This window comes from Atractosteus spatula, chromosome 5, assembly GCF_055471065.1.
Source record: "Atractosteus spatula isolate fAtrSpa1 chromosome 5, fAtrSpa1.hap1, whole genome shotgun sequence".
Taxonomy (NCBI): domain Eukaryota; kingdom Metazoa; phylum Chordata; class Actinopteri; order Semionotiformes; family Lepisosteidae; genus Atractosteus; species Atractosteus spatula.
In genome coordinates, this window is record NC_142710.1 from 58,935,564 (window position 1) to 59,223,921 (window position 288,358).

Below are 288,358 nucleotides of genomic sequence, written 5' to 3' on the forward strand. Positions count from 1 at the left end.
TTTTATAATCCTTAAGTACTGCCTTATCATTTTTTCTTGCCTTGAATTTGACTTCCCATAGGTTTCATTGCTGTAGTGGTCCTTACCTTTTGTGAGCCATGCTGAGAATTAAAGCTGTAAATGCTTTTTTTCCACAATAATAACTTGGTAATCTTTTAAGAGTTGAGAGTGGTGTGCCTGGCGTAGTGATTTTTTTTTCCCTCTGTGGGTGTGAGTCATCTGTATAAGTGGTCTTTCACATTTTCCATTTTCCATTTTCCATTTTCAGCATGTATTTTTTTTTCTCTGGAAATGATGGGAATAAAACATATAGTTCAATTTGCTGAGATGCTGCTTCTCCTTCTGTTCCTGTCAAGTGGTATCCTGATCTCAGATAGACTTGCTTCTTCAATTCTGTTTTTTTCCGTTCTTGAATTTCCAAGAAATAGGGTACATGTACATACATAATTACTTTGTACTGACCTGTGAGTGTACCGATTTGACTATTTTTGTTTGTTCTTTATTGAATAGTTAAAAATTAGTTTTCCTTTGTTCCTTTAAAGATTTAGGCATTTAATCCTTGATTTAATTGTGTCAGTAGAGATGCTGGGAATAACTGACCTCTTATCCAGTAACAATCTGTTGAAGTCTGCTTCAAGTACAGTATTTCATACAATGTAAACAGTATTTGTCCTTCCCCTCAAATTCCTATTATATTTCTAGGAAAACTCTTGAAATCTAGCTTTGTATTTTTGAATTTGGGGAATATTCATTATCCATTAAATTGAAAGTCACCTGAAATTTCTCAGCCTGTATCTCTAATGCAGATATCCCCTTCAAAAGCCCCAAATTAAAGTTTAGATCCAGTTGGCCATGCCATAAAAGTGTAATTTCTGGAAGGCCTGAAGAACAAAATAAAACAGTACTTAATCATGGAGCCTACAGAAGCCAGTCTAAGCTTAATGCTACTAAACCATTACACATGTAGTTCACAAAGTGAGCCCATTGATTCTGCTTCCATTACCTTTCTGTTCCATTACCATTAGACAGTTTAATCCTTAATTACTGTATTCAGAAATAACACAATTTAATTCAATACAACAAAGGAAAGAAAACACCATAATCCATCAAGGCCATGTGGAATTAACTGAAATTGTTTTTAAAACATGATGTCTGCACATACAGTATTTGCCCAAGTACTCGAGAGTACAGTATGTGTCCTGTCTGGTTTAAAGATTAATTTTGGTATAGGTGTTTTTACCTTGTTCAGTGAATGGGGAGAGGGTCTTTACAAGTCATTGTCATGACGTTGTTGTGGAGGAGACAAAATCTCGTCTTCTGTCTTTTAGGAAATGTTCAAACACAGAAACAAAATATCAGTAAATCAAAAATACTTTTTGTCCTCTGTTTGAAAACTCTTCTCTATGTTTTTGTGACTAAACTAAAAGTTCAGAATAAACAGGCAAGAATAAAGAATACAGATGCTGTAACAATTACAAATGTACGTTTTCATATCAAACTTAGTTTGATTTTAGTCAATTTAATCCTGAAGTGTATTGCATTAAATTTACAAAGTGTATTACATGCAAGATAAAGTTAAATACCATTTATCTAAAATACAGCAGATATATGTAATATTGTATGTGTACAATACTTATTTTTTAATGTGACTCTTGCAGAATTTTGCATCCCTATTTTAATTCATAGTGCGTAAAAGTCTTCATAAGGTCAACTTACTGTACATGCAATGTATGTGCTGAACATAAAGCTAAAACAAGCATGATTAAAAACGAGTACAAAATGGGTCAGACAGAAACATGTCCATGTGAGGAAGATGGAAATTCTGTGTTATGTGAGATTTGGTGCATACATTTCTATCATTGGTTTGGAAGTACTGTGAGAAAATATGGGAACACCACTGTTTTGGAGGTACCCACTTTAAGATAACTGAATCTAAGGTTGTCGTGCGAGGGTTTGGAGCTGTCTGAGTTTGTACGGAGTGCAGGTGCAGATTTGCCCCGTAGAAGACTGGAGTTACATCTGTGCAGAGTCTCAGGTGGACAGGCTGTTATTTTTGGTTCAGCGGACTCCTTGTGCCCCAAGGTACCTTTTCTGCCCTGTTTCCTGCGATATATTTCTGAACACTTGTTACACAATCGCTTGAACAGAAGGAGTCACATCCTGTCTGTTGTTATATAGCGGCTGAAGGGCAGAGGCCAATTGTGTGCAACCCTTGTCTGTTTTATCTCAGGCCTGGTTTTGATATCTTTACAGGTGCAGGTACGTAATAACATGGATACAGAAACACAGAACACAGGTACATGAATGCTGTTGTTACAGATTGGATGAATGAAATCACCGTCGGGTTCTGTAGTTCCCTGTGGCTGGAGGAAAGACCTGAGACCAAGGAACTACAGTATATGCTGAATAAATACTCACAGTTTTGTCTTGAATTGAAAGTTGAAAAAGTTAATTCTGTCAAAATTGCCTAAAAGAGCAGTCACTAATAGTAGAAATATCAAAGTCAGTTTCAAAGACAAAAACAAAATAGAAATGGAGATCTTCCCCTGTAAAATCTAGACATCTTACATGTCATAAGTAATTCCTTAAAATTACTAATTAAAGGGTTATTGGAATCCTTGTATTTGCTGAGTGCTCCCTCCTCCTAGAGACAAACACATTATGTGTGATTGATTTCTCTTTTGCAAATTGGAGGTCTCCAGGGGTATTGATACTTGGTTGTACTTTCTCTATACAAATAAATGGCAAGGGTCCCTTGGAGAGGAATCAGTCTTTTTGAAAACCAGTGAAAATCAAATATTTTTTTTCACAGACATAATATTTCAAAGTTTGATGCTCAAAATTATTTCAAAGAAAGGAATAAGGAGTGTTGGTCATGCCAGAGATTTCCATAAGGGGGAGCTGTGTACATATAAAACAAGTCTGCAAAATCCACCTTCAAAATGAAGTACTGGAGGCAAGGAGAAGATATTAAAAATAAAGCAAAATCATTTTTGAATTTCAAAAACAGAAAAAAAAACTCCACATCTGCCTTGCCTAATGTCTAAAACTGTAAAGTAAGCTTTAAATGTGCCAGAACATGTTTTCCATGTTCTTACTGGTATCTCATTCTCCTACCATACTGTTTGGTGACCCACCAAGCTTAAATAATTGCACTGTCACCATGATTTGCTACGCTGTGCCATACTGTAGCTTTTGTTTGCCACCATTTTTGCTTTTGTTAAAAAATGACTCTGTGTCTCAGATGGCAATTAGTGTCACAGCTGGGGTAGTGGTAGTCTGTATGAATAGCAATGAAAAATTTATGTCACACAAGGGACTCCACTGAGATTTGATAATGAACTAAAAACAAACAACACAAAGATTGTAGTTGAAAAGCTAATCCTGCTGTTTGTGAAGTATAGTTGGTAGAGGTAATTGTGACACAATATTTTTACTTATGGTTGGCAGCTGAAGAAGTTCTTGTTTAAACAGCTGTTTTCAGTAATACCTTCCTGAAAACACAAGACCCAGCAAAGGTGTTGTATAACAGGTCAACTAGTTATTTCATATTACCTGAAATCGTATACCCTGGTCTTTTTTAAATCCTGGTGCTGCTCTGTTTTACAGAATGTGTTGAATTGATTTGATTCTGTTATAATCAAGTTGCTTACAGTGGTTTGTTTTCTCCTTTTGTTTATTATTGACATCTTGAATACGTTGTGTAAATGTTTTCCTAAGCGGTGTTCATTTAGCATGCTTTTCAATGTTTTAACAACAAACTCCTGAAACATGTTGCCAATACAGTTTGTTTTTCCTTCACAACTCCTTGAAAGTAAATGATAAAATGATTCTATTGAATTATTTTGAATTGAATTGATTCTATTATGCTTAAAATAATAAAAATAGTAAGATGATCAGCTACGATTTGTTGGACTTGCTGTTGTTGTTTTGTTATACTGTACCTGTTCTTGCCTTTTGGATGTACTGTATTACTGTAGTCCCTCCAAACGAGTGTTGGCATAGTGCTTGTGTTACATTGGGGATACAGATAAGATACTGTACATAAGTCTGAGCTATTTCAGTTTTTACAAATTGCAGGCTCATTTGTGAAAGCCAACACAAGATACTGGATATTTCATGCCTGTTAACTTATTTTAATTGTATTTGCTTACACAGACATGGAGGTGAAATACTTAAACTACCAGGGAATATTAGCAGTATTGTTTCTACCTTTGTTCTGCAGTGCTGTCAACTGTGTAATGCCAATATATCACAGCAGGCATTTGCTGATGGGTGCTCAGTCTGTTTTCTGCTGAGTGTTTTACATTTTTTCAACACGTGATTATTTAAACTTCATACTTCGTGATGGCATTTTTTGCACTAACAGGAAAAAAGTGACTCTTAGAGTTTTTTTTTTCCGATTAACAATCAAGGGTTTCAAGGCTCATACAGTATTCATTCTTACTGTATGAACCTTGAAAAAGTATTGTATTTGTTTTTGTTTTGAGACCCAGAACCCTATGGTTAATCACTTGTGTTTATAGAAATAAGTACAAAGGTGAAAAAAGGAGAAATTGTGTTTCACAACCTAATTTTACAGTGTTTCAGAAAAAAAAGTTACTTCAATTTAACTTTTTTCTTGTGTAGTAAACTTAACTACATATTTTAAGACTTTTCTCATACTTTCTGAATTAAATAAACAGCTATTTTACTTCCAGAACACAACAATAGAAAAATACAGCTGTGATTTGGTGATGGAAATGAACATCAGCATGTTTTCTCTTTCAGATAAAAAAGCCACTTGTATACTACATATTTTCTGTGTTCAGTTAAAACATGACTCATTTAAAGCACTTTGCAGTGTTTCTGTATTCAGAGTAAATTAATATTTGAACAAAAAGGATCAATATGTATAGGTAAACTGAGGCTGAGACCACTTTGCACTGCTCATACCATTCCTGTCTGCTACATCACTCATCTTCTTATCTCGTTTTTTATTTTAATGAAGTGAAAAGATTAAAGTTGTGCAGACTGAACTCAAAATAGAAACACCCATTGTATTAGAGAAGATACTCTGTTAATCAATGCTACACTATAATAAGAACTTGAAATGTAATAGTAAAATGCCGCCTCTTTCTGCTGTCGAATTTTCAGACGAAAATCCTCTGGAGATCACAGTGATATACTGCAGTCAGCCTGATGGCATGCTTTAAATTCTCTAAAGCTGTTAGGAAAAATCTGTAGTGTTACAGTGTGCAAATTTGCTTTATCCGAACCGGAAATATAAATATTTTCCAAAATTGAAATATACTCTTTTGGTGCTGTGGAAGTCAGTTCTCATGCCTCATACATGTACTGTAGCTTTGGGGTTCTGGGTTCAGTTTTGGCTTATGAAGGGTTCTTCCTGTATTCCTGGGCAATCTGATTTCTCCCACCATCCAAAGACATGCTGGGCTCCTGACCAAGTGTAGTTCCACTTTGCACCTTGTATCTTTCAGGAAAGGCTCTAGTTTTCCACCATCCTTCATAGGAAATTACTGTGGAAAATGGACATATTAATAGATTTCAGTCTTCTAGCTCACTAGCACTCTGATTAAATTAATCAGTGGATTTGGGAATCACAAATGCTCAGATCACAAATCATCATTATACATTATTTGCTAGTTGTTTCATTGTACAGTTTGTATACAACCCAGTTACATGTGGATACTGTCGTACCTATTGTTTTTTTCAGTTAATATGCAGGAAAATTGAAGAATTTAAGCTCTTCTTTATGCTTATGCTTTTCTAATGAAATTATTTTTTTACCTCTATGTACTGTAGCATCCCAGAACTTATACAGTATATCCAGTAGCTTGACTTGTGCACAGATAGATTTTACTTATTTTGATCTTGTTTTCATTGAGAATCATGCAAATCACGTTATGTAACTCAGTGCTAGTTGCAATAAAGCTTTCATGTTTTCACTGTTGAAAAACAGCTCATATTTTTCCTGCCAGTAAATAAGTCTTCTTGAACCTACCTGTTTTGTATATCCTTATCATAATGATTTGAGAAATACAGTAATACAAGGAGAAGAGCAGCAATAAAAGCTTTACAAAATCATTGCAGCGGTTGCTGATGAGGGTAGACATGGTCAATTAAAATTAAATCAACTGTCAATTAATTAAAATTATTTTCAAACCATCCCACTCCTTTGAACATATTTTAGTCTACCAGCACACCTCACTTGCCAGAGTCTATTAAAGTTTCTTCACTTAAGTTAAAATGCATCTGTAAAACACTGAGCTGCATATAAAATCAGATTTTTGCCACATATATTAGAGTTGTATTACAGTGCCCCTTTTGTTGTCAGGAAAAGGGCAAGTTTTTATTTTCCTTTTGTAAAATGTTTCTTCTACATTCTTAACCAAATATATCTTTCACTGAAAAGCACTGAAAATTTTAACACTCGTCCTTTGGAAAAATGCCAAAGACCCACTATATCATAATCCATGTTGTCTTCAGAGATTTTGATAAACTGTGTGTTGTAGAATAGGTTGCAGATCATTGATTTATTCCCTCCTCTTCCTTGAAATCAATACTTTCCTACAAGAACATATAAGCTGATAAAGGGGATGATTCAGTTGCCATCTGGGCATCTTTTGTCAGGGTTAATGTATCTAATAAACCTATGTGGTGTCAAAACATGATGGGATGACTGCTGTTTTGATTATATGAGTATAAAGCACATATATCTTCAACTCTAGGAATTACATTTATCAAGTAGGCCTATCCTATGTATTTTTATTATGGGACTGATTTCAAAATGTGTATGTTTGATTCTTCTTTTCTTTTACAAGCTTGTAGTACTTACTGTATGTTAGCTGAAAAGTAAAGTGCATTTTATGTTTTTTTTCCCAAGGGTTCTGTAACAGACTTTTTAGTAAAGTTGTTTGTAGCACCTGGAAAAACAAGATTAATGTAATGGATTCTTTTTGTTTTAATGTTTCTTCATTTATTACTTCTGGATGCTATTGAAACAAACAAACTTTGATTCTAAAAGACCAACAAAATAGAAATACAGTGCAGAAGTTAATAAGTATCAAGTTGAAGTAGCTTCTAAGGCCACTTTTTCAAAAATCTTTGATTTGGTGAAAAAGAAAAACGATACTGACACTTCACAATCAACAGAAATTTTGTCCCAGATCTACCAGTGGATTGACCTTCAGTGATTTCCTTTGCTAAAATAGCTGTTAATGAATGGTTTGTGTCAGTGGACAGTGACAGGATAATCAAGACACAAAGCTTAAGATGTCGGCTAGTGTCTGAATTACATACTGAACCCATTTATCTTCATGTTTCCTTTTTGTCCTGTATTTCATGTACTGTAAATGTCAGCCTTCATTTTTAAAGTTAACAGCAACTATAATTTAAAATCTATTGAAAGGTGTTGGACAATATATAATGTTTAAATATTGTTGAAAAGTAGAAATGTTAAAATAACAAAATACGTGGCAAATATATCAAATTGCAACAATTACACCCGCTACAATCAAGGAATACCAAGTGTAATATACTTTCTTGGTTTCTCCATCACAGTTTGGTAATAAAGTAATGACTAGTAACTTCAAAGAACAAAGAAATGTTCATTACAGTAATTTACACAGATACACAACTCACAACATTTCACAGCTGTACACAGATATTTACAGATGTGTGATTATCAGAGCCATACTTTCTACAGACATGGAAGCAGAAACACATAGAACTCTCACAGCAATTGAAACACAAAACCATAAAGGACGAATCTGTGTCCCACCATGACTAAATCCCTCTCCTAAATGGATATTAATTGAATTGGAACCTTTTTCCCCATACAAAACAGTGCACTGCTGAACAAAGAGTGATATCTGTGGGTTCCACAAGCAGAAAATAAGTATTCCCACAAATTTAAGACAATAAGTCCCTTTCTTAAAACCTTTCTTAGTTCTTTTATAGTGTTCAGTTTATCTGGACAGATTCTGATCTCTTAATCTGTTGAAGGAGGAAACTTTATAATAGTGCAGCTGCTTCTCTTTCCAGTCTTCTCTCTCATTCTCTTGAGCGTGCTTTTTTATTTTCTCTTTCACTGTTGATGTACTAAGTAAGAGGGCTGATTTAATTATTTAACTACACAGTGTTACTAAATATTAACATGGTATAGTTACCTAGAATTTGAATTATTTTGACTGTCTCAAGTGAGATGACAGCTCTTTAAAAGCTCAAAGAATGCACATTCTTTCAAATTTACCCAGACCTTTTGATGGGTAATCCAAACATTTTGCTAATTCCTCCTACCCAACATGCAACAATATGTTGGCCTTCAAAGACCTCAAAAATAGATATCTTCAGAAGCACAGCAACATGGTGTTTAAAAAAATGGTTATGGAGCATGAACCAGTTTCAAAACTGGGAAATCACTGTACTGTAACTTTGTCATTGCTAAGATTGGGGGTAAGAAGAAAACAGCCATGTGATATCCAGCTTTGCTTTCAGTCCAAGATAACTGCAGCTTTGTATCTTAGAAACATATTATAGAAAATCCAGTGTTTAGTTATAGTGTCAATTTTAGTTTTCATTTGCGCATTTTGTCTTTGGAGCGTCTTGTTTTTTCTGTTCCACTTTTGTTACTTTAGTCTATGTGGGTATGCAGCAGTTTGGAAGATACAGTGCATGTTATTTTACCCATATTGGAAACCCTTACTGAAAAAAATGTACCCCAGACATACTCTAGGTGGCTTAATGATTTAATAATGGCACTAAGAGGCTCTGATTATTAACCTTCAAGATCCACCTATTAACACATATCCGCCTCCCATTTCATTTATGCATGGCAGTATTTTCCTTGCTTCATAAATTTGTTCTTGTCAGAAGAAGGAACCAGCTATTCTCCAAGGCCCCTTAGGAATATTCCTTTCCTTAGCTACTGTATCAGGCTACGCAGCAAATGCCTGTGCTGTAATTACCAGAGGAGGAATGCAAGCCAGCTGGAGAATTAATCAAAGATGATTGTGCCACAAGAGTACAAACATAACTAATGGCTCACAAAGAACAATCTCTACTCTTCAAAGATGGTAGAGCATGTAGCTGGAAGGAAAGTGGGGGGGTGGACAGCTTTTCCTTTCGGAGTACTGATCCCAGATGGCTGTGAGATATTTCCTGCTGGCTTTGTGGAGCCTTTCTCGTTGTCAGGCTTGAAGCCTTCACTGAAAGGTTACTGTGATTCACTCCTGAAGATGATAATTATCAGTGTGTTTCAGTGGCTCTGAAAGCTGGTTAAGAAACAAAACTATAACTCTGTGAGACCACAACCCTCGAAACTTACAGCATGTAGACAAAGCAAAGTGTGTACAGTACATACAGTAAAACCATGGATGACAGCAGTCAGAAACTCAAACAAAAGTTCAATTTCTGAAGGTGACAAATTTTTCACTATGTTATGGGCATATGCTATGATTAAGTCAGTTTTGAAAATGTAAATGTCAAGAACTAATATAAAAATATTAGAATTTTGCGTATTGCATTATTTCTTTCATCACCAATCTTTCCATTTCTTGAGGGACAGGCCAATTTAAATACCTGTGAAGCTTACTAATACTGGTAAATATATAAATAAATTGCTGTCCCGTGAGAAACTGATATACTGTTGATGAGAAACTGGGAGACATTCAGAAACCATTGGAATAGTTCTAGTTACCATTCTGTTTGCCAATCTACAGTATATATTCTTGGACCTCAGGTGTTTTCCATGATTGCACCAAGGAGAACCTTGCTGGAGTTTTCAAGATAATGAGAAAGCCAAGAAGACTATATTAATTTAGAATACTCATACATGGTGTGTGTTTATTTGTACAGTACTGTATGTGCATGGCTACAACAATATCTGTAGCATTATGTAATCCATGTTTGGTCTTCACCATTTCACTCCAGACCTCTATTTTAGTGGACTACAACAGCAGGGTAAATCTCAGAAGACACACTAAGAATAAAATTCCTGTTCTATCAAAATCCTATTTTTAGCTATTTCATATGTCTGGTGCATCACCAATAATAATGGGGGAAAGATTGTCTTTAACAAGGGAGCTCATTTATCAAGTCCCTGATAAAAGCATTGAGGCTTTTTTTGTTCTTGCAAGAAAAATTGCCCAGGCTAGCTTCTTGATGGATTTGATCATCCTCTTTACTAATCACATTTTTGGGAAGGTAGTAGAAATCACTCATAATCTATACCCAGTCTTATCTTCAGAGTCCTGATTGAAATCTCCATGTTATGTTTCTTTGAACAGGCCAGTGACTTTAGTTTCCACAGGTTACTCTCGTGACCAAGAACTGAGGGCAGTCAGCAAGATTTGTTTTGCTTAGCTCTCAGCTGTAGGTTGGTTGGGTGTATAACCTGTTTATAAAAGTCATATTAAGCTTCCGAATAATACCACTGGTGGGCAAATTTTAGATTAGAATATCTTTCCTATTGTGAAACCAGAATAACAAAACTGAATGTTTTTAGGCCTTGTAGCTTCAAAGACCATAATAACACTGGATCATAATTGCCATCCTGTAATTCATTAAATATTGGGGATATTGCCAGAAACTTACTGTAGGCCTACAGTGATTGGCTGGTGTCATGGATCTGTAACAAAGCTCCAGTGAGCCTGGAGATTAATATAGAGTACATGCACAGCCTTTTCCCTAAGATTCCTTACATTTCCTGGTGTGAACAGGTGGATTTAAAGGTAAATGTGTGTAATTCACTTCTCTGATGTGGAGCTATAGTCTGTCTTGAAGAATAAAAAGACGTGATGACAAATGTGGTGGGATGACTTGGGTGAAGAACAATAATTAAGGATCTTAAAGTACAGCCGAGGGTGGCATGGTGGTGCAGTGGTTAGCGCTGGGTCCAAATCCTGGGGTGCTATCTGTGTGAAGTTTGTATTGTATGCTGTTCTCCCTGTGTTCATGTGGGTTTCCTCACATGAATAGATACAGTATGCTGGTAGGTTAATTGGCTTCTGGGAAAATTGACCCTAGGTATGTGTTTGTGTGTGTTTGTGTCTGTGCCCTGTGATAGACTGGTGTCCCATCCAGGGTGTATCCTGCCTTGGTACCTTTTGCTTCCCTATACAGTATACTGTAGGTTAAGCTTCCCTGTGACACTGTATTGCATAAAACGGTGAGAAAATGGATGGATAGAAAGTACAGCCGACACATTTATGACTTGCTTTAGAAGTCTAAAGTTAACACATGATAGTCTCAAGCATCTAAATGAACAGTCTTCAACTTTTATCCCTGAGAGCCCTAATCTATAAGTTTAGTAACAAAGTCATTCATTTCTAAAGATTCTGATGACCTGTTAGGTATTCATAAATTAAGGAAATAGTATGGTCAGTTAGGGTACTCTGGATGTTCTGTTAGGGTAGGAGATTTGTTATAAATAACCTATTATAAAATTCATTTAACTCACCAGTAGTTGATTATACAGTACTTACATTTTTCTAGTCCTTTAGGATCTAGCTATGTAATACAGTAGTTTTCTACAAAACCTGCTGCTTTCTACAAAACCTTACTCTGGAAACAGGCCTGGAGATCCCTGACCTAAATAATTCACATCAAGCGAAACAGTGTTTTGTTTTAAAAAGAAAAAGTCTATTTTTTTTTACTCCCAAACAAATGGATTTGTAAATTATTTATTTTCACAGGTGCTGTTTTTTGGCATTGCTGCATAACTAAAGTAAAGTGACATCTTTGCACAATATTAAATGACACAACTGATGTGATTTTGAAATCACAATGTAGTATTTGCGCCTTTGTTTCTCTGTTCCTTTTCGAATGATTTCAGAATACAAAAGTACCTTAGTTCATTACTTGGAGATTTGGAGTTTCTTCATGATTGACCTCATTATTTGTGTCTTCATAAAAATGTGTATATTATGCATGCAGCAGTAAGACTGAAGCACTAGAATAAGTGAATGTAATTGGATTAGCATGATACGAAGAGAAAGCAGAACAATACTATAATGACAAATGTGGTTTAGTAGGACTAAAGGCTGCCAGGTTCTATATCTTCTCATATAAGATTTAAGAAGGAAGGTGGTGCTGTTATTAAACTATAAAATGTAAAGGACTGTCTGCTGTTAGGCTTAATTTCTTGAAAATTGTCAATGATTTATATGGGATAAGGAATGTGATTTTTTAAGACAACTACTTCTTTCAGCAGCTGCTGTAGTTAACATGGTTTATCTTTTTCCACATGTGTACAAAATTCATTTCAAGTCATGCTTTGGGATTGCTGAGCATAATGTTTACAACATTATTTCCATGAACTTCACTGAAGTAAAGGGATACATTCTTTAGATTTACTGTATTGGCTGTGGCTGGTTAATACTGTATACACCATACAAAGCACCCATGTCTTAACAGTCCTGCACTAGAAACCCAACACGCCAGAGAGGAAAAAGCTTCAATAAAAATGTTCTTTAATTAAAAAAAATGTATCTTTTCTGCAGCTGTTATTAGTATCATGGGCATATTGTGTGATGTGGCTAGACAAATCTGTGAAAACAAAAAAAAATCATAAATGTTGTATGAGGTCTTACCTAAAATCACACATATATATTTTATGTACAGTATATTTTACTCCTTTGGATAATTTGATTGGATCATGACACCACAGAGAAAGAATCTGGGTCATAAAGTGCCTTGGTATTCTTAAATTGAATCTTGATGAGTTTTCGCAATTAGTCATATTCCTCACAATCCACTCGCTATAATGCAGCGCTCTTTGAGGCTTAGAACCTCAGAATCCACTAACTGGATTTTGGCTCAATAAGTTTAAGAAAACTACAGTATTTTGTTTAAATTTTGTTAGAAAACTATTTTGTTTTAATTTTGTTTGGTAGTTCTGTACTTTGCATTCAGAATACAATTATGAATACATGCATTTTAATTCAGTTTTTCCTTCTTTCTTTCTGGCTGAAGGCCTTGCATTTGCTCCTTGACAATATGTCATTGTGGCATTGTCACAAGTAGTAGACATCTGTAAAAAAAAAGTCCATGTGTATTTATTTTGCTGTACTTTGTCTTCAATAGAGTCCAGCAATATATAGCCAGCAAACACCGTCAAGCACTTTTTCTGTTCTCCCTGTGTTCATGTGGGTTTTTGCTGGGTCCTCTGGTTTCCTCCCACAATCCAAAGACATACTGCCATACTGGTATGTTATTAGACCCTGATTGCCCATGGCTTGCCAGTATAAGCTCTGACTCCCCCATGACCCTGTATTGCGTAAGCAGTTAGAAAATAGATGGATGATTGATAAGTGATTGTATTTTTAGATACAGTGATTGTATTTACCACCATGCATGGAAATTTAGCAGTATTGTTCTGATGAGTTGGTACTTTTTTGCTTCCTGAACCAAGTAAAAGCACGTAATATTCTCAAGTGAGAAACAATAATGGGGATTAGTATCTTATTTGTATAGTAAAATATTAAAATGCACAGAAAATAAATAAATAAAGTTGAATTAAGCATGGAGTTAATCATGGAAAAGAGAAGCTCTTATATTAAACACGTCAAATAGATTGTGATTTAACATTTGTGATAATATATAGAAACCTTGCTGTGTTTTAATAACAGTACAAGTTTGTCATTCAAACCTCTCAATGTAATTTCGTGATGACTGTGAAAAAGGAAAGCCTGAGCTGAAATAGCTTATCTTTATTTTTTATTTCATTCTTTCTTATTTAGTTCCCCAATACAGTAGCTTGAAGAGGAAAATAAGCTGTGGACTCGCATAGCTAGGATTAATTATTAATTGCTCAGCATTGTAATACACAATTTAACAAGAAAAATCTGCTAGCTTCAGTAAGCTGTGCCCCTAAGCTTAGAGTGCATGCATGAAAAAGAGTAAAGTTCTTTTTTAATTTAGGATGGGAGGATGTTTTACTGATAGAGGGAAGTGAAAGTGTTTGGCAGTTGATAAGAGGAAATGAATCATTCCGAAGACACATCAAACAATGTTTTCTGGGGCTTGTGCCAAGTCACTTGATGTAACTCTTGTAGTTTTTGCGATAAAAATTGATGGGCTAGCCAAAAATAAAGATGAAGAAGCTTTGTGCCTTTTGTGTAGATCGTATTATTCAATAGGCCATTTTTATTAGGATCCATAATGTGGGGGAATCAAAGTACCTTTTTTGGCATTATGATGACAACAGGAAAAAATTGCCATCATTAAAATATCATGGAGCAAGCAATATAGTGGATTAGGTTATTCAGGCACGCAGTATTTTTTAAGAACATTATCAGTGACTGTCTCTGATAACATATGCTTCTGTGTGCTTGCGTACAAAACTGCTAATGATTTCTCCTACACTTGCCTCCTTGGCAGAATATCTGAAACCTCCAGAGCTTATCATTCTCTTTTATACCATACCAACAGGTCCTGTGTCTGCTGTTATGAAATAGCGTGGTGAGGGGTTTGTTCATATTTTACAACTTATATTTTAAAATAGTAACGTTGTGGAGAACGACTTGAGAATAACAGCTGTTAATTTATTGAGAATCCCCTATATTTGTCTTTGTGTGTTTTGAGGAAAAAAAGTATAATATACAGTACAGGAGCTAAAAAGAACTTTCATTGCAAGTAACAAATCTTATGTTGGTTATGCATGAAAACCTTAAAAAAGGACCTGAGGACCTTATACAGAGTGTTCCCAAAACTCTGACAGTTAAGAGTACTGTATATGAGAAAGATAATACAAAGTTAAAAATACTAGACTTAACATTCTAACTAGAACAATTTTGATTTCTTTCTCCCTAAAATTAATCTGTAGTATACTAGCCATTTTTTTCAGAAATGCAAACTGTTCAGTAATCTATTTATAAATCAGTAGCAAATGGTACTGATACCTGTATGTTTATTAATTGCAAGAATTACTGTAGTTACAACTACTGGAATTCTTGGAATCTCCAAGCTATTGTTGGTTTGAGACATAAAAGGACAGAAATACTACAGGTCTGTATTAATATTATTTTTGTAGAAACAGTATTTTCTCTACTGGGTTATTCATTACAGAATATGATGCTTATAGTTACAGTAACACTACAGTTAATGTTGAATTGCCTTCAACAGTGGAATATTTTTATTACAGTATATTGGTGTGGTAGAAATTTGTTAAATTCTGCTTCTGTGAAACAGTTTTCTCAAATAGTCAATAGTAAACAGTGGTTTATTATAGATCAGGTGGGTAGCTGCGTCAGCATGCATAGGCTGCATAATAGTAATAGGTTTATTCCATGCTGAAAAGAGAAGAAAGAATACACAACGTTTCGGCCGTGAAGCCTTCTTCAGGTGTGAGAAAGACACCAGGCAGTAAGCAAAGGTAATGTAGTGGGAGAACAAAGGCTGGGAGAGAGGAGGAGCGAGAGGTGGGAGCAGAGGACAGAAGAAAGAGAGTAGTTCAGGTGGGTAGCTGCGTCAGCATGCGTAGGCTGCAAAGGAACAAGTAATAGGTTTATTCCATGCTGAAAAAAAGAAGAAAGAGAACACAACGTTTCGGCCGTGGAGCCTTCTTCAGGTGTGAGAGAGACAGGGCAGTAGGCAAAGATAAAGTAGCGGGAGAACAAAGGTTGGGAGGGAGGAGGAGTGAGAGGCGGGAGCAGGGGACAGAAAGAGAGGCCAATCAAGAGGTGTGAAGTCAGAATGGGTGCAGAGAGGTGTGAAATGTGTTAGGGTGGTGCTTCCTTACCACCCTAACACACTTCCTATCCCCAGGACCATTAACCACAACTTTTCCATCCTACAGGATGATCCCTCCATTGGGGCCCTCTTTTCTGATCGCCCTATCATCTCATATAGCCGACCACCTAATCTGCGTAACTTCCTTGTTCACAGCTCCCTTGACCGCCCTCAACAACCATCCACACCAGGCACTTTCCCTTGCAACAGAGCTCGCTGTATCACCTGCAAATACACAGCCACCACCACACTCATTCAAGGCCCCTCAGGACAATTCCGGATCACCCAGACAGCATCTTGTACCTCCAGCAACCTTATTTACTGTATCTCTTGCAGTAAATGCCCAGCCATCTACATTGGAGAAACAGGAAGGAGACTCGGAGACCGTTTCAGAGAACACGTCAGGGCTGTAAAGATTAAAGATCTCTCCAAGCCCATTGTTTCTCATTTCACCTCTGACGGCCACGACCACTCTAATCTCTCCGTCTGTGTTCTCAAAGACGGTTTTCCAAACTCATACATCAGAAAGACCACCGAAACTAAAATTATTCTGCAGCTAGGATCACACCTTCTCCCTTCCCTTAACGACAGACTACTGTTCTTTTAAATTTTCTCCATTCATTGGAAGTTTCATTTCACACCTCTCTGCACCCATTCTGACTTCACACCTCTTGATTGGCCTCTCTTTCTGTCCCCTGCTCCCGCCTCTCACTCCTCCTCCCTCCCAACCTTTGTTCTCCCGCTACTTTACCTTTGCCTACTGCCCTGTCTCTCTCACACCTGAAGAAGGCTCCACGGCCGAAACGTTGTGTTCTCTTTCTTCTTTTTTTCAGCATGGAATAAACCTATTACTTGTTCCAGAAGAAAGAGAGGCCAATCAAGAGGTGTGAAGTCTGAATAGGTGTAGAGAGGTGTGAAATGAAACCTCCAATGAATGGAGAAAATTTAGAAGAAAAGTAGTCTGTCGTTAAGAGAAGGGGGAAAGTGTGATCCTTCTGGATCAGTTTATTATTATTATTAGAAGTTTATTATTATTATGGTTTATTATTACCATAGTTTCTTCTGAGCATTGTACAGTAAACCTTTTTTTCCTTAGCATGTCTGTCAGCAGACCACAGAAAAAGAAAATTATCAGTATAGTTTCATATGTTTTGGGCAATTCTTGCAGGATTATTACTACCAAGATGACTGCCACTAATCATCCTGTGGAAATGAATGCTAAGAACGAACACTGGTGGCAGCAGCCCTTACCAGGAAAATCTGATTGTAAATGAATATATTAATCCTATTGTTTTTTAAGGCTACAGAGTACCTCAATATAGTATTCTGGTTTAAACTGTAGTTTTAATACTTTTTTCATCTGAGTTCACCTAGATTAGAGCTAGCAATCCCCAAACATAAGACCCTTGGGTTTTCCAAGCTTTTATTCACCAGTCCTTCTGTCCAACCATTTTCTAATGGCTTTATCCAATTCAGGGTTGCGGGGGAGCCGGAGCCTGTCCTGGCAAGCAACAGACAAAAGGCAGAACACCCTGGATGGGACACCAGTCCATTTTAGGGAACACCCACACCTCACACCCTCACACCTAGGGCCAATTTTCCCAGAGTCCAATTAACCTACCAGTATATCTGTGGCTGCTGCTGTCCCTTAAAAAAATAAGGCCTGTGGGACGCGAGGAACAATCTCATCCGGCACAACATCAAGTGGGGAGCGAGGGAGCTGGAGGAGAGGATCCTGGCGGACCTCAGGAGGAGGATGAAGCGCGACGTCGCCAAATGGGGTTTCCTCATGGCGAGGGAACGCTGGAAAGGACTTTGGGCCCTATACAGGGATTAAGGGACAATAGCAATTGGTAGGGTTTGGAGGGACTCTCTTAATTGCGCAAATCCGCCCCCACTTGCAATGATTGATAACGGACAATCACCGCCGTTCCGCCGTTGTTTTTATTACGTGGAGTGTTAATATGTGTGAGATGTTTCTTTTTGAGATGTTTTTTTTCGCGGAATAAAGTATATTTTGTAGAAAAAAAATATCTGTGGACTGTGGGAGGAAACTGGAGCACCTGGAGGAAACAGAAAGAACATTCAAACTCCACACAGATAGAGCTGTACAGTAGGAATTGACCCGAGCCTCAGCCTTGTAAGGGCTGCAATACTAACTACTGTCACCTTGCCACACTTATTCCAGTGTTTCTGGGAAAACCACTTAAGTGCCCTACTTTTACAAAAAAACAAACTTTTAGTGAAATATTGGATTGGATTTATTACCATTTTAAAAATATACAATAAGTTAAAATGCACACAAACTGCAAAGTGGATTTATAGAGGCTTTTCCATTACTGAGACGAAAATGGACCAAAAAGCCTTTTTACCTCCTCATCCTGCTATCACTTTTGCTGTGTAATGGTAACATATAGAGAGCTTTTTTGTGAAGGAATTAATGTCTGGTGTCACTTTCTCTTCATTAAGTTGTGTGATAATGTAGTGCAGAGCCATTTTCCACTTATGATCCATCGCTGTTTTGTATCGGCATCAGGTGCTGAAACTGAAAACTCAACCTTTGACATACAGTATGCAGCTCATTCAAACAGTTGATAAGCCAGACTAAAAGAATTACAATGTCAATTTGCAGAATTTTTTATTTTCCAAAAATGCTTAGAAAAACATGCATATACTTCATAAGGCATGAGCCGTTTGTGTGGTATGACAGAGTATCAAAGACTAATGACTCATTTACTATAGCAATTACGTTGTTGGAACTTTCGTCTTCATGTCAGAGTGTAATGATAAAAAAATAATGAAGGTACTTAAAAAATGAGAATAATTGCATTAAGTGACAGGTGTTTTGTCTTTGATTTGTAACTGTGCCTATGTGCATATTTTTCAGCCTTACTACAGTGATGAACAATAGTATTAAATAAGGAAAAGGAGCAAAGTACTGTAAGTTTTGTTTTGTTTGTGCAGAATCCCTGCAGTGCAGTGAATGAGTCATGATCAATCACAGGTTGTTATTTTTGTGTAGTCTTCCATTGCTGCAAAAGAAATAGAGTGTGATGTATTAATGTGGAACTAACTTTCCTGGTGTACTGTAATTTAATATAATTTTGTACTTTTTAGGTTTTTTCTATACATACAAATGGCACAGCACTATTCATTTATTATTTGTGAATATGAGAGAATAGTCTTAAAATGACTTAGTGTTTATTTAAAGAGTGAATACCTTCAGCACATTAAAAAACCATATTCACTAAAGGGTGGGCATTGGTCAGTTCAAAAGTAATTTGCAAGACTCCAGTATCTCCACCTGGCCTGAAACATCTACCAATGCCGTAAAGATTTGATATGGGAGTCATAATAATAAATGCCAGGTATTTTATTCTTGTTGCACCCCGAGTCCTGTGCTCAGTCATCGGGTTTCTTACCTTGAGATTCTTGCTTATTCCTTGCTGCTCTTCGTCGTTCTCTTAGTCTCTAGCTTGCTTCCCAGCTTTGCGTTGTTGTACACCGACCCTCTCTTGTGCTCACAACCTTGTTCCCAGATTCCCCTCAGCTCCCCGTCTGCTTGGCTTCAGACCCTGCTTCAGCTGTATCTCCTGGACTTGTCCTTTGTCACAGACTGAATTCCATCTTGCCTCCGCTCTCAGTGCAATACATTCACTTTTGCTTTTGCTGACTTCCTAGAGCCTAACGAGTGGATTCACTCTCCTGTTCTGCGACTGCTTCACTCTTCAGGTCAGGTCATTATAACATGAGGCTATAATGTGCTCGATATACAACATTTTAATTCAGGTAGGTAGTGTTGTAGTGTTGTGCTATCACATACTGTCTATAATACAGCAAAACAAAACAGATCATGTTTTGTAGCAATGTAGTCAGTTGCTTAACTAATGTATTAGAGATATTAGCGTAAGATAATAAGAGCACTATATTGGCTATATACTATTTCTTGTATTAGGAATTTGTCTTTTCTTATACCCCAGCTTGCTCTCCATGAGACACACAGACAGGGAGAGAAACTTGGGATCAGAGGGCAGGGCCAGCCATTTATGCAGCGCCTCTGGAGCACTTAGAGTTAAGGGCCTTGCTCAGGGGCCCAATGGAGAAGGATTCCTCTGCCAGCCGCAGGATTCGAACCAGCAACCTTCCAGCCATAGGCGCATGATATGGTATATTTAAGTTATAGAAAGGAAATGCATATCAATTGAGAACTGGTTCATGGATTGAAAACAGATGACAGAAAATGATAAAAAGAGTATAGATAATGGGTGAATGCCCAAATTGGACTGATGTAATTTGAGGAGTAACACATGGATCTCTGTTAGGACCACAGGTTATCTTAATTTACTTAATCTTTAGGTTCTGGTATGGTTAATAAACTAGTTAAGTTCAAAGACCATACCAAAATAGGAAGATCAGCAAATATTGTAGATGCTGAAACAGAATTCTTAATGCTATAAGATAATAATCATGCTAATATAATAAAGCTAATAAGATTAAATGTCTTTGCCCAAGCAGCTGTTCAGAATTAGCCCTAATAGACTTGGGTAGCTTGAGCTTGGCTCTCTTCTGAAGTATAATTATAACTCCATTCCTTTAATATATATTTTTGCTAGCTCATTTAAACTAGATAAGACAACATTTATTATAGCCTTTGCTCGAAGATATGCTGTCGTGAATTACAAACAAGGTAGAGAAAAGTTGTGTCAAGAGAAATAACAAAAATAAATATAAATAATGATTTACTGTATAACACACATATTAACACATTTCATCAAAAGCTAGGCGCCCCAAGCCCTGTTACCCCTTTTTATTACCCTGTCCCCGCACCGGATCCCACTCCCATTTTTAACTTTTGTCGTGTCTGCCGAGGATGGATTACCCAGTTCTGGACTTTGGCTCCCACTCTGGATTTCCCTACGGACTCCCCTTGGAGTTTCGCCTGGACCACGCCCATCCCCCCCTCCCCCCCGAGCACCAGCGCACTGCCGAAATGCCCCCTGTTCGTCTAGCAGCCCTGTTCCTAGTCTTCTCTCCCCCGTGTTTGTTTCGCTCCCTTCTGGATTCTTCCGTCTGCGTAGGGTCCTGATTAATGCTTCGTGACACGTATGATATGAAAAATCTTTATTAACAGGCTAGAAGTTTATACAGATTAATATATCGTCTATCTTGTGTATGAGTGTTCAGACAGTTAGAATTGCTACAGGTAAAAACCTTTTAAAGCAGTGTTTGTAATAGACATATAATTTAATACATTTTAACAAAAGAACAAAAATGCAAATTATTTTTTAAATGTAATGCAACCCTTTGTAGCCTATAGGTATATCCTACAACCCATAGAGATGGGTGAAGTTAAAACAAAATCATACAGGTATATATTTACTGTATCCATAACCTTTCTCAGTATTATTTGTGTAAACAGCTTGAAAACTCCAAAATGGATGAAATACGGTATCTGTGCAATGGGAACAGTTGTTAAGGGTTTTGAAACATGAACTGAACGATCAGGAGAGCACTTAATGAAAGCATTTTTGCATTTATCACTAAATATCCCACACTGTAAAATATTTACAGTACATACATTCAGTACATTGGTTATTCTCAGTTTCAGTCCATTTTGTTTTATGGGATGATGTGTATGAATATGAATAATTGTATAAATAAAATAATAAAGGACAACACAGCAACTTAAATTTATCTACTCAAAGTCTGTCATTTAAAAAAAAAACATGAAACGTATACTGTATAGTGTTTCTCTAGATAAGAAGAAACCTTTAGAATTGTAAACTGCTGTGGAATATTTTTTTTATTTAATCCTTTGGAGTACACTTTATCTTTCAAGTAAATCACGTTAATGTTAAAAGGGGTAATCTGATGATGAAGAAAGTAATAACAGATTTATGAAGCACTGCACTTTGTACGTGTAGGCACACTCTAGTAGTTTTAATATTATGTAATTGCAGTGCCTAGAGACAGCCAAAGTGTAGCATTACATGTAACTTACTGTACACAGTATACAAAGTAGTACTGCAAGCACTGAGAATCAAATGTCCTAGGGCTTCCCAGTTTATTAAAGGTATTTAAAATTTCAAATGAAAGTGGTTCAGACATTCGTTCAATTTCACATCAGATTACAGAATAATTATTATGCCAGTGGGAATTTGGTAAGACAGTTTCATCATTGTTTGATGTATATCAGGCAATATGTTACATTAAAGTCCATTATTTGATTTACTGGCTGTCCACAATGTAACTGTAGACAAAATTGGAGACATGATGTAATTTAATGTTTGAAGACAGATGTCAAATTGTTTGTTGAACTAAAGGAGGTTATTCTCTCATGTGGTGCTATATATATCAAACCTTAAATTGCATTTTCTTTTTACACAGAGTTGTTAATTTGGAAACATTTCCAGTACTGTTATATCTGAACTACGCATTATATTAATTGACAAAATACAACAAATGTCTCCCTTTTCAGACCTGAAATAGGTCAAGGACAAACATTTACAGGAACAGATTTAATGTACACATAAGAGCTAAAATGTAGCACCTGAAGTTTAAAGAACTGCATTTGTTCCATTCATGCAAATTCAGTAGATAGGACATTTTACCAGTTATCATAAGTACGTACCTATAGGCCCAACAGTGCAATCTTAAATTTTATCTAAAATACAGTGTGTCAGTTGTATTTGTTTAAATTCAAAATGTAGACATAGGTTATACATTTTTTAAATGCAGTTGTTCAGAGTTTATTGTGAAACTGCTGTTTAGATACAATTAATATTTTGTAATACCACATCAACAAATTGTCACAAATGCATGATACTTACTGACAACTGTGTATATTGCATTCTATCACACTTTTCATCCTAAAGTTTATTACATATAGAAGGAGGGCTACCCATATCATCTAGCACTGAAATGTAACTGAATGATGTGTAGCTGTATTTGTGCAACTGTAGCGCTATTACACAGCAGCCCAGGTGGACAAGTGGAAAACTGAATTAAGGAGGAACTTTGGTGAGGCTGGATTGTGTGAGCCCCAACTGGAATTTGATTTGGTTTAACAGCTCATCCAAAGGACAGCAACCCCTAAGCACCGTGTCCCCATTCACAGTGATGGGGCGTTAGGTTGTAAATTTAGGTCTAGAGGAAAGAGCTCCACCTTCTTCTCCACCAACTCCTATTCCACTAGGCTACAAGGTGGTGATGCTGCTTAATTTGATAGAGGAAGTTTGGCTTGTATCTCGAAGCAGTGAATGACTTGTGTTCCCCTGTGAAAGAGTTAAAAGTGATTTACTTTTTGTTTATGTTCCAAAATGTGAAAATTCATGCTGTATATGTGGCATTCCAATGTTAAATAAATAATGACTCTTTTGTTTAGGGGTAGAGCTGATAGAGAAGGCAGATTAAATCTGATCATGTGTGTGCGTTCCAGATTTGTAGGAATTAGTAGACAAGAAATGGTACAATTTTGGCAGCTCTCCAGGGAAGCCGACATACATTTGAAAATGAGGTACAGAAGGGGGGGTTTGAAATATTTTAAGGCTTTGTCCTAAAACTGCTCACAAAGCATTGTGCGTTGTGGCCAACAAGGTTACTTGTTGGTAGTTTGATAACAGGCAGAATTTAAACATCGTAGGAAGAGCATTGTTTTAGACTGCTCGAGACATTTGGTGAAGGCTGATAACACCGGTGGTCTTCTGTATTTACGTTAGCTGCAACTCATTATTTAGGATCATGATGCTGGCCTTGCTGCAGTCAGTCTCTGATGACATTACTGTATATTTGTTAAGTCCTTGATGACAGTCAAGGTCACAGTGATATAAAAAGTGCACCTCTCACAAAATACGTACTCCCCTTAATAAAATAAAGAATTCCAGCAATATTTGTGGGCTATCAAAAGGAACAGGTTCGGGATGGCTGTGAATGATCCTGAGTCAATACAAATTGTACAGATTAATACCTCTGGGCTCCCTGTGACTTCAGCATAACATTTATCTTTTAACATTTGTCCAGTCATGCTAGTCCCTGGGCATACACACTGACTGACCACTTTTCTTTTTTCACGTTCTGCACAGCCCTACTGCATATACCACAGTCCTCTGTAGGATGTTAAGCTGGGAATTATCTTCCTGCACACATTTGACCTAGTTAAAACCTCTTTTAATATAAACAGTTCTTGTTCGATTCTTATTTCAGTACACGGCACCTATGAAAACCCAGGAAAAAAAGCAATTAATTTTGTCAGGGGACTGTGGGAGGAAAAATCCTTCAAGATTGGATTCGAGAAGGTCACAAAGAAGGGTCCTGATTCTGAGAGTTAATGTAAGCAATCTGTCAAAGCAAAAAAAGAAAAGAAAAATAATCCTATACTACATCATAATGTGCTTAATTGTAGGTTAGATCCATAACTCTGAAGAATCTGAGCTTTCTGCATCTGAGCTTTTCATACTTTGAAAGCAATCAACTTTCACCTCAGCTCAAACAATTGAAAGTTTTTCAGCCAGCACCTTTGTTATTTAAACCTTACGCTCTTAAAATTGTCTTCTGTAAAAGTGAACATCTGGTAAGAGAAACAGATAAGTTCCTGTCACTATACAGGAAAAATAAACAGCACAGATTTATGCATTTCTGTTAAATCCCAATGCAAATTGCTTTTGTTTGTGTTTCACAAACTGTTTACTTTGTCACTGATCTCATCAGATAAAAAAAAAATAATAAAGGTGAATGGTAAAAAGGATAAATATCCTAAATAATTCTCAAATTAATTGTCTTATAATTCAGCAGAAAGCAATCCTATCCTAAAAACATCGGTCGTTTAGAATGCTAAATAGACTCTCAGATGTACATATACATTCCAAAGCAAACACATTCAGTTCTAGCTTGATGTAGTGTAATACATAGTAACAAGTGGATAGTCCATGTGGGCATTTACTCACTCACAAACTTTAATCACAAACTGCCCTTTCTTGACCCCTCACAGGAAGAAAATTATAGCTTCAGACATTATAAATACACTCAGTGTTGCATTTTACACTGCCCTGCCATGCTGCTGTGATGATTGCATGTCAGTCTGTTAACCAGATAGTTTTCTGTGTTCTTTCTCTCTTCTCCAGTGTCTGCTTTTAACTATGAGCACAGCAATCAAAATGTTTTGCAGCTGATTTGTGAGTGAGAATTTACAGGATAAGCATTAGAGAAAATCGTTGTCATTTACAGTTAAAAGTCCTTGAACTGAAAGTTGAAAGTCCTACATTTGGTGCATATACAGTTCCAGCACCAACATACCTGGCACACCATTCATTATTCAACTAAACTGTTAATTTGAACAAGAAAATCTAAGTAAAGTAATAGTAGAATAAGGACAACAATAACAACAAGAGACAATATGGTAACTAATATCGACTTACATTCCATTCATGTCTAAATTACATGTTATGCTTTTTCTAAAATACGTACTGATCCTTAATTAATCCACCAGAGAAATAAAATCTTAATAAAAACATGAATGCTTGAGGTTTCTAACATGATAAAAATCACTGCTCAGCCTGTGGTAAAAAGAAGTCAAATTTGAGCCCCACTGAACAAATCAGTAACATTGATTAGGTGTTCACTTGGTCTGATTAATGACATTATTAGTGAACACATGAGTATTAACAAATGTTATGAGTATTGTGGTCATAAAGTCAAATGGTCAAATGTTTATCTGAACTGATGCAAGTATAATAAACACTCTACTGTAATTTTGGGATTTTCATCATGTACTGTATATCATCATTAATATAGTATAGGGTAGGATACCTTTGTTAACTATTTGTTAACAATAGTTGTTTTGTAAATAACATTTTTTTCAAAACCTAAGTGTTTGTCTTATTATTTAAATACCTTTATCCAGCTTACTATATACTGTATGAATATGGATTCGGTCTTAAAGAAAGTTACTTTTAGTAAGTAATCGTTTTCAGTTACAAGTTAATTGTGCACATGAGTCTGTGTACAGTACAGTATGTCATTGTCAGTGTGTGTCCTGCAATGGACTGGTTTCCCCTCTAGCATCCCAGCAAGGCATCCTGCCTTGTGCCCATTGCTTGCTGGGATAGGTTCCTCCATGTCTTGTATTGGATAAAGTGGTTAGGTTGGATGGATGGAAAAAGTTCGGTGAAATTACTTACAAGAGGTCATGTATTACAGTGCTATACATACAGTAGTAACTATTTACAATGTATAGATAACTGTAATGTTTTCAAATTGTATTTGTTTTACTTATGTTTTTTTTAACGTACAAAGGTTATCAGGAAAAAAAAGAGTTGCCAGTCATCTCAAAACCTCAGGTATTACAAATATAATGAGTATAAAGTCTGTTATGTATCATTATTTTGCTAAATTACAGAGGGTATAATGTGTAAAGTCATTCTCATTAGGTTCTAGAAATAATCCACCTCTCCCAGTATCTCTGAAACACTTCCTTCAGGAGTCTTAACTGAAAGGTTAATTTTTCCCTGACTTCTTTTTCATTTAAAAAAGAAATCCCTGCTAAAATTAATGTGAAACTGAAATGGATTATTACACTAGGTAAGAACAAGACCATACGTTAATAGAATAACTAATGATTGGATAAAGATAAGTTGGAAGTGTAACACAGGACACTAGGCAAAATGAAACAGCAAGAAATAAAACAGTAGATACTGTAGATAGTGCAGAGAAGTACTCACAGCTGGCCTCTGCGAATTATTTAGAAGGACGGAATGAGTGATTAGACTAGCTCTATATGCAGTACAGATAGAGGTGGGTTTCCACCTAACTGATATGGATAGTACAATTACTGTATGAACCTTGTGAGAAGGACTCGACCCCCTTATAATAATGATTCCATGCTTGCTCATGTTGCTACCGGAGGACCTAAGGTTGAATTGCTAGTTTTGATTTTTCCTTTCTACCTAGCAAATGCCAAGTTTATTCCCCCCAAAATGCCATTATACATGTATTTACAGTACTGTAAATTGAATTCAGTTCTTTCTCTTTCAGAACATTGCTCTGAATTATATGTAATTTACTTGGCTTCTTGTTAATTTACATGACTCATTTGAAGTATTAACAGCACAATGTGTTCCAAAGGGTTTCACTAGAACTCAGATTATTCAAATAAATAGGTGACTGCTGTGGATGTAGTACTTGCATATTGTGCTTTAAAGTGTTTGTGGGCTTGCAGTTCAAATTTTGTATTTGGTGGCAGTATGACTTAATTCTCTGGACATATAATCATCTTTTCAAAATGCTGCTTAGTTCTGCATATAAATTATTTTTTAAGTGCATCATTATTTTGTGACCATTGAAATAATTGTTATATTGAAGAGAAGTAAATACTGCTCTGAGTCAGTGAGTGGGGCCAAAATAATAATGCGAAATTTGATTAGAGAAATCTGTGAGGCAATGGAGAGCAGTCTTAGCCCTGAAAATAATTACTGTATACTGCTGTGTCCCCGATTCAATGGGCATGGGTCTCACATTTTCTGCAACCTTGTTTTTCTTCTTTCTTCTTTGAAACGTATTTGTTCGCTCTGTGGTACAGATCAGTGCTCATGCTCTTTAATCATTGATGTTCACAAAATGTCCAGGTAACATACAGTATACCTGAAACCATTACATCCCTCCATCAGCAACATTTACAATAATCTGTGCACTTTATCTCCTTTCTAGGAGAGAAATTTGAATGCCGTATGGCTGAATGTTTTGTAGCTCAAGATTTTCTTTCATTTGTCTACCTTTATTTTGTTCCGGCTTGGTTCAGAAATACATACTGTACACTCTTTTCCTCCTCCCAAATTAAATTCCTCCTCTAAAGACAGTGGTATTGGTATTTTACAGGAAGGACTTGGCTTCTCTAAAATCAGCTAATTTCCTGTCAGGGTTCCAAAGTTATAACCTTGTTCACGATAAAATGATTTTCATACTCCAGAGCATACCACAGTAGGATATGTGATTTAATGGGATTGGGTCAGGGGATTCACCCAAAAGAGATGTGCAAATACAGTCCCATTCTTTATGTGTCTCATAAATTCAGTGAGTTCCCTCATCCCAAGTGATTAATGCAGCGTTAGTCTTTTTATTGTTCATGATGCAGATCAATGGAATGGATAGACCACTGGCAATGACTCACAGAGGAATGGTAAACTCTTCATCTTCTAGCAGGAGTTACTGTGAATAAGCTTCTTCATCATGGATCGAATGCCTGTAATGAAAATGATTTTTTATATAACTTTGATATACTGTATAAAGTGAATTGCCATCATGTGTGCATTTGTCAATGCCTGTTTACTTATGCAGATGATTGAGTGTTGTTTAATTATGCTAAAGTGCTTGTAACAGCTGTGGGCAATATGAGGATTTGTTAAAAAGAAACCTGTTAATTAGCTACTTTCTTAAGGATATTTTGCACTTACCAAAAAGTGTAATTTTCTGTCATACTGTCCTACACAAACATTTAAGAATGTTTGTGTAGGATAGTCTACGATAGTTTGTTTTGGTGTTTGTGTGTGTTCATGTCTTGTTTGATCTAATTCTGCAGATTCTGAGTGAGGACAACAAAGGATATGCAGTTTATACAGTTTAGCATAAAGACGAGGCATCTTTTGGGGAGGGGGTAACTTTTTAACCTATAATGGGTCTGGCAGTGACACTTGAATGAATACTGTTACGTCCTGCCTGGCGGCTAGGCTATGGATGGAGCTGGGAGTGTTTCATCGGCTGGTTACATCACCACCTCCTGCTGTTGCCCTGGAAAAGGAGCACCAGGAGTCACAGAGCACCTGGAACTGGTTTCAAGCTTCAACCCGGCCAGGTGCGTTGCTCAATAAAGACTTGGATCTTACAGTCCTCAGAGTTCCATCATTTTGCTTTGGCGCTGAGCCCTTTGAGCCTGGTTTCTGTGTCTCCCCTGCCTGATATGCCAGTCTGTTCTCTTGTTCCCGTCAATCTGGCATACTCTCTCGGATCACTTTAGCCTGGTATGGATTCCTATCAGTCTGGTATGCTCTCTTGGATTCTCTCGGACCTCTGTCAGTCTAATTTGGATCCTCATGTGCCCGGTATTGCTTCTCAGATGCCTGTCAGCTTGGTGTTCTGCCTCTGAGTCCTTACCTCCCTGCATCTTTCTGGATCAGAACTTGGATGGATCAGCTGAACTCAAACCCTGAAGTTGCGTCTCAGTGTGGTCAGAGCTTCCATGGTTCACTGGTTGGGCATGACTCTGCGTCTTCCTGTTTGCGTGGCTGCTCAGTGCTTTCAAGCGCTGTCAGCCTGCCTCTGTCCTGCCTGTCCTGGGCTTAAATATTCTGGTGCTGATGGAAGAGAAAACCTGGTAACAGAGCAATTACCCAAGGGAATCTAGTCAATCTGCCTTTATTGATGAAATCTGATCTTTTGTTTCTGGAAATGTGAATACACAGAAATGTATCCTGTGTTTCGTTCAGTGAGAAAGGTAATAGTAGTGCACCCATTAGGTCAGCTGCTCTTAAATGTATCTTAATTTGCCATTTTCAGCCAATTAAAATATAATTATTCCATTACCAAGAATACAAATACAGTATGCCCCGAACCATATGGGATTCCCTCTTTTGTGAGGGAACTGTTGTCCTGCATTGTGGAAAATGTTGATTAAATCAATTATTTTTCAAGCACGTTGCATTAACAAGAGGTTATCATATATTGTTTAACTTTGTCTTTAGAGGTCCAGCGTGATATTGAAGTTCACTTTTTTAAATGTTACAGAAAAAACAAATCTACAGAATTTTAGTGTGGTAAAACAGTTCTCTTTTTAAAATCATAATCTGTAACTATTTCTAAATTTGTAAATAAATTTGAATGTCATTTTTAAGTTTCCGATCTGAAACGAACAAAATCGCAACCTGATAAAATGAAGCTTGAGTTCAAAGCATTTTATTGTTCTTAAATGCAGGCCACTGTCGCATATTGTATAGCCCCAAATCCTGAATCAGCTGTTTGCATTTTCTGTAACTTGATACACGTTTGAATTTGCATGATTGCTGACTTGAAAAATCTTGGAAGAAATGCTTAAGGCTTCTTACTTATTGGGGACTGTTCCTAAACTTTCCACCTGAATAAAAGTTGTCTTCATTTTTGTGCTGAAATTGACTTACTGGGCATAAATTACAGCAAAATCTGGAATTAATGCTTTGAGTTACAGTACATTTACTTAAATCAGAAAAAAACAGCATTAAGTACTTTTAATTAAAAAGAGACGGTAAAACTGCTGATCGTTTCAATATTATGTGTTATATTACAGTTTGTAGAATTATGCATCAGTTTTCTTCTAAAACTGAAACTTTTTAAAAAAAGAATGACAAAGAATTGATAGTCTAGTATTTTTTTGGAACAGGCAGTTTCTTGAACTTTTTCTGTGTTCTTTCCACTCCAAAAATCTGTATCCCCCGTACTGAAATCTGTGTGCTCTGCATACATAGTGAAGCCTGGGGACACAGAACGCCGTGCTCATAGAGAAGGCTAATTAGCCACAGCATCATCCTGCTTTGTGCTGTTTAGTCCCTGCTGAGACCGGGACTGGAGAAGCTGAGGCTGAGGGATAACGGACTTAAAAAGGAAATATGCTGTATACTGTATGTACTCTATGTGGGGCTCTGTCACTTTAACAAGAGCCGCCTTGTGACAAGATGTATGCAGTGTGTCTTACCAGAGCACACACAAACACACAAGGCCAGATAAAGAGACCTGTGCAAGGGCAAGGGCAACAGCCACAATGGAAACCTGAGCTTACTGTGTTTGGGCAAAGCCCATTATGTTGACAGGCAAAGCTATTAATTACTCATTGTATTTTTAATTAGTTTTTCTCACAGTTATTGTATTACTGCATAATGGCGTAATCTTAAAAACACAGACGTTGAAAATATTATATGGTGTAACAGACGGATCTAACAATTGGCAGTAGAAATGTAATGCAAGACAATGACAGTGAATTAGAAATACAGTGCAAGGAGTGTCGTGGTTAACTACTGGTGCAAGATTACAGTATAGCAAACTTGAAGAGCAAGCAGGCAGTTTTAAAAAGGAGTTCAGTAAAGGGTGCTTGAGATCTGATACATAAATATTGCCCACTGTAGAATATCATAGCTCTTTTTCAGGAAGAGAAAATGTGTCTGTGTATGTGCAGCCCTTTCCAGCTCCGGCCTCATTTGGACTTCTTTACTTTAAATCACTGTGGCTTAGTGCTCTGGCAGATCAGTGTCCTGGTGCCAGAGCTTTAATCTCTGGACATGCTGAGGGGTAACTATTATGTACAAATGATGCCACAAACCCCATAAGATTAGCAGTGGTTTTTCCTGTATCACTTTTACTTTTGTTTTTTTGATATCTGTGGGAGGTATGCCGCCTCCTCAGTTGGGGCAAAAATGACAGCAGTGACTAATTAGCCAGTAATTCCCAGCATCTAGGGAATTACCACTGAATCGTCCAAAACAGAGGGAATTACTACTGTACAGATTAAAGGCTGTATTTCAGCAGTAATAAGCTTCTTGGTTTGTTCTTCCACTAAATAAAATCCACATCTTAACTCTCGAAGGCACCTTAAAGATTATATTGTACAGGTTAGACCTTTAGATGTCACTTATAATTGCTACAAGCGGCAAGATGACCTTAAAATTACATTTTGCCCAGGGTACAGGACTGCAACATATCTTAAAAAGCAATCAAATTAGCCCTGGTGTAATTTAGTGTTATTAAAAGTGTGTCATTTGCCATATACATCCTGTATTATCTTTGTTGCATGATTTTTATTTTTGTTGTAAAGCAATGAAGAAAACATAATGAAAAAAATATTTGCATGCAATAATTCATACGATAGGGCTAAGCAATTTTCCCTACTTGTCTTACAGTTCTTCAGCAGAAAAAGAGTCTTACATTTGCGCCCAGACTTGGTAGCACATGACAGTACCTTTTTCTTTTGTTTTGTTTCCTTGAAGAAAGTCTCTAAGATTCTGCATCCCAAGATACAAAAACAGAGCGCACACAAAAGCACACTTTTTTTTCAATATTGTATGGGTGGGATAAGTTCTGTACGAATAATCATTCCACTTGTGGGAAATGTGCAGTATATCAGTACTTTGTCACATGCTCAGTCTGACATTTATGAGTTAATATACTGTATGAGGTTCTGTTCTAACACAAAGATTGCCCTTAATTCAGGCTCCTTGCCTGACCTAGACACTGAGAGTTATTAGTTAATATACAGTAACTCACCAGCGAGGGACAAAGAGAGCGAGAAAAGAGAGAGTGGGGAGGTGGGGAGAGAGAGAGAGGAGGGGTGTTGGCCTCTAGAGATCTTAAAAAGCTGTGGGCTGATCTTGCTGCTGAAGAAGCGATGGGAAAAGTCTTTACAGCAAGACAGTCTTTTTATTAGCTCACAGGAACCAGGCTTGCTCTCCACTCTGTTTTCCCTCACATCCAGGGAAGGAAAGTTGAAGACGCGTTACAGCAGAGGGCAGAATGGACAAAGTCAGTCGGGTCTTCAAGACAGTAAAGAGGACGTCGCGGAGAAAAAGGGAGAAGGGATCCCAGGAAGAAGATGATAGTCCAGAGACCTGCGAGGAAGGCTTGTGCTCCTTAAGTCTGTGCATCAGTGGTAAAGACAAGAAACTTTTCAATTAACTATTAACCAATTCACTGTCACTTGCAGCTATTCACTCAGGAATTTTCTGCCTTGTCATTTGCAATTTAGAATTAAACTTTCACACAGTTCCGAGGCATGTGCAATTGGAGTTTTTCCTTTTTTTGTTTTGTTCTATGTCCAGTTTTATTTTTTTTGCTTGCTCTTCCAAGCCAAACGGTGTTGAGGATATACCCTTTTTTTTCTCCTACTCCTTACAATGCCTCTCTAGAAACATTAATATGACAAAGTCAGCCTAGTCCCTAACTGTGTGCAGTTATGTTTTTTTTATTGTTATTTTGAAACAAAATGAAGAGAAAGGTGTTAGTTAAAATGGTAATATCTTTTTTTTAAAGGAAAGGGGATTTTAGTTATTCTCTCTGGGGATTACTTAAGAGAAGCTAAAGCTGCTGCAGAATTGCTCAAAATGCTTAGCTTTTAGGCTCTCAGTATCTCCAAAGGAAAAAAAAAAAGTTTTTTTTTTCAATCTGAATTAAATGCATTTATCATGATAGAGCCTGCAACTGCATTTTCCTGCCAGTGAAAATACACATTAGTGGATTATTTTATATAATATATTTCTGATGATTTTATGATAATTTGTACAGAATCTTGGGTAAACAGCTTAGGTTACAACATACTTTGGTACTGTAGGTGTACAGTACCAACAATATTCCTCAAACTCTATTATGTTCTCTCCTGTGACCTGTGATCACAACAGTAAAGGTGTCTGTGAGTATTTGACAGAATTATAGAAGGTTTTTGTGTGACAGAATATCTCTTTGAAAAAACAAACAGAACATTTAGTATTTTCACGTTGCTTAATATAATATTTACAAAAGGCTCAGAAACATATACTGCAACTGCTGTTTTCATCCAGGGTAAAGTCAATTTATTTTCTTTCAAGATTTTTTTTTCTATTATTTTTATAGCTAAATAAAAACAGGAACATTGAATCATGATCCTGCAAATCTGAGTTCTATACTATAAAAACATGAATACTAAAAACAGAGGTCATGTGCATAAGCTTTATACATAGTTGAAGTCTCATAACTTTAAAAATGTGACAACAGCACAAAACACTTGCAAGAATAATTTGGATCATGAATAGATTTGAAATGTGTAAAAATTACAATGTCAGATGTGGCTTACACTTATAATGGATACCCATAAAGAATGTCAGCCAGGGATAACTTGTTTTAATATAATGAAATGTGAAAAGTAAAGTTACACCATGGTGACATGCGGAAATGCTAGCCTCTTTGAGTCTGCACATTAGAGGAAAATGATCATTCCTTGGGCTTATTCTTATTTCTTTGCCTGGCCATGTGGGAAGTATTATGCTCTAGCTTATCTGTAGATTAATATGAAGTTTTACAGTATGCCTTCCAGCAAAGTTTAGTGTACCATAATTTCCCTGATAAATGGAAAAAAATTGCATAAGATGCACAGTGTCATTTTTGTCAGTTTCTAAACAGAGATAAATCAAAAACAAAAAAATAGATTTAATGGTTGTGCTGTCATTGATGTAGTATTTATACTGCAGACATTAACCGAGGATCAAAAGTTCTGTACTCTTGAGGTTTAGATTATGGAGAACCTGCTGTACGTCAAAGTGTTTTATAGAGATAAAGATCACCACTGTTTATACTGATTCATCACTACTTTCCAGATACAGTATTTCCGAACTTTGCATTTTTGAAGAAATTGAGATTAATTCTCGATAGAGCAATATTTTCCCTTTGATGATAATTTATAATTAGTCATTACTATTCAACATACTGTAATAGCAACCTACAATGAATGATGAATGTTGTTTTCTTTTAGTCCTTTTCTTTTTTTTGGTTTTTAAAAAAATTTGAATAGTTATTCTGAACAGTCTTTAAAACTTGAGGTGTTGGATTCCATAAAAGTAAAAATATGAAATTATTTTATTTTACGTCATTACAAAAGTGTAGACTGTATTGTTTGCCAAAAAAAAAACCCTATATTAAATACTATCTGTGCTTTGTGACTTAAGTAAAAGTCTCCTTCACCCCTGTGCACTTAATAGTTAATCTGACCTTAGTGAGGATGAAGGTTATTGACAATATGCACATCTTTCAAAATGTGCTTCATGTCTCTCACTTCCAGCATAGAGTCCAAGCAGGCGTACAACTGTGAAGGATCAAGGGCTGACAGCTCACATGGCCCAATAGCATGAGTACCCAGCCAGCAGAAGAGGTCCCTAGTGCATGATTCCCCATCTGGCTTCAATCCATTGGGCTCTATGGGCACTTGGCCAGCTGTGTGTCACTATTCTGGGAGCTCCTGTTAACAGATGGAAAGTGGCACATTCCACCCTAGGTTATAGGGCTGCCCTGTGGATGAGCATACATATTTTAATCATTGTTATAGATATTTTATAAATATTTAATGACTGAAACACTGGAGTAGTAACATCTAATAGCTGGATATCCCATGGTCTTTTTTGTAGCATCTTTCTTATTCCAGCCTTGAGCCTACTTTCTGGAGTTTTTGGTTCTTCTGTCTGTATTTGATTGGGTGGAATGTCATGCTGTTAGAGGGTTTCTTATTTCTAATGAATTTAATATACTTCATGCATCATACATGGCGAGTACACCTTCACCAAATGAGACCTCTCAAATATCCCACGTTCTAAATTGTGCAAGTAGGTTTGAGATACTGTATAGAATATCAGGCATCAAGAATGCCAAGATCACAGAAGTTAACTCAAGACACATTTCTGTTGTGACACTGTTTAGATTTGAAATCAAGACACGTGAAACTTTACTTTCTTTAGTAGTGTTTGGTAGTGTTTTTGTTACTTTCTGTTTAAATAAGATTTTTTATTTTTTTCCCCAATCAGGGTTTCTGCAGATATTGTTAAAACTTTGTAGCTAAACTAAGAGTGTCAGTATTAATATAATATTCCTGTATTCTTGATTCCTAAGCTTTTTTAACAAAATAAATCTCACGTTATTAATTGATGAGTGTTACGCTGCCAGTGACTTTCCTGAACACTTTGATTTTATCAGTTACTTTTTAACAAATCTTCGTGCTCTGCTGACATATTCTGACATATAATGCAAAACAGTAGTGTCACTGCTCATTGTTTTTCTTTCTTCTATCCATCATTTCTGGTGTGGTGCAAAAACAGAGAAAAAGACTGAGGAATTTAATTTGAAGTCTCTTGTGTTCTTAAAATGTTCATTTCTAGTTTTGTGACATTACTTAGTAATTGTAATATTACTCATTTGTTGCTGATAAAGATGAAGCAATGCTTTTTGACAGTTTGCCCAGCATGGCTGTATGAAAAAATAAATCATTCTCACTTTCATAGATGAGACGTTTCAGAGACATAAGAAGAATGGGCAGGGAATATTTTTCCAGCAGGATATACAGTAACTAAGAATGTAACCATACAGGTGAGAGTAGGCTGTTTGTCTCCTCTTCCACAACTGTTTGTTAGTAGCCTGATGATTCAATTAAATTCAATTATATCCATGTCCTCTCCATTGATTCTGCATCATATGTTTCCTACACCCACAGCCAGAGAAGCTACTGCGCGTACAGTACCATTTAAATGTATTATGAGGTAAAACAACAAGAAATAAAAAGCTACAAAACTGTTACAGTGTACCATGTATTTTATTTTTGTTCTTTTTGGAATTATTTTATTTGAAGTGACTACACTTTAATCTGAAAATTAAAGTGGTGGCTTTGTATAAAAATTTGTGTTGGGTTCTCCACCTAGAAATTAGTAAAGAATTTTAAAGTAAAGGACTGGGTGATCCCATTGACTTTTTTGAAGCCCTCAAACCAAATTTCAGTTTTCTTTGTGAAATTGAATCTTTCCCGAATTTTTGTCCATCCATATTTCTATTCATAACTATCATTCTGTATGTTTTCATGAAGCAGTATGAAAAGCAAAAATAGCAAACCATTAAATAGAGTAGCTCAAAGTGTACTTTATTTAGAATTTAATAGAATAAAAGGACTATGGCCTGAATCAATGTTATGTTTGGAGTAATAGAAAACATACAGCCTGTGTGAGCGAAGTGCTAAATATTTAGCTTTTCACCAGCCCAGAGGGGTGTGATGAAATCTGTGCTGACACAGTATGACAGTGCTTCTGGTTTCTGTCAATTTAAAAGGAGGTCAAATGTTTTCTGTGCAGAACTCAGCGAGTTCTTAACTCTCTCCAAGCAGCCAACCTGACCAAATTATTGAGTGGAAGGCTTGGTTCATGTAAATCTTTACTCTTTCTAATAAACCTGACAACCAAGTCTATTCCACTGCTCTTTTCTCTTGAGCACCTCTTGCCAGATGTTGTTACCTGAAGTGTACTGTAGTTACCCCATTCAAAGAATTTGGGAGTTAATTTATTTTTGCTTATCGTGCTTATTTCTGTTTTGTAGAATTCTGAAATAGTTGTTTTTACTGTTGTATGCATAACTTACATTTAAAGTGAATATGTAACTTTTGAACCTTACTACAGCATGTAATCTGTCCTCATGGCTAAACAGGCGCACTGTGGGTTTTGAAGTTTATGCAGAATTAATAGTTGTCCCAGAACTCTTAAATTTAACTTTTAACTGCATATTTCTTATACCACTGGGTTGAGTAAAAGTGAGAATGTTTGATCTTCTCAAAATTGTCTTATGTTTCTAAAAAAGAAAGATTGTATTGTTTGCGTCAAACTTTTCTTCATGATACACCTGTCTTGGATTTATCATTGTTATCAATATGCAATCAAGCTAGCAATGGCACTGTCTGAGAAAAGAAAAATTAAGGACTTCAGCAAGCTGTAAATGAAATGGTAGTGGGGTTGGAATGATTTCATTCAATTGTTGCAGAGATGTCTTCACAAAGGTGAGACACTTTACTATACACTGTACTATTTTAGTTCACAATAACTATTTAGAGTGTCAGTAGTGCCGACAATGCTGTATAATTTAATAACATTCCCTATGAATTCCTGATGCATTTTGTAATAAACTGAACTTTATTACTGTACATGCGTTTTTTATTTCCCTGCATCTATAAGAAATAAAAAAAAAGTTTGTAACATTTTAAAGAAGTACAAAATGTTTACAATTCAAGCTAGTTTTATTTTTTCTGTCACCTTGAGTTTAATTCCTTTTAATTTAAAAGTGTAAAATAATTGTTCCAGTAGCTGTTCTAAAGGCCTTTCCTACTGGATAATGAATAATAGAACTTAATTTATTTTGAAAGGGCTCTAATTAAATAATTAAGAATCTGGTTCAAAATTATAGGCAGAATGGTCACTCACCCATTATTTCTTTCTATTAATATATATATATATTTTACTTTACTGAATAATTACAGTATGATCATATTCATGGTATTTGTGCAGCTGTTTTGTAGCTTTTTATTTTTAATGTTGGTACCAATAAAATAACTGTGACAGACTGTGGGTGTATAGAACATTTTACAAAATGATGTTGAGGTTGATCATTTCTGCGGTGTTTCATTTTTTTTACCATTGTTGCAAATGACAAGTCTCACAGGGTCTGTTTGATGTAATGTTTATGTACCAAGAATATACTGTGTTGACTTGCAGTGTTTGAAGCCCGTATTTCAGTTGACAAGTTTGTCAAGACAACTAAATTGTTTACAGGTCTAAATTGAGATACTGGGGAGTCACTGAAAGATACTGTTCAACATCTCAACATACTGCAGAAGTTCCATACAAGTTTCGATAAGAACAACTATAAATTCATCCCAACTTCACAACGCCATAATTTGTCTTCCAGTATTTTCCAGGTTATGTCACTGTTGATGTGAGAAAAAGTTTTAGGGCCCAATATATTAATGGATTGTGCAAATTTTACATTTCAAAACCTGTTGCACATGGTTCTATTATGCTGGCTGGCATGTTAAACAAGTGCTGCATGGTTTTACTAAAAGTATGGGGTAATTCATCTTGCAAAGTCATTTATTGCATGTTCACTGAAACAATCCTGTTAATTTTCTTAAATATTTATGTGAGACACAATAAAGCGGATAGTTCTTACAACAATTACTCAATTGTACAAATTTGATGAGAGGTTTGGAAAGCACATCTTACTGTGGTGTGAACAGTAATACTTTAAAGTGCCAAGTGGGAAACATACTGTCCTCTTTCCATATGGCTGCTGTACTGTATGTGGAGAAAAGAGCTACAGTATATGTTTTTCTTATTTTTGGGCATGTGTCCTTGTTCTTTTGCTTTTAGTAAACAAAGTCTCAGAGTAAGTATGTTATTATCTTTACAACTCAGTTGGCAGCTTCTTATAACCAAAAGTAAAATGAAGCGTCTCGTTAAGCAATCCCTGCATCATACATCAAACTGCCAGAGTGTACAATAATGCAATTGCACAGCACTGCCTTGGTAGACTCTTTTTTGCATGTGGTTCAGCACTCTAGAATGAGCACCATATGCTAGGATTCTGCCACCCACATTTCAGCTTTTAAAACTTTATAATTGTCAAGGTAATGTAATGTAACACATTGTAATAACAACCTTTTTAATGTTTTAAATTTCACGTTTTTTTCATTCAGTTCAGTTCTAGCATGAGTTGTTTTCTTATTTCAATGGTCATAATTACTGCATGGGCAATAAATGAAAAATGAGAACTGGCAAGCAATGAGAGAATGCATTTGTATAATTTTTCAAACACATTACTGTATATAGTTTTATATAATGAAGATGTCTTTTTTCCTCTTGAACTTTGGACTCTATTAAATGAAAGAATCAATACCTCAAATGACATTTTTACCTCATGACTCCATGGAGACTATTTTTCTGTCTAAAGTAAAATACATATTAATTTGCTAAGATTTCTTAAAAGTGAAACAACATTTCATAGAAGGGAGAATGCTTAAGTCCAGTTTTAATTTAGCCTGATTAAAACAGGGAAATTACAGCAATTTTGATTCCTAGTCCATTGCTCTGAATCTCTAACCTTTTCTGTTGCTGAAAAGTGTATGAATTTCAGATTTTTTTAATGCTGTTTTGTAAAATGTGAACAAACCAATTAGAAAAAATTACAAAATTAAACTAGTCATGTTTGTTTAGTCTTCAGTGACAAGAAGTAATTCTATAACTTTGTGTGAAAAGATGAGAGCACTTATATCTGCAATAAATTCACAATGTTCTTATCTTTAAAATGCTTTTTATAGCAGGTGCTTTGAGAATACATTGAACACACGTGACATAGGTAATTGTATTATGGTTAATATTTGTCATCAGCAAATCTAGTGTGAAAACTAGATTAAGTATGAAAGTCAAAGGCTAGGAGTCGGTGGCTGTTGTTGGAATCATGTCTTTGATGCATGCTTTTACCAGATTGCAGGTGTTGTCTTCTGGAATTCTAATTATTCTTGTAGATTCTAGACAAGTGTGTACCTCTTCAGTGGTCTCTGAGCCACACTCTACGGCCCAGCTTATCCCCCAAATGTCCGATAGGGCTCATGTCTGGTGAACTGGATATTTGCAGAACTGTAAATGTCACATTCAGATCTCGTAAGAAAGCATTACTTTATGAGAACATGTTGCTTGCTACGGTCTCAGGGGCTCGATCAATGTAGCGACTAGACAGTCCTGCCCAGAACATCACACTTTGACCTCCCCATCAATCTTGACAGGTTGCATTTGACAGTAACATCTTGCAAGGTTAGAATTTCCTGGCTGTAAATGTCCTAGGCAGTAATATAATATCTTAACTTAACTTAACTCTTAACTTAATCCAGCCTCCAACATGCCAATGGCACCAAGACGTTGTTTTCTTGGTAAGTAAGACATATTGGTTCCTTGTTTTTTTCTTTCTTGATTTTATCACAGTCAATCACAAATGATCAATTAACCAAAATGTAATCACAGGCTGTCAATCAAAATCCAAAATCTGTCTTCCTAAAAATATGCATTCATAAAAAGTTATATGTTTCTTTTGATGCCCAGTATATTATATTAACTTAGAATATATTATACAGTGCCCTCCAAATTTATGGCACAGGAAAGTTAAAACTTATTCTTCTTTGGCGTCAAGCAATATGTATCTACAGTATGTTTATGAGATTATGCATGGAGTTACCCAAAAATAAAACATTATACTGTACTCATATCATGAGATTAATATCAAATTCATGAATAGCCAAAATGACAGGTTTGACCTTCCCAATAGCTTTGAAGGGCACTGAAGATGTATTTCAGCTCATAGGAGAGCTTACAACAATACTGTTGTACTCTATTCTCCAAAAGAAAAAAAAAATGCCATTGCATTGTCATTGAGCTCATGAAAAGAGTCAATTATTTTATGATTTGCTTATACCAGCATTTCACAAGACTGCATTGTTTCTTCTGCTCTAATTGTACTTCAAATCTTAGAACATATATTATAAATATCATTTGACCACATGCAGGTACAGTGTATTGGCAGTAAAGTATTATTTATCCTTGTTGCTTCTTTAAATGCTATTATTTTTTCCTACTAATGCTTGCTGCTCTGACTTGGCATTTAGTTTCATTCAGTCTATGATATGCTAAGAAGCCTGCCTGGGTCTCCATGCCAGGATTTGGCCTGGGCTGCCTGTGGGTGGTTGCATTTAAATATGTCCCCAATGACTGATGGTCCTAAAGTGTGTTAAATAGATGGTTGAAATAATTAGTGGTGTAAGCTGTGGTTGATACTTAGCTGGCAGCTATATAACCCTGGCAGGTGTGAGCCTGCCCAGTACCTGGTAGGGAGACCTCCTGTGAAATGAGGTCATTAAAGTCCATGGTCATTAAAGGGGAACGGCAATACTATTTTTAAATTTCGGGGTTAGAAAGAATCAACGTTAATGACTGCAATAAAGGTAAAATTAATACAGTAGCTTGTAAAACCTACAATTTCCATCACAAAATAGACACAATTTCTAGGTATGCACACTGTCCAGTGAGGTGAAACTGCTCTATGACATTGTAAACAAGCAGATTTGTGAATACATCTCTTTTAATCCAATGGAAATATTGCTCTCGAGTTCAAGACAGTTTTGCTGATAAATGGAACATACTTGTTAACTCTGCATGCAGATCAGATTGGAAACTTTCTGCAGGGAAATACAGGTATTTGCTGCATAACCTGTACTTAATATGGTCGTACAGGTACACCGCATTAGTTATTACAGTGACTAGCGAGCAGGAAGGGCCACATCACGTTGCAATTCATGCCAGGGGTTTACGACAACATGGCGACTTACAGTACTGTCACAAAGTTTACGATTTTGTGCTTAATTCTAAATTTGTCAAATTTTTCTGTGTCGTTAATGAATTTATTTTGTTACCAAGATTTAGTGACTGGTCTGAGAAATCGGGACTGCAGTTCCCCTTTAAAAATCCCAGGGCGTTTTCTCAAAAAGAGGAGGGGTACTACCCCATTGTCCTGGCCAAATCTCCCCTTGGCCTTTACCAAGCATGGCCTCCTAATAATCCCCATCTATGAATTGGCTTCATCACTCTGTTCTCCTCCCCACTTAGAGCTGGTGTGTGGTGAGCGTTCTGCGTCCATCATCCAGGTGGGGGTGCATATTGGTGGTGGAGGGGAGTCCTCATTACCTGTAAAGCGCTTTGGGTGGAGTGTCCTGAAATGCACTATATAAGTGTAAAGATTTATAATTAATTATTTATTTGTTTTTGTGGGGTCCTTGTGGTTACAGTATGTTCTGTTTATTGCAGGAGAGCTGGGTGCTTCTAGCCCACTGTCAGACCTCAAAAGACCTTTCATTTTTTATTTTAATGGCACTGCATGATAGGGACAGAGCCCATCTCTGCTGGTTTTGGTTCTGACTATAAACCTGAATATTTTGCCTAAAAAAAAAAATTCCTAATGCAAGCATACACTTTTAACCTCTGTTACTCTTATGCAAGCACCCGTATTTAACATTACAATATATTTATTTCCTAGTAAGAAGGCAAATCTTACGTAACAAAAATCAAAAATAGCTAACCATGGGATCATCAACTAGTAGGTACTACTGTACAGTACATATGTACTGTATCTTATGGACTTCAAGTGATTCCCAACAGTGAATGATTAATGACAAATAAGATGTAATTGAGATGACACAAACATAGAGTAATAGCAGTAATACACCACAGGTTTTCTGCCTCTGAAAAGCTAGCCTTGAGCATGGTCTCCTCAAAATTAGGAAATTAGGTTTTTGCTACCATTTTAAATTCAATCCTTCACTGAAACGCTTGTAGTTTTTATTTCTTTTCCTTTGAATAGTGCTCTAAATGCCAAATTATTTTTCAGCAGGAAATATTTCAAAGAATCTCAGTTCAGCTCTATTTTTCTTTCAACTTGTATGTCGATCCTTGCATGGCACATGGTAAAGAAGGGAGCAATCTGCTATAGTGGCATTTCACATTCGTCACAGCAGTTTGTGAAATATTTAATTTCATTTAAATTTAAACTTTGAATTTCTAACCAGATTTAAAGGCTGAACATTTATTCCCATTAATTTACAATCAACCAAAAATAAATTAGAATTAAAATTAAATTAGTCATTTTGTAGATGCTTTTATCCAAAGCGACTTACAGAGACATGGGGGGTGGGGAGTGAGGGAATATGCATCAAACGCAGCTGCCGCTGACTCTCTTACAATGAGTTCTCCGTTGCTCATCTCATTAAAACATGTTTCAGAGTTTTTATTAATTTTTCTGTGAGAGATGCTTAGTTGATGCTGGCTTATTCCTAAAAAAAACACATTTTTAAATGGGAATATTGCAAGGTAACAAAAATGAAGTATGAAAATCAACTCTAAAAACATTAATTGCGGCTAAAATTCCTTTCATTTTGGTAGTAAGTAAAAATCCAAGGTGATGCATAAAAACAAATATTCAGCCTTAGTTAGTCAAGTTAGTATTCCCCACAAGCCACTAGCCCCTATTTTTACCTGCATCATTCTGCATCTGCAGATTAATCAAATACTAAATGGTATCAGTGAACATTGTAAAGTCATGTAATGACAGTGTGTGAGAGACAGGGCTTTAGGTTTCTGTGAATATTTAATGAAGATTATGATTTTTGCAGCACCATTTAATAGATGCCACCAGTTATCATGACATAAATTCTTGACCAACTTGTTGGACCTCTGTGTTGAACGTCAGCCCAGTTCAATGACTAGGATGTGTACATGTATGAAAGTCACAAAGCTCTTTGCAATTGTGCAAAAAAGCCCTCAAAGGAAACTTTTTTGTCGATTCCCCATAGAAAGATGTTGTGCAAATTGAATTCACATCAGAACTGTTTACAAAACCATTCTTCCATTTACCCTTTACCAGCCATATACTGTAGAAGCCATGACTAAAGAAGGACATTCCAATTAAAGGTGGGGTCATACTGTACATCATATTCCTGAAAGATTCTTCTGACCCTTAGAGTGATTTTTGAAAGGATGGGGATGTTTAAAATTGCTTTCCCACCATAAATTAACTCAAAAACTCAAATTCTCACTGTTCTACCTGATCTGCAGTGTAGTTTGGCTGCTGGTGTACAGTACAATGGCTGCTGCACATCACTTAGATGGATGCTGAACTTTGGTTGTTCATACAGTCCTAACCTACAGTGGATATAAAAAGTCTACACAACCGTATTGAAATTGCAGGTTTTTGTGATGTAAAGCCAGAAATCAAGACAAATCAAGTCAGACATTTTTCCATCTTTAATGTGACCTTGCATCCAACAAAATTCTGGAGAAAAACAAGTATATAGTTATTAGGCAAAATAATTGAAGTTAACCTTGATTTCTGGCTTTACATCACAAAAACCTGCAATTTCAATAAGGGTGTGTAAACTTTTATATCCACTATATGCCATGTGCTTTGGGATCCATTTGGTTAAAAAAGGCATTAGTAATTATTTTACAAAACTATTGAGAATTTTATTTTTTAAGCATGCTACAGTACTGTATATCACATAATTTCATAATCAGCAGTGACTAAAGTGTGCATGACGCATAAGAGAATAAAACTCAAAGCATGAAAGACACATGCATGTACTGCAAGTACTCAAATCTTCTATTTTAAAACATTAATTTCTCTCCTTATCACTGAAGTATAGTTTTCAAGTTGACTATTGTAGTATGATTACTCTGGATATCTAACACATCCCCAGCCCTTGTTCAACATAGCCATCAAATCACAATAAAAGGTGCATGTTGTCCAAACTGAAAATGTGTTGCTTTTTAAGATATTTAGAAAGAGAACAATAAAATCAAAATTGCTTATCTTAACAATAAACTAGAAATGGTGTCACTGCCACACAAGTCTACAATATATACAGTAATGTGAGTTTAGTCATAAATGATCTTAGTGGTCTTTAAGAGATACATTTTGCAGCTCAGTATGCACTACATGGAGGTCAGTTAGACTATAATTCTACCTCACTGAATTAAAAGCTGGGGGCAGTGGAATAAATGAATACTTTGTTTCAGTCTTTATTAATAATGGGAAAACAAAAGCATTTATGCTTGTGTCATTTTTAGCAGTAATCAAATAAAACAGTACAAAGAAGTGACATCTTCACACGGCACAGTGCAAATTGTTATGCAGAAGGGAAAATGATTTGAATCTTTATGCAGATGAACGTTTGCAAGTGTTTGTGGTTTTGCAGGGGCTCTAGTGGCTGTTCAGCCCTTCAGGGATTATGTCAGGTTTGATTATTCATTTCCCCAGCCCTCCCCTCACCTTGAAAAATGTTCATGCTTTCCCATTAGACTCCAGACATGGCAAAACAGACTTTGAGTGCAGCATGAAATAAAGAGGACGAGGACTGGATGTGTAGCAGTCCTTATTGTTTGAGAAAAGTCTTTCATATTCATCACTAGGTATCTGCTCTCTCATTGTAATCCCCTTCTCTCATAAATGCTCATTAACAATCTAAGAACTAGGTATTTGAGCTAGCATGCGCTCATTTTAAATGTGTAAAAAGCTTGGGAGATTTACTGTAAGCCTACAAACAAAAAGAGATGTTTCATCAAATATGAGAATCGAGCTGATAAAAAAGTGCAGTTCATTATTTCTAGAGATACACTGTTTTTTTCTATCCCATTATGTATGAAATTCACATCACCTGATCTAAGAAGTTAAGTAGCCTTAGGCCTAGTCAGTAACTGGATGGGAGATCTCTAAGGAAAATCAGGTTGCTGCTGTTAAGTGGTGTTGGTATACCAGCTGGTGGCACTCTTAGCTCTTAGCTTAGAATTTCCAAACTAGAGTGCCATTATTGTGACGCAGGACACTGTCCTGTTGGTGGTGCTGTCCTTCAAATTAGACATTACAATGAGGTCCCTATGTACTGTACATCTTGGTCATTAAGGATCCTGTGGTATATTTCAAAAGGGAATAGGTGATAACATTCTTTTGGTGCTACATTCCCTCCATCCTTCTTTCAAAACTGGGCATCTCTGCATTTGTGAAGACTTTGTATGCGCATAGTGAATACTAGTGAAACTTTAAAGGCCATTTTGTAATTTAAGCTACAGCAACCGTATACTGTATATATTGCAACCTTTGTATTTTCAGTTCTCGGAAAAGTAATAACAGTTCACATACCTCCAATGACTAAAAATATCAGGCTGACTCTGATTATTCCAATATATTACACTCTTGCTTTTCTGTGTTAAAGTGTGGGGAAAAATTCCAAAAAGCATTATCTTTACTATAATAATGAGAATGAGATTGCAGTGTGCTGGGTAACTTCTCCATTCTTTCTACTCAATTTCCGATGAGCAGCTTCTGTTTATTTTCAGGCAGTCCTTTCTTTTCAACTCACCAAGGATGCTTTCTTCTACGAAATTAGCCTGAGTTATTTATTACAGGAGTTTTTGGTTTGTTGTATGAATGGTCAGACTGGGAACCCACTGCTGGCTGGCATACGAAAACTATTGGCTTTTGCATCAGAGGGAGCTCATTCCAGAGAGGTGTTAAAGCACTGGACGTTTGTGTGATTGAGTGAGCTGTGCCTGAGTGAGCAGTGAAACACAGTTAAAGGAGATTTCAGGTTACCTTGAACTTAGGGCAAGCTACATGGGAATACATTGTACTGGAATGCATTACTGAGAGCTCACATAAGTCAGAATATTGCATTTGCTGAGAAGTGCAGATACAGAATAAATCTGCTTCAATCTCATCTAACTTTCCTTCTTTGGCAGCCTTCTTTTGTTTTTGCTGCTTTCACAGACCATAGGTTTTGTGCTGGGCTTTCTCAAATTTGGCAAAGTTGTCTTTGCCTTTGCAATCCTTTCATATAGTAATTCGGAGAGATAAAGTGTAGCTGCCATAAGCAAAAACAAGGTTTTGCCCTCATCTATAAACAGAAGGTAAAAACCAGATTAATAACAGGCAGCCAATGAAATCAATACCTGTTCTTCAAACGCGACATTTATTGACTTCAAAACACTTCCCATGACCTTGTTGTTCTGAACACGCATTATCCATTAGGGTAGACAAGTGATAGCCATTTAAAGGCAATGAGACAATGCCAGCTGTTGCTGCTCATATCAGGAGTGGTGAGAATGAAGGTGTGAGGACTGAAACTAATTAGTTATTTTCTTTCACAAAGCTCCTCTTATCTGTAATTTAAAACTGAATTATTCTGACTTACAAGCCTTAGCTCTGCATAGTCATTTTGTTCTCAAATGAACGTCGGATAACTGGAGGATTTTTAACAGCTAATTATGATTTGCCAGAAAACATATAACTACTTGCCTTGGAATTTTGAATATTCAATGTTCAGTGACGACTTTAGAACAACATTGTATATATTTATGCATATACATATGTGTGTGTTGATTTATATTATTGTATATTTATATACAGTAACAAGTACATCAAAGTTTCTATAGCTAAACATCAAAAATGAATTTTGTTATATACAATTTTATTTTTTATGCATTAGTATAGTTTAATTATAGTAAACATTTTGAATTTTAACTGATTCAGGAAAAGTCCATTTACATAGAGGTATTGTCACTGCATTATAAATAACGGATATTTGATATATAAATTAAAACCAGATATAATCAATTGATAAAGTACATGTAGTGGCTTAAAGTTTTGGTAATGACATGAGAACCTTTGTTTATAATATCTTTATTTATTAGTTGCATGGTGGTGTAGAACCCCCTTTTAAAAGAATGTTTCAGTTAAAACTGAATAAATTATATGAAAGTTGATGAAGAGTCTAAATGATTGCTCAGTTTTGTCCTTCTTCAGCACAGTTTTTTTAATTTACCTTGATTCACACAACCTTCTATGTGGGTTATTTTTTATCCTTATGATGATATTCACAATGCCCTAGTTTTTACATAAAGAGTGGGTGGAAAGCTTGCATTTTAAACAGGGTTTATCTGAATTTCATGCTTCGAGCTAGGAGATTAGGATTGCTCATGACTGGCTATCTTTATTCCATTCCAAGGTCTGTGAGGGATAGTAAAAGTATCAATAATAGCTACTAAATGAAAGTAAACAAAATCCCACTCTTAAACTGTCTTTTTCTGTTCTTTTGTGAGTCTGAAAAAGTAAAAAATAAATAAAACAAGACCAACTAAAGTGCCAGGATAAATTAGTATTATTTTATTATTTTTTCTTGGAGTTGTGTCAACTGAATGGATAGTCAATAGGTTTGGTCAGTATCATTTATGCTGTTTAATTTTTTTCTGTAAACTTGGTGAATGGCTATTGTACTGTACCTGGATAATAAAATGAAAGAGTGACCAGTTGACTGTGATGTTAATGCCCAGGATGACTACAGTGCCTAAACTATAATTGCTACCAAGAAAACATCAACACTTTTCTAAAATAACCACAAGTGACTAAGTTAAAGAATTAGATTAAGTTGTTTATGACGAAAGAGGAAAAACCGTACCACAACTAAATAAATACTTTTACAGTATATTCATAAATGATGTTCAGGAACTTATTTTTATTTTCAGCGATTTTCAAAATGAAGATGTCCCTTTAGTTACAAGATTCCATATGAATAATCCATATTAAGTGGATTTAAAAAAGTACTACGTTTTTGTTGTACGAAACTCATGTTTTCACTAACATGTAACACACCATAAGTGCCATCTACCAGTCATCTTTGGCCAGTGAATCACCCAGCCAAACTACACTGTGGTATAGCAAAGCAAATCGCAGCCCCTGTCAGGCATCAATGGGTTCTGCCATGCATTCTGAATGGCTTCATCTGTAAATCAGCTCTTAAATGATGAGCCACTTTAGAGCCCAAATACTGTAGATCTATTTTTCTTTTTTCCTAAATTTTACCCACATAATTTGAATATGTTATTCTAATGTAAAGTCATTACCCTGTACTGTATTACTGTACAGTATGTACTAATTTGTAACTTGCTCAAAGGGGTAGTTGGAAAGGATTCACAATAGTGATAAAAAATAGCCGAAGCTTGGTTCTATTTTATTATATATGAATTATCTTGATAATTATTGGAACATATTGTAGCTAACGCACAGTGAAAGATCATCACAAGCAGATGAACTCATAGAGAAACTGTAAACTATGACATTTAATTTAGGAATTTAGTATTTTCCGACATGTACTGTATAAGTAAATATTTTCTACAGTTAAGGTTAAAGAAAATTTCAAAGAGCAAGTCTTATCTAACACACCAGGCATTAAAATTTAACTTTTGTGTTGAATTTTGTATCAAACAGCAATGAATATCACTCTCAACTTTTCAAGTAGAAGTATCAAATCATTGAGAGCACCACTAGCACATAAAACAAGTAGAATGATGTTACAGAACCTGCTGAATGGTATTATAATAAGTTTCTGAATGTTATTGTAATATTTACAGCTCTAAAATATGTGCTAGCTTAGGCAGCAATTTACCATGTGCAAACCAGCACTCCTAACACTCATAGCTCCTTCCTCCTCATATTATCCATATATTTAGTCTGACTTTCCCAGTAATATGCTTTTCTTTTTTTCAGCATGGAATAAACCTATTACTTGTTCCTTTGCAGCCTACGCATGCTGACGCAGCTACCCACCTGAACTACTACATTTCGATAATAATTTGTCATGTCTGTCACTTGGCTAACAGACCTTTCTCTGTCCTAGTTCAAATGATGGCATATCATGGCCTTTGTGTTCAAAATGTTGACACCACTCGCTTTTCATCTTTAGATTTTTGAATTTATTTAATACAACACTGAAATCTTAAACACCTATTTGTTTATACTGTAAGGGTCAAGTAGAAAAAAGTTCTATAGGTGCAAGCATCTAAAAAAGAAGTGGTTTTCCAAGACTGATCAGTTTACCAATATACAGTATGTGGCTCTACTGCTGAATACTGCAATGATGCTGGAATTAGGTGATGAACATTAACAAGGCTAGCACTAGGTAATAACTGGAATGTTTCGTGGAGTGGGAGAAATCTACCCACATAAAGCTTAGGGAGGGTGAATATATTGACCGTGAATACTGTACCATGGATGTGTTATGCCATTCTAAAGGTGACTGAGGTGTTTAGTGCTATTGTAAAAGAATTCTGTCAGGATGGTTGAAGCCGAGTTTTTGCTTTAAAGGACAACTCATTTGTTCATTTCCACATCTTAAAGGACCTTTGTGATGATTACTCTGCATAATAAACAAAATCTTTTTTTAATTTGTGGTGCTTATGAGCAAAATGTCAGTACAGCACTACTGTATATACTGTACACCATTGTAGTTTCAAGATGATACTGTAGTTATTATTTTACAATATTCTGCCAAAAAAGAGATGTAAAAGCAGAAAACACTCACCTCAAACCTGGTCCTGACCCTTTTGTGAACTGTCAAGGTGTTTGCATAGTACGAAAGTGTCCAGCTCAGTACTTCTGGATCCTTGTATGTTCAAGAAAGAAATGAAACATAATGATCACAGATTATGTAAAACAACTTTTTCAGTCAAATACAGCATGCAAATTGTAATATATGTGGTAAAGGAAAAGTTTTCTGCAAAGCAAGCAGTAAGCACATACTACATTGTATGGGCGACAGGGCCTTCTCCTGCTATGCCCCCAAGCTCTGGAACTCTTTGCCCAAGGATATTAGAGAGTCACCTTCTCTAAACTCCTTCAAATCCAGACTCAAAACCTTCTTCTTCAGAAAAGCCTTTACTTAACTGGTTCCATTCTTCACCCCTCTGCTCTTCTTAATACCACCTTCCACGGTCTCCTCTATTGTTATTGTTGTATTGTTGTAATTATAATTGTCTCCTATCTTGTGAAATCTTCTTATTTATTGTTGTAGTCTTCTTATTTATTGTTATTGTCATCCTGTAAAGCGCTTTGAGAAGCCACCTTTAAAGACGCTATATAAAATAAAGTTTATTATTATTATTATTATTATTATTATAACAGTGCATTATTGTTCTAGTCAAACTCTGGACTGTCAACGTCAATGTTTATGGAGAATTACTAGCCTTTTAGCTTTCCAGACAAATCTCTGTCTTCTTAAAACTGTGCCCTCTGGTATTCCAGTTCAGCTAAAGCAAGAATTGAAGATTCTGCTTGACTTACATACTTCAGCAAGTTAAAATTTAATAGAAATTCATGAGGTTCTCAGGGATGAACAAGTGGGGGTTTGCAAAGGGAACCCTAGTGAAGATTGATTCCCAAATGTTGCAAACACTATCAACCGCTTCAATAACACCAGCAGTAAATATCTCCAAACTCATTGTAACACTAACACTGCACTTTTCCTGAGCTGCAGTTGTCTTGGGTTTATCGGCCTTGGTTTCTGTACCTTTTGAAATGAAAAATACTTCAGAGTACACAGAACATGGTTTTCCATTGCATGGAAAATTCAGTATTTGAACTTCAGTCAGCTTCTCTAACTGTATTTAATCTTACTAGATTATCTTCAGACATCAAGATCTAATGTGAGGCTTAATGAAACAGTTTGTTTCAGTGGATTCTCAAGATATTACAGTATTTCTGTAAAATAATTCCTTGTGGCCTAAAAGGATTCAAAGTCCTTGCCTGGTTGACTACTACAATACACGAGGATAAAGAAATGCAACTTCTTGACCCACAAAAAACTAACTTTGCTTTAACTTTACTTATCTGGATATTTGTGTTTTCTACCTCTCTGTCTCCAGTTGTCCTTGTTCAAGCACATACCAAAGACAAACAACAAGCAAAGCAAATCTCGCTTTTTTTATACCTGTCTGTTGTTTCAGCAGTGATTGTTTTTCTTGAAATTCTGTCCAGTAACATCCGAATTTTTTTTCAAGCTGATTGATCACAAATCTGTTGAATGCCGACCTAACATATTTTCATGTGTTTGGGATCTCAATAGATTGTTTCAGAGCATGCAAGCACCTTGTCACTTCACAAAGCGGTCAGGACTAATTTCGAACTATTTTCCATAGCTTTTGTACATGACTTGGTGTACAAAACCAAGATTACGTAGCAAAATTGTTTTTGCCAGTATTATATCAGCTATACGTGACAACCCCTTTAACTAGGACATTCTTGGATGCCATTACAGCAAGTCCTGAACATTTCTTCTTTAGATTGTTCCTTTATGGATGACAATAATTGCATAAGACACTGCAGGATTTTATTATTCTTGATTGTGTTTATTAATCCTACCTATACATATCCTTTTCAAACGTGTACTAATGCTGGCAATGCTTTAATAAAGATAAAAAAACAAGTATATGAAATTCTATTTTTAATTATAATTTTTATTTTTGTATTTAATCATAAAATATTTAATATTTTTAATATAGGTGCCAGTGGTGCTTTGTTTTTTCTCCTAATATTATTTTGTGGAGGAACGGATACTTCAGTTCATTTTGAATGTTATTCACGGAGCAACACTTAATTCTTCAAAGTAAAATAATAACAACAGTCCGGTATTCACTTTTTTAAAGCTCAAAAGAATCATCTAATTATGCCATTAGAGTTGGCTTAAAATGCCTGGAAGATTAAATAAATATTGCAAAACCTCATTATTCAAACAGTCTGGCTGTTGTTTTATTCAATAATTTAATACTGTAGCTACCCATATCAGAATGTTCTGTGTACAGTATACTGTAAAAGAAGCATGTGCCTCACTAGTATCACTGCAGTGTTACTGTACCTCAACACACAATATGGACGGGATTTTCAATATATGCCTCAGCACCTACTGAAAAAATTAATTCAGGAAGTTTACTTGCAGCTCTGAAATGCTGTTAATTAAAATATGACATCCACATACCAGTATGTTTAACCAGTATCCATTATGTTTTAGATATAAATGGTGTAAAATACATAATACTGTACTACTAAAAACTACACTTTTTTCCTCTATATTTAACAATTCAAATAGAATGCAATTGAAATAGAATCCTTGAAAATGTAACTGGATGTTGACCTTATAGGAGTACACATTTTATTTTAGTCTTGTTTTGTGGTATTATGGACGATTGTAGAATAAGTATTATTTGTAGCCAGTTCTAGGTTAGTGTTGCAGTACTTAAATTAAAGTCATTGTTGAAGCTTATGTCAAATGGGAAAGCAAATTATGTTATACTGTATTTGCACTCATTTGACATTCCTTGATGATGTATTATTTAGTGACCAGCACATGGATGCTTCTGTAATATGATAAATATCTTAAAGTGCTGTAGCTGGTATTCTGTGTATCTTTAAACACTAACAAACTAACAAAAGTATGCTAACTATAAAATCACATATAGCGATTAAAACTATTTTTTCAAACCAAGTTTAAATTTCTGAAGCAAGAGCTTGCAATGTTGTGCAATAATAAAAATACACATCTCCCTTTGACTATATTAAGATTATATTGAGGTACACAGTTGTATAGAGTTCCTATCATCCCAGCTAATCTTGATACTGCATATTTGGTGTAGCCTGCATGCTTTCAGAACAAATCTGTCCACTCCATATGAGATATGGCCATTTTCATACTTCTGTAGAATTAGGGACTCCTAGAGCTTATAGTAAATGATGTGAAGTGCCAGATATTTTCAGATTCTGCCATATTTTGTACTGACAGGTTTTTAATTGCATCATGTGTGTAAAACTAATATATTGCCAGGGCCTGATGGCATTTTCCAGGAAGTGAGTGATGTTATTTATAGACCCCTTAGCTATGTTAGCTATATTTCAGCTCTCAGGAACACTTCCAAAACAAAGCCATGAGTGTCAGTGGATTTAGGAAGGGAAGGTTTTTATCTTCATTGAAAAACTAAGGTTTGAACTTTAATATTTAATTTAGTTCTTCAGTTTTTTAACTGGTAAATCACTTTAAAAAGTCAGTAAATCAGTCTTTCTTACTTAAGAAAATTGAATGCCACTGAGTTTTATACTTTTGAGTTTATATTTTATGATTAGGAATAACATGAAAGTACTTCCTGCTTATATTTTGGGTTTGTGAAATTCAGTGGAGATTTTTTTTCTTATGGAGACCCTTCAAAATTGTTATAAGAACTCTTACAGAACTTAAGGTACAGATTTAAAATACTGAGGTTATGTAATACAGCAGAAGTGTATAACTATTCACATACTGCAAAGCTCCTCACTAGTTGAACACCAAGAAAGAAAAGGTGAACAGAAATGAATATCTATTGACAACAGAACTGTTGATTTTCAGATGTTTTGTAAAAGAAGTGTGGAGTATAGTATGGTATAAAGTTTGCTTTTAACATTTTTACTGTGCTATTTTTCATTCTTTAATCTGTAACATACAAAGGGTTTTAGAGGGAGTGTACAGTATATATTTTTTTGCTCGTATGACATACTACAGCATTTTAAAAACGTCTCTGGATCATCAAGAGATGATCTCTGTCACAATATGTCACATATATTCTTTTGGTAGACCCAAGGATGTGGATATCACGCACATATTAATGTATTAACTTCCTGTCTGTGATGATCAAATTTTGGAGAAACTATACATATTTTCTTGCCTAATTAAAAACAAAGTACCAGCCAAAAGAAATTTAAAGGCAGTTAAGTATTTAATTGATAGATCAATATTAAAAGCAGAAGGCAGAGGGAACCATTACATGAACAAACCTGAAGCAAGTTGAAGAATAAATACATTCTTGTACCTTTAAACTGGTACAATAAAAACATATGGGAACCTGTCTAGCTAATTTGATCACTCTAGGATGTACTGTAGACAGCAGGAGAATATTGCTGCCTGAAATGAAAGTAAGTGGACCGTAAAACACTGCATTATTTGCATTACAATTTACATACAAATATCCTCCCAACATAAAAAAACACAGGATGTGCATTGTAAATGCAGTGGCCAAATTCATATTGATGCAAAAAAACATGTATGGTAAAGACTGTTATAAAATCTAGATTATTAATCCAACTCCTTAGATGTCAGAGATTCGCTGTGAATGTCGTTTACACCTTTGCTCACAGTTGTGATGATTCATTTACTCACAGATGGGAGAAAAGTTTGAATTTTAAAGTCTGGGTGATGTTAGCAGCCTATTTCCACTACCAAGTATAGTTCTGAGATGTCCGAAGGAATGCGATTCCAAACAAATGGGTATTTTTATTTCTGTCAATGAGACAATCATGTTTAGAATGAATTAGTCTCTTAATAAAATTTTAAGCGAACTAATTTCCCTGTGTCGTAGGGATAGGAGTACATGAAGGAGTCTTCTCATTATATAAAAATAGAGAAAGATATACAGTATACAGGTATACAGCATAGGAAGGCTAGATTGGAAACAATTGAACTCCACATATTAAAGTAATGTGGTGCTATACAGAAATGTAACTTCCTAATTGTAAGGGAATATTTTCCATGATTATCTATTATTAAATAAGGGATATTATCATTACACTCTAAATGACTTTATTGAGCTCATTTGTTTTGAAGGGCTTATATTTTAAGGATTGAACTATAAGAACTAATATTTATATTGTTAACATTACAGACATAATAGCAAAGAAGACATGCAAAGGTGTTATCGTTATGGAGAGATGTTCTGAAAAGGCTAAATTATCAAAAAGAAGGCACTAAACATACTAATTCACACTAATTCACAGTCCAAACAGACCAAAAAAAATTAACTGTCTCAAATGCAAGATCTTTATTTATTGTTGCTGTTATTGTTGTTAATGATCCATAATGTGATATTGAAACACTATATGAAGCAACATTGTGTCACTTAGTTTGTTGAGGTGAGGTGAAAAATGCATGTGACATGCATGCATTTTATATGTGTGCCAAATGCTATAAAATATACTGCAAGAGATATGGAGAAAATATTAATAATATTCAAATTTAACTACATTCGTAGATGGGTGAAAAGTGACCTGAAGGATTTTGGATGATTGCTGTGCCTTTATTATGGTTTTGTGTGTGTTTTCCTAACTGTTAGTATTTATATTTCCAGCAATGATTTTAAAGGTTTCCTTTAAGACGATATCTTTGTAAGCACAGATATACAGCCATTTTGTTTCATAACTTATTAAAGCACCAGAACTAATTTTCACATACAGTATGCGCAAGTGTGAGTCTCTCTCTATAGTAATTGTCACTGTGGCCTAAGACCAAGGATGACGACCAAAATAATTAGTAAGTCCCCCTCCACTGTGTATTCTTCTGACTTAGAGTTTGAAAAAGAAAGAGCTGTGTGCTTTTATGAGCTTTGAGAGGTTATTAAGGAGGATGCTCTGGACTGCTCTGATGTGATTAATTAGATTGTCTTCAAGTACTATAGCTGAAATCCCACAGAACTCCCTTGCACCTCAGCTGTAGAGCATAGTGTGTTTGAATGTGTGTGTGTGAGAGGGAAGGAGGGAGCGAGAGAAGGAGGTTTATAAATATTGATTAGTATTCCTGTGCTGATCGAAAGAAATGACAAGAAGCACTCGGATGCTAAGCAGTCCTGGGCAAAATCTCTCGTTCTTGCTCTCTCCATATCATCCCTTCTCTCTTTCTCACTTGTGCTGCTCCGTTCCAATTCCTCACCTTAAAGCACTGGAACTTCCTCAGCTGGGATGGGGATTTAATGTGTGAGAAGCAGAGAGAGCCCCATGTTTGCTCTGCTCCATGAGCAGAGTGTGAGAAGGAGCTTTGAGTGCCATGTGACTGAGCTCCTGAGCTTTTTTTTTCTAAAAAAATGAGCCGGTGAGGAAAAGGAGGAGGAGAAGGAGGATATGTTTACCGTTTCGCTGAAGTGCCGAATGGGGGTCATCAGACACCGGACTAAAGGTATTGTGCACTGCACCACATTGCTTTAGATTTGAGCAACATAGCCAGGTCTAAGGGGGTGCCAACAAAGGCTGTTTTTCTGTTGGGCTTATTCAGGGAAAATGTGTTGTAAAAAAATATTCAGTTTGGTTTTTGTGCTTTTATATGAGAGTGTTTGGAAATGCTCTCAAAAACACAGCTTTTTCTTCAGAAACAATACTGAAGCGTGATTTTATTTACTTGTGGATTTCTCTTGTGTGCAATAATAAATAATAAAGTGTTACAGCTCTTAGATTTTTATGAGCCTACAGAGCGTTTCCTTAAATCTTTGTTTGTCTAGGAACAGCACATGTGTGCATGAAGGCAGCAGCAGTGGGGAGTTGATCTTCATGAGCACATTTTAATCACTGTGATCCTATGTTGTGAATATGAGAACAAATTGAAAATGAAAACAAAAAAAAGCAGAAAGTTTTGCATACAGTGTGAAAAGATCAATATGATTTGAGAAAAAATGTTGTACAGTATGTGCCCTTAAATTATCTAAAAGTTTCATATATAAATGATTTGTTTATTAATTTGCAGAACATGACATCCTGTTGTCCTTTGTTTGACATTTTCCTTTCAATTGTTGGACTCCCTCTTCTTAAACATTTACAGTGACAACGAACGCCTGTTTCTCTTTAAGATATAACATTGTCAAGTGAAAATCTATTTGTTAAATTAGTTGTTACGAAAATGACTGAAGCATGTTAAATAATAAATTAATATTTGTGTACGATAAACGCACGATAAAGCCTGGGGGCAATTATTTTTTGCAAACTTTCAAAGTTTTGTGTGGTCCATTTTTGTACACATTAAAATGATAGAAAGAAAATAGTGCTCAATTTGTTCTTGGCAGCTTTAAAACTGATGAAAGATAACAAAAATACAAAATATAATAAAAACAATACTGCTTTAAAATGGATGTCCTTACTGCACATGCACAGCAGGTACAGCACCACCAATTAGAACTCATCACTGTACCAAGAAAATATCTCAGGCCTTACACTGAATTAACTATGGCATCTAACACATACTATTTAGGGGCAGAAGTGAAATGTAATAACTATAAACATTCTCAGGTACTTTGAAAACAGACCATTTTGTAAATATCGTTGAACCTTCACTGATAATCTGTAGAACATTCAAAAACAAGGAAATGACACCGAAAGTCAAAAATCACATCATAGAAGTTTCATGAGTCACAGGGTGGTATCCATTAGATCTTTAAATGTGTGATATATTTTTTCATATATCTACTATCTTTTTCTGTTATTTCTCATTGATAGCATATTCAGATACTGTACTCTACATGTAGACTTACTCCCTCTTGAGGTACGTACAGTACAGAGAGTCACTAAGTGCAGCCAAATGAATTAAGGGCCGACAGAGGAAGAAAACGTGGGCGATTACTGGATTTCTTTTGAATTAAGGATCAAATTAATGATCAAAGATTGAGAAATGAGCACTGTTTGTTATGGTTTGGAATGATAATGTTCGTTGTTACTGATGGGATTAAAGTCATTTAAGGACCACCAAATATCAGCCAATGGACATTTCCCTTGGGGGATTTGTCCTGTATTAAAAATATTTAAAAGTCTTTACAAAGAATTAGGAAAGCTGTCTTAGCCACGGGAAGGCATCTGGACTAGTGTAAAAGATGACTGAGTGCTGTGGGATTATTAATTAATAAAGGCCTTTTGTTAATTTAGATCTTCATTTTTCATGCAGGTGCAGTTTCTCTAAGAACAATGAGGGGATTGGCAATTGGGTTCTCTGGAGCATTCTTGGGAAGAAAAGCTTGTCCAGAATTTTCTTAGCTATCACTAACAGAATTATTTTTTATCTCTCTTTACAAACATTTTAGGTTTTCGTTATTCTTTCATAAAATGACAAAAGGACTGAATTTAGCAAATAGCACTTAAAGAACCTTGTTTTGTTATATGACAGCGTGCTAATTTCGCATTTTCAATGTGATCATAGACATTTTCTTGGCCTGGCCTCAATTTACAGTACAGTATACACATACTGTATAATAAATATGCAGTATGTCAGTAGTGTGAATAAACTGGTGATGTTTCATTAGTTGGTGCCCTGGGTGTCTGCATATGTTGTGTTTTAATCTATGTAAATATATACGCTGTAGGAAAATATAATGTTTTTATACATACTCTAGTGTATATACAGTAGTATACTGTATATAAAGCATTAAATTCCAAGTGGATAGTGCTAGAACTTTTTCATTGACCTTTGTTAATTCCTTGTTTAAATTTGTATTTTATTGATCACCACTAAACTGCTTCTCAGAATCCAGTTCGGTCACTTCTTTTAAAGAAAACACTAAAGCACCAGCAAGCAAATGTTTATGTTATGGTAGGCCTGACCTGTTCAAGACTGAATTGCTTTCATTTCCGCAAGCAGTCTCAAACTTCTGATTTTCTCAAGAGGCAATACTTGCAGCTTCTGTGTGAAGCATGTAAAGGATCCTGTGACATTTCATTTAAAAACTCAATTCTAGTTTTATTTTTTAAATACAGTAAAAAAAATTGTAACTACACATTTCACAACACAGAAATGTATGACCAGTCCTTAGTATTAAAAGTATTTACTGTATATAACCAATTGAATGCATGAATTGTAAAGTGCAGTAAGCTTAGAAATAATCTTATATCATATTAATGACATTGTAATATACAGTATAAGCATTTATATAGAAATGTTTGTACCGCATTTTTAAGCTATGACATTTAATTGTGTGTTATCAAATCCTATGAATTAAATTTCTTAGATAAGATTTATTAATATTTGTCAGTACAATCAGTACAAATTACAGTACCACCATTAACCCTTATGTGTGTATAAAGTGGTTATCAAGAAAATGATGCATACTGTACCTGTTTGCATGTTTGAGTCTTATCTTGCTATGTGTTTTGATCCTGTCTAATTTGGGGAACAATTACATATCAAAGATATGGATATTTTGAGATGCTTAGAAAATATGTAATTCTTCTTGTCTTGCAATATAGTAGAAGGATGTTTCTGAAGCACAGTAGTTTTGTTGGTCTTATTTTTGCTGTTGCTAATAAAATTCATTAGTAGATAAAACTGTGAAAGAAAAATACAGATGCATCATTTTGTGTATTACTGACACGCAGCCTTAGCTTCTTAGTTCTTAATTACTGCTGAAATTAATATCCTTAATATAAGGTGATTGAGTATTACTGCTTTCATTACAAGTTGAGATGTGGTAGATTGATTTTCACCATTCTCTGTGAACTCATATTTCTTCCTTGGTAATCTGAGGTAGTTTGTGGTCTTCCTTGTCATTACCCAGCCAGTCATACATCCATGTATTACACTAGGAGAACTGGAGACACACATTGACACTCTTTGGGATTGGTTACTTCCTCCTCCACAGGCATTATAAAATGGTAAAAGCAGAGCTTTAGTTTTGAACTGTGTGCTTCAAGTTGTGCAATAGCAAATGGAGTTGTTTCCCAACCAACACATTCCCAACCCTGATTTCGATTCCATCTCTAAATCTCCAGTGTTGCTTGATGACTTAATTGATTAAGACCTCAGCTGTGTTTCACCAGGACCAGGGATGGAAACCACTACTAAACCTACTCAAGGAGCTTGATTTTGTTGACATTTGATTCAACAAATGAATCCTGAAAGATATCAACAAAGTCAACTGAAAGAACTATTTCGTGCTCATCTGTGAAACAAGAACTGTTCTTTGTTAGGCCATATAGTAGGTATGAGTACTCTATTGAAGCTGGTTACCTCGACCAAAATTGGACCAGTATTAGACCACAAATAGACTGCCCATACTGTATGTTGTTTCAATAAAGTATATTTTGCACTCAGATTTGGGGGGTTTTCCTACTCTAACAACAGTTAAGCCTGAAACTTCGCTCATTGAGATCACTATCCAATACAACATTTCCAATAGTACAATACTTGTTCAACAATAGAATTTTACCCTTGTTGGTGTGTTCTCTTTAGTTTGGTGTGCTTGCTTAACCATTTTTTCTTTCAGTGAATGTATATTTTGCACTCAAATGAGTGAAAGATTGCATTAGTCCTTTTAAGAAATTCTGAACCCTAACCCTAACCTAGTGCAAACCCATAGCTAGGGTTAGGGTTAGGATTCCAGCAAAACGTAGATACTTCTTGATGGCATGGCTGTGTTTTAGGACAGAAATGATATTTAGGAAAAGTGTTATTTCAATAATATCTTCAGATTTTTTTTCTTTCATATATTGTTACAATGCATTGCTCAAAAAAGGAATGTTGCCAAAATTGCCCTAACGGCAAAGGTTAGAAAAAACTGTTAATACATTTCAAAATCTTACCGTTAGCATTGAACACTCATGCATAATAATAAAGAAAGACCAAATTTGGTTGGTTTTCCGACTCTAACCCCACTTAAGCCTGAAAGTATGCTCACTGAGATCACCATCCAACGCAACATTTCCAAAAGTAGAATACTTGTTTAACAATAGAATTTTACAGTTGTTGGTGCGTTCTCCTTAGTTTGGTGTGCTTGCTTAACAATTTCTGACAAATACTTTCTTTCAGTGGAGTATATTTTGCACTCAAATGAGTGGAAGGTTGCACTAATTCTTTTAAGAAATAGGGTTAGGGTTAGGATTCCAGCAAAACGTACTGTATGTCTATAGGGATTTTAAATATTATCTCTGCCTTTGTTATTTGCTGCTAAAAAAAACTGACAACCTAAAGGAACACCTGTACTGAGCTGGTATAAATGGCATAGCCTTAGTTTAATTCTGTTAGCTCCAGTCTGTAGAACTCATCCAAACTTTTCAAAGAAGAGGGAAACTATTTGGAATCCAACTGTGTCACAGTCTGACTGCAAGAAATGGATAGAACTGGTCAGTGAGTTAGACTTTTTCCCATCCCAATTGCCCCCTTGTACTGTAACTGATTCTTTTAAAAACAAACCTCCTAATCCTAGCAGACACAGTTTTCATCAAAATGAGATTTAAAGTCTTTTGTGACATTTATGGCACCTGATCCATTTAGGATATCCAGTATTAATTGTCTATAATGCAAAATAGGTGACCTCATGACAGCTGCATATGAAATTGTTATGAAAGTAATGTTCTGTCTCGTAGACGTGCAGTTCATTTGTCTCATAAATGAGTCAATTCCATGATGATGGTGTCATTTATCATATTTTGTTCTGTATGGCATTTTAAAACTACCATTAAGTGCTTTACTGTCAGAATTATTTCAACATATCTTTTAAATGTGAGCTTTTCAAAGCACTTCTATACCTCGTATTTCAGTTAATATTAGAATAGTAAATTAAATGCCATATTAATTAAAAATTCATGTGATCTTTAGCAGTTGCTGTAACTTTATATGAAAATGTGAATATGTACTGATTTTATTATTTCAAATGTGTGTATATGCAACTGGTATTTCATCATAACATTCCAAATGTAATGTTTAACAGTTTATCATATTTTACTGCTACAGTCTGATTCACAGTGTGAGCATAGATTTTTAGATTTCTGCATTTCTCTTGGTAAGATGCCAAAGTGTTGATTTTTCATAAACATTTTTTTTAAAAACTAATGAAAATCATTATTCAGAGGTGGAGAGTTGGATTTTGCACCATAGTTGACCAGGTAACTATGCAAATACAGTACAGTAAATTAGGTATAAAAAGAAACCTAACACTCATAGAGTAACTGCAACAAATTCAGATTTAATGAATACATATGACAGTAAAAATCAAAGGTTACATGCGTGCATGGCTACTGATGGAAGCAATACACTCTGTACATCTATGACACATGCAATCAACTGTACCAGGTTGCAGACGTTGACTTGTGGGATTCTGCTGTATTTCTCTTGTGGAGTCTGGACATTGCCTCTGAAGTAGACTTCCATCTTAACTCATCCCACAAATGTTCTGTGGGCCTCATGTCTGATGATTTGGACATTTGTGGCAAAGCTGCCACATTCAGATCTTGTATCTTATGATTATATGCTTAAATACCTCAATGCTTAAATAGTTGCGTGAACTGCTAGAAGGCGTGTGTCATCCTCTTGGAATATTGTGATGTCAGGATGAAACTACAAGGCTGACGTCCCAGGATTAACGGAGTGCTGTGCAGTCATGTTGCTATCAATCACTACAAGTAGAGTGACTAGATGTTCCTGCACAGGCTATTGAACTTGGACCTCCCCATCAATATTTGTCAGTGCCATGACTCCCAGATCATGGTCTATTATTGGCAGACTGCAGTTGTCTACAACATCTTTCAAAGCTCGAAATTGCTGTTTCGAACACCCTAGAAAGCAAACAACAGTGCTCAAACGTAATTCTGCCTCAAACATGCCAATGGCATGAAAGCTTTTTCTTTTTCTAAGTGGGACATAGTGTCCCATCTTGATTTTCACCAGGCGTGACATTGAACAGGTTACATCACCTCATCACCTGTACCCAGTAATTAATAATGATGTGATTAATGATCTTTTACTACAGATTTAATGGTATCACAGAAAGTCATTAATTGTTGATCAAAATGATTCCACAACATTAAGCTTCTTTTAATGCTCTGTATATACTGTAATTTAGCAGTAGGAACTGAATTTTTTTCATCTTGAACTGATAAGACTATGAGGGAGCCTGAAATAAGTAATCAAATACCCCAAGGATATTCACTAAGTCAACCTATTGGTCTTCTTCAGAACCTGCAGTGAAACATAAATCCGAGGACACAGGTGTGAATTTTGGACCTGTATTTCTTTACATAATGGGTTCTAGGAGTCTGAAACAAGCTCTCCAGCCATATTGTCTAAGATGACCCATATTTCAAGAAATACCTAGAGGAGATCCTCAGATCACTTAACTACTAGCGCACAAACCATGAGACTTTCTCTCTTTTTTAACCTTTCCTATGTTTTTATACTGGGTACTATCTCTCAGTTGTCTGAATGAATTACATTTCTTAACCCTGGTTTTCTGTGTAACCTACAGTAGTTAATAAATGCAGTAAATTAAATTTAGTTTAATAACTCCAGAAAAAAAAACAATGCAAAGAGAATCTGAGATGTACTGTACTGTAGTACAGTATGTCTGGTGTCTGATGTGACTGTACACAGGACTGAAACAACTGAAAAAATGGCCTGACCAGATTGTTCCTATCTGTAGATGTCCTAATGTTCCTATGAATTACCGGCAAGAAATTAATGATACCTAATGTGATCTGAGGTGTATCCACAAAGTCCTTTAATTATACAGTATCATTAAACTACCAACCAAACATACTGTATCACTGTTCAATTGAATCTCAATTTCACACCCAGTTTTCCTGGAATGTTGACACAGCTAATTGATTTCAGATTCTCAGCTTTAACCTGTTTTGTTCATGTGCTTTCACCAGCTTTTACCTTGCCTGAAGATACAGTACTTGCACACACTATCTGAAATGTAAAAGTGAGCATAATGAGCATAATACAGTACTTTTAATTCAACTACTGTACTTATCGTACCTGTTCTTATTGTTTCTTATTATTAAATGTCAGTGTTACTATTATATACTGTTCGATACTCTGTTATAAAGTAGATGTTTGCACTAAGATGTCAAAGGATCATTAACTCCATCACAGAGCGCTATTGTAAACTCGCATTATGTTGAGGAGCAGAAGGGGGACCACTGCGTTAAAAGATGAAATAGATAAAATAATATTGTCAAATGTTTTACATTGCAGAAAGAATATTTTAAATGAGTGTTTCCAGGTTCCTGGATTCACACTAGCATATCTCAAACCATAAGAACCTCAGAACGGTCACAAATCAGAGGAAGTCATTTGTTATATGAAACCATATATTTACTGTAGATCCTGCTAAGTGATATTCTGAGGTTTTTTTGTGAAAGCAGTAATAAAGCCTCACATTCTGAGTTTCCCAAGAAGAATCTATAATAAGATCTCTTTGTGGGAGCTACGTGCCATCGAATATTTTTTTACTTATACAGTTTGAGCTAGTAACAGCTAATAAGAAGGACCTTCCTAGCAAACTACTTTTTTCTGTTAGTGGTAGTTTTTTTAATTTTTGTAAATGCTGAAATGTTTTTTTTCAGTTTTTACTTGTACTTCTGTGCATGTATTACAGTATGTAAATTATGTGCATGCCAATAGTCAACTAAGTTTCAGATAATGCTCAATACTAACATCATTTAATCATTTAAAAACTATATTTTTACACATTATTAATTCTTACAAGCCCTCTAAAAATTCCTGTATTACTCTGAAAAACTAATGCAATGGGATATGAAAATAGCTAACTAATCGCTAATGTAATGTAACACAGTTGTTTAGAAACGTTTTTATATACAGTATTTGTATGGTTATGCTACAGTAAATTAATATTTTATGATTGCATTAATATACATAACCACAGTATAAATACTCCCCCTGGATATGATTCCATTGTGTTTTTCTTGTGATGCTTAAATTGTGTGTATATTCAGTATAGTATATAACATGTGATAACCAATTTAAATGTACATGTTATACTGATTACATTTCCATTGCAAATAGCTTTTGTTACCCCAGGCAAGCCTCCATAAACAGGCAAGATATGGAGTTATGGAGATAACAGATATGGAGATAACAGAGCAATCTGTTAATCCAGATTTCCAAAACAGAAAGTAGCCACTAACACTAGAATTGATTAATTCTGTTATGAATTAGTGTATGGAATTAGTGTATGGATTAGTGTAATGGAATTAGTGTATGGATTAATTCTGTTATGTTAGTGTATGGAAACAGCAATTAAACTAGCGAATCATCTGTAGCAAAAGTAAAAAAAACAAATGGATACAAATAGAGCATATAATACTGTTTTTATTTTCAGAAGGCTTTTGATATAGTAGTTCCTCACAGGTTGCATCAAAAGAAACAAGCACCAATAAGGGATGAATCCTCAAACTGGGGTGAAGTAATTAGTGGAATACTGCAGGGATCTGAATTAGGACCATTACGCTTCCTAATTTATGCCAGTAATCTAGATTCTGGTATAGTTAGCAAACTAGTTAAATTAGGTGATGATTAAGTATATATTAGGATAAACAAATACTGTAGATCTGACAAAGAAATATTTCAATAAAATCCAACAGTGGGAAAAACATGTCAAAAACTACTGGTATATCTCTCGGCATGTACTGTAAATATTGCTCTGTTTATCCTTGGTTTTCCATCATCATTATTTTATTTTATATTGCACAGTTTATTGCAATGCATTTTAAAGCTTCTAACATTATGATCACCATACCTACAATATTGAAAAGAGAAGAAAAGAAACACAATGGATGTCACACCTGAAGAAGGCTCCACAGCCGAAACTTTGTGTTTCTTTTCTTCTCTTTTCAGTATTGTAGGTATGGAAACCTTTACTTGTTCCTTTGCAGCTTATGCATGCTGATGCAGCTACCTACTTGAAATACTTACAATACTGCAGTTAAAATAAGAAGAATTGCAGCTCAAGAAATGATCCAATGCAAATTAAAGTCTTACAATTAGACATTCATTACAAATAAAAAAACAAATACTTCTAAAAGTCCATTTTGCAGTTAGGGTGAATTGGCTTTTAATATGAAGTGTTTTATAAGTAATTACCTAAATCAGTAAGAAGCTTTCTTCTTGGATTTCCTTGTAAATATAATTTCATAATTTATTATTCATTAGATTTTAGAGTGACCAAGTGTTTATTTAATAGCTAAAAATGTGGTCCTTCTAAATTCTACTACTGCATTTAGTTATTGGAATAGTAAGGAGCTACAGTACGTTTACCAGATACAACCCTTTAGAGCACAAAATACCTTTTTTATGTAGCCCATGTAATTAAATTTAATTATATAGGGTGATAAGTTACATCTAAAGCTATAATAAGGAATGGTGGTGCTATTGCAATCTCAGATTTAGGCTTCTGTAATTGCACTATTGATTAAACTCTTACTTACTTCATTAAATTTTTCCTTGAAAACCTCAAAGGGAAGTGCATTAGCAGTTCAAGCATGGAGATCTGTTTTATGACAAGTAGGTGGTTATTATTAGCTACTTTTTTACTGCTAAATCATGGTGCAGGAAGACCAGCAAATTAAGATTTGTCTGCCTGGAAAAATAAGTTCAGTCATGAAGAACTTCAGTTCAACATCTGAAGAGGACACCTAATAAAATTGTGAAGCATTTCAATTGATAACAATCTGATTCCTTTTAAATACATTAAGATTAATGTTTTTTTTCTGTTTCCAAAAATTAACCTATCTAGAGATCTGCTTATATCGTTAAGGTATAAGGGTGAGCAAACCACAGCCCATCACAGTAGCACATGACACAAGACAGAACTCAGAGCAATGGGTGGTAATTCAAATGGGTGGCAATGACCTGCCAATGTGTCCCCCAGCATGTCTTATAAAGGTACAGCAGGTGGAAAACTCATAAGAATATAAAATGAACCTGCAAATGCTACGCAGATAGCTTGAGGGTGGAATTTATCTCAGGACCCTAGAGCCATGAGGCAGCAGTGATGACAGCCATGCCACCCTAGGTGTTCAATATTGCAGAACACAAATGAAAAAAGTGCAATTATGTTGATTACAGTGAGTCTCGTCTTTCGTCCACATTTCAACGTTTGTTTCCTACAGATTCAATAAAACAGAATTATCTCCTCATTTCAAATGAGTTAAATTGACTTTTAAACAAAGTAGCTTATGTCTAAATTGTTTTCAAAAAGGGGCATTCATTGTAGTTACTGTATTATACAAATATACAGTACTGTATAATATACTGTACACTACTGTATATACTGTATTACATACATATTGTTTATAAAGCTATGAAAACAAGTCAGTACTCAGTATTGTATTTATTTTCCTCTGATGCAATAGAAGCTATATAATGACAGAATATTTATGATTTTTATGATACATTGATATTTGTGACCAAGTATAAATCACAAAGACTTGCATACTATCACCCTAAATCATAACCTATCTGCAACCAATCAGAACGCACACAAATGTTTTAGTTTTCAAACCTTTTATTATGATTTTTTAAATAAAAATACTAGGTGAGTATAAGCATTATCTCCATTTTGTACAGTGTGTCCTTTCATGTTGAGTTTTTAAAAGAGAAATCCTTATGATAGTAGTAGATGTCTAAACCTGTTCTCCTTGTATGATTTTTATCTTGTTTCAAGAAGTATTATACTTAGAATGGCTTTTGGCATATTGTGGTGCACTGAGGTTATTTATATGTCTCTGATTTATTTTGTTAAAGATATATGCACCATTTTTTATTTTGCATATCAAGAAATTGTAAAATGTTATTCTCAGATTTTCGGTTCTGATTTCCTTTATGAGTACTTTCAGTCTAAAAGATTGCTCGTTAAGTGGCTAAAAAGTGTTGGACATCATTCTTCCATTTAATTTTTTAACTCTTGATCCAGTGTGTTCAGAAGATCTTAAAGTGATTCTGTCAAGTCAAAGATTTGGGGCGTCTTCTGGTTTTCATTTTCACTTGTTTATGCAATTGGAGTGCCATCTACTGACTAATGACAGATGTAAAATATTCATATAATTTAAGTAATATCACCAAATGACCCGTTTAAAAATAAATACGTTTTGGTTCCAAAGTTAGTTAAATATTATTGTTTTATATATAGGTATATCCACAATTGACGATAAACAAAAATTCTTTCTGGATTAAACGAGCAGATACCAACAACATCCAGAAATTAAACTCTTTAACCTATGTCTCTTTATACTAAATGAGGGAGTTGAACACTTTTTGTTTCTAATTTCAGCTGACCTAGTTTCATGTTACATACCATTATTATGAATGTTATTATAATATTATTATTCTATGACATCTGAAGTGCCTCTGTTCATGTACCGTATTTGTAGGCAACTGATCCACCTCATGCCAGAAATTAAATTAGTGAAAAGGTAAGAAGTGAAATGCTAAGATTTCAGGATCTGCAGTGCTATTCTGTGTTTTTCATGAGAATAAAACTTCCTTTAGGAGACAGATGCGAGGCTGATGATCTTTTTCAAAAAGCTTTGTAAAATATGCCTTCTGTATTATATACTGTATCAAGGATGCTTTAAAGCTGAATATAGAAAGATTCAAAACAGAAATAACTGACAATTCTGAACACCTAAAATGTCGTAACTTTAGACTTATTCCTGACATTAAAACCCCTGGGTTGTGGAGGTGTTTTTGCCATCTTTTCCTTCTTCCTTTCTTCCTTTTGACAAGATGTAGGATATCACACCAGTTGTGTCATCCCTATGGAAAAGTGCAACAAAGAACCATGTGGAATTCACCAATGAACAGTGATCAAAGACACTTCTGTGTCAAAAATAAGATCATACTGACTTCTGTCTGCTGCTGTTGAGAGGGATGAATTTTTGATACCATCAGGGATGGGACACCCTCACAACCACCTGAAGAAACACAAAACAAACAAGAAAGGCAATTAGAATAATTCTCTGTTCTAAATTTTAAAAACTCAATTTTTGGACCATTTTTCATGCCTTTAGTTTGCTTTTCATTGCTTTGCGATTTGGTAATTTCATGAGTCGGTTGCTCCTGTTAACACATGGTTGTTTCTTTCTTTTGCCATCAATTATTTAAACCACTCTTGAGAAAATGGAAATGATATCGGCTGCTGTTTTTGCTGAGATTTACATCCTGCTGATTTACAACCGACCGGTTATGGCATTTTAAATGAGAAATGATGGGCTTTTTGTTTGTATCGTCAACTCATCACTTTCGAGTAATGCTCTCTATCTACCTTCGCTTTCAGCAAGTTAAGGTTGATATGACAGCATTGTAATTATGTCTTCCCTTACCAGCCCTTAAAAGAAGCCCCACCTGCCTGAGGAGTACTTAACTGGAACAGTGTGAAATTGGGTTGTTGGCCACATGATCACAGAGTCAAGTATAGAAATGGTGTATGAAAGCAGGATCCTTGTTACAAAAATGGAGAGATCTGTCCAGTTTGGAATGTATTTTAAAATAGGTCCAAAATGGCAAAGCATGGATCTCTAATACATGTACCGAAGACTACAGGCTCAGTGCTGTGATTTACCAAGCTTTTTATTATTTTAACATTTCACCTTTTATTAAACTAATGCCTGTAAAGTTCTCCTGGTTTGATATTACTAATACAACAGTTGGTGTTTTGGGTATTTATCGTTTAATATACTTTAAAAAAGAAAGCAAAGTAGTACGAATAAATGTACTGTACGGTGATTCTTTCGGTTTTGCTTTTACAGTAGGTCAGCTAATTTTCTCCCGTCAGTCAAATTCTCCCAAGACCATAGATGTCTGAGTGGCCAGCTGTTTCATTTGGTGTATGTATCCAAAACCATCCCAAAGGACATTACCCTATTCTTGCTTGAGCAAGCTCAGGAAGAAAGAAACTGAAACGACACCAGTATTACAATTAATCTTTAATGTGAATTATTTTTACACAGTACTGCGTGGATGTTTTTTACTGTAGGTGTGTTTTCTGACGTTGTACCGCTGATACAGTACAGTACCTGTATGTGTAATGGTATATTATGTAGTAGTTTCTGTGCCACGTTTCTATTACCTACAAATGCACAGTTTTTTATATAGCTTGCTAGAAACATTCTATTCTAGCCAGCAAAGATTTTACGCTTTTATGTTTTTCCTTATACAGTGAAGAAATCTGGGATGGTGCTTTTTCTTTTTCTTAGCATTCAGGTCCATGCAAGACTTCAACCAGATGTGGGACTGATTTCATAAATAAATTTAGAATTCACGGCTGATCATTGCTGTTTATCCTTTAGAAAATCTGCCATGTGTTTTTGTTTTGAAATATTATCTACTTATTAAGAGTACAGTACATATTTTTGTAACAGACTCTAAAGAAACAACAGCATACTGTATATCCTAGACTGCAAATCAATCCCATACTCAGTTTATTTAAATACATTAAGCTTATCAGTGTTCAATTTAAGTGATATTTCCCATAACATTTGAAAGCTTGCCAATTACATTTTTCACTGTAATTGTAATTTCACATTTTTCACATTTTTCATTTGTAACTCCTATTCTGGTAACTTTGCACAGATTTGCAGGGTTTTTGAATGCTTGCCTTTAGTTCTTCTTGTTCAGGTATTATTTGTGGTCTAGCAATAGGTTTTTCCTATTGGTTCACTGACAAAACCTAGCTCAACTAGCACTGTGTGATTTCAGATCATCAATTTGAAATATGGTGTATTTTAGATAGCAGTATGGATTTAGATGCAGAAATGGGATAATGTAAGAACTAGTATGACATTTTCTAAATTTAGCGTTTTTTGAAAATCTGTAGTGAGTGAAAAGCCTTTGGGACCAGCCTTGCTCAGGGCTATGTACGAAACAGTGATTATGGTATTGTCTTATCCTTGGAGTACTACAGGATCAGATTTTATCCCCAAATAATTAGGTTTAAAATTTCAATGTTTGGCCAACATGCACAACAAGCACAAGTCACCAACAATATAGAAGTTTGCTAAGAGATCATTAGAGATCGTGGCAGCTGAAGTTACTTGTGGGGAGTTTAAGATGTGTTCAAACAACTGTTTTACAGTGTTGCTTTGTTTCTTATTTGTGCTATTTGTAAAACATATGGTTTTATAATTATCCTGATAGTGCTTTGTAATGCTGGTTCTTAGCCAATCAAGTCATAGCTTTAAAACATCTGTCCGTCCATTTTTTTAACTGCTTTCTCCAGTACAGGGTCGCGGGTGAGCCTGAGTCTATCCTGACAAACAACAGGGGCAAGGTGGGATACACCCTGGACAGGATGCCAGTCCATTACAGGGCACACACTCACACCATGACCAGTTTCACAGAGACCAATTAACCTACCAATAACCACCACCAGTGGAGGAAACCCACAGAAACTTGAGGAGAACATACAGTACAAACTCCACACTCCAGGTCCAGACATGAACCCAGAGCCCCAGCAGCACAAGGCAGTAATGCTAACATCTGCACCTTTGTGCCACAAAACAAGAATTAATTTTGTACTGAAATAAAATAGATTTGGAATTGGAAATAACTATGGAACCAGAATTAAGTACAAAGTGCAGATAAGGTTATAAAATCCCATCTCATGTAAATATGAAATATTAGTACTGTACACATACTGATAACTGTGTGACTTGTATTCCTGCAATCACAATGTGTCACAGTCCCATAAGGACAATAAGAATATTAGCAGTGACACTGCTGTAGAATTGTAAATGTGGTGAATACACATACTGTGTATCACATGGCCTGTGTTGAAATCAACGAGAAGGTCACTCCAGGTGACTGACCCCTTTGTCTTAGCAAGAGCTGGATGCCTGAATCTGACAAGGATACATGAAACTAGTTCATGTGGTTCACTTGTTTCAGCAGAGACAGAAAGCCTACAATCTCTAGCAGTGACTCTACAGTAAGTAGTTCACGACATCTTCTTTTCATGAAAATATCCAGCAGTGATTTTGCCTTTAATCTACAGTAGTTGCAACATCTATTGAGAATGTTTTGTCACTTTTATATATGAAATTTTCAGCTCAATATAAATTACTGAATAAAGTACCGATTATAAATATAGGGTTGTGTGATTGTGTCATGTTTATGCAAGTCACTCTGAAGAATTTTGTTTGCTACAGTTAGAAACCTTTTTCTTTCAATACAACAGATTTTCAGCTTTTTCTTTCTCTAGGCATGTATTAAATTCTTTGGCACTGATAAAACAATGCCCACAAACTTATCTCAGCAGCTTCTCCGTTTTCTGACATTTTGCTGTGTTTTGTTTTGTTTAGTTTATTTTTCTGCATTTAAAAGTTCTGTGAAAAAAACTTTGAGGTGAAGCAAAATGGTGACAATTTATCATCACGTTTTTTTGTTACAGTTGATCACAAACAGCCTCAGAGTCTTGTGCTTCTCATGTGTCTTGTGGCTAAGCAGAACAAACATTTGAGAATGTAACAAAATAGTCTCTTTGAATGGATGTAATAAACAATATGTTGGTGATAGCCAAAATATAAATTGCTACAGATATCAAGGAGTTGTTTTTCCCTTAGGTCAAACAGAATTGCTCACATTAGCTACTCTGTAGCTCAGCCTTCTGTGCATACTGCCTGAAATGTTGTTCCTGCAGAATCCTTCATTGATAAAGACAATTAGTCTCATTTTTACCCAGTAAGCTTCCTATTTTACTCCAGGTAAAGTTAACTGACTATATTCATGTCATTCAAGTATATCCAATCCTGGCCATGGTATAATCATATTCTGGGTTTCGGTGGGGTTAAGGTACAGTACCATCATGGTATTCTGGTTTTCATTCCAGGCAATCTGATATCATTTTCTTAATTAGCCACTGGCTTTGGGACAAAATGCATGCTGACAATAACTGTGCTTAATGTATATGGAAAACACAAAATGCAAAATGATAAATAAAAGGACCTCAATAGCAACACACAGCAGGAGTTAATTCAAGTAAACGTAAATTATAAATATTGGGTAGAGCGATGCCTCATTAATATTTTGGTCACAATTATTTTTTCTGCTGTTTTGATGGGGAATTTGATGCCCGCATTTGCAGTGAAATATTTATTTCTAATGCAGAAATATGATATGGTGTATTGTACGCACAACATAGTATAAAATCAGATGCGTACATGCAGTAACATTATCAGCTAAACAAGATTACAGTATGTGTGTAAGTGACTATTTCTGATTGGAAATAAGTATTCAGTATTAGAGATGAACAGAAGACGAACCACCAGCCTCTCTACTGGTTTATAGGAGACAAAAAGAGAAGCAGCTCTTTTGCTGCTGTGTGAAACAGAAACAACAAAATCCCCACTGACTATCTCTGACTGCAGCTGCTAATACATTCTAATTATCTGTGGAGCTAAAATGAGGATCCTTTCATCTTTTTATTTTTATTGAACTAAACTAACAGCAAAACAGCTCAGAGCTAAGCACTGAATCTTTTTATTATCATGTTTTTGTTTGTGTCTCAGAGGATTCTAGCCTCAGTTTATATATGCCATCAGACTGATGAGTGCCCTCATTAGAATGAGAAGCAAGAAAGTCTGTGATTTTCTTGATTTCTTTTACAGCTACCTTTAAGGTTTACTCAGGGTTAAATTCTGTTTCAGTGATAAACTGTATCTCATTATAATATGACAATGTCTTTGTTGAGCATCATTGTTACCACTTTCTAGCCTAATTTTGTCAGATCTGAGAAATTAGCAGGGCTGGGCCTGATCAGTACTGAGATGGAATACATTCAAGGAAAACTGTGTAGTTTCCGCTAGTGGTTCTGTAGGATAGTATAGTTACACCAATAGGTGCCAGTCTTCCCTCTGGACCAGAATTTCCAAGCCAGTGTGTCCTCATGCCTCGGGGGCCATCCTTTGGAAGAGACATTAAGATAAAGTCATGACTACTCGCTCATTCAAGGTTCCATGGCTCTGTTCATAAGACAGGTGGTGTTAATCTTGATGTATTGTCCAGATTCCTTTCTGAGCATGCAAAATCAAGACTATTTACAAGCTGGTCTTTCATTTATTTGGTGGGACAATTTATCACTCCTTTTCCTGATCTGCTGTGCAGTGGGGCTGCTTGCACAGTTTGCTCACCTCGGTGATGCTTCACTTCTGTGTTCAATGAAGTAGCTTCCTGTGAAAAGTGCTCTGTGTATCCTTTGGGATAGTGCTTTATAAACTAAAATAATAATAATAATAACAATAATAATAATAATAATAATAATAAATGTTATGCTGCAGGATTTGCACCAAGATAATAAAAACTAAAATATAGTGTTTTTAAAACATAAGGTTTTGGGTTAGTTGTGTTTTTGGGTAATATAGGATAGAGCTGTCTGAATGACAAGACTAGTGCTCTTGTTCTGAGTCTTGGTTTTAATCCTAAACAGGTGAAGCCACAATCCACTGTGTGCAGTAACTGTATTTATTGTGCCAGTAACACCGAGTAACATGCCTATTTAGTTTACTGCAAATGATTAGAGGGCAATAAGCTTTTGAACTTGTATATAGTCTTTGGAAAGTGCTGCGTAATAATAAATAAGTGCAGGACAAAAACTGTCCTGTACTGTGGCCATCTCTTTAGACTTTTCTCATTCCAGGCAGCACACAGGAAATTAATTGCTAAAACATTTAAAGGCTGTGCTCTTAGATTAGACATACCATCCAAGTCTCCACAATGCATCCACGGTTTCCTCTGCCCACCAGTCAGAATGCTGTAATGTTTGTGAAGTTCTGAGCCTATCATGACTTCTTGGAAGGAGAACTTAACCTACTGTATGATTTAAACATCGTCTCCTGTTTGATTTTGAAAGACCCACAATGAAAGGGGTATGACTGCACTACAGGAGCATGAGACCTAGACAGGCTTGAAGGAAACTTTAGGGGATACAACCAGAAAAATGAGATTTCACTATGTTTGTGCAACAAAATTCCTGACTTTTCTAATTTATATACTGTATACATTTCATATTATATATTGACATTTCAGGGGAATCCCAAACTCTCAGTGCATGAACATGTTATTAGTTTTCAAGTTTACAGCCTGATTTAGAACTGTTATTCATATATTTCTTTAAATACTGTACATTCTGCTAGACTGCTATATAAACATCACACAACAGTGTGTTAGTTTGACAATAAAAAAAACTCTTAAGCCATCTGGCTGACATGTTATTTTATATGCAGCATGGTCAATTAAGTGATTAATGTACTTGCTGGATCAAAGCTCAGCACTGGTACAGTCTGTAAGAAAACACCTGCCCCTGACTTAACAAATGAGCATAAAATAGACCAGACTCATGAACCGTTACATGCATGCTGTGGTTTTCCTCTTGCACAGGGGGTTTGCTTATTATTTTCATCAAGTTAAGCAATGGTTCAGGTAGGAAACTACTTTTTTTTCCCTCCATATCAAAACTCTAAAGCACATACTGTACATGCCACTTCGGTGTTCTTAATCTGGCCATCCTTACACTACCAGATGAATAACTAGCACTTATTTAATTAATAACCAGATGCATCCAGTGAATGATAAAGGAAAGGGGTTTCAAAGCTGCCTCTGTTGATCGGTTGTGCCTCCTGCCTCCTCTTCAGCCTTCACCTGTGGATCTGCTCCCTGCTCAGGACCATTGCTGCTGGTCAGAAGGTTAATTAGGGGGCAGGGCAATAAAGTTGAAGTCATGATACTGTACCTAATAAACAAAAATTTGTGTGTGTCCCTCTGATTGATTTCTTCAATCTCATGTTCATCAAGATGCACAGGGAGACTCACCTTTTAGTTCAAAAGAGCATGAAACTTAAACAGGTTATACCTAAGAAAATGAGTGATTAAAACAAAGAAATATAATAAAGAAGGAAACTCACAGTATGTGGACATTTAAACTCAATATAGTGAATGCTGGATGAAATGTAGTACTAGCAGATGACAATATTTACTGTAGCAGTATGGCATCAACACATATTCTATGAGATGTGCCCACATTAGATTCAGAGTGGTCATTCCTTAACATGTTTTTGATGCCTGTGACTTTATTGCTTTGCTTTCAGGCACCGTCAATCTGTTTTAAAGCTACGAACATGTGCGAGCCTGGCAGAGGGGAGTGAATAAGATGTGAAGTGTGTGACAGGAGAAAGATAGAACCTGTTTATAGACCAATTGAGTGACTATACCCCCCACCAGAGACTAACCAGGCATGTACTGTGCATACTTTATAGAGTACACAAGCAGGTGGGTGAGTAGAGACAGCTGTGAAATGCCCAGTGATGCGTATGGCAATCAGGGATGGACAAGCAGGGATGATGCAAATGTGGGAAGTTGTGAAAGAAATAAACATCTTACATTGTCAGTGCTGCACTGCTGAGACCCTATAAAAAGCCTCTGTGTTAGTAAAGTTGCACGAATAAACACATGGTCAAAACTATTTTGCAAGTACAAAATAGAATTATTGAATGTGACCTTTATTAAGAGTCCAATGAATGCATACCTCTTTTTGCTATAGATTTTTCCTATTTGTCATCTCATGTATACAGGTAGTTTCAACGTACAGTACAGTACAAATTATTTTCTAGTGAATAATATACTATTATTTTACAAGTATATGAAATGAAGGTAATTAGAAGAGGCTATTTAGCACATTTTTACCAAAGAACATCATCAAGCCATTTACTAAGGATCAGTGCCATAATAATTTTGGCAAGTTTCATGCAACCAAATACTTTTGTTGAGGGCTGAGAGAATGAAGGGTCTTCATTCTCACTCTGCTCCTATAATCTCTATTTTTAACCTGTGGTCCTGGTCATTTATACAGCTTATACATTTATACATTTATATACTGTAGTGTCAAATGTGAGGTCATCATTTGGTATAACTCTGCCAGTCCTTACCTCTCCCTAAAAGGCCTTATCTCTTAATAAAAATGTCCTAAGTTCAAACCTAACCTGTCCATATACAGTATATTGTAAGGCATTAAAATGCAACAAAAGCTGCTGGTAGCAATACTCATTTGTATTTGAATTGTGTGCTGTACAGGACCTATTGGCCCAGGTGTGTGTGCTCAGTATCCCGTTGATGGCCTTGCGCCCGTTACTTGCTGGGATAGTTTCTGGCTCCGCTGTGATCCTGAATTGGATGACGTGGCTAGAAAACGGAAGGATGAATGAAGATCACAGACTGAGTCTTTTGATAAACCATCAAGTGCCGATAATCTTAGAAGCAGAATTTTGAATTTGCTTCAGGACGTCAATGCAGAGACACTTTGGCTGGTGTTAAACGTTCAGAAGATTTATTCAAAAATAGTTAAAATCAGGCCACTGACGTCTGAACCTATTCTGATTTATTACTGGCATTATTTCACATACTGTACAGTACGCCAGTGAAATAAAGGACCTATCTGCAGTTACCAGTATTCCTCTCTGTCTGCTGTATGTTGCAGTCCTATCTGTTGCATCTTTGTTGTTGTTTCAGACTCTGGTATATGCCAAAATACAAGCTCTTGTTTGCTCTATCTTCGTCTGCTCCAGCTCTTCTTTTCAGAAGTGAAAGCTCTGAAAATAGCCTGCTGTTAGTCTGGGGAGACCAGATGGAATAAAGCATAAATATACATGACAGGCCCAGTGCTGAAACTGAGTGGAGTGTTGTTTTTTTTCTTATTTACATAGATCTCAGGCATTCACTGCAGAAATGCTTGTGATCTCACTTTTGCCAAGGGGCTTCCATGATCCTCCCGGTTTATTTCAGTACGTACAGCAGAAGTAAAAAGTTTCTGTGCCTTGTTTATTTTTTTTCTCCAATGTAGAAATAATAGACAGGAAATCAGTATGATAAAAGGTGGGAAGGAAGCCAAAATGCTAGACACTGACATTGTGGTACCAAAGCTTTTACAGTAAAATGGGAAAATCCTCTTGTTCTGTTCATTAAAATGTTACATCCCCACAGCTTGATCTGCTTAGTATAAAATGATCATTAACTGAAGATTCTCAGCAAGTATTTACTCTCTGTAACAATAACAATCAAATATTTAGTTGACAACACCTATCAATGGGGATCATGAAGGATCATTATTTTAATTGAGTTCATTTCCAGGGATACAGAAATCTTCTACAATGTCCTGTTATTGTATATTTTTCCAGCTCTAGAAATTAGACACATTTTCCCTTAGAAATCTACTGTATACATTCTTTTCTTACCAATAATGTTCCAGGCCTCCTCCTCTGTAATCAACTGATCTGCTGAGTTCTTGTTAAGCTACACTGAGGTCTCACTCTCCTTAAAAATATTAATTACTTTCATTACTTGCAGCTTGAACTCCTTTTCTGACTACTTATTCTTCCTGATTTTGTGGTGTATGGTGCCTGCATTTTATTTAATTCTATTTCTGAAGTTATTACTCAGCAGTAATTTTACACTACCTTATATTAAACATTGTAAAATGCTTTGTCTTGGTGGCCATTGTGTAAACAAGTTTTATAAAATAAACTTTAATAGAATGAATTACACCTTGAAGGAGTTACTTAGATTTTTTATTTTCTTTCATTTTCAGTAGTTGCCTTAGTTGCTCGTTTTATATATACAGTACAGTACGTGATCTGTATGGTTATCTGTTACGCGTTCTGCTCAGAAAATCAACAATCATGGATTCAGACTTTGAATAAAAGCAGACTATAACTTTTTGGAAGGAAGACAGCAAAAGCCAAATCAGACTATAATGTGTAAAAATTAAACTTGATCTAGTTTATTTATCAGGAATCTTGGGCTTTTGGCTGTGCAATTTCATCTTCCAATGCAGTTTTGTCTAATACATTGTTATTTTTTCTAACCTTTACTCAAGTTTAATTAGTTTTTTTAGAAATACATATCTGAAGAACAGTGAGGTTGCAAACCAGGGTAGGCTCCTAAACCCAGGCCTGTTTGGTAGTTTTAGTTTTTTCTAAGGATCTCATTCAGCCATTTTTTGAAGAAAGCCAAGGTTTCAGCTTCAGCCACATGGCCGGATAGCTTGTTCACCCTTCCACCTCCTGGGTAAAGAAGATCCTCCTGCTCTCTGTTTTAAATGCACTCTCAAATAGTTTCCACTTGTGTCCTCTGGTTCTTTTTTCATGATAACCTCTAAAAACTCTAAATGAGGCTTATTTGGTGCAAATTACAATACAATTTTAGCATTTGCTAATCACCTAATTTGGTATCCATCTGCTAACGTGACTGGTGTACTAATTAATCAGAGTCTAGATCATTGATCTAAATTAGGAACAGCAGTGGTCCTAGTACAGATCCCTGTGGTACTCCCCTAATTACAGATAAGATCACTTTATTAGCCATATACAATTTCTTGCATTAGGAATTTGTCTTTTCGCATACCCCAGCTTGCTCTCCATGAGACACACAGACAGGGAGAGAAGCTTGGGATCAGAGCGCAGGGTCAGCCATTTATACAGCAGTTGGGGTTAAGGGCCTTGCTCAGGTGCCCAACGGAGTAGTATTCCTCTGTAGGCCACAGGATTTGAACCGGCAAGCTTCCAGCGACAGGTGCAGATCCTTAGCCACAGAGCCACCACTCCACCCTGTCACCCCAGATCTGATACTACACTTTTCTTTTTTTGATTTGCTCTTAATGCATTCTTATTTTTGTTACATTCCTCAGGAGGATTACTAAATTTAAGGACAACTTTTACTTTTTGGGGGGCTTATACCGACATAAGCCATTTTTAAAATCCATTTCTCCATTATCTGCTTCATCTTAATGAGGGTCACAAGGTGAAGCCCCAACCAGTTAGACCTATATATAAGCTGGGATAACACCCTGGATTGGTTGCCAGTCCATTGCAGCCAACACATACAACAAGGTACAACAAAACTGTAACTTCCATCAATTCTCAGTTCAGTAGTCTGATTAGATCCTAATAAATATAATAAAGGATGAACTACTTAGACAGGATTTGGTGAGATCTGCCTAGCTGAGGGAATGGCTGCCTAGCTGTGAGGTAGGCTGCCCCCCACTATGGTGAAGATTGATTTAGGACGTTTGCAGCAAGGGTGTAGACAGGGTGGAGGGAGGAATGTGAGAGAGACACACTAAGGGAACTCCTACAGTATATAGGTGAACACAAGTGTGCGTGATTAGAATTTAAACGTCCTCCCAAACTTCTTTTACAAACTCCATAAAGCCACTTATTCCTGGTAAGGGTAGTGACAACTCCCTGGAACTAACCCAGAAGTATAGGTTGGGGCTAAATTCCAGACGGGATACCAGACAACTGAAGGGCCCATAGAAAGCGATTATTTAGAGACGCTAATTAACCCAGCAAGCATGTCTTTGGAAACTGTGGGGGAGCCAGAGAACCGAAAACCTGTGGTCACAGTGTAAACTAACAAATTTCACACAGAAGGCAGACACCCTAGTCTAGAGTCAAGCCCTGGATCCAAGAGTTGTGAGGCAGTAGTGTTAGACAGTCATCCTACCATGTAGCCTATGCCTGTAACAATAATGCAATAGTAAAACTGCAGTACACTTTCTAATAAGTCATGCAATGGAACCAGATTTTTTTCTTCTAACCCATAGCTTTTGTTGCACAGTTAGTGTACAAGCATCCATAGAATGTATTTACAGTAGGCTTCAAAACTGTGCTTTTCTGCAGCACAGATAAAATTCCTTTACATACTGGGTAGATCCTAAAAGCACCTGTAATCTGCTAAAAGCACAGATCAGAAATACAAACATTTCGATTTTTATGGAAGAGTATGTTTTTGTAATTGATATTAAAAATATTAGTAAATATATTTAGCTAGTTTTTTTTAGACCCTCGGCACTACGTGTGCCTGAAGGTTATAATAACAAAACTGAGTTTTGCCTTTCGAAATTGATTTTCGTATACTCTCGTTTATCTCCGCGTTTTATACAACACAACCAAAATGGGCCAACAGAACACCCGAAGGTATTGAGCAGTGTTTTGCATTTTGTGTGTATGGGGGGAGTGAAATTATTTTCAGTTACAGTACTTCTCGAAATATATGGTTAATGTGAGAAAAAAAGAACACGCCTCGGTTGGCCAATGACAGCAGACACGTTCTGAAACCGGGGGAAACGAGCTGTTTCTTAAAATTTTCAACATCTCCGATGCCCTGGGATGCAGTATGTTATTGAAGCCGTGATTATTAATGCTGATAGCTGATTAACGGTTTAAGAGAGACTGCATCCCCAGGTGCGCTTCATTAACGTTTGGGTGAGCTGTTGTCGGGAGAAGCAAGGCTTTTGGGTTACGAATGAGGTGAGGCAGAACTTGAAGCGTCTGTCAAGGACGGGTACAGTAATAACAACAGCAACATCATTGGAACATAAGGAAAGAATGCTGTTCTTTCAAGCAATCTTAAGAAGAAAAATACATAAAGGTACAGCTGAAATTCCCTTTTCTTTTCTATGTTTTTTAAATTGTGAAAACATTTTTTACTAATGTGATTGGGGGGGGGAGTCACTTAAGACGTGAAGGAGAAGCTTAAGTGCTCTTCGCCTTCATGTGCTGAAACATTGATAAGCGCGCAGCACTGTGCTCAGCCGGTGCTGTTCAAAGTACTTCTTAAGCAACTCGTTTGCAACACGAGCTTGGCGCTCAGTTCAGGTTCTACTTACGTAAACTAATACGCAATTTTCTTTGAGTAGATTGGTAAAAAAAGTTTTATTGAACTGTCGATGTTTTATCATATGTAAAATAACCACTCTAGGGGCTTCTTACTGTATACTGGAGCACTCATGCGAAGAGCACAATAGTGCATATACAGTTCTAACCTAATCTATAGAACTAACCTTTGTGGACTTCATTCACCACCTTGTTTGCGCAGTTACTGTAAATATGTTATAAGCCTTGGCTATCTGATGTAATTTATCTATTCTGTGTTTCATTCTGAGTTTCGGTGTAAACTGTACTGTACAGTATATCATCATTGACAAGTCTCTAGCGCTCTATTTAAACGATATTTAGTCACAACTAAATAGAAATGGAAAGGGTTAATTTGAATCAGGTTCTCTTTATTAAAATAACAAAAACTTTATAAAACTTAAGTGTTAGCAGTTTGTCTAACTGGTCTAACATACCAAATTTGACTAATACATCATCTGTACAGTGTAATTTCTAGTTGCACATTGAGTCTTGTTCCTCAGAATGTGAAATGCATATGATTTTAAAGCTAACAGTTTTAAAAATATTGTTGTAGTGCTTTGAGATACAGTACTTCAGCCTTCTATAATGTTGTGGGTAACAGACTGTTGGAAGGCTAACATACAGTATTAACTTTTACTACTGAGTGGAATACTTAAATGTAGGTCGGTTTTTGGTTTCATGTGTCCACTGAATAAATAATAGGAAATTCGTGGAATGGCTTTGGGTATTGCTCTGGACATTATCTGCCTTCTATAGGTAGAACATAATACAGAATGATCAAAACAGTGAGGGTATCTCAAGTATGCCCCAGATTCACCGTTTTAGGTCACTTGAAACAATTAGCTTTTTAATTCTGAATTTTTAACACCTGTAGTTATAATGACCTTGTTTTTCCAGTATTGAGAACCAGTACAATCAGAGAAGCCAGGTTCAGTGCCTAGTGTTGGTATGAGATCTCGGACATAAAGGAAATGCACATTTTCAAATGTGCACCTTACGTACTATTACTTTGTATCATTTTGGAATATCTGTCCTAAAAAATACTGCTTGGGATTGTTCACTGTGTTATATTAAAACTACCCACTTGAGTAGTTTGAAGTAATTGTGTTTGAATGTCGTGCTGTTTCAGCAACACTGGCTTCAACTGTGTGAAGTTAAAGTGCCTGAACAGGATGTGTAAAGTATCTCATTAAAAATTGAAGTAGTCTTGGTTGTCAAAATATCCCCCCCTTTGAAATGCTACACCACAAAGATGAATTGAAAGGAATATTTGTTGTTTATGTAAAAGAGTATCTTGCTTAGTATTTTCTTTTGAAGTGAGGATGATTACATGATTCTCAAATGTAAAGACACTTTTTTACCTTGTAGTTTTGGGCAGTAAACCTGCCAATGTATTTCTAGTCAATAAACAGCATCTTTACGTTTGGTCCCAGTCTTAATATTTGAAAAGAGATTTCAATAACGGCTCAGTTTTGCTATTAGTGCAAAGTAAAATCACCTTTCAGTTATCACAGCAAAGCCAGTATGTTGTTACAGTATGTGTAGAAGGCGCCTGATTCCAGTTATTTAAGGGGTCATTAGCTGAACATTTGCTCTTAGCTGAACTTCGGAATAAAACAGTTTGGTGGAGACTCCTACAGTATGTGCTATAATTCTTACATAGTTTACTGTCATACGGTTAATTATATTATTGTGCATTGCATGCAACATAAATGGTTTGTATGGGTATGTTTTCTATTAGTAATACTTTGCTTTACTAACATACTGTATCAGGGTTGAAATATGGATGGGGCCATATTCACTCATTGCTGAAGAAATTCAGGTCATCTCCCTGCTGGATAGAGTTAAATGGGTTAATCAAACACTGGAGTTTATGATTGTGGGATTGTGTTGATTTGACTGTATTTGAAAAATCAATAAATGTTTGGAAAAAGGAACAATGTCATTTTTCTGTGCATTTAATATCTACAGTATAATGCTATAGATAGGGTTTTATTCCATTTCTATAAATGTTATGCAAAACACAGAAGTTAAATCATTCCACAATTTAAAGAAATCTATGTGTTGTTTTGGAGGCATTTATTGTCTAAAATTAAGAAATATCTTTGAAATATAAATATACTGTAGGTGTTCACTATAAATACTGATGCACAAAATAAGTGCAAATTCAAGTACAGTATAATGGACTCTTAATACTCTTAATAATGGGCTTAATATTAAAAAAAACTAAGAAATAAAAATCAATTAATAAAGATCAAAGAATCCTAGATTTTCTTTATGAAATGTGTTATACTGTACTGCCCAAGTGCAAACATTAGAAAGTTAGCATTGGGGGCATTCTAAATACATATGTTTTTGGGATTCCACTCTTTCTGTGCATCTATAGCCATCTGGTAAAGGTTGTTCAGATATGGTTATCTTCTACAGAATTAATTTGGTGAGTTGTTCCCATAGATGTTGTGGTGGAAACAAAAAAAAGTTTTTTTATGCCATTCTAATCCCGACACTGTGTGGTCTTGCATTGTCCTTCTGGAAACTTTATACTTCTAGACTGACCAACTATTGTTCTCAAAGACATAGTGTAGTTCTGAACAGTAACATTGTCCTTAATCTGCTCTAAAAGTATCCTAGGGTTAAAGGAGATCCCTTTCCACATCATTACAGATACAATTCCATATTGGTTGTCTTGAACAACACAACTGTCAAATCATAAGGTTCGTCACTTGTCTCCATATGCATTTTCTTCAGACATGTTTGTGAAGGGCAAACCAGCATTCTTTGTTGAATAAAACATTCACCCATTGTCCCTGCAGCCATTACAGGTGTTCTTTGACCTACAGAAGGCAGCATTCTGTTATGTATTGTCCCTGAATAGGCTTTGAGCATTAAGCTAATATGTGATTTATTTCTTCCTAGAATCTTACAGCAGTGTGAAAATGATTGTGTACTGTAGATTGCTCAGATGGATGTGATAGTCCTACAGTAGGTTAGTGTGGTGACACTTTGTCTTCCAAGATGTGCCTCATAGACCCCGTTTTCTAGTTTCTGTGGACTAATCTGTTGTTGGGAAAACCCTGGTTTTTCCTCAGCCTTCAGTGTTGTGCATCGCACCCAGGTGATCTTCTTTTCTAAAGCTGGGCATGGAAGTACCTTGTGCTCATCTTGACTTAACTAAAATCATGTATTTTTTAATAATAATTTATACAGATGTTAATACTGTATACACTCCTTAATAAATTACTTACACTTACAGTACATATATAGCGCTTTTCTGGACACTCCACTCAAAGTGCTTTACAGGTAATGGGGACTCCCCTCCACCACCACCAATGTGTAGCCCCCACCTGGATGATGCGATGGCAGCCATAGTGCACCACTATGCTCACCACACACCAGCTATTAGTGGGGAGAAGAAGAGAGTGATGAACCTACAGTAATTCATAGATGGCTTCTCGGCAATTTGTAGCTAAAATACCAAACACTGATCACCGGGTGATTTTAAGAAATTACAGCTTGAAGTCAGCATTTCTATCTGCTTACTATTAAAAAAAATAATAATTTAATGTGTGTGTCCATTATTATTGATCTGGCTGTTGGCCTTTCATTGTACTTTAGTATAAGTTGCACTTGAAAGCACTTACAGTAATTTGATGAACTTGTAGTTAGAGCTAGTGGCCACAAGAATGCAGTATAGCTCTACCTCATCATATCAAACTAAGAACAGCAAGTTGCTGTTTGAATACAGTATGTCATTTGCCCTGGACCACTGCCCTAAAATTAAAAGCAGAAGTTGCTCATCTTTAGATGAGAAATAGATGGAAGGGAAAATGTATTTCATTCAAATGGATTAGAACAGCCCAAGTGGAAATTATACTCTCGTAGCATTGCACTTTGATCCATTTTAGTTTTTATAATCTGCAAGCTATAGTCCACCTTGTGTTGCTAAATCTAAAATGGTTTTAGATATCTCTTAACTCCCAAGTTTCTATAACATACATCATATATCCAGAATATCAGTAATATCTTACAGTTTAAAACCTGATAGCCTCAACAAACTGCAGTAAGAATTTCCATAGAGTATTCCTGCCTCTGCTTTAGTATGAATTTAGTTTTTCATATTTTAATGAAGAAAACATTATCCTTTATTGCACATCCATAGTATTGGAGGACAACAACAGTGAAGTGCTTTAAAACTGAATTTAGAAGGAAGACATGAAAAAAACACATAATTTTAGACTCTGCAGCATGTCCTGTAATATTTTCATATTCAAGCAAAAACACAGCATCTGTTTTAAACTGTGGAACAAAATATTACTTGAATTTCCATCCTTTTCAGTTGATTATAGTTTTAATATACATTCGGTGAGCTCCATGAACTTATACGTCTGCTATTTACTTCTAATTTTTTATGCGACACTGTAATTTGAAGCTTACAGGCAGATATCATATATATTTTTCTTCATTAACCGAGAACAACAGAAAAATATAAGAGAATCATTAATTAGCAATAAAATGAAAGAGGTCTTCACTTGTTTTCTAATAGTGTCTGAGCATGAAATTAAATATTTTGTTTTAAAAACTGTACAATAATTGTTCTAAAGAGTTATTTTTGCACGTTATACTTTTGGCATTATCTGTGAGTTATGTTAAATGTGACAGGTGCATTCCATGAGTACTTCTGAAATTGGTTTGTTCAGCAATTTCTAAGATTCTCAGAAAATATGAAGTGTCTTGGTTAAAGTGATGAGCGTTCACATTTTTCTTTACAGTTTCTGAAGTACTCTACAAACAAAATTTAAAGTGCTGAAGTTGAGTTTTAAATAATAACCAGAGCTGTTTTACCGGAGAAGAAAAATGCTAGAATAGGAACATATTGTGAAGCAGTAGTTTAGAATATGAATGTATGATTTTTGGAGAGAAACAAAAAGTTTCTGCCTTTTGTAAAATGTCCAAGAAGAAAAAGCTTTTCCAGAACCTTTGGTGGTTGTTAGCCACCAGACATAAGACAGAATTGACTGGTTCATAAACAGTTGTTGAAATAAAATTGGAAATGTTATATTATAGCATTTGGTGATATGTGGTCTTTCTAGACTTTGTTTTAGGGGTCAGTGTACTGGGCTTTTCCTATTTCACAAGGTGCTTGTTTCAGGAAGTGTTAACAGTATGAATTAAGCCATTTTAACTTGTCCTATATAGAAACGTTTGACAACCAGCAACAGAAAGGCTTTAATCTGCAGTGCCAGCAGCAGCTTGGGAACCTTGAGACACATTAATATTTATCAAGCTGTGCTAGTTAGCTGAGAAACCTTCCTTCTGGGTTCCAAAATTTCCTTTCAAATTTGTATGTATGTAACATAAAGTAGAACCAAAAAGTTGACAGCCCCTTTATCATTACAGTATGGAGAAAGCCAGTCAAACTCTCATTGTAGTCCAAGTCATACAGAGGCTTGTATAAAGTGAGCTGTTATGGTGATGACACCACCCTTGTCTTTGCAGGTTACAGTAGGTCCTGAGACACAGGACAGCGTGTCCTTCTCGTTTTTTTAAATGTGTTAAATAACAAGTCAGCAGTGCTCTTCAAAGATTGTTATTGGTGCAGATATGACATACTGTACAGTAGAAGTTTAACATCAATGCAATCTCCACTTTCCTGAAAAAGTATTACATAAAATTATTGGAAAGAGTTGATTATTTTTTTTAGCTTTGCTCATCTATCGTGAAACATTCTTTTTTGACAACATCTATTTTTTTGGACTGGTGTCCCGTCCAGGATGTAACCTGCCTTGTACCTGTTGCTTGCCAGGATAGGCTTTAGGTACTGTACCTGCAGACCCTGAATTGGAAGAATCAGTTAGAAAATGGATAGATGAAAGGATGGGTCTATTTTTGCACATTTATTCTTTCCTTTTAACGAAGCATAAGAAAGAGAAGGTAGCTTTGATTCATAGTCCTGCGTTGTGTTTTTCAGGCAAATACTGTACAGTAGTGATGTAGTGCCTCATTCCCTTAAGCTTGGTATTAGCAACTTTGGTCACAGATACTCTTTCCTAGCTCTGTGTGGTGTGTGGTACAGGACAGCTGGCAACACGGACAGATGACTTGTTTCACTCTCCACCTGCTGTATCCATGACACAATTACGAAAGCAGGGTAACTCTAAACAGTGTAATAAGTGAAATTATGTATGCTGCTGCTGGAAGTTAATTTTTGTTCAAGTGTTGTGTTGGGAAATCCAATCCATCATACAGTAAAGGGACATGTCCTTCAACCTAAATGCCTCTTGTTTCCAATAGCTGAAAATTCTGCTTTCATACTGCACAGGTGTTCGTTATGTCTCATCTTTATTTGGATACTAAATATGTAGCAGTGTGCATGTCGTCATCTATATTTATGAAGCCTGCACTGTATAAGCTTCCTGGTAACTGCACAGCGAATTGTGGTGAAGGAAATGATTTACTTCAATCTTAACACAATGATTTACAGTATGAATTAGGTTGTAACAAAGAGTTATTAAACCAACCTCACTGTATTTTAAATTGTTTCCACATACTTGTACAATTAATTTCTTTTCTTAACATTCTCATTTCCTCTTATTTTAAACTGACCCAATGTGTATGCTTTTCAAATCTGTAGCAGACTTCAGTAATATACATACTGTACTTCATACCTTTTTATACTCATAATAGAGATCATATGATCATTTTGTTTCTGGTTCAAAACAGTTTAGGATTATACTGTATATTTGTTTTTTGATAATGTGAATGTTATGATAAAATTGCCTGTTTAAGACATATGATATTACATTTGAGCAGTACTGGTCTTGCTGCTTATTTGATGGAACCTTGGAATCATTATTGACACATTTTTCTGTTGGAAGGACTAGTCTGATATGTTATGGTTTATCTAACCCATGCTGCTACATGGTTTAGAATAGTCTTGGGTTTCTTTTTCTTTGGAAGCTTGGCAACACAGCTCGAGCGGGTTATGTTAAACTGCTAAACTATCAATGTAATCACTGTAAGTATGTAACAGTGATTAACCAATAAAGAAGAAAGTTCTGTGTCATACCATACCAAAGAAAAGCTGTCTTTACCAGATTTAGACAAAAAAGTATGCATCCTAATAAAAGTAACTTTTATTGAAGATTCAAAAGGAGAGTTTTATTTTGTGACCCTTAACCCACAGTGCAGGTGGATTTTTTAAAGTACATGTCTGCAATCAAATACATTATCTGAGTATATGTCTGAGTGCTGCTTTAGGTTTGCACTGTGGCCTGTGTTTGGTTGAATGTTCCACAGAGATAGTCCCCATTAAAGATGAGAAATCTTTTCTAAAGTGCGTATACAGTATGTTTATAATGCATGAACATTATGTCGAGAATGTCCCTGGCAGAATTTTTAACTGTATTTGCATTTACTTCTGACCTAATATGATCAATGTGCTTTTTAAAAACTCTCTGTATTCCTTATGGTTCATATTGATTTTGCTATTTTTTAATCAATGCATACTATATACAGTATATGTTCTGTTTCCACTGCTACGTGTAATCTACGGTGTGGGTTTTCGAATTGGAAAGTAAAAATGTGTGGAGTCTTTGTCATTTTATCCCGTGCATGATAAATACTTGGCAGTAAAAATTTGTGTTTGTGGTTCTTTCCTTCACATAATGCCTAAAGCCTAAATTATTAGAGACATCCTTGTTTTAACATGACTCATGATGCATCCTTTATAATGTAAGCATCTGCATCTGATATGTATGTGCAGTTGTACTTTTTTCCCTGAGGAACTGAAGTGTAGTGTATTACAATCAGTTGAATTTACTGCACTCCTTGTGAGAAGACGTCTGCGTTGTCAAGTTTTTTACATTACAAAAAGTGTGCTTTGTCCTAAATCACAAAAGGTTATATTTGTGAAAAAAGTGTATATTCTTTCAATCATTCATCTATTTAATATGACAGAACCTAAAAAATGAAACAGCGTAATACACTGTTAATAAGTTTGAATTTTATCATCAGTTTTCAACCAAATAAATATTCTACATCACGATGCTGTAACCACTGAATATATGGTGGTGGCATCTAGCTCTAGAGTTTGAAATTCAACCTAATATTGGGTAAAGTATTTTTTGACCTGTGCTTGCTTTTAAAATAAAATTCTGGTTTACTAGGTACACCATGGGGTGATGGGGTGGCATAACATAGTAGGTAAACCTTTGGAGTCATGACTATTAGGTTGCAGGTTCAAGTCCCTGCTGCAGACACTGCTGTAGTTCCCTTGAGTGTGTTACTTCACAACAGTTACTCCAGTCCACTCAGGTGTACAAATGGGGACCAGTAAACCCTGTGATATACCAGTGTCCAATCCGGGGGTGGGGTGGGGGGGGGGCTATCGTGTGCTCTTTATACTGCTCATCCTGGTTGCCGTAGTACCCACCAGGCTGCTGTGGATCTGGTATGGATTTGTTTTACCCTCACCTTTCTGCTCACAGAATCAGGCTGAGTAAGGATTTCCTATCCCTACTGTGATGAAGCATGCTGGGGCTTAGTTAAAGCCCCTCTGTTCTTGGGAGGAAATTAGAAACACCTGCCTTGATTGACTGATCGGACTCTTGTGGAATGCAATTCCACAGGCAGAAAAGGACTCAGCTGACGGGCCCTGTGCTTAAGTGGACATTCCTTTGGAGTAGCAGCAGCAGCAGCAGTAGTCATCATCGTTGTCGTCGTCGTCGGGTGTAGAGGGTAGGGAGTTGCAGTTAAGCTCCTGCAGTTCAGGGACAGAGTTAGGAAAAGAATGAACTGTAAGAAGTTTAGCACAGAAGTTGATGATGATGGACTTCTGTGTTTTAACATCAGTAGCTAACTTGTAGTTCTGATCCTAGTCATCAAAAATAGTGGATTTACAGTATAAGAGCTATAGAAGAGGCTTGCAAGTACTGTATATGTTTGCTTTGGAGTGGATTTAACTAGTGTTTGATATACTAGGCCAGCAGCCTAATCAGCCTGCATCTCACAACTGGCAGCCCACTGAAGCTAAGCAGGTGTGAGCCTGGTCAGTACCTGGATGGGAGACCTCCTGGGAAAAACTAAGGCTGCTGCTGGAAGTGTTGTTAGTGGGGACAGCAGGGGGCGCTCACCCTGTGGTCTGTGTTGGTCCTAATGCCCCAGTATAGTGACGGGGACACTATACTGTAAACAGGCGCCGTCCTTCGGATGAGACGTAAAACCGAGGTCCTGACTCTCTGTGGTCATTAAAAATCCCAGGGCGTTTCTCGAAAAGAGTAGGGGTGTAACCCCTAATCCTGGCCAAATTTCCCATTGGCCCTTACCAATCATGGCCTCCTAATAATCCCCATCTATGAATTGGCTTCATTACTCTGCTCTCCTCCCCACTAATAGCTGGGGTGTGGTGAGCATTCTGGCGCACTATGGCTGCCGTCGCATCATCCAGGTGGATGCTGCACATTGGTGGTGGTGGAGGGGAGTCCCCATTACCTGTAAAGCGCTTTGAGTGGAGTGTCCAGAAAAAGTGCTTTATAAGTGTAAGCAATTATTATTATTATTATTATTATAACTAGAGTGAATTTAGTATTTACAGTAGTATCCGTATATTCCCAGATTTTATCTGAATTCCTCTTAGTCTTTATATTGTGGTACTGTAGATGAGCAGTGTTTCTATTGTTGGAAACTGGGCTCCAGAAAGTAAGGTGTGCCAGTAGGTTTTGGTAGAGATGGAGAGTGTGTATCTCCCAGTGAAGGGAAAACTGGCCATGGAAGGGTGAAGATGGTTGTGTGTGCCAGAGGTCCCAGAGCAGGAATGAGACTGGTTTCTTCCTGGCAAACGGAAGACTGAAGAGGTGAGAGTTGGGTTCAGCACGCCAGGGCTTCCATGGAATGAAAGTGAATTATTTATATAAATAGGAAGAGAAATGGAGTATTGAGGACTACAGAGCTGTCCCATGTGGGAAGAGGAACTGAAGGTCTTATGGGGACTAATATATGTTATATGTACAATACCCTGTTTATATATACAGTATATATTTGTAACAGGCTACTTGCTGTTCTGTCAAGCATACAGAATGAGCCAGTTTCCAATAATGTGCTTGGTCTTATGTTTTAAAATAGAATATATTTATATCAGTGGAGGTGCGGAGGTTTTCAAGAATATGACAACTGTTGTTTCAATGAACGCCTTTTAGCTGTTCATGCAAATTATTTTCTCTGGATGCTGAAGAAAGGGAAAAATCAAAATCCCAAGAGTGAATACTCCTGTACCTGGATTCAGGAATACACCACTTTGAGCACTTCCTTCAAAGAACTCGGATCCATTTGTTTTTAAATGTGGGGAACAGGGTACAAATAATACTAGGCCAATTATTTTCTACTTGAATTGAATTCGAGAGATCAATTTCAGTTCAATCAGAAGTGTTCCTCCAAGCTTTTAGGAAAGTTTTCTTGATTAAACCTGAACCTTTCAAATATGTAAAATGAATGGTTCTTATCCCTTTATTATTTCCATGTGGTAGATTTGAATTGTGTGTTTGCCTTTAAAAAGCATTACCTTGAATGCTAAGTAATTTTAATTAAACAAACAGTAACCAGGTCTAATGAAATGAAAGGAACATCATGAGGAATTAAGTTCAGAATAATAGGTGTTTTATCTTATCATTTGAACACCATAAGTGACACTCTGCCTCCAAAGAGAAACTCTAATGTTAATTTTAATAAGGTACAATAATTTATGATTTATGAGGCTATTTAATGAAATCAATCTTAAAAACAGAACAACATAACAATAATAGAATAAAGGATTTATTCAACCATTTTATTTTAAAAATATTTATGTAGAGTATTAAGTGCATATACTGTATAATTATAGAAAATGGCATTTTCTTGAATTAAGTATAAAGTGAAAAAGTTTTGAAATCCAATAATTCCATAAACAGAATTACACAATATTAATTTAACAAATGGATTCAACTGGATCACAATTATTGCATTGTTAATGATGCTAGGAAGGTTTATTTGGCTAACTACATATTTTGTTTAAACAGCAAAGTACCTCAAGCATATAATATGCATAAAGACCTTTCTCAAAATGGATGTTTGGCATTGCAAGTCGGAAAACAATGTTATCCTATTGTTTTCTTTAATACTTTAGTCCTTCCTACTTTAAAGTATTTCTAAACAGTACTTTATTCAATTATTCTTAAATTGTAAAGTGCCTTTCTTTTGGATACTGTATGTCTTCATATGGTCAGTGGACTGCAAAGATATGGAACATGTACAGGTATATGTAAACACATCTAGTGTCTTTCCGGCAGATGCGTTGACCTTGAAGTGGTAGTGAGGTAGGTTTAAAATGTTGATTCTTCCCAGTTAGTAAGGTAGGTAGGTTTAAAATGTTGATTCTAACCAGTTAGTAAGGACAAGATTCTTGGACTAGATATTGACACTGGAGGAAATAAAAGGTTCACTTCTTCAAGTTCCACTGTACAACCCACCTGTATTATACTTAATGGCATACTGTATCAATCATAATAATGTAGCCCTCAGTTTAGTTCTGTATTTATTTAGAGGTTTTGAAAAGGTGCCATGATATTGTGGGAAATAGGCCCAAATAATATTGAATGCTGTGGGAAATTGCTTCCCAGCGAATCTAGTTGTTATGTATGAGGCAAGTGGAAGTTATAAGTTCTAATAGTTCCTATGAATTGAAATGGGGAGACAAAGATCAGCTTGTGTATAATCCCTTAGATTGGGAATTCATTTAGGCAGTGGCAATTGAGTTTCAACACAAATTATTTTGCCCTGTCAGTATGAGTGAGATGATGAATGTCAGTGGAAATTTGCCAGTCCTTTTTAACAGAGATGAATAAGGGTTGGAACCTCGCCAGCATTATTTCTTTGAGACCCCAACCTCTTTGTACTCATGCTGTATGATAAACCGCAAGCCTCTCTTACTGTTTCATTGAAAAAAGAAAATGGGCTCCACTAGGATTAATTTAACATTTATTTGGTGTAAACTGTAACAAATACTGGTAGTCTGTCTCAGACATATATGCTTAACTTTCTGGGAAATGTTATTATACTTCTCCATTTCAAGGCAATCAGAACCTGCTTGTAATTTTGTGAAGTTCCTTTGAGTCGATTGTTCTTTTTTTAGGATGAGCAACCCCCTCTCTCCAAACAACAGAACAGGAATTGTCCATCAGTTTTTCTGTGCTCAAGGCATTAAATGCAGCACATCTGCATGTACTGTATGTGCCCTGAATTATGTTAAGTTATCATATACTGTACTGTATGTTTATGCATACTCCACAGAGGACTGTATCATCTCTGTCAAGAGTACCTTTAAAATGGTAGGTGTTTTATTTTTATGTGAATGTAAGTGAAAATGGATTAATGTTATTGTTCTTTAAAATTTAAATGACTATACCACCACGATCAGATAAATATTTAATATCTTTAAGTTGCCTGTAAAGCACAAAAATAAGTTAATGTACAGTATAATAGCTGACTTGAATAGAAAGAAAAATATCATGCATTAACAAAATGGGAATATCTGGTTAAGTCTGTCTAACTTGTTATTTTTAATGTATTTATTTTTTGTTCTTTAACGTGCGGAGGGTAGTGCCATATGTATTACACTGAAGTCAAAACTGTTCTTTTCAGATCTCAGCATTCCTTAGTAAGAGCCTGTACTGCTGACTGAATGTAGCAAATGTTTGCTAATGTGAGTTGAGGTATGACTAATTCTGCCTGTAGCTGAACTGGAACACATATAATTGATGTTCAGTGAGAGGCATATTTTCGTCCTACTTTCTTCTGACTTTATTTTCTAACAACATTTTATACTATCTGTAAGGTGTCATCTCCAGCACTTTAAAATAAAAAAAATTGAACTTCTTGTTTGAAGTTGTTTTTTCTTCGGGCTAAAAAGCAGCATGCAAAAATGTGAGACAAATCAGACCTTGATGTGAGGTGAAATGTGGATTGTTAGTTGAGATGAGAAAGGAGTCTCACTGCAATTAATAACCTAACATATCCAGACCAAAGAGAGTATAACAGTCATAATAAATTGTATTTGATGATTAAGTGTTCACATTTGTTTATTGAAGTACTTTCATGCTCAGTTTAGTTTGTCACCATCTGAGAAATGTATTAGTTAGAGATTAATGTCAAGAAAGTAGTCACTCTGCCAATCACATTTTACTTACACTTGTTAATATTTTCCTTGCCAATTCTTCATATCGTCCTCTTTTTCTGAGGAAAGATCTTAACCGTCAAAACTTTTTCTTTTGGGAGCTTTACTGCTGTGGCAAACAAAATCACATCATTATGGTGAAAGTTTTTATAGAGGTTTTTACATGTCTCTTGGGGGGAAAAAAACTACAGCTAAGGATTTTTTTGGGTGTTTACAGTTTTCCCAAAAAGACATTTGAGTTTTTAACACAGCTACAACACAGGACTTACAAAAAAGCACTTCACCCTATCAAGTACTATACATATGTTTGCTTGAATAAGAAGTATAAGAAATATTACTCACAAAGGGATACAACAAGATGATAATGAAAAGGTCTTTGGATTTCTGAGACCAAACGCAGTACTGCACCATTGCAGATAAGATTATGTGATTTTAAGAGGAATTGCTATAATTGACTACTATGGGAATATCATTAATTAATCCAAATTTAATTAATTGCTTTTAAGATTCACCAAGACAATTCAATCTACAGTTGCCCCTGTGTGCAATGATTTCTTGGAATTTTGTGGGAACACTTCTATTTCATAAGGTCTCACAGGTGGCTTTTCCTGCTGTACCACACATACTGTTAATGGTATAGTCTTTATTACATTTCACTGCCATTGTTTCTCTTTGTGCTGTAATTGGTCTCAGGCCTTTTTCATTTTTTTTTTCATTAAAAGCTCATTATTACTGTACTTGCAAATGATGCACTCTTTTTGATCCCAGAATTATACTAGGGTTGAACTGTACTAGATTTTGAAAACATCCCTAAAATTTGGAGAGTTTTGATGCCCACTTCCTCTGCTGCCTTCTGCCTCCTGCTGTGTGATGGGGAGTGTGTTTTTGTGTGTGCAGGAAGTGGGGTGGAGTTCTGAGATTGAATCAGAATATGTTGTACTCAATCCCCATTTGGCAGCATGCACATCTCCTACTGTATGGCGGTCATGTTACTACTCTTTCATTTCTGTCAGTTGTGTATGTATGGATGTTTCAGAAATGTTTATTTTAATACCCAGGTGCTTTTCACTGTACTAGATGTTGCTTCCAACCTTTTCAGTAGAACTATACATTCTTACAACACTTTGAAGCACAAATTGAAAACAAAATCTATTTGTTTTCCACACTGTGTGATTTGTTGAATATAATTGATGAGCACGATAAAGCAAAATGTATTTTCGATCAGATATTGTTAATTATATTGACTCGTGAAACTACTGTGTATTTGTCCAGTTTGCTTAATGAAATGGGTATTCTTTTTAGCCACCAGCACTGATTTATTCATACTTTTTCACAGGGTTCAAAATATCTCTCTAGACAGAATAATTTCTCCAGTTTTAAAATAATTTGATCTTTATCCCTCTTTAGAAAATCCTTTAATGTTCTCAATTAATGCCAAATGAAACCTGCTGTTTAAAATGATACATTAAGTTTCTCTTTGATATGCTTAATCCTTCAAAGGCCACAATATATCTGAGTGTTGCATACATTAATGGATATCGATAACCTCAGAACACCAACTGAATTACAGAGAACACTGCCAGTTATACAGTACAAGCAGCCCTTGTATAACTGAAAGATAAAAGCCCCATTCTTCCATATAGCTTACATACCCATTCGGGGGAAATTGTTTTCATCAACAAAAATGTCCACGCTAGGACTGACAGGAGTTCAACTTGGTAACAGTTTGAGTAGTGTCCTCTTCTGCAGGAGGTACTGTATAAAACATCTTATTTTGATTGTAAAACAATCCACTGTGAAAAAACATTATGACATTGTCAACTTCATAGATATTATAATCTTCACTGATAGCATAAGTAATGGGGAATGATTTGGTACTGCAAGCTAAGGACACCTTCTCTAGAACTTGGCCAGTTGCTTTTTCCCCACTACTTAAGTACAATCCCAGTCACAGTGAATTTGTGGAATAGCACAGACTCAGAACTCCAACTTCTGGACTATACAGATCTCTCTCGATATGGCATCAAAGTTCATAAGTCCAAATTCAGGAAAAGATCGAATAAGAATTGCATTAATGGAAGGATAGCCAGGAGGAAACCCCTGCTCTCCAGGAATTACTGTACATTTCTGCCTGGCTTATGTTAAAAGCAAGACTGGAACTATACGCTCTGGACAGATGAGTCACAAATGGAGTTGTTTGGCAATAATGCACGATCAGAAGAACTTCATAACAAATATCAAGCACAGGGATGGTGGGGTGATGGTTTGGGCCTGCTTTGCTGCCTAAGGACCTGGACGTCTTGTTGACATGGAATCAACTGTGAATTCCACACTATACCAGAAAATTCTACAAGAAAATATGAGATGATCTGTTTGACAGCTAAAGCAGACCCGAAAGTGGATCATGCAACAGGACAAGGATCCAAAACACATAAGCAAATCTGTAACAGAATGCCTCAAAAAGAAGAAATTCAGGATTCTGAAATCAAATCAAAGTCAGAATTCACACCTCAGCCCTATATACTGTAGATCCTGTGGCAGGACATAAAAACCCTCAAACATGATAGAACCGAAGCATTTCTGAAAGGAAGATTGAGTCAGAATTCCTCCCAGGCAAAGTGAGAGAATGATAAACTCTTACAGGAAACATTTAATTCAAGTTTTTGCTGTAAAGGTGGCACCACAAGTGACTAAATCAAGGGTGCATTTCACACATAAACATGGAATTTTGTGTGTTCTTTGGCAAATGAGGTTAGTTATATCTGCTGTTAGGACTTCATGAAGACAAGGTAAATATGTAAATATTTAGATCAAATATGTCTAAATATGTTAAACCATAAAAACCTAAGTGAATGAACTGACTTCATCAAGTACTGTGGTGATGTACAAGCAGTTTAAAAACAATCAAATTCCATCCTTGTAATTTTTGAAAGAGTTCCATTTCATTCATGTATACTCCTCAACAATCTTTTTTTATAGTCTTCTGCTTCTATAGAAGACTATAAAAAAATGGGTAAGCACTGCTTCTGCACTCAGCTTTAAATATCTGCCCTCCAGATTTCATGTACAGCAGAATGATGACACAGAATAATTTACTGTAAAGCTTGTTGCTTAATTCATCCTCTTTTTTCACTTCCTAATGATAACAAATATAGTAGAAATCAGAATGCAAAATATGAAACCCATTTCCAGTTAATGATTTCCTTAAAGCTTTATTAGTTTACCTCATTTGAATATAAACAGCAAAGAAAAGACAATTTGCCATCAGCCAAATAATATAGATCTGATTTATGGATATATTTTATTCATCAACACGATTCCTGTTGAAAAGTGGAAGAAATTGTAACTTCTTCCCACATTATAACAGAGCTTCAACAAGCTCTTCCACCCTTGCGTGGGTGTTACACAGCATAGCAGAGTTCCTGAAGCTTTTTTTTTCAAGTCACGTCTTTTTTAATTATAGTAAACTTTCACTGTCACTGCTCACTGTTCCTCCCTCTTTCTATTCATGAAATCCTGGCTCCGTGTAGTGAGCCGATTTACTGTCTGCTCACAGCTGCTATGAATGGCCTGCTAATGGAAAGAGCTGCTTTGTCCTGTGATCAGCTCCATTTTGTTGGCTGACCTTCTGTGCCTCCCTACATTGTGTATAATTAACAAAGAAGCAGCACTGCCAATTGAATAAATCAATAGCTTGACAATTATGGGTTTAATTGTACTGTAATTGCCATTGCAATTGTGTGTTGTTTCCAAAAATGTGATGGTAAATTAATTGTGGTTTTTTTCTTTGCAGATCATAGATGATGCTTGTGTGCTGTGCATTAGAAATGTTTGCATCTAAAACCCTTTCCTACCTACTGTATACATACAATGCCTTGCAAAAATATTCAGACCCTTGCACAGTTTTCATATTTTCTTGCAGTCATGACACTTTGAAGTAGCAATAAATATTTATTGTATACCTATGCAGAAGACCACCTACAGTACTACACACATTCAAAGTGAAAAACATCAAATACAGTACATAAATAATATGAGCGAGAAATGGAAAAGACATGATTGCACAAGTATTCAAACTCTTTGCTGTGGCAAACCTGAAATAAATTAAGTGCACAAAAGTACCTTAACAAATCACAATGAACAGTGTCCTTTTGTACAAAAATAGTGGCCTTCTTAAGAATAAAAACACTAGTTTCTTTGAGTTTCCCTAATAAGACCACAAATTTCACTCAAGGATTAAGACTAAGAAGCTTTCAAAGCATAAAGTCATTGAAAATCGTCAACTTTACTGGAGAAAGGTGCAAAAATATTACTCCATATAACCTTCCTTAAAACCCACCTCTTCTGCACCTTTAGATCCTACAATGCTTTCTTGTTCGCTGCAAATAAACTCTCATCATCATTACCATTCTGCTTCATAGTAACATCTCATGCACCATTTATCTGTCCAATTTTTCACAAAGTGCACCGGAATCAGACCCAAGTGTCGTATGGAAGCAGCAATACTAACATCCATGCCTCTTTGAGCACCTTTTATTTGATTTTTAATTTTAATACATGTTCAATTTCTAGGTGTTTTAGTGTTGCTCCCTCTCATTGTATGTATGTACTGTAGTATAAATTTGCAATGTACTGTATATAGCATTTCATTGTCACGACTGCTGAACTCTTTATTTTACAATACTAGTAGCTTAACAATGGGTTTTGTATGCATAATACGTATATTAGTAAGGCAGATAAAGTAAATGTCACACATTAGTGATAAATATTAAGGAGCTCTAACCAAAAACAGTACAAACCCCCATATTGGAGGAAACAGTGAAAACAACTGCACTTTAATTTCTTAATTGTCTTCTTTGTTTTTGGTTAGATCTTGGTGATCACATCAGACATACACTTGTTTCCTACAAAATGCTGGTTGCACAGTGAATGTAGTTCCAATGTGAGCAGTAATGTATCCCCATTTGATGATGCCAAAAAATGTTCTCCGACGCTGGTGTTAGTTCAGAGTACCAGCTCTAGGATACATCATCCAGGTTATTTTTACCCTGCTTGGAATGCGTGCAGTTGTCTGATCAGTAAACATGCTGTCTTCCGTTTCTTTCTCCTTGGTAGTGCCTAATCTTATTGTTTCAACACCAGAAAATGGGGAATTAAATCCCACGCAGATCAGAGATCTTAGTGGAGCTGCTCAGCCTTCAAGCTTTGGATGGTATGGAGAAATGATCACAGAAAAATAGCTGATTACTTCAAAGTCTGTAATTATATATGACTTTGTCCTTTTAATCGGTGTTGCACAGTGAGAATGTTACACAGTTAGCAGCTTCAACAAATGGGAATCACAGCTTTTTGTAATAACATGAATCTTATAAAATGACTCCAGTAAAGCCTCCATTGAAGGTAAAACTGTGCTTTGATTTTGTTTTTTTTCTCCAAAGAATTATGCCTTTACTAAAGAAGATACAGTATGTCAATTGAGACCAAATTCTCATTTACAGCGACATGAATATCCATTTATTCTGCAGGGTATTGGAACAATTTGAGTGAGGTTCCTTGTTCAAGGGTATAACAGTAGCCATCCACCTGCAATTTGAACCCACAGCCTTCTAGCTCAGAGCCCTGATGACTATTCAACACTGCCTGCAGGTGCGTTTATTGTATAATGTAAATAGCTGCTATCGGAAGGCATGAATTCATGAGCCCTACTATTCTGCAGTGAGATTTTTTTTTCATCAACAGTAACAAAAGTAAAACTCCTTGGCCGAGGCAATTCTTTTATGAAATGCATGTATAGTCATAAAAAAGTTTCACTTCATTCTGCCGTGGGCCTATTAACTTTATATTTTTGAATAGAAATAAGTTGAAGGCAAGGGCGCTGCGTGTCCTTCTCAGAAACTTTTTTTGGCTCATTGCTTTCATGTCTTTGTAGCAGAATTTGAAATGTAAATAATAACTAGTTGCACAACTACAAACAGGAGCAGATCTTCATGCTTCTTTAAAATGCAAATGCATTCTCATTGAGTTCTTTCTTCTCATAGGGGATTAATTACCAATTTATTAGCAGTCACAGGGAAGTGAGTCTAGAAGAAATTTTTAAACGCAGATCTTAAGATGGCTGTGCATAGATCTACCATGTTTTAGGTTTGATTAAGTTGTACTGTACGGTGTTTGAGAAAAAACACCTGTGGATGAGAACCAAGGTGTTTTGTAAGTGTTGTGAATGAACTACTGAAACAAACCTGACATTTCACGTTGGATGTAATTTTATTACCAATTTGCAAGCACAATCCAATTCTTCAGATTAAAGAGTTTATTTTGTGCATGACATAATTTGAACAAGGAACAGCTCTCAGATCAGTGACAATTATCTTAGTAAAAGTAAGTTGTTATTCTGATCTTCATACTGTAGGTATCTTCTCATGATATGCGAACGTGGCACTTAGACAACCTAAAAATCTGAAATGAATCATTTTATTCTGACCATTTACTCTGCTTTGACTTTTATTATTTTATTAGAAGCACAAAACTGCCAGCTTGAGGTAGAATTAAATATTCTGGTTTCACAAACATTTGCAAGAGTGACTATGGAGTTGCTGGGTTGATTAGTTTACAAAGTAGATGATTGAGCTGATTTAGTCATTCATGATTGGGGTTGCTGTCTCAGTCCTACCAGTCTGGGTGAGCTCCAGTTTGGGCCTGATTATCGTGACTTCCAATATAGCAGTGACTCCTCTGGCTTGTTGTGATGCACTACCACCAGGGAGAGCAAAGCCATTTGCCTTTCATGTTAATAAGAAGGTCATAGCAGTAAATTAACATGATTGATGAGTATTTAAAATGCATGCATAAATTTAATGTATCAACCCACATTCAATTTGTCTGTACCCATTTGGACATTTTAACAATACTTTAAGACAGAGTTGTGGTTTTATGAGCATGCTTTAATTTTCCACAGATCTGATTTCAATCTCTATTAGCCTTTCTGTGAATAAGATAACATAGTCATAAAAAGGTGGGAAAACGATTTAATGTCTAACTGCAGGTCACCCTTGAGAAGCCCGGGTGTAGGATTAGTCATTTCTCAACAAACAAGACATCTGCTTAGAGAAAAGCAACAAACCAGAAGAGGCACAATTATCATCATAAGCTGGTGATGGTTCTGTGGACTGACATTTACCGTTCATTTCCATAAAAAAGAGGAAAATCACATGCATGCATTAAGAGCAGTTTTTAAAGGATTAATCAGACAGAAAAGCAGTAGTGCTTTTAAAATCACTTTTTATGTTGCTATCAAAGCTAAAGATAACCTTCTTCTAAAGAGCTCCTCTCAACTTAAACAACAGCCAAGGTACTGTATGTATTTATATACATATACTACAAGAACATGTTTTTGGAAATTTGCCACAGTCTATATGATAAAAGTACTTTTTACACCATGGCAAATTATTTTTACCGGAGATCATTTTTGAAAAAGTTGAACTTTTGGTTCTAGAAATTGTCTCAGTGATTTCCCAATGGTTTCTAGTAAAGGTAATTTTGTAGTGACAAGGTAGTTTGAATGAATTGATCAAACAGAAATTAGGATTAAACTGAGAGAGTACTTTTATGACTTTATTCTTGTGCCACATCCTTTAAACCCAGTAATCAGGATTCGTGATTAGTTATGACATCATCGGTTGTGGTGTTCTTCTTGACCAAGCAGATCCCTAATTTGTCTTCAGTCTAAATTTTTGACCATTGACTTCCAGCTGGGATCCTCAGTCTGGAGGGATCCTCCCTTGGAATTGCACATCAAGAGGCACTGAGGTGTTGAGCTCTTCAACACTGGAGGTGTCAAGATGGACCCAATTTATGATGTCCTGTTTGTGTGAGAACGTCAGGACATGCTGCTTATCAAAGAGGCCCATTTTAGCCACATTCCTAAAGTTATGACTCAGGGGAGCTACTGTAAGCTATTCCAGAGTTATTATCCATTCAAGGTGAAAGAAAGAGCATTAAAATCTTTCTGAACACTTTTCTTAACCTTGCTGCTACAGCATTCTGTGTGGAGTTGGTAGAGCTGAGACAAGCTGAGTCATTATTGCTATTGGCAGGGGAGGTAAGAAAGTCATTAGGGTAAAGGCCAGACTGAATTTGACCCAATTGCCACAGTCATTGTCTTGATGTGCAAATTGGACCTAAAACAAAAACTTGACTGCTATAGTGATTTTTTTAAATGATTCTGCATTTTGAACAGAGAAGAATTTATTTTAAGATCAATACCGTATTGGATATTCTTGTTTCATTGCAAGATGGAACTTGCATTGCAAGATACTGCAAGATATTATGCTGCTGTATTGTTATCTAAACAGTGTTTAGTTTTCCATTATTCATGTTTCAGTCATAGAGTATGGACAATCACTTTTGTCCATATTATTTGAACATGATTAATATTCAGTTTTATAAGGTGAAGATTTTCTGGAATTCAATTATTTCTGACAAATCTGACTTCACTCTTTGAAAAACTATTATGATTACAGTATAATATTAGAATTTTTAAGCAAATCACATTATCCAATCCGTAGCTCATTCTGGTATGTGATGTTGTTTGTTCTAATTTCATTGGAGATATGAATAAATCTGGATGGCAATGTATATTAATAGTTTTAAACTAGGCCATGAAAGAGTTATGTTCACAATGTAAAACAGCATAGATTTTAAAATAAATTATTACGTGCTAGTTGGATCAAAAACCTGGATATTTAATCTTGGATGGGCAAACAGACTGGAGTCAAGTAATACAGCTGTACAATACCTTAGCATCAATATGAAGAAACCAATATTATAATAATAGAGCTCTGTATGCAGAGATAGGAATTGGGTGAGTTGCATAATGTGCTAATGGAATTAGCAGAACATGAAAGATTATTTGTTGTTTGTAAGAACAATGGCTTTGGTGGAAATGATCACCTTTTTGTTTGATTAGTAAAATTATCACTCCCTGAAAAAATTTATTACATTTGATTAAAAAGCATTTAAAACAAGATACAACAACATTTTAACCCTTCCTAGTACACCTAGAGTACTGTACATACAAGGGTAGATAAACCTGCAGACAGATAATAGCTAGTGCATCCTTCAACTTTGTGAGCTGACCCAAGCATGTTGCTTTGCTGTAAGAAACATTCACATTTAGTTATGGAGATAACTGATGGAACTTTGTATAGTAGCAACCTGTTTATTTTATTTTTTTGCTGTGTCTGTGAAATTCATCTCTGTGTTTCACTTACCTTTATCTCAGTAAGTTTTGTATTGAATGGAATTAGAAATGCTACTCTGTTCCCATTCTGTCAAGACCTTTGAGCTAAACATGAAGAAACAGCATAAAACCCTTCATCTGTAATTTTCTTTCTGTCAGGTTTTTATTAAACTATATACTTGACTTCTGTGGTGTGAATATACAGTATACAGTACCACGCTTTTCAACTTTCCTTTTATTTCCCTGCGTAAAAAAATGAGTTGTAAAAAATTGGTTGTATTATTTAAATAAAATATGGGACATTTTTTCCTTTTTTCCTTTTTTTTCCCATTTCCTTGTTTAATGATCTTCCAGTCTGCATGTTAAAAGTCAGTTATCACCCTCATTTTGTCATAAAAACAGTTTTATACTCTAGTTATTAATTCTGTTTAATTTACTGTTTTAATTTGTTTATCTGTGTCTTTTGACTGTTCTATTGTACCATACCTTTAAATTATCTATATAAATGAAAGATGATGATATTATTATGATGATGGAACATCATCATCATAATATGAAAAGAGAAGAAAGAAAGAAAATGCAACGTTTCGGCTGTGGAGCCTTCTTCGGGTGTGGAGACCAAAAGAAGGCTCCACAGCTCAAACCTTGTGTTTCCTTTCTTTCTTCTCTTTTCAGCATGGAATTAACCTTTCCTTGTTCCTTTGCAGCCTACGCATGTTGACGCAGCTATGGTACCTACTTGAACTTATTATGATGATGGTGAATATGCATTAATGAAGCTTGGACCTTATATTTCTAACCTAAAAGTCAATGGAATGTACATGTATTTACAGTTACTAAATGTGGTTTGTCCAATCAAATTTGTCTTATCCTATTGTAATTTTGAGTTGTTTTCTACAAGAAAAGTATGACAACAGCAATAGTAGCTCTACTTGTTCAGGATACGTGAAAAGCGCCTCTAATATTAATCTTGAGCTGCTTTTGAAATGTTAATCAGAACAGAAACCATACAGAAATCGTAACAGTGGTTAATTAGATAATTCTGCAGAGAATAAAGATGCTACAGTTAAGGCAGGTACAATAGTGTTCATTTTTACAAAAGCAAGATCTGCACCATTGATTCAGAGTTTTATACTAATCTTTTGTTTTTCTCAGTGCACCGTGTAAATCAGATCACAACAGAGCTTCTGAAATGACTCATTTTCATGCTTCTGTAAGCAATGTGTATTTTTATCTGCTGTTGTCACGGAATAAGGACCCATCTCCTAATTAAAGCCGAAAAAACTTCGAACACACCTCTGCATTGACACTTCCACATCTTTCTCCTGTCTGTGGCCTCTTATTCTGAACAGTCTCCTCGGCTGTCATCACCTCATCTTTCATGAGAGCAAGGCTTATCACTTGCACATAATGATCATTGTTTTAACACCTTGTGTTTGCAGCTCCTAAAATCCCTGTTTTCTCTCACAACCTGTTTCTTAGTTTGATTATATATGAGGAAGAGACAAATATTTCATGAATAGTGCTCTGACACTTCAAAGTGTGCAGGAGGCATTCGGGAGCTGAAAGGAAGGTGACAGTGGAGCATGTTAGCCCATTAATCAGCCATCTTGGAGAGATGTCTTGCTCAAGTGCTGAGGGCTTCCTGCAGATATCTCTGCTTGTGATTTCATTTTATTAGAACTTTTTTTCTGGCTAGTAGTATGAATACACTAGGTCTAATATTCTTGCAGAAAAGAGAAGCAGATTTCCTCGTAAATGATAAAAAAGACTATTAAATGATCACTTCATTTAGGTTGCATGTATGATTTACTCATCAAACAGAAGCAAGAAGTGTTTAACCTAACTTGAGTCCCCCTTCATACTGCTTGCATCAAACACAGATGTAAAATTGTCTATGAAACTGCTCACAAATTTATTCCCAATTTAAAGCAAAACCTTCGCTCATCTGCCAGACGGAAATTGCAAATAAAATAGAAGGATTCTATTGAGCAAAGATACTGGATTTAATTTATTAGAATATATTAAGTTGCAGTGGGTTAGGATAGAAGATTTGATTCTATCCTAGTGTTAGTGTTTTTCGAAAATTATTTTTGCTTCCAGATTTGGTCATATTGTCTCCTCGCTTGAGACTGATATTCAATTAGCTTTGTGAAGTTTCTATCTCGGTTTTCTTTTAACTCTGGCTTCAGAATCCAATTTCACGATCTAGTTAAATTTCTGCCCATGACTTTAAGACTGCTTTTATATTTGGATTTAATAATATCTCAATTTTATAATTCAAGATCTGTATCTTTTTCCTCTTTTTTTTTTAGTCTATACCACTCCAATTAACCTAGTTCTGTTAGCTAATCCTCTAGGGTTTTACCTAATCAGCCAACTACTGTTCCACGTTCCATTTTTTTCTGCAATTAATTAGCCCTGGTCTGGAATATTCCACTTTCTTGTGAAGTCGATTGACTATTCAGAGCAACCCCCTCCCCCCAAAGGATGTGCTCCGCAGTGTCCACTATGGGATCAATCTAATTAAGAGATGAGATCAATAAACATGCATGTTTCAAATTGAGATTCATATGAATATTTTTTATCTTATTGTTTCAAGTTAGATATTCTCAGCTACGGTATTAAATCCTGCTTTTCAAAAACGTTAGATATTTAAGAACATTAGGTATTTAAGGAAATATTCCATAATACCACTGAAATTCTTTAATATTAGCAGTTGCACTTTCAGGTAAATAAAGCAATGCTTTTTACCAAGCCATTTGATAAGTGTAGCAGTGTGACCCTGAAACATATGTCGTCAATAATAAAACATAGTAAAGTCTGTTAGCAATATTTTATCTTACTAAATATCCTCTAATACTTTTAGAACGACAGCGTTTGTGTTCCTTCTTGTTCAACTATTAATAGTAGTACCTATTAATTCATAATCGCACTCGGCACATTCAACAGATGTGAACTAAATTGCTTCAAGCTTTACACATCAAAGAGCATACACTCTAAAATTAGTTAATTGTATAGCACTGATTAAGAGATTTTTTTTGTTCTCTAATGAAGGACCTTTAACATCGATTGTTTGTGTTGAGATGTTTGATGCCCATGGTAAAAACCACTTCCTTTACAAAAAAACTCAATATTTTAACATAAAAAGTTATATATATACTGTATATGCAAAACTTTGTCATCATGAATGAGCATCTCTAAAATTACTGGGATTTTCTACTTTTCTCACAACATGTCTATAGTTGGGTATTAAATGCTAAGAAAGTTTTCTATGTGCCAATGCTAATCAATTAATGTATAGTTTAAGCAATATTTTACTAAGCAAGACACATCTCTATTATTATTAATCAAAAATATTTTTGGATTGAAATTTAATTCTCAAAGCGGTTATATTTTTAATAAAAATGTATTTTACTATGCATAGCAATTAAGGCCTTTGACACTGAACTGTACCATCATTTTCTCAAGCTGATAAAGAACAAGACTGATGTTCATGTTGAAGATTTCAACTTCATTAAGACACCTGACTTCAAAGTGACCAAATCCCAAGCCTAACTTTAAAAGCATCCTGTGTTATTAAGGAAGGTTTTATTAATGTCCATATTGAATGAGAAGAAAACTCTTATAACTAAGTACTATTTAATTATTCTTGTAGCTAAGCAGTAGTAACTTACTAAAACCAGCACTTTACTGGCAATGCAAGCTACGGGAGATGACACTTTTTAATTCCAATAGTCCTCCTTTCAGAATCTTGATAGAAATAGCACCTCAATCGAGTAACAACAGTGAGACCAGGGGACCCCCTCCTAAAGGGATCATTAGAAACAAATGAGATTATGCTATTTTGTAAGGAATCTGGATATGAATGTTTAAAGTCACACTAATGCAGTTCTCTGGCTTTCAAGTTCGTACATGTTTATAGCTGAAATGTTCATGGCTATTTTTCACATGTAATAGCAATAGGGCTATAAACAACATATTTAGCCCAAATGGAAAAATAAATAAACTGTAAATTGATTGTAGAAAATGGACTTAAGATCCTATTTTTTTGAAGGAGGAAGAAAGCAGTCAGATTTTTATTTTAAAGCATGATCAAAACTAATAAGATTGAGTTTGGCATTATTTTAAAAAATAATGCATTTTGTTGGACCAAATTACAGAACAAAATCAGATGGCTTGCCTCTGATGAAGTGATATGATTTGAGGTCTGCTTCTGTATCTCGATGATAAAGATTATTAGAATTTTTTTTTAAATTCAGAAGCCAGTATTTCCTAATCATATGATGTTTGAGGATCATTATAATTTCGAGGGATAAATACAATAGTATCATATTCTCATTAGGTTATCATAAGATTGTGAGAACTCTGTACTGTATTACTGTATTTTAATAATTAGTTCACCATGATTTGGAAAAGGTTTCTATATTGAACCATATCTGTTCTTATTCTCTTCATATATTTATGTAGCTCTAATTGTTCTGACTTTTTGTACTAGAGATGCGTTAGTGCATGTGTAGGTTCCATGATACCAGAAAGCACTGTAAACTGGAACAGATGGAACCTACTATAGAACAATCACAGGCTGTCAGATTGGTTCTCAAATATATTTCTTCTTCTTGTGAAGGCCATGATGTTGTGGCTGTGAAAATATTACTTCAGGGTAATGTACATCCGCATTCCTCATATTCCTGTACCAATTACTTTCTTGTGAGATGAGAATGGGCATCTATGGCACAACTGTCACTACATGTCAGATCTGAGCCCTATTGAACATTTGTGGTATAAGATGGGATGATGTGTAGCATTTAGGTCTCAGGCACAAGTGAACAGACACGTGCTTGTCCAGGCTTTATAAGAGGAATGGGACTGAATCCCATAGGACACCATCTGCAATCTGATGCAGAGCAAGTGTTGAAAATTTACAACTTGTATAGCTTCCAGCAGTGACTATACCTGCTACTAGCCTGTTACTTTCAAAGAAGACCTCCTGTTGATCAACCATGCTGATGACACATTTTAATCAGCATAATGGATTTACATATTCCATGTATTCAATATAAATCTCAGTGAACATGCTACAGTGTATCTTAATCATTTCATGATAATATGATGTTTTTGCAATTATAAGTGATATGATTGTTTCTGATACATACTGTACATGTTTGTTCTTTTAATTTATTTCTAAGGATCCCTGCAGATCTGACACCTGACAAATTCATTCTTCTTGACAGGTTGAATATGCTGTTTATTGGCCCCATAGTTAAAGTGTTGCATTTATCTGACAGTGCAATCTTATTAAATTTCTTTCAGCGCTGTTTTAGCTTGAGTAGTAGCGTAACACTTAAAAGTAATGTTATACATATACATAAGTAAATCTCATTATTTTTTTAACATACAGTACAGCACGGCATTGAGGTTTGATTCACATACTGTATTCCAGAATAGAGGAAGGGAACTCATGAATTGAATCAATGACAATTTCAGTATCAACAATAAGACTGAGCTTTAAACGTGGAAATTGGTCCATAAAAACTCCATAAAGAGCTGTGGAGATCTGGGACAGACAATTAACTATGTATTTACTGTACAACTGATGGCCAGCAGTGTTTTTACAAATGGATGAGTTTCTTGGATTGAAAAGCTACTGACAACCAAACACATGATTTTGTGCCAGCTAGTCTGTAACCTTTCTTCTGTCATTGTATGATTTTAATAGGCTTATAGTTCTACTGTAATTCAGTACATAAATTCAGTCTGTTCTACTAGGTCTACTTTAGGAGTTGTTTTCATGGTTCATTTCAAAGCTGAGGCTAAGTAAGTCACTATTTTATATCATTTGGGGGAAACCTTTCTTTTTTGTTATTAAATGTTTGATTTTCAGTGGCATTTAATAATAATTTGTAAGATGTATTCTTTCCATTATACCATTATCGAAATCCTTAACCTGGGAATGTTTTCCCGGAAGAAATACAGACAATGTGGCAGAAAGTTGTGTCCCTACAGTATAGAGATAATATTCGAATGGTGTTGTCTTTGTGTTGACTTTCTTTCATGGTGTGGTAGATTCTGTTATCATCCGATTACCATATAATGTCTTTTGTACTATATTTTTGGATACAGTCTACTGTTTTGATATAGCTTCTTCTTCTGAAAGAAATGAATGAGCCCAAAAAAGCCTTTGAATTTTTCTCGATGCTTTAATGTTAGAAATAAGCAATTTAAATTGAAATTGAATGCTGCTTAGCTAGTGATAGTGATGGTTGCTAGGGATGTTTGAAAAGAGCTTAACTAAAATATTCATGAACAGATAGATATGTTTATCCTTGTTTAAGTAGCTGATTTGCATTTAATTTAATTCTTTAACCCTGTTTGCCAGAAAGAAACTGTCTTACAGAATATATTTTAAAACTTTTCAGTTACTGTATGTAAAAAAAAAGGTATGGAAACAGACATAATTTAATGAGACTGAAAATTAAAATGTACAAATTAATCTGAAGAAAAATTCAGACATGGGGCAATTATTCCAGTTTATAATGGAGTTGTGCTTCATGGAGAAAGAAAGCTGCTTGTAAAAACTTTTTTACAACTTGACCTTTAATATACTGGATATGGATAGTCACGTATCATCAAATGACACCTGAGACCCTGATAAATGTTGATATACAGTGTACAGGTAAGACCTGATCTTTTATAGTGCAATTTACTAGCCAAGTGTCTTGTGCAGAGGTGGTTTATGATCCGAGAACCAGAACTCCCTCTTTCCTAATAAAGTGAGCTGAGGTTCCTCACAGGTAGTTATATATCTAGTTATCTCTTCCCACTTATTGGTGATTTTTTAAGATAATTCATCCTGACAGTCTACAGATCACCTTGCCATTATGACATTTTTGCAACCCTATAAAGTAGCCACCAGATTTCATATTAGAATCCTCACTGAATTAAATACAGTCCTTGTCTTGTAGAAATCAAGCTTTAGCTTTTACTAGGGTGGAAGTCCTAATGAAGCCCCAACCAACTATCCACTGATAACTGAATAACAGGGGGCATGCTGGCACATACAGTACTGTGTGTTTCTGCATGTTATTGCTATACTGTACTTATGATGCCCACATTAAAAACAATGTCCTTACTAAGATGGTCACTATTTAAGGCCTGAGAAACAGGCACAGTGGTCCTCACAAGGCAATTGTTTTTCAGACAACCGAATTACCGTACATCTTTAAATTAAAAGAATTTTGGTTCTACTGTCACCTTGCAAAGTGCTTAATGGTGTTTTTTGGGAGTGGGACAGTGACCCAGTGGTTAACATTGCTGTCTCACAACGCTGGGGCCCTGGGTTCAGTTCCAGAACTGGGGTGCTAGAGTATCTGTGTGGAGTTTGTTTGTTCTCTCTGTCTTGTGCATTGCGATGTGAAAGTGTATATTGTGGTTTGAGGCAGTGTTTGTTGGCAACTATAACTTAGGGTTCCCATGTATAGCCACTTGCTTGAATATAGTAGACCGTATACAGTATGTGTGTTCAGTATACTGTATACTGTATATTACATCAATAGAGAGTGGAAGAAAGTGTAACATGTATATACTGTAATTCAGCTTGATATTGAAGTTAAAAAAACACATCATGGCACAAAATGGAGCATGCAGAGAAGCATTAGTTTTGATTAAACTAACCTTATGCTTGATTTACTTCTATAGGATAATACTTCAGAATGTTGAATGTTTATACCACTGATTTTGAATCACTGTTGTAAATTTGAGCTGTTTTGCTTCTTGGGAGTGAAGGGGGGTGGGGGGTTATTGCTCTGTTAATATCTAAATATATACTGTACATCTGAATAAAAACAGTGAGTCTTTAACATTTTCTCACTTGTAGTTGTTACATTCAGCCAAATTAATAATAACACCACATATTTGTTTAGTAGCGTGTTCCTTTTTTGTCGCGTTCAAGAACTAGAGGAAAACAAAATGGAAGTACTGTATGAAAAGGATACGGTGGTGGGATTGAAGGGAGAGTCTGGGTGCTGTGGTATTTTCTTATGATGAATGGACAGACAGGTGGGACATCCATGTACAGTAACCAGTAACTCTGTATTCCCTCAGTGCTGTTTTAGAAGGGGCCCAGATTTGGGAGCTGAATAAAAGCATCTCACTTTTACGAAAAGGAGCACTTCACAGTTGTGTGTGCTAAAATGGCTAACATTGAAGATTTCTTACAGTAGATTAAGTGAAGCTTGAGGCAATTTCTATGCCATGCTGTATAATCAAGAAGAAGTATGCCTTAGTGATAATATGTTTTCTTCTTTATGACTTAAGTTAAGGATAATAAAGCTTTTATCTCTTTTGTTTCAGACTGTTTGGTATTATAAAGAGACTAAATTTGAAAGCATGCTTACAGCATTGCAGTCTAATTTTAGAAACCTAAAAATAAATAACCAGTATAAATCATGTTTTGGATAATGGCTTGTTGACAGATTTTGTTTTAAACAAAAGCAAGGCTAATTGATTTTCCTTTTCAGATAATTTTTTGTACGCTTTAGAAACAGGGTAGTGCAGTTAGCTGGCAATAACAACATTTCAGCCCTTGAACTGCTGTATTAACAAGATCTTAAAATTCTGTTATGCTTTTTGTTTTAAAATTATATCATCGTATAAGACAGTTGAAGTTATAGTATTATGTCGTAACATTATATAAAAATCAAGCACATTTAAGAGCCACACAAATACTAAAATGTTGAAATGAGTAAGCATTAACGTATTTGTTAACATGATCTTTATAGTTATATATTAATCAGTATGAAAAACATCAGTGGGAGCCAAGTGCTGCTATATAGTGCTATATAGCATTGAGTTTACACACCTGAAGAAGACTTCACAGCCGAAACGTTATGTTTTCTGTCTTCTCTTTTCAGCATGGATTAAACCTATTACTTGAGTTTACATACAGTAGCTTACTAAAGCTTTTAACCAATGCAAAAGCTTCTATTTATTGCTATGTTTTATGCAGTTGTAGCTCTTGTGAAGTGAAATTTTTCCAAAAATAAAAAATGTGTTTACAACTGAATTACTGTTTTGCAGTTTCATAGTGATTTTTATGTTTGTCTTGGCTCATCTCTTATAATGTTAATTTATAAAAATACCTTTTTTATACTGTAATATACGCTGTATTTACTCTGCTGTAATATTTTAATTAACAAATAGTGTTCTGATATTAATATTAATAGAGTATTAATAGATTTATTATTACAGTACAGTGATAGTTGAGAGACAAATAGAATATTTGGTAAAAACCATGAGTATTGAATAAATTCACCTTCCTTTAAAATCCCATGCTTAGACCATGCTTGCTTTTTAGTCTTGCCCAAATTTTCTTTAACACTTTTAACTTTTATTTGGAAGAGTGGGTCCAAGAAAATATTTGTGTGCCTTTGCAGATTTTCAACCATGCATTTAATTTCTTTTGCTTTAATGTGCATACATGTTTTTGCTCATTTTCTAGCCCTTCAACTGCAAAGTGTGAATCATACTGCTACTGTATATGTCCAGTTATATGTCATTTTTTTAATTGCTTGGTAATGGTTACAGTATCTTTTGGCGAAACTTGTTTTCCACCTTAGCTGCAGTTTGTAACACAGTTTTAAAGCTGTCTTTTTGCAGGTCTCACGATTTAACCCCACAACTACTCTCTTTAACCTAGCTTTGTTTGTGCCTTGGCTAATAGAAGACTTTGCTTTACAAATGCACAATGAGCTTTTAGGTGCTTTTACTCTGTGAAGAGGCGATAGTCCTGCCAGAAAAATAATCCTAAATTTAATTTTTTTCTTCTTCTTTTTTTCCTTGTCAATTTATTTATTAATTCGCTTTTAAACAGCCACAAATTCTGATACGGTTGAATGCAAAAATAGTGGGTCGGAACAATAGATTTACATGCTTCTAGGCTTGTGATGTCTAGTGAGAGATGGGGGCAGTCCTAAGCAGATGTTGTGGGCAGGGCTACTCCGAGTACTTCTGTGAAAAGATTGAGGGCTGTGGGTTTGCTTCAATAACCTCCCCCTGCAGTGAGTGAATGTGTGTAACTGCATGCGGGGTGATTTAATGCCATGGAATGGAAGGAAGACTGACAATAACTTAAAAGGGGGCCACAGGGAGAAAGAGAGAGACACTTGTGTTTTGCTTTTTATGTGCACCCACAGAAGTCTGAGCCAAAGGGGGATTCTGCATGTTTTGTATCTTTGTCATTTAAGATGTTTTAATAATGTTGGCTCTGAAAAAGAACTTCAAGGTTTGTACCTAGAAATACCCGTTTTATTGTATGTTTTTGGTCTTCAAAGGCATGTAGAGTCTGCAGTTTCCTCAGAAGCATAAATGAATACAACTTTGTGATATTAAAGAGGACTAGAAGTCTGAACATATCATTATGTGTGATGATAGAGATTTTATCAAATCAGTATAGTTTGCATGATTTAAAACACTCTATAGTACAAGAAGAAAGAACTTGGAACTGACATGCTGGTGTCTTAGCAGCTTACAAGATGGTACAAACTACAATTTTCTGTGAGAACCTAAAGTATTTAAGTTTTACAAGGTGAATTTCTTTTGTCAAGAGACTCAGCTCTGTTTGAAGAAGAAAAGACCTTCACTGCTTTTTGATTCATGAGGAGGGATCAGCAAGAATCTTTGCTCTCTGCTGGTTACGGATTTCCGTATGAAGCATATGTGAGGAGAGAAAAGTCTGCAGATTCAAGCTGCCTGGTGCTGGGGCATTGCACCAAAGGCCTGCTGTACAAGAGAGGTCTGCTGCTGCAGTTAGCTGAATGATTTGACAGACAATAGCAGTCATGCTGTGTGGACTAAGGAGGGAAGTGAAGTCCGGCTTTGGTAAGTTTGTGTAGTGACTTTGGTAACTGTAATAAAAGAAATGCATGCTCAGTAATCCTTTTCTCAGTTCTAGAAATAAAAACAATAGAAACTAAATACATTTGATAGATAAAAATGCTGTAGATTTGCAAGAATCTTGAACCTTCATTTGTTTCAGCAATACTTTGGAGTATTAGAGTACCAGTTTTGACTATTTTTCACTTTCATGATGAAATGCATCTTCTATAAAGCAAAAGCCAATTAATATTGGCATACAAATTTGATTTTTAGAGTACTGCTGAAAATGAAAGAAAAATTAAACAATATTGTAGCCTTCACTCTTGATGCGTGCTGTCACAGTTTGTTTTATACTGTACAAGCACTTAGCAATATGAGTTTATTAAATAGCTTCTTATAAAAGGCACTGAATTAGCTCTGGACTCCTTGCCTAGTTGTATCTATAATAATTTCTCTGGATTTTTCAATTGCATACACTAAATAAGCAGCACGGTATCATTTGCTTAGTAGCAAAGCTTAGCAAGTCATGCTACACTACGTTTCCTAATGCTCTCCCAGCGGGAATGAACTTGCTATATTGAATAATGACTGTTCCAGAAATTATTGTACCATCGAAATAACAGAAGCCATTAACCAAACCAGCTTCCGTCTTGGAAGGTGGTGATGAAAATATCAGTAGGGCTTTGTTGATTATAGCTTGTTGCCATATCGATAAGGGTGCTTAGAAATTGTGAAAGCACAATAAAATAGTCTACTCTTACTTGGGGGCATTACATGAGAATTAGAAACAAACTTCTGATTTACACTTGTGTGTTTCTCCTGGAGGTTATTAATAGATCAAATCATAACGTCCTTTCTTTGGAGTTCAGGTAACGCCCAGCATTTTTGGACATCTCCAGTTCGACTGAGCTGTGTCATGAGCTGACTATGACTGTATACTGTAGATCACGTGGCAGAGCTTGATTAAAATAAGATGCGTTGATTAGACTATCTTTGGCATGCTGCATGTCAGTAGCCATTCTGGTTTTGTTAGGTGTCGATAGTTTTGCAATGGTTTGAGAGACAAAAATCAAAATCAGTACCATCTCGAAGTGAACTGGCACTATGGTAGTTGCTGGATGAGCACTATTCGCTTTAAGGATGCATAATAACTGACATTACACAGGCTAAGGACATTTTTATAGCCACTTTTTTCACAAGTTACTAGTAGTAGCAATCTCAGCTGATCGGTCTGGACATTCCTTGAAAGATTTGATGGAATCAGTTTGAACAATATGATTTGTGTATCTTGTTCCAGACCCTCAACAGTTTTGTTTCTATAAAGACATGCTTCCTGTTCACATTCTTAAATTAACCACCTACCACCTTGTCGACAGTGCATAGTCCTTATGAATCAATTGCCAGTTTTTTTTATCTAAAAAAAAAGATAAATGTATTCTTTTTTATAGAAAGTATGTTAATCGAAGATCTGTTGTTCTGCAGTAGAATTTTGTCTATTTAATTATTATAATATACTGTATTACATGCAGTATATTATATAAATAATTATATTTTTATTTTAGATGTGGAAATAAACTGGCAGAGGTTCCCTGTTGAAAATTTGAATATGAGTTCCTCAGCCTTTGTAAAATGTCATAGATGACTATCATCAGTGACTACAATACTAAGAATATGATTATTAATAATCAGCATTAATGATGTAATATTTAAACAGGATTTTAAACCAGGGATACCAGTCAGGTCCTTGTCAGGTGATTTGTGAGCCCCCTGTCTTGAAAGGAGTTTTGACACCTTTTAATCAGAAATTCACACAATTACCACACTCATTGTGAAAATCATGTAACTTACATATAGCCAAAATCTGCTTTTCACATTTGTGCTAAGCACAACATAGATCTCCACATACAGTAAATATGCTGTGGAAGTTCATATATTCACATTATTAAAATAATAACTTTAAATAATAATTATTTATTTTGTATTCCGCCCATTTTCAGGCTACTTCAGCTGGTGAGAATCACATTGGTTTTTTTTATTACAAACCTGTTATTAAATGTATAATCCCCAAAATCCAGGAGAGGATTTGCTACATTAATTTGGAGTTAACAATAAAAGATAGAGGTGGAGTGGAGTATTGGGTGCTGCTACAGATTCAGTGTCAAAGCTTTGCAAGATATATTAGTATTATACAATGAAGCCAACCAGAAGAAAATATGCAGAGTTTTGTTTTGTTCCTTTGTTTCACATGATACGGAGTTGAATCTGTATATAACCTGACCATTAATATAGATATGAAGCTGTTTAATAGGCTTCTGCATTTCCATCTATTTCTGTGAGGGTCTTACCTAAATAAAATGTATTTGATGTCTAATTGCTGTGGATTTCTGTAGGAATAATTTTAGAATTTTACAACAAGAAGCCAGGAAGTCAATACTACAGCACTGACAGTTTCAGCTTTTTCCTTTAGGAGTTATTTTTTTAGAAATCATACTGTTGGAAACTACATTTTTCACACACTTGTAACCTATATAATTGGAAATTTATACTTTTGTAACATTTAGCTTTGCACAGACCTTTCTAAGCCTAGCTGTGTTTTCTGTGTTGGCAGCATTCATATACCAGATAATCTGGTTTACTACTCCTTATGTTCCACAAGTGGTATACTGTAAATATACAATACAATAGATTTTTGGGAAAGTGAAGTAGTATTAAAACAGTTCATTTAAATTTATTCCAAGCAATAACAATTTACTATTTTCTTATCATTTAGAGACCCGGACAATGACTGTTTTAGGCAGACTGCTCTTGTATGCGTACTGTATATAGAAACAAGTCTTTTGGCCATATTAAAATTAAATTGGGGCTTTTCAAGAGACAGAAACTTTGGCAAGGATAGAGAAAATGTGACACCTCTTAAAGCTGGACTGCAGCTCCAACATTGATAACATACTGTATTCTTATGCCAGCAGCCATATCACTCTGCAACTCACAACTGGCAGCCCACTGAAGCTAAGCAGGTGTGAGCCTGGTCAGTACCTGGATGGCAGACCTCCTGGGAAAAACTAAGGTTGCTGCTGGAAGAGGTGTTAGTGGGGCCAGCAGTGGGGGGCTCACCCTGCGGTCCTTGTGGGTCCTAATGCCCCAGTATAGTGACGGGGACACTATACTGTAAACAGGCGCCGTCCTTTGGATGAGACGTAAAACCGAGGTCCTGACTCTCTGTGGTCATTAAAAATCCCAGGGTGTTTCTCGAAAAGAGTAGGGGAGTAACGCTGGCGTCCTGTCTAAATTTCCCATTGGCCCTTATCAGTCATGGCCTCCTAATAATCCCCCTCTATGAATTGGCTTCATTACTCTGCTCTCCTCCCCACTATGCCTGCCGTCGCATCATCCAAGTGGATGCTGCACATTGGTTGTGGTGGAGTCTTCATTACCTGTAAAAGCGCTTTGAGTGGAGTGTCCAGAAAAGCGCTATTTAAGTGTAAGCAATTCTTCTTCTTCTTCTTCTTCTTCTTCTTCTTCTTCTTCTTCTTCTTCTTCTTCTTCTTCTTATATTCTTCTACTTAACACATACAGTATAGCATACAGTATATATACACATATACTGTATATGCTTCTCACAAGAGGTTAGTCCAAAACAAAACATTTATACCACAGAAGTCAGACTAACACAAAATATTTTTGGTGCTTTAAATCTTAAGATGTTATGTATTTTACTCTGTTTTTATTGTATTAGAATGATACCTGTTTGTATTTATGTATTACAGACATACAGTATTCTATAATTTAGAATTATTTTGTGGTAGATAAGGCCATTTGGTAAGCAATTAAAAACAAATATTCTATTTAATGCATAGACAGCAGTGCTGCATTTTTCAAAACCACAGCCTTATTTGTTTCAGCACTTAGTTGCAGAGTTTCAAAATATTGCTTAAAAATATAGATATGTTTTCATACTGTAGTGCCTCTCTCTCTAGACATGTGTTTTTCTTTCCAATATACAGTAAAGTCTCATTACTTTTCCTTAAGCTTTGAGTAATGAATAGTTTGCTTTTGTTTTAAAAAAATGCTTTTTATTTCATAATGCAGAATACTACATGTAAGTCACTGTGTCGTCCAGTAAGTAGGAGTCCATCATAATATATATATTATATAATGTAATATATAATATATCAAAATATATGGAAAATACACTAACAAAACTCAGTTGTATAACATATTCAGAACGTATTTTGGTAAGAGCGATTACAAATGAGAAGAGCCCATTCAGCCCATTTAGCCCTTTAGCAGTTAATAGCTTATTGATCCAAAGTTCTTATACAGCTGTTTCTTGAAGAGAGGCAAGGAATCAGTTTCACCCACATGGCTGGGTAGCTGAGAAGTCTCCACCAGTAAAAGTTTCTGATTCTCCCAGAATTGTCAGATTGTCTGTGAGTAAACCCTAGAGAGTTTGCATTCTCATTCCAATCAGTCAGTCAGTCAGTCAGTCATTTCTACAAACAGCCTCTGCTATGGTGTTTTCATCTTCTTGATTATGTCCATTTTGTAATAGTGACTCCCAGTGAAAATTGTGTTCATTCTTGGAGTTTTGCAGTTAAAATGTTTAAACCGTGGGAAACATTATTCTGCAGTATTACTTACAGTAGTATTATTGTTGTTGTCAAGAATTTTAGACCTGTAAACCAACATACTTGGAGAAGATTGAAGATTGCAATTAGTTTGTTTCAGAAATACACCATAGTATTCTGTGGTCAATCACAGTAGGTTATGTTGAGACATTGATCTCCACCTCAAAAGTTTTAACATTGGTGAAAGACCCAAAGACCAACTGAAAGTTGAGTAGGGCCCTGACAAAGAGCACTTAATAATGGGATGTTTCTGTAGTAGTTTGGGATTTAAATGCTTTTCTAAGAGTGTTTTACATTTATTGAAAAGCACCTTTAAATGAAATTCTGAAATCTTGCAACAACAAAAAGTGATCACTGCTTTACACTGTTCTAGTCCCACAAAGATATTGAAGCTTATTATTATTAATACTGTAGATGTCCTATAATATCACTCCTCTGTTCACTAGAATGCACTACCCATTTTTGCACAACTATTGTGTCAAGGTTCTCTGAAGGAAAATGTAGCTGTCATTGTCTTCATATTGTGCTGTAGGTTTGATATTGAACTCTTCCCCCAGCCAAAAACCTGTCCTAAACTGCAGTCAGGATGGCATTCAAAAGAGTATGCTAAATGTAGAACTTTTGTGCTTGTCTAATTTCTCTAAGTCCAGATCAATTCCTGTTAAGCTTAGAAAATTCTGTTTAAGTGAAAACAAATCACACAATCATCTTTTTTATGTGCCTTCTTTTTCCCGCCCTTGACTTACTACCTTAAATCCTTAAAAAGAGTTATGTTCTCAAAAACAGGTGGCAGTGTTTCTCTGGGACAGAGAGTGTATTCCATACAAATGAAAATGTGTTCAATATGACTTCTCTGGAATTTAAGAAGTATCACTGGAGACATGGTTTCAACTTTTGTTACCTTCCTATTTATTCCCATGCTTTTGTTCAAAAAGGAGAAGGAGCCTGGCTAACATCTGCTGATGTTACACAATGTTGTTTTTTTGTTCCTGTTACCATTGTTGAGGAGGAATGAAGGTAATGCTTAGCAATTGCAACTTCTCCTTAAGTTCTCTCCCTCATTTCTACAGAAATCCCCTCTGTTCCATTACCAGTGATAAGTGCCTCTCCCACTCTGACCCCTCCTTCATGTGTTTATCAGGGAGCAGCTGTAATAATCCAGGCTGCCTCTCAGATATATTGCGGTGGCACTGATAAGGAACAGCAGGTAATAAATAGCGCCTAGCAGGCTTTTTGTAATGAATATGATTTCCTCTTACTGTGAGGGGTTGATGGAAATGATTAGATTGCCCGATTCGAAACAGTTCTTTTGTTTGGGTTTTTAGAATTTTTTGTGATTGCAAGTCTTTGTGCAGTTTTTTTTAATTTTTCAAATGAGATGTCAGATCACCCATATGTTAATAATTTTGAACAGTGTCGCATGCTGTACGTTGTTTAGACTTAGTGTTCCACTTCTATGTAGTGAATCACCCTGCAGACAAGAGAGCTGAGATTCTGCCTCATTATTATGAAGGGGTTGTTTTGCAATGCAGTTACATTTAGAAAATTCCACATTTGCAAAATCATGAAAAGAAGCACATTCTCTTTGGACTACATCTAACAGATTTTTTGAAACAGCTTCACAGTCTGCCTGGCTGGCTTCTTTTAACTGCCAGATGTGATGCATGCTTCGCTAAATTAAATTTAGTTCCACCTGCCCATAATGAACAACCTGTCTCCAGGTTTAGGTGTCTACAGCCACCATTGAAAATAGAAAAATAAAACAAAAACAAGAGCTGAATTTCGAACTCACTCTTTTATTTGGTCACTTGGATGTCTTTGTAAATAAAAGAGCTTGAAGAATATAAACCGCTAAGCATGTATAAACTGAAGTGGAATTGATCAAGACTTATGCATAACTCGTTTTTTTCCCATTGATTAGTAAACTCTGATACTTGCTTATTATACAGTTGAACTGCAAATGCTGGTTTGCAAAATGGAGACCTGTGCTAAGGGATTTCTCTCACATCTCTGTAATGACCTTATATTCATTCTGTTATCACCATAGCAGACTGCTCCATCTGTAGAGGCATCAGAGAGGCAGCTTTGGACAAAGAAAATCAAAGAGACTAGTTTTCAGCATGCAGTAGTCATACAGTAGTAGTAAAAACAAAATCTACAGTATGAGAATTGATTAAGGACAAGGACTGAACTACTGTAGAAGCCATTGCAAAACATACTTTATTTGTTCCAATGTTAAGAAGAATAAATTAGTAAGAGCAGCTAATCCAACAGGAGACATTACATAGAGGATTGTAGAACTGCAATCATCGTCCTAGCCATGTGGTTGAAGTTGATTCTCTGTGATCCTTTAAGAAATAGGTAGATGAAGTTCTTGGCCTTCTACTGGGAGCCAAATGGACAAGATGAACTGAATAATTTCCTTAGTTTGGAAACTTTCTTTTCTAACGTTGACCTTCTGTCTTCTATAGCCAGAGCATTCTTTATAATTCCCAGGTACTCTATCATCATTTTGTAGCTGTTTTTATTTGTTTTCTTTTCTCCCTTTCTCATGGCAACTTTAATGAAAATATAGATCCAGTGCATATTTCATTAAATGGGTGGGTGAGAGGAAGTAGTGATGCAGACACTGGGGGTGTAGAATGCACTTTCATATGAAAGGTTACTAACATCAGACTTGTAGGCTCTATCAATACTTGAACCTCTGCCATGAATGATTTTTTAGACTCTGGGTGCTTACTCAGAGCAGTTAAACATAATTATAAGTTGTGAACGTCCAGTGAAAAAGGTGACAGCTTTGATTATTTTTTTAAAGATATTATCGGCAATTCCAGCAAAGCAAGGCACTTGGTAAATGTAATCATAATTGCGGTATGCCTTACGAAGCACAGATAGTCTGCTGTTGAAAATCCTTTTTACTCTCTATGAAACACATTAACAGTGGTTTTCAAAGTGTGGTGCCTCAGGGCAAAATGTGCTCCTACAGTAGTCTGATGAAAGTAAAAATAAATATTTAGAGGTGTAAAGCTAGAAAAAACATTGGCATGGATAAGACACTTGAATGTATGGGGGAATGAAAACATTGAACATGTTTTTCAATGGTGCACTTTCAAAACATAGTGGAACTGTGATTTTTTAATATTTTATATCTGCAACTGAATTTTACAGTAAGTATTTTAGCCTTTGGTGCAGTAAACTATTCTTTGACAGTAAGATCCTATACAGATTCCAAAGATATAACACACTAAATAGCAAAAAGTCTTTTCTTCAAACTGCAGGCTTTGAAAGTAGAAAATCTAATTTAACAGAATTTCTGCTGTGGCATATCCCTCATCCACAGTGAAAGATAAAGATCAAGACTTTGATCCTTACAAAAGATGTCTTGCATTTTAACTGTGCAGAAGTCCCATTCTTAAATTTCATAGATTGACCTCCACTTCCATCCTTCCCTCTTTACATTTTAAAATGCTCCTCATCTATTTATCCAAAATTGCTGTGCATGCAGTCTTAGAAAAATAGTGTTTGTCTTTCTCTGTAGATAAACCTAAATGCCTGATCATCAGTTGAGGGCAATATATGTGTAGGTTACTGTTGTTATTGCTATTAGCCACCAGCAGTACTGAAACTAATGGGAAATCAGAGCCAAGCAACTGTGCAGGCCTGAGAAATGTCTCTCTGATCTTGCCTACCTTCCTTGTGACATGAAATGAAATGTTATCATGCATGACTCAATAAGTAAGCCTTATTAACAGGTTATTAACAGTTATTAACAAGGTTACAATTATTGTAACATTAATGAAAGGAAACAAAAAAGCTTGCAGAGCTTCTGGGTGGCTTAATCAGTGAAGCCACTCTCATGGTGTGCTGATGGAACTCTATTATCTAGATGTCATAACTCTGATTCCGGATCATATCTGTGGCTTACTGTGACTCCCTAGATGAGTAGGAGTACAATTGAAAGAGCCATTTGAGTTAAGGATGTGATAAGTCTGCCTTCTAGACTTGAGATGAGTCAATTAGTGTGCTCTCAGCTTTTCAGCAAATAGTGACTTCTACAATTAGCCAGGTACAGTCAGGTTTGCAGTGAGATTGACGAGAGGTACACATCACTGTGCAGGTGTGTGATTTGGAGGAGCATGTTCACATTTCATTCTCTCACTAGTAGTAAAGAGTCACTTCTGGAGATCTGAACCTTAAAACAATTTGTGTTTCCAAATTAAGTAAATGTAATTATAAATGTATATTTAATTTGGCAATTGCCTGAATAACTATAACAAACTATAACAAATTTGTGTTCCCAATTGATTAATATGTTCATCCTTCTATCGTTAATCATCCTTTACAGTATATCTCAGTTATAGAAAACACTAATAGTTCACAAAATCGTCTAGGATTCACTGGACAAAAGGGTTAATAATGACACAAAAGTGTGTATTGGCTGGTATAATTTTATTTGTGAGGCTATAAGACTGAGATAATTATTTTTTAAATTTTCATAAAGGATTTATATGATTTTATTTAAGGAAAAATGTTTACTATAAAAACAAGACTCCAGAGCAGGCAAAGAAGACCTTCCAGGACAGAATCTAACCCAGGACCCATACGCTATGAGATAACAGTGCTAACCACTGTTTCACCTGCTCATCCTAAACATCTTCCATAAATATTGTAGTACACAATTAATAACAAGAACTTAGTTCTTTCCAAATTAGTTTGGAAAAGGTTGAAACATTTATACACTCCTTTACCTGTAAATATTTTGCAGAGGCATTTTACAGATAATGAGCATTATTGTTTTAACGGCCATTCAAAGGCAGTCTGGGCATGGGGTAATTTTGTAATTGAATGTCCATATCATATCAATCCACAATCAAATCATATTTGAATTTGAATGTATTTCAAAAGGATTTAAAAAAATATTTCTATATTAAACTTCATTGTATGATCCATTATTGTTGAATTCATTGGTAACTGACACCATTTGCTGGTTAGTGGGCTCACCATACTGTACCAAAGAGCAGTACTCCACATGCTTGCACAGAAGGGGTAGATCCAAAGTACACCTCTTTTGAAATGTCAAGAGTCCCACCTGTGTATGACTGTACTAGACAACAGCTGGTTTATGCTACTGTACATCCAAAGCTTGAACCTGTGATTTATGGACATTTGTAGTACACATGGTCACCTTTAATGGTTGAGCTACCAACTTTAATAAAAACTGCAGATTGCACTGACTGCAAAATGGGATAGATAGGCCAAACTGCCTCCTCTCATTTGTAATCTTTCTTATGTAAAGTACATTTTAATTATTTTTGTTTTTTGTTAAGCATGCCTTATATAGGGTTTGAGGCCAAGACTGGTTCTTTGCAAAACACAGATGTTTCATTGCATTTCTTTTTCCTTTGAGCATTAAAACAACAGATGTAAGTGCATAAGTCAGCAAATAGTAGGAAATCCGTTTTAGAAATTTATTAGGAAGAATTGAAATATACAGTAATTCTTTAATGAAAAGAGCAGTGTCTGCCAATGGTGTCCCTGCTGTTACATCCATCTCTATACAACAATAAAACAATCCACAAAACAAAAATAATCTTTTAATACTAAATGAGCATTCAAGGCGGGCTGGGGTGTTTTAGAGTCTCCGTTAAAAGTAGGCCGACAGGGAGAGTCTGTGTGGTTCAATTAGTCCTTGTAAGGCAGTGTTCGGGGGGGGCCCTGTGCAGGCATATCATCAAGGCAGCAGACATGTTCCTCTGTATTGTTCTTAGGCGGTCCCAATGCAGATAATGAGGAGTGTAATTAAGGCTTAAATGTGCTGTCTGAATAAAAGAGAGCTTTCTTGAGATTAGAACTGACATTTATCATCCTCATAAGTAGGGGAGGTATAATCGAAGGGGATAAAAGTCCCCCAAAAATGATGTTATCCATTCTAGGGAAAAGAGCCACTGCCATGACCAACATGGCATTAAATATTTGTACTGTAAGTCAAGTATTTAATTATATCCATTCACCTCCGTGTCAAGGCCTAGAGCACTAAAGTTGTAGTTTGCACTGCAGACATCCTGCAGAAAAATAAAGCACATACTGTAACATAATAGGAGGATGTTTGTATGATTGGGACTCATTTTATTTTGTGTCTGTGGTTTCAGGACTTACAGTATGTAGTGTCCATCAGAAATTTTAAGAGAAAGGGCCTAAACACTGTCCTTGTCTTTTGTCCATTTTTGTGGGTGTCAGAAGAAGAATTTCTGTCTGTAGAAAACTACTCACTGTATATTGCCAGGCTTTGTAAAAAAGACTTATTCTTATAATTTTATGATTCATTACAGAATCTAATTAAGGTTAACGCTGTGTAATAAAATGCTTTGCATTTGAGATCTTTAACAAGTGCAAATGGCATACAGTGTAAGATGGGAAGATCATTTTATAGCACAGTTAATTGAAGATTAATACATTTGTACATTGTGATTTACCATTTACATCAGTGTATGTAGGTAAATTGTTAATGACAATGAGTTTAGATTTTGTTGTTACTGTATGTTGCTTTGGGATAAAATGTTAACCAAATCTTAAAAGTTGCTAGTGTGGCAAAATGGAAGGGTTAAGTTCTTATACTGTAGCTCTGAACTTCCTCAGTTCGAGAAAGGAGACCAAAGTGAACTTTATTTCTTTTTAGTTCCTAAAAAGTGTATTGGTATGTGTCATTAAGAGGGATGAATTTGTTTTACAAAATGATTTAGAACAGAAGACATGAAAGTACAGTTACAGGATATTTATTTTGGCAATAAGATGAATACGCTATGTATTAGGGGTAAGTGTTCAAATATATACTTCATAGCCAATGCTGTATAAATAAAAAATTAGAAAAATAAAGCATTTCTTGCTCTGGGAGCTCTGAATAGCTCTGCATATATAATTGAAAATGCAGAAGAAAACTGGGCTGCTGATGCATCCTCAGAAAGGAGAATGAAACACTGATCTAAGCCTTCAAACTTTTAAATAAAATAATCAGCTGAAAAAGACCTGCTTGTCAAAATTGCCTAAACAAAGTGAACTTTGAAAACTTAACTTTGGGCTCACAGCCACACACAGAAATAAATGCAATTCCAGTCACATACCCTGTACCTGTTGGCCTAGATTATCATGCCCTCTATGTTTCCTCCCTCAAGAAAAATTGTATCACTTTAATCTTTATCTGTTTTTTAATCATGTTCCTGCAAGCAGTGTGGAGTATTGGTTAGGGCTTTGGAACTAGGGTGCTTCACAAAGATTGCTCCATTAGAATGCTCTGCTGTGTAAATTGGTACTCTTTCATGTGTTATTGTAAATGTGGTTTTGCCCTCGATTGACTTGTCTGGTTAAAGAAAGGTTTATTGAGATGTAAGAGATGGTCTGATTACTCTTTTAAGCAAGCTTGCTTATCCATCGCTTTTCATCTTTCAAGGTCATACTTTCATTTAATATTGGAGACACTGGCACATATCTTTTAACACTCTTGGTAAAGTACAACTTTATCTGCCACCTCTTCTCTTGGGGCAGTCATGTGGGATCTTCTTGTACATTAGTTGTTCTTTGCCCTGATGAGATGGTCTTTTTTGATGCTGTTGATGTACAGTACTGTCATGAGTTTGTAGTAGGAGTCCAGAATCATTCTGATGTCAAAGTTACTGTATACAGTATCTCCACACTGTACTGTATATTTTATATCTGTACACCACAACTGCCAGGAAGACTCATATGGATTTTTTTTGTGTAATAACTTCATAATCAGAACATACTATATTCCCACACAACTCAATTTCAGTTTTTTGGTTTACACTCATTTCCATGATAAGATAAATGAGGAAAAATTTGCTTCTGATGAACTGATATTCCTCAATAGGATAGACGCATTAAAAACTACACCAATTATATTTGTAATCTACATTTAAGACTATGAATCTTCAGGCTTGAATCACCCAAATTTTCCTGTGTTCTTCTTAAAAAAAATACAGACAATTACAGTCTCCTTGTATATTAGATCATTCTATACAGTATGAAAAAGGTTAGCAAGGGTTTGCTTGTGTGGTAAATCTTCCTAATCTGCAATAAACATGGTAATCTCCCTGAATTTCTCAGTAGTTTGTCTAAAGAAAATCTTAATTCCCTAGGCTATTGTCATAATTAATATCGTGAAATATTCGTGAACGTTGAAATATTCATCATTGATTGTTTTTTTTTCTTTCCTGGGACTGGGCGTGTTTTGAAATATGTGAACAGTATGTGTTTTTGAGGTTTTTTAAAACAGTTTAAGTACTGTATGAGAAATCAGTGTATAAAGTGTTTATGTGAGTATGTAAATGGACCATAAATACTCTAAGCTCCTGGTGAAAGTCTTCACATGGATTCCACAAGATTATAGACAGGCATTGTTTTTTTTAGCTTTTGAAATGATTGAAAGCTGGCAGCTGTTTTGTGTCATATGCTTCCTGCTCTGTATGAAAAGCAAGCCTTTGATAATTTAAAGATGGACGAGAGGAAAAAGATGACTCCGTTCTTTCGCAGTTACAGTAGGTAGAGTCATGATTAAATCCCTTCCTTTGATAGGTGAAGGAAAGACTTAAGCCCTCCACCAACGGGATTAAGGCAGTGCAAGACAAAATCCCATCACAGCAAATGCTGACATGCTCAAGTTGCCTTCAGGTCTGGGAATGTGGTAATCTGTCCATTACGCTGTGTCAGTAATACCTTTCACGGATGTGCAAATGAAAGATGCCCATGAATTTTCTGCTGCTTTCTGGTGCTGTGTTTTCTACTGCTTCACCTGCAGTTTATCATAGCTTTCTCTCCTTCACAAAATTCTGTTTTAAGCCTTTTTAGACCAGTTTGTGTAATGAGCTCTCTTAAATGTATCTCATTTAATTTAACGTTGTAGCTGTAGTTTACAACTTTGATGCTCCAAGTGTAGGATGCCTTTACCTAGTTACTTTAAAGATTGTTTTGGGGGAGTATTAGCCCATGTGCTTATACCGGTATATATGTAAACTTTAGTTTTTGTTAAATTGAAATATAATTGAAACTACTGTAGGTGTATTAAAAGTATTATTCATTTGAAAGTTAAATGCACAGGTAGATGATGTGAGAAATTAATCTTACTGTAGACATGATAACAAGATAACAAAATAACATCAGGATTGTCTAAGAAAGTTAAGAGTCAAACTGACAATTTTGTACAGTAAGTAGTTAAATTAACCATTGTTTCTAGTTAATCCAAGATTTCTCTGTGCCTGAGATGATATGTTAGGATGTCTGTATTTTGTGAATGTTGATTGGTAGTTTTCCTAATGCACTTTTCTAAATCTGCAAAAAGCCCAAGCCATTTTCTTTTGAAACCCTCCTTCTAATTCAGTGTGGTGTGTTGGTTTTGATGATGGCAGGTGTTGTGGGAAAGCAGTGTGTTAGATGAATTTGGATTTGAGTTTAAAGGACCCCTCAAAGTGAAGACCTTTGGCAGTTGCAGAGCAGGTGGCAGCAGACATTCAAACAGCACACTCAGACGCTACTAAGACTCGGTGACAAATGCTGTTTATAGGCTGTGATGTCATACTTGTCACCCCACTGCCAGAAACTGGTTACACTGCTGGCATGGCAAGGGGTGCCTTTTGGAAGTTTCAGAAGACAGCGTTGTCTTCATGCACTCTCAGCTCTTGGCAAAATCTGAACATCTCTTTCAATGGCGCTTGTGAAAATGGACTTCAGCTGCTTTAAACCTAAGAAATCTTCACAGAGGGTGCTGTGGCAGGAATGCTAGTAAAGTCATCAGCAGGGGTCTCAGAAGGTATGGAAGCATTTCAGGAAAGATACAGGGGAGTTTCCACATAACCGCAATGAATGAAATTAGTAACATTTGATTCCACGCATTTAATACCATGAAAATTATTGGAGATGTTAGGTTCCACACATTTCTTGCATGGATATTGTAGAAATACTGTAAAACAAAACACAAATATTTTTTCTGCCTTATATCATAAACAGATAAACAGCCTCAGGGCACTTTTCTGTTCTGTGAAAATGTTGAGTTGAATGCCAATGATACATACAGCACTGTATACTGTAAAGCCATGTATGTAGAATCTTTAGTATTAATTCTGGAAACAGCATTTTCCTGGATTTTGAAAGTAGAATAAACTGTTCTGGCGTAAAGCATTTTCTTTTCCGAATGTAGGAAATAAAGGGGCTGTTGCTTACTTCCCTTTAAAAATATTCCGTTTTGGAACCAAACTTTTTTTTTCACTCATGTCTGCCACCTTACACATGGCTTCATGCATGCATTATCGTCTTTGTCAGCGTGCTAAAAAGAGCCAAAGTGTGAATAACTTTTTTCACACTTCCATTGCAAACTTTACCAAGAAGGAATTCATTCCGTTTGAACATCTGTTCAAATCGTAGGAGTTTCAGTTAGGAAGGAGAAATATAGTCAGTAATTCTTGCCATGAAAACATAAAATTAACGTTTTAAAAAATCTTCTTTTTTAAGTCAGTTTGGAGTTTTTTGTATAGTTAACTGAAAATAAAAACATTATCTGACCACTTGTGTAATAACAATTATGTTTCCAACGCTTGACCTGAAACATTTTGTACAGTAAATCAGCAGCTTCCCCCCTCCCCCCCCCACACACACAGCAATTTTAGCATTTTTGGAATATTAGAATTGTTACACTGTGTATGAGTAGATCATTTGATTTTAGCTTACAAACTCTGATGTTCCCAGAATATGGTGTGAAAGGGAGATTTTGTTTATACTGCACTTTCTTTGCACATCTGTGCAGTTAATGAAACCAAGGACCGCAAGATACTGCGTCTTGCTGTAACCCAACGGCAATTAGATCAGAAATATTGAAATTGAAGGCCAAGTACTTTAGAATAGATGTTGATGAGCAGTCATGATCCTAACTCATACTGCACAGTATATACGAGTTAAAAACAAAGCTAGGCTTAACCAAAACCATTTTCTGAGCAAATCAGTTTCATAGATATGGTTAGAATATGGAAATGGCAAAAGAACAATTATTTTAGATTTAGTTTTTAAATTTTGAATCCACATGACCAAAACTTCTTGCAGACCCTTAATATCAGCTATGAATTACATCTGCCACTGTCAGGACCTTGGTGATACACAATGCTTAACAATTTCTACTTGCCAAATAATAAGTGATTTGATTTTTTTTTTGTATTTTCCTTTGGCTCAGGCAGGAAGTCCACTAGAGCAGGGCCAGTGCCACCAGGTGAAGGTTTTTCCCTTGAATACCTGCGCCTGTTGCACGCCCCTGCTCCATGGGCGTGTAATTCTAATCTTTCCTTCCGATTTGCAGATGATGGCCCTTACTCAAAGGGGAACAAGGACCCTGCAGGGACAGACAATTCCCTGGCTTCCAGAAGACAGAGTATCCCAGGTACAATAAGACATTATTTCTCTCTGGTTAGTCTCTTTCTCCAGCTGGGATCTGCTTTACAACATTGCACTTAGACAGCTTGGGAAGTATGAGGAACAGGGCAATATTGTGACCTGAAACTGCAGATTCATGGCTGTGGTATCATTTGCATTTTGCCACTTACAGTATGTAATTCGTTGCATATATTTATTGTACCTGCAGGCTTTTACTTGATAGGTTCCCTCATTCTATGTACTGTCCCTGAAGTGAATTCAAGCGTCGTCTGCATTGGATTAGTGTACAGTTCAACTGTAGTAGTGTGTGCAATTCATTGCCATCATGTACTGTACCATGTAAAATCCTGTACTTTGCTTTGTGTCCGGTTGCTGTAAATAAACTGGAAACTTTTTTGTTAACTGATCCAGGTAGGTCATAATTACCTGCATATGTTTTTATTGAAAATATTAATAAAATAGGCTTAAGTACTGATACAGGATACAAGTAAGAAAACATTAAGATTTTCTGGGGTTCTCTTCGTGTTGCATATGGTTTCATACACCAGAAACCGCTTTGGAGTTGCAAGGATATTTAGAGAGAGTATGTAACCAAATGAAAGACTTTGACGCTTAAAATGTTTAGGAAGAAAGTGGAATACTGGTGTGTATTTTTTATTGAAACTACCAATACCAGTTTACATAATATGTTTATGTTCCTAAATTAATATTGTTTATGACCTTCAGACGCGTTATGCTCCTCATCTTTTTATGCTCAGCTACTAAAATTTCCCTTTAGTTGTAAAATTCCATATAAATATTCAATACTAAGCGGATTAAAACATGCACAGTAAAGAGATTAAATGATTAAATCGTTTCACTAACAACCAATGCACCATGAGTGCCCCTGTCGGTCATTTGGGCCAGCCAAATCACGTACTGCGGTACACCGCGGTGGACTGTGGGTACTTGCGCTCGGTACAGGGTTGTACCGTGCATTTTGAATGGCTGCATCTGTATGTCAATGTAGATGCATACAGTATATGTAACTAATAACTAATAACTAATAAATGCAGTTATTAGTAGTATACCTTTAAGGTAACAAATGGCAATTGAATAAAAGGAGTTTACAATTACTACAATGTACATTAGCAGTAAAAGAATGAAAATAAACACAGTTAGTCAGCAAATGCTGTTGAAAATGTGTTTGTTCATATGATGATGCTTGGATCCTAAGTGTAAGACATTACACCCAACATTACACCCAAAATGCCAATGTTTTTAATTCACATAATTCTGTTCCACAAGCAACAAACACACTAACAGACACCAGATTCTGAAAATAGTGGATTTGGATGTTTTAAGAACAGAAAATTGTTTATTGAAGTTTTATTTAAAATGTTATTTTAATATTTGCTCACACATACTGTACCTAGGATGTTTCTTTTGTGGCTGTACAATTTATCACAATAGATATTGCTAGCATATTTCTCACAGAAAAATGTTTTAAGATTTGCAAATGAGGAGCGAGCTGTAAAGTACTACTGCTTAAATGTTGTGAGAGCAAAAAAGGTCGTGTAACTGTGTGTGTACTGCATCTGTTTTGCTGGAAAATCACTTGTAAATTCTTTTGATATGTAAATTGAAAGGACTTGAGTGCAGATCTGGGTGCACTCATTTAGTGCTTTTTACAGTAACAGTGTTGCCACTGCTTGTGACAAATGTTCAAACATGCTAATAAAGAAACTGGAATTAGAATGCTGAAAGAGTTCTCTAAGGTTTCTCAAAAAACGCAAACAAGAGCAGGGTGTAAACTCACTGGGGTGATTAGAGGTTTATGAGTATGGTTCATAGAATTGAATTACATGTACTGTACATGAATGAGGCTGTTTAACACGGTTGACATACAGTACTGTAACCTGTGTTCCAGAAACCTGCATTTTATGGTTTAACCTTTAAAATAATGAAATTATGTTTATTTTTCATGTATATTATTATGTTCTTATATAATGTACAGCATTTATTATTATACAGTCATCTTTTCAAAGTGAGCATTATATTTTTAAAGGCAACAGAAATGAAGCCGAAAATGCCAACATTGTTGCATGTAAAGTTTAGACACGATATTATAAAACCTTTTAGCTTCAGGAATAACGCATTTAATGGAGAAATTAATTAGAAGTGTTAATATAAAATAAATGGAAGAGAACATTAAAATGTAGAAAGAAGATATTTTTAGATGCTCATGTCAGAATATAATTGCCATGTGACTAAGCACAAATATAACAGCTGGAAATTTAGCTCATCAGTTTAAACTTGCTTTGCCCTCAGCTGTTAAACCTTAAATTCACTTTTCTCTGGTGAGTAATGGGTTAAGAACATAAACTCAGCATGCAAAAACCAGAATGTGAGTCTTTCCAAAGATACAGATCTGAGCCTTTTAAACAGTCTTGAATCATTAGTTTTATGGTATTGCTTTCTGGTTTTAATAGTTTTGAAAGCTTTTCCCTATCAGGGATTCCACTTGAAGCATTTAATTAGTCACTACTAGAAACAGTAAATGTTATTATCACCTGCCTTTTGGTACTGTTCATTATTTTATGTATGTCCTAATTGCCTTTTCCACTGGAAAGGATTTTGCTTCAGACATGTTCAGAGCTCGAGTCACATAAAAATTAATGTATTCAACAAGCCATTTTCATTTAAAGAGAAGTATTTAGCAGGTCACATCTCTAACAGGAGAAAACTGATATACTGTAAGTTGTATCATTGTATAGTATTACAATAGTACTGAATAGTTTCTATTGTATATAGATTTATTAGGTACATCTGTATTCTGCCCAACAATGTTGCATGAAGTAGTTCAGGTGGGTAGTTGCGTCAGCATGCGTAGGCTGCAAAGGAACAAGTAATAGGTTTATTCCATGCTGAAAAGAGAAGAAACAAAACATAACTTGTTGAAACATTGTGTTTTCTTTCTTTTCTTTTTGCATAAATGCTGATATACTGATGAAAACCTTAGTGAAGTGAGGCAAGTGACAGAAAAATAGTCATTTTATTCTTTGTATTTTAAAACTCTCCTTACAGGGGCTGTGCAGTGAAATACTGGACACTATCTTTTCTTTCTTTTGTCTCTCCACTTGCAGATGTGTACAGTATTAAGCTTGGTTCACACTATATAATTTGCCTCACAGGACCAGCATTCATACAGACCAAATTAATTTCAGTTCAATTATGCTTCTAAAGATCCTGACCTCTTCTCTTTTAACAAGGCTTAAACCTGTCTGATGAACCAGTTATGACCCAGCTAGGAAGTGAATCTATCAAAAGTCATGTTAGCTCATTTGGGCATATGATTTGGTCACAGAGAGGGATAGTGTTTGTACTCATTTCGGGAAGGAATGCAACAAACTAATTAGACACTGTCCATTTCTAAAGATCTGTTATGCAGTCTTAACACTGGAATTTATATGGCATTTACATTATATTTTTTAATATGAGCATAACATGATATATTTATCAAATATATACTGTAAATTATTGTAATAAATTCTTCAGCCAGAAATGCAGTGTGCAGTATGTGTTCAGGTACTATTCCCGTTTTAATTTAATTTTTTTTGTTTCTCCTTTTGTAGTTTTGGGTTGAACAGTACAATGAAGCAGCATTGGCCTGAGGCAGTTTTGTCTTTTCAGTGTTTAAATTGTAGCTCTGTTTGACCTCACAAACCAATGTCTCCCTTTGAGCTCCCCACATCTAAAAATAGCACGTTGTTATATGAGTCAACTTTTAGCTACAGAATTCCTTTCCCTTTCTCCTGCAGTGGGAATAGGTATGCAATAATATGGAGAGGAATTTAATTCTAAACATGTACTCTGTTTTTGGAGCATTTATCAGTCTTTCGGCATTTACACTTTTATTAGATCCACATAGTTTTTTTTTTATTTCAACTCCAGAAGTTTCTAAAATCAAAATTCAGTGCTGTGTTCAGTAGCACTAATGAGTCTCATTGGTGATAGTCATGCTCAGAAATAATGTGTCCACATAATTTCTTAACCAGTTAATTGCTTGTCAGTGATCCTGTTAATCAAATCCAATGCTGTGCATCTAACTAATTTTCCACTACATTTAGCTTTTTATCCTTTAAACATGGTGATCACCAGATGGAATTTTCAAGAAGAGAATTTTAATAGGAACACAAAGTAGAAACCAGAAATCTTGCTAAATCTTGTTTCACAATAGCACTGTGGTATTCTTTGTTTTACCTTAACAGCTTAACATCTGTTTACAGCCTTACGGTAAAATGGCTACATGGAGGAAGCATGCAAAATACAGAACCTGGTAATTAGAAACTGTTTTCAGTCAGGAAAAGACTAAAACTCTGAATTGCTTCTTCTTGCACATACACCTTAGAAAAATAAGTCGATTTGTAATCGATTTTTACAAGAATATGTCTCATGAACTCCCTGCATTCCAGTAAAATCTGATTTGAAAGAGTGAAACTGAACTGTTTCTCAGTAATTTTACTCTTCATATCTCTTTGTGGAAAATGGAAGGACCCATCTTTTAATGCTTTACTTGTCTTGCCTTGGATGTTCCCCATGCTGACAATGATCGATCTCACGTCAATCTAGCTATCACTGGTTTAACCATACTTTACCTCAACAGATGGACTGATGTGATTATATTTACAATGTGTTCTTCTTTTTTTTAATTCTTATGTATTTCAAACAATTTTGATGCCGTCACTGATTTTGTAAATGTTCCTTAACCATACAAATAGGGCTTTCAATAAGTGGACAACAGGCTTTTAAATACTGGATTTATGTTGACTCATGGTCTACGATATACAGTAGTTTATTGGTTTTTTTAATTGTCAGGTTTTGCTTTACTAAACGGGTTCATTCCTTTTTCTCATTTTGATTGTTTTGCTCATTACAGAATCTGGTTATGGATCAGCGGTCTCTCTGTGTGACTTGACCTTACAATAGGTCAGCTGTGTCTGAACCTGCTTTTAGTAATTCTCCTGAACCAGTACCTCCCCTCATTGTGGGGGTCAAACTGAATGTAACAGCTGTCAACTAATCATAGTACTGGAACAAATATGTGTGTGTTTTGGGGGGGAGTTCCCAACATTTGTATTGTAAATGGTTTCAGTCACACAGTTCCTTATCAAACATGGTATTACTGTATACAGTAAGCTTGGGATGCTGCATACGTCTAGCTCCTACTAAGGAACTCAAGCTTCTTGGTTTATAAATATTTGCCTCTAAGCCCCAAGGCTCATTGATCGAGCCTGATGCTGACCTTCCTGCTTTGTCTGTTTGTGTTTTGGCAGAAGAGTTTCGGGGAGTCACAATTGTGGAGCTGATAAAGAAGGAAGGCAGCACTCTGGGGCTGACTATCTCTGGGGGGACAGATAAAGATGGAAAGCCAAGAGTGTCGAATCTGAGACCCGGCGGGCTGGCTGCAAGGTGAGATCTCAAGGATGCACTGACTGAGTGTAACTACTGTATTGTGTGATTCCTGCGATCTGCCTGTTGATGACCAGTTCTTTTCTTTGAAATACATAAAAAAGCAATTGGACAGACTTCTTTGGATGCATGCTATCCTGTGCGGTCTAAAAAAATTATGGAGCAAAAGAACAGAGCAACAATTTTCTGTACTAGCTGATAAGCGTACGTTGTGATTAATAAATATTCCATCCTGATTTAACATCAGCCTAACTTATTATAATAATATATACCTTGCATAGACAGATATGCATGTTTTAGCCACAGTTCCTATTACATCTTTAGCTCTGTAAGACGTGAAAACAGAAGATAAGCCTGAATTTGAAGACTTCATACTGTAATATTTAATATTTAAATATTAACTTTGAAATCTAAATATCAGCAGATTAATATGCTTGGATCATTTTTCAAACATGCACTCTTGAGGGCAATTTTATACAAATTATGCGATTTTAAATATTATGTGAGATATTTTAAAACTATGCCCCAGAATGCTGTAATTTTTGGAATACAGTTTATTCATATTGAACAATTTGTGGATCTTGGGAAATTACTAAAGATATTTAATATGACAAAAATCTTTGTATTATTATTTGAATCCTTTGTGTTTTAAAATAGTATTTACTTGGTTGTTGTTAATCTTGGTGCTGTGAAGAATGTTTCAAAACTTTGGTGTAATTTTGGTTTTAGGGAAAACCAAGAATAGTTCTTTACCGGATTCTGTTACAGGTCAATTCCAAAAGATTCCTCGGATATTTGTTTTTATCACTGTTAACATAAGAAAGCTCCATCTTAACATACATTTTTTTTGGTAAAGGTTTTGAGGAACAGAAGAATAGCTTTTCAAATAAACATTCGAATGGCAGTAGAGAGAAGCCACACTTGTTTAGGTTTTCAACGCCTTACATTTACCTCAGGGGAGCAGGCTTGATGTGCAGCAGCAGAACACAAAGCCTGATTTCCACCTGCAGCTGTGAGCATGATGAAGCTGAAGCGAAGGCTTACAGAGTCATTTCGATGAGGCCCTAAGCTGTGCAAAGACTCTTTACAAGAGTCCCTTGCCTGGTTAAGAACTGCGAGGCCGACTCTCTCACCCAGTGTCAACTTAGAACAAAAGACCACCCCGCTGTATTAAAAATAGCAGCCTAGATATACAAGTGATATGTACTGCATGTGGCACTACACCAAGCACGAAGTAGAACAAAAGGAACACCACATTATATGGCACAGGGGATTTGTACATATCTCTTTCAGTGTCGGTTTCCCTTTGCAGTCAGGGATGATTATCTTAGCTCTGGGCATGAAGATGCCTGATAAAGCCTGTTGGAGGTAGGTTCTGCTGCAGTTTAGACATGTGTTCCCAGGTAGAATGAGTGAGTGTACTGTGGATGTTCTGGTCCATGCCTCCCTCTTTCTGCTTCTCCCACTTTTCCCATTGTTACGCCAACAATCGTGGCCCGAGATCCTTGCAGAAAGATCTAGGGGGATTCATGGCAATCGTCTCGCATTATTCAGCCAGTGTTGCAATTGTTCATGTTAGCTTTGTGGATGTTTCTGAAGCACTGCGTCTGTTCTCTTGGTGAGCATACTGTATGCTTAGAAGATGTAACTGACCCAACAAAGTCGTAATGTTCATAATGCAGGGCTGAGGTTTATGGCCTAGGGAAAACTTCACTATCCAGTTTAATTGTAACACAATGCAAACAGTTCTGAATATGAATAATATTGTATATATGTTTAACGTACATGCATATAAATATGATAAGCACAGAAATGTAAATCTAAGAATATTTTAATTTTGCAGAATAGAGCTGAGAGTTTTTACAACAATGAGCATGTATTGTAATTATTTATAACCAGTTTGTTGTTCATCTATTCAGGAAAAAAATGTTCATTAAAAAAAAGGTGTCTGTTTTACCCTGTTAAAATAATTTTAGTTATCCTGCAAAACTCATTATTTCACATTTTCCATCATTTTCTATAGAGGCAATGATCAGCCACAGTAATACTAATACTACAGATTGACTACACTGTAAAGATAATAGTGAACAATGGCTTTAACATTCTGTACTAGAGGTTCCTGTGCAAATGACTGCCTGCACCAGCAGATCTGCTGTTTATCCTGACATGCACACAAATTGTAAAGAAAAATACATGCCGCGTTAATGTCAGCCTGATAAACTATTTTCGACAGACATCACTTTGCCAACTTCCAGAGCCCTAGAGGAGAATAAGAATAAACACTGTGCAATTCTGTAATTAGCATCTTAATGAACATATGTTGATTCCTTGTAGAATTCTACATTAGAGATTAACAGTTCTTGCTTTTTCTGGGCTACCATACTACTTCTCAAGTAGCACAATGGTATGACCAGCATTTCTTTAAAGGACTACTTATGTTGGCAAAAGATATGTTTAAATTCCATGCTTTCTGAAAAATACCAAATATCTGAGCACTGTATATACTGTTCAGTATGTACATACTATACAAAACCTTTCTTTAATGTAAAGTAAAAACCAAACTTTACTGTAATGGTTGTGAGAAGGAACACATTGGAATTTATATTTGAATGCAGTTTTTCACCTTAATTCAGTTTAAACTAGTACACACACTTGTAGATTGAAACATCTTGTTCAAATTCTTGTCTGAAGTACAGTATTCCCAATTTACCATTTCAAATGAGGGTCAAGTGTTCCAAGGCACAGTATAACTGATTAAAGAAGCACTTCTTTCTATCTTACATCTTAATTTATTAAGCCTCATTTATATTTTTTTCATTTTTTCAAAGAACCAACTTTTAGGAGATACTGTACCATTACTTTTATTTATTTTAACACTTCAATGACTTGAGCCACTACACTTTACAAGTGCTATTTCAGAGGCTTTTAATCAATCCATGCCCTTTAATCTAAGTCTAGTTCCCCTTTTCTGAAACTGTTCTGCTTGGAGAAAAGTTCTTATCTGCTTTCTGTTTGTCAATGTGGTTTCCATGGTTCCAGGAGTGACCAGCTGAATGTGGGAGACTACATCAAGTCTGTGAACGGGATCAACCTGACTAAGCTTCGGCATGACGAGATCATCAGTCTGTTGAAAAATGTGGGCGAGCGAGTGGTGCTGGAAGTGGAATATGAGCTGCCCCCTGCTGGTAGGAAGTTGAGTACTATCTGTGCTTTCAAATAACATACTGTAGAGCAGGGGTCTGCAAACTTTTTAGAGCAAGGGCCACTGAAACATTTGACTAACCTTGCTGAGCCACCTGAGTGAAATCCTCTATCTAGCCAATAAACGCACCGACTGGAATAGGCCGCGTTTCTCTGAGCACATCTCCTCCGCGACCTCTTGCATACACTGCTGAATAAACTTACCATTCGTGAAGGGTTTGACAGCTGCTGCTTGAAGCTAAGACACTCGATAACTAATTCGGGTAGCCGCAACATTTTCTCTTGATCAGTTTTTGCCGCCCCTGAAGCCACTTTTTCAACTGTTCTAATTTTTCCCTCCATCCATCTCCTGTGTTTTCTGAAAACTTAGCCGGATGTTTTGTCTCGTAATTCCTTTTTATGTTGTATTCTTTAATCATGGCGATTGTTTCCTGACAGATAAGATACTGTACATTACCTTTTCTTTCCAAGGGACACAAAACTACTCTTCTGACCATTTGTCGTTGAATTTTCGACTCTCTGCATCGATCTTTCTTTTTTTTTGACATGGCAGGAATAACTTAAAGTCAGCCTCTTGTCAGTTATAACTTTTAGAACCGTTTGAAATCTTTCAAACAAGCTTTCAAACAAGATAGCATACACTAGACATCATTTGCTTGGCTGAGCCAATCACAGTAGGCAACAAAAATCCAAATGAATTTACGGTAAAAATCAGTTGTAGCTTAGGTGTATGTAAACTAGGCTAAAGCTGACATCTGATAGGCTAAAAAATACATTTTGCAATACAGTACAGTAGGTGTTGTTCTGCAATTGACCATTAGTGCTGAGAGAGAGCAGCAGAGCTAAGAAGTAGAGGCCATTGGCGGAAGGTTTTCAATATCTGATGCAGAAAGTTACCCTCGAGATTCAAACAGTAGTGAGCTACGGGCCACTCAGAAAAGTTAAGCGGGATGATTTTGGCCTGTGGGCCGTAGTTTGCCGACCCCTGCTGTAGAGCCATTATTCTCTCATGAAACCTTTATGCTCTAGCTGGTATTTTAAAACACCCTCATGCACCCTCATGCCTGGCCTTTCACAGGGATTTATTGCACTTGGCAGCCTGCTCTGTGGCCTTTCTCAAAGTGATAGCTCAGGACTGTAGAGCTGACAGATGAAATGGCAACATCAAAGTTAGATCTGTCTACTCTGTACAGTGCTCTGATCTTTATACAATCAGTGTAGAACGTGTTGGACAGCGTAAAATTGTACATGTCTCTCTTTATTTGTGTAACTAATCTTAGGTACAAACTCCATTCACCTTTAATTATGAGCCATGATTTGATTTGGATGGTTGGAATTTGCTTAAATTCATAAAAATGTTTTAAAAAAATTGCAATTACAACTTCAGTTTTCTGATTATGAAGTTTCTGTATATTAGTTTTGGAACTGTGTTTTTCCCTTGAGCATTTACTCTCATTTACCGAGTACAGTATTCTACTCCTACTGCATTCCTGTGGCAGAAGAGCCTTCAGCTGCTGAACATTCCTTCATGTTTCCTCCTGGAGGAGCTTGTGTGGTTCTACAGTATAGTGCCATGGCTGCTGGAACAGTCTACACAGTGTCCAGATTGTGGACACTCTGAATATTGGATATTGTCTCACACACGTCTGCATAGTCATAGCATTAGTAAAGCAGGTAATGTCTATAGACACTTTCTCAGTGGACACTAAGGCGTACCCAGTTCCCGCAAGATAAATAGTACCATGTCACATCAACCTGGTCTATATTTAAACCACATGCACCAGCATTCTGTTCTATTAAGGAAAATCCCTTCCTCGTTCCTTTGCCGTCAATCCAAGGAATCTGCCATTCATTCAGATAATTTGCTGCTATCCAGTCAAAAGGAGGTGAACACCATAGTGTTTTGTAACAAAATAAGAAGATAACCACACGCTGACATAATGTGAAAGGTGATTTGTTTTGTCTCAGCAACAAGAACTTCAAAGTTTCAGCCCCAAGATTGTCATCGATGTGAGATTGTCTTTGTTCTTTTTCTCCTGCCACCCTGTCACTTTGCTCTTGTGTGTTTATTCACATGCATCCATACGTAGTATATCAGAATCTGCATTTATTCATGATCAGTACTAATAGCAAAATATTGAAGTTTCATGTCTGTTTTCTGTTAAATAACTTTGACATATTTTGTTGTAAAATATATTTTACTATTGAAACATTACTTCAAATTTAAAGCTACTGTATTTGTTGAGCTGTTCACATAGTACACTTGTTATGTATATACAATAACACCTGCTTCTCCTTATTTGTTAGTAATATACTGTAACTAGGCTCAGGTCTACCCTTTCTTGATCAAGAAGATCTGCATTTCTTTACAACTGATTAAAAAATGTGCTGTTTAAAAAAATAAAAGAGATAATGTTAACAAGATGTCTCTTTGAAGTGAAACATCAAGTAAAGACTCATTGTCAATTAGTTTGTGACACTTGCTCCATCTTAAAATATCTGAGGTAATGTTTCACATTGTACAACAAGACCTCATAAAAATAAAACACAAAAGTATTTATTGAGCAATACAAGTTTTTTATTTTTTACATCATACACATTCTTAAGATATTTTTGGGAATCGAGGTAAATATAATTTTTGTTTACAGTGTACTTTGTTGATCATCGCCTAATCTCAGTTCTGTTGAAAGAGAACTCAGAGTGTAAAGGTCACTTTCTTTAAGACATGGTATTGAATCTATCAGAATAGGTTCTTAACCTTTTCTGCTACAGTCCTTTAAAAATATGATGGTAATTAAGCACAAAGAGAAACAACATTTCAATGTGCATACAGTATGATGTACTAAAGAAGGCAAACTGTTCAACTAGCTATTACATTTTACAATTTACAAAAGTGATGTCTTGAGTTAGACTAGATAAAACACTGACTAGTAAAATACTGTTTTACTAGATACTACTGTATATTTTGTCCTCACTGTTCTCATTCCCAGCTCCTGACAGTAGTTCAGGTGTTATACCCAAGACAATTGAGATCTGCTTGAACAAGGAAGGCAACAGCTTTGGGTTTGTCATGAGAGGTACTGTACATTTCTTTTTCTTTTCTTTTTCTTTCTACAGTAAGTGCTTGTTGACACAGCCACAGTTACACCCCATAATTCCCCCATGAAGGGTGACACAATACCATAAAAGACTTGTCAGTTGGAAAATGTAACTTTTACATTGTTTGCAATGGCAGGCTTCTCTCAGTGTGCAGATTATTTCTTAGCTGCTACTGTATGTTAATACCTCAGACTGCAACCTGGACCACTGGATGTGTTCAGAATTGCTTTGGATGCAGCATATTTTCTTGAATTTGTTTTGGATCATATCAAGTCCTTCCATGTATTTAAATATTTATTTTACGTCTCAGTTGTTTTCCAGTTTTCTAAATCATGTTGCCTGTATGAAATCTCTTTTGAAATCTCTGTATGATTTCTTCCACATGCAATTCTGTGCATCTGAAAATGTGATTACAATAAATATCTGACACAGCAATACTTTAGACTGAGTTGTTCAAATTATGTTTTGCATATAATAAACAGTATATCTTGAATAACCATTTGTATACAGTAGTTTGCAGTACTGGTCAAAAAATGAAAATGAACAAAAATGAACAAATGAAAGTTAACAATTGTTAAACTCATGATCTTGTATTTAAATGCTTGTTGATTTCTACATTGTGTCATAATTTACTCCTTTGTTGCTACTTGTAGAATCTGACTAGTGATATTAATTAGTAGTTAATATACTATAAGAAGAAAAATGAAACTCCAGGTAGAACCACAAACTGCTATAATTAAAGCATTGAGTATATTCCCGGAAATCTGTGGAATCCCAGTAGAAACCTATAGCTATTTTTAAAATGGTCTGATATACTGTATGCTATGTATTATATAAAACTATGAAAAGGGAAGATATTTATCCTCAGTAACCAATGTGAATGATGAAAAGGTGTTTTTCCACAAACAAGATGGTCAGCAATGTAGGACTATTTCATTTGACCTTTTCAGAGCTCATACTTGATCTCTTATGTTTCCTTGAATTTAAACCAAACGATACGGTGTTGAGCATGTTGACCCCCACAATTTATTCAGGGCCCTTTCATACTGTATAAAGATACGTGTGCACAAAATGTATTTCAGTCTTCCAGTTTTCTCCCAGTATTTCTTAGATTCTGGTACAAATATGGGTTTTCTGCATAAGTGTCTACATAAGACCTTGCGTGATAAATGAGGCCATCTGCATTGATAACAATCCCTTCGGATGATAAATAGATCAGCTAGCTACAGCTTGGATGGAAAAAGATCAATGTTTCATATTCTATACATACAGTAAGTGAAACAAATAATGAGCTCCAATTAGATTCACAAAGATAACTTGCCAGTTATAAATAATGTGTGCTACAACACACAAGAATGACTATCTTAAATAAATTTAAAAAACATCTGACAAATGTGCATGCAAATTCAAAAGACCTCTATTGAAAAAAATAACAATCATAGACAAGACCTCCCAAGAAGAAATGTTAAAAATATTAACCTTATCATGCAAGACAGTCGCAGTGTGTGAGCACCTTAAGAAAAATTTAAGCAGTAGTGTTTAAAAAACATGAGCTGCCTTACAGGTCACCTAGCTATGACTCAGATAGTGATTTATATATTATGAGTAGCATGAAAGGCATGAGTTAATTTAGCCACAATACAGTCTCTGAGCGCAGGAGTTGTTGAATGGTGTTAAGGCAACATGCGGAATAGAAAGACTTAAAATATCTGACATCAGCTTCAGGTTAGTTCGAGAGTACAGCACCAGTGCTTTGCCCTCATAAAGACTGAGCCTGAAACTGATACAAAGTGATGTGTTCTGCACTTGCAGGTGGGTCTCATGAAGACTGGCATAAGTCCCGGCCCCTGGTGGTCACCTATGTCAGGCCCGGAGGACCAGCAGACAGGTAGCATGGCGTGTGTGTGTATGTGAGTGGACACCTCTTCGGATTCCCTCAGCAAAAAAAAAAATGTCAAGTAAACATAACTGAGAAATGTATTATCTTAACCACCATGGATCTCAAGAATGCATTGGCCTGCATATTAAAAAAAATAAGGAATCTTGCCAGTTTCAATAGTCTTCATTCTGAATGCAATCATCAAAATGTATTTTATTAACTGGCATACTACTGTAGTATATACTGTAGTATATAAAACAGTATGTTTCATTTTGCAAAAACTGGTCCAGAATATACTGTAGCCCTATTTTTCCACAATAGGATAAGCGGTGAAAAGTAAGTCAGTAAAAGTAGAAAAAAAGACTACCCTTACTTACAGTTGTGTCATTACATTCCACAAGACACTTCTTTGGCATTTCCAGTCACATATTGAGGCCTAATCTTGCACTGTAACAAATCCCTTTAATTTAAATTATTGATATCTGACAGCTTGAACATAATAGAAAGAATGATCTCCTTCTGTCCCAAATGCAGAACAGTTGAGGGTGACAATGGATTACTGCAGTAAAATCTGAGAATGTGCTGCATGAGGCCTTCATGCTAGTCTTTAGCACTCTCTTTAAGTAGTACAGTCTAAACCACTGAAACCTCACACACAGATTACCTAGACTGGCATGAATTATACTGCAACCCATCAGATAAGTCTGGATTTAAACTTTTATTTAAAGGACAGAGTCAAGTAACAAATTCTTTCAAGCAAATGCCATATGAAGTACTGTTTTATGTAGCTTTAGTCAATTTTAAAGAATTATTTTCTTTTGCCGTTTATGTAACATATAAATCTGTAGCATTACAAATACATCATGTTTTTATCCCAATTTCTTTAAAACTGGAAAAATTCATTCAGTATTGTATGCATTTCTGGTTAAACAGTGTGTTGCAACCAGTTCCTAGTAATGTTTGTCCTCCACATTTTTAAAGTGAGACAGATATTAAAAAGAGGTTAGTGTTGTGTTATTCTTGTAGAGCAGAGGAATCAAGGACGGGCCTTGCAGCTGGGATAGAGTTGTTTCTTGATCTCCACAGGGAGGGCACGCTAAAAGCTGGTGATCGTCTCCTGAGTGTCGATGGAGTTCCTCTCCACAACGTGTCTCATGCTGATGCCCTAAATGTGCTCCAACAGTGTGGCCAGGAGGCCCTCTTCCAAATTGAGTATGATGTCTCCATTGTCGGTAAGAGGAGATTGTGCAGTTTTCTCCTATTTTTTTTATTGAATCCTAAAACTAAGTAAGAGTATAATGCTGAATTTAAAATGCGTTTTTTGTCAGCAAGTGGTAATAAGTAGTGGTAGCTTTAATAAAAACTGTGAACAAATGCAAAGATAATTCTGACAGGAAAAACATGTTCACTGATACCGACTGTTTAAAATATATCAAATTTGTTTCAAAGTTATTCAGCTTTATTTCACAAAATCAGTGCAAGTGTGTTTTGTCCATATTCCATTTATATGTCTGTTATATAATTTCAGCCTTATACAGTACATTTAACAGCATACTTAATTACATGCAAAAATATTTAAGAAACATTGAAAACCAAATTGGTTTTTATTTTATTTTGTCCCTGAGACCGTGCTTTTCTATTTTTCAAATTTATTTTTGTCTGAGTAATGTGAAGTTTTTATACAGTGTAGAATATGTGTTAATGTCAAAATGTAAAGCCCTAAGTATTATTTGAAGCTGCGGGGTTTTAATTGATATTTAAATGGCCCATGCTGTTGTGGTTTTGATTAATTTGTCTATTAGTGACCATTTCCTTTGGTTGACTTCTCTTGCGAAAGCTGGGATTCAGTGGGCCTAAAACACAAATCTGTGGTGTGATATTTATATGGATCTTTCCAATAACTGCATGCTTCTGCTGATGTAGTTTGTGGAAAAAATGCAGAATATGTCTCTTTAAATAGAAGAAATAAAATGTATGAGAAATCACGTCAGTGATTGTAAATTAATATCTATTCAGCGCTGAAAAAAAATCAAGTGGTGGTGTGCTATCACTTTTTTTGCTTTTTAGTTGCTCTGACCTTAAATTGCTCTGCCATTTTGAAAAGTCAAGAATCAAGTGTATCTCGCCTTGCCAGCATCAATTAGTTTCCCTGACCTGATTTTAATCACTGTTTGTTTTCATTCTGGCTGAGCTGTAGGCTACTGCCCTTTTCCTCTAAATAAATTGTGCTGATTTTGAAAGACTTTTCACAACAAGCGCTCCAATGAGTGAACTCTGATCCTTCATGTAACACTAGATGTACAGTTTGTGGCAGTGTAATTAAGCAGCATGCCAAGTCATGAGACAGTAAGGTACTGTACTTCATGGCTGCCTAAATGTTTTTCTCATTTAAAAACAATTTCTGAGGATCTCAAACATTTTATGCACTGTGCTGCCTCCCGCCCAATTGCTTTGAAGTCAGCAGGAAGAGCAGCAGAATGCTGCTGCTCTTTATCACTCATTGAAAGTCTTACAACCTGCAGCACATCCTGTTATGTTAAATAATTTGCCACTGTGGCATTTCATGGGAATAAATTTGTTGGTAATTAACATGCTGTATACTCATTTTCTCCAACTATATCAGCAGTGCAGACATATTTGTAGGTCTTTTGTGCGATGCTGGAAGAAGAATCTTTATAATACTACTACTACTAATAATAATACTAGTTAGTGAAAATAATCATTTTCCTTAAAAAAAACACCAACATAAATATGTTGGTATTACCTACTCAGCAAAAACTACTTATATAATTAATTTTATTTAACTCCTTACTGATTAGGTCTTTCCTTTCTGAGATCTTAATTACAGTTTCATTTGGAGTCTCAGTGGGATGGATTCTTCACTCTTGCAGAAACTGTACAGTAGTAATTATTGTAAACAATAAATATTCTTATACAGGTAGATCCCATTAGCATTTACTATATAGCAGGAGAAGAATGGAAATCCCTGCTGTACACAGAGGACAGTTCCTTAAAAAGATGTTCAAATGCTATTGTTTTTGGGGTTGTTGTTTGTGTTCGATAGATTCTGTGACAAACGCTTCAGGTCCTTTGTTGGTTGAGATTGCCAAGTCTCCAGGAGCAGCACTTGGAATCACCTTAAGCACTACAACACACAGGAACAAGCAAGTGATCGTCATTGACAAGATCAAACCAGCAAGTGTGGTAGACCGGTAAGACAGCAAAGAGCAGCTCCTACACTACATCCCCAAATTACAGTACCTGGTTGTGAGCTCTCATGAAAGCACTTTGACTTATTCATTCTCTTTTTATATCCATGCTTCATGGGCTTGGCCACCATGCATGTGAAGAGACATCTGTTTTATTTAGATGTAACTAGTTACTCAAGAAGATGTTTTGCAAATTTGGCTCTTCTGCTTTCCATAAGGTGCCCAAGCACCACTAACTTGTATCTCCTAGCTTCTACTTTGCCAAATTGTACCTGCTTGTAAAAACACTCAGAAGCAGTATGAAGCTGATTAAGTTAATGAACAAAACCTTGAAGATTTCTTTCTGGAAGGGCATAGATGGTTTTAATAAATTGAACCAGTGGTGTCGAAATGAATCCTCAAGGTCTGTAGCGTCTTGTCTTTTTTTGGCTGACCTGTTTCTTAATTAGTTCAGTTTTTCACATTCTCATTTCACATGGCTTTATTACAGTATGTCAAAATTATTTTGAAAATCTTGGCCAAAAGAAGAGAGCGAATATTCATAACATGGCATTAAGCAAGAAATGAGTGAACAACAAAAAGGATCATTCTAGCATTTAAACTTAATTCTTCGAATAATAAAATAATATTTTACTGTCTCCATCTTAACTCCTTCACATTTATTTAATTAATTTTAGTATTATCATCCTCTCCCATTTAGCAAGTTGAATTCTCAGTAATTAGATTAGATGATGGAACTCTCACCTTTTCCGCGTGTAAATGATTGGTGCCGAAGGCAGAAGAGGTGCTGATTAGAAACTTGCACTATGTGGGAAAAAACAGCTTGGTTTTAAAAATAAAAAGAGTGATGTATTTGGGAATTAATATTCTATGTACAGTATATATTATATTAACAAAATATCTCCCATAAATGTTTCAAGAACTGTTGAAGTACAATTTTGGAGATTAAATTGTGTAAATATTAGTACGTATTCAACCAATGGCACTAGGAGAGAGAGAAAGGAATTTAGTTAGCTTCCCATATTTGCCAGTATGTGTGAATTATATACAGTACCAGACTCCTAACACTGATTAGGAAAACTAGCATTTTATTGTGGTTTTCAACATGCACCTATATTAAAGGAGAATGGATAAAGGACATTACATATATTTGAATATTCGTGATATTACAAATAAAGTCTTTGAAGTAAAATACTGTATGTACAAGAAAGAACAAAAGAGTTAGAAGAAATTTAATTACATCCAACCTGGCCTGTCACTACATTTGCACTTGGAATTCAGTTGTATAATTTTGACATTGCATTAGTATCAGTTCTGCACTAGGTGTGGCAGGTATTAATTGCAGAGGTTTAGCCAGGACTGTATTGGGGTTTTCCCTCAGGTGTGGGGCTCTGCACGTTGGAGATCACATCCTCTCGATAGATGGTACGAGTACAGAGCACTGCTCACTTTTGGAAGCCACACAGTTGCTAGCCAGCACCACAGAGAACGTCAAGCTGGAGATCCTGCCTGCACATCATAGCCGACTGCCAATCAAGCCACAGGACACTGGTGAGTAGGAGAGTTTTCGATAGACGGTATTGCTTCCTTTCCTTGTTTTCATTAAGCCAGGCTTACACTACTTGACAGCTGAATTACCACCTCATTTCTGGATCTCATCTGATCTTGGAAACTAAGCAAGGTTGGGCTTCATCAGTACTGGAAAAACCTCAAGGAAATAATTGGATTGTAAAGTATAATTTACAAACTAATACTCCAGTAGGGTGACTGGGACACTTTACTGTTTTAGGTTTGGATAATATATTAAACTGAGGACCTGGCTATTTCTTCAAGATCCCATGATACTGTTGGTAAGAGTAGGGATGTAACCCTGGTATCCTGGCTTTATTCCTTGCTAATTTGCCTACTGCACATCACATACAGTAGGTGATGCACTTTAGTGGAGGTTGCAGTGGGTCCCTCAGATTTGTTAAGTTCGTGTAAAAACAAAAAATATTTTATATGCAGTATACAGATGCTGTATAGTTGGATATCTAAAAATATCTGAAAAAATAGATGATGCATACATAGCTGTATAGGCAAGTCTTCAGTGCACATTGCATAGAGAATATAGCTTTCAGGAGTTTTAAAAATTCATTGATGCAAACAGACAAGCTTCTCTTTGGAGTGTATGATTCATAAATCAGATTAACCATTATATATTTTGGGTCAAGGAGTTCCAGGGTATTTTTCAAAATAGTCTTATATCAAGATACTAGTATTGCGTAGGTACTGTATGTATGGGTTACATTTACATATTTTGGACTTAATTTTCAATCCAGTCATAAATTAGATTAATTAAATGCAGAATAATATTAATGGAATGTCCGTGAAATGGCACACAATCAGATTTCTATTGATTAAAAATAAATTTATGTCTGCAGGATTCATTTGAAGTTATGGTTTGATTATAGGATTTGAAAGTTGTATTTTTGCTTTTTACCCACAGAAACACTTCTGTCCCAGTGTTGAACATATGTAGTGCTGTCATTTCGAGTGCAGTTTTTATGGAGTTTTGAATATGCGGTACATTACAACTCAGACAGTAGTCTTTGTTAAATAAGGAAATATAAGCTGATTTCAACACTTGCCTGTTGACTCTGCAGGGTATTATTTTTCAAATTCCTATCTGAGACTTACTGTAATTGAGACCTGGAGAAGCGCAATCTGGGCAGCATGACAAGAAAAAATTAAATGGGTGTTAAAGAAACACTGCTGTGAAGAGATACAGGTGCTTTGGAACATTTCGTTAACAGGCTAGCTTTTTGGTTTTAGTTGCCTTTCTCACATTGTTTTGTAAATCCACCAGTACAGGGTGTGTACTGTATGTGTGGCAGTGGTGAGAGGAGTATGTATTACAAATATTGTAAACCTCTTCTGGCTGAATTAAAGTTCTGGCTGAAGTTAGTTTTAGTTTTGTAGGCCATGTTTGTGTTTCCCGTTCAAAATAGTATACATTACATAGGTTCATATCACTTTATTCTGTGCAGGGGATCGATTCTTATCCTATGCTTATTACTGGCTGCACTTGATTGTACTGCATTGAGCAAACCATGTACTGTACCAACTGTTGTTCGTAACAGTTAAGCATGTGTCTAAAATACAACTTTATGACAGCCAGGAATATATCAGATGAATGACAGTATTATTGGAAAAGGGCATGCTGACATAAAAAAAACTTTACCTCCTTAGTTAAGATTTATGTTTTTATAATGTTTGATGTTGCCATAAAATTAATCTCTTAAGGAGATTAAAGCTTTCAGATGTCGCATCAATTTTAAGCATATACCTTTTCTTTTACATATTTACAATTTTTATGTTTTTTCTAGTGGAGATCAGAACCGAATTTCTAAAAAATCCATACCACAGCTTAGCGTAAGGCAAGAAAAAGTGAGGATTTATGGCATTCAATTTTGTGAGGAAATAAGAACTCTCAGTCTTCTGGCCCCCTCCTTAGTAGTGCTCCATCCCATTTCCTTTGGTATTCATCCAATTGAATTTCACAGATAACCCAGAGGCTCAAATGGTTAGATGATGGTACCTTGTCTCAAAATTCTTTATTCTTGGAAAGAAAAATCCCAAAGTGAAATACATATACTTTTATAGCCAGCGTGGTCACTGAAGGCTTAGCTTTTGGCACTGACTGAAAACAAGACAGTCAGCACTTTGAACAAGGTCAAACTCCCAGATTAAAAAAGGCATATGGAAAATGTGAACAATCCCACCTTTTCATCCACTTAATTTTTTTTTAATCGCACTGAAAATAACACAAAACGTGTTCAGATTTCAGAAGTAGCTTCCATATACTGTTCCCCATTTATCTGGCTGTGTTTTTTAAGATGTGTTATCATTTTAGGCCTAAAATAGAGAAAGGAAATGATCATCTTTCCTTTTTTGCTTGTTGTAAGATTTCATAATAACTCGCTTTTATTTACGAAATCTTCAACTCAAACATTGTACAGTAGCACGCATACCTGTATCTGTACAATACAGTACATAGCAGAAGCAAAAGACATGTTGGGGGAAGCCCAGAAAGGACTTCATGAAGACAAGAGTAAAACTAAATTAAATTTAAAAGCATGAGTGGAAAGATAGGCCCTTCAGCAAAGTTTGCAATGATTGGCAGTGTCTCTAACAGATTTGGTCAGTGAGTTCCTTTAACAAGGTCCTGCACATAGAAAGCTGTGTCACCCACTGTATGATGACCGAATAAGCATATTCAGTGTTTGAATTTAATTTAATGATCTATTGCAAGACTATAATCCAAGGTTTTAATAAGATTAAGACCTCGGATTATAGTCTTACATTAAGTGATTGAATTCAGCAGCAGAATCTTAAAGTCCATTCTTAACTTCAGTAGGATCTAGTGTAAATTAAAGAGGAAGGGAGCTACTTTTATCATAGTTAGCATATGGAATGCAGAATTCTAAACATACAGTACTGAAGCCTATTTCCCCCAGTCACTAAGCATTACAGTCAAATCTTGATTAAATAATATTTTAGCATCAGATAGGCAGGTTGAGGTTTTTCACCAGTGCAATGCAGGTGGAAGATGTTCTTTAGATGTTCTTCAAATGATAAAACAGTCAAAAGTGGCTTTATTGTCATGTCTTTACTAGCCCCTTTGTAATATCATTTACCCATTTGATTTTCTACACCCTCTTTTCTGATTCTTCAGCTTAACTCTTCAGCTTTACGTCTGTTGCACTTTTATTAATCAAAATTTGACACCAAGGGCTTTGAAATGCTGCTCACCATAACACAGCCTAACTCAATAAAACAATTATCACCTGCACACCTGTCTTCTGCCAGACATCAGTACTCTTGTGTACATCAGTATAAATTAAACTCAAATGAAATGAAGCAATCCCTTTATCTTTCTTAAATGTTTGTGCTTCATTTCACTGTATCCCTCTGTTAGAGTGTGTAATGCACTGTTTTTGTAACCAGTTATTGATATGCATCAAGTGTTCAGATTGCAGTCACCTGGCGAGCTATTCTCTGCCTACTGAAATTGTTTAGCATAGTCGAGGAATTGCTCTGTATTTTGGGTTTTTATACTTCAAATAGAGTAAATAAAATTGGGATTCATGCTGTGAGCAATGCAGAGTGTTTATTCAGACCTAATGCAGTCCTTGGTCATTCCTAGTACAATAATCATTTACAGTATAATGGTATGAAACTCATGCATAGCAGTGATGAAACTGCGTGCTCGGTGAACTTAAAAGCTTAGAAGCTCTTATTCATAAACACAAAAATCTATCATGTATATTGGCACCCACATGGAATTGAAAAAATATGAAAAATATCATAATATTATATTTTCACTGAGATATTGTAATCTCTGTGAAAACTCGTCATAAAAAGTAATCAGGATGAAGTTTAACCTGCTTTGCTGTTTGGTATACTGTAGATGATGCTTTACTGTTGTTCAGTGGTCCATTTTCTTACTGTATGTTATTCTAGTTTGTGTATTGTGCTGTGAGGGACAAATCTGAATGGCTTGGGCCATTTCTAGTGATACAAATTAATGGAATTTTCTGCATTTGCAGTATGTTATTCTAATTTCTACAACTTCAAATCATTTATTTGGTGTGGATATTTAACTAATTTGTCTGTGTTACAAAACACCTTTACAGTATCCTGTACTAAGAGGGATCAAATAAGTTCAAGAAAATAACTTAAATCCTACAAATTAGTTCATTCCTATTACTTTTCATCACACCTTTCAGTCTTGGACTAATTGAGCTTCATGTTTCTTAAAAGGAATAAAAAAATAATGCATTTCAAACTGACAAGTTGAATAATTGTTTTAATTCAATTGTGCACTAATGAGCCCTTATTTTGATACATAACAGATTTTTAAAATGAAATTCATTAGAAAAGTGTGGAGGGGCAGTACTGTATTCCTGTGGATCTTTTCAAAGCCAACAGCACTGAAGAGCTGGACAAAGTCATTGAATTGGTCTATTCAATTTTAATTAAATTTAGCATCTTATTAGAAAGGTCAAAGACTTATGAATAGTGTACAGATTATATTGTTTTCCCATTTTTGACCAACAATTGGCAATATGATGTGATCTTGATTACATAATTAAACTAAAATATGTGTAAGAAGTACAATCATCTTATATTTAGGTCTTAACCAAGTGCTAATGAAAAAGCACCCAGTAAATCTGCAAGATCAGCTGAACTGGGGCCAGCTGGCAACTCTAGCTGGAATTGACGGGTATATTCATTCTTCATAACAACATTAAATGGAAATAAGGGCCAAGTGTCAAAAACAATATAGCTATAATTAAGGCTGTCAGGTACTTTATAACATACTGTACAAGATTTGGAGTTTTAGTGAAGGAGACTGCAATATGAATAAGGAACAAAAGACAACTCTTTCTTTTTCAAAATGAAATACCTAACATTGTGTGCTTAATGAGCTGATGGTCCTACCAACCAATCAGAGTCTCACATTCCTCACATTCTCATGCCTATCTGTCGTGTTTAATTCTGAGAGAGGCAACCTGCTCCAGAATTTAAAGTTTAGGAAGGTGTGGAGTAGCGTGTGTTCATCTGACTTGGTGTTGAAGAGAGACTTATTGCATTTAGTATATTTGTATTTTGATCACTGCTTACAGTATAAAAAACCTTGGTCTGTGTTTATATTATTGGAATCTTATAATTTTTTGCATGCATTCTTATACCTGATCATCATATTCTTGCACCAACCACCTCAGGATATAATGTATTTGATTTGAAAAGCATAAATCCTCCTGTCATCTTTGTTTCCTGCCGTGTCTGGGCGTCCATGTGTTGCTGGTGAAAGGCAATATTGCAATTACTTCTCTTACATTTCTAAAATGGGAAAACTTGGAAAAGGAATTGGTACGTAAAAACTTGTGTCCTGGCGTAGGGAGGGACCCTGTGGGTCATTCTTCAAAATGAGGAAAAACCCTTGGGAAATGCCTGGGAAATAAACCATGTTGTGAGACAGTGGGTGGTAGTTCAATTCAGATGCAATTTGTCAGAACTGAGTTTAACTAACAAGTACATGCTGACCAGCATAGCTGAGTTTAAGAATAGTGTTTGATTTTCTTTCAATTACAGTGAAAGTACAGAAGAGTGACCATCATCACTGTTGGGATCCCTGTGTCAATTACTGCCACACTCCGCATCCTGGACACTGCAAGACCCCAACGTGGACTTCCTCTAATTCCACCACCAACCAGGAGTACTGCAAGTGTAACTGCCCTCATTCTCTCTCCCTTCTATTACAATTTATAACATAGCTGCTTTCTATAGACTTTTTAATACTCTAGAAGGTTTTTTTACTTCTTGACATGAAATCCTAGCTCTCAAAAGATTTTTCCTTAATAAATTGAATGCTGTTTTTTTGTATTCGATGGGAATTCATTTGTCGGTTTAATAATAAGTTAATTTTTTGCTGAAAAAATCCAAAAGTCTCTAGTTGTCTACTTATGCTTGGAAATGCTGGATGTAGCTGCCACATAAGGAGTCATTTAAAGCAACAAAAAACTACTAGGTTTAAGGTTAAAAACATAATCAAACTATGAACGTGTGAACAATGCATTGTTCAGTTGTGGATGCTAAGCATGTATTATCTGGCAATTTTCCATGACATTGCTGACCAGGCACAAATCGGCAGGAAGACAGTGCAGTCTTCTTTCACTGATGTTCTCCCTTCTTAGACGTCTTAGCAGCTTCATCGTTGCTCATTGCTGGTTGTTGATGCTGGTTTGAAATTTATGTAGTGATCTAACACATTATACGATACTATATTCTCATTTACAATGATGGAATGGAAAGTCCCCATTAATACGTATCATTTGATATTTACCAATTAACAAAGGGCGAGGAATGTATGGCCAAGCATGGTAACATGACACAAAAACCTTTTAGGAGTCTTGGTTAAAATAGGAGGAGCATAACCAACAGAAATATAACATATTCTTCGGCTCCTTCTGGAAATTCATTGCTTGACTGGCGTTCCTTATTCTAGAGGGATGATGGCCCCAGAAACCTTTTCAAAGTATCTATCATTTTAGCCAGGCATAATAAAACAAATACCTGCAATATCAGAAGCAAACGGAAGCAAGTGAATGGATGTACTGTATAGATTTCAGTGCATGGCAAAATTTTGAGATGTTGAATATAAGGGAATAAAATCCACCTTTTGAGCGGCAGTAGTTTATCTACTTCATTACTTATTTCAGATTACACTAAATCAAGGAGAGATTCATTTTCATCCCACCCCATATGTAGAATGTAAGATATTAATAGGTTTAGAAAAACCTATCTATACAACAGTATGTACAATATTGTCCCAGAATTGATGGTACTGTAGCTTTAATGCACTGTGTTGCAAAACTGCTAATAGAATTGCAATGCTTAATTTAATCTGCCTTCCTAGTAGAAGTTATAATTCACACCCCTGTACATTTTAAACATACTGTAGCAAAGCCAGCATTCCTGGGAGTGTTCCATCATGACAGAGCTCCCAGCCTCTATTATTATTCTGTGCTGATGATTTCTAAGAGCAGTAATTTGGAACTTTATTCTTACTATGCACTTGCTCGTGGAAGACTTGTGGAAAATTAAATCACCAGACCACAAATAGTGAGGTTGTGGCAATTAATTATTTTTGTCATAGTTGAGCTAAATTTAATCCAGTATAAATTTTGTTCATTGCATTAAGATTAGATTATTTAATTTTGTGTTTAATTTTTATATTTTTTGCCAAGCTGCAACATTTCTAACTGAACGAGGAAAAACAAAAACAAAGTGACGCGCTTACTCACATTGAAATTAAACGATTATTTTAAAATACACACACAGCCCCCCTAAAAATTGTCTTAGAGGAATTTTAATGTGATGAATTCCTTAATGCATAAAAGTTAACATTATAATGCAATACATTTTGTCCTAATGCAACACTTTACTTGCCCTTCTTTGTCCTTCAAAGTGCATACAGAGAGAAAATATTTAACATTATAATGTCTCAGTACATTGCTTTTGAAATTTCTATATTTTCTTCCATAGGAATATTGAAATAATTGTATATTTGCAAATAGTTATGTATGTAAAAGGTAATATATATTCATAGTATGTACTTTTAAATTTAAACCTGTTCCTGCTATGTGTGTTTGCTTTTATTAGCTCTGGTGTCTACCAATTTCTCCCCTGGCTCCACAAACACTTCGGGATTCCCCACCCAGAATGCCAGCACCCTGCCTCGTAACTCACATCCCATGAGTCCCCGGAATACGATGATGAAGAGGAGGCAAAGGAAGAAGGAGCACAAGAGCTCTTGTATGTGAAACACCATTTATGTAACCAGAAAAGCATCTTCCTGAACACAACTGTAAATTATTCTACTAGAAATTCATGTCTTCCCCAGTAAGATACTCTATTAGGTGTGAATTTAATATCAATTGAGTTTCTGTAGGATGTTAATAAAACTCTTACAGAAACAATGATGTACAGTATATACTCTACTAACCCCAAATCTAAAATCAACCCTCACATGAATTTGTCCTCAACATGTTTACTACTGAAAATTCATAGCTGTTTTGGGTACCAAAATTCATCCCTCATCCACACCATAGAATCTGGTCAGTGAATATTGTAGGGTCAAGGATGAAGTACTGTATCGCAGAACTCCTTCAGTCCTGCTTTTTTTCCTGCAAAGATCTGTTAGGATTCCTGCCTGCCTCACTGCTGGATCCATACAGAGCCTTGGACAGGACACAAACAAGGGTGTGTCATCACCCCAATTCTCCAATATTCAGTATTTCCAAGCATCTTACTTTATTTAATAAAAGACAAACTTCTGCTGGCATGCAACTGACTGAGCAGCAAATTATGTCATCTGCACAATCTCCAGTCCAAAACTAAAACCACCCTTGCTTCAGTCATCGAACTCCGTTTACAAAGATGATGAGTTTTCTTCTCCTAGTTCAGCGAGGGAAATCATGCCAGATCTGCAGCTGACACGAAGAAATGCAACATCAGCTCCTGCAAGATTACGGTTCTTGACTGAACAAGACGGGGGAAGAATATTTGAGAAGGGGCCTAGCACTTTGTGACCCAAAGGTGTCAGTATGAAGAAGCAAAGTGAGAGCATTGAAGAACACTCACCATAACCTGATCGCACAGTACACAGTCAGATATCTCCCAAGATATCCTTGTTCAACCTGCAAGAGTCTGTTTGGATACTGCATTGGTATTAGCAGTCAGCTTCGATCATCCTTGACCATGAGGGATAGCCATAAGAATGAATAAATTAGTCTTAAAATGCTTTATTAACATTCCATCAAATCTCAATTGATGATAAATTGATTATTAGTAGAATATTTAACCTTCATTTATGCAATCTCAAATAGGATTGTCTTGTTTTTCTTTAGTTTTTACATCCAAGGTATAAATATCAGCCCCCAGGGGACATGGTTAAGCAACAAAATACAAATGTTTTAATTATTACGTTCTGTGCTTTGTGTTTGGTCAGTAGTATGATCTTTGTCAAACCTACTAATATGTATTATATGGATAATATGTATACTAATATGGATTTTATAATTTGAGGAAGACATTGTGCCTTGAAGCTGTTGTTGCTGTTCTAACAATACTGACTGTCTTAACACAGTATTACCTGCTCTTATTGTTTTGCGTGTGATGAACTCTGAGTAGTGCGTATGGAGCATTGACTGATGTTGTGTGAGCAGTGTGGCCCAGGGAGCTGAAGCCTGTCTCCCGTCCCAGTATCTCTAGCCTCCAGCACTTTGGGGCCTGGTGGGCAGATTGTCCACACGGAGACCAGTGAGATCACGCTAAGGGGTGACCCACTCAACGGTTTTGGCGTTCAGCTCCAGGGAGGCATCTTCGCCACCGAGACCCTGTCTGCCCCTCCCCTCATTCGCTTCATCGAACCGGACAGCCCTGCTGAGAGGTGAGCCTTGAGCTATGTAAAAATTAAGCAGATCTTTACATGATCTTTCTTACCGTTTGTCTTGCCTTTGTCAAATTCAGGCCCTTAGCTCTCTTCCCTATAAGTAGTTCAAGTACAGTAGGCACTGTAGCTGCATCAGCAGGCACAGGCTGCAAAGGAACAAGTAAAGGTTTATTCCATGCTGAAAAGAGAAGGAAAGAAACACTGTTTCGGCTGTGGAGCCTTCTTCGGGTGACACCCGAAGCAAGGAATTAACCTTTACTTGTTCCTCTTCCCTATAATGCAGTTTATGTTAGTGAGAAATTGCAGCTTGGGTTTCGAAGTTTAAAACTGTCAAGGAAAGCGTTTGCAGAGAAAACCATTGTTGCTTTGAAAATATTACAATTTTTAAAATATTTTAAATGTAAATAAAAATTAAAAAGAAAAAATCCATTCTGTTGTCCACCTTACAGTATCTTCACTGAAGGTTCTAGCTGATTTTTATTTTTTACAACTTTGGCTGCATTCTCACCAATTTATAAAGCTGGGTATTTTCGTGGAACAATTCGGGTGGAGTACCTTGCTCAAGGTTACAACGGCAGCGTCTCTTCCAGTTAAGAGTGAAGAAACTTGTTGGCTATACTGCTGCCCTGATTCTTCAGGCTTAATGATAATTGTGCTTCCTGTTTTGGTTACACTAACGATCCATTTCTATGCCTTTCTAACACAAGTGTTTGCCCTGTTTTCACTACAAGTAATATTTTAACTTCCCCTTCAGTTTGCTTACCTGTTGTTTTCCAGCAAAGAACATGATCTACTATACAGTACTGTATATCATTGACACAATCTTTGCAACCATACTTATACCTAGAATGCTGATGGTGTAGGTCCATATGCAGGTACCGAGACCTAGGGGACTTCGTATGAGTAGGCGTACACTACAGCACCATTCTAGGACCAAGAGATTTATTTGGTTAACATCTGGAGAGCTCTGCTTTATAAATGAAGCTTTGTTACTCAGGGTTATCTGCCTGTGCTTCTGCAGACACAATGATCTGTACAGTGAGGCTCTATAGAAAAAATGTAATTTAGTTTTTTTTCTCACTTTCACCCATATTTGCAATTAAATTACCAGGCAAAAAGAGCAAGTTGACCATAGACCCAGCTCAGTATTATTTTCAACTCGAGAAAGTCTCTGATAGCTCTCTGTGAATGGGTATGCTTATATTTTAATACCACCTGAAAACATTTGCAAACAAAATTTGAAAAAGTCACATTTCATGATGGACTGTCATCCCATTCATTTATAGTCCTGATTTTTCCTGGATAGGTTCTGGGTAGCCTGGTGCTTTCTGATATTAGATGGATGATACGTTTTATCTAGCACCAAACACAAGCATACTTTTTCTTAAACATTCCAGCAAATGGTTGGAATACAGTAAATTACAGCTTCACCTCATCAAAGCACAATTACACCTAAAGCTGCAATTTGCACATAAAGTGTTTTTTTACAATATTATTAATCTTTTATTGAGGTGGAAATGAGGCATTTTATAACTGAAATACTAGATTGGTGGTTCCAAGCTCAGAAACTAAATAGGCTAGGGTATTTTTTGCAGCTTTTGAAAAGCATGAAAGTTCAGAAGAAATTTTTTGTCAGTTGAGTTAGATTAGTTTGTTACTCATATATCTGGGTCAGGGCTCAGTGGAATACTATACTTGATCTTGTCTTATCAGTATAGTAAAATTTTAAGAATTCTGTTTGAATGTGTAGGTTTGATCAAGTTAAATCTGGCCTGCATGGTTTTCACTGGACCACAAGTAAAAGGGTAATATTTACAAATATTTACAGCACCTTTTCTGTTTGAGCTTTATTCCCAAGCCTGTTTTTTTCGATGCTCCTTAGCTTTGTCTTCCAACTACCAAAGTAAGAATTGCTTCTGACAAGATTCCCTAAGGCGTTGTGTGAGAGAAAAACATTCAGCATAATGTTCTTGCTTTTTTGTTTCTATTTTTAATGATAATTTCTCCAACAGATAAATATTTTTTTTTCTTTTTCAAGTGTAATTTATCTTCATAGAAATCAAACTGTTTGTGTTCCCTTACATTTGGGAACACAGCTTTTCAGTTTTTGTTCAGTACTTCTAATTAACACTGAAATTCCTTTTCTCCCCCCCCCCCCCCCCCCACTTATAAACCTAATTGGTGAATTTTGATGGGCCAGGACGTTGGGCTGTGATCAGTTATCTCGTGGCAGTCCATGAGGCACTGACTTCCAGTTGGTTCATTTTCAGAAGGCATCCACCTAGATGACAGAATGGGTTTTTGTCCCCACTGGTGAACTGTGACTGGTATTTCCCAGTGGCATTGCATAAGCCCTGTACTTAAATGCTGCTTTGATTGCGTAGAATCAGTTCACCACAGAAATGGGTATTTGTGAGATTTGAACTCCTATAGATTTTGCAGCATAGCATGAAGCTGAGACCTCCTTCAATGTGAAATGTCCGATCATTGATTAAGACTCAAAGGGTCAAGGGACCTTTGTTACTAAGTGGAATTTATTTCTAAAGGTTGTTAAATTTTGGAAGTTTTTTTGTCCATTATTCTGTATAGGTTAATACTCTTGCTGCATGAAGACTCTGATCCAGGCTTCTCTGGCTGGCTGGTATGACTGCAGCCGGAATTGTGTTGGGAAGCTCTTTATTCTCTCTCAGCACCGGTGAATCCCTGTGTTGACATAGTTTATACTGAACATTTGACTGGTGGGATCCAAGATGACTTTGGAAGGACAGTGGAGGCTTGGAAGTGCTTGTTCCAAAGGGATTTTTCATAAGGGGTTCTCATTGTATCTGTTTAACTACATTGTAGGCATCTTTAGAGACAGAGAGGGCATTAGCACCAAGGGGGATGATGGGCAGAGTTTGTTTTGGATAGGACATAATTGTAGTATTTTGTTATGTCTGTAAAAATACAAACAAAACTGTTCGCAGAAAGTAGAAAACAACATGGACAGAAAGGGGCAGTGTGGCAGAGTGCCTCACAGCAGTGGGTTCAATTACAGATCTGGAGTGCTATGGTGTGGATTTTTTATGTTCTACCTGTGATTTTGTGGGTTTCCTCTGGGTGCTCTGGTTTTGTTCCACAGTCCAAAGACATATTGGTAGGTTATTTGGCTTCTGGAGAAATTGGTCCTGGAGTGGGTGTGTGTGTCTTTGTCCATCTACCCTGCAGTGGACTGGCGTCCCACCATCCCTAGTCAGGCACTTGTTGCTTGCTGGGATAGGCTCCGGCTCACTCGCAACCCTGAATTGGACGAAGCAGTTAAAAAAATGGATGGATGAATAGAGACATGGTACTTTAGCTTGCTAACTATTAGTCATAAAAAAACAAGAGGGACCTTCGCTCTTCAAAGTTAGCAGTTATTTTAACCGACATGCTGTTATGAACTTCTTTTGACAGCCAGGCACTTTAAAGGCATTAAGAAATATGAGTTCAGATCATATTGCTTTCAGAGGCTGTGAAGTTAATCATTTAATTATAGTTGTGACAGTCAGCAGTGATGTTGTCCATTTAACATTTCCTGCAGTCTGTGTAGGACATGCAAAAGCTTTATTTCTGGTTATTGATTTAAATCCCTGTCCAAGAGATGATAATTAGCAATCAATCAGAAGGTGCCTAATGGGGTTCATAGCCTTCAGGCACCAAGTTTTAAACCACACATCAATCATTGTGCCACTTCAGCACTTTTAAAAAGATAGCCTCTTACCCTGCCTCATGTAATTGAACTTTGAATGTCAGATTTGTTTTTCACACTTAAAAAAAAAAGAAACTGACCTTTTGCAATGTTGGTCCAAAACCCCAGAATGGATTTTCTGGCCTGTTTTTTTCTTTTTTTGCTTGAGATTTTTTTCTGTGATAATGGTATTCTTGGCTCTGTGCTCAATAAGGCACTGATAAATTTTAAAGGAAAGCACCATTGAGAACATTAGTAGTTGACAGAAGTCCCTTCAAAGAATCATATCGTAGTTAAACAGCTTTCACAAATGGAGCTGGCTCTTTTCCAGCTGGCCTCTCAGCCCTTTAAATGTCACACAAAAGACTCCACTCATGTACTGTAGTGAGTGCATTCCAGGCCTTGGCATCTGATTTTAACTCTATCCTGAACACTTGTTCTTAGTCATGTTACATTATACCAAGCAGCCTGCACAGAGAGGTCCATGTAAATCAATAACAGGCACAAAACAGAGCACAGATAGAAAGACAACAGTGCCTGTTTGGCTTTTTTGTCTCATGCTGGGCTTGACTCATGCAGAATATGCTTATTGTGTGCAGAAGGCGTTTAATTATGCTTTATGTTAGTATGCTCAATGTGACACTAAGCATTCTTTGGGAAAACTTCAAATTGTTTATAATGGCATGTTTTTACTGCTTCAGAGGCCAATCCCTCTAGTGGATGCACTGATGCAGTGTCAAGTATGTTCTGATTAACAAATGTGTGGCTCAGTAAGGCACAGCAGGTGACAGCATCATAATGAAGGCATACCAAGCAATGTTAAACATTTCCTCTTATTAAGAATCAAACCAAGCTGCTAGTGCCTAAGGGCTTTTTTTGTGTTTCTGTTCACAGGTGTGGGTTGCTCCAGGTTGGAGACCGACTTTTGTCCATTAACAGCATTGCAACTGAAGATGGAACTCTTGAGGAGGCCAATCAGCTCTTACGAGATGCAGCACTATCCAATAAAGTTACTCTGGAAATAGAATTCGATGTTGCAGGTTTGGAAACTGTTATTTTAAGGCAGGGGTGTCTAGCCCTGGTCCCATAGAGCCCCCAGTCCAGGAGGTTACACGGGAGCCAATTGCCAAATTTCAAAAGAGTTGAAAACACTGCAGTTGCAGTTGACGTCAGTGAAGCGTGTTATCTGTTAAATAATCTAGCATAAATCTTAAAAACCTAATACCCTTCAGTCCTCAGGGACCAGTGTTTTTCCAAAATTTAGAGTGCATGATTTGGTGTGACCTACTGTATAAGACTTACAGTACTGTGATGCAGTTGGAGATCCCTGTCTTAATGTGAGCCCCTTATTACTGAATTATCTTTAAAATACAATTTACTCAGCATCATAGTGGTAACTAAGTTGACTGTTACAGCAAACAGAACTTCCAAAATAGTGTTGCTGTTGACTGTTGACTGTGTAGGACAGAATACAACTTAAGAGCGTAATTCTCATGTGGACAAAAACATGTAGTTGGAAAATGTAAGGCCTGAATCTTGCCTCCCATGTGATCTCCTCACCTAGATTTGGCTATGGTCAGCTCTTCATAAATCACAGCCCTTCTTTCAGTTGCATCTCTGTTCTGCAATCCCAACCTCTGGAATCGTGAAGGTGATGAGGTTGCCGATGTCCCCACTGCCGACATCAGTTAAGAATCGGCTGGATGGATCCTTGGATCAATTAGCTACTAGCAATCAAACAGGATAAATGGGTCGTATGGCCTCCTCTCACTTCACGTCAATCAAGTTCAAGTATATTGTCATTATACTCATATACAGGCATATGGTATAACGAAATACTATTTAGATAGCTCTCAAACGATAAGTAGTACAAAAAACAACAACAATACAATTGTGTAATAAAAGAGAGACAACAGGCAGTGTGCAAAAACAACATCAGATGTGCAAAAACATGCATCAACAGAATGAAATAAAAGGATAGAAATTATGGAGGAGTGAGCTTTTTGGCATGTAAGGTAGAGGTAGATTTCAATGTGTGTTTGAGTTTTTGGTAAGAAAGAAGGCACTGTGAAGTTCAGATCATAGGTGAGAGTGAGAGAGGCTGGGAGTTTAATAGTTTGATAGTGCGGGGGTAAAAACTGTCTCTGAGTCTGGTAATCCGGGCCCGAATGCTCCTTATAACCTTTCTTATGTTCTTAATTTTTTACAATAATCCATCAACTGATTTGTCTTTTTCTTTACAGAGCATATTTGACCCATTGCAGATGTAGAATGGTAGATATGAAACTGGTCCTTAGTCCTTTTGTAGAAACTGTTTAGGGGCATATTTTATTTTTTCGGAAAGGCCAGATGACTGAATGACCAGATGACCGTTTTTTTTTCCTGTTTCTTCATCTTCCAATATTACTAACAAAGCTCTCTTCTTTGCTTTCCCTGGGGACATTTGTCAAACGATAGTTCAGATCTTAGTCTTGGTGGCAGGGATGGATTTGTTTGGCTGATTTTACTGCTTCTTAAAAAATGTTGCTGCTGTGTTGAGAGCCTCTGCATTCCCACTCCTGGTGTCAATGGATCGTGTTTTATCTTGATATCATTTGTAGAAAGATTTTTGCTGTTCGAATCCATGATGCCAGGAGATGGGGCTTGTCAGCTGACATGATGTCTCAGTACTTCTGTTGTAGCAGTTTGATTCTCGCCTGGGTTTCCTCTGGGGGGAAACCTAGAGGGGCCACAGCAGATAGCGGAAGTGTTGTCCTAATACTGTTTTGTTTGTGCTTTTTTCTACTTTTGAACATTTCAAACTATTAACTATTTCACAAAATGATTGCAGCTGTTCTAACACTAGATGAATCAGCTGAGTAACACAAATACAGTACAAGTGCAGTTTTGTAAATCAGGAAATTAAGCCTAAATGAGTTTGTTTCAATATATACCTCAGGTAACAATTTCACAATAGTCTTTCAGATGCTGAGCAAGATTTTATTTCATATTTTTAGCTGAGAAGGTGAGATAAAATGTATTCTTACTGTTTCATTTTGGATTTTTTTTTTGGGGTGGTTTCTATTTCAGTTGTTGAGGTTCTAGAAACCTGCTACTGTAGTTTGAAATTAAGTTTATGTTGCATAAGGCTCTGGATGAACTACTGTATGTAGGTTTGATGCTGGTTCAGCACCTAGTTCTAGTTTTTACATGAGCATTTAAAATAATTAATACACAAATGCAAGGAATGTTTCTCTTTTCAAATTTTAAATTTCTTTTAAGATCTGAAAGATTTTCAGATTTTTTTTCAAAAGATGATTTTTTTGTGGTGGGCCTGTTTAGTAGTTTGCACGCCCACAGAAGACAATTGTCTGAGAAGACAATTACATGGAACAAAGTCATGGAGATACAACAAGTAAAACAAATAAGATAATGATGAGAATATTCCTGTATCATATGGACGTTAAGAACGTACTGTATGAAAGGTAAAAAATGAGATCTAGTTTTAGTTTCTAGTAGCAAAATAATGAGAAGTTTTCATCCCACCATTTCTTGAAAGAAACTAGAGTATCAGCTTTGACAACAATGTTGTGCTGCTTTTGCCATACTCCCACACTTTTTTAAGACCGGTCTACTGTTTTAATGTTTTCATGTTTTAAATGCACTTACTTGTAGTGTATACTTCACTGTTGAAGTACAGTCTACTTTTCAGAACAGTACTGAAGACTAAATTTCCTCTAAACAGGTTGATTGGCCATTTTTTTTTAATTTTATCTAAACTGTCAGTACTCAAGTACGTGAAGGGGTTCAATACAATACAGTATATACGCAAAAATACTGTCTAAACCTACCACAATGCACTCTCTTGTTTTTCTTTCCAGAATCTGTTGTCCCCAGTAGTGGTACATTCCATGTTAAATTGCCCAAGAAAAGAGGGGTAGAGCTGGGAATTACAATCAGTGGTGAGTAGCAGCTTCAGCAGCCTTTTTTAAAGTTCTTTCCATAGTGCCTCTGAGCTCTTTAGGATCGAGAGCCTAGTAAATTAATCTCCTTCTGAATCGATGCCCAGGCAGCGCTCCGCGAACCGTGTCTTCAGGAAGCCTGTGTGGAGATTGTCATGCAGGGATTAAGTGCTTCATTAGGAATGATTAAAAAAATATTAACATTTATCATGGCCTCTTTATCTATACTCCTCAACTGAAAGAAAATGAATAGAATTTTTCAAGCAGTATCCCTGGCTTTCATGGAAGTAACTGGCCAGGTCTCATTTGGATCAACTGTGGAATAAACAGTTCTCTTTCCGAGTCAGAGCTGTTGTCTGAAAAATACATAATACATCAAGTCTACTCCACTTTGTGTCTTGCACTGTTTTTATTTTTAGTTTATTGTTTATATATGCTCTATTTTACAGGGTAAGAAATAGGAAGAGAACAGTGATGGGAAAAGGGGGCAAATATGGACAAATATTACATTGCTGTAATATTTGGAGTAGTAGGTGAATTATCATCAGTAGCCAGGGCCGCATTCCACCAAGTGTTGCTACTGTTATTAACACCCTTTGCATCTTGACCAGGTGCGATTGTAAAAGCATCTTCCAAACAAATAAATGTACATGAAAATGAATAAGTGAAGTGGCAGAAAAATCTGCTCTGCTTGTCATGATGGGATACAACCTTTTTTAAAAAAAATCACCAAATGAATATCAGACAGCTTAAAGTTTGTATAGTCTGTAGCTTTTCCAGTTTGTGCATTCAACTAAGTAATGTGTTACATTGGTCTCTATATGTGGTGAAAGTCAGATTGTTTCAACTGAATGCCACAGTTTACTGCTTTCAAAAGTGACACTACAGATATCATAATTCCTGTCTCTAACACCTTGACACACGTGAGCCTGCAGTCTAGGCCTTCTGTTTTCCCTTTAAATTTCCCTGTAGAAATTTTGAAGGAGAAGAAAAGCATTCTCTGCTTGTGATTTTGCAGCACAGCTGAAGAAATGTACAGTAAACCCAGAGGCATTAATTTTTCTTCTCCATTCGTTTTGCATAAAGTATGTTAACAGTACAGTATTTTAAGTCGTGTTAGGGGAAGGAGAAAAAAAGAAGTCACTTCAGATTTTTTTGGTTGTCAAAAAAGGAGACAAAGTTATAACTCTCTACTTATCAGATTATCATATACGTTTATAGGATGCCTTTTACCAAACCTGGCTTTCCACAGCTTTTGGAATAATTCTTGGAAGTTGCATGTAGTTTGTAGCTGGATGGTAAATGCAAACACTGTGACAGAACAAACTATTAACTCTAAAAAGTCTTCTTCTTTGTGCTGGAATGGGAAAAGGGAAAAGTCCCTCAGGCAAGTCTCTTTCGAGATGCCCTGCTGCGACCCTGAAACCCGCAAAGATGGGTATGTTCCTAAGAACAGTGGTTTAGTGATTGTTGAGCCTCTCGCACTCCAGTTGGACAATTCAGTCATTTAGGAAGTCAAAATCGAAGCAAGAGACTCGATTTTGCCCTGCTTTTGAGATTTCAAAATCTTTAAAGAATTACTCTCTTAATTTAAGTAGCTTGAGTCAACACTGTGAATAAGTGTTTAAATTATTTTTATTTAGTACTTAGTACTTCAAGTAGGTAGCTGCATCAGCATGCGTAGGCTGCAAAGGAACAAGTTAAAGGTTTATTCCATGCTGAAAAGAGAAGAAAGGAAACAACGTTTCGGCTGTGGAGACACCTGAAGAAGGCTCCACAGCCGAAACGTTGTTTCCTTTCTTCTCTTTTCAGCATGGAATAAACCTTTAACTTGTTCCTTCTTTTTACTTATATTTTTTTCTGCAATGATCTTAGATGGAGTGCCATGGCTTTTCAAGATGAAAAATATTTTAGTCCTGCTTCTCCCCTCTCTGTTACAGTTCCCCAAAGGACAGTAAATCTTTGTCTACTTGTTCAGCTTTCCATCCTTTCTTGAGTCATTAGTTCCTCTCCCAGCAATCAGTTTATGAGGAGGAACCAACAGTATGAACAATGTTCAACTCCCACAGCTACCTTACAGGCCTGATGCTGAGCTGTGTCCTTGCTGGAGCGCAGTATGAATTGTTGCCTTTGCATCCAGAACTGCAGCTTTGTGTATCTGCTTGCTCAGCAGCACGGTCAATGGAAGTGAGCACCATTGTCCCATGCGCTGCTTTGTCCTGAGTGTTAAAATCATTAATTTATCTCATCCATTGAATGTAATGTCTGCTGCTTTCGCCTTCAAAGACAGACCACCCTTGTTGTTGCAGCATAATCCATTTTCTTCTTTGCTCAGAAACAAACACTACTTGGCATTATCAATAAATTACCCTGGGTATATCCTGTGATACAAAATAAGGTTTGTGTAAAGAGGTTGTTCTCTTAAACTGAGACAAATATATGACAAATATAGCTCGCTGCCAATGTTTATCACTGCTTGTTATAAAAGTTGGAAACACATCAATATAAGGTTATCCCGTATTTAGGAAGGGGATGGACCCTTTTTAATAGTTGCCATGCTCCCTGATAAAGCAGGTTCTCGTAATTGTTCAGGACTTTTTGATTAATTAAACCAATTATAGACATCAAAACCCTACTAGATCTTTTATTTTCCTGCGAAATATACACAATTAATAGACTGCGGCAATTTGTATATCAAATATGAATTCTTAAGATTTCCACATTATCCTCACGGAGAAAAGGAAAGTCTTTATCTTCAGTGCCCTTTTCTTCTGAAGCTAATTATTTCTCAAAGTCTAGCTCCAGTATCACAGTGGAAAATCATGCTCTGTTAAATGTGGGATTTAAGAATCTCATTTGAAAGGATTGGTTATACATCCGAAAGACAGAAGGCCTTCTGGGAGACATGTGAAAACTTCAGTCTCCAGAGAAAGGAAGGCCAAAACAGAGGTGCCTCGTTTTTGTGAAGGAAAAGGTTTCCCAGGATTTGCAAGCAATGAAAGAAAAACTGTAACAAGTTCCATTCTCTGATGTACAATCTCATCTAAGAAAACTGTTAATGCATGTTAAACTAAAACTGCATTTCAGTTTTGTTACTTAGATACCACAGTTTAACTGGCAGCATCCTAATGATAGAACACAGGTTTAGTGGAGTGTGTATCATATTTGTTTTTTTTTAAACAAATCTATTTTTAAATCTGAATGTTGAGTTATGCTAGTATGGTCTGTCACATTCCAAACTCTTCACTTCTCAAAATCTCATTATACAGTACCTGCATGTTTTCTCCATTGTTTAAGGGTTTTCAATCTGAGAAATGAGGGTAGTGTCACATCTGCTGAGAACAAGGACTGGAGAACCTTGATCACAGAAGAAAACGCAAGCACAGACTGTGAGCCTTGCAAGTGTGTCTGACCTATAGCAATGTGGTAGCCTCTGGCACTGGGTTTCCATGTCTTAGTGCTGTTGACTGCTTGTTCTTTGAGAAAGATAACAGAAAACTCCATCCTTTATGGAATAATCTCCTTTCACTCTTGATTTAATCGTTAGTTTTTGCAGGTTAACATTAATGCAAAACAAGAAGTGGTCTTCAATTATTTTATAAAAGCAAGTGAAAAATGCACAGTTCCTTTCATACATGTACTGTAAATATCTTCTCACACAGCTAATTAAAGTTTACCTCCACTTACCCGAAATGGTATGTCTCTGATATTTACCCCTGATTGCAGTATATTCCATGAAAGGATAACAAATTGTGCTTTCCTTGGTGATCTGCCAATGTGTTGGCAAAGTCCTAGAAGTCTCCCCTTCAGTGTGATTTTAATGCACTCAAAGACTGGAAGTGCAACATTCGCTAAACCTGTCATTTTAAATCCAGTTTTTTTTTCTCTCCTTTCCCAACAGCAAGCAAAAAGCCAGGGGAGCCCCTGATCATCTCTGATATTAAAAAAGGAAGCATGGCGCATAGGTATGTGACTCTGGTGCTTGTGACAGAATGCCAGGGGGCATGGTAAACCTTTGACAGGGAAGAACATTTATCTAACAGGCTTCTTTAGCGAATGGCCTGAGGGAACTGGAATGCCTGTAGCAATAAGAATCTCCTGTACGTTCAGCTAGTGGAATGAGAACATCCCTTTCTTGGAGGTAAAACTTTTCGAGCCTGTGACAGCCATTCTCAGATTGCGGTAATTTGCAGTGTATCTTTTTCTGATGAGGGGTTTTTGTTTGCGTAGTAATAGGAGTATACAAATTTTGTAAGCTGTCTGAAATCTTATCAGTTATCAACCCATTGAACTTGTATCTTTGATCGGTAATGTTCCCAAATTCCATGTTCAACGTGCTTTCAGTACTATTTCAATTAATAAAGGGGTGAAATCGACATTTGTAACATGTGAAACTTCTGTAGTCTAAAGAATTCTGGATCATTTTGAAATAGCTGTGCAAACTAGTGGACTCCATAGAATTGTTTCCAAAATTCCAATGGAATTTTATGGCCTTTTACTAAAGAAAAGATACATAATTGTGATTAAAACCAGTGTTATTAAATATTATCAATGTTTTTCTCATCAGCAATAAATGTAATTGGTGCTATAAAACTAAATATTCCATTCAAAATATACAGTAACTTAAAATGCAAAGGAGTACAGCTATATCCTTTTGATAACTGGCACTACAATATAATACATATAATATTGTATATTGTAACGCTTACGGCCGACAGGTACTGTGTAAGAGCCGGCGTACCAGAGCAGGTGACGTCACCGCCCTTCCCTGTGATAGCAGGACCACAGCTACTGGGCTGTAGAGAGATCTCTCTTTAGCTCACGGGGCTAGGTCGCTGCAGAGAGACGCGGAAGTCCCGGGTTCGAGCCCCGGACAGTGTGGGGCCGACCTGATGCGGCAAGGGTGCCCGCCGGAGCCCCCGTTGCGTTATAATATTATATATTCTAGTAATATACTGTAGTACTACAATATATCTGTAGAAGTCTATCCTCATGATTAAAAGTAGAAAAGATCTCATTATAGTCACTTGGGTAAATGCTTAAATGTTTTTAAAGGCAATGAAGTATTGCATTGCTAATACATTTTCTACAAAAATAGTGAAAAATTACCTGCCATGCCATGTTTGCAACGAACATTTTAGACTACTTGAAATCACTGAATTATAGCAGTTTATCATAAATACAGCTCAGAACAAAAAAAAACATTGTGTTATCAGGTACATACAGTACCTAATTTGTAAAGGGAGTTATTTTTCATAGAAAAAATGTATTTTAAGGGACAGTTCTGAAACGTTTGTAGACCTATTGCCTCAAAGCAGCCAAAAAGATCATTTCAAAACTCTGCCAGCTGAGGGAGATCTTTCCCTTTGTGAAATAATTTCAACGAGAAGCAGCGGCAGTCCTCATAGTATAGTCGTGTATGCTTTTATTTATTACAACTGCCAAACATCAAAAGATTATAAATTAACCTCGTCAATTCTAATCGTCTGTTTTACAAAAAGAGAGCTATCAAATATGACCAGTTTCTCAATTTAATAAAGGTTGAAAAGGCAATTCCGTCTTTAAGATCTCCAATTATTAACCAAATGTCTGTTAACATTTGGAAATCTGAAGTTAAAACAAAACCCAGACCCTCAGACAAAAACCGATTGAAATGAAATATTGAATAATCTCTCACCTGTGCATGATGCTTTGCATTTTTACCCTTATTTGAACATCAAGGTTTATGGGATTTCTTTGTTAAATTTAGTTATTCTCCTTTCAGACAGGACTATAAATTGATGCTTTTCGGCCTCAGATGTAAATATTAGTACTTTAGATGCTAAAAGTGTAAAAATGCTTTCTTCATTGCAGCTGAAAGGCTACTGCTAGAAAAACCACAGCACTGTGTGTCTTGATATCTTGCTATATATGATGGTGACAACTATCCTGACAATAACCATGACTAAATAGTGGAGGGTTTTATGAACATCTTTCCCTAAAAGTCTTCTGCCCCCTTCCCACAGAACAGGCACCTTAGAGCCAGGAGACAAACTGCTGGCCATTGACAACATCCGCCTGGAGAACTGCTCCATGGAAGATGCAGTTCAGATCCTGCAGCAGTGTGAGGACCTGGTCAAGCTGAAGATCCGCAAAGATGAGGACAACTCCGGTGAGAAGCAGTGCACATTATCCAAGTGATCTCTTGGACTTGTGGGGAGTAGTGGGGAGCAATGTGTGCATAGAGACAGTTGACTTATCTTCCCCATAGTGTTCATAGTGTTTGTGAATATCCTGCTGTTAGAACAGATGTTCCTTTAAACGCTTTGAATTTCTTAAAACAGTCATAAAATTGTAGCATTATTTATGAGCACAATCTCAACATCTCATGGTAAACTGCGAGCACCATGCATTTATATGACAAATAAAAAAATCATTACTGCTTCTTTGCTTTTGCTGCATTTGTATTGTCATACCTACAACAGTGGGCTTGCAATTGGAGAGGATCTTCAAATTAAATGTTAGTTTTTCCAGGGCTATCAGTTAGAGGATGGTGAAATATGTTGAAATGAAAGTATGAAAGTGTTTCTTTATTGACACAGTTTAAAAGGGATCAGTCATCATCAGTTTTAAATATGCATTCAACCAAGTATGCATGGTCATATACAGTGGTGTGAAAAAGTGTTTGCCCCCTTCCTGATTTCTTATTTTTGTGCATGTTTGTCACACTGAAATGTTTCAGATCATCAAACAAATTGAAATATAAGACAAAGATAACACAAGTAAACACGAAATGCAGTTTTTAAATGAAGGTTTTTATTATTAAGGGAAAAAAAATCCAAACCTACATGGCCCTGTGTGAAAAAGTGATTGCCCCCTAAACCTAATAACTGGTTGGGCCACCCTTAGCAGCAACAACTGCAATCAAGCGTTTGCGATAACTGGCAATGAGTCTTTTACAGCGCTGTGGAGGAATTTTGGCCCACTCATCTTTGCAGAATTGTTGTAATTCAGCCACATTGGAGGGTTTTCAAGCCTTAACCGCTTTTTTAAGGTCATGCCACAACATCTCAATTGGATTCAGGTCAGGACTTCATTTTGTTTTTCTTAAGCCATTCAGAGGTGGACTTGCTGGTGTGTTTTGGATCATTGTCCTGCTGCAGAACCCAAGTGCGCTTCAGCTTGAGGTCACGAACAGATGGCCGGACATTCTCCTTTAGGATTTTTTGGTAGACAGCAGAATTCATGGTTCCATTTACCACAGCAAGTCTTCCAGGTCCTGAAGCAGCAAAACAGCCCCAGACCATCACACTACCACCACCATATTTTACTGTTGGTATGATGTTCCTTTTCTGAAATGCTGTGTTACTTTTACGCCAGATGTAATGGGACACACACCTTCCAAAAAGTTCAACTTTTGTCTCATCAGTCCACAGAGTATTTTCCCAAAAGTCTTGGGGATCATCAAGATGTTTTCTGGCAAAACTGAGACGAGCCTTTATGTTCTTTTTGCTCAGCAGTGGTTTTCGTCTTGGAACTCTGCCATGCAGGCCATTTTTGCCCAGTCTCTTTCTTATGGTGGAGTCATGAACACTGACCTTAACTGAGGCAAGTGAAGCCTGCAGTTCTTTGGATGTTGTTGTGGGTTTTTTTCTGACCTCTTGGATGAGTCGTCGCTGCGCTCTTGGGGTAATTTTGGTCTGCCGGCCACTCCTGGGAAGGTTCACCACTGTTCCATGTTTTCGCCATTTGTGGATAATGGCTCTCACTGTGGTTTGCTGGAGTCCCAAAGCTTTAGAAATGGCTTTATAACCTTTTCCAGACTGATAAATCTCAATTACTCTGTTTCTCATTCGTTCCTGAATTTCTTTGGATCGCAGCATGATGTCTAGCTTTTGAGGATCTTTTGGTCTACTTCACTTTGTCAGGCAGGTCCTATTTAAGTGATTTCTTGATTGAGAACAGGTGTGGCAGTAATCAGGCCTGGGTGTGGCTAGAGAAATTAAACTCAGCTTTCCAAAGATGTGATAAACCACAGTTGATTTATGTTTTAACAGGGGGGGCAATCACTTTTTCACACAGGGCCATGTAGGTTTGGATTTTTTTTTCCCTTAATAATAAAAACCTTCATTTAAAAACTGCATTTTGTGTTTATTTGTGTTATCTTTGTCTAATATTTCAATTTGTTTGATGATCTGAAACATTTCAGTGTGACAAACATGCACAAAAATAAGAAATCAGGAAGGGGGCAAACACTTTTTCACACCACTGTATGTCTTGTAACTTTTAGAATAAACATTTGTTTTTGAGTTGAGTAGCAAGTTTCCTAGATTTTAATTGCTTTTTTTGTTGTTGTTGATGCTCCCCTGTAAGGAATGCTATCCGAAATCATCACACTGGTAGAGCTATCTAGTGATGCAGCTTTGTGACCATCTGATGGCTTCACCTTTTATTTTTATTTTTATTTTTATTTTTTAAGTCTTCTGCTAATGCATGCAGTGTGAGATAAGCTGTTAGATGTTCTGAACACTGATGTGACACTCTTTGAAGCTACACCATCCAATCCTCTTTCTTCAGCACTCTACTTTGCAAAAAAAAAAATCAAATAAAATCCTAAAATCTGTGCCAGCAGATTTGGTATAAAGTGCTTCTCTTCAATCAGACTAGGAGATGACTGAACAGTAGGCCTCTGCAATCTTGCTTTTTATTACACTTTTTTTTCTACATTTTGAAGTTGTCATGCCTGACCTGGAATGTTTTAAAAAGAAAGGATCTGCTTAGTATGGACCACCTGACTTCCTTCACTGGTGACCTACTTTAACTGGATTTTACCTTAAGCTGTGATGGTTTTAAAGCTGGTGAATTAAGCACCTTTCTTAACTTTGCCCTTTTTGTGTTCTTCAAACTGTTTAACAAGTTGCATACAGTAAAATATTTGTACTTTGTATGCTACAGTAAGTACATTACATGCAATGCGTTATTTTCAGAATTGTGGCAATTAAAATAATGATTTCCTTCAATTCAATGGTGCTGTAATGCACTATATATCAGACCCTCCTCTGTTTGCTTTACCCTGTATTAGATGAACAGGAGATGACTGGCTCAATAATCTACACCGTGGAGCTGAAGAGATATGGGGGCCCTCTGGGAATCACCATCTCTGGGACTGAAGAGCCCTTTGACCCCATTGTCATTTCTGGCTTAACCAGGAGAGGGCTGGCTGAAAGGTGAGATATTAGGAAAGCTACAAGATCAGTAGACTTCCTAGTGCAGTCAGCTCCCTCTAGTGTCTCCAGACACTGCAACACAAAAGCTTTAGACTGCAGAAAATGGTCTAGTTTCTTGATAATTGAATCTCTTCTTTTGTAGTGCATTTAAAATCAATCTTCATTATGTTGTGATATCCAACACTATGGGACTGGGACTATGGGAGTTATTTTCTATATGCCCGTCGGCAGTAACACGTTTTATTAGTATTTTTCTAAACTTGCAAAAAGCAAAGAAACAAATTAGTTAATCCATGGCACTAAGAGTTTTTTTTTTCGATTTCATCTTTCCTGGTCTTATTGATAAGCACCATCTTCATAGACATATGTATTTTATGTCAGTTGTTTTAGCTCACTGGAGAATCTCTCTGACTTTGAAGCATTATTTATTAACATTATTAACTCACAGTTGCTACAGTACATTCAGTATTACATAAAATCCATCTACAGTACATGCGTCTTAATTACAATTATGAGTGGACAGTACTAGGTTAACTAACCTAGAAGTTCCAAATGTCCATTTACTTTAATTATACGTATAGTGAAGCGTGTAAGGGTAAGCATGGTAACTTTTAGGATGGTTGCTCTTTTCGAATTAGATTTAAAAATGTTTTGTATAAATGAATAAAACTCTCTTTACCTGAATCTCCAGTAAGAACATCACTAATGAGAAAAGACTGAGCTCTCAAAGGAGCACTGTGTTTCTAAAGTAATCTTTATTCTTGCAGTTAAACCTTTAATAGGTTATAATTTAAACAAGGTGGAAGATACAGACAAGTATGATTGAGTTGTATAAAAAGAACTTTAAGAGCTGGGCTTCATCTTTCTCCAGAGCTTTCGCTATAAACTCTATAAAACTGAATACTGTGTTAATAGTGAAATGATCCATTTGTCACTCTGAGATGTTTTTTTACAGGACAAAAACTGTGGTGTTTTCTTTGTATTATTCATATTTGTAAATACATTACTGTATGCACAACATTAAGAAGATAAAGACGTTAATATTCTACTGCACATAGCTTTGAGAAGCCTGCCACCTAGTGAACAGTTCAGAAAGCTATTTTACTTTTTTCTTAGTCCATTTAGCAATAAGATTTGGAGGTAGTAATGTATACAGTACATTATATCAACTTAACTTTGACATACATATACCATCATTCTCACACTGAGGAATCTTCTTTGTGGTAATCTACTGTGTGTATTTTTTATCTGATTTCCAAGACAAGAAGAAAAACAAGAACTGTACCCAGTACCTAATTTCCCTGTTTTCAAATTATTCAGTTTTTGTTGTGTAGCTGTAAAAGTTTAATACTGTAAAAACTTTTTAATAATTTTGCACTTTCTAGTAAGCTTGTGTGTTCCTACAAAAGCATATCTTCTTTCCTCTAGTCATTTTGTCAAGAAACTTTGAAGTTAAGACAGTCTGTTTCTCAGTAAAATTCGATTTTAAAGAACAAAGAAAGACATTTCGTTTCAGCAAAAAAATGTCAGTATATTATTTCTTTTTTTCATCTGAAGCAAAGACTTGACCTGGTGAAAGTAAAAATGCTTCAGATCTCTGACTGACTATTCCTTTAAAAAACCCTCTTAGGGACCAACACTTGCTCTTTACCCTGAAGGCTGTTGCTTAAAATCCAAGCTGTTCCAATAGCAGAGCTGGCTGACAAGATCATTTGTATTTTATTTTTATTTTTCATTGTGTTACAATGAACCCGACTGAAGTTTTTAACACTTCAAATTGGTGAGCAGATGGTCAAGTCTGACGATCATGATTAACCAGCAATGTGCTGAAAGAAATAACAGAGGAATACAGTAATTTACCTGGAAAGAGAAGAAAGGAATTCACACATTTCCATTGAAACACTTTCAATTACAACTGTAATTTTCACTTCATTGTTCAATCAAGATATCTTGACGGATAACCAGCGGAATTTTTGTTCTCGGGTCAATCATTTTCAGCAGCTTTTTGTAATCCCAGTTTTGGCAATTCTTTCATGCATTTCTATTCACTAGCACACTATGGGAATCTCCAGAAAGACAGCTGGGAGAAGAGAGTGAGTGAAAAGAGGGGGTGTCTCAAATTTACTTGATAAAAATGTTCCTTCAGTGTTTGGGTACCTGTAAATCAGTGTAAATTCAGGAATCCCTGGTTGAGCAAGGCCCACTGTTCACACTCAAGCCAAGATATATATTGCACTTTTAAGAGGATATGGGTTTAATTTCTCTTTCTTGGGTTCCAGTAGGAGGTTTAGGAGTGAGTTGAATAAGACTCAAAGCATAAATGGTGAAGAAAATGGCAATCTTCTATTAAATTAAATGTAAATGAAAACAAATGTTTAAAATAAAACAAGACATTCACTGCTTTAATTCAAAAGCATCAAAAACATTTTGATGAAGAGGGCAGGTATAACTTTTTTTTCCCATCACTTTAAGTATGTCTCACTTTGAAAGGAAGACCTGATGGAATGCATTATGAAATCAAAAATGTTTAAACAACTTGTGGGCAGTCTTGGCATTGTGATGTGTACATACATGAGAGACATTAAAACAGTGTCCTGTCCTGTTCTTTTCTTATTGTGAAAAAAAAAATGCAGAAACATGACCTCTAGAGAGGACACAACCTTATTTATCATAGCACTAGATACCCTGCCAATGCCCTGACAGGGTTTCTGATTTATGACCTTGAGACACTTACAATATTTAAAACTCTGGGCATAACCCCAACACTGTTATCTCAATTCAGACCTTATTATTGTTCAGGAAGCACGCCGGAATTTCACTTACTCGTACCTCTCTGTTTTTGTTTAAAGGACTGGAGCAATCCACATAGGAGACAGGATTTTGGCCATCAATAATGTTAGCCTGAAAGGGAAACCACTGAGCGAGGCGATTCATCTGCTCCAGATGGCAGGAGAGACGGTCACCCTCAAGATCAAGAAGCAAGTAGATAGTAAGTGTGCAAAGCACCACAGTTCTGAGGGATCTCTAGAAGACTGCTGTAGGATTTCTGAAGCCAATTGCTGTGTGGGGCTCATTCATTAAGTTTTTTGCTTTTTGTTGACTGCCTGAAAGTTTGTTAATCATACACAATTGTTGCTGTTCTGAAATCTTAATTTTATCTCACACATCTGAAATGTGGTTTTGCAAAGACACAGTGTCTTCTGTTTTTTTTTTTATTCCAACTGCGCTCTGCACGACTTAATTGGGCCAATTATTGCTAAACATATCAAATCGGCTTTTTACTATAGTTTGCAGATCTTGACTCATTGACTGTATTAAACCTCGGAATGCACAAGCAGAGCTGCTGCTTTGCAGGAGCAGAATATGCAGGCGAATGGTCTACAGTTATATTGTTTTTCTGTAGTTCCAAGGTTTTCCAGATGAGTCCTTTTAATTCTGTTTCAAAGCTAAAATGTGTTCCTTAAAACTGATGCTACCACATGCCTTGGAAAATCCATTTTTACATTTTTTTGTAACCGTGGGCAACGGCAAAAGAAATTATAGTGCTGTTGGGTTGTGGTAATGGGTTCATTTCGTTGACAGTATTTATTGGTGGTGTGGTACTTGGCATTTATGCTTTTCCAGCTCCAGGTAGTGGCCACAGTGGATAATATAGTGGACACAAAAGCAGTTCCTGGATCAGTTCTTGTCCTTGGGCCATCTGGCTTTTCCTTAACATAAATAGAACAAATTCATTATCCCCTGGAATTTATACACTAAATAATGTCTTCAAAAACATTACCACCCAGATAGAGGCTTAATGAAAATCAAGACCAGCTGACTATAATAACTGAGTTTTAATCAGCATCTGGGTAGAGAGAAACTCCTTAATCTTTTTTTATTGTTGGTTTTATGCTTGGAGCCCTGCCCTGTCTACCTATTGTGTAGGACAGCAGGATGAGACGGAATACTAAGGACATTTTTATGGAAAGAGAAAAGAAAGAGAATTAGAATTGGTGCTTTTGGATGCTTTAACTGCAAAGAATAAGCAGTTCTCTTTATTCTGGTCAGCGGGTCTTGAACATGATTTTAAAGCAGCACTGTTGATCATGTCACAGAGCCAGGCACCAAGAAGAAATCTGGGGTCATAAATGATCTGAGTGACCCTGAAGATGAGATGACAGACTCCCAGAAGACCAGCAAGCTGTCTGAGATCTATTCCACCACCATTCCTAGTGTAGACAGTGCACTGGAATCCTGGGATGGTTCTGGCATCGATGCTGGCTATGGAAGTCAAGGTGCAGGCTTTCCATTCTTAATTTTACTGAGTGGCTTTGTTGCTGATGGCACAGTTTCTGTAAATGAAAATATATGTCCTTGGTAGGAGTAATTTTTAGTGTTTTTCATGTCACCTATAAACATTAGTTTATAAAGACTAAGAAAAGTGTTTTACCAGTTTAACATGGAATTTCCTCAGTTAAGAGGATTGACTGTCCTATCTCATCCTGAAAGGCTGGATCTTGCCTTAGCTACCTGATTGAATGCTGTCTGTTGTAGTGGTCAAATTCAGTATGTCAGCACTTGAATCTGTGTACAGGGTCTGGATTGTGGGTGTAGTTCTTCTCCAAGAGATGAAAAGAGAAACAAAGCAGCAGGTGTGCCTTGCTAAATCCAAAGATGTGCTTTATTCCTCCTGCTGGTCTAGGAACATATATCCATCAGGCAGCAGCCGGAATTGCACTACACCCCCATGAGTGGAGGAACACCAAGCACCGGAACAGCACCCCTCCCACTAATCGCCGGAAGAACTACCCCTTCGCTGATGGGGGGTTCAGTGAGGATGACTGGGACAAGACTACGGGGTAAGAATGTTACCGTGGAAATTCAGGTACAAACTCTCATTGGCTCGGGTATTTCAGAGGTGTCCAAAGAAAGACCCGTTTGGTATGGTGGCCTTGTAGGTCCTTCAGTTTTTCTTTCTATAGTAAGCTCAGAAAAATGAGTACACTTAAAAGAATGGTTTTAGGTATTCAGTTGTTATAACATTTGTGATTTCAAAATGAGCAGCTGTGTAGCAAGGAACAAATGAAAATGACAAGAGACACCTGCCAAGCAGTTGATTAGATTTGATGTGATTCATTAGCTACAAATTAGCTTTTAATTTATAGTGTAATTTAAATTTATTTTTTTCTTATTTTACATAAGATACATTAACAATAGAACTTAAGCTATTTATCTATGTATATGTAAGGTCTGTAGAAGTCATCATAAAAATGCACAATCTGTTGATCCTTTCCAAAAGCAGGATTTTGGTGCTCAATAGTGTATCATTAATAAACTCTGTAATTCTTTGATTTGCCTATAACTCACCAGAATAATGCTGGTGCCATAATATCTTTGTTTCAAACTGTAGCCCTCAAGAATGTATTCTAACCAAAATATGTCAAGAATCTTTTCAACAAATTGCTTACAAACCGCTCCAAAGCCCACCACTTTTAAATTGGCTCCTCCTTTATACATTTGGATAGTACAGCCTGAAATCACTTCCATAAGCTGGGCGTTTTGCAAGGAGAATGAACAGCAAAACAAAGTAGGAAAGTAATAAAGTATCAAAATACAGTAAATTAAGCACTTAGCCACAATGCAAGTAACTCCCATATAATCATGTATTAATCGTTTAGAACAAGAGTTTTTCACAGATATTGCAAATGCTTGTGGTTGTTTGAAGTTATGGATGAATTGTTGTGCTTCCTTTTAAAATGATATTAATAAATGAAGAGTGAAATTCACATGAGACTCGAAACATTATGTAACCACTCTTTTTGGTGGGTAATAGTATGTGAAACAAATATAGATTGGGGGAAGAAATTGTGGCCACTCAACAATGTGAATTCTTGGAACTAAAGCTTGGAATGAACCTTTTGTGTCTACCAAGGGAGATATTCACTCTTACATCGATTATAATTTATTTTGTATCTGTCTTGTTCTGTAGTTTTCACTGGAGGTGCATTGTTATGTCATTTTTGTTGTCTGTAAATCGAATTTGCATTTTGCTTTTTAGTGTGTCAAAGACATATTGATACTCATTGCTCCATCAACATGTAGTGTAAGTGGATGTCAGTTTGGGCCAGTCAGACTAATACATGAAAAACAAAATCAGTCTCCTGGTTTGCTTAAATAGACCCATTTTGCTTCTGCTCTGTGGGCATTTTAAAGCAGTTTTGGATGTTTTCAGTTGATTCTACTGAAGCCAGATATATAAAATGCAGATACACTACATAATCAAAACAGAATGGAAACTAAATAAGAACCAATATGATTATTTACTTATCTACTGTATTTCTTTATTGGAGTTAAAGATCTTTAACAGAATATCGGAATTGTCCTTTTGCTTTTTTGATTGCAAATTGATAGAACAGTTTTTGTTTACTGTGAGTTTATGAAAGTGGCAAATAGTTTAGATTTTTAATTTCACATTTAAAAATGAATTTGCTATTTTTGGAAAGTACAGTAACTGTATCTAACAGAATGAGTTGGTCTTAGTTTCATAATGCAATATAATCAGATCAGAATGGTTGCAATTACCTGCAGTACAGTATGTAGTTAACTAGCTAATAAATTCAAAATCAGTCATTGATGACATGTTTTTTTATTGTTTTACATAAGAAATTCATAATCAGAGGGAAACCTCTTTTGTAATGTTTCATTCTCTCATATTGTCTTGTTATCTTGTGTGTATATATTTTTTTCTTCTCTTCTCAGGTGTTCTGTCTCTCAGATCTGAAACTCTTTGTCCCATCTGCCTTTGTACTAGCAGCCTGTGAGGCTACTGTTTTTTAGCCATAAACACATCTTTCTGTCGCTTCTCTGTTTCACCAAGTTTTCCTAAAAAAAAAGGCCTCCTTCAATCGTCCCAAGGACTCTTAAGTTCTTTTTGTTTGTTGTTTTTTGGGTTTTTTTCCTGACCTTCACTTCACTGCACCAAATGCCTAGCTGTGGAGGCCTGATGTTACTCAATTTTTGAAGTAACTGCATGAAGGTTTTCTTGGTTCTTAAGGATGCTGGTCTTTTGGCTGCAAAAAAGCTCTCCCTTATAAGCTAGAACTGACTGTGTGAAGAACCCCCCCCTTCACCCGCAGCACGCACACACATCCCGGCAAGTCGTGCAGCCTCCGCCATAGCAGTGGGCGGCTCTCTGTCTCTTGAGTCTTTTGCCAGTCCCTCTCAAGTGGATTGCTCACATTTTTTGGTTCCTGCATTGAAACAGATATGTCAGCCACCAGCACCATGATGGACTCAATCTGGACCATGAGGACAGTTTTTGGTGCCAGGCTTTGGAGGACTTAGAAACTTGTGGGCAGTCAGAGCTCCTAAGGGAGATTGAGGTAAATTCTCTCTTTCCCTGGTTGTCCTTCCAGAAAACTGGTTTGCATATTTGCATAACTGCTGCTGTTGAATGACGAGATACTGGAGATACATAAACAGGCCCACTCTGTTTACGTTCTGGTTCATACTTGGCTTTTTTTTTTTAGAAAATTGCACTTTCAAAAGTATAAATATATTTTGATTGGCATAAATATAAATCATAAATGCTTTAAAAGCACTGTCATTTGCAGATTCCTTTCATAGTAAAATGAGCATTCCTGACAGAGAAAATACAACTGTGGCAAACCCAGGAGCACAGAATGTACAAAAGCCAGCCAACACAGCAGCATGGCTTTTTGCATGATGCACAGACTATTTACATCACAGCCGAGAATATGCTGTGGTGGAACTGGAAGATTCCACTGTGATTGGGGTGGTGCTCATTTTACTGCAGAAGTACTCTGAGTCACAAAAATATGAAACACAAGGATGATGTATTTCACAAGTTTTCACCTGCTCTGCAGAAGACAGGTTGTTACTAACCTTTAGGGGAGTCTCAGCCAGTGTTTCTATGTGTTGCTTGTTCTAGACATGGCAGTTTAATTCGAGACATTTGAATTAACAATTATACACAGTCATGACTGTGATTGAATTTTGACGTACTAATCCAACACAATTCATATAATTGTTACTACTGTAGTTGCTATACACTGGTATTTTTATTTTATTGCCTTTAAGTATAATTATTGCTGCCGTATAACTTTACCTGTGTTTATCTATGAAAAATATCGCATTAGCTTTAATTGTCATTGCAGCAGACACACATGCTGTAGTTTTAGTCATACAATTGAGCTGTCAATCATTAGCCCTTCCGTGGGTCAGTTAAAATTTAAAACAAATTACAACCTTTTTTTATGTTATACAGATTAAGATTATCTGGATTTTTCCTTACAGGCCTCAATAATGACTGGAAGTGCGCTTAGTTTAGGTGTCGATGGAAACAAATCGCATATACCTGTAGATTCTATCAACCAGCCTGGAATGAGCCCAGTCAGAAAAGCTACTCTTCTCCACGACAGTGGAAAGAACAAAACTTCAAGCCGAGGATCTGAGAAGACCTGGGAGTCCCGGAGGATCAAAGAGGAGATTCAGGAGATCATGTCTCCAACACCACTGGAGCTGCACAAGGTGTGTGTCCTGGTAGACAGTGAAAACCCGGGGCTAAACTGGGCTTAAGATAGCAGCCAACACCAAAGGTCATTGCTTATACCTGAGATTCCTCGTTGCTGCACATATCTCCTCCTACCAGTAAGATGTGTCACATTAATGAATCATTTTGCAAATGATTCTTTGTAACGCAAACATGTGAATCAGAGAGAGCTCAAACAAACCTGCCTGTGACAGAACGTTGTCCAGACGTAGAGGGAGTCAGATGTGTAATCCAAACTTACTCTGCTTTTGGTACTGTAGTTGTTCTAAAAGGTGTTTGGATAGAAACTGTTTAACCTATCCAAAGCAATGGTTGTGTGTTCAAAGAGGACATTATTTTATTTGAGAAGAACACCCATGACAATACTCACTGTCTGTGCCACCCAGAGTCATAAAGAGAGTCAGGGCCTCACTGCAGACCTCAGGTAGGATGTGTTTGACTGAACCCAGTAGTAGTATCCCAGGAAATCCACTATACCCAGGTGCTCAGGTACTGTGACTGAAATGAACTGCAGTGCCACAGTAAAATTTCTCATATCATCCTCACCACGTTTAAGCATGTTGTGCATTACTTAAATCAAATGTTGGTCCCAAGTAGTCAGTCCCACTAAGTGCTATATACTGTATGATTTCAAAATCTTAATATACAAAATACTGTTTGTACATGATTGGATACAGTATGTACCTGCATGTACACTTCTATTATGCCTAGGAAATACATTTCAGAAACTTTAACATCTTTGTTGGAATAAAAGTACAAAAACTTAAAATTGCTGCAACAACAAACACCTCTGATGAGCATTTAATCCCTTTGTATGCTTTAGATCAAGATTAAATGAACAACTACAGTACATGTCAAAGGCTGCCTAACAGCCTGCAGTGGTAGACTGGAGGTTTCTGTTTCTCGTTTCAGGTGACAATCATGAAGGACCCTGAAAGTGATGACTTTGGCTTCAGTGTGTCTGATGGGTTCCTGGAGAAAGGAGTTTATGTCAACATGATCCGTCCTGATGGACCAGCTGACCGTGGGGGGCTGAAACCGTACGACAGGATTCTACAGGTATCTGGCTGAGGGCGTTTCATCCTACAGAGCTTTGATGGACTAAAATCAGTGGTCCTTGCAGAGAGAAAAGACATCTAAACCAACACCAACCACAGAGTAGAGCAGAAACACACCCTCATGGCTAAGAACTTGACCTTGTGCGTCATTCAGATTTCCTTTTAACACCCTGACAGCTACTAAAGTAAATTTCAAAACTCCTTTCTTCCCATACTATCTGCAGCATAAAGGGTTGGGAGTGCTCTTTCAGATCACCCAGAACTCCTACAAATTCCTGTGATAATTTGCCATTCACAAATTATCATATAACAAGCCTAATTTTGGAGCCCCATTACCTGCTTTTGAGAGATTTTGAATCTTAATGTTTTGTTGGTGAAAGACGCATCACTGTCCCTTAACTTGTTCTTGTCAGTGTGTTACTTCGCTTGAGGAACTTGTTGCAGAAGGTGGTGTCATTTATTGTATTGTACGTCAGATGCCTTAAAGCCACAGTGCTAGACACCCACTTGCTTAGTCAGATGATGCAGCAACCACAAGCACTCCCTTGATCAGCCTGCAAGTCCTGCGAGAAAAGGGAGGGTGGGGTTTAGCACTAGCAGCTGTATAAGTTAATAAAACAGACTCATCCTAAGGTAATAAAAATTCATTATCCAGGGCCAAACTGTGCTCCTTCTGGCATATGTTCCTGTTTCAGCTGCTCAGTGGCATGTTTAGGGGCTTCTCCACTCATTATCTTGGTTACAAAGGAAATCTGATTCAAATTTAGTATTGTAGCTCCATTGCATTGTCTTTGTGATTTGAAAGGATATACTCGCAGAATGTATCTAGCCTCCTACCTTTCCTGTGTAAGAACTCTATGTACAGTTATTGTTTGAGACTTCTGACCTCTATATTATTATTCCAAATGTGTGTTACCTCTGCTACAAGTCATATATATTTGTCCTCTCCTCAAGGTCTAATACACAACTGGATTATAAATCATTCAAAAATGAATACTATGGTCTACATGGGGACGCACATAGAGTAAGCTCATGCCCATGTTGTATGACCTTATTATTAACATTCTGCCAAATTGTCCAACAGATACCGTAAATTCAAAGGGGTTGAACAAAAAGTGAAAATGAACAAGGAGATAGAGGTCTTTTAGAAGCTTTGCCCCAAGTAAATGGAAGTTGCAGGGCACAAGGATAGACAATCATATTGGAGTTGTTGACTATTATTACGTCCGTACACAAAAACACTGACAATCAATATGACATTTTGAAAATATAACTGTGCTAAAGCAGTGTAACACTTCTTCAAATTAATTTCTTGCTACTATAAGCAAATTTAATCTACTGTATGGTCAATTTGTATGTATTGCAAAATATATCTTGTAGAATGTTGTACATTAATAAAGCTTCACAAAGTAGCAGAGGTCATCTGTTTATCAGCTTAACCACTATTTTTGTGTGTATACTTTGCCAAATTTGTTAAGTCTATGTACGGATAGAAGTCCCAATACATTGTATACATTATAGCTTAGGAAATACAGGAAATTTCAGCATGTGTTAAGCTTTCACAATATTTATTTAAATGTGGTTCAGCCTAATCAGATCCATATTCATATCAAATGTGACCTCTGTTTCCAATTTCCTCAATTGCTTTATCTTAATTATGATCTGGAGGAAATAAAAAATATTTAGTAACTTCAAACCAAAGACGAAAAATATGGATCTGCTTAGCTTAAGCTGTATTTAATAAGATCCAGTTCTATAAAATACATATTTGAAAGCCCATATTGGCAAGAAAAAAGACAGCCCATTCAAAATAAAATGTGAATATTCAATAAACATTCTGATTGTTTGTGGATTCAACAATTAAAAGTTGACAAACTCTAACAACATCACAAACTCAAATAGAAGTGATGTTAGTTCTCGCCAGCTGCATGGACTTATTGAACTCCAGTAGCAGGATCACCTTACCAGAGCCTCATCTTCAGAAAGTCAAAGGGAAGGAATCACTTTGACACTCTTTAACTACATATAAATAAACCATGATAATGTCTGATACTGTATAATAACACATTAAATAAATGTAGATAATTTTGTTGTTTTTTGGTATCTTGATCCAGGAAAAGCTAGACAACAAATTAAAAATCCACAGGAATGCTTACAAAATATAAAACTGGGCTTTTGTGCCTCATCCAATAACCAAGGCTTCTGTTATGAGTACAGGTTGGAACAGTGAGTCCAGAGATCTCTGGTTTTAGTCTGTTCTGATTCCCTATTGGAATAGACTAAAACCAGAGGTATTGGGTATTATTGGTTTTCTGAGCAACATGGCCTTTGTGGCTGTCCTTGTGACTTTCAATGTAAAAGTACTGTATGTCAGACTTCCTTGGACATTTTCCTTCTCATCTGAATGGTGTGATTTGAGATTTCAGAAGTGCTATAGAAAAAAGCATTAGATAGCGTCCGTCCTGGTAAAGAGTGACAAAATGGACCATAGCTGAAAATATGGTCCTTAGACGTCTTAGAAAATTAACACTGCGATGTGGTTTTGGTCCCCAAAGGTGAACCACGTCCGCACAAGGGACTTCGACTGTTGCCTGGCCGTGCCTCTGATCACGGAGGCGGGTGACAAACTCGAGCTGGTGATCAGCCGAAACCCTTTGGCGCAGTCCACACACATGCAGGGGGAAGAAGATTCTGGGGAACTACAGGGCAAGCACTCCGGGAACAGGGAAAACAAGACCAGCACAATGGACCTCTGAAAAGAGTTCAGGAAAAGCACTTCACTTCCTACTGTACTTCCCTGCTGCTGGCAGAGAAAGGTTCCTTTTTGCGTTTCTTTGTTTGTTTGTTGTTTTTCCCTCAGCACGTAACTTTCTACTGTGTAGTCTCACACTTCAAAGAAGAGTCTTGATTCTGGAATCCTATTATTCTCCCATATTACTTTGGCAAGAAGCGCTGCACTGCAGCCAACAAAAGCACACAGCATAAAGAGCAAGCAAGCACCAAACATGCAAGAGAGAACCTGCCTTTAATAAATTTGGAGCCAAAAGTTAAAAACAACAGGTACTGCCTGACTCAAAAATGTTTTCTTTCCCTTAAAAGTTCTGTTTTGGTTGAGGTCAGGAGATGTTTTGGTTGAGGTTTCAATGATTTTCCTTTAACTTTATTCCCCTTAGGGCATCTTTGGATTTTGCTCTTAATGTTTTGTCATTGATTCTATTGCACATCAAGCAAAGCAGGAATTTCACTTCACAGAATAAATAAATGTTAGAAACTGAGGACAAAAACATATTTTTCCTTAGGTTTCCAGATCTTTCCACCTTCCTGTTCCCTTTATTCATATTAACATTTAGAATGCCACTCTCCCCTGATTACCGTTACCCATTACTGTATATCACTACTCCAATCAGTACTGCACAGCTCTTTGTAGTTCTTAGAGTTGTATTTTGTGTTGGTGTTTCATGACTGAAACTCCTCGTTTTGTGCACTGTAGTGTTCGCTATTCCCCACTCTTTCCCTTGGCTTCTTTTAATTTCTTCTGTACCACCAAGCTTCAGTACGAGACTGATCATACACCTTTGTCACAGGAGAATAGTCTCTGTCATGGTTCTTCCCCTTTTAATTTGGTATTACAGAAGATGGTTTGATTGATTTATTCACTTATGACCTCATCCATTTTTTCCTTCACGTTTTATGAAGAGAAATTCTCCTGTGTTAAACAATGAACATGGTATTTTAATGGGGCCCTCTCACCAATATCTCTACTTTTCCATTGCATAAATAGTTGAATTCTTAAGCTTCACCTGTAGATGGTGGTACAGTTTTCCATATGTTGTTTTATGTTTTATTTTTAATATACAGTACATAACCACTTTAGGAAGCAAACTGAGGTAAGCAAAACTGCTTTGAAAAATGACTTCTCTGAGCACAGTTTTAGCACACAGTTTTGTTTTCACATTCTTGTTCACAATCAGTGGACTCTTATAAATGGACTTTGCACATGCAACAAAATGTTAGTTCACTTCCAGTACTTTTGTTTTCTTTCTTACAGGAACCATCTGCTACTTTCATTGTATGTAGCATGCGTGCTTTTTACCACATATGGTGCTGCAATTTTGTAACTTTTTCAATGTATTATGTACTGTACATATAAAATGCCATTCCTTTTCTTATTTGTTGTGCTTTTGATGTTTGTGTAATTTGTCAGTCTGCAGTTTTTACCATGTGTCAGGATTAAAGGTAACTAGAGTTTAAAGCCTTATGACTATGTGACATATACAAATAAGATAAGGCTAAACAAACATTTTTGGAGTAATTCTTCTTTTGTTTGTTTACTGGCAGAGTTTTTAAGAGGGGGACCTTTATTGAAAGATGATTGCACTGGTGAAAGTGACCCCAGCAGTCTATTATCCATTAACTTTCTATTCCATTTTTAAAATCCCATAGAGCTATTGTTATTTACAGTATTTGTTAAGGAAGCAATTCATTTGCAAGCTGTTTTTATAGCTGCAGTCTGTTGATTTTTTTCACTTTGCCCCGTGTTCTAGAAAAAAACTGTTTTTCTTAAGCCAATTGATGGATAGTTCAAGAGTGGAATCCTGACCAAAAAGCAGAATTTTTACCCTCACGAACTTTGTAGCTTGTAATAACAGACTGACCTTTTACACAGTGCCATAACAGAAAAAAAGACTTAGACATTGAACTATCCAGGAAAAAGCAGTTCTAAAAAAAGCCACCTTTCCATAAAATCAGTGTTAGTAATTTGTTACCAGTAGGAGAAAAACTGTGGATGTTTTTAATGTATTTCCAATTGGTTTTTTTTCACTTTAATTGTGTTATAGGCCTTTTTGCGTAGTCTGGACATACTTGACCACACTATTTTCTATTTTTGACACTGTATTTCATTTACTTCCATTCATGCTGCCAAATAACTAAATAGAATTATCGGTGGATTAGTAAGTATGATCTGCCTGCCCTCGGGTCTCTTTGTGTCCTTGCTGAAACGCACAAGAAAGATCTATTTACCATAAACTAGAAAGCTGCTTTTGTTCCCTCAGATTTTTGAGAATGCTGAACAGAACACAATCTGTTTCGTTCAGATGTAAACTTGCTAAGAGCCTTCTCTCAGTGTTCTGTTGGAATGCTCTTTTTCTGCCTCTGGAATCTTTTTAAGCTCTTACGTAATTGCTCAAATCCGCAACAAAATCAGATCCTTTAAAAACGACCCAGATCAGTTTCTATTTGTAAGGATGCATTTCTGTTTCGTTTAAATTATAGGCTCTGACACAAAGCTGAGCTGAGTGATTAGTTGGCTGCGTATTTTTAATTCACTAGAGATGAAGTATTGTTTTTACCTAGAACCTTTGGTATTTTTTAAGTGTTCAGTACCTGATCTGTTGTATGTAAGTATATCAATGTGCCATAATATTTGACACCGAAAGGTATTGCTAAGTGTTTTATATGCAATATTCTAAGGAAGCCTGGAGTCGTGCTTCTGGTTTTTACTCAAGCGTTTTAAGGCTTTAAATTTGCCTCTTTGTTTCCATCCCTATGCATTTTGAATGATATGTATGCATTAATATTAATGTGTATTTTTAAATGTGTAATATTAAAGATGTATTCTCTGTATAGTATTTTTATATGAGATTTTCTTCGCTGATGTATCTAAGCACAATATTGGAAGCTTGATGGATTCAGAACTATTTTGGTCTGGCTGGATGCAACTGTAAATATTCTTTATTAAAGAGGGACTGTAATGATTACTTCCTTTTTTTTATAAATAAAAGACATAAATTAACATGTTGCTTTGCTTTCTGTAGGAGGGATCCTGTAGTTTGTTTTCCTATCTTTGCACTCTTTGCTACTATTACTTCAAATATATTTAGCAGATGTCTTTTCCATGGCAGCAAGTCCTGTTGTAGAGAGTATTTATATAGGTTGAAAAAAATCAAAAATATTAATCCTGTGTGTGCTGTATATAAAAAAAAACTATTTTCCTATAGGACAATTTTGACACCTGTCATGAATGGCTTGTCTGTGATCTACAATTTTGCATGTACAACTTTTCAACACCTGCAACACCTTTAAAATTATCTTCTTTTTTGCATTTACAGAAGTAAAATCTGTGTACGGCCAGTGGAGGGATTGTAATAAATTACCTTAACAGGGTATTATCTGCAGTTACCAAAAACCCTATCTTGAAATTCCTCTATTACCAACACTATGCTACAGAATCTGATACAGATTCGTAATTCAGGTAGATACAGATGAGGCATTTACTCACATGCTGTGTTACTCACATACTGTACTGTATGAATTTGCCATCTGCATTTGTGTATATTTTGTATATTTTTATTCAATCAGTCCAGATTCTTGTGCCTAATCGGTAATGGACTTTCTGAAGTCCCTTGGCTAAAGAACAACCAGCGAACAAGCTACAGCCAGCAGATGTTGTGCCACACAACATGAAGACCACACAGTGTTCCATTTTCAGAGAGGTGAGGCATGAGCATATTAATCTTGAGTTTTGTTTGAGAAACATTGAAAAGCTGCTTTGTCTGTAAATTGATTAAATACAACATATTTTGAAATATTTCCACGGTGTATAAGTTGGCCTGAATGAATTTTTTAATTCAGTTCTCCATTTTCAAATAACCTTGCCCTCTGTTTTAACGCTCATTGGATAATGGTTGCTATATAGTTCATGGCACTGAGTGTCTTCTGACAGCCTTTTTGAAATATGATTCGATCCCTGGCCTGAAAATAATTCTGTCCATTCTGTAGCTGTGGTTGTTGCAGTTAATGAAGAGATGGACTTCTTTTCTGCACCTGCTCAGAGTCAAAATCTATTTATAAGATTCAGCTTGCTTATTTCCATCGCAGCGCAGATCAGCATTCGACCGTATGTCTAGAAAGGATAAACTCCCAGCTGAAGCCAAGTGAGGAATCCATTTATCTTTTATACATACTGTACTGTTCAAGCACTACCTATAAGGATCTGAAACGTCATTCTATTGAAGTTTCTAATTTGATTCTAGATTCCAATTTTAAAATCAAAGTGAGCAAACAAAACACAACATACAATGTTGTACTGTGCCAGTTTCTATTCTTTCTTTTTGAGAAAGTTTGTAGCAGCAACATTTCTAAGTGTAATTTTTCTTTTCTTAGGAATGTTTTGTACCTGTTGTAGCTCAATTTTCCTGAAGAGACTTGTACATCTGACAAGCAGGTATTGATCTTGCATCAAATCAGAATTTATTAATTTTATTTTGTTGACTCTGAAAAACTGAAATGCTTACTTAATGCAGAATGCATTTTCAGCTGAGGCCCCAGGACAATTTTTGTAAGATATTTTTTGTGGAAGTACAGTAATTAGCAAAGCCACAAATTTTGCAAACTACAGTAAATAGAATTTTGATTGAGGCCTGGTGTGTCAGGTTTAGAAGTTATATTTACTTTTATACAATGACCCTTTTAATATGATCAGTCTTGACTGGTGCAAAGTATAGCAAAGAGTTTTCTGGGTTGTGCACTAACAATTTTAGAGGCCTTTAAAATAGCCAATGTGTTGAACTGATCAATGTAGTACAGTATTTTGTGAGTCCTTGAAATTACTGTATACTCAGACTTAACTTCCATTCCTACCTATTGTTATACAGCCTCCAAGGCATACTGAAACATATGGAAACACTTGAAAATAAGAGCCTGACTTAAATAAGCAGAGTTTGTGCTGCTTGTATTCTATGCAAGGAAGGACCAAAAAACAGGATAACTTCAGGTTTGAGAGAAAGAGCACACACTGTAGTTCTACAGTACCTGGAGTCTACAAAAATGGTATACTGTAGGCCTGCCCCTGTTTATCTCCCCAAAGAAGGCAATAGCTGTGAAGGAGAAATATGTTCTCTGCTGTAGGACAGGCCCATACTCACTTAGGTCCATCAGATCGCTGAGTCCTTCTTCTGATATGCTCTGTTAGTCCCAGGGCTGCTGCTCCTGCAGGTACAAGACTGTAACCGCACACAGACAAGGGAGGAGAACAAATGCAGGCAAGGAACACAAGAACAATAGTAAACCAAGAACTATACCTGTATGTACATGTACTGTATATACAACAAAGTCTGTTTCTATGTCTTCAGGACTCATACCATATGAAAGTTATTAGTACTTACTTAATTTTGTATATTTGCCTGAACTTGAAGTGTTGTGGTTACCAAGAGGTAACTTGGTCTATTTCACGAACAGTTTTACTTCTGATCTTAACCCTTGATTAGCTACTGAATTATGCCTATGATGTCTGACTTACTGTATAGAATATAATGCTACAAATGTTTTTGCTGACAACACGTACTGTTGTCATGTAATCTGACTCTAGCTTGGGATCATTAGTCCTGACCTAGCTTGAGTGCATTTTAAATAGACACCTGCTGTATGTGACGCCAAAAATAACTGTAGAGGTAGGTGACATCTCAGAAATAACTGAAAGATGGGAAGTGGAAATATTTGTCTATGATTCCAATACATTGGTTATGCTCACTCAAACACCCATTCATGGTAATAACATAGGGTGACCTATAAAACTCCCTGTAACACTGCTGGAACTTGGGACACTGTGGGGGATGCACCTTGTGTGCGTCTCTCAATGTGTTCTCCAGAAATGGCCTTTTTCATTACAAATTAAAACTCATCTCAGACCTTCACTGAACTGTGCATCCCTGCATCCTTTCACCACTAATGCTATGTTGTTCAGTAAGAATTCTTAGCATTTTGTTTTCTAAACAGTTTCTAGTGTCATCATCTAGACCTTATTTTGGGACCACATTTATACCGATTTGACTCAGAAATGTTTGCCTTAAGCATTTGGAAGACCTGCAATCACTCTAAGTAATAGGTTAGACAGTGTCATGCTGCAAGCTTGAGACAATTTCCTGAAGCTTAAGTAAAAGCATGAACAGTATTTGTAGGAAGCCAAAATCAACACATTACATCAAACATTTGTATACTGTTTTATTATTACAGGAAACAACTTGTTGTATTTACAGAGAGACCTGAAACACAGAAAAAAAAATGTGAACACATCTTTCCCATGTGAAGAAGTTTTGTAACTGCTACTTTGAAGCGCTGTCTGGTCTGGAAAGAAGCTTGTGATTTTTACTGGATTTTAATTCAGTCTTTTATCAAATGTTTTGAAAGTCAGACCTCCTCACCTGAACCCAATGTCGCAGCACCTAAAGCTGGGACTTGATTATAAGGAAGGTTACTAATGTGAGGAGACCATTCGGCTCATATACAGTAGCTTAAACACTATTTAGTGACGATGCACCAGAGAGGAGAGCAAAAATACAGAAGAAAATCATACACTTTATTGAATATGGGTGAATTCTAGAAAATGAGAGACAAGGGAGAAAATCCTGACACCCCATTTTTCCAAAAACCCAAAGGTTTTGAGAGGATGGAAGATTCCAAAGCAAAGTATCATAAGTGTCTGCTACACTTTTTTCCAAACCAAGGAGTTATAGTCTCCTTGGTTCACAGAAACTCCTACTCTCCTGACAGTACCCACAGAGCCTTCTGGAACATTATAATCATGCATCCAATCAATCTAGTGTTTCCCATCTCTGCTCCATTTCATCGAAGCCATGTTAATAAAGTCAAGTACTTCCTACCTAATCCCCCAACCTCGCTCTTATTTGTGCAATTATTTAGAAAAAATGGAAAGAGTAGAAAATTCATCCAGAAAAATCCATGTTCAACAAAATCATTTATTGACACTTTGGAACCTGTGACACTACAATTCTACATAAAGCTCGTTCCTCCGAATGAAGAATCTTATGACACATACAGTACTGTATTGCTCTATGTGCTATACTACCAGAAGATAGCAGCTTCCCTCAGTCAAATCATCCAGTAAAGAACTCCAGTCTGCAATATACTGTAAGACACCGTAAGACAAAACATTTCAAGCTGCTGCCTCATACCATCTAAATTGTTACCTGAACACCATGATCATGCTCAAAATACAACCACTCAGCATGTCAGTGCAGCTCACCTTCAACTAATCAAGCACATATACTGTCCAGTATTGCGTCTGAATTACTCTGAATCCTGCTTTGATTAATCTTGCATGTTAAAACATTTTCATTCCCAGGTTATATTTCATCACGTTACATTTACATCACTTGACGCTTAAAAACAGCATCTGCACCTCACTGAAATCATACCGGTCCAATTCATCTTCAATAACCACATCATACAGTCGTATGGGCACAATTTTGTGGACTTTTTTAATATTCACCTATATTAAAGGCTTTAAATAAGCTTGCAGCCCTGCAAATGTTTGAGACAATTTCTGTGACGATGTTTAAGATATGGTTGGGATTGGAAGTATCAGCTCCATTGGCTTCAATCACTTCATGGCTTTCCATGGAGGGCTTTTTTTATTTAAGCCAATTAGACTTTAGTCTTTAGACTTTAATCAATTAGATTTTCATATCATTCTTTTCTTCTTTAGAAGAATTTCTTTTTACAAATGGGTTTTAGCCCTTTGCCTGTCTGCCCTGTTCTACTAGGAATATTCATACTCTTGAGATGGGTGATTTAGGGGACTTAGGGTACAGGTTTGAAAAAGTTCTTCAAAACACAACCCAAAATCACAAAATCAACCCAGCTGACTTCTTCAGAATGAACAGTGAAACAAGAACCAGAAGATACAAGTGGACATTAATTAAAAAAATGCATTTAAAACCAAGAATAAGAGGCATTATATCCAAAGGGTTTTGTGAATACTTTCCTCAAGAAATGGCCCAAGAGATCCCCAGATCAATTAACTACTAAATACCAAATGGGTTAGATGAGCCAAATGAGCCAGATGTTACAAATTCTTGTAACTTATGTTCTTATGATATCTTCGAACAAGTCATTTACACATTTCAGAAACTGAGGGTGACATGTTTTCTTATTCTATGAAGGCTCCTTTTATACCTATGGGGTTCAAAAATACATTACTCTTTCACCCAGAGGCAGGTAAAATTATTTCCAAAGTCAAATCTTTCATATTTTTTTTTATTTGTTGTATGATGTCTTGGGTTTTGGAAAAAAAATAAAAATTCAAAATGGCTTCGAAAGTACAAGTATGAGGAGTGTATCAAATAGAAGAGGATATCTCCAATTCCTAATCTTTTGACATACTGTATTGCCAACAAAAACCTTCTCATCTAACATGTGAGTGCTTTTGACATTCTATCTTCAAGAGAAAAAACTTTTGTGCTATTGGTTTCAGTTCTTATTTAGTTCAAGAAATTAATTTCACTTCCATGAACAGTTTAACACTTAAAATAGGATATGCTACCTCTCTTCCAACAAATTTGTTGCTTACTTCACTGCTTTACTTATTTCTTCCACTGCAAACTTAACACTTCTGCCCAGCCCTGAACTATTGGAGCTACTGTAGAATATTTTTAAACAGAACCGCACAGTTCTCCAGACAATAATGTGAGCATTGTATGTCTGTATTCAACTATGTCCATCCTTACACTTTATCACATTAAAATGGAAAATAATCTTCCCACTCAAATAGCAGCATAACTGACTCATTTACTGGATTTGAAAAGAAAAACAACACCCCCAAGGCCTGACTCTGATTAAGCAAAACACTACCTCTTCAGACATAGCATCTTCAGACATAGCAGAATGTAATACTGTGATAATTGCTCACAACACTCTAGCATTATTCAGTTTTGCAACAGATTGGGTAAAAATTACTTTTTATTTAATATGCAACTTGCTTATTCATATTTCCCAGCATCTTACAGTACATACAATTCATTCTAAGGATTTTCACCTGTTTGCGATTACTGCTTGTAAACAACACAATGACAAACTTACAGGACCCAACTAGATATTAAAGTTGTTAACTGCATCATCTGTTTTCCCTTACATCATATCCTCCTAACACATGTGGAATGAAACCTGCACTTTGTAGAGCGCTGGGCGTGTTACGTTTTATACAAGTTTCACAGCAGTTAAAATACTGCACAACCATTAGCTTCCTTTATTTAGATAACCTACATTTCATCAGCGAACTATATTACAAACCTCCTTTACCATGTACAGTAGCAGCAAAGTGAATGTTTTGTTTTATGTTTTAAATCCGTTGTGTAATGCCATTTGTGTCACAGGTTTTAAAATCTCTACTACATAATCACACTGCCAAGTCTTCTTTCTTCACAATCACAAAAGGTTTGGAGGTCCTTCCAATTCAACTGGAACACAAACTTCAATCTTGCATCTTTATGATAAATGTAGGTCTCTTTGCAAACATGATATACTTAACTGAAATATTAACAATCCTTACTTGGCTACAAAGAAATAACTCTATGTCCTCTGCTGACCTCTGAAATGGACCTCAGACTGATCTTTCAGATGGTCCTAGAACTCAGCAGGAGTTGAAGACTACTGCACAATCTAAGCAAAAGCAGAAGTCTCCTAGCCTAGATGGTATTCCACTAGTGTTACTGTTGGCACTGTGGGATCAACTTAGCACTTTAATACTGAATTTCATATGCTTTTCCCTAGAGATTGGATCTTTTCATAGAGATCACCGAACCACTTTAAATCCATTCCTTCAGAAAAGGTAAAGATACATTTAGACCTGTTCAACAACTTTCCTTGTTGTAGAAGTCACTCATAAGACTGTTTGCAAACATTGCCTTCAAACATATAGACACATGTATGCATCATGAAAAGACAAGCTTTTTGAAGAGGATATTTGCTTCCCGTAATATTAGATTGATAATATTGATGAACTGCAATGGAAGTGCCTTAGAATGTTTCAGTTTTGGCCATGTATGTATTATAATTTGTACATTATACACTGGCCCCACAGCAGGTGTCTGTTTTCTCCCTTCAGTTTGCACTCAGCAGAGACACTCTAGTGCTGGCCATTATTTCTTCTTGGATAATGCTTATAGTATACAGGTCAGCATTGCTCCCACTGACTAAGTTCTCCAAACTCCAGATTTCTGTCTTTGCTGTTGATACTGTAGATTTGTGTAGGTATACTGTTATATGTTTAACATTTTCAAAATAAGTTACCATTTAACATTGTACAAAGCCATAAATGACATTTTACAGTTCTGTACAGTGTATTACCATATACTTAAATATATGTGAAATAGATTACTGTGCATTATGTAAACATTTCCCATGTCTTTATGTTCAGTACAAGTTTGTCATAAGAGCTATTCACAGGTTTTACTTATTTTTGTTAACTAAATTACCACCATTTTCCTGCAAATTTGTAAAAAATAATATGCTTTAAGCAAAATAAATTTACTTTGGATAGATTGTATTCTATTACAAGTTAGTCACAGGCTCTCTTCACTGAGTAGTGACATGAGCTCCAGTGCATAATGTTAAACTCCAAAACAGAGTTACAGATTTACTTACAGCATGGCAGTCAGAAAACAACAAACAACAAAGAGGAAGTCCTGAACCATGTTACAAGAACACACAACAACTTTACCTTCCTCAGCCCCTGCAAGCAGGGTAAAGAAAACTCAAAGAGGACTGTTTTATATACTGAAAGCTCCACCCCTTGTTACTCCTACGAGTGCTCTTAAAGTGCAACTTTCCTTTTTCAGAAATTGTTTTGCATTTTAGATGGCTTCCCTAAAACGTATTATTGTTAAACAAGGAAGAGTTGATTACAAAAATATTAAAAATTATCATGATATATGGTGACGAGATTCCAGTGTGAATGTGGAAATGGGGAGATCAGTTCCCTTCCACAACACAAGAGGGCGCTGTGAAAACATATCGACAGGCATCAATTTACTGCTTTAGGTCTTTAGGCCTGAAAGTGCGGTTTTGGCTAATAATGTAAGTGGGTGAAATTTAGTCGTAACCTACAGTAAATGTACCAAACAAACAAAACCACTAACAAGCATATTGCCCTTTTTTTCTCCAGTCTTGCGCTGAAGGTTATATCTTCATGACATGTAAGTGCGTGTTTTTTTTCCTTATTATCTTTAAAGGTCAGTTCTAAGTACAGTGTAACTAAATATGCTGTGGGATGGGTGCACTACCTAGGATCTCCATTATAAATATGAACATACAGAACCTCCTCACATTACTGTATTTTTATATGCCCCAGTTGAACAAATTAGCTTTGTTGTTAATAATCAAGGATTCCTTTGGGGGAATTTACAAGGCCTCAAATCTTTTGGTGGCCTGGCTTTAATTTGAATATTGCTGTTTGGCTTTCCAGTTGGTGTTATATACTGTATGGTGTTACAGTATAAAGGATTCTGGTCCATCGATTTCATGGCACCTATAGTAAGTGAGATGGTGTTGTCTAAACCAATGGGACCGTTTATTTTGTATTCCAAACTCAAGGAAGATTTGGAACGAAATCCACTGCTTTTTTGGCATTAATAAGCTGTGGTCAGTTTGTAATAATTTCTTCCTACCGACTCTTTCTCAGCCCTTTATACAGTATGTCTATATTGTTATAGATTCTTACTCTCCTTGGCATTTTGGAGGTCAATTGCCTGTATCTGTTTCAGGATCTAGGTTGGAAGTAAACTCAGTTCTTGGAAGGCCTAGTGTTTTCTGCTTTTTCTTTCCACCCAAGCTCTCAGTTACATAGGGGTCTAATTGTTTCACTGCATAATTTCTAACCTTTCTCCAAAGTGTTTTATAGGTATTGTAACTGTTCTATTAATTGATGGTTTGAGGTATCATCTAGAAAGGATCTTAAGAAACATCCCATATGTACTGTATCTAAGTAAGACTGATTAAATTAACCAATAGCTCAAATTGGAACACAAACCAGAAGACACTAGATCCTCCAGGAGTTAGACACCCTTGATCTCAGGGAGTCTTACTTGTTTTTTTATTTTTATTTGATGTATCTCTAACCTCCCCACCCACCAAGCATTTTGCACTTCTTCCAGAGCTTTATGTGTTTCAACAGCTGCAACATACTGTAGGATCTAGCATTTGCTCTTTACAGTTACATTTATTGATTTTGCAGCCCCTGTCTGCTCCAGCTCTTTGACAGTTTGCACGTTATAGTCCATCTTCAGGCGCTGGTGTGTCCACATGCAGCAAGAATTCAACTTTCTGAGGCAGGATGAAGCTGAGATACTGGTTGTGTTCATTTCTAAATCATTGTGCTAGTGCAAAATATGTCAGCCTGGTCAGATCCATTTTAATGTACAAAATCTCCCCCCTTTTAATTGTGTTGCATTGTTCTATATTTGCTTACTGTTTTTGATCTTAAATTAAAAATACAATTAATTTAATAAAAATAAATAATAAAGTAATAAAATAAAGATCTTTAAAATCGTAGAAAATAAAAATTCTCCCCCTAAAAATATTTTATTAAAATCAGCTTCTCTAAAGAAAATGAATCTGTCCTTTTTCCTCAAATCTCTTCCTTGCCCTTCTTACATGAGCTGAAACCTGCAGCCCTCTATGATGAGCTAACATATGCTGTGGTGATGTCACTTACACAGTATGTATCTTCATGTACAGCGTATTAATTTTAGTATTGCAATGCTCTTTGCTTACCCTTGATAGACCCAGTTTAGGTATAAATGTTTTGCAAGATGAGAACGATAGCATAGCCACTAAGTACAAATAAGGTTTTGTTTTTGGCATTATTTCACATACTGTACCTAAAACATTTTGAAATGTTATTTTCACTGAAGGGTAGTCACTCTTAACATCATGTCTTCACTGATGTATAGATTTTAAGTCATTTGCGTCACCCTGGATAATAGTGATAATGAATGTCCTTGATTGCTCATCAGCCAACTGTTTAACCTGCAGTTTCTTCCTCCACGTCTGTAATTTAACCTCTGGCATAGTTATTCTTTTATCTCGTGCCTTAGGCCTTGATATTTTTAATAGATGAACCATTTATCTACTGCCAGATATTTCAGCTTACGATAGTTATGTTTACAGTGTATGAATAGTAAGTGCAGTATTTAAATTTTTTAGCAATAGAAATCATCCAAACCCTGGGAAGTTTTTTGTTTAATTTAGGATGTAGAGATTACCATTAATTCCACTTTAAAGGGAGGTATTCAGTAGAAACAAATGCAGAAACACCTTCGTTATAAGGATCTGAACACCTTATTTATAAATATGCACTGCATTATGATTATTAATGCACCCTTACTATATTTGCCAGTAGGTTTTAGATGGCTTTTAGATTGTTTCCATTAAGTGGGAAGGTCCATTAGGTAATCAAGTTATTTGTTTTGTTAGGTTAAAAGGAAACCTGAAAATCCATCGATTTTCCATTAACTACGATAAAAGTGCATGAAATCATGGTGGTTGGTTCCCTGTGAATCACAACAGTCCTTGAAACCTGCAGTGTCTTCTGTTGTTCATTCCACCATCTTCTGGTGATCTAATTGAGCTCACTGCTTGGTCAAATGGACCACTATAACCCTTTCTCCAGATCTGATTATTGGTTATTTTCAGAAATGTGCTCAAGTAAAAAAAACAACACTTTAGAATTCCCATTTAAGAGATGTTCTTCTAAAGACCATTTGCAACTTTTTATAAAGCTTACTGGAAAAATCTTTCATATATTTCCCCAACCCCACCTGCAAAAGAAAAAGACCACTGTGCCTTGTTTTTCAAAATATTTTTATTTTTTTTTCCCTCACAAAGTTGTCAAATTACAAATGTCTTCTATCAAAGCAAAGAAAAATATTACCAAAATATGTTTTTTTCCCTCTAAAAATGCAAAACTATCAAATAACTGCACAAGCAATGAAGTGTAAAACAGTTACATGTAATATTGCCACAGACTGACTTGTTTGGTATTACAGTACAGGAAGTGGGTCTGACAGGAGAGTCCTGCCCCATGCCGGCATCACTGAACAGAAACGATCCAGCCCAAATGGTATCACCATTGCCTGACTCTTCCCTATTCAGATTTCATGGATCTAACTGCAAGGCCCTCAGCTTACCCTTTATTAAGCCAAAATTGGTGGGTTTGTCGTTATTTTTACAAATCAAGCTGGTTCCAAAACAAATACTACTGAAAATAAGCCTAATTATTATTATTTTTAGCCATCCAGTAATAAAAAACCTATATGCAATGTCGATATTGCTCAACCAGAGAACAATTCCAGCCCTATATAACCATATATTAAACATCAGATACCAGATGTGTTTTTGTTGATCAGCCACTCAACAGTGCACTCTCTATAAAACAATATAGACCTCGTGCCAGTAAATCCATGATGGAAGGTGAATGTTAAAATGAAGCTAAAGTCAATAAAATGGAATCGGAGTGAAACTGAAAAAACTGGAGCCCAGCAGAAAACCAATCACTGCTGAATTAGGGCTTATTAAATACAAATTAAAGATGTTTTTATCCCCTCTAGTTATAAACAAAGGAAGGAACTTATCCCATCTTGCTAGTTTGTTAGGAGCTTATGTAAATTTCAGAAGCATGAGCAGGTAGGAAACAAAGTAACTCAGATAATGCAAATTGCACCCAGATTTTAGTCTGTCACATGTATTCTGAGATGTTAAGTGTATGGGAATCATTTTCTTAATACCCCCTACTCATTCAGAACTACTCATTGGTACTGAATTGGGGCTGCTGAAAAAAAAAATCAATTGTAAAATTTTCCCATAATGAATCTTTTGACTTCTTCACCAATTTAATTTGTCTTTAATAAATAAAATTATGCAGACGTAACTACCGACATCTCATGGTGCAACACATTCGAGACTACCAACTGTGAACACTACTTGGTCATGTGATGTACAGTATGTTTTGGAGATTTCAAGTTACATATATTACTCAATTTCCGGTTCTTAACTTTGTCTGGGGTCTGATGTAACCTTCCATCCTGTTTGGTCTCAGTGCACAGAGAGGCATCTATCACCGATCGACAACACCCGACCTCCAGGACTGTAAAGGTCCTGTGTTGTAAATGCATTGTACAGTATGTAAGTAAAGTCACACCTTGTACCTTTGATTACTGTGCAAATGGGAAATGAAGAACTGTTTGAGAACGGACAAGGCTCAAGTACATACATACTTATGAGAGGCCTGCCGAGCTAACTTGGAAGATGATTTGGAATTTTAACTTGAAAAGTTTCAAACAATGAAACTATTTTTAATTAAGTATACCAGCAGTGGCCTAAGCCTACTTTTCTTTCGTTGGAGACTGGCCATTTTAATAAGTATTCATTTTTTTTATATTAATCCCCTTTTACATGATGGGTGTATGCGAATGAAGGTCAATCTATGACTGCAAGGTCTTAAAGCCCTAGCATTTCTGATTTGATTATTAAATAGTATGATGGGTCCGAAGCCCAGTGTACATAGGAAAAACCTTGCTGATTTACTTCCTGACTAGATCATACAGAGAAGATACTGTACATATCTCACGCCTGTCTTTTGATTCCTCCTTCCCATTCAGTTTTACACATTTCAAAACCTCTGCAGCAGAATGGTAGAATATATACTGTACTTACAGTATGCCAATATTTAAATATCTTTGTTTGGAACCAGCACTATTTGATGTTAAAAGTAATAAAAGGCAGCAAGGGGCGTAGAAACTAGAGCTTATTCACTTCCAAGCTATTTGCTGGATCTGCAGACACAGTCGGAATTTTGAAACTGAGTAAATAAACCGCTGGTAAACAGACTTTCTGTCAAAAATCTGTGTGAAGCCAGCCCAATGTTATCATTGTGATTGTTCAGTGATTACAGCTCTCGTGGGCTGTTCTGTATTCTGTGTGGGTTAGCTACTGAACATTGAAAAATGAAGGCTTTTTCAAATACAAATGTTTATTAGAAATTATAAAGTTTTAGATTTTGTAAAACCCGTTTTAACACTTTTTTTTTCTTTAGCTTACAGGTTAGTTTTAAAAAACAAAAACAAAAATGTTCAATAGTTTAAAAAACTTGTTTTATGAATTCAAAACATCTTCCCCTTTTACATTTGTAAAAAAAAAAACAAGGTTGGTACATAAGGTGTAAAAAAAAAACCCTTTCTTCACATCAAGATTTCTCATCTGGCTCAAGGTGCCTCAGTGTCTGATATCAGCTGGATGTCTGTTATAGGTTGATGCTCATCTCTTTGGGGAAACGCATAAGACTAATTGCTTTTGGGTAATATCTCTCCAAGATATAATTTGGGTTTCTATTTTCAGTTTGGGTTCTGTTGAACAAAACTAGAACTGAACAGGCAATTGTCAAATTTGTAATAACAGCATCCTTGTAAAATTAATGGCTCTGCATATATGCTTTGCCATCGCATTACAGTTTTAACTTTTCGCTGTCTTCAGTCTCAGTGTTTGAACATAAAAAGTACCGACCGTTAGAAAAACAAATAAGAAGCTATATTTCTATTGCACATTTAAATTGCATGTAAGCTTATGCTGATTAAACGTTTAAATATAAATTGATTATTCTGTCTCCAGAAAGATTTGTAATCAGTTGCAGAGTGCTGCACATGTACAGTATAAAGTTCTAATACAAAAAGGCAAATGTGATTAAAAAATTAACAAACATTTAAAAGTGAAAAATCTGAACTGGGGTGTAGTTTACAAGAAACGACCTCTGCTTTCATTAACTTATCTGGTTTAAATGATACATTTATTGTAATTTGATAATTGATCACATTGAATAAAGCCTTTTTTGTGCATTTACCTTTGATTGAGGTTTTTGTGCATTTTTTTTAAATAAAATATTGAGTCTTCTTCAAATTCGGTTATAAAAAGTGGATGGCGAAATAGAATGGGGGATCCAAATTACTGCAGCAGTTTACAAAATGCAGTTTTAAAAAAAATTACAAAAGCATTTTGAAAGTGGTGAGCTTGTTAATGTGAATGTATTCATGGTACATTGTGCCCTTTTGTCCTTCTAAGAAGGGCGTATCCTTCATTAGGTGTTAAACTGAAGTGAGTGTTTTCCCACTAGCCAAATGTTCCATGTGTTGTACCTGGCTGTTAGACCATGAGGCCAGCAGTACAAAAGGAACTGCTTTAGATGCCTAAAGCAGTTACAGGGTAACTTATAAAGTGCAAGTTAAATAAAACACTAATGCACTAGGATGTAAAGTTAGTGTTAGCCCAAAAATCCTCCATGCCAGCCCCCCTTCAATGAAGATGGCTGAGGCACAATGAACCCTGCATGGAATCCAACCATGAACTGGTAGTGGTTTCCCAGTGACATGTGGTGTTTGGCTGCTGATGTTGCTGGCTGAGTTACATTCAGTTGTATTTCACAAACATCAACAACAAAATAAAACCTTACCATACAAGGATACTTTCCACACTAACATAAAAATTTGGGTGGGGTGGGGGAGAGCTTATATTCTTTACACACTGACATATTGAAATGTTACTTTCAAACACGATACACTTTTTTTAGTTTAATATTGTGGCCCATTCCCCCTCCCCAAAGCAGACCACTTATTCCACTAGCTACAGAAAGGAGGTATAAAATAGAACGATAAAGTCCCATTTTGCAAATACTGCCTCATATGTATGAGATCAATGCTTCTACCTACAGCAATAATATTATAATAAAAAACAGTAAAAACACCAACAGAAAACAATATGTAACTTCCTCTGTAGAAAAAAAAAGGAAATCCTAGTGCAGATACATAGCAATGTAAACCTGGTCCTACGACTATTAAAAGTTAACAAGTATAACATGGAAAGCAGGTCATTATTCCTCTCACAGAGAGCGCTCACATCATCGTTTCTACAATGGTGTGGGTGGGCTTTATCAGGCCGTTGTTCCCATTTGGATCCAGGGGATAGCCCAGCTCGCTGCCCTTCGGCCGGAGATCAGCAGGGCGGGAACTCGCGCCTCCTCGAGCAGGAGCCGCCACTGCCTTAATCCGCTGAGGGGAGAGTGAGAAACTGGTTCACACCTCTGTACGCTACAAGGCCTCCTCTCGTCTCTACGTCTCTAATTCCTCATATATTGCGGGGGTCTACAGTAAATGACATGGCTGTGTTCTGGAAACTGACTTCCAGGGCTACACGATGTCAGGAACAAGACTCCTGATTAATTAACTAAAAAAAAATGATGTATAGAAAATTTGGAGTAATAAATGTTCCTATCTTTCTTACATTATCCGTTATTTAACATCAACTGATTTGGAACTACAGTAGGAGAAGGTGTTTGCACCTACTTTGCTGGAATAGCACACTGTCGGCAAGTATCCTCTAAAACCATCATGAACAGGCAAACCTCTCTGGTTGATTTGAAAGGTTCGGTTGAAATCAAATCTTAAGAATTGTTACCAACTGCAAATGAGAAAATCCAGTACTTGATGTAAGCTGTATGTTTGGCAGTGGCCAAATAGGAGCTCACTATGAAGCACCGGGTCTATAACATTTGCAACTGGCAGATAGATGTAAGAATTTTAGTTGAAGCCTTTTTATACAGTATTTCTACCTCTATCTGAGTAGTTCACCCAACTACTTGGGCTATAAGTGCATTGATACCTTAGGAGGTAGGCTTATGGGAGATCAAGCCAGGTATTTTCAAATCTTACCTCTATAAGGGGCCCATCAGACTGAATGATCTTGATGACAACTACCATAGGGATGCAGATCATGGAAGCAAGAGCCAAAGACCAGCCAAGACCTATTGACCAATCAGGGTACTCATAGACCTTGTTGTACTTCAAAGGAGTATATTTGGCCAAGGAAAAGATAAAGCAACCCTGTGGGAAATAGAAAGGGAAGAGATATTAAGAGATTGTATAACTTAAGATAGTATTAAGTTCTATACAGAACGTGCTATTAGGTATTTGTGTGCACACTTAAGCACAACATCTATGTCTAATCAGCACTTCAAATAAGAAAAAATGAACTTAAAACTAGATTTTGAGTATAAAACCACAGTCTGGACCCAAGTGCTGTAAGGTAGTCAGACACTGTGCCATCTCCATGTTTATTATGAAAAAATGTTCCTTGCATGTGATCAGTACACTGTAATCAGTATAAGCTTTAAAATGGTATTCACATTTTTCAGTTTTAATATTAAAACTGAAGTCTTTTACAGTAGCTAAGAACAAAAATAATGTCACCCTTAAGCAGGTTTATCCTGTTCCGATTGCTCAAGTAAAAAGCTTTATCAGAAAACTGCCTGTTCCTGAATGACTGTTTTGTATTGCACAACTGTGATTCTAAATTAAGACCACTTTATAGACGATCCCTTCCAACAGAAAATAAAGCTCTGCTTTATGGATGACTTTTTATTTTTAGTTAAGGACAATTAAATACGCCTTGCTTGTCAGTTTTTAAACAATATGGAAAATTCCAAATACAGGTTTTCTTATACAGGAAATGCAGTGTGTACAGGAATAGTAACTGCCATGACAATGCAAGCACCTGCAGACGTGTTACATCTGCCATTGTTTGACAACAATTGTGCTTATATCAGATTCAGTTTTTTTTAATTAATCCATTATTTTAAAATATTCTATGAAAATGGACCAGTCAAAAGTGATCCTAACAAAATACGCCACACCAAAAAGCATTAATATCACACTAAACTATCACTATCTTTATCTAAAGAAAAAAAAAACTTTAAGCAGTGTTTTGAACTATTTCAGTTTATTTTCAGAGAGGACTGGAAAGTTCGGATGGTAAAACGAAGCTTACGTTTCAAAATGGAGAAACGTAAAAAAATCCTGTAATTAAGATTCTTTCTTATGTGACTGTTATAATTGGCATATCAGCAACCCACCCTGTAGACTCTAGGGAACCCATTTGGAATTATCCCACATTTAAATCAATGGAAAGCAGATGGCCATCCCATCTGCTCTTAAATTTCCCAAATAATGGAGTGTCTGGAATGGTAGTGTAAAGCCTTTTCAGTATATGGGGAAGGAAATAAAAATACAAAACTATTTACACCTATACACTGTAGGCTTAACCACTGAAACTCGGTATAGTTCTATGCAATATATAGAAAAATTGTTGGCAAAGGCTGAAAAGACACTTTTTTATTTAGACTACCCATTTATCATCCAAAGGATTATAATACAGTAACTGAAGATGATTTGTCTTTCAAGAGTTCAAGACAAAATGGGAAAAAATAGTCAGGAAAGGGATCTTATTTTTTAGTTATTGTCTATTTATAAGACTGGAACTTTGGGAATACAGACAGCACATCAATTATTTTTCTTTCTTGCTGCTAAAAATGATTTGGATTAAAACCTACCACACAAAGTACAGGGGTGATTACAGTCCAGCTCCATTTCATCCAGGGATTTGGTCTGTAGCCAATCATGTCTTCAATCGCATCATAGAAATTATCAACGCCTAGAAAGAACCAGAACAAATGAAGGGGTTAAACTCGTGAAAAATCTACTCAGTTACTTAAAAGGGTAACTACTTGCTGCATGCGTTTTAAAAACAATACAATGTGTGCAAAAAGCAAACCTACTCAGTTGATTGACTGAGAAAAAGTAAGCTAAGAAAACCAAACATGAACGAAGCAAGTGCATTGCTTTAAACTCTATATTCCGGTCTGCTCAGAAGGCGGTAACTAATTGACATCCCATTCAATGATAATGGACAGCATGTAATGTAATACATGTACTGCTCTATTACTGTGGAGCAACTTTGTATATGTTATATTTTTTATTTAATGTAAGATGGCAAGGATGTTTCATACTTAAAAAGGCTATCATGTGATTTTGCTGTGATACCGTTTTACATTGTGCAAAATAAAACACCCATCAGCTAAAGCCTTTACTATACTAGCACACTTGCAGTGTTCAGAAAAGGGCAATGGAGCACTCACAGCTTAATTCACAGCTTAATTTAAAAGGTTAAAAGGGGAGCAACAGATTAGAAAGTATTATAAAAAGTTTCAGTTTATTGTGTATGTGATTCTGTTTATTCCATTAGGAAGAAAAAATACTACCTACTGTACACTTGGGCATCTCTAGTATTACAATTTGTGTACCCAATGGGTTTTTCTTATATATTTTGTTATTGGCAGTTAAAAGCTATAGGGCTGTATTTTATCTGTCATGTATGACCTGTTTTCTCTTTGTAAGTAAAAAACCCAGTCTGTCAGTAAAAATCCTTCAGAAATCCTATGGCTCTGTGAGCAGCTTTACAAAAAATCTCTTTAATTTGATGTTTTCTTCTATCCTATAAGAAATGCAGTGATTAAATGTGTCACACAAAATAATTTAATGAGTGTGGTCCTTCTGAGTCTTACAACTGGCACTTACCATAAACCCAGGCTACAGCAATACATTCAAAGAATGCAACCCACAAAAGGCACACACCACTGGCTGCATAGTAGTCAAAGAGTTGAAACACATACATGCCACCCTAAGGAGAGACAAAGGAGAAGACATTCTAAATATTGTGTCTTGTATAATAAAAGGGCATTAAACGTTTTGTTTTGCTCAAAGGAAAAAACGATGGAAGATGTAGAAATAATCTGATCCCAGTGAAGAAGCTGTATGTTTGAGGAGGTTTTATTTTAATAGAAGGGTTCCTTGATTCCATTTCAGCAGTGCACAGAGCACAAGCTGTGGGAGTAATGATGTAATGGAAAAGATCATACCAAGCACACCACAAATGGCAATTCCCACAGTGCCATTCACAGGGTGGTGGTGGGGGGGGAGGCATTAATGGATGATGCACTGGAGACTGGCTTTGTACTGTAGCTCCAAGTATAGAAATAATAAATCATAGTAACTAGCTGGGAATTTCCGTGAACCTGAATTGGAAGCCAATGTGGTTAGCAAGTTTTAGAATCAGACCAAACCACAAGCCCAGTCTACCAATGATGGGCCTTGACCAGCATGCTTTCAATATCTGGGATGCAGCACTTCTCAGTAGCTTTGATATTTAGAATTGTTTCCTGCCACTGGATATTGCAGATGGATCAAAACAGTAGGTTAAGCACAATTGCTGTATGTGTCTAATTCATTAGGGTTAAGTAATGGTTGTGTGCAGGTGAATGAGTTGGTAGGCATGCTTTCACTTAATGATTGCTAATCATGCATTAATAAATGTCTCGGTTAGAAGGTGTAATTGCTAGGACTTGGTAAAGATATTACTAAAACCAGTTGCAATTGAAAAGTACTCTATTTTGTAAAGGAAAAAAGTGAACTAAGCATAGTTTTGTGACAAAAATAGGTACAGTATGTTTGTTGAAAAAAGAGACTCAATATAAATACCTAATGTAGTAATGTAATCTCTTGATACGCACATAAAATGTGTATTTATTTTTTCTGAAATAAAGATAGATAAAATATATTCTAACCAGCATTTCCAAAATCCAGTCTTGGGGATCCATTTAATGTTAGGGTTTTAATCTCCTCTGTACTAAGAACCTTAAAAGCTGAATGTTTAAAAATGATATTTCTTTAATAGTTCCCAAGAATTGGTTTTGTTGATATACTTACTTCAGTAACCATGGTAAGTCCCAGAAGATAGCTCAAGAAACACACTATAGCTATAAAGATTTCCCGCCGGTAACCCTTCCTTAGGAAGGATGGATACAGATCAACCAACGATGTGATCTGTCCCTCCACTTCGACAAACTGTGAAAAACGACAGAAATGTGAATCAATTTTAAAGATTTGTACTGGTCATTATGACCAAAATAATCATATTAACACACAAAATAAGAAAATACCATTAAAGATAAATGCTTAATTGCAGTGACAGTTTTTGTGACATTTAAGGACTTAATACATCTCCATTACAAATGCTGACCATCTTCTGGTCAATGGCATCCTTAACTTCTGAAGTTTTTCCTCACTGCAACTTGAAAGAAAAGGTAATGCCATAAGCGGAAAACTGTTCATTACAGTCTGGTTAATGAAGTGATCATTCAGAAAAGTGGCATCAATTATTGTATCCTGAAAGTGCTCTCCTGACTGCAAGATGCGTTATCCAATAACCAATATGTATAGGTATACTGTCCATCATAAAGATTGCAGTGTTTATCCATTTAATTGCTGCAGCATAGTAATGACATGGGTCATTTGCATGGTGTGGAATTATTCAACAGTGACACTGAACTCCCTCTTCAAAGAAGTGGACCGACCACACTGTCACTCTCTCACAGATGTGCAAATGCATATAGATACGTCTCCAAAAAAGTGTTCTTCATCCATTCACAGGACATTAGCAGGTCTCTGTTTTCCTCAAAGTTTTCTATCCAACTTCAGGCAATCATTATTTGCTTTGGCTTGTAAGGTTTCCTACAAGCTCCATCCCATTTAAAATTTATGAACATAAGAAAGACCATAAACAGTTGGTCTGTCTAGCCCACTTGGTAGTTCATAACTGATCCAAGGATCTCATACAGTCTTTTCTTGAAAGGAAAGAGGTTAACAGCTACAACACCGCGGTTTTACCCTCTGGGTAAAGAAGTGCTTCCTGGTCTTCCATTTAGTTTCCACATGTCCTCTGGTTTGTGTTTCACTCTTCATTCCGAAGAACTCCGCTGGGTTGACTTTATCAATGCTTTTGATGATTTAAAATACTTGGATTTCGTCCCCATATAATCTTCTGTATTTGATACTAAAAGGGTTCAGCTCTTTCAGCCTGTCCATGTAAGCAGTTCCTGTAAGATCTGTGATGTACAGTATGTGTTGGTGCTTTGAATTGATTCCAGAGCACCAATATCTTCTCTATAACATTGTGACCGTAAATGAGACCTTATTATATAATTATAACATAACATCAATTCTCCAATCATTATTCAAGGACACCACAGAGATTATGAAGAGAGCTTCTGTCTTGTAAAGTTGGTATTTTCTGCAATGCTTGCTCACTCAGGATATGCCATTTCCTTCCTGAAGGCTTGAAAGTTGCTAAGCTTGAGTTCAATCTGGTCTTTCAGATGATCTAGCGCTTGCTTTAGGATCTTCAGTCTCACATCCAGCTGCAGGTATTCACAACTGGATGTCCATCCAACCTTTGATTTTCAAACCGCTTTATCCGATGCAGGGTTGCATGGGAGCCAAGCCCTACCCAAACAAGAAATGTGCACAAGGCAAGAAAACCCTGGACAGCGTTCCATCGCAGGGTACACACAAACACACACACTTGGGAAATGAACCCAGGGCCCCAGCACCGTGAGGCAGCAATGCTAACCACTGTTCCAAGACACGCAATTCAAAGATTCTCCAGGTGACCTTCTAGGTGGTAAAAGCAGATTTTGATCAAAAGTCAAATGTTGCCTTTGCCAGCCCATAACCATTGGTCAGTTCTAGACATGAACAATACACAATTCCATCTTGTTGAATGTAGGTAACATGTATGTAGCAAACAAATCAGCCAAATTATGTTTCAGACAATAAGGCTTTATATTCTTTGGTGAATTTTGGATCTATCTCAACTGCAAAAGGAATACACTAATTGAAATAAACATACAATTTCATTTTAAGATGAATGTAGGAAAGGCAATGATTTTTCTACTGCCATTTTTCAGTGACCAAAGTACACAAAATAATCCTGATACTTTTTATCAGTTTTATTCCCAAATTACTTTAAAACCACAGAAAGGAAATATCAATGTAATCATTGTGTAGATATTAAGATGCGCATGATTTAGAAGTTTTAACACCTCAAGGTGAAACAGGATGCCTATTCATTGGCTTCTGGCAAATGGCTCAGACATAAATCCTCAAGGCTTAATGTAAATATTATTTTCAAACAGGAAGGATCGAACGGGAAAGGCTTAAAAAGCATGGAGCAGCAGTACTGCATACTTGAGAGCTTACTTAAAATTAAAATATGGAGTGTGTGGAACTCTCCACTCATGTACACACTCTGTCTACATAAATCTATGTGCCCTCTCTTTGTCACTTTTTAATTCAGGTTGAATTGTGCAGCAATGGCTCAAATGGAGAGTCAGAGTCAAATGTATCTAATAGTCTAATAGTACCTATTGCTAAAAGCACAACCAGTGTTTAGTGTTTTTTTATATTATTTGTAGCATAGTATAATACAGTGCACATATTTTGTTTTTCCATTGGCAGTTCTGACATTGCCTAATGATGCACAATGTTATGAAAAAAAAACCCTTAAAAACATATTTGAAACATACAGTGTAAAAGACCTGGAGTCAAAAAACAAAGCATGAAGAAGACATTTAGCTTACCTGGCTGTCGAGGCCCAAGAGCAGAAGCATGATGAAGAAGAGAATGGCCCAGAATGTGGGTAGTGGCATCATAGAAACAGCTTTAGGGTAGGCAATGAAGGCCAAGCCAGGACCTAGAGGGGAAGAAAACAGAAAAGGGGAGGGGAAGGGGAGAGAAGATAATAAGTAAGGTGGTTCATTTTTTTTAATCTGATCCAAGCCAAAACGCCAGATCCAAAACAAAAGCAGCATTTGGCGGGGAACAGATTAGAATCCATGAGATGCGTATATGTAAGGCAAGCGAAGCACATCTTTAAAAGGGGTTCTGTATATGGTTTGTCTTCCTCAATTCAGTGGTGTAGCTATTGAAATGATCTGTTGCAAGATTTATCTCCAAACGTATTTACTGAAACAGGGTTAAAACGCTTCAGCATTGAACCGTGTTCGTCTCCAAGAAGGAGCTCTTTCTGTACCAAACAGACACCTTGCCAAGTTATCACAGTAACAGAGAGGTGAAGGGGCAGGGCGTACTGATTGACTCCATTTGCCTCTTTAGTTTTGCATGATGCGCAAGGGTGCCGTTGGTTTACCTGTTCGGCAGACGTTCAAAACAAAACAAGAAAAGAACTGTTGCAATCCGTTTAGCTGCGGAAGTTACGATTAGAGCATTCATAACAGACACAACAGACTTGATGAACTGATGAGCCCACGTTTCTTTAATCCAAAAACAATTCGCATAAGTGTCCAGCAGCATTTTTCAGGTCAAGATGTCACAACAGAAGCTTCAACAAGCCAATATTGCTTGATAACACCTTTTCACTGCTTACCTTAATGTGGTTTAGTTCAAATGTTTCATGTCTTCCAGCTCTCTGAAGATACAATTTTATATAACAGCCTTCTACATTATATTGATCCATTTCCCATTTTGCGCCATGTTTAAATACTATCCAAGTAGGATGCAAATTAAGAAGTACAAATTGTATCCAAATTAGATGAAAGTACAGAACATCTGAAAGATAGCTTCCCCCAATGCCTGCCCTTCCATCCCCACTGAGTAACTAATATTGATGGATCAACAAGCAGAGGATTGCTTTTAGAGTTGTATCTTCAAAGAAACACATTGTTGTAGACAAGGAAACTAAACACTGAAAAAGGGAGCCAGTGAAACAGGATCTCAGTTTAAAGCAATCAGGTAAACCCCATTTACTAAAGGCATAGACTAAACAACTGCTATGACAGCAAATGCAAAATTTCTGAAGTTCAATTTCCTTAGAAAAAAAATGTGACCTGAAAAAAATCACCACACCGAAACGTGTTGGCCAAGTTGCCACATGAAGAGAAAAAACCCCCAGAGGTGCCATAATGTGAGCATGCCGAGTGAAAACACATCTGCATATCCAGTTAAAAGATAAACAGGGAAAAAGGGAAGAATGAATGGAATCCGTCTCGGACATCAGCCAGTGGTTCTTAACATCTTTCGAAAAATTCCAAAAGAATGCCCAGTGGTTTCAAACAAACCGATAAGTGGTTGCAGGTAATTACAGCCCATTGTGCGACAGCATAGTACTTCATCATTTGATTTTATTTACTTGGCACAAGATGTCGTGGCTGGTTAACTACTGTATGTTTTTTTTGCTTCTCTCCAATATCTGTCGTTAGAAACGGACTGTCTGAGCAGCACACTTACATACAGTATAAAGCAAATGAGGAAAAGAATATGCCGCTTTTTTAACTGACAGACGCTTCTTTGCCACTAGTTTTTCTAGATGAAATCCAATAATATGAGAACATTCCCCAGCGTTTTCTTGTTTAAGATCTCTCTTGAGAGCTTTACGCATGTGCACATCCAGCAAAACGGATTCTTTTCCACCGGAGTCTCACGGTTCGGTTTTCGTTTGTGTTTACGTTTTTCTAAAAATCAGGAACGTTTGACCGCAAACTCTTACTTCACTGTCGTTCTTATTTCCCGTTAAAAAATGATTTTGTGTTCTTTTAGGTTTGTCTTTTTTTTTTCTAGAAATTGAATTTTTTTTGACCAACTCTTTAAGTAGCAGCGCCCACCATCACTGCTACTTTTACCCTCGTACCTGACTCTGCCACATCGGCAATGTCCACCCCTTGCTCTTGTGCCATGAAGCCCAGGACGGAAAATATTGCGAAGCCAGACACAAAACTGGTACCGCTGTTCAGGCCTCCCAGCAGCAAACAGTCCCTAAGTCACACATATGTCATGGAGTTTGTTAATTAACACAAAAGGTCCCCCTTTATATAACCCAAGTTTACAGCACTACCCCACCTCCCTCCCCTGCAGCTAGGAAGCCTACCTGTAGCAGTTGTATTTGTATTTGTTGTAGCTCCCCAGTGAAGTCATTGCTCCCAGGCAGATTGCATATGAGAAGAAAATTTGAGTCCCCGCATCTATCCACACCTAAGATAAAAAAAGACTAAATCAGAGGGGCTGTAAATTGAAAAATGCACCTCTGCACATCTATCAGAACAACACCATCCCTCCTGGAGCCTGTGTTGTTGCAGTTAGCTCATACCAAAGGGATGTCTGCCATTTCCTATGCATTACCGCTCCTTACCACATGCCTGTGGCTCTGGAGACTCGTTCTAATAAAGTTTGCTTTGTATTGTGTGTTTCTATAAAAAATGTAAGTAGTGGAAAGAAAAAAAAACTCCTGCATCCTAACAAAAACTGGCAAGCATGTGTTTATTTGGTATATAAAAAAAGGAAAAAATTTGACTGGACAAAAATTTTTAATTCCTTCCACACCCTTAATATATTAATCACTTGGGTCTTTAGCAGACATGTCTTAATCCACTTTGGCCTCACATGCTTGGAACAGATTGTATCATTATATTTAGCTCTGCCAAGTCTTTTTCCAATGCCTGAAAGTCCTATTAAAGTCTTATGTTTACCATTCATATACAGTCCCATGAGATGGTTTTATTATGAATCACAAGCAACCAACTAACCTTCATTCCCCTAGTTTAACACTTAATGATATAATGATGTTTAGGTTAATGGCTGTGCTTCAGACTTGTGTACTAGAAAGTCAAGTACTGTGCAGAATGCTAATATATCAAGGAAAGCGAGAATCTGAAAAGTGTCCCTGGGTACATTGGTAAAGCGCATTTTTATTCCGTTCCGTCCACGAGTAACGGGGCACAGAAAGAGGATGGGCTCTTACCTCTGGGTCTGCCAGGCGGCTGAGATCTGGATAAAGATAAAACTTGATTCCTTCGGCGGCACCTGGCAGGGTGACTCCACGAACCAGCAACACAATCAACATGACGAAAGGGAATGTTGCTGTGATGTACACAACCTGAATGAGAAAGTCCCCAAAACAGGAAATCAGTGATTGCATGTCTATAAAGCTAATTTGACATAACAGCTGAAAAAAAGCATTTTAATAGTTCTATCACAGAAGGTGATTTTAATTGTGCAGTTGCGCACTATACTCAATTAAAGTGCATTTTACACATGTGATGCACCCCCTGACAACCGTTTAAATCATACAGCCTTTCTATTTTCAAATAAAAAAAGTGCTGTACATTGATTTTGCATATTAATGCCTGTTAAGCATATAAAAAGAACAACAGAAGCTGCAATAGGACCCTTCAGTCTTCATCTCTGCTTGTACTTGGGCTAAAAACAGACTGGCCAGCTATTAAGAGTACAGCTGCTGTAAAGCAGTTCAGCTGTCCAGGGTTGACAGATCACTGGTGCTAGAGTATAACATTATAAAGGCCAGGAAACACCACGCTGATTGATGGCAATTCAGAAGACAACGTATTCTGTATACGGAATGGAAATTGACTCCACATCCAAACTACTATAAATATGAATGCGTGCCAGACAATAGTTTCTCCTTCCAAATGTTTCAGATGCCTGTCAACTGGAAGCCACAAATGGACTTCACAAGAAATGAAACGAGATTCACCTACAAGGCCACATCTGCAAAGGTTTTACCACAGTGCCATTTATAACAACTATAACTGCAATCTTTTATAGAGAATGCAAACTCTCAAATATTTTTCAGAGATTTACATATCATCTTACATTTATAACCAAATGTTTTAAAGATGCATGTTTTGCTATTTTTTTAATTTTGTTATTTAAATGTTAAATTTAAATTGTGCTAAATTGCTGTATATTATGTCATTAAAAGTAATGGTAAAGAACAATCTATAGTTTCCAAAAAATTAGGATAATGTGCATTTCAAGTTCAAAAACCTGTCGGAAAACAATTACTGGACTATTCCACTATTGCTGCTGAAATAAATAACATTTATATGCACAGGACTAACTGAATCACTACAGACATACAGTGTACAGTAGTAATATAGTCACAAATAGCAGTACAATGATATTGTGTCATAATGGGTAGTGTTTCAGACACTAGAGGTGAGACTTCTTGGGAAGATAAACTGGCACTATGGTGAAAATGGAAAATCTGAAGTGTCTGCAGCATAAATCTGCACAATAGATAATAGAGTTATAACACCAGGCAATTAAGACACCAGAATTAATAAACAATACTGTCTGTGGTAGTTATGGAAACTAATTAAATTTATCTTGGCAGTATACACACAGTTTAGTTTAGGAAATAAGATAACAAATGGCAGCATTTGGATGGAGATTGGTGAAGCTGGTGGCTACAAGAAGTCGAAAACAGTTCTTACTTTCCCAGTCGACTTCACTCCTTTCCAGATACAGAAGAAGCAAATAACCCAGACGGCCAAAAGGCAGAGAGCAAGATCCCACTTGAGAACGCCCACCTCATCAATACTACTGGAGATGCTCAGAACATTCCGTCTGTTGGGAAAACACAGGCGTTCACATTAATATGGGCTGTCACACAATATTCCATTCTTTGGTTCCGATTTGTCATTGAGTTTTCTACATGACACACTTAAGCTTTTGCTAACAAGCTTCTGTATTATTGAATTCATAATTCTGTATTATAAAAACAGATGTGTAATTATCTGTGTACCTTGTAAACCCAAACAAACTGGTTCAGAAAAAGAGCGATGTACATTTTGTAATGAGAAACCAAACCCTCACGAAATAAAGGTTCAAGAAAATTTGGCAAATATTTGTATACCTGAAGGTAACAGTTTATACTGTTAAATCCAGTATATAAAAGCACACTGTAATTGGTGGTTTATTTAGGAACAATGTACACTAGCTGGAATGTTTTTTACAATATAAAATGTACTGAAAATATATGTATAAAAATAAACATTTAAGGGCTTTTTTTCCCACACAATGTAATGCACAAACATCACCCAGTTCTCTAAACCAAAATATACAATAACTTAGTGCTGTCAGTTAAAGATGACAATGAAAACATACATTACGCAACAGAAGCACTGAGGTTATATTTCACCTTATTTAAATAGTGCAGTATAAATGAATGAACACCTGATCAAAGACTAATACTGAAGCCCAGGTTACAATATCAATAGAGAGGAAAATGGGAAAAATAAGCGCCGATGCTTACTCCCAGAATTCTGTAACGGGAGAGGTGAAGTTGGTAGTGTTCAACGACAACCAGAGGGTCTTGTTCTTTCGGAGTGTGTCCTCCACGCAGCTGGGGGTGTTCCAGGGTTGATTGCACCTGGCCCAGGGCAGCTCAGGCTGGAAGCACTGAAACAGGTAGTACAGGCCCCAGGCTAGGATCACGATGTAGTACACGTTGAGCAAGGAGACGATCACGATTGAAGCATAGCCAATACCTAAGAAAAAGAAAACAAGACTTATTTCTCGGTGCCGTGGAAAAAATAAACACCTACACTGTATACTTGAAGAGTAAAGAATCTTATTTTACCTCTAAATAGCACCGAGAGAAGGCTCCTCTCATATATTCTGTTACACAGTAAGATACAGTACATACTGTATTAGCACAAAGTGGTCTCAATGGGTGCATAGGTGCTTGGAATTGTTTATTTCTTCATTTGTTTTGTTTCCTATTCTCAATAAAAGCTTCTGAGCAACTACACTCCCATTGAGACCATTTTGTGCTAATGGTTTTCTGAACTGTTCTTGAAGAAACGTTAACATTTGTATTGCTGCAAGGTTATTTGCACAGTGTATGTGTACGATCTCTATGTGTACCGTCATTTATCACACAGACAATTTATTCTAAAGGTTTTGACCATTTTTGGAAAATAGGTTTTAATAATAATAATAATAATAATAATAATTAATTGCTTACACTTATATAGCGCTTTTCTGGACACTTCACTCAAAGCGCTTTACAGGTAAGGGGGAATCCCACTACCGCCACCAGTGTGCAACATCCACCTGGATGATGCGACAGCAGCCATAGTGCGCCAGAGTGCTCAACACACCTCAACTATCAGTGGGAAGGAGAGCATAGTGATGAAGCCAATTCACAGATGGGGATTATTAGGAGGCAGTTGATTGGTAATGGCCAATGGGAAATTTGGCCAGGACCCCGGGGTTACACCTAGGTTTGGGGTTTTCTTCCTCAGGCACTTTTGTTGTCAACGGCACAAGTTCCATGAATGCCCCTCAGGGTGTTACAGCACTGAATGTAACACTAAAATCTACCAGTAAAAGCAGCCTTCTTTAGCTAGAATTTGATTTCTATTCTTGCATCATGTATGTTTTTGTTCCAAAGATCTTTAGTGTTCTACTAAAGACCACATCTCCAATGCTATCAATGCCCATACATATACAGGCCTTGAGATGCTGTGGCATTTTCTGATGGGTTGTCTAACAAATGAATGACATTGTACCATGTAAACATAATATTGGATTTGGTAATTCAAAAGTTTCATCTATAATTTATAATTTGACAGGTGTACACACTTCTCATCAGTACCCATAATTATACCATTATAAAATGTTGGATTTTGAAATCTCTTGACACAGGTGCCACCTCAAGCAGGTAGGTGCTCCGGAGCTCAAATGCTGACAAGGAAAACTTTGGGAGGAAATTGCTGAGCACCCACCAAAAAAAACAGAGGGCATGCTACACACCCATGTGATTAAGTATAGTTTACAATTAAAATATTACATATATGCAGTTCAATTCAAATTTAATACATTTAATATCTGAGGTGCTGTTCCTTCTGACCTGCTTTGACTCATGGCTTATTTTCTGTGTAATCATATTCCATCCAACTGGAACTAGATATGTATCCTCGTCACTGTTATATAAAGCACCTACAGGAAAACATCAAATTTGCTGCTTAGGATTTAGCATTTATGGGTTATTTGTGTGGAGATTATAAAGCAAATGATTAGGACCTCAGGATAAAAAATCTTGAAGCCCCACTTCCACAAAACACTTCATTAAACATTTGGTTTAATACAATCAAGCCTACTAAATGACAATTTTAACAAAATACATTTAAAACTAAAAGCTAACAAAGCACAATTAAAAGGACACTAAGATTAAAAATGCCATCAGACTATTTTTAATTGCTGATAGAATGGCTTTCGTGCCTTGAGACTGAGCTATAGCCCTATTTATTCCCACATACTGAGGAGAAGAAGCAGAGTTACTGTGGCTGTTACTTGATAATGTACAGTAAAACTAGTCCTGCCAGAGGTTCATCAGCATTGGCTGGAGTGCCAATGAAATCCAGTAATGACGTCAAGACCTCGGCCACCTGTGAATGTTTCTCTTTCTGCAGACTGCCTGTGAGGCTGACTGATAGCCGTTTCAGCACCACGTGATTAGCCGACAAGTTAATTAACAGCTGGTCTAACTCTATAGCCATTTTTCTCACTGGTCTGGCAGGAGTTTCACCTTTCTGTCACTGATCACATAAATACAATACTGCAATGAATATTAGGCCTGGTTTGAAATGTTCAGCACACTCCCTTAACTGCATGCACTTTACTGCAAGAACTGTACTGGTGCTAAACAGTCAAATCAATCCACTCTGGTCTCAACCAAGATTGCACTTTAAGTATATTAAGTGAATATCCCCTGGATGAAAAAAATGTAACAGTCACGGCGTGTATTGTATTATCAATCGACCTAATGAGTGGAAGGTATGTTATTCTTAAACAGGACACAGAAAAGTAAAGAATTTAAGTATCCTACAGCCATCACTTACAAATCAAACCATCTGAAAAAAGTACCTTGCAACCACAGGTTTTTGTATTTCCATCCTGTCTTTGATCTAATATGCGCCCACTGTGCAGTGGCTATAGCATCATAAAGTATTATTCTGCACAAAAAAAAGCATTGCTTTTCTCAACTTTCCTATCAATATGAACTGCTTGTTTTGAAAAAGAATTGTGACCTAAATAAATGCTGCAATGCTGCCATTTTCTGACATTTTCTGTTCATAAGATGTCTCCTCTTTGAATAGCTCCTAGGTCTGCACTCATTGCTAGGCATCTCCCTGATGTTGTTTCTCCACTCCGCTGCCATGACAACACAGAACGCAGCACACACTGTACATGCGTAAGTCTTCGGTCCTGTATTTTTACATGGAATCCAGGCGCACAATTACAGGCGCTGAGCTCAGTGAGGAAATTGAATTTCAAGATTTGAAAATACATTCATATTAAATGCTGCTCTTGATGTACTACACTGCTTACAGCGTCTGAATCAAAGGCAGTGTGCTGTACCAGGTGGAAGACAGGAAAGAGATTAGATGTGCTGGTCCAGAGGGTTAAACAATCCAGAGTGATTTCTTTCATACATGAAAGGGCAGCCTAATTAAGCAAGTACAGTTCAGTTGGCTGTGGAAGAAAAGGCAGGCTGAAGGGAACATGTTGTATCTTCTGGGATCCTAGCAACCAGGGCCACAATAAAACTTGAACTGTGTTTAATAGGTTTAAATAAGGCTCAGCAGAGGAACAAAGCAAGTCAGTATTCCTACTTTTCACCTATACGGAAAAACAGAACAGGTGTAAGTGTAAGTACTTCGGGGGACAAAATGCTATTTATATTGATATTGCATGTAATCGATCAAGTTGACAATTTTGATAAAAAGCTCTTTACAGGTTTTAAATTTGTGTTCCACTCATCGCTCCTTTATGTGCAAATGATCAAAGTGTCAGAAGATGGTTCTTTAGTGTGTCTAACACATGAAAGCTTTCCCAGATACTGTACTAGAAAACTGTGCAGCACTCAATGGATGGTGTGCTTAAGAATAACAAATTAACCAAAGCATGCAGGTACACTGCAATTACAATTTGCAAAGTATGTATATAAAGGAAGTGTTTTTGATGGTTGCATTACTGGCACAATTGGGGAGCATGATCAGTGATCTTCATTTCAGGTTCATATATCCAGAAGATACTGTACCATTCACAACCAGCTATTGGAGCATCACCTTTTTAATCTTCACCAAGGACAAGGAATTTACACACATCCAAACATAATATAGAACCGAATAAGAGATCATTGATTTCTATTGCCTTCTGCCTTAAATAGGGTATTTCATTTTATAAGCTGAGACCTTTTAACTTTGAACGATTAATCACTTTAAAAATATATACAAGGTGGTCCGATATACAGAAAAATGTTGTCCTTCATCTAAATGATGTGTACCTGTACTTCTTTTAACTGCACTGCAGTTTGCACTATTTGTACTGTATTGCACTGTTTGCAGTACACTGGATTCCTCTCCAAAGTGGAGTTCAAGCACACTCACCAGTAAAGATTGGGCAGAGCTTTTCCCAGCAGGTGATTCCGCCTTCAGAAGTGAACTGACCCAGAGCCACCTCCAGGAAAAACACGGGCAAGCCTCCACCAAACAGGAAAATGAAATACGGGATGAGAAATGCACCTGGAGAAATAAATAACTGCAGGTCAGTAAAATGATCTGGGAGTGAAAAAAACACACAAAAAACAAATCACGTTTATAAAAACATATCTGCCTATTTTTTCGTGTACTTGCCATACCTATTCTTCATTTACAAAAATGTGCTTCCGTGAGCCTACTACTATAATTCGCATTCAGGTCCAAAATCATTAGGCTTCATTTTCAGAAATCTCATTAACCAATGCCTATCTGTTAGATGTATCATTTTTCAATCACATTTGAAACAAACAAAACATTCATTCAACACTCATTCGGAGATGCTCACCTCCGCCATTTTTATAGCAGAGGTAGGGAAACCGCCAGACGTTCCCTAAACCGACAAAGCCGCCCGCTACGGACAGGACAAAGTCGAGCTTGCTCGCCCACTTCTCGCGCTGGGGTGGTTTGCCCTCTGCCTCGTCTTCCGGACGGGTTCCTGGGCTCTTGCCTGGCGAGGGCTTGAGAGTGTCCTTGTGGAAATCCTTCAAGCATTGGAGCTTCTCTTTCTGTGCCATGCTGTTCCAGAGAAGGAAAGACGAGAGAAAGAGTCGTGAGTCCCTCGAGGAACGGCATGAAGCCCTGGATTGGCACAGACACTGTGCCGGTGGACCAAGCGTCAGGAGCAAAAGTGACCGTCCAGCTCTGCACCTCCAAATGCAAAGACTGCAGGAGGGGGTACTGTGATTTAGGAAAAGTAGCAAAGCCCACTCCCTACTGCTGGGCAATATGCCTAAAGAACTGTATATATGGAAAACAGTCTCCACCTCCCTGCTCCCCAACACAACACACTGTTCCCCATGCAAATACACACTCATTTATCCTGCTAAAATTAGCAGTGACCCCCCCCCCCCCCCCTAACATGTCTATAGTGTGAAGCTGAGTCAGCCCCAGCAGTGAGGTTTAATCCATCTAAAATGAAGAGCTGTTTGCACTACTTTATAGAGGGAGAGGAAAAACCCAACTCAAAATGGATGTCACCGTGGCTGCCTGGTATAACTGTCCAGGCGCTGCAATGTCTACATAAAAGCAGATGAACCCATAACCAAATTTGGAAAGTTTCCGTAATTTGCCTCTTTTAAAGCATTTCTTTTTAAATTTGAGGTTTAAAGACTACACATCTCAATCATAAATCTGAGTTTGCTGTTGATAGAGTAGAAAATATTAGTTATTTTAGTTATACTTTTCAGATAACTGTCATAAGAAGAAATGGAGATGGATTCTCCGTGACCCTCCATGCCCAAAAGGCATTAAAAAGCTCAGCGTTCATATATCGATATTACACTTTTAAAATACCTAAAATAATGCTTCCAAGAACCATGTTCAATTCTGCAGTATGTAATATGCCTAGCCCTCATCTTAATTCACAGAGCTGGTGCACAGTTCAGCTGTTTTTTGTAATGTGAATCTGAAGCAAAGGCTATGTGTTATTCAGGAGGGGAGAAATGCCAGAACAGGAACAGAAATTGGTTTCTGCAGAATGTGTTCTCTCTGACTGTTTGCCATGTGCTTCAGACCACATGCTAACTGACAGTTGGCTACGCACTTAAGTTTTTTGGTTTTCTGGAGGGAAAAGGGAAAAAAAAATGATCCACACAAAAACAGAAAACTGGAAACCACTGAGGCTGCCTCGCATGGTTTTCAATCAGGAAAAACTGCCTGTGTCGATGTGAGAAAACAGTTACAGAATGTTCTTTCCTAATTCCTACAAGTATTACACAATATGCCAAAGACACCAATGAATTATATGTGTAGCCTTAAGTTATGTTTACACTATCAAGATACTATTCCAAGAAAAAAAAGCACTGTTATTAGTGTCCTGGGTATCACATTACAAGCACAGTGCCAGAAAATTGCAGCACTCCTTTTACATGATCCAGTGGACAGATTAACTAGGACAAGAAATTCTTTGGCTTCTAATAGGCAGCCTGGTTTTCAGTTCATGTTGCTGGAACAAATGGCAATGTGTCCAGAATAACCATTGTTCAATTTGCTTCTTCTGGCCATTTTGTTTTAAAAACAAAATTCTCTAAGTAGAGTGCCAGAAATACCTCTGGATCACATTCCCTGTCCTTTGGCACTAGTTCAAAGCGAGACACAGCCAAAACCTTAAACTGAGAAACTGATTTTGTGTTGAAGGCATGGGCTGTCCGTCATCTGTTAATTACAAAGAACTCACAACAGGGACTTTATCATTCAACCGAATTATAAACCTTTGCATCACCTTCCAGAGTTACATATATTAGCAAAAATCATATATGTGTGAATAACACAATAAAAGAATGTACTAACACTTAATTGGCACAACTGTAAATGAAGACAAAAAAATACTGTAACTGTAAAACAGTGATGTAGTAGTTTTTTTTTCTTTCTCATTACAGATTGTCTGAAAAGAATTGCCTGTACTTTTGTTTTTCAAAAAACAAAATATTAGGTCTCAATTAAAGAATACTATCAATAGTTTAAATTCCAATTTTGTTATCTTATCAAATTCCTTGTGAGTCATTAGTTTTTAAAACTGTTTCCAGAAAATGTGATTAGATTCTGCACTTGCTTCTCAACGGTCTCCTGTGTTTTTACTTTGTTTTGTTTGGACGTGCAACAGATTATAAACAATGGAGACCACCACAGTTTAAAAAAAAAAAAGCCCAGAGGAATTAAAACAGTGAAAGTAAAAACAGAAATACCCGCATGGCTTAATGGCTTCAGCCCACATTTACTATTTAAGAAAATAATAATACTCAAGAATGTTTACTCAAAATATACTGGAGAAATACCTATTTATAACTCCCAGATGAGAGCCAAGTGAATTGAAAAAAAAACATTAACTATTGTTTTATGATGCAAACTTCATTTTTCATGAAAGCTCAAGAAGCCTTTTAACCTGAATATGAGAAAGATGTGTGGCCTGCTGTATAGAAAATAGACTAACAGGTCAGTGCTCTACACTCTTTATCCTTCATTACCCTCTAATTCAAACACAGTGAGTCATTCTAAACACTGCAGGTGCAAGTTCACTTGATTTTCAAAGGATCCTTTTGACCTCAATGAAATTTAGACATTTTAAAGAATAGAAAAGTTGAGTTCAGTCCAAAACTCAAGTGTCCTATCAACTGACATTTCCATTCTTTTATCTTCCATTACCGCTGTTTATTCTTCAATATTTGAAGAAGGTTTTTACATTTCAGATAAAAAAAGGTCTACTTCATCACTCCAAACAAGAGCCTTCTGTAGAAACTCTGCACACATTACCAGCATCAGTCCCTTATTTTTTTTTTCTTTTTCCCTTGGACTCCACATTACAAAAGCGGAGGTACAAAAAATTTCGATGTTCCCTTTCCATCACACATTATAATAGAACCCATTTCAGAACTGTATGGTTACTCCCACATTTAAATAGAAATGATTCTATTTTTATACTGATGTATCCATGTCTATACAATAAGTACATTTTTTTTTATTTCTTCTTGGGACAGTGCAAGAGCACACAAGATCAGCAGCAAAGATATAAATCAGAAGATGCTGTAGGGCATCGCCTATTGATTCCTTTACTTTAACTATAATACAGAGAAGAAAACACAGATTGTTATTAATTTTTTTCTACAGGGGTCAAGAAATTAATTTCTCTGTGGATATAAATAAATTCTGAGACTTTGCTTTGATGCTTTGATGGCCTCTTACTTGCTTAAGGGAAAAGGGGGGACTTTCTCTTACACAGTAGAAATACAAAACTCTTATTTTAGGAATTTAGAAATGGAAACTAGTATTTATCACCTCCAGATATAGCTCTCGGTAGGACTGACAACTTCTGAATTTACCCCCTTTATGAAGACATGATGGTATTTTGGTCATCTGTATTCACTTTGCATTGCTATGTTTTAATTCTCTTGGTCCACAGAACCTCTGATGCTTTCAAATATTTCTCAGCATTTGTTGGTTCTGTTCCAGTCTTTGATGCACAATAGGTTTGGCTCCAGATATTCTGATGCATTGCATCCAAGTGGAAAAAGCTCTCTAAGGAAAGGGCAGTTTGTTTCCAAAGTTTATCAATTTACAGTACAGTAAGTCAACTCCTACAATACATTTTAACATTGTGACTTTTGTGTCGGCAGTGTAAACCATTCTTAATATTGCAATGAAGCACACTGTCTAAATCAAAACCCTGTGGTGCTAAAGAGTAATGGTGCATAGTTTCAAATTATTATTGAGGCAATGACACCTCAGCCAAGCTGACCTGTATGACACTGCATTTCATTGCACTACACAGTTTCTACTCCACTATGCTACACGTCTATTCCTTCAACTTTTTTCTTCTACTGAAACGGATTCAAAACAGTAGAAAGGCCAATGTCTTCCGTGACACGTCTTATTTCGTACGATACTTCTCATTAACATTTAAACAAGTAGGGAAGGATTCTCAAAAAAATTTCTCTGCCAGTTTGCAGAAACATTCCCTGCAAAAACATGGCAAAACTCAATAAAAAAAATGTACTTTGTTTCCTTTAATCTGTAAATATCTCAAGTATTCCAAATTGTCTATCGCTGCACATAAAGACAGCTTTACATAAGCTACAATTCAGCTTTTGAAATTGGCTTTGTACAATAAAGCTTGGTAAAATCTGTTCATGTTATTTGGTGTTTCATACAAATTCTTTAAAAGTAGTACACTTGTCAGACTATTCAGGTAATCTACTGTACCTGCTAATCTGTGACCTTCCTCACCCTTATGACTCCCTTTTACACCACCTTAACAGAGCTACAGTAGCTGTGCATGACAAAGTTCAGGGTCTGCAAATGTTTTAGCCCTTTTCAACACGACTGCTTTTAGTTTACTTTACATTCTGGTTTCCACAAACAGACACACAATATGTTTGAGAATAATAATATTAATAATAATAATAATAATAATATAGAGCACTGAACCCACAATCTTTCAGTTAAATCCCAGATCCCTTATAGTAGTAGTATACTGTACAAACTACTACTTGAAGAAAAATCTGTTCCCAGAATATAGAGAGCAAAAATATGAAATATTACCAAGAATGTGGTACAGTTGCTGTCCAATTATTTTTTTTTCTTACGATTATTCATCCCACTAGCAAAAGGTGAAAAGCAACATGACATTCTGCTTTACACGTTCACCAAACTAGACACTGATGTAAAATGTTTGCAGAAAACAACTGGAATCTGAGACAGGACAGAATACAGTATATTTTTCAAATGCAAATTACAAAACGTCACAAAGAAAAAACAATGTTTTTTAAGTTTCAAAGTTGTCATTCAATACATCTAACATCTGATTAGTCCAATTATTTTAAAGACTTAACAAAACATGATTATTGTACATTGTTTCATTAATAATACTTAACTTTTCACTTACATTTCCTTCATAGCAGCAAGTGGCAGGTCTGTGTGATTCTCCACTTGTCACCACGCCTCTTTTAAATACCTTAATATCAACTCAGCCCATTCGAAATGAAGCTGACAGTAAGAACCGCCCCTTGACTAAATACAATTAAATACAATCTGGAGATTGGGCACAGCTTACAGCCCTGGGTTCTCACGTGACACTGGGGGAAGACTGTAAATTTCCATTTACCAACAAAGCAGAAGCCACTGAATTATTAACTCTGTGTGTATCACTTGAGCTTGTTCACTCAGATTCTGAGACCTAGACTTAATAGGTAGGGTCAAGACAGTTGTGGGCAATCCACACCTCCAAGTGTGAACGGATAGTGTGCACTTCATTGGACACATTCTAGTAATAAGGTAAAAAAGTGTTGTACAAAGTTTTTAATATTCCTTTACGCTACCCTCAACCCTCAACCCACCTTAAACTCCGCTTTTTCTTGTTTCACATTTTCCTTTACATATACAGTACCTTTGTATAGCTGATTAACTTATACTACTGTACTTGATAATGCATACTTACAAATTATTTGTCTGCTAACTTAGTGCTCTTTTCATGGCAAGCGAAATATAGATTAAAGTAAATTTAACACAGAAAATGGAGATTCAGTTGCCTTCAATAAGACAAAAATAATCTTTCCAAATTCAAATATGAAGTATACTGTACAGCCAACACTATGGTTGGAAGTTTGTAATTCTTTTGCTCGTGCCAAAAGAACTGATAAAATAACTGATGCCAAATCGAATACTTTGCTGCTTGAAGATGAAACTGGAGAATAATGTCAAAGGAGCCAAACTGGTATAAATCATTTACATGAGGCACATATTTTAATGAAGTCTAACATGTCTAACGAGCCTTAAAAAGCCTCTCAAACGAGTATTCTGTTGCTTAACACATTTGATAACACGTAGGCAGTTTTCCCCACAACTCCTGTGCTAAACAAAAATGGAAAATTTCTTTTTGAATAGCCCTTAAGCACAGTATCTGACCCAAAATGTGTGGTACACCATTTTAAACAATTTAGACTTGGGTAAAAAAGGAAACTTTAAAGTGGAAGCGCAAATCAAGTTTTCTTTTGTTTTTCATCACTGTTCTCACTCAGTGGCATTAGTGCAAGATCTTTTAATTAAAAAAAGCATTTTCCTAGCAAGTCACATTTGAAATGTGAACAGTGCCTATAGGAAACCACTTCAGGAGCGGTTCACTTGTTAGTTACATAACGTAATATGTTTCAAGTGCACATATATTACCTGAAGGCTCATACATTAAAGTGCTTCTACATATACCACTTCACACTGCCTGCTGTATTCTAACCTTCACTTATGTAACGCACAGCAGAGACAAAAGCTGTAACATGGTTTTCATATTTTGAAAAAACATCCCCAGTTGTTAATTTTGTGATCATCAATAAAACACCCAACATGCTTAAAAGAGCTTCACCCACTCTTGAAAAATGTGGTTTTCTGTTTCCTTTTTAAGCTGAACCTGCGGCTTTCGAGTATGTTATTTAAAAAGTAAATTTCAATCCTTCCACCAGACTGATAATCAAACTGATAATTCTAAAGCAAAAATATGACATTTGTGAACCTGCAGTGGAAAACGTTTTAAAACTCACCATTCAAAAATTAAGCTTGGAACTGTTCAAAACAGTCCTAGGATAATGAGTTACAGAATAAGTAAATTTAGCTGCATATTTTTTACTATCATTAAATGCGTATGACCGCTCCAATAATAGAAATCTGAAAAAACAGGTTGCTTACTATGCATATAAAATGTTGAAGTTAAAAGTAGAAGTCTTTTATAAAGATACACTTGAATATTCTAAAAACAGCTATAAGGAAATACATTTTAGACAGTTGAGAATTACGAATTAACAGGAAAACAAAGAAAAAGAAGCAGGTCACCGTATGATGGTTAATAATTGACTTCCTCAGGCAGTTCAGGACAAGCTATAAAGATGTGTCAAACATACTGCCTATCTGATTAAATTCTAATGAAGTCATAGTGAACAAAGGTTAGTTACCATTCCCAATTACTTTTTTGTCATCTACACATTACACATGATGATACTATCAGGAATTGGTCAGTATCAAGTCATGAAGTTAGACTTTTCTTTATTCCTAAAGGTTGAGCACCATAAACTGTAGAAGATTTAATAATCACTGACTTATTCTTCACAGCATTTTCAGCTGAATCCAAAAAGGTGTCCCTGAATTAGCTTCTTCAGTAAGGTAATGAGATGTACTGAACAAAAATGGACACAGACACAATATATTCTAAAATTATTTTCCCATTCAGAAAATTTTCAAACTCTGTGAGTTTTTTTAAACGACTCAGGTTGGTTTACTTAAGACTCAATCAGCACTTTGGAATCAACATGGAAATGCATTTTTTTTAGATTCCAGTAAACAACAGCTTCACAATTGCTACAGTATCTACCCAAAGATTAAATTAAGATCACATGTGAAGAACTCACTACCAAACCTGATCATTTTACCCCTGACCATTTAGGTACTATTAATTCGCAAATTAATAGTACATGAATACTGGAAAACGACATCAGATTGCCTATAAAGTGCTGTCTACCATACTAGTGTAATGTGCAGAAAAATATTTCCAGTTTAAAAAGGAGCATTTGGTTGATAAAACTCTGCTATGATCATATGAAAAAACAGATCATAATTGATCCAATATCAGGGTTTGTGAGCTCCAGGCTCTTCACAGATTCTACCAGTGAAGCATTGAAGATGGATGGGTTTTTACAAATCAGTTTTATGAACTGGGTTTTTACAAATTTGACAAAAACACAACTATATCAAAACAAACAGCAAAAGTGGACATTTCCCCAACTCTCACACCCCCACCTTGCTACCCCTCACCTTCCAGATTCCACTCAAAGGGAAACCTACACAAGAAACAGTCAGCTTTGAAAGAAAAACCCTATAATAAAGATGTGAGAACGACAGCAGGACTGCAGTTGTAAGCTCAAGCATTTACAGTACCTTCACACATCAGACTATGCAAATTTATTCAAAATAAGCCAGTACCTCTTGCAACACACAGTGAGTCAAAATATTATGCAGTGGGAGTCCTACTGGTTTCTATCCCACTTTCTCATGCAATGCAAAGCTGTTGTCTTCACAGTGACATTGAACTAGGCTTTCCATATAAATCCATCCTTCTGCCCTGGTTATACAAATGGCAATTCTGATTTCCTGTGTTAAGAAAGGAAATTAAAAGTACTTACATGAACATAGTCAAACAAAAAAAAATGTACACCGCATACAGTATTATCCAAAAGTGAATCTCTAATCTGAAATTCATCTGTCCCCCATGTCTGAAAAAGTCTCTTCACTTTCACAATTACTGTACCTGTCACTTTCTGCTCCCCTCTCATGAGGAAGAGCAGAGCACAGAGCTGCTTTATGAGTCTGCTCCAGTGTTGCTTTTCTTCAGCCCTTCCAATGTCACTGTATAAGCAATAGGGGAGCAAGCTACCAATGTGACCAAAAACAGAACAAAAAAACAACTTCGCCAGGGTCCTAAAGTCATATTGACAATCCCTGTTCAGGCTGCAAACACTTAAAACCTCTTGTGGAAAGGGGTGAGAGTGGAGGGGGGCAGGGGAGTGGGAATGTACTAAAACACTGTCACTTTAATGAAACCACAACTCTTTGCAAAGAAAACTGGACACTTCCCAAACTTGGGGTGGGGGCCTGTCTACGTTCCAGCATCATAACTAAGGAGTCCAATGATCCTGCGACACTTCTCCAAGTCAAATTAATGGAAGAAAACTTGGAAATACTTCAACTGTCCCTACAGTCTCCCTGCACAACTCCCCCATGATAACCAGTCTGTCCCATTTTGAGCATTGCTCCATCCTGTCGAGACCATACTTTGTAAAAAAAAAAAGAAATTAAAATTGTGATATTTTTGCAACTACGAAAATGTTGAGCCAAGCTTCTGGTATGTACAAGATAACTAGACAATGTACTGAAAATACATACAAACATGACTAAAGGAGAAAGCAGATGTCATTTTTAAAGCTGTACAGTAAAAAGAGGAAACTTGTAAATTCTGCTTATCATGCACAGTCACAGTTATGAGGAAGGAAAGCAACAGAATGGCTTCTGCAGCTCAAAAAAGGGAAGTGTAAAATACAATGGTCGAAAAATCAAATTCTAAGTTGATTTTTAGAAATACAGCTATCTGCATTTACCGGGTGTATAGAAAAAGTATGTGTAAACCAATTTAATTAAGCATTTGCACCTTGCTGGTTTGTAACTGTCCTGAAGTGCATCAGAGATAAATCTTACAAAAACCCTCATTTAACTAAAAAAAACAGAGCTTCTCAACCTCCATATGTCATGTCCCAGTACAAAATAAATCATTACTGGTAAGAGCTGGGGCTAGGATATATGCAAGAAGGACTTTAAGATAACAGCTTGCCATTGAGCATCAGACAAAAGCATTTCATACATCACCAAGTAGGACCTAAGAAGATATGAAGCCTACATACTAGCCTGTGTGGTTCAAATACACATACAGTATTGCAAATTCCAGACCTGCTCAAGTGGTTCTGAACTACACTGCTGTCCCCCCCCATCAGTCCCAGCATTTTTCACTGGCGTCTTGAAAAGATTTAATTGTACCAATTGAGATGTAATCAAAAAGGTGGAAACCCTGCCAAACACAGCAGTGTGCAGTCTCCCTCCACTGGGTACATGCAAACTCTATACATTATGTAAAAGACTTATGGATTTAGAACACTAGACTTAGAAATGTAAGCCTCTCAGATTCTCAGAAGCCAGATCAGATTGGCTAGCCTACAGTATGTGAGATACACCACGACCCACAGTGTCATTGACTGGGTACTACAAGCGGTCCTCTTCTTTATTTTTAAAATACATTGTGGTTTATACATCGTTCTTTATACTTTTACACTTCTAAAATGTACCCCCCAAAAAAGCTAATTTTAATATTCACTAAACTATCTTTTAACCGAACCTTACATGGAAATCAAGAAAAACAAGCTAGAGTCCGAATAAGACTTTACTTGTTGTTTTGTCTGTTATCATGCCAAAAACTGGTAGTGGAAATTTACCACATTTAAAAAAAAATCTTCTTTTGGAAAGCCCAAGAATTCACAACACTTTATCTAAGGAAAACAGAAACACTGCATGTCACAACCTGATGATAAACATGTGTGCCTTCTGCAGACTACAGTTAATCCACCAATACACACATATAAGACTTGAGATATATCCAAATGACTTTTTTAAAAAAAAATATTAATGTATCATTCATAAATTTGGCTGTTAAATAACATTTGCAACTGAAACAGGGACAAAAGCCACAGCAGAACATTATTTACAAGAAATCTCGAAATTTGAATACACATTTTTAATGTCAAATCATTGACACCCTACACCCTCGTTACTTTCCCACATTATCTTTTACCCACCTCCACACAACATGTTTACAAGACGGTTCAATACTGGCATTAATTAAAGCTGTACAGGAAATGGTTAAAATACTGCAATTCATAGTAACCGGAGCATGTGTGGAAGTTTTAAAGAGATTCATATTGGCTTTTAGTAGTGCCACTTGTTACAATAAAAACGACTGCTAACGCTGACTAAGGGAGAAACTTCACAGCTCTTAATAAAAACCGTCCTCTGGTCCTCATGAAGTCCTATTTGGTTTTCTGAGCAATTAGTAAGGGTCTACAGTAACTACTGCCATTTCTATCGTTACCATAGACGATAGGCAATACAGAATTCACATTAATGGTCTTATGTATTGGGTCTCTCAAATGCAATAGAGTAGTATGAGGTAAGCGACCACCTGTCAAGGATGCGGACTATAGATTATTGGCAATTTGTTTTATAAAGGCAAACAATTAAGGCTTTCTAGTGTGCTGCAATGAAAGACCGTTCCGTTTACCAACCACCTAGTTTCCTGCCTCAGTACATTGCGACAACCATTTTGAGTCCACAAGAAATTCTACATTTCTAAAAACTAATGACCAGGCCTGTGGATTAATGACCTTGTCGTTTTTGTTATTCTTCCGTATTGTCGTAATATTAAATGTGTGCGTACATTCTAAACCGCTTTTTTTTCTCAAAAGAAACATTAATGTAACGATATAACCCTCAAACTACTCATTTAAAGATCCAATTCTAGGCTACCGTAAACAACTTTTAAAGATCCAATAAAGAACTACCGTACATCTGGTAGCAGAAGCGAATAGCAAATTGCAGACGCTGTTAGAAAAGACCGTTGATGACACAAAGCATTTTACTCCGCTGGCATCATGAGAGAGGACAACACGGCGTACAAATGCCTCCTGTACTTCCATTTATTCAAACCCAAGACCGTATTCATTCATAAATCGTTGTTGTATTTTTTTTAGTTACTTCGCCGTATTCTTATCACCTATTTCGTTCCTCTCTCAGGGACGCTGTCACAGATCAGTTTAATCTACTGGCACGTCAGTACAACTAATGAACTGCGTCCAGCAATAACCTCGGATAATCTCAACATTATGAACAGAAAAGACTACAGATTCCCAAATACCCGTTGCGTTCAAGTGCGATAGCTATCGCAACTGCAAAATAAGACAAAATAAAGAAACCACAGTATCGCAAAATTCAGACTGTAACACTTTATTCATAAAGTCTTCTCAATTATAAGGAGCACATCTAAACAAGAACAATTACCATTACCATTGGGTTAAAAAAGGATATCCAAACACGCTTATTCTTTTTTTAACCACAGTCAGAAGAACACCGGAGCACAACGCAGGTTAGTTACACGCTTGGAAACGATACGGCTTCGCCCAATACAGTATATTTCCTTGTAAAGGCAACGGGAGCCCAGCCCTAGCGAAGAGACATCATCGACTGGAGTGATACAATGACACGGAAACACTGCATATTGTAACTGAAAGAGAGGAAAGATACCGCCGACAAATGCGTTACGTTACGAATTGGCGATCGAGAAATGCATCATAAATCCAATAACCTCAGACATATACCTGAACAATAACGGGCGTTGTTGCTGTACACTAACAGTACGGTTACTACCCACCTGCTACACCCCTTTCCAAACAAATAAAGAAGGAGAACAACCTGAAACAACGGTTGTTGAAAACAATCCTTAAAGCTCCTATTATTTATGTCTTGTCACCAAACATCACTTCGTCGTATCTTACTAGGTCCTTTATAAAGATGTTTCAAAACGGTATCCATTCCAGCGCAGAAAAAAACCCCAAAAGTATCAATACCGGTGTACTGTACTACCTGCTTGCTAACACTGAAAAGACTGAATCTTTTGTTTCCTAAATCCAAAACTCCTTTTTCTTAAAGATGAAACATCGTTTTAAGATTATTCGCGGTATAACAAAATCCCGCCTGATAAGTCACGTGGAAATGCAAAAGCATCCGTTTTAAACGTTAATAAAACAGCAATTCTCAAATGACTAACATCCATCCTTAACAGTTTCATTTTAAAACAGAAAAATGTCTGAATTCAGCACCCCCGATGCTACCGTCTGCGCTTCTCTATGTTGAAATACTATGCTGGAGCAAATAAAATGTTCAGTTAAGACCTAAAAAAAGCCCAGCATCTTCTAAAAATGAACACTTAGCAATAAAAAGTAAATAGAAATATGCATAAGAAAGAATAAGATCAAAATGAGAACATTACAGCGAAAAAGAACAAGGGAACCATAAATCTATTATCTATGATAAGAAAAAATAACCTTTTATAAAATTAATTTCAGCAGAAAATCAATAGTCGTAGAAATAAAACGTTTCTCCATCTGTTCCCTTGACAGTTCGTAGACAAAGGCGATGTTCAGTTACCTGTAATATTACTTCCTTTTATTCCTTTTGAAGTGTGCTGTCCCTTGTCTATTGTGCGGTGTCTGAGTGTTGAATAAGAGAATTACAAGACTAGATTTAATTTATAAGCTTTTCTTTTTGACCTTTGTCTCTTAAAATGGGTGACCATCAGACAGCAGCATGAGTGGAAAAACACCGGCCAGCCTTCCTGTGCAACAGGAGAGCTTCTTCTTAAAGAGGCAGGTTCCTGAAAATTGTCGCTGCTGCGCACATTATTTCGCTTTCTGTGTGCGACTGCACAGCTACGCAGATTAAAAAAAAAGGGGGAAGTATAAAAAAAACACCAAGGGCAAACGTAGTCCCTACTTGCACGCTAAATACACCGTTTCGTTTGCAAACAGATATTAGATAAGGGCATATTCAATGCTGGTGGCCGTTATCACGGCAGTTATCAAGTAACTCTCTTTCAAACAAAGTCGCTTACATACAATTAATTGCATCGGACTGTCAGGTCCCAGATCCCATACTATTTTGCTGATTTTTGTTTCAACAGTATGGATATAGTGTAAGGTGTGGCCTGCCCAGTGTTAAGTTTAAGGTTTAAGTTTAGGTTTAATGTGATCGGAGTGCGAATTTAATACAATGAGAATGACGTAATATAGCAGAATTGAAGGATTATACTTGAGAGCAGAGCTTTTCTGTGCTTATTTCTTGAGAATTAAAGAATGTATTTATGAGGATGCACAGTTCTTTAATCCTGAGATGGTCTTTTCTCACACACGTCATGATCTTAATTCCGTTTATATATTGGCTGACAGGCCAATAGCCATGTAATCTGACAATGATATTGAAAGCAAGATATCTCATAAATTACTTTTATCTATATTTTGTAACCTGTTCTCGTGAGATCAGGATTATAATTCAGGAAAGCTTTTCCTCAGATTCAATCTAATTTTTCAATGTAAGGTACATTATTGGAAGTAAATGATTTACCACTGCCTTTTTGTTAGCTTTAGCATAAATTACGTATTTGGGCAAAGCAAGTTTAGAATTGAAAGATACTCCAAAGTAAGGAACTACAAGTTTTGGAAAAGTTTAAGCAGGTAGATCCGTCAGCATGTGTAGGCTGCAAAGGAACAGGTAAAGGGTTATTCCATGCTGAGAGGAAAAGAAAAGAGAAAGAAATGAGACATGTTTTCAGCATGGAGTAAACCTTTACAAGCTTTGGTAAGATACCAATTAAGGTTATGATGTTTTTGCTAACCTCCTTCTTCTTTCTAAAAGTAGAAATTGACCCTAAAATGTTCTCATATAATGTTGAGGTGCTATTTTAGGAAGGACATCATAAATCAAAGAAATCCCATATCAGTCATTCCCCCACATGCTATTATAAAGAGAAATGAAAACGAAATAAGTTGTTACATTAAATGTCACATTCACATGTTGTGTTATCAAACAGAAGATGGCTGTCAGAGAAGTTTTTTTTGTAGATATTGCTTTTAGAGTGCAAAGAGAGACATGTCATTATTTAAACTCACCATACTGGTGTGTAGGGGTCTAGTTTTGACATAGTATTGTAAGTATGTTGAAAAAGGTGGCTGATTTTTTTATTATAGGTTCCTGCTTCGGAAATAAAGATTTTAATTCTTCATTTATTTTTTGTGTCTGCCAGTCAAAACAGATTCGATTTAAGATTCAAGATTCATGATTTCTTTATTTGCCATATACAACAAGTGTATTGGAATGCTTACTCGTTCAGCTGTACCCAGTAACATTAGAGAAAACAAATAGGCACAAATGACAAACAGACATGGACAATTAATTTAGACAATAGACATTATAATACAGCCAAGACAGGACATAGCGCAAGCAGTGCAGCACAGTACCTTAAAATACAAGTGCTAATATGTGCAGGTGCCAATTTGAGATGTTTATGATGTGGACTGCTTGGGGGAAGAAACTGTTTTTGAATCTATATCATGATGGCTACCTGTATTTATGGCTCTCTACTTTAAAAACCAAGTTCTTAAATATCTTATTGAACATCTACACGTGATCTTTAAAGAAGACATGCTATGATAAAGAAGAACTTCTTCATTTCATTCACTGATATTTAGTTTACATGTAAACATCTCTGTATTTCTTTCCATTAGACTTTTAAAACAATATAATTTTATCTAAATCATGTTTACTCTCCAGTAAAGCACTAGATTAGGCTCAGACCAATGAAGATCTGCAAGAAACTACTACTTGGTCTAAGAATGCCATGTTCACACTTGTTGCTTTATCCCTGACATAATAGGACAATGACACCATTTGCACTGTGTACAGTATGTGCACAGATGACCAGATTTCATGATATTCCTGTCCTAATGTTTGCCATTGCATATATTAAAATGGAATCTACATAAATCATTGTTTTCATTAGTGGATCAAGTACAGATGTGTACTGTATCTATTTCTATTCCATTGTAAATAGATGATTCTTTTTTACATCCTTGCACACTGCTCTCACCCCTCTATCCATAAGCAAAAGAATATTCAAACTCTTAAAAGAAATTGGAATCCTAAGTCAATGGTGAAAGGATGTATTAAATGTGTAAACATTGATATTAGTGATACTGATTAGCTCACTTGAACTGCTTTTAGTGTCCTGTTGTTATTAACGTTTGCCCATTGAACAATATTAACAAGCAGATGGGAAGATGGGCCTAATTCTTAAAACTGGTTACAAATCGTTTTTTTACATATTGTCTTACTGGTTTCATTCAAGTCAAGTGTATGACAGGTTCATTAAGTACTACAGTAATACAGTACACAAATAATATGCTTTCTTTTGTTCTCCTTGTGTTATAACATTAAAGTAAATCAAAGGTGCATCCAACACATGTTTGACAGTAAAAAGAGAAGTCTGAGTTTGCATTTACAGTTCCTTATAATACAAAACTTTATTTTTTAATCATGAGACCAGCTGGTGAGTGAATTCATTACTCATGACTTGACTAAGTGTCTCCTTAAGTACTGAATTCTGAACATCCAACATCCAACGACTAAATTCAATCAAGAAAGTAGAGTATCAAAAGAACAGGTTTTGAAAAGTTAGTTACTGTAAGTCTACGTTTTCACTTAAAGGGGGTTCTTTCAAACCTGCATCTGTCTCTCAAACTCTCAGTTTCTCATTCAATTCCAACACACATGAACTATTTTAACTAATTATCCACAGTCATAGAACTGTAACCTTTACTAACCTAACCTAACCTTTACTGTAACCTGCATTTTTTCAGGTTTACTATTCGTTTTAAAGTGAACAATTTCAAACGCATTGCTTCCTGCTCTTATTTATTTTTACCTAGCCACTAAACGTTATTCCTATAAAGTCACTGATCTATCCATTATCTAAAAACTCCCTATTCCTGAATCAGTAGAATACACTCTGAACAGGAAACTTTTCCATTGCTGGGCACACACACTCAGAGACAATTAAGAGAAAACAACTAACTTAGCCAGCGTGTCTTTGAACAAACAACATACAAACACTTGAAACAACCCAGATTTTTAATCTTTTGTATTCATTCACCTACTCTCTTCTCTCTTTTATATTTTACTGTCTTTTGACTTTTACTGAGCTGTTAAAAATTCTATCTGCTTTTTGGGGATGAGGTTAGTTATCCATTATGTGTGACCCTTGATCGTATTCAGAGGTTTCACTTTACATGAGTTTCAAATGAGAAGAGGCCATTCAGACTATCTAGGGTGTTTAGTAGCTCATCCAACCCTTTCAACAAAAACTTTAGTCATTTAGTGATACCTCAAGACTGCAACTTCATTAATCACTCATTATTTTTTTTTTCATTTATACCCTCACCCCCATACCTCAGGCGCTCAACATCAGGACCACAGAGCTGAGTCACTCAGGATCCCCCCACCTTATTTTAGAGTGTTCAGTCATTAAATATAGTTACTGTACATCCCTGCATGTGTGAAATAGCCTGCCTATAAAGGAAAGACTACTGTCAAAATTCACTGAGGAGTGGAAAATGATTAGGGTTCCACAACAAAGCAGTAAGATATAATGCCCAAAGGGTCTTAACAGTAACTGGAGCACATACAATGCCTGTAGTGAATATAATCTTGTTTTTTCCTTTGAATAAAACATTTACATTTATTTTTATTTAGTTACTTTGTACAAACAAAAGTAGGGGAAGCAAATACAGCTATCCCAAGTCTGTACATAAAAAGAAACATTTAGTCTGACAGCATATTATTAAAACCTTTCTTTTGCAGTGTTATTTTCTAGGCAGATTTTGCCGTGATAAACTACTGGGGGCCTACATGTCAGCTGGTAATAAATTCCAGGAAGAAGAATCTCAAAAATGGAAACAAAGAGAGCTTAATCTATTCTTAGACAAACTGTTTTATGACTCTTCTCTGCAGAAGAGATGTTTGAAGCTCATGTCATTGCAAGAGAAGTGTTTGACTTCACACTACAAGCTATAGAGACCCTGACAATGAAGGCTTTAAAACTAACAACTGTCCAAGGTGCCTGATGTTTTAAGGAACACATTTACAAATTTCAGTGAAAATAAATATTTATATAATTATCCACAGATTTTTAGCTCATGTTTTGTACTTGTTCAGTAACTTTTACTGATAAAGAATGGAGATGCAGTACTGTTCAATTAGTCCAGTATGAAGAGGTTATGGAGCCACTGCACTGTACTGTATATATGCATCCACCATCCAGGTCATTTTCTCCATCTCTTTTCATAGACATGACCTGGTAAGGAGGCAAATGAGATTGTGAGGGCTCTGCTGTGAATGTAAATTATCATTCATTGCATGAAACCTCCTTATATATATTATTTGAATTATAATTTGCGTGACAACTCTTTAGCTACAGTGAATACCTATGTCCGATAGTTTTTCAGGTCACACTCAAATATGAGGCTGAAGTCACATGTTGGTGAAAAGGGTGTAATATTATAAGTGTGAGGTCACAGACTCTTGGCCATACCTCACTCAAGCAGATTCTTAGTATGAGAGAGTATGTCTCTGTCTGACTGCTTGGGTTTATGTGAGAATTTCTGAATATAATATAGTGGCTAATTAATTAAAAAAATTAAGTCACTTAAAAAATAATTAAGTCACTAAAAGTTATCAGAAGCAATTGTTCAAATCTAAAATGTTTAGCACCTACTGCTTTAGGCCTTCAGCACAAGTGACTTTTTACATAAAACTGATTCAAAATCTCAAAACTGTGAGGCCACTGCACTACAGCAAATGGGTTTGGAACCCAGATTTCACTAGCGTCTTAGAGAAACAAACATTTCTTTTTGCCATTGTGCACTTTGGCAGGCCACATTGTATCTCTATGAATGTTCACAAGTTAAACTGTTTTTTTGTGTGTGTGTGTTTTGCTTCTGCTTTAGTTTCATGACAGCTCTGTGGTTTATACATAACAGAGTAAAAAAAAAGGAACTGAGAGATTATTTGGGGATGTTTAATCAGGTCTCATGTTGTTCACAGAGGCTTCAAGTTATGATGAAGTGATGAAGAACTTAAGCTTGAAAAAACTGTGTAGTAATTTGTATTATCTCCCTATTGACAGTACTGTATATTTGTCCAAATATCCTGCAAAATTTGTTTAAAGATGCTATACTTCCTTAAACAAATATGCAGTGTATGTTAGCACTCCAGTCCCTTGCTAGTATTGATACTGCAGTTATTTAATCGTACTTATCCCCTCTTCCCTAGGGTTAATTTTCCAATGAGCTGCAGAGAATTTGGGTCATATTCAACATAAAATGGACTGTTTCATATCCTAAGAGGGTGTTCACCATGTGAAAGCCTTAGAGCCAAAGAATACTGCTTCTGTATTACACACAATTATAAAAAGTCCCTCATTTCACAACAGCTTTGTGTTCTCACAAGGCCCTGAAAGGGTTTCTGCAAACTGTCAGTTTTCCTTGGTTGTGTGTGTGTGGAGGAAGGAGTGGGGGGGGGGTTAAGATTACTAATACTATAGTTACCATTATTATTTATTACAGATTCTAAAGAATCAAAAAATCATCAGGAAAAATATCTACAATATGCCAAGAAAAGACAATAAACATGGTTGTTTAAGTTAAATATTTTAAATGTGTAGACTTTGTATGGTTATATAGCGGGTTCCTCCTTGATTCACCTGTGGTGTTCTGGAGTGTCAGCCGTCATCTACTGTCATTGCCTTGTAAAATATAGTTTAGTTCCATGAACTTGACCCCCGAGTAAATGAGGTGAGCTGTTCATAGTTTTACCTGAGTCATTTTCATAAAGCACTTTATCAGCAATCTACAAAATGTATTCTCTAAAATGAGCAGGATAATGTTCAAAGCTTTTTCTGCCTCCTAGCAAAAAATATGCCCCTCCTTTCCCCGCTCCAAACAAATAGCAGATATTTTTTCAAATGTATATTGTAGTAAAATAATAAATTACAGTTTTATATAAGTAGGATCTGATAACTGCAATTCATTATCAATGAACAGTGTCACTGCATAAGATTGATTCACATAAGGATCTATAGTACATGTAAAGGAAAGGGGAATTTCATATGAGATGCTTAAATTCTTTCACATAGAAGCCTACTATAGAAAAACAGTTTTATTTCTCCTTCATATCCGTATTAGATGTTCAGTGGATTCAAACCATAACTATTCAACAAAATGTAATGTTTTATATTGGACACATAGACAAAATTTCTATCTATCAAGGAGTAACAATAGTATACATATCAGTTATTCCTACTGGTTCCTACATATGAGAATGACAAACACACCATTTGGCTGCAAGGCAAAACACTGTAAATGACAATATTTCAGAGCAGGATGTTAGCCACAGTATCTTCCGATACTTTACATAGAGCTTACTTCCTTCAGCAATATTTGACTTGTGACTGAAACCACATGCTGAGTTTTATGTTCTTACAGGCAGATTATTTGCAACGATACCAAGTTTTAATATAAAGAAACTTAAGAAAGCATGTCATAAGATTCCCTTTGGTAATCTGAGAACAAAAACTTGTGATTAAACAATAATATCTACGTTGTACACCTATGTAAGACTGTGTTACCTGATGTAGGCACAGAAATCACTGCTTCACGTATTTAGGCAGAAAGGAAAGGAAAATGTGAAAATTTGTGTAAAAAAGTGAACAGAATACAAAGTTGAGTCAAAAGAAAGACCAGAAACAACCTGTTACACTTTCACTTTCTTTTTCTGTTGGCACTCAGAAGAGGCCAGTAAAGCTTTTCTTACAAAATACAATCCTAATAGTTCCAGTAATATTAATTGTTTTGTTACTTCCTGTGAGCTCCCTTTTAAAAAAATGAAGAAAGCCAAAAGTACAGAAAATGCTTTTTAGAATGTTTTTTCTCTTTCTATATTGTGTTTGGTATAGATATTGTAATACACGTACTGTAATTATATGTATACAGTATATGTATTATAATTATATAATTTGAAAGTGTTAAAATAAATGTAAAAAATATATTTTATTTTTTGTAATTTTTAAATAACCAATTCACACTACTCTCTGTCTCTCTACGTATAAATAATGTCATAAAAGCAAGAATGAAAGAATTTCAACATCAAAACTTTTACTGATTACTAATGACCATGTAAAATGGTCAAATGAAATGTCTTTCTTACTTGAATTCAATTGACACACATAGTAAAAATAAAGTTTCAAAGTTTTCTGATAAAGAAAATGAATGCTTTAAAGAAATCAAATTTAATCTAACTTAACCTTTTCACCAATGAAGTCACTGTCATCTTTGTCATCTGTCATTTTTATGTTCTTAGGGGTCTCACAAAGAACTCTTCTGATCACTATGTATGCCATTAGATGCCCCATACTGGGAATGGTATTTATAACGTAATAATTCAAGCTGGCCTTGTGAATGACCTTGAGGCATTAGTACAACTATAAAAATGTAGCAGCATACCATGTAACATTGCTCCATAATGCAAGTACGGTTTATATTTCTGCCTCTAGAACTCAGACAGTCCATTCTTCATAAAATGCCACTGAATCTGGAATTAATTGGTAATGCCGACAGCAGCATTACCACCTTGTAGCCTGAACTCATCAGTTCTCAGAAGCTAAGCAAATGGGAGACCTTGAGAAAAATCCAGTTGGTACTGTAAGTGGCGGGGAGATACTATACTTTGGATCAAAAGAGTCCAAGACTCTTTGGTGATTAAAGACCCTAAGGTACTCTTTATAACAGAAGTGTGTTATCCACTGTGTAATGACTATATTTCACTTTGGATTTGTATAATGTGATATACCATAATTTTACATTTATTGGAGCAATTTCTTGATTTCTTGTTCTCCATCTGACCTGCTGTATAGTGATTCTGCTGGCACATACAGTATTAGATTCATTCATCATCCAGTTGGGTGCTGAATTTTAGTGGTTAATGAAGTGGGTCCCATCCTACTGCATTTATAGAGGCCTTTGGCATCCTTTAGGATGAAAAGCACAATTTAAATGACAAGGAATTAATTCTTAGCAAAAATAAAACACGATTTTACACCTTCCTTGTCAATAACTTAGAGAACATTGTGAACAATCTAAGTGAAGAAATGTTGAATTAATTAAATGCTATACATCTGAGAGCTACTGCACCTTAGATAAAGCTAAAATGCACTGCAACCTTAGATATTTTGCTCAATAGCCACAAGCACTATTTACTAAGTGATAGTTTCCATCACTATACAGTACATAAAACAAAATCGATTTACACACCTACAGTAAGGTGTTAAAGGATAATTCAGTAGTGGGTATAGAAACAAAGTAATAGGTCAAGGTTAATTCCATGCTGAAAAGTATAAAGAAAGAAGAAAACATAACTTTGCTGTTGATTGTTCCTTTAAAGCCCACTTGTTGTCTCAGCCCCTCCACGTAAGCCTCTTTAGTTACAAAGTAACTTACTGTATCGGGGACAGTCCCGAAATCTTTATTTTTATTTTATTAATCAATCTTTAGTTATTTTGCTGCATTTTCCTTAAGGGAGTGAGGGTAATCCAAAAATAGTTCAGAAACTTTAATTCAAAATAAAATTCATGACAATGGACAAGGGTGCACCAGCAGTTGTACTGACTGAAACAACACGTGGCTCAGTTTTGATTGTTTTCATTATTTACAGCAAAGCTTGACATGAGAGAGTACAATATTGCTAGTTGCAATAGCTGTCACAAGAACTGCTTTTGTAATGTGAACTAGGGTGTCCTTGTACGGTCTTATCAGCAATGAGATACATTAGCATTGAATAAGTATTATTCAATGTACTTTCATTTATGAACATACAACAGTCCTTCTTTTCTTTTATGGAAAACAAACTTAATATACCATGATATACTATCTGAACAATACAGCTATTTTGTGAAAAGCAACTTTTCAACTTAATGAACCACACTGAACAATTACACTTTGGTGCATTTAGCAGTTGTTCTTGGAAAATGACTGGAGCTTCTTGGTGTCACAAATTAATGTTTTTCCTAAACTTCACCCATAAAACATAAAACTGTGTGTACCTGATTATTTTGTTCTTAAGTCAGTTTCATTAAAAAGTTCTCACACACGTTGTAGAAAATCCCATCAGGAACAGGAGTATTATCTCACTACAAACATGTAGCTCTTCCACTTCTTTTTCTCACAGGATAATTGTGTTTCTTTCTACATTTTTGGCAATGTTCGGAAGTTCTTATCAGACAATATCTGCTTAGATCATCAGAGGTATTAGGAAGGACACAGAATTACTTTTCTTTCCAGTTGCACTTGAACAATGCAGCTATGTACATCATCTCCCAGGAACACCTAAAGATCAGATGATACAGGAGCATTCAAAGAATTCTGTTGCAAAAATAACAATTGTGTGGGTTTCTGTGTTTATACCAATAAAAGATCATAATCTTCTTCTCTGTTGGTCCCAAACAGTAAAAGGTTCACGACAAAAGTGTTTCAAAGAAATTTCAGACCAATCTGAGAATGATTTCTCCCTCATATACTTCCAATGTCCTACATTGACACTATGCCAAAAGCAAAGTTCCTTCATCCTTGGAAGACAGTGGAAAAAACACCATTTGTTTTTTAACCAAGCAGTGGAATTTTATTTTTCCAAGACATTAGAGTATTGATGTAAGCAAAGTCTAAGGATAAGAAAAGAGGAACCCACTTTGTAAATTGCTTTTACCATTAGAAAAACAGAAAAATAGTGAAAACAATGAAAAGTGAGCTTTCTATCTTATTAAGTCAATGTCTTTATAACCTTTTCACTAAATTAAAATAAGCAGATAGTAGAAGAACAGAAAGTTAGCCTGCCACTCATTTAAAATGTTTTCTTCTTCTTGCAAGTCAGTATGATTTTGAATTTGATTTTAAAAGTGAAGTTTAGATTTCTCCTGAACATAACAGAATGATATCAATGCACCATGCTACCTGTTGTCCATTTCAGATGTACTGTATGACCTACTGTCTTTAACCTTTAGTGTAAATGACAAAATGAACATCACATGGAGTGCCTTCAACGTTATAAATGAAGTAAAATGAAATTAATGTGATGCTCTACCATGACAGTAATTAATCCCCTTCACAGCCAGTGTATACTAGTGACCACCTACATTCCTCCTTGCCATCATCTTAAGCCAGCAGGCTGTTTTTAATCTTAACAAACTAACATAGTAACTCCAGTAAATAAAAAAGCCTTGGCAATTTCATTTCCCTCCCTCATAAATACTTTCAGATGCTTTATCGCTAATTCAGCCTTTTCCCCTCCTAATTTTGTCCCACAAAATTGATGCGAGGGATTTGTGGTCATGTTGTTTTCATTTTCTACAGCTGTTTTTCATGAACATGTTTACATTTTCCCTTTCGTGAAAACTGCACATTTTATGACTTGACAGAGTGCTATACATGCAGTTAGAAAATGAACTGCTGTTGTTTCCCTCTTTCATTTCAGAGAGGGGCAGCTGGCATTAAGTGGGACCCAGGAAGCACTCCCTATTCTGTCTGCTACAACTCTCTATGGCTCTTCATTTGGTTGTGATGGGTCCTGTCATGTTTTCTCTGTCATTGCCAGACCAAGGTGGACAGTCTTGCTCACTATGATACACTGAGAAAACGCCTTGACCAGATGAACAAAATCAGATGTTTGTTATTAGCTTTTTTAATTTCCTGGCTCCCTAATGTCCTCTAAAACACCAGAAAAATAGAGTGATTACAGTAATTTAAAATTGAAATGAGCATATAATAAAATCTAATCTACACAGTTCATGTTCAACAAAAGAATTAGACTAATGTAAAATAGCCTTTTACATTCCAGAGTTACTGTTCAGTCATATTATCATAATAAAATTATCGCAACCTGTGTTTACATGAATATTACATTTGGAAATATGAGACAGTCCTTAAAATAATGTGCTTCTCATTTGCCAGTTTAAAACAATTTTGACATTATGTTACAAAATCCATCAATTATACCAATTAATTAAACAACTGGCCCTGGTGTGAGTGTCTGTGTCTGTGTGTGTGCCCTTCAATGGAGTGTTGTCCTGTCCAGAGTATATCCCACCTTACTCCTGTTGCTAGCAGGGATAGGCTCCAACTCCGCCTCAACCCTGTATTGGATAAGGAGTTTAGAAAATGGAGGGATACATGGATAAATACAGTATATACTGATTTCTTAAAGAAAGGAAGATAACTCAGGTAAGAACAGAAAGCCAGAAGCACCAGGTACCTAGTGGGATATAAAGGTGAACAACCTCAATTGTTTTTTACAGAAGGTACATAATTGACCACAATGTGATTTGTCTTTCTGCAAGAAGGAACAAAGCACAAGTCTTCTTTGGTATCATTCCAGATCTCACCACTGCCTCACTGCAATATACTGTAGCTATTACTGAACTATACAGAGAAACAACCACAGAAAACACAGTATTATTCTCCTTTTTCCCCACTCCCTTCAAAACTTAACAATTTGTCTTTGCTGAGTGCATTTTTCAACACATTAACAGTCTGCTTGCTGTTCCCTTGCCTTAAGAGACTCAGAACTGAACTGAGAAAATGACAGAAGGCATAGTGCTTTGCCAAGAAAGGCAGCTGTGAAGCTAAGTATTTAGTGACACAAAGGAAAAGAAGACTACTTCAACCTGACTGCCATGAAAGAGTACCTTACATCATTCGAAGCCACAATGTAAAGTATCCTGCCATATCTAAATGAGCAGTGTTGACACATAACAAGCATACTGTATGATGAATCACCAAGCCAAGAATGGAATAGACACCAAAACTACAAGCTGATTGCTTATTCTTTCTACTGTGAAGAGCACATGGTGGCCTTATTTAATTGGTTTAAATGTATTGCAGGGACAAATTGGACAATTTCAATTTCTCTTAATGCCTGAGAGTTAGTCACTTTTATGAATACAGAGTTCAGTACAGGATTCCTTCTGTAGAGCTATAGTCCAGTTGTAGGAAATAAGTCGTGCTGAATGTGTACTGTACGTCAACCAAGTCAGGACTTAAGGGTTTTTTTATTCATTAAAGTTAAATAAGAAAATACTTATTAAAACATTTTGGAGTTTGAACAGAGGATCACAGAGTAATGCACCAGGTAAGAAGATATTAAGAGTTATCTACAGTAACAACACCTAAAGATTCTCAGACAGTCGTGTGTTAGGTTAAGCCTCTAGACTTGAGACTTGTGGGATTAAAACACAAACAGGGTCCTATTGTTATACTCTTAAAAGATATTCTACTCAGTGTTTGAGTAAAATTCTCATTTGTCTAAATATGCCCAAATGTAAATTGTTTGAGATAAAAGCATGAACCAAGCATGAACCATTTTTTTATTTTTGGCTGCATATATAAATGAGTCACATTTTTGTATCATTCAACATATCATTGAAAATCACTTGGCATTAAAAAGAGAATAAATAAGCAAGTGTAGATTTCTCAACAGGGGCAAAAGATATCTGCAATTAGTGAGTCTATACATCTCAGATTACTCAAAGTTATACCTTATTTAGCAAAAATTTCTTTTTGGTGTATATCATGTTAAAATAATAAAAGCCTTTTTCCTTATGGGTTTAAACCTATAGCTATATTTATGATAACTGTCTGGTGACTAAGTGAAAGAAAACCAGAGAATGGTGTTTTTTTTAAGTTTCACACTTTGGTCAGAGCAAAAACTGCTAAACTGAAGTGAAGGGAAAACATTTATTCTTTCATTTTGGTATAAATCGGTATTATTGTGGTGGTAGAACAGATTTGCTTGTCTTTTAACTACATAGGACTGCATTTGCATGACCTTGTTGTTGACAGTGAGCCCAGTGAATTTCCATCCTCACAGCACAGGAAGAAAAAAGGAAATCGCAGGGTTTTTTTTCTATTTTGTTTTTTCAGATCAGCTCATGCAGCATGAAACCAATGCAATTGAAGGAGTTAGCTGTTGTTTTTTTATTGCAGTACTGATAAAAATATTTCTTCATGCAAAACATCCTGCAAAATCAGTACTATCAGTACTCAGTACTATCAGATGCACATCAATTTAAATCTGTAAACGGGTGGTGAATTGAATCAGTTGAATGTTTTAGTTACACAAAGGGTATTTATTGCAAAGGGCTTGTCCTCTGGGTCAGTTCTAAGGATGGAAACAACAGCTGATTACCACTTTGCCAGGGCGTACAGACCCTTATGAGTTGATTTAAAAAACCTTAGAAGGCAGTAATCTCTAAAAAGTCCTCAAACCAAATGATGTACATTTTTCCTACAATGGAGCCAGAGCAAATCAAAAACAGTAAAAAAGAAAATATGAGTCTAAACAGTGTAATTGAAATAATGGAATTGTGGGATTGAATCTATTTACAGCTTGGATTGTGCCATAGAATTTTACTGTAGATGTAGAACTTTTAAAAACTAGTCATATTAGATAGAATTGTCTTTTGGTTAATATATGTAGAAATTATATTTTCAAATATCTTTGTAATATAGAAACGTGCTATATAATACTATCAAACTATCAAATTATAATCTGCACGGCAATTTTTATACCTACTGCATGTTCAAATGAAGTCATGGAATTGACAGATATATTACCCGAAAGAGTTAGAATCTGTTTTGTTTCTCCATCCCTGTTTTTACTGTGCTGTCATGAATCAGTCTCATTAAAAACAATATACAGTAACACAATATACATTTCAAGCAAAGAAGCATAGACATGTTTAATTAAACCTTACATACAGGAAAAGGGTTAATTACTGCAAGGCACAATTGAAAAGGAAGTCACCAAGCATTTTGGGTCAGGAAATGACTTAGAGCAAACAAACAAAATGTCAGATGTTAAAGCTACTTAAATAGTGTTACACTAAAGTATCCTCAGAAATTATTTTGATGCAAATTTTACACTACACAACACTTAGTTTAATATTAAAGTACAAAGACATACAGCTAGGAAATGGTTTTTAATTGTCTGTACCATATCTCAAAACGGACACTTTGTTCACTTGACTAAGACAAATATAGTCTCTGTCTGTATTACCTGAAATATGAATCATATCTATTTAAAGAAGTAAGTGTGATACTCTCACTAAGGTTAAGGTTAGATTAGAATACACTTTGTAAATTGTTAAATTGGAAATCTCAAGTCTAATTTAGAATATTCTCACAAATGTATTGTGCATGTTGTGTAATAATAAATGTTATTATACAATGTGAGTATATGCTGTTGATTACATTGAGACAAAATATGGATGGCATGTACTGTAATTCCAAGCATTTAAGTACAATGGTACCCAGTAAATGTGATTTTACTGAGAAGTGTATAGAAGCCATCTCAGAAGGGTATACAACATCTTCTACCTCTTTTAAATTTTAATTCTTATCTCTTTGAGAAGCAAATTTCCTTATTTATCTTTGAACGACAGAAAAGTGGTATGAAACAACAGCACCAAACAGTACAAGCACGAAATCAATGAATCAATGAATCAATGAAATCAACAGTACTATTAGCAGAAAATACTGCTTCAAATTGTTGGTTTCTGCATTTCAGTTATTTGGTATAAATATCTCTTTTAGAAACAATTCACCAATAGTAATTTAATAAGACCCTAATGCATGAGAAGGCTAATTCTGACATCATGGGGTTTAAACATTAGCATCCGATACCAAAAAAGCTACTATGCAGCAGTAGCTCCTCCTTCTATACAGCTGAAGGCAACTCAGCAGAAAAAAAAGAAGAACACACAGGAAATGCTGAAAATTTAAGATTTTAAATATTGTTCTGAAAGTGTTCCTGAGCTGTTTTAACAGAATCCAATAACTGATTTGCATGACTCACATGTATATGTCCTCAATTCTATATCAGCCCTTTAATACATCATTTTCTAAGGTTAATCCACTCCTTCTCTCAATATAAAAAAATCAATTTCCTGTGATGAAAGACCAAAGCAATATCCGCACTTGTTCTGATATGAAGACTCAAGCACAGACCTCTTCCTTCAGAGGCAAATGTGCTCATTGCTCAAATGTATTTCAAACTGTCAGATGACGGTTAAGCAGTCTGGTGAGGAATGGAAAATTACCAAGGCTGTGCTGCACACTGCCACTACACACTACATTTATTTTGCACTTTTTTAGAGTTTTTATAACGGTTGTGAAACAAACAATATTTAAACAAGTCTTGATAGCGCTGTCCTAATACAAAGCTACAGTACTTGGCCATAGCTGAATGTAATATTCACAATGTCGTGAATGCTGAATAAGTGCTTTAAGCAAATACAGTATGCATAATGCAAGTACTTTTGTCTCACAGTGTCTCATGGTTTTCAGAACCAAAAAGAAAATTTATATATAACTTCTTACAGCCCAGTTGCTTTGTTTGTTAATATTTCCCATATGGCTTGTGCATTTTGCTCCTTATCTCTGAGGGACAGATATGTAAAAAATTGAATGCATAGACCATGAAATCAAACTAAAACATGTATGGTATAATAACAATGGGAAGATTGCTTTCTTAACCATTAGAAATTGCATTACATTAGAAATCTGTGAAGTGCAAAACCCATGGAAAATTCAGAACCGCAATAAAGGAAAATGAATGCTAAGACAGTTGGTTGCAGATAACAATCAGACTAATAATGTCATTATTAACTTTGAATGCCATTAAAATCATGCATATTTGACAGAGGGCATTTGAAATTAATTAATCTAAAGCACTTCTCAGGTGGCTCAAAATTGAAACAGACAAGAAATACATTTACAGGTACTGTACGTGGCATACATTTAAATGGTCTAGCTATTAGAGAGTTTGAATTCATCTGTTCCCATTTCATTGCAATTCACATTGCCAGCATGAGAAAGTGAAAAACACACAGATAAGACTGCAGTTCGATCACAGGAAATCTGAAGGAGACAGTTAAAATCCAGTCTTTAGCAGGAAGTTACACCAGTCATTCAGCTGCATATTAATTGTGATTCAGGACTCATCTTCTGAGGAGCTTTCATTTGAATTTGCCGAATAAACCTTCGAATTTTAATTAAATCTTTTAGACACCAGGAATTCAATTTTTTTATTTGTCCACATTTTTTTTTAGAAGTTCTCCCGACCAACTAAACATTAACAAAGGAGATCTCTAAAGAGTGAAAGCATCATTTGATTGTACTTAACAATGCAAAAGCTTGAGCTGTTGGGTGTTTTTATCTTGGACTGAAGCCATGTTGCAAAATTTCACTCATGTGGATGTCAAGAATCATCGTTACAATTGTCATAATGGCCCATTTATGCATCCACGATTGTTCATTAATACAGTAGCTGTCCCTGCAGAGGCATTGCAGTGAGCTTGAGGTTTACCTTGTAGACACAGGGCAGAAACCCAAACGACACCCTGAACACCATGCCTGAACAGGGCACGCTTGTAAGTGTCACTCACATACACTTAGGGAAAGTGATGGAAAGATTCAAACTAACCTGGAGAGCTCCAGGTTACATCCCTAACATGAAAATCCCTAAGGTGCCAATTTTCCCCATCAACAACATTTAAGCCCTTGTTTCAGTAAAAGCATTGTCAAAGAAAAGAACATTTCATGACAGGATTTCACTTTAACTCTGCATGAAAATCCCTTCCTAAACACATATATTTCACAGTGACAACAAAGATACTGTATATATTTTTTTCATACAATATAGTAACAGTAATCTGCTTTAAGTGATGAGATCCCATGGTGATGTGATTCCTCTTATTAAAATAAAACAGCAAATAATTGACCAGATTGTCTGAAGAAAATGAAGCCATTCAGACAAATTCAGACTCAACTTCTTTAACTTACATTTCAATTAAGTGTTTGGTTTTCTTTTCCTGTGGATGTAGCACCATTTAACCACAGCTTATTATTTCCATATGAAGCCTGGAAACCATTAAACAAAGGTTAATGGGTTAAGGAAAAAAGTCAACTGATGCATTTTTCTACATTTGCAGTGGTGACACTGGTGGAGGCCAGATGTTACTGCATCTTTGTATCACTGAACAAAACTCCGACAATAGGGTGGAGAGGTCTGCCAGCTTTAGTCAGGGTTGCTGTTTCTTCTGCTAAACTTACTGTATGCTGAAGAGTAATTTCCCCAGTAGCTGTTTGAAGGACCGTGTTTGGGAAATCATGTCTTCCTTTAGGTACTAAACATGTGCATTGCTGTAATGGTAAGTCCCCATGGTTGAAGACTAAAGCTGTTCACTTTTACAAAGCATTTTTCTGACTGTGGTGTATTAATGAATTAGAAAAAGGATGATCTATTTTAAAATATTTCACCTCTCAGAGACATTAAGTTGTAGTCACCCTTTAATTATTTGGATACAAGGTGCTCATTACTAGAAATTACTGACATTTAAAGTGGTTTCCATTAGTGGTACCTAATGTATGTCAGCTTTGCAGTACTAGATTATTATTTTATACAAACCTATAATGTTAAGGCTACAAAAAGCTTAAGTTATACATTAATTTTCTTCTGCTTTCTTAATTCTTTTAAAGGACAATAGTATCTCTTCTATATATAGGCATGAGAGGATTATTATATAATATCAAAAACACTAAAGATAAATAGATGCTGTGCATTTACTGTATGTTAAAATAATTGACAATTAATTGCAGAAGAAGATAATACACGTATGTTCTCTGACATAATCTTGAATGTAAACATTGTGTGACAAAAAGCAAATTTATTCTTCACAATTTAACATAGCAAATTGTCATAATTTCAGATGTGAAAGAAAGAAAACCTTTATTGCTTTTTAACTGAATTTTTAAACAAACCTTAGTTATAGGTGAGGTACATCTACAAATCCGTTCTACAACAGGAGCACTTCACTGTTCTATTGGTACAGTAACCAACAGGCAGAGCACTAGTCCATTGCCATGGAAACAGACAATACATTATACCCATAAGCCAACTGGATACAGGCAACTTCCTTCTACCATATACAGATGAGATGACTCTTATCAACAGAATGTCTTTTTGGGAGCGTTGTGATTTCCAGAGCTCAATCACACTGTCCACTCAGGCTTTGTCCTTTACCAAAGTATCAGGTGCCATAAGGCCTGCTAAATCTAATCCTAAGAGACAAGTGCAGTCCAGGAAATAAGAATCAAGGATGTGAGTACAGTACGTGAATGAGCAGCTGTTGCAGTTTTGCCATTTCCTGGCAGAATGTTTGTCAGATGATAGCAATGGTGACACAGGTCCACATCATAAAATACATTTTCTTTGTCTTTCTTTTCTTATACAATTATATTGTTGTTTTTGTACTACTTACCGTCTGAGAGCTAGCTAAATAGCATTTCATTATACTGTATAGCTGTGTATGAGTATGACAATAAACTTGAACTTGACTTGAATGCTGCTTTACCCTTCAGTTATGTTCTTTAAAAATTGCAGTTTCAATAGTTTCAAAGCTATTAATAATAATAATAAAATAATAAAGCCATTAATAATATTCAAAGCTAGCAATAATAATAATAATACCATTTAAAGCTGTAGGTAGTAGGTTTCCCATCAATGACGGCCCTGTCTCAAGGCTCAAACTGAGCAACAGGAGTTGTAAGAATATATCTAAATAACCCTAGTCCTGAGAAACTGTTCCATAAATCTTGTATAGAAAGACTTGTGTAGAAATTTTTTAAATATTTATATGAATTGTTCCTTGTATGTGTTCAAACTCCATGTTTTTAGGATGCATATGTTTTTAATAATTAATACTCCCAAAGGTACAAAGAGAGCTCAGACTCCAACTCAAATTAGTGACCAACACAACAGATCTGATCAGCAGCAGAGAGTAAACCTAGTAAACCAAATCATTTGAACCACCCAATAAAGGTAAATTAATGTTTTTGTAATAATTTATTTGGAAATATATAAATCTAAAACCTGTGTGAAAAGCTTTTAGCATTGTATGGTCAGGTGGTAACTAGTCTACAGTGCTATCAGTCTATTGGTAACATTCACTGCAGTCTATGAATGTTATTTTCTTTCATCCTTACATAAAGTCAATCCATTCTGCATTTCTATTGCCCTTTGCTATTGCTCTTTTGAATATTTTGGTATCCCATGCCTGCCTTTCTAACAAATAAAACTGAAGTTTTAAAATAGCTTCTCATTAAGAAAACTGGATACTCTCTTATAGTCTACAATCTGGTCTTCAGGAGCTGGATTCCTGCTGGTTTTGGAGGCAATTAACACCAGATTAAGACCTGGAAAACATAACTAATTGGAATTCTTATTCACTTAATTGGTTTAAATAAGTCATTAATATCTGAAATGGATTAAATACTAAAAACAAACATGGTACTTGAGGAGCAGGGTTTTCTGCTCCTGCTCTTACACCTGCAAAAATAATGTGAAAACATGCTAAAAGGGAATGATGTTTCTATAACAAAGATTTTTAGTCTTATCTATAACAAAATATTTTTCCCACAATGTTATTACATACACACATTTCTTACATAACATGGCATAAAAATCAGAATTAATTCTCATTGGTGGCTTTGTAATGGTGATCTAGCACAGACATACAGAAGTAAAAGTTAACATAAAAAAGCAAGAGAACAGTTTAAAACGAGGATCATGTACAATATCATTCTTAGAGGATTTTTTATCTACTTGTTAAAATTCTAACAGGAGGCATTTCATCCATGGTTAAATATTTTGTATGCACTCTCTCTTTGTATGTTATTTTTAGTTTGCTTTGCCTGCCATTTCCCAGTTGTGGTACACCTTTGTAAACCTAAAGTGTTCATGCTTTTTTAGTTCTGTGAATCAACTGATCAATGTTACAAAAGTGAACAAAGCAGCAAATTTGTTTTTCAGAGTGGGCAAAATGTCTCGATTTTGCAGACAGTAACTCCAAGTTTGAAAGCCAGAGGACAAAAAGTATTATCATCCTTGGGCCACAAAGGTACAGTATAGATGGACGTATTGTAAGCTTATTGACTGAGTTAAGGGTGGAAGGAGAAAGGACTCTGTTGTTTGCCTTTCACTGCTTGTGTGTTTTCTCATGTACTGTACGTGAGCAAGTAAGGTTTAATCCCATATTACAAAGACTCAGCCCTCATCATGTGAGGTTTAAGCATCTGACTTGCCCTGCTGCCAAGAAGAGAGATTAAGCTGAAATAAACTGAATTCCAAGTAGATAGCCAGACACTGAAAGCAATGTCAGTGTAATTTTATAATTAGAAGGAAGGAATTCATCTGGACTTCAGCCTTCTATGTGCACAGGTCACAGAAGGCTTGCTGCAGCATGCTACCCCATGCTGTAGAGAAGCATTTACAGTAAAACAGTGGTCTCAAACTTTAGGCACTTTGGAGGTGAAAGATCTGTTGCATCATGGGTTTTGCAACTTAAACATGTGTTTTACAACACAAGCTTAAGTCATAGTCAGACTTCCAGACACATTTGTTGTACTTTATTTACAGGCTTTCACTTCCTAGTATGACACAATGAAATCACATTGTTGGACACCACAGATAAATACTCTATGTCTGTTGTACCGTTAAAGATCCAAGAGCTGAATGTGAAGATTGTGGATGTTTATAGGACAGTTCCCTGAGACAAAAGCCCTCTGTTGTAACCCTAAACCTTCTTAAAGCCTTTCAAGGTTAAATCCACACTGGCAATCGCATTACTGTCCTGTCTGCCTCGATACACTTTTATGGTTTCACAACTTGTGCGAAATGATCCTGGATAAAAGGAAGTGAGTCAAGCCTTGTTACTACTTGGTACTGCAGAAAACAAAGCAAACAAAAAGAAAATCATATGACTAAACATGATGGTACAAAGAACCTTTAACCTCCTGTGTGTTAATTTACTTGACAGGGGTGTGTCAACCTTTCTAGTTTTCTTTAAAGACACTGCAAGGGCAACATGTGTGATGATCCACAGCCTGTTTTAGAGGTTTCAGTTAAGGTTAATGAACAAGCTTTCAATGAACAGTCTTCACTCATCTGTCTTATTTCAAAGGTTAAAAAGTGCAAGTTTGTACTCATGTTTATTTTTTAAGTTTTGACTTACTCTTTATGTGCCGAATAAGTCTTTGACTTTGGATTAAACCAACTGCTATGTTTGTGAGCAACATCCAGTTACACATTTCTGAAAGAGGATTGAAAAAACATTAGCAGCCTTTTGAAAAAAAATAAATGTCAAAGTGCTTCACAAAGAATTTAAATATACAAAAAAACTATTCAGAAGAAAAAATCTGAGAATGAGTTCTACATTAATTAAAAGTTAGACTATAGAAGAAGTGTAAGGAAGCAAGGTCAAGCCTGTAAGTTATGTGATGTGCCTTTGGACTTCACATAAAAAATGACAGACTGAAAGGTCAAGATGTCACACCACAATGCATGAGTGCAATGACAAGTACCGGTCTAAAACTATTTCATTCTGAGACAAATTCATGTTTCAAGTCATCATTCATATTTCAAGTCTGGCTGACTTACTTGGGATGTGTGTTCATCTGTTGTAGAGTATAATACATTGTACCTTTACCTCCCTATGTTTCACAGCACTCGATATGTGGAATGGCAGCCAGAAATACTACACTAAAGGAACAGGGTGGCAGAATGTTATTTTTAGACTACGCAGGGTTTCAGTATGGCACTCAACACAGCCTTAGACATCATCTGTATACATAATGTAAAGGTACGCATATTCATTAACATATTCTGAACCAACAGAGTGAAGCTTCTGAATGTAGTTAAAGCAATATTTCAAAAGAATGTGAATCTGATGTGGTCACCTTGCTACACAAGATGTTTCTTTAAGAAATCACGTATCATCAACAATACAGACCAACACTTATATTTAGAAATGCTCTAACACAGCACAGAGAAAATCCGAGATGTCTATCAAATGGCCCTATTTAAAATATTGTTCACCAATGTTACCATAATAGTACATTGTGTTAAATGTGGCTCACTGGAATTTAATAGATTAAAACTGTACTGAGAGAAGCCAAAGAATATTCTCCGAAAAAAAAAACTGTGCAAGGTTTAATCATACAAAGGCTGTGGATGCATTTCTCTTGTTCAATAGGCAGCCATGAAAGACAGAACCAGTTGTATGCCAACTGTAAATCTATAAATATGAAAGTATGCAGCTCAGATACTCCCAGCTGAAAGGAAAAAGTGGAGTTGCTTTATAACAGTCTCACAATGTGAGTGTTAATTACTGTATGTTACAGACACTGAAACTTCATATATTTGAAAAGATCATTATATCATAATACCATACAGTATACTGTATGAGATCAATAAATCATCAGGTATGCCGTACACATGTAAAACTTTGGCTAAGGACCAGTCTTGGTTTCCAAATTAAGACTACAACTGGTTCAATAAAATTCCTGTCTGTGTCTGGTATCAATACTTCGTTATTTTTCCTCCTGTCAGCATGAAAAGCACATGCTTTATTGACCTTGAGGTATACACAACGTGACTCTGAATTCCCAGCTTAAAGAACATATCTGGCTTACCCAAAGAGTCTGCTGTGTGAGAAAGTAATTGATTAGAAACTAAGTTAGCCCTAGGTGTAATGGCTTAGAGGCTAATAATATGTCAGTTAAGTAATAAAAATACAAAACAACAGCCTTAGGGTTCCTTAAAATAGAACAATTTTATTTCATGCTGTTTAGTTACAGGAGATCAGGAGACAAGCAAGAATCAGAGTTTCATCCATGGCATACTCTTATTATCTGTTTCTCTTCTGTAACTTCAATTCTAACAGGTGTTAGACTACAAATACAATATATAACCAGCTTACAATGCTCACATGATGTTCAGAAGACATCAGAAGGCTTACCTGTGTAAGATCTAGGAAGGTCTGAGAGGGTCAGAACACATCAGATGTGAAGTTCCCTTCAATGATGAAACTGACGGGTGGGCTAGGGTCTGCACACTAAGGTTAACATGATCTTGTACATCATGTTTCAGAACATAGGAATTATATAGAGGAGGGCATGTTGGCATGCCCTGGAATCAGTACAGATGGACAACCTTGCAAGACAGACAAAACAGCACCCACAACGCTGTCTGTCACCAAGATGAGCAGAGGAGATAAGAAGGAGACCTAATTCAAGTATTCAAAATCCTCAAAGGCATGGACAAATCAAGTCCCTTGGACGTCATCAAAAACTACAATGAAACACTAACCAGAGAACATACATATAAGTGGAAGCTACTGTGAAATGCACTTAAAGGAGTCAAAACAAGGATCCCAGCCATGTAGTGTACATGAAGCTAATTCCTTTCTTTCAAGGAACAGCACGATGAAATCCTCAGATCAGTTCTAACAGTCTGATTTCTTAGATGGGTAGAATGGCTTCCTTTCATTTGTATCCTTTCTTAAGTCCTTAAGTCCTTAAGGACTTCTTAAGTCCTTAAGGTTGTTCTTATCAGATAAGAACAACCTAATACTGAAGTCCTGTATTGAAGGAGGTAGGAGCATATCATGTAGTTCCTGCAAGTCCATGAATTCATGAATTGCAATGACCAAGAATGGGCCCATGTCTTACAATCAACAGTGTTACTGCATGTCATGGGTGTCAAGCACAGTACATATCTTGGGCAAAGACAATGGACAAATGTTTTTGAAAATCGGTATGATCTTGACTTCAAATTTTTTACAAAATATTCAATAAAAGGAAAAAATAATGAAAATATTAAATCCCGATCCCTAGTGAATAATTAATTGTGTATGTACACTATAATAAATCATCATTCAAAATTGAATTTAAAATATTTTTTTAAAAATCAAGCCATAATGTCACTACTTTTAAAAATTAACATTTGATTAATTATTGTCTTACGCAATTCCACTGCCAGGTCTTACAAGATAAAAATTCAATTTCAGCTAATGTTGCACCCTGTCTCCTGGTGAGTACCAGGTTATTATGCTCGACCTCATTTCAGGGATTAAACTGTGATTTCATTGATTTAAGTGAAAATTGGTAGGAAAACAAAGAAATAAAGTGCATTCAAGGTACATGTTTCTGCACAGAACTAGGACAAGTTTTTAATCCACCTTAATTGCCAGTCCATCTCACAGCAGACATTTCCTGCCATTTCCCCACTGTGCTCTACTGTTAAACATCAGTTTCCTATTCATCTTAGTGTCTAAAAGGCTAAATGTCTTCAAGATTAAAAACTATTGGCATTTGTTAGCCACTCTGTTTAGTAGAATCTAAAGCCATTTCACTTGGCTGACAATTACAGCAAAGTTCTTTTATTGTTTGAGACTAAAACACCAACTGGAAAATGTATTTTGAACCAACGCAATATTTTAATTAAGATGTAACAGAAAGTTATTAAATAGTGTTCAGTTGTTTATAGTCAGTTATACAGTATATTGAATGAGCCTCTTAACGCTGACCAAACAAAAACTAGTCCTTCCGTTAACATGGCTTAATGAAATACACTGAAATACAGCTTTAAATGTAGGTACACTTGTCGCAGATAAAAACTGAAAGGGAAGGTAAAAATGTCAAAGCAGAGCATAGTAAGCTTATTTCTACACTGCCATTTAACACATCCCAATGTACTGCCTTAAAGCTGCATTTGCATTAATACAAAAAACACACATTCTTTAAGTATTGATGGATAATTCATTGATCTTGTCAGCTGAATCTCAAAAGCTGTCTATATAATAGCTCTCCGCCTATATTGGCCTGCATTGGTCTATCACAGTGTGATATTTTGGTTATACATCTTCTGATCTACGTAGAGAAAACTTATTCAGCACTGGAAAGCACGTGCAAACTCCACATAGGTTACCCCCGGCCAGAACTGAACTTAAAACGTAACAGCAGCACACCACACCATAACCCATCATAACTCTAAAAGAAGTAACAGAGTGCACATCAGAGTATCTGTGTTCTAGCTGTGCAAAATGTCTATGAAATATATTATAACATACTGTACTGTATGTATTATGCTATAATAATCATGCATTTGATATGATTCTAATATTCTGTGGTCGTTCTGTTTTCTGCAGCAGTACAAGGTAACGTGGAGACCTCAGTTTATTATTGTTTTAAAGCCTCCTTGGGTGAACGATGATAATGCCTATAAAAACTGCATCTTTGAAAAAACATTCAGAAATTATTTTTTTAAGAGTGAAATTCAATGCATTGAAAAAAATCACTTTTATAGTTATACATTTTAATTTTGTTTTTAAAGCAAAGTCTCAGGGTTTCAACCTGTGACTAACAGACACTAAATATTTCTTGAGGCTTCCAGCTGTGAAAGAACATCAGAGAGATTATTATATATATATGATAATGGATGACATTTGTTATGTGCTACAAAGACAATAATGTACTGTAAATAACTGACACTGACAAGAAAAAGACATATTTAGTCATGTGGATGTAAACGTGAATAGGAAAAGATGTGATGTGACCTAAAGGCCTACAGTATTTGTAACAATGTGTGAAACAAGTGAAACTGTCCCTTGTCTTGTAATTGGATTTTTTTTCCCCACTTGCTGGAAGGTGTTACAGAAACAATTCTTTGCTCAAACCCCTTAAGAGTTTTGCAGATGTTACATCTTTAATTTCCTTTACAAAAAAACAAAAGAAAAATTCCACATAAACAAGAGAACAAGAGACAGATTGTCTCATGTGGAATGTCACATTTCCTGGATTAAAAACTGTGCTACCTAAAAAAAAAGTTTTTTTTGCTAGCCTCAGCAATGAGATCTGCTGACCTGGGATCTTTTTAAATAATCTAGACTTTCTACATTTCATTTTTACAAAAACTAAAATGTATATAATATGCAGTGGTCAAATTTGGTAAAACTGATACCCGTACATGCCCTGCTGTTCTTTAATGACTGCAAAACTTTATTTTATTTCCATTTCTGTCTAGACCACAACTTTTTAAAAAATGTTAACATTTGGAACCTAATGACAAAAAATGTTGTGCAAAATTATGACTGCTTTGTAAACACTGGCCCACAATCACAGGAGGAAGTGTTAAGTGGAAATGCGAAATCACAAATACGGGGGGTACAACAATCATTATAATCATTATTACTAACAACACAAAATATTTAGCCAACCAAAATAGAAATCTGAAAACTAAAAATAAAAATCAAGTGATGGGAACTGCATTCCAATGTGAATGAGCAATACAAAATGGATTTTGTAACCGTCACATGGTCCAAGAGCCTGTGATATACTGTACAGTAATGAAGAAGTAAGAGCACATCAATTACTGATTGTTTCAACATTTTCTTGTGCTGTTCTTCAAAATACAACAGAGAAACCTCTATTGAATAACATGAACTCCATTGATTTTTACTTTATATCAATCTACATCAAATAAAGACCAGACTTTTGACATCTCGGCTTATTTTTAGGCTACTCTCTTTAATCAAACATGGGAAAATTAAAGGGTAATAAAGAGCGATGTTGTTAATGTTACTGAAAAACAAGCATACATTTTCTCTGTTTTGTTTTTACCTATCATAAGATAAAATGTCACATGGTATTGCAATTGTAATTAGGCTTCAATCATACAATAGCTCAATAAAAAAAAATCACATAGGCATTTTCACCTGCTGATGTTGTTAAGATGCTTGCCTAGGGTAAATTGTTCTGGGTTCAATTCCTTGCCTTCTGCAATTTAACTAGACAGATTTGTTTAAAATATAATATGTAAAAGACAAAAGCTGTTTTCTAATAAATCGTTTTGCCTGTAGAAATGCACCAGAATAACTGAATACAAAAAGAACAGTAAATATGTTACTATTGCAAATACTGTAGTTCTATAGATCATGCTTAAATATTAATTCTGAGCACTAAATGATTATACTACACCAATATGTACAGTAAAACTATTTATTAAATATTAAATGTTGATGGGAATCAAATACAACTTTGGTACCTAATTTACTTAACAAGTAAGAACTAGAGATCATTTGTACCAATATTTACCTAAGTGACTCTGATGATCATATGCATGCATTTCGACAGACCAATCTGGTTGAGAAAATGTCATGGTTTTGTGATCTTTATGTTTTCCTCTTTAACAATGCAACCATTCACTGAAAAACAGAAAGCAGTGAATCTTTTTGTTTATTTTTCAACAGACACCCCCCTCTTAACGGATCTCCACTAACACCCTCCATATCCTCTGGAAAAAGTATAAAATCATTCAGCCTTGAAAAAGCCATGCTTACCTACTGTAGTGTAAGCGGATGCCATCAAGTGACCTTACACTTAGAATGCATGACTTTGTATTGAGCAATGTACAGTGGTACACTGTACAACAGGGAAAAGGTACAGTAATTAGTAAAAAAAAAAGATTTTGCTTGCCAAAATACTAAGCTTACAGTAGATTGAAAATGACTCTTTGCCATATTTTATGAAGTATTTACAAAACTTAAAAACATATTTCGTCAAATAACCTGCACAAAATACAGATCCATGTTTACCAATCCTCTGGAATATTACCCACCACCTGATGCTATAGACTAGCTCATCTCATGACTGTGCATCTGAATTTTTATCTGCATCTGCAGGATGCCAAAGCCTAAGGAATTTGTTTGTGTGACTTTGCCTTGTAAAATGACCCAGCTCAATAGTGAGCGTGCAACACTTCCCTTGCAAAATGCAAAAAACACTTTGTGACAGGCAGGTTTTATCTGTTGCCCAGTGAAAACTAGGGCTAGATCATTAAGGGTGACTTCAAAAGCTTCAAAATGTTAAGCTGATTTCCACAAGGCAAAGTCAGTTGCTGGTGAGTTTTTAAATTAAGAAGTCTAAAATTCATTTGAAACAAATACTGAAAGCACTGATGAATCAGCATGCCTTAATTGAACACTTACAGTATCTACTGTTAGTTAATAACTAACACCTATTCCTGATCTTTAGAAACAGGTGATTTGTAGTGAACTACAGAATTAAGCAAATGGTGCTGTAAAAAGCAGTCCTGTCGTATGACTCTACATTAAAATGACAGAGGCAGATCCACTGTAAGTAATAGAGGGAAAAATAATCAGTTGAAGAAGGAAACATTTGGAAGAAATGAAATATAATCTCAATTTCCAGCTCTGTGCTGCTCAGTAGTGTGAATTCTATGCAGGTATTGGTTGCATATTAAAAAAATAAGTTTACATTTTGCAATCAGGACATCCATGACTTCTTTTTTTGGGGGGATTTACATTTCAGTTTTTATTTAAAAATTAAGCTCCTAATGCCGATTAAATGTGTTGAAGCAGGCATTTTGTATTTATCTCATGCCAGGGTCACACAGTCTCATGTTCCTGCACTTCATAAACAGCAGTGTGGCATTAAGTCCCAGGAATGAGCTTTTGATTTAGTGGGACGTGAAAACCTTAATGAGACAACAATAAAAGGCCATCTGAGGTCGTCATGGCCATCTGAAATATCTGTGTGGAAAATTCCGACATATTCCATGGATTTTCCATCTTGAATTCTTCAATCCAGTTAACATCTGTGGCTTAGAATAAAGAAACCTGCCACAATAATATAGACTTTCACAAAAATTGTGGAACTTTCCACTATTACATTAGTACCCACCAAATAAAACTAGTCATCTAACTGATTATCTGTCATATATATTTCCATATTAGGCCAGTCTTGGACTCAATTTATTCGTGGGATCATAAAGTTTGGCTTCATATATCATTATGTTTGTGGTTTAAATGGCAAAGTTAAGAGAGCTGGACATGTAGAACAGTTTTGCTTCAAACCTTTTAATGTGCTCCATTGTAGGTTCTAGCTAGTGAGTCAAACTCAATTCCCAGAGAGCTTATTGTTGTCTCATTTTTTGTTCAACCTGAGTAGTCAATTTACAAATCACCTCATTATTTTCTGAATTAAACACATGAAGGATTTTTCTGGAGGTTTTTTACAGTTGATTACTGAAACAATGCACTTCAGTAAAAGTACAGTTACCCACTGTATAAAACAGCTTTAAGCCTGGATAGATATGTTAGACCAGCTACTGTACAGTATGTAACCAAAAGCCCTGTAGAAGACGCTAGGCCACCTATGGAATAAGTCTGTGAATCCCTGCACTAAGACCCAGTACAATATCAACAGGAATCAAAAGACAAAATTAAATTTAAACGTAAGACCAAGACATCCCCCCCCCATATTTCTAATTTCGTCCTAAAATATAACCATAATTTTAATAAATACCAAGTTATGAGGGAAACTCTAACTTTAATCCTAGTTCAGGCTTGAAACTGTACACTGCACTGACAGTAACCATTTTTCTGCATTAAAAATTTTAAATGAATTTAAATATTACACTAAATTAACTTGTATTTAATTAAAATTCTATTTTTAAGAGCAGTGGGAATTTTCTTGTGTGTTACAAACAGCATGCCACCCTGGGAAAATTTTTTAACACACCCATTGCACAATAACTGGAAGCATATCAAACTCGACTTGTTGCAGGCCCCTGTATAAACTGCACTGAAAAGGCGGATGAATAGTTTTAAATATCATTTTGACTGATAGGCAAACATATGCACACAAGTGTATCCAGGTGACAAAACTGTATCTTGTAATATGTGAAATGGATTAAAACTAAGCACTGAGAATCTAATTTGATTCCCTAATTTCTGGTATGGATGTGTTGGCCCCATTCTACATGTTATTTTGCCACATCTTTTTTTGTTATGAATGAAAGAGTGAAAGGATACAATTAAAGTTAAAAGACAGAGAAAGAAAAGGACCTTCAAAACCCAGCAACAACACAGGACGTAACAACCACATTCTACCTGAAAGGGAACACATATTTTTTAGTTCTGCACATGTAAAGAGAGAGACTTGTTGAGTTTCTGTTGCTTTGAGAAGTTTACATTTGTTCCAACTGTGTCTTAAACTGCACTGTTGTTTGATACTCTGTTAGTTTCTTTCCACACTTCCCTGAAAACGATCTTTCATTTTGTTTTTCTGAAGGCAGTTTTTTCAAAAGTGCTGAAAAGTTCAGTGGCAAGTAAAGTACCAGCAGAAGCAGAAGTAGTAACAGAACAATACTCAAAACATAAAACCAGGAATATAAAAAAAAGAAGTAGGGTGTTTGTTGAGAGGAACACTAAGATTTTTTTTAGTTTGTGAAAAAATAAAAAAATCTATATTTCTGAAGGAAAGTATATGTTGTCCATTTTGCATACATTGGTGATTTTTTTTAACAAGGAAGCTAGCTACTTTGCATTGTAAAAACTGCCTCAGTTCCATGGCTCTTTAAATGCGTTTCATTTTCATTGTATAACAATCCACCCAAAAATGTAAAACATTCTTCCTTTTACATACTGTAGAAAAACAAAGTTACATAAAACGTGAATCACATTTTCTTCCTGTTACTATACTGGTCATCAGAATCCATTAATCAACCCTGTACAAGACAGTGAGCACATCAGTTCACACGAGATAAAAATCATGCAACCATTCCACTTTCCTGAACCTGGTATGACAACAGTGCCAGTAAAAACTCTATTAAACTCTGTCAATCTACAGTATAGGTTGTAAAGGTTTTGCTGATTTCATATTTACCAAATAGTATTTAAGCTAACATTTGTCAGATTACACAAAGCCTATTGTAGAATACTACAGCAGGTTTTTAATTTCTGTTTCATAATATTTAAAACAGACAGGAATGGTCTGAATCATACATACATACATGGCAGCATGGTTTTAACTCTGGTGCTCAAGTTGTGACCAAGACTTTTTCTGATATTAATACATGTTGTATGTCTATGTTTAGAGACACCGTACTAAAAAACTCTGTAGTATTTTCAAAACTCGAAATTATCCTCAGATTCTGTTGTACTCAATTAGATATGTGGTATACAGGTTTTTAGTTATTTCATGTAATTCTTTCTTGTTTTTTTATTATATTCAGAGCAATTTAAGTTCAAATGCTCATAAACTGTTGTTAAGTGTGTTACTATTATAAATGTCAATTGCATGCTTAATGTTATTTCTGATTCATTTTACTTTGTTTAAGTGATTACCATTCTACAATCTCCAGAACAGCTACCAGAAACTGAAAATGCTGGCCAGACAAAGCATAATATTTAAATGGTGTTTCTCATTCTCCCTTGTAGTTGCCGGGACAGAAACATTTAATTAATAGATCATATTTACAGATCCATTTAAACTGGACCCCAAAACTCAATACTTTGGAAAAGTACCATGGGAAAAATACACATTTATTGATGTTTAAAGAAACATTTCAATAAATATCCATTTCATGTTCCTTAAGGAGAATTTAGGAGTAATTGGTAAAAATGGGAAAAGACCTGGATAACTTTTTTCAACATGTGATAATAGCATGTGCAGATTACTTTGTTGCTGAGGCACCCAATTTCTGGTTAATCCTTTCCCCACATTATAAATATTTAAGGAAGTAACAGAAATCATGTTTTCCACAGCCCCTTTTCAAAATTACTTTACAATCTTGAGTAAGTAAAACTCAGCTCACCAATGTAACCTTCAGGGCAATAAAGTCATTAAGGTTCAACATTATCTACAATCAACTTGTTAACCAGGAAAAGCCTGCTTACAACACACTTTTTACAACACAAAAGTGTTTTTTATGTCAACAATAACTGTAGCAGTGTCATGACTCTCATAAAGATCCAAGAATTCTGAACCTGCGGTCAACTGGTTGAGCCTTTTAAGGTTACAGAGATAAAACATTCATTTAGTAAACTCAACCTTGAATGTAATGATGGCTTCTGTATTTGCCTCCATAAATATTTATGTGAGGTTGGTTCCGCTGCTTTCATGTCATTCTCACTGTTTTCTCACTGGGAATAGTTTCTAATTTCTACTGTTAATGTAGGCCAGCTAATAGCTGCACTATTCCTTTTATTAATTTCCCTTTATTAATTTAAAATTTGTTGCAACTCAAGGCTTGTCTTTGGATTTCAGTGGGAATTCATGATATGATCAGTGGAAAGTTCTATAGCACATGAAAATTTTAAATTCCCTTATAAGTTTACAAAAGTTGTAAGTTATGGCTCTCAAAAGGCTTTTCCTTGTTTGTACGACCCATTTAATTTGGTTTGATACTGCTCTCTACCTTGGAAGATTCAAACCTTGATTTTGGAAGAAACCAGCCAGCTAAACCATACAGTATGTTAAATGAATGATAGTATTAGTGAAAGATTGTTAATAACCACAAGAACCACTAGTTCAATAAGCACACACATGGAGACCTGCATCTTAACATGAGCACTCACAAATATAATGAAAGAGTTGCAAAACATTAGGCATCTGTGTCTGGCCTTTATGATTCAGAAAAGTAAGCTACATGAGGTGTTTGTAGCTTCCATCTGTGTGCTAGCCCATGTCTCGCAGCATGTGTAATACCTATTAAAGCTACATTAATATGTAGGTCACAGGAATTAGGTGCTCTGTTTGGTTTCTACTGGATGAAATAAAAAATGGAATTTGCATCTGTTCTCATCTGTTCTCTGTTAAATGAAAGATGGCACTTGGCCAGGAATATTGCTTTCAGCAGGGCAGAGGCCAACAGGTGACATCAGTATCTTTGACAGGCACCTTCTGAGAAAGCTCCTGGGCTTGTTCAAATAGCTGCCATATAAATAAACATATCCACACATTGTGACAATGCTAAAAGAAAACAGATAGAGTGCAGAAGAGCTTAGTTTCGATATGTAAAGAAATACCAAGTGCACACAAGGTCCACTAGAAAAGTGAAAGGAGAAAATAGAATACTTTGTCCTAGAGTTTACTCCTCTATACCAACAAAAGAGTGAAACTCCCCAACCATATGGAGTAATACAAGTAATACAAGTGTATTATTAAAATACATTTGAAATTGTGAATGAATCTGGGCATATAATTTACTCAAGAATTTTTAAATTATAAACAGTGGTTCCCAATCCTGGTCCTGGTGACCCACACACCTGTTGTGTAACCCTTAGTTGCACAATCAGACCCTTCATTGACTTAATAATAACAAGATTCATTTAAAACTGTTCGTTCCTTTAATTGTATTGCAAACTTGTGACTAGAAAAACAAAAGTAAATATTTCAATGAAGCAACTTCTTAGATCAATGAAGACTTCAATTATCTAATTAAGGTGGGATGGAATGAAAACCAGCAGGTGTGCGGGTCACCATAACCAGGACTGGGAACCACTTCTTTAAGCAGAAGAAAATGCTGGACTTTAAAATAATGTATATTACATAATTATGTTATCTTTTTTGGGATCCACCTCCACTTTGCATACTTCCCAAAATCACTTTCTTTGATAGGGCTGAGAGAATTACTCCAAAAAGCGATTATTTTAGAAAGAATGGTTAGTACGGTTCCTTTCTCTAAGTTAATGGAGAAAATTGTATAATGAGTTTACTGTAGTCATGCAACTGACTTCTGTTGGTTAAACACTTACCTGTGCCGTTAGTATCATAAATCAACTCAATGTTTTGGACAATGACTCAAGACACCATGACTTGACAGAAGTATTTGCACTCAGGTTACCTGGTGTTTCTAGAGGTTATGGCATGGCATGAAGATAATGTTTTGTAAAGAGTTCTAGTAATTAAAAACACAAACCTCTCCAAGGTGGCCTCATGGAATAAACCTTCTGGAATAAACGGTGGTTTTATTTAAGATTAATTTTGACACCTGTTGTCAGTGTGCAGTCTATCATTCCATATGCTTAGCAATTTGCTCAAACTAGAATTAACTGAGCACCGGATCCTTCTAAAATACAGTCAGTCATTTCCCATGACCCTTAAAATTTTGTAGGGTTCTCTAGATTGCACTGTTCCATCTGACACAGCTCATATACATTCAAGCTACAAAGTTTACAGCTGCTGCAAACGAAGATATGTTCATGCTAAAGGAAAATATATGTTATACATATTTCTGTACTGCTTTCTTCCAACTTCCTGGAACACATCTTCTGTATTGGCTGTTTTGACAAAACTAAATTATAAACAGTATATAAGATCTTGCTGACCTGAGTAGATTCATAAATAACACACAGCCAGAATTACTGAGTAAACGTATGGGCACCTTTCTATACTACATTACAGTTTTGGTTGATGAATTACTGTAGTTTTTTAAGAAATGTAAATTATACAAACTTTATTGTACATAATGAACTTCTGCTTTGTCTGTTCCTTTCTCTTTTCCAATACAGTTTTGCATAATTTCATGCATAAGTGGCTGTCCTGCAATTCTCACTGTTTTAGGGAATAGTATATAATTGCTATTATTAATGTAGGTCTACTAATGACTTCATTATTCCTTTGATTAATTTAATCCAGTAACACGTGCAGCCTCATTGCCAACTAGACCTACTGTACAGTATATAGGCCATGGAGGCAAAACTACAAGTGATTCAGCTCCTACAAAAATCCCTGGAGGAAATCTCAGGCCCTATAAATAACTTTATAATGGAGAATTACTCCATTGAAAAGGGTAACAAAGTAATTAGAAAATCAAAGGCACAAATATTATTATGTGATGTTCATTTTTCATATGAAACAAACTTTAAATTATATTGTTTATATCTTAAAGAAATTAGTTACCACAAAATGTCTAAATCACAAATATCTCCAAATTTATTGGCTACTCAATCAACTCTTTAGTACCGCAAACTTTCTTAGTTCATACTCCATCCTAAGTATTTTATTATTTATTTTATTATTATATCTTATTTTTATTGTATATTTAATTGAAGTCATTGATGAATTTAACTTTAAGCAGAACTATAATGACTGAAGCTGAAGGTCAAGACTCAGTCTCATACTACAGTACATACTGTAACTCCATATTTTAGCTCTCTCTGAGAAGCCTTCATTTCCCTTCATCCTACAGGAGGACTACTATTCTAAGCATATTTTCAATGCTATGCAATAGCAACACGAAATACAAGACGAGAAGAAAGCTAACAACTTTCTTTTCAACTAAAACAACAGAGGAGCAACACATGCTTTGCAATGAAACAGCCCTTATAAATATGGTACAAAATGGGACTATGGTGAGAAGTGCATTGAAACACAGTGTTAGGGTGGCAAATCTAAATAATTATAAAACCTTCCTGCATTTTCATTCAAAAAGATCACAAGATACTTCAGGAGGAAAAGTTTTCACTATCCTGCACTGATGACTAACCTACTGCACTTGAATGATAATGTGTCAAACTTTATTAGCAGCTCATTGCACAGTAGATATGGTGGTAAATCTGAGAAATGATTTAGGGGAAATCTGTGGCCTTAAGATTAAACCAGCCTCATCTGGAGGTTAACCATGGACACTGGAGTTAGCACTTTAATAAGTGGTCAGGGTCTCTGTGTTAATATCCCATCTGAAGCACAACACCTCCTGCACCTCAGTGTCGACTCGCACTATGCTGGGAGCATTGGTTATGAATTTCTGGTGCAGAAGTAAGAATGCCACCTACAATTCTACCACACCATTCTCAGCAGCAACCTGATTTTGTTTACTCTGGTCATGTCTTGCTTAATCTACAAAGTCTGATTTAATCAGGCATCAAGGTGGAGATATAAAAGGTTAGTCAAACACAGTAAAATCACAGGAAAGCATGCAGGAAGCACGGGGAAATTTTGTGGCAAAATTATAGAGTCACCTTTTTTGTATTTATCATAGATGTACAAAATTAAAATGTTATTTTTTTGGAATGCTAGTCTTTTATAAGCCTTTCACATTTCTATTTTACCACAAAGTTGAACTAAATTCTTCATACATGCAACTTGCTGTAGTATCCTTTTTATTGAGTTTCTAAGGAATTCTGAATTCTGAAGATTGCTAAACTTTTTGCAATCCTTTCTTGAGTTAAAAATCATATTTAGATCAAGCAATTCCAAGTTGTTCACTACTGGCCATGTTCACAAGCTATGCACCACTGTGTCCACAGTACAAGAATGGTCTTAAATTATCTTAAATGCTTTGAAATGCAAAACATTTGGAAAAATCTGCTCCATTATTGTTACATCTTCTTGAATGTCCTTTTGCATTCCCTTGTCATTTAAATCAGGCCGAAGTAAGAGAGGTCATTGACTTGATGAACCAGTGAGACAATAAAAAGAATTGTAAAGATCAGAGTTGAACAGATTAAAAAGGATGTGTAACACATACATATAAAATGGTAATGCATTGGTTGGGAAGTTTTGAAAGGAAACTCAGAGCTGCTATTACAGTATATCTGATGTTCTACCTGAACCTTTTACTGTTTTACCTTTTACCTTTTACCTTTTATTGTTTGTAACACAATTTTCCAAGCTAAAGCCATCACTTCTCTCTAAATATACTAAATAAACTAAGCATACTAAATATACAGTATTGCTGTTTGGTATTAAATTAAACACAGAAACATATAAAGACCTAGGAACTAAAAACACATGTCAGAAAACTGAAAATATATGTAAATAGTGTAACAGAAGAGTAATTGAAGAAGAAGGAACATTTCCAACTCGGGTTACCTAAAACAAATCAAGGTCTCTTTGCAGAAATGTGTCCATAGCTTCCAGAAAGCATGGAATAACATTAATGTTAGGATGCAACAATACAATTAGAAAGGAAAACGTGGCTTCCTTAGAATATTACATATAAACTCATCATTGTGAAATATAAGATATAGAAAATAAGATATCTGATCTTATAAATATTGATGTGAAAGTAGCAGCACAAACACTGAGGTACAGATATCAGTGCAGTTCCAGGGGTATTTTAAAGAGTTACAGTGCTGCTGCCATCAAAGCAATCCATGGCTGATTACTTGCTTTTTATCATAATTTCAGTAAACGTATACATCTATTCTCTAACAGCTGTATTCAGTACAGGGTTGCAAGGGAACCGGATTCTAACCCAGAAAGCAATGGGCAGCAAGGCAGGATACACCCTGCATGGGACTGACACAACCCACATTCACACCAGAGCCAATTTTCCCAGAAACCAATTAACCTACAGGTTTTGGACTGCGGGAGGAAACAAGGGGAAAACATGCTGTACAAATCCATGCAGGAATGGAACTCAGGCCCCCCAGTGCTGGGAGGCTGCTATGCAAACCATCATACTACCACGCCACCCTCAATAAATACTAATTAATACATTACAAGACACAAGACTGATTTATATTCATACTGTATACAATTATGTTCAATAAGTAATATGACGCATGGACTAAAGTGAGAATGGACAATTATTGTGTCACAATAATAATTTTTATTGCACAACCTGGTCCAGGAGACATGTAGGATTTTTCTCTCTGCACTTGAAAATTCACCTGAACAATGCACAGTTTGCACGTAATGCACAAGTACATTTCAGTCAATCAGGTAATTTTATTACAGGTTTCCAAATACAGACACTACAGTATGTGTCATTTAGACTGCATAGCCTACTCCAAGTCTCCAAGGTGAGGTACTGTATTTACCAGACAGGACACTTAAGAAATCTCCCTAATTATATTATGACTCATTAGTCAAGAGATACATACATCTTTCCCGATGTTCTATGTACTTTCCAAATCACTCAAGGCAACATTTTAAGCTTTTTTTCAGGAGCATTCCTAATTCTGTAGGTTTCATGTTTGAGCGGAGTCAGACATTTTGCAATTGTTTTTCTTTGGTTCTTCATATAATGTGCTGAAAATATATTGCTTAAATCAAATACTTAGGCCATGCATGTTCAAGCATATTTAGACTTGTCGCCTTTTGTGATGCTTTTACTGCAAAACGGTTTTGTTCTTTAGTTTGCTGTTGAGTTAAGAGTGGTTAGTTGTTCTGAACAATCATTAAAAGCAAACTGTCTATAATAAGTCCATTGATATTCTGCACATACTGTACAACATATATGCTCAAAGGCTTAAAACCGAAAGTTATACACAGTATAGTGCTGTAAATTCATTTTATTGTGACTAAAAGAAGAGTCTTTTAATACTAACTAGACACTTACAAAAACAAATGACATTTATATGGCTTTCAGGGGTTCCAAGCAGCAGATGGAAATAAAGCCTTAGTCTGTACTGGGCAAGAAGGAAATCAGTGACTGCTGAGTGATATTAAACTGAGATGGTGTGTATGTGGGGGGGGGGGGGAACACACCTGCTTTGTATATTGTAGCTAGGTGCAGGTTATGATGCCTCTACAGCTAGTTAAATCTTTATTTCAAATGTATTAAATTCTGTTCCTGCACCATCTTTGCTTTGTTTTCACAGCTGTCATGCGATCTCAGGACGCTGTGATTGGAACACGTTTGTCCTTGTATCATTTAGGTCATTTTAATATGCAATTGGCTCAGAGACTGACCATTCTCTTTGATTTTATCACATTATTGGATTACTGTACTGCATTCTAAACATAGATACAGTACATACTGAAAATTGGTTTCTTACTTCTCTTGTGTTTCCTGGACTGTATTTTCTGAGAAAGCTTGTTTATTTCAAAACTGCATTCATTGAAATGTTCTGCACAATAAATGTATAGTATACATATTGTTAAGCAGTGGAGGAAAAAGTTAATTGTTTATAGAACAAAAACAGAGATATTGAAGGGCACTTCATACATAATTGATAGTGTTATACGCATGAGCTTGTGCAGAGCCTGGGTTGTTTTATGACTCAGTACCAAGGTTACCATAGCTACCTGACTATTTTAGCTAGTAAAAGTCATTGTTATATATTGACTGTCTTCAAACCTTGCAAAATAAATAATATTAAACTGTTGTCCTTTGACACTTTTGAAACGTAAAAAGAATATATATAGTTTAATCTTTTTTCATTAGGCTTTCTTTGTTTTCATTGAAGATGACGTGTCCTGATTATATCTTCTGTTTCCATAGCAACACAAATATGAACCGTACAAAGACTTCAATGTCGATGTTAAGCAAGATATATCAACTTAATATCCAGACATTCCAGACAATACTCAACATTCTGGTCACTCAAAAGCAATCAAGTTCTAATTCTATCAAACATTCATTTTGAATCAGTTAATAATAAAATAATAATCTTTTTATGAAAAATCACTCCTGCAGAGACACTCAAAATCTTAGTTTTAAATTGCATATGAAGGATTGTGTACACGGAGCTTGTCTGCTCAAAGGTACACACGATGAGCACTGCTACCCTCCAGGTAACAAAACTAGATTCTAACCACCTATGTAGGCTGGAAAAGTATGTAGCTTAAAGTTGCCCGATAGCAAGTGTTAGTGGCAAGATTTCTAAGGAATTATACAGCATTGCATGTTCTAACATAGCCTTGTGCTTCTGTTTATCATGGATTACAGATTTACATGTGCTTGTTGTTGTTTGATTTGCAAACCCCAGAAGCTCAAAAGTGATTGCATAAGGTGCACATAAAGTACAGTACTTACAGTGTCCTTCCAAAGGACAGATAACCACAAATTTCCTAAAAATACTTGCATAATCCTCATTAAAAAATTCTTGTTTGCATTGCATAGAATTTCCTTTTCATCCAATGTTATACAGTGATTCTCAGACATAACGTGCTACTTTATGTACTTTGTATTATCTTATTTCTTTTATTGCTTAGTATTACCATCCCTGAGCAAACATTTTGTACCTAATAGTAAAACTTCCAAATAAAAAGCTTAATATGGAACAGATTTCCAGAATTATGTCGTAATTATTAATTTGTGAAGGTGGTTTACTTAGCAGGGTTGGAAAACATTGTATTCAACAATTATTTCCTTAGGCTGTTTGGGGTTTCTCAAAAAGCTGTATGCATTGCATTGCATTACATATTTTTCCTTATATGGTATACTTTTCTGCTATCAATATAATGTATAGAGTAATGAAATTATAATGGCAAAACTGTTATTAGACAATAATCTCATACAACACACTGAAAATATTTTTTCTCATAAGAGAGGTATACAGGATGGATGTATTGTTTAACCTGAACAATATAGAACTTCAGCACTGCCCTGTATACTAAATAAGCTCGTCTTTAGGTTTCTCTTGCAGTAGCCTTTCATTAATTCACAAATGGACAGAAATGTTATCAGACTACAAATCTAAGCTATGGTTATAGGAAGTCCAGTGATAGGCAAGAGTAAGTCCTTTAAAAGGATGTGGATCTCATATTTAGAATAAAATGTGGACATGTACAAAATGTGCATACAGTAGGTTCTCTCCATCTACAATGTTTCTGAAATGATTAAAACTCATCCAGTGGTGTCAGAAGATTTGTAGCAGTGACTGATCTGTCAATACAGTATGTAAAAACATAATTAAAAAAAAATGACTTTGCATTGTAATTTAAATACAGATTTACCTTGTAATCTAAAATGAATAAGGGCACTATGTTAAGTCAATGTAAAGAAAGCCTGTGTATTTTAACAAGCATAATATTGTTTGTTGGTTAGATGACAATTCCAGGATATAAAGATGAAAGATCCTTTCCTGGGGATTTATTAGATCATGGCAGTTCTTGTCAAACTGGGCAACACAGAAGGGACTTCAAGTCATGAGTGATGAAAGGCAAAAAATAGACTTCACAAGAGCCATCTCCACATTTCGTATATTTCCTGTTTCACTGCATACAGTAAAAAAGGCTTTTACTGGATGTACAACATGAAAAACACGCTGCTCTTATTTTACATTAAAGCTTTTTGAATTATTCGGCATTACCTTACCGTTCATCTAGTTGCTGTTTGATCAAGTCTATGTGAAATAATGAAGACTGGGTGTAATGGTGTTCTAAGAGTATCTTTTAGTTTTTCAAAGATTTGAATTTTATGATGGTGGACGATACGGCAATCTCTATTTGCAACAACTGAAACCTTTTTAATGTAAACAAAAAACAAACATTAAATATAACGTATAGATTTGTAGATGAGCAACAATTTATTTTGACATACGCAGTAAATAGTAAAGTCATATCTTATGTTGGATAGTTTTGTGCTGCAATTATCCCAGGGCATATTTAATAAAAAAAAGGAGCAATAAATGTGCATTTCCTGCACAGTGCTGTTTTTGAGCTTAAGGGACCATTTTTGGAATGTGGTAAACTGCCACATCTGAAAGACTACTAAAAGTACAAAACAAACCTGCCATCTCCCAATTTTGGTCTTAACCTGAACTTCCTCATTTAAGAAGCATGCAGTTAGAATTGCATTCTATTAAACATGAAGGTGGCTGCATCAGCATGCGTAGGCTGCAAAGGAACACGTAAAGGTTTATTCCATGCTAAAAAGAGAAGAAAAGAATTTAAACGTTTCGGCTGTGGAGCCTTCTGCGAAGATGGAAGATGGATTTTCAGCATGGAATAAACCTTTACTTGGTCCTTTGCAGCCTACGCATGCTGACGTAGCCACCTACTTGAACTACTTCAGCCTGCTTCTGCTGCAACCCACTATGCCTTCCTCTAAATCTTTTTCTAGATCTCTTCGTCATTCCTTCGTCTCCTCCCTGGGCTACTTGGCCCCCTCTCTCACTAAACCAGCATTCAGTCTCTTCACAGCGATCTGTTCCAAGACCAGGCTCTCTAACCACCTCCTATTCCTTTACAGATGTTGTCGTTATAATATGACACCCGAAGAAAGCTCCACAGCCAAAACATTGTGTTTCTTTTCTTCTCTTTTCAGCGTGGAATAAACCTTTACTTGTTTAATTAGACATTGTCCCACATTCACCTATAGTGCAATGAGTTTGCAAAGGTGGGATAACTGAAATGTCACTGATTAGCACTGTATGGGATGATGTGTGTTTTTTCTTTCTTAACAAGAAAACCCTGGTATGATTCTCCCTGTTTTGTACAAGTTTTGCCATTTTTATATTTATTGAAATTACTGAACTCCCAGCAATACGATCTTTCTGCTGTACTATTTCATCAGTGGATGAAATGAAAAGTCTCATTTTCTTTTTAAGTCCTCTCTTCTTTTGCAAGCACAATCATTTGTTTTTCAAGGATGTGACACATGGAAGGTCCCATACATTTTGTGTAACACTATAGTGCACTGATTAGTCGTGAGTGTCAGGAACAAAACAACTTTACAGTAAAACCAGAATCAACCAACAACAACACTAACATGTTAAAAATGTTCTGTTCAGATACTACCGGAATAGGAATTAAAAGAAATATCATGTTTCTGCAGTACTTAAAGCTTTAATGCATGCTCTAGTGGGTTTATGCCTACAGAGTGAGTAGGGTAAGTAAATTATGTAATTTGATATATTTGCACGTGGAATCCTATGATGTAATGTATTTTGCACTACAGTGGTCTGTCCTGATTACAGCAGTGTCTTTAGGCACATTTTTCTTACATCATAATCTTGACTTTGAAGCAAGTGCACCACTTTTCCAGCACTGGAAATAGTCCATTAATTTCTGATTTGTTTTAGAGACACCTGAGCAGACCCCAGCCTTCTTTTTGGTGGTCCTAATAGCTATAGAGCTATTCACTCTGATCATGGATCATAGAAATATGGATAAATGTCCCCACTCTTTCATAATAGTAGATCTAGTCTACAGTATTTTAGTTTACCTATGTGTACCTGACTGGTACAGAACATGAACACAAATAGAGACGAAAACAACACACAACCAAACATCACAGAGGTGCTGTCCACGGATGCTCTTGTGCCGTTGTTAGTTGACAGTTTGCTAACAGTTTATTAAATAAAAATAGATTTTGTAGTATAAAGTGTGCTTCTAGCCAGCTCCACTTTTTTTTCTACTACAGAACATGAACACACCAGCAAAATTATACTTCATGTTACAGCCTAGGAACTGTACAGACCCGTTTACATGAGATATGGATTCTCAGTTATGGTCTTGTCCATCTTTAACAGTAGGGTATAATATGGCACTTTTACTGTGTACTTGTCCTTAATACCAATTCAGCCTTAACCAAATGTTACAAGGGTTAACCAAGTGAATAGTTTTTTAGCTTGCTCTAGCAAGAGTCATTTAGCTCACTTGTGAAGAATAGCTGATAATCTTTGTGGTATCACACACAATACACATTGTTTTACACAGGCACTGTAGGTTATTACAGTTCATGTTTTGTTTAAAATAATTCAATTATACAGTACTCTCAAGATAATCGCTGAAAACCAGCGTTGCCGTTATTTCTTAGATGTTCGTGCTTTTGCGAGAGAACAAAAGCCCATCAAAAGTTTTATCTAAAGTGATCCCTTTAAAATTGTTCCTGCGAACATCTGAAAAAAAGACGATCCTCTTTGTAACCCGTAACAAAAATAAGCTCATTCCTAACTTAAAAAATAGCAAAAGAAGAAACAAACTCCCAGGTGGTCATATTGATAGACCGCCAAGGCTAAAGTCGTTAAACTCCATTTAAATATTTTAAGTGCTTAATCTCACTTCCAGAACAAGCATAAAACAGCCATTATCATAATGATATAAATATCGGACTCTGAAGTTGTTTGTCTAATGAACAGTACTACAATTGAGCATTCATTTGCTGGCATGGCATGCAGGTCTACTGTGCCAAAACATTCTCATCAATACAGGTTAATGTAAACTTGGCAACTTAAGGGCAAAGTACAACCAACTATTATTACCTTAGAATGTGTTTACAGGCCATTATCTGATTTTGGAACTAATATTCTTGTGTATTCAGTCAAATTGATGAAAAGCATTGTTCTTTAGCCTGCATATAATTATTTTCCAATAAAGGATTGTTGTACCAATGCCCAAATATGCTCAAAGAGTGCAGATATACAGTACATAAATAAATCCCTCTTTTGTTTCTGTACACATTTTTGCAATTAACAGTCCAGATGCCATTATTGCAAATAACTTACTGAGATTAGCGCACAGCTTTAAAACTCAGTGGAATCTTGTGTTTCAATTGAAAGCAAACTTAATTTTAAATCCACTGCATTGCCAAAGCAGTCTTGCATCAATATCATTCTAGGATTCAAATATAACAGCCACCTGGGAGGCATCCAAATAAGGATTTCTCCCCCTTTCCTAATCTTTCACATTCACATTTATATCCAGTTAGGTATGTGTATATTTATTCTAAGTTAAATCTTTTGTCTTTCCAAGGCTTGTTTTATTTTCCTAGAGTTGAGACTGAATGGAAAAAATAGTGGACATACTGTAATGTTCAATTAATGAACTGTACTTTCTTAAGACAAGGTTAAGGTCAGCATCACCAAATATTGGATAAGTGGGTTAAGGATCTAAAGTGTTTTTTTTCTTCTAGAGTTTAAGATCATGTCAAACATTTCAGGACTATATGCTTCATCCCTTTGGAGAATAAATATATTTATAGATTGATAGTAGCTTGTGACTCATAATTTTATTGGACAACGTGTAAAGGGGCTAAAAGTACACTAGAAATCTTTTATGGCTTAAACATAGTCCTCTGATCAACTCTTGGCAAACAAAGGTAATAAGCCCAGGTGTATCCTGGGATCAAGAGTCTCTTCAAACATCTTGTGATGTTTAAACAACAACAGATTAAACAGAAAAAGAGCACTAATCTTTCCTCATAGAGAAAGGAAATATTGAGCCAACTCCTCAGGCCTCCATCATTTTAGAAAAAGATTAACTTTATTTTTAGTTAGGTCAGAAACCTCTTAGACAGAGAGCGTTTCTACTTTGTATTGTACTCCTACTTACCAATATTTTCTGGACTTGCGCTGGTAGATAGCTTTACAAATGACCTTCTTTCATCATCACTAAGTAATCTGTCTTGATTGATTACTCACCGGAATTGTATTAAATTCAAAGAATCATGGATAATGAGACAAATAGCTTGTCTGTTTCATAAATGTCAATCAGACACATGCCAGCATTCCACACTTTATTTATCGTTGCCCTTGGGAACTTAATATGTCAGACAGTTTATTCCCAACAAGACTGTATCATTATGGTACTGCTCTTCCTGATCAAAACAGCTGTGCTCCAAATTACATTTTGAGGACAAAAATTCTCTGACACTTTTATTATGGCTTCTTAGATATTCTCTTTTTTTTTTTAAAAAGAATAATATTAAAATAATGAACAATTCAAACATACAGTCTGTAGTCAAATTGGTTTAACAACTGCACTTTCCTGTGTAGCCAATTTTAGCTTCCAGCTTCCTTTGTGAAGTGCTAGTGAAAATGTCTAAAAGGAAATAATTATGATAATCATTAAATAATTGTGGAGATTTTTTTACAAGCATTTTTTATATTCAGAAAATGGGAATTTTATCTGGTTACAAAACAATAGCTTGTCAGCGTTGGCCCTACTGCCTTAATATTCTCATGAACAGTGACTTCTCTCTAAATTGTTCCTCACTATAATTATTTACATAGCACTCTGAAGTTCTTGTCAAACCGATCACTTCATTTCTATGCATTGTAAGATAGGAAACAACTGAAAACCTTTTATTGTTGATTTTGGTGTTATTGTTACTTTTGCATGTATCAACTTCCAGCACAGTTCGCCCTTCATATCTTTATAGAAAGTTTTTTTCAAAACAACATGAAGCACTTTAATATTAATCTTTATTGAGTGTTAAGTAGCATGATGAAATACAAGACTATTTATAGTCCTGTTTTAAATTCTGATGAGTACCTATACATGTCCTGGGGTCAAATATTTTTTTAAACCAGACTCTCTAGGGGTAAAGTGTTGAACTTTATTACTTTACTAAAAAGCTCTGAAAGATAGTTTTAAAGGAGCCAAAGCATTTTTTTTATTTTATTTTATTGCTTTCAACTAAGGTCGGCAAACTAAGAAGAACAAAGTAGCCAGAATTAAAACATGCGAATGAAACAGTTTTAAAATGGGATTTTAACACAGGTTTGCATTGTTTCACATTTTGTAGGTCAAGGCAAGCTTGAGAAACCTGACCCTAAAACACAACAGATCGCTTTTATAAAGACCTCAGGTACCGTACCAAATGCCCTAATCGGACTCAGGTTGCACAAAGGCAGTAATTTTCTGTTCACCTTTCTTCATAGAAAGCTACTTGGCACTGTTATGAAGAAAAAGATGCAGCTTTTTGTTAATAAAATCAACGCAAGTGATGTCTCTGCTTTCCCAACCCAACTTTGGAGAACCATCTGCACACAAATGGTGTGGCACTTGATGCTGCTGTTCATGATGTGATGACAGTGCATCTCTTGTCATTAGAAGAACAGCTCTCAGAGTATTTTCAAGTTGAGACCACAACAGAGTGGATCAGGAACCCCTTTACTTTTGAAGTCGTAGGAATACCCAAGGATCTGACCTGTGCTGAACAAGAGAAGTTGCTCGAGTTATCATCTGATGCGACTTTGATGTCAGAATTGAAATTATAGTCACTGTTGGATTTCTGGATCCAAAGACAGAGTGAATACCCAGCCCTCTCATTAAAGGTTGAGCAGGTTTTGATGCCTTTTGCTACTTCCTACCTTTATGAGAAAGGCTTCTCTGCTCTCACTGCAATCAAGACAAAGTACCGGAACAGAATGGATAATAAGCCAGATCTGCATTTGAAGCTCACTGTCCTCGTCCCTCACACTGAAATGGTGCTCAGTGCTATTTTTATTATATGTGTATGCTCGCATGCGCCCATGTTGGTCATTGAGATTTTCTGTGGTTCCTATGAGAAGATGACTTGTAGGTGGTACTTGGATGCTTTGGTTTGATCAGGAGTGGTACTTGGTCCAAAAAGTTTGAGATCCACTGCTTTAACCTAAAGTCTCACATCAATAACCTGTGACCTGAGATCTCCCAATGAGACTAGTAGCATGCAGCCTCATCGCAAGACTGCATGAAGCCAGAAGGCCCTAATAATCACAGTCTCACTGTGAGACAGTATGGAACCAGTCTTACCACAAGACTGTATTAACCTGCAATCGCTCACATCATGCTACATGGGTCTCCCCACAAAACCAAGGCAATGAGGAGCCACATAACAAAACTCATTAGTCCGCTTCAGGATTGCTGCTGTCACTGGCTGCTTCTGAAGAATGATCTTCCACTCGCTCTGGGGTCTTCCCACGAGACTCCATTTCTCACTGCCACACCTGATAATGTGAGTTTCTGTTTCTGGAGTGCCTTGATGTCACCTACTGGCAACTTTTCCTAATTCTGACTGTCAGTAGCTCTAATACATATGGATATAGGATTTTTTGTTTTTTATTTCCACCATAGTGAGACACTGTATCGTTTTCATATGGCATAAATTATCAGAGGACATACAGTATAAACCTCCAGCCTTGGGTGGCCTCTTTGTGGCCTTGGGTGTGTCACTCTGTGAAAGAACAGGAATTTAAAGTTTGCCTGGAACGCAACTAAACTGAAGTGCAAATTAAGAAATAAAACTTTACTGATATTTGTAACTCCAGCTGGTGTAAAAGCACCTTAGCATACAGTATACTGTACTATAGCTTGGGATCTGAGAAAATCAACCAAATGGGACTATGGCTGGGACAATTTGGGTAATTTTTGGCAGTTGCAGGAATTTAACAGGAATATACAGAATCAACATGCCGCTTAAAGATCCTTGTATTATTTTTTTATCGTGTCAAGAAAAAAAGGTCCTACGGGTGTGGGGATATATAGAATTCTAAATTTTACATCTAATCAGTTATAGTGGGAAGCTGGCAAAGCATCTAAGAAAGTGGGAATCCCTCAGTTTAAAATAAGGCATTTTAGTTCTCAGCCATTTCATGTCAGTAAACACACATTTCTGCTAACATTATATAAGAAAACATAACTTCATGAATATTTTATATTAACAATACTATTATAATAACACAAAGAAATCAAGATTTGGCTTTTATATTTTGACACCTTTTACAGAAATAGAACCTCTTACAGTACTGGCCAAATAAATTGATTTCAGGCTTGCTATGCAAATTTCTCTACCCTTACATACAGAAAAATAATTAGGAGAGATCCCTAATTGATGCTAAACTCATGTCAAATGGTTTTGAATAAATGAATGAAATAAGAAGCACAATTATAAACTGCCCACACAATTCTGTGAATATTTTAAAGAGAAATAAAGGCCTACAAGAGCTACTTCAACAGGTTTGCAGGTATTACTACAAAGCAGTGAATAATCACATTATGGAGTACAGTACACACCTGTAATAAAAATACAAATCTCAGACGTGCTTGACAAGTACTGTATCTTGTCAAAATTCTTAAATACTGTAGTCTTCTGATTTTACAGACCCCCCTTATAAATTGGTCTCTTGAAAAACACGACAGAAAACTTTATCTTCAGCAGATGGTGTCTCAGACCTCCAACAGCTGTCTGTTTTTCAGGATGACACCAAACAGTATAAATAAAAAATGTTCATTACAAAAGCCATTATAAGGCTGTGAAATATGCTATCATTTTGTCAAGAATAGTTGTTAGGAGTTTGAAGTTTGTGATGCACCAATTAGCCCAATGAATCCATTAATGAATTTGCTGACTCTCAAATTGTGTTTGATCAACCAAAAGACAACTCTGGCTGTCCCTAGAAATGCAGTCCTGAGAATGTGAGTGGAGCGTAGGCTGTATTCCAGGCTAACATGTACACTATTGAAGTCTTAATCTGAACTGAAGTTTATTCACTTTCACCTGACAGACTTCATAGTGTCAATACCCATTTGACAAAACAAAACTAACCTTTGACTAGCATGTGACACAATGACACAGGGCAGCAGTGTGGGGGAGGGGTCAGGGCTCTATCTGGGCTCCAAAAGGGATGATTGTGGGTTCAAATAATGATAATTAACAACATACATTTTATTCATAAATGCTTTTCCAAGGATGCTTTACATAGTGATAAAATCCAAAATACATACGATAAAAATTAAAGGAAAAACTGCAAAGCAATCAGACATTGGTCCTAGTAAAAAGGTGAGTTTAAAGTGTTTTTTAGATTTTAAAAGAGTCAGCTCTGGAAGAGTCAGAGGAAGGGCATTCCATAACAATGGAGCGGCGACAAGGCAACACAATGTTTCAGCTGTGGAGCCTCCTTCAGGTGTGAAGAAGACTCCCTCAGCCGAAACGCTGTGTTTCCTTTCTTCTCTTTTCAGCGCGGGATAATCCTTTAACTTGATCTTTTACAACACAAAAATTAGTTTAACATAAAATATCCGGCAATGGACATGAATGGCTGTGTTTAAAACAGGCAAATGTGATGTCCAGGTTTCTCCTTATTGGCACTTCTAATCGTGCCACTTGTATAGTTGACATCCTCCGGTCAAGGAGCTGCACCCATCCACCTAGTAAACAAGTGCAGTATTTGGTAAAGAGCAAATCAATTGAAAAAATTAAAAGGATTAGAAAAGCACAGAGAGCTCTAAGATTCCAAAGATAAACAAAAGGATTAATGGAACTATTCGGTGAAGTAAAACATGTTGTGTGAATTAAAGCCTTGCAACTTTAAAAAAAAAAACTTCTGCACATGTTAATTTGTTATCATCATTGCTATGCCCTTGGAATCTGAAACTTTTTTATTGTTATACAAACTTTGTTTTGCTATACTTTTTTATTGCAATAAAAACTGAAAAACTAAGCAGCCCTGATCTTTATAGGTTTATGGACTATAATAAAAGAAAGTTACTGGACGACATAGAAAATTCCTTCACAAAAACATATGAGAGCAACTTCATAACATTTTCTGATGCATTTAAGGGGATTTTTTTGACCATTTCTGTGGATACCTACAGTAATAATCAAACCCTTTTCCAGTAATTAATCAAGGAATTATTGACTGTACCAAGATTTAATCAAGATTAAGGTTACATCTAGTCTTGAAGTGATGTAATGTATTCTCAAAACAGCTCTTTTTACTTCTAGTAGTAAGTAAAAAGTGATAAATACAGTATGTACAGTATCAGTAATATATTGCTGATATTGCAATTATCAGTACATTGGTAGAGTACAGTGTTGCCTTTCATGCTTTCATCGTAGTACTGATAGTAGTAGGATTTCAATGGCAGCAGTCATTTGTACTTGTGCAGTAGTAGTATATAAGTATCACACACTATTCTTAGAAATACAGTGACCTACAGCTTGTATCACCCAGTAGCCATGGAAAAACTGTGGCCAAAAGGTTTCAAATGACAAAAACCAGTGTCCCTTTGCTGAGGCTTTGTAACAAAGAATCATGTGATTCAAGCCTGTCATGCTGGTTGAAAAAACAGTTTCAAAAATTCAAATATTAAATCATATCAAACAACGCGTCCATGTAAGATCATTTAAATAATGACATTTCTGAAGAAAATACATACCCTCAGAAAAAAATCAACAGGTGTTCAAAACTTTTGTAAGCACAGCCTCTCTCTGTATTTTCACATAAATATAGACCGATAGAAAATAAATTAGAAAGAACTGCTACAAGTTGCAGAAAACTAGGATGAAAAACTAGTTTGACAGCCAGATACAGTGACAGCTAAAGTGTGAATTTAAAATGTTCTTTCCTAAATTATTTTGTACAACTGCAAGAAAGTAAATAATGTCCCAAAATAATATCTAAATGGAACAGATGTTTTTTTTCCCATGTTTTATAACTCGGGTTTGTAGAATTATTCATTATTCTGTTGAGATGCAGTAGGACCCATAAGAAGATGTGTGTACTTGCTTGGAGAAAATATTTTTTTTTTTATCCCTCATTATTACTCTGTTCAGAAAACTATGAAAATGGGCAACATCTTTAGTGCTCAAAAGAAACTAGGTCATACCAACATTTTAAACCATATCAGACCTATTTTTGTTCAGCAGAGTAGAAATGCTGGCATGAAATACAGGGCATGTCCTGTATTAAAAAAAAAGTACTGAATCAATATTTCTTTTCCTCTTTAACATCAGTGCTCTCAAGCTTCTGACAGCAACAAGAGTGTCTGTCTCCTGTAAGGAAAGAGAGTGCAAGAGAGTGGTATCCATGGCAACCATGGCCAGCTTTGGTGTCACAATGTTCTACATTTTGCATCAGGACAGGGGTCTTAGATGATAATTTTCACATTCTTGGACTGATCAATGCACATCCAAGGCTATACATAAGGTACAAATATTCCTGC

The 288,358-nt window shown here is 36.1% G+C and overlaps 2 protein-coding genes across 5 annotated transcripts; one reads left to right on the top strand and one right to left on the bottom strand.

Annotated features, from left to right (window-relative positions):
* Positions 1–32,184: 32,184 nt before the first annotated feature.
* Positions 32,185–191,407, top strand: grip2b (glutamate receptor interacting protein 2b). Of its 3 annotated transcripts, XM_088917300.1 has the most exons (24): positions 32,185–32,386; positions 131,235–131,315; positions 136,624–136,759; positions 139,799–139,944; positions 142,951–143,037; positions 144,872–144,947; positions 146,025–146,170; positions 148,003–148,150; positions 149,529–149,698; positions 155,288–155,422; positions 157,358–157,510; positions 158,960–159,146; positions 163,753–163,898; positions 166,719–166,799; positions 170,701–170,764; positions 172,805–172,950; positions 175,861–176,005; positions 178,855–178,994; positions 180,103–180,282; positions 180,690–180,846; positions 183,252–183,369; positions 184,304–184,537; positions 185,472–185,618; positions 188,173–191,407. In XM_088917300.1, exons 1-24 carry the CDS (start codon positions 32,251–32,253, stop codon positions 188,371–188,373), a joined length of 3,360 nt encoding a protein of 1,119 aa, XP_088773426.1. In that variant the 5' UTR covers positions 32,185–32,250; the 3' UTR covers positions 188,374–191,407. The 3 variants fall into 3 exon arrangements, with proteins under 3 accessions (XP_088773426.1, XP_088773423.1, XP_088773425.1); XM_088917297.1 differs by lacking the exons at positions 32,185–32,386; positions 184,304–184,537; positions 185,472–185,618; positions 188,173–191,407 and adding an exon at positions 114,451–114,663 and having other exon boundaries at positions 182,747–183,369; XM_088917299.1 differs by lacking the exons at positions 32,185–32,386; positions 183,252–183,369; positions 184,304–184,537; positions 185,472–185,618; positions 188,173–191,407 and adding an exon at positions 114,451–114,663 and having other exon boundaries at positions 180,690–181,423.
* Positions 191,408–202,256: 10,849 nt separating this feature from the next.
* On the bottom strand, positions 202,257–237,013 carry LOC148835353 (sodium- and chloride-dependent taurine transporter-like). Of its 2 annotated transcripts, none has more exons than XM_088916104.1 (14): positions 236,823–237,013; positions 223,834–224,063; positions 223,398–223,532; positions 219,254–219,488; positions 218,433–218,565; positions 216,938–217,072; positions 216,068–216,171; positions 215,831–215,955; positions 213,765–213,877; positions 211,054–211,191; positions 209,866–209,968; positions 208,842–208,942; positions 207,166–207,336; positions 202,257–206,505 (listed from the first exon to the last, which is right to left on the bottom strand). In XM_088916104.1, the coding sequence occupies exons 2-14, from the start codon at positions 224,060–224,062 to the stop codon at positions 206,350–206,352; spliced, it is 1,878 nt and encodes a 625-aa protein (XP_088772230.1). In that variant the 5' UTR covers position 224,063; positions 236,823–237,013; the 3' UTR covers positions 202,257–206,349. The 2 variants fall into 2 exon arrangements, with proteins under 2 accessions (XP_088772230.1, XP_088772229.1); XM_088916103.1 differs by lacking the exon at positions 236,823–237,013 and adding an exon at positions 232,202–232,473.
* Positions 237,014–288,358: the final 51,345 nt, after the last annotated feature.

Excerpts from the sequence above, each read along its gene's own strand:
- grip2b (XM_088917300.1), top strand. The coding sequence starts at position 32,251 with ATGGACAAAGTCAGTCGGGTCTTCAAGACAGTAAAGAGGACGTCGCGG. Across the intron at positions 144,948-146,024 it reads CCCGGAGGACCAGCAGACAG|GGAGGGCACGCTAAAAGCTG; the intron begins GTAGCATGGCGT and ends TGATCTCCACAG. Across the intron at positions 183,370-184,303 it reads AGCTCCTAAGGGAGATTGAG|GCCTCAATAATGACTGGAAG; the intron begins GTAAATTCTCTC and ends TTTTCCTTACAG.
- LOC148835353 (XM_088916103.1), bottom strand. The coding sequence starts at position 232,278 with ATGAATTTCAGATTAGAGATTCACTTTTGGATAATACTGTATGCGGTG. Across the intron at positions 224,064-232,201 it reads TTTTGTTTGACTATGTTCAT|CATGGCACAGAAAGAGAAGC; the intron begins GTAAGTACTTTT and ends TCTCTGGAACAG. Across the intron at positions 207,337-208,841 it reads TCACCCCTGTACTTTGTGTG|GGTTGCTTTATCTTTTCCTT; the intron begins GTAGGTTTTAAT and ends TATTTCCCACAG.